Source organism: Ranitomeya imitator, chromosome 4 (assembly GCF_032444005.1).
Source record: "Ranitomeya imitator isolate aRanImi1 chromosome 4, aRanImi1.pri, whole genome shotgun sequence".
Classification (NCBI taxonomy): Eukaryota; Metazoa; Chordata; class Amphibia; order Anura; family Dendrobatidae; genus Ranitomeya; species Ranitomeya imitator.
The window spans coordinates 528,245,627-528,515,321 of NC_091285.1; the positions used below are offsets into that span (position 1 = coordinate 528,245,627).

Here is a 269,695-nt window from a genome sequence, read left to right on the forward strand (position 1 = left end):
TTAATATATATATATATATATATATATATATATATATATATATATATATATATATATATATATATATATATATATATATATATATATATATATATATCTCTATCTAATATATAATTGCCTAGAATACTACTTCCTGCAATTTGTGCCAACTTCCGTGGCTTTGTCCGGAGCTAATGTCCGGAGATAAGTGACGTCAACAGTGTCCAGTGTCTGATTGGTTGCCGCCTGCTGCGAGCGACCAATCAGAAACGTGCCGTACTGTGACACACTCCGCCCGCCATTTTGGTGTGATTTTTGAATTTTTACCTCACAGCAAGTTTCTACTGCGTGGAGGCGGGCCCAGTGACGTTGCTCTTCAAGCTCCTGCCGAATTTCGTCAAAAAAATGATAATACCATTTACCAAAACTATATATATTTAGTTGTGAAGTGGTTCAGTGACATTTTCACACCAATTTTGAACTTTTGTTTGGTGTTTTCTCCATATACTGCCTATTATTTTTGTTCTTTCTTACTATTATTTATTAATTGTATTATTCTTACATTTGAATAAATAAAGTATATATGGATTCTAGACTCCCGATTCTTTAGAATCGGGCTGCCATCTAGTGTATATATATATATATATATATATATATATATATATATATATATATATATATATATATATATATATATATATATATACACACACACACTTTTTTGTCATTTTATTGAATAAAGATATATCTTATATTTCTTGTCTGGATATCCCTTGGCTTTCCATGTTTTGGATTTTCGGTAATTTGCAGCTCAGCAGTGTACATGTATGTATGTATGAATGAATGAATGAGAGACAGAGTCTTGTTTGTACCTCATTCTCCAGTGGTAATCACAAAATTCAAGAAAATCAAGATCACATAAATCCATATATCGATCCATTCTTTTTATTAATCACTTACATATATTCTTTCATATCACATTATACACGCAGCATTATATTAATTATCAACTGTTTGGAATTAAAAGTCTTTAATCTATAGGCAATCCATTGGGCCATAAAAAAATAAAGAGGTAAGTTAGTATGGATTTATTATAGTGTACAAAATTATGACATTATCCTCATCATATTAAAGAATTTTTATAAAAAGAAACATTGCAAAAATCTGGGTCACTTGTCAAAAAGTTGCTGCATTATAATAAATGTATTTTTAATGAATGGATGTGCTGTGTGGATATTGTGCCATGGATCAGCCATGAATTTAACTCTGAGCTGCAAATTTGTAACATTTAGAATATGTGCACACATCTTTTAAATTCAGGTGAACCCGCACAGGGTTTGTACACACATGACATCTTTATCAAGCAGATCAGATTCAACCTGGAATCTGACTGAAAGAGTTACAAAACCCTCAAAATAATGAACGTATGCATTTTTATGTTGAAACATTTTGCTGTGCACACATTCAGGCATTTCAACATCTTATTCGCTTCAGGTTTCTAAAAATACCAAGCAGTAACAGAAGTGATGTCTATTGTTTGACTATTTAACATGTCGTTTTTTGGGGAGTTTTTGGAGCAGTGTACTCCAATACAAATCAATGGGCAATGATCAACGACAATGCAGTGCACCCGGTTAGTCAAAGTGCCTTTACTTAAAGGGAAATTTCAAAGTTTGGAAGTTATCCCCTACCCCTGGAATATGGGACAATATGCCTGATCACTGAGGGTCCGAATGTTGGGACCACCACCAATCCCGAGAACTGGGGCTCTGCAGAGCCTAGTGTGGATGGAGCGGTGGATGATAATGCACTAACACTTAGTGATGAGCGAGTATACTCGTTACTAGAGTTTCTCCGAGCAAGCTCGGGTGGTCTCCCGAGTATTTTGGCATGCTCGGAGATTTAGTTTTCGTTGCCGCAGCTGCATGATTTGCGACTGCTAGACAGGCTGAATACATGTGAGGAATGCCTGTTTGTTAGGGAATTCACACATGTATTCAGCCTGTCTAGCAGCTGCAAATCATGCAGCTGCGGCAATGAAAACTAAATCTCCATGCACACCAAAATACTCGGAGACCACCAAAGCATGCTCGGAGAAACTCTAATAACGAGTATACTAGCTCATACTACTAACACTCCATTCATTCATAATGGGAGAGTCAAAAATAACCTGGTCTTTTACATTCTTATAAGATTGGCAATAGGGGATAAGGGCCAAACTTGAGAATACCCCTTTAAATAGTAAAATTGTAAGAGAAATATGTGCCCATCAGTGGCTTTATGGTACTACTTAATATTTTAGAACATTCAAAACAAATAGAAAAAAAGTTCTTGTGGTTGCAAAGGCAGCAAGTGTTGTAAAATGGCATGGACTTTTCTTCTTTATGAATAATTTCTAAAACAAAAACAAAAAACAGTAAAATATAGCTCTGACTTTACTGCCCACATACTTACAGTCATAGCCAAAAGTATTGACACCCCTGCAATTCTGTCAGATAATACTCATTTTCTTCCTGAAAATGATTGCAAACACAAATTCTTTGTTATTATTATCTTCATTTAATTTGTCTTAAATGAAAAAAACACAAAAAGAATTGTCCTAAAGCCAAATTGGATTTAATTCCACACCAAACATAAAAAAGGGGGTGGACAAAAGTATTGGCACTGTTCGAAAAATCATGTGATGCTTCTCTAATTTGTGTAATTAACAGCACCTGTAACATACCTGTGGCACCTAACAGGTGTTGGCAATAACTAAATCACACTTGCAGCCAGTTGACATGGATTAAAGTTGAATCAACCTCTGTCCGGTGTCCTTGTGTGTACCACATTGAGCATGGAGAAAAGAAAGAAGACCAAAGAACTGTCTGAGGACTTGAGAAACCAAATTGTGAGGAAGCATGAGCAATCTCAAGGCTACAAGTCCATCTCCAAAGACCTGAATGTTCCTGTGTCTACCGTGCGCAGTGTCATCAAGACGTTTAAAGCCCATGGCACTCCCTAGATCCGGACGGAAAAGAAAAATTGACAAGAGATTTCAACACAAGATTGTGCAGATGTTGGATAAAGAGTCTCGACTAACATCTAAACAAGTTCAAGCTGCCCTGCAGTCCGAGGGTACAACAGTGTCAACCCGTACTATCCGTCGGTGTCTGAATGAAAAGGGACTGTATGGTAGGAGACCCAGGAAGACCCCACTTCTTAACCCGAGACATAAAAAAGCCAGGCTGCAGTTTGCCAAAACTTACCTGAAAACGCCTAAAACGTTTTGGAAGAATGTTCTCTGGTCAGATGAGACAAAAGTAGAGCTTTTTGGGCAAAGGCATCAACATAGAGTTTACAGGAGAAAAAAAAGAGGCATTCAAAGAAAAGAATATGGCCCCTACAGTCAAACATGGCGGAGGTTCCCTGATGTTTTGCGGTTGCTTTGCTGCCTATGGCACTGGACTGCTTGACCGTGTGCATGGCTATATGAAGTCTGAAGACTACCAACAAATTTTGCAGCATAATGTAGGGCCCAGTGTAAGAAAGCTGGGTCTCCCTCAGAGGTCATGGGTCTTCCAGCAGGACAATGACCCAAAACACACTTCAAATAGCACTAGAAAATTATTTGAGAGAAAGCACTGGAGACTTCTAAGGTGGCCAGCAATGAGTCCAGACCTGAATCCCATAGAACACCTGTGGAGAGATCTAAAAATGGCAGTTTGGAGAAGGCACCCTTCAAATATCAGGGACCTGGAGCAGTTTGCCAAAGAAGAATGGTCTAAAATTCCAGCAGAGCATTGTAAGAAACTCATTGATGGTTACCGGACGCGGTTGGTCGCAGTTATTTTGGCTAAAGGTTTTGCAACCAAGTATTAGGCTGAGGGTGTCAATACTTTTGTCTGGCCCATTTTTGGAATTTTGTGTGAAATGATCAATGTTTTGCTTTTTGCTTCATTCTCTTGTGTTTTTTTTATTTAAGACAATTTAAATGAAGATAATAATACCAAAGAATTTGTGTTTGCAATCATTTTCAGGAAGAAACTGAGTATTATCTGACAGAATTGCAGGGATGTCAATACTTTTGGCCATGACTGTATTTTATACCAGTGAACTAACCCCATGTCTCCAGTCTGCCAGGCAAGAAACGTCCTGTAGCAGCTATCAATCATTTTCTTCACCAAAAACTTGGAGTGGATCATACAGAACAAAAAAAAAATAGAGACACTTCTTTCATTTTTTTTCTAATAAAAACTCAAAAAATGAATGGTAACTCAAGCTCAGGGCTATATTTACACAGTATTGATCTTAAATCAGTAGTGGATCCTAAAGAAAGAAGAAGTAATTAGAAATTCTTCATACTTCCCTTCTGCTTTTTTAACAATCTCTTTTGGCTTTTGGGTGATCCTGTGTTAGACTTGTACACAGCAGCCAATCGGATGAGGTACAGTTGCAGGGCAAGGGATGGTGGAACCAATGATAAGACAGAGGGCGTGTCTCAGACTACCCTTAGCCTTCTGTAGGCACTGTAGATGAGCTGTGGTCATAGATCACAGCTGTGTCCTAATGGATAGGAGTAAAAATGCAGCTAAGCAGCAGATCTGAGGAAAATAAATAGCAGCTAAATATTACTATCCCAAATCAGCTTACTAAAGCTTTAATGTTGGGGAATTTTCTTGTCGCAGTCCAACGGCATTTTTAACAAACCTATGGCAAAATAAACATGATTTTACCACTTCATTAAGTAACGCTACCTACAGTATAGCTTCACATCCTCCCCGATTACAACCACTGGTGTGGGGAAATAGTGCAGTATAAATTATACATTTACATGGATGATCTATGGCACGTGGCCCTTCTCCTGTGGACGTGTGCCGTCTCATACAGAAGCTGAAACTCCCCTCTCTTTGAATAACTGGTCCAGATGTTTCTCCATCGCCACATTGGTGCCTTGTAGACCACTCACAACCTGGAATGCCCACTGGAAATATTCTTGTACTCGCTTTTCTGACCAGCCTAAAAAAATAAATACAATAAAAGGTTTAGGTTGGAGAGCAACAAAAATAATAATAATGCAGACAAAATTTAAAAAAAAAGCAAATAATATATAACTGTTGGTTTTCAGCACTGGGAGCCTTTGGAGACAACAAATGCTTAATACACATGTAATTGTGGGATAAAACTTACTTTTGCAATTGGGCTCGTTTGAAAATGTAGCACCGTTTGGCTTTTACAGGCTCTTGATTTCTCTGCACATTCAACTTTGATGTGGTCTGCAGTCATCAAAAGGCAGGGGCCCATGGTGCCTCTGCTATACAAGTGAATGGGTCTCATTGCGACACCTAAACAACCAGGACAAGCAAGTTGCAAAAAAAAAACCAACAGTCCGATTCTTTTCCAACTTGCTTGTTGCGCTTGTGTAAGTGTCACAATTGGACCCTTTCACTTGTATGGCACTGTGATGTAGTAGCGACACCAAGTGAACTTTGGTTGTGCGATGGCTGTTGCCGTCAAAGTTGTGGTGTAGTCCTAGCTTAACTCAGCTAAGAGGTGCCCCCCAAAAATTGAAAAAGGATCTAAAAATACTGCCATAACAGATATTTAGTTAACGCATTCTGAAGCCCACAATAGTACAACACAGAAAGGTTTATGAAACCCAATATCAAAAATGGTTTTTAGTCCCAAATACATGCATTTAATTAACCCATTCACTACCTTTGACGTACATATCAAAGGTCGTGTCCCTGCAAGTCCACATCTTTCTCCATCCTTGATAATTTAATCAGCCATAAAGTGTCTCTAACAGCTGCGGTTGGAGTGGTGTTCCGCCCACGGCTGTTAACCAGTTAAATCCTGCTGTCACTCACCGACAGCGAAATTTAAAACATGCCAGCCGGAAGCGCATCATTAATCCTGCCCATCAGCACCCCTGTCATGAGATCATGTGGCGCCGATGGGTTGGCATGACAGCTGGGGTCTGCTGATGACACCCATTCCTGTCATACATAGCACAAGCAATCAGCTTCAAGTCTCCTAAGGGGACTATTGAAGACAGGAAGTACATTTTGTTTGAGTGACACGACATTGCAATAAAAGACAATCAAAACATCATATCTACCCCCAAATGGTATCAATAAAAAATGTCAGCAAAGGTCACAAAAAATAAGCCATCACGTAGCCCCAGATCCCGAAAATGAAAACGTTACAGGTGTCGGAAGATGGGGACAAAATAAAAATTAGTTTTTGCTTTTACAAATTTCTGACTTTTTCCACCACTTAAAAAAAAATTATATAAATGTTCGGCATTTGCGTACGTGTACAGACCAAGAGAATTATATTTTCAGGTCAGTTTTACCATATAGTGAACATGATAAATAAAAAAAAAAAATATTTGTGGAATTGCATTTTTTTTTGTGGCAATTTAAAAGGACTTAGAATTTGTTTCCCCCTTTTCCAATACAGTATATGTTAAAATGAATGGTGTCAATCAAAAGTACAGCTCGATCCACAGAAAACAAACCCTCACATGGCTATATGCCCCAAAAAATAAAAAGTTATGGCTCTTGTAAGGGGAGGAAAACAAAAACAAAACAGAATATCGCCAGGCAGTGAAGGGGTTAAAATAAGGAGGACAATCCCTTTTAGATCCCACAAGGAATATCTGTATGCAGTTTGTATGCTCACTATATGGTAATCTCCTGGTTCTTCAGTGACAGAAATGTCAGCCAAGTAACCCAAAGGCAATAATCAATCACAATTTTAAACAAAATTGCTCAATGCTACAAAGGGTCAAATAATAAAAATAGCTAAAAGCTGATTTTGTGCTCCTTGTGGGGCGAGGCGGACCCAGTACCTTTCGGAGTGCTGCGCTTCAGGTCCCGCAGATTGTACAATTTGTCGGCTAATTTCACCAGCTTGGCCTTGTGGCTGCAGTGCGGAGCGTGCTCGATCTGCAGCTGTTTTCTTCTCATCCTTGGCAAAGTCTTGTCATCTGTCACCTCTTCCACTATCCGCCTCACCTCGAGGCCAAACGTCTCCTCAATTTCCAGGAACGTTGTGTTTGTATCTTCAACGGTGTCATGTAGAAGAGCTGCCTAAGAAACAAAGTAGGAAAATGAGGCGTTGGGTTGTGAAAAAGGGCAGGGTTCCCCCATACAAAATATCAAACCTTATGGATTTCTCCTTACACCTCTATTGAGATGCGATATTAAATATTATCGCCGAACTTGGCTATTAATATCCACTAAATATGCCTCAACATTATCTTTACCTTATACTATACACTAACTTATCTATTCCGTATACTATATACTAACTGAGACAAAACCGTGTATCAATGAAGGGTATTTCTTACACACACACACACACACGTCTGCAGTCTATAACATACATATATATTTATACCCAAGCTGGCGACACACACATATATATATATATATATATATATATATATATATATATATATATATATATTTGTCTAAGGGTCACTTCCGTCTGTCTGTCCTTATGTCACGGTTATTCGTTCGCTGATTGGTCTCGGCAGCTGCCTGTCATGGCTGCCGTGACCAATCAGCGACAGGCACAGTCCGATTAGTCCCTCCCTACTCCCCTGCACTCACTGCCCGGCGCCCGCTCTGTAATCCCCTCCACTCACACAGGGTTAATGGCAGCGGTAACGGCCCGTGGTGTAACGCACTCCATTACCGCTGCTATTAACCCTGTGTGTCCCCAACTATTTACTATTGATGCTGCCTATGCAGTATCAATAGTAAAAATAGGTCATGTTAAAAATAATAATAATAAAAAAAAAACCTGCTATACTCACCCTCCGCCGCCTTTCCCGCTCCTCGCCACACTCCCCGGACCACTCCATTGCAAGCGGCAGCTTCCGCTCCCGTCCCAGCGCTGGTGTGCGACAAGGACCTGCCGTGACATCACGGTCATGTGACCGCGACATCATCATAGGTCCTGCTCACATCAGGCCTGGGACCGCACCGCAAGCTGCCGCCTGCAATGGAGCGATCCCGGGAGCGTGGCGAGGAGCAAGAAAGGCGGCGGATGGTACGTATAGCAGGACTTCCAACGGGCCTTCGGAAGGTGAGTATATGTTATTTTATTTTTCTTAAGTCTCTATACTATGTGGCTCTGTACTGGCCAATATACTACGTGACTGGGCAATATACTACGTTGGCTGGGCAATATACTATGTGGCTGGACAATATACTCCGTCGTTGGGCAATATACTATGTGGCTCTGCTATATACTATGTGGCTGGGCAATATACCATGTGGCTGGGCAATATACTATGTGGCTGGGCAATATACTACGTAACTGGGCAATATACTATGTGGCTGGACAATATACTACGTGGCTGGGCAATATACTACGTGGCTCTGCTATATACTACGTGGCTGTGCAATATACTACGTGGCTGTGCAATATACTATGTAGCTGGGCAATATACTACGTAGACATGCATATTCTAGACCAGGGGTGTCAAACTGCATTCCTCGAGGGCCTCAGACCATGCGTGTTTTCAAGATTTCCTTTGCATTACACAAGGTGCTGGAATCATTCTGTGCAGGTGATTAAATTATCACCTGTGCAATACAAGGAAATCCTGAAAACATTACCTGTTTGCGGCCCTCGAGGAATGCAGTTTGACACCCCTGTTCTAGACTACCCGATGCGTTAGAATCGGGCCACCATCTAATATATATATATATTATAAATAAAAAACTATTAGCACAAATCGAAACAAAGTGGATCGTGCAGCTTGACACCATGTCACCTAATGGTATGAATGAAGCATTAAGCTTCGCGGCGTACTTATGAATAGTCTCTCCTCTGTGCTCCGTTATTGCTCTTGGTGTTTTTACATATATGTACCTCCTGCTTTTCATTGACATTAACTCCTGACCCTTATCTCTTCTCCCGTCCCTCCCCCCCCCCTCTCCCGTGCCCTACCCTTTTTCCTGAGTCAGCCGGTTTGGTGTTGTTTTTATGATTTATTTATTATTTTTTGTGTTTTTAATTTTATGTTGTCTTTTTTCTTATATTACCAGTAATTTTACTTGATTTGGTGCTCTCGGTTCCTTCTATGAATATGCTTTCTGGCCCTGTCATACATTATCTGACTGATGACACCACCATTTCTGTGATTGGATTCATGTTATATGTCATGGACAAGAAATGGGACTCTCCTTTCAAATCATCAAGACGGACATCTGCGGCTTTTCCGAAAATTTTGATTCTTTGTATTATGGTGTGATTTATCATTTAAATTATGTCTTGTCTGGATGTTTGTTATACATCTCTGTATTGGGTCCTTTCCCTTTTCCCCCTCCCTTGTTTCTCTTGGGTGGGTGGTATGACTCTGTTGCACTCACTTGGGGTGGCCGTGCGCGTCGCGCTGCGGTCCACTGCACCCTGGTGTGGACCGGCGTCCATAGGTCTCGTGCGCACGCTCTGGGAGCTTTTTTTTCGCTCCCCGCGCGTGCGCACTTGGCCGGACACCGTGTTCCACGGCCAGGACTTGTCGGACACAGTGCGCACGCGCCGACGGTGCCACCGTGATTGGCTGGGAGTGGTCATGTGAGCAGGGTCAGGGGCTATTATAAGGTCCTGGAAGGCACCATTAGTTCATCCCCCTGAGGAAGCGGCTGCGTGTTGCCGCGAAACGCGCGTCGGGGTCCACCGCCCGGCTGTCTCCTCACTTCGCCCTCACTGTTGGTAAGCCCGGTCCTTATTATTTATCTTTCATTTTAGCAGCGGTTGCTTTTTCCTACTGAGGGACGCTGCTTTTGGGCCATGGGCACCGGCTATTGAGCTTGGCTCACTGCGGCATGTTCATTTATGGGTGTCTGCTCGTATATTACTTTTTCCTCTGACCCCATTGGGACATGGACTTTGGGATATGTGCAATTGTTATTGAGCCGCGCCGTTTGTGATGTGCCTATTGCAGTGTGCCTGCTCTTACGTTACCCTTTCCTTCTCTTTTTGTTACGTTGGAAGAGGGGAGGTTGTGCCATTTTCCACTGTGGGGGTACCATCTGTGGGTGTATTGTGGGGAGCAGGGTTCCAGCATCTCCAGGCATTTCATCCTTGTATGTTACTGCATAATATTAGTGATGTTTAATTCCACGTTGTATTTATACCATTTATTAAATAAACATTTGTGACTTTTTTTCATCAATGCTCCGTATCGTTCTCCTTTTCAAATTATATATATATATATATATACATATACATATATACATATATATATATATATATATATATATATATATATATATATACATACACACACACAATATACGAATATTACAACTCTAATACAGTAATACCACTACAGTATACATTGATATCCCAACAGTATCAGTAATAACCCACAATAACCAGTAATATTACAACAATATCACCACAATATAAAAGCCCACAATTACCTGCCTGATTACCCAAATCACACATACAATATCAGCCCTCCCATCTATGTAGCTAACCCTAATGCCTAAGAGGTTACAGGGCCTAGTAAGAAAAGGGGATACAGAGTACTTATATACCATGTGGGTCCATGATATTCCAGCATGCAGGCACAGCAAAGAGAGAGAGAACCACCTGGTCTTGTGCCTTATATGTGACCAACTAAAAGAGGTGTGTCCAGCCCCAGGTGTGGGGGATGAGGTCACGGTCTATTGACCACTAAGATACATCCCCTCAGTCCTAAATGAAACTTGTTTTTCCAGCTCATGGCAGCTTTGTTTTACAGCATGCCGGAAGGGGGGCTTTGCTCCATGTGGCATACATGTATATATAAATGTGTATATACATAAAACATGCACTAAACACATCTCTATATAGAGATATACATTTTGGGGCCTTTCCCTTCTACAGGTTGTTTGGTTACTAAAGTCCATGGTGCTGCGTTACCTCACAGAATAGTCCACGTACCCAAGTGAAGCCAACAACATGGAGGGCTCCTATGTTTCTGATCGTTTTACTTCTGAGACCACAAATCTAATACTCAGCAAAAAATGCAAACAGTATAGAGAGCAGAGCATAGTTCGTACACCATAGTGGCTGCAGACTAGCTGCTATTCTTTTCAGTAGGAGCTGATCTGCAGCACCTGGTAGTGGCCACCACATACTTAACAAAAAGCTGCTATATTCCACTTTGTTCACCGTTTACATCTGGCTAAAAGTCTTATATTAATGACCCATACAGTGGACAGATCAGCATTAAAAAAAAGCATCGAAAAAACCCTTTAAGGCTACATTCCGACCTTGAGTATTTGTGACTATGAAAATTATAATTGAGCAAAAAAGCGCAGTGTTTCAGTTCTCATGCCCACTGTGTTTTTATTTTCCTCACACATCGCGCGTAGTATGGCTAACAGTAAACAACGAACTTTATTCCTCCCAGACGCCGCCGGCTTTCAGTCATAAAGGCGTGCCAAGAGCTACAGCCACCATGTCCCGCCAATTTGACAGCTCACTCTGCACGTACATGCTGTAGAACCGGCTGTCAATCAAAATTACAAGGTGTATTCACAACTGTCAATAGCTGTGTACTTAGCGGTGACAGTAGCCATGGCAGAACGCCTCTATGACTGAAAGCTGGCGGCTCCCAGGAGGAATAAAGTTAATTTTCTACAGCTCGCAGTGATTTGTTTATAGTGGATGTCTATTACTTTACTGGAATAAATAGGGCAACGAGAACATGACAAAACCAGTTGACAGAGGCTCAAGCGCAGGTGTGAACACAGCCCTATGTGCATACTGTAACTACGAAGAATAGGTTGTCACTGATGATATAAAAGGCAGACTCTTGACATATAAAATGAATAATGCGGCACACGTTTACCTGCAGCACGGCTACATCATCGATTCCAGCCTCATGAGACAGAATCCGGGCGACCCCTACAATATCAAAGGACACGCAGTCATACATCACTATTACACAAAATTAGAGGGGTGACATTTCTCGCTAACTAAGCGCAATGTTAGAGTGAAATGTGCCTTAAGTGACTCCATCTTGGATGAAACTAAATTACATTTTTTCATTTGTGCTAAAAGTTAGATATTTTATAATCTGTGTACTTTTTCCCATAAATTAACCATTTTCCTTCTTGGCATTCTAACAAGACTACTTTTCCTCGCATTTCACAAGCGCAATTTATACAGTTTGAATTTACCACCCGTCCTCGTTACTTCTGTGTTTTTCTTTCTCTCATTAGGTAAATTAGGTTATTTGCAGTTTTTCATTGCCTTTTGAGTGTTCTTTTTCCCATGTGTTTTTGACGTTGCATTTTCTTGTCGGGTATGTTATTTTTAAATAAAGCTGCTTTGTGTTTCAGACTTCCTGGTATTTGGCTTTCACAAATCCTTATTGATCCAGTCATTATATACTCTTTCAGACTAGGAAAACACACTAAACACAGACCTGCTTTTTTTTTTTTTTTTACCCACAGATTTTCTGTATCTAATGTAAGTCTACATAAAACTCAGCGTACCCACAAGAGAAATTGACATGTTGCGGATGTGAAACAAGCACCACTGGTCGGTTTATGCCAAGTAAAAAGAAAAAAACAACCAGTGGGCAGGAGGTTCTATAAATCCCATCCACTTTACTGGAACTGTAAGATGCTGCGTTTTTCACATCACAAAAATATGCAGCACCAAAAACTGATTGTGTGCACACAGCCTAAAAGTGTTTTTTTTTAATTTTTTTTATTTCACTTCCTGTCTCTAATGGCACATCACAGGAAGCTGGTGCTGCACTCGCTTCCCTGCCGCGTCTTATCTCCCCTCCTGGAACAGGATGTCATCATTGGGCAGCGCTGCCCCCAACCTGGATCCATGATGACTGCATCACAGGCACTTTGCTTGGAATTTTGTAATAAAGCGGATTACAAAAGTGATTAGCGTGTAAAAATAGATATTTAGAGAGGGCATTTGCATGTCACCTGTGTCTGCATGTGGTTTTTCTGCTCTCCGGCTGGTCGTAATTGACAGCTTCCAAGAAGAACAGCCCATTACTCAACACGCAAAGCCAACATACATGGCATACACCTACGCGCTGCCTTACATCCCACGGCTCTAGTCACATATAAGTGGTTTGTGATAATTAACTTTAAAGATATTAGTGGGAGCAGGAGTGCTGGTACACAGCAGGACCCCAGTGCTGCAGGCACTCTCCATTACAGCCTTGAGCTAATGGATGTGACTTACAAAACCTGTTGTCCATAAAACATATGGGTTTCCCATATGTTATCCACCTCTCGTGTCTCCCCTTTTCCTCATAGTCTGTAAGCTTGCGAGCAGGGCCCTTATTCCTCCTGGTATCTGTTTTGAACTGTATTTCTGTTATGCTGTAATGTCTATTGTCTGTACAAGTCCCCTCTATAATTTGTAAAGCGCTGCGGAATATGTTGGCGCTATATAAATAAAAATTATTATTATTAATCAAGACTAGCGATGTGCACGCTGGTGTCAATCAGGGGGTGTGCTGGAGTCAGGTGCTCCTGATTAAGAAGCAAACGCTTTTTAATGAATGAAGAGCATGTGACAAGTGGCGTGCCATGTAGGAAATTTTGTAAGTAGTGATGGGCGAGCACTAAAATGCTCGGGTGCTCGTTGCTCGGGTCGAGCAGATTGGAATACTCGAGTACTCGGCCAGAACAACGAGCCCAATGTAAGTCTATGGGAAACCCGAATATTTTTTGACGCGATCCCCCCAGGGGTCCTTTTAGGGTCTAAAAACTTCAGAAATCCATGGCAACACTGCTCAAATGACACAGGGACATCGTGGGGAAGACCCCTGGAAGCATTCCTGACTCCTAGGTCACAGCTGTGACCAATGTTGTCTGAGTGTGATGCCACTTTTACAGGCGCACTCTAAGGCCTCTTTCACATTTCCGACGGACGTTGTGCAAATAGTGCACAATGTGGGCAGCGGATACAGTTTTCAGACGCATCCGCTGCCCATTGTGAGTTCCGGGGAGGAGGGGGCGGAGATCCGGCCACGCATGCGCGGTCGGAAATGGCGGTTCCGACGGACGAAAAAACGTTACATTGAACGTTTTTTCGTCACAACGGGCCGCAAAATCACGACGCATCCGTTGCACGACGGATGCGACGTGTGGCCATAATTCGCAATGCGTCGCTACTGCAAGTCTATGGAGAAAAAACCCATCCTGCGGGCAACTTTGCAGGATGCGTTTTTTCTCCAAAACGACGCATTGCGACGTTGGCCAAATGACGGAAGTGTGAAAGAGGCCTAAGGCCTCTTTCACACTTCCGTCTTTGTAGCCCCGTCAAGATGTCGTTTTTTGAGAAAACAGGATCCTGCATTTTCTCGTAGACTTGTATTAGCAACGTATTGCGACGGATGGCCACATGTTTCATCCGTCGTGCACTGGATCCTGCGGAATTTGACGGCCTGTTTGCAAAAAAACGTTATTTGTCTGCAGTGGAAAAATGTTCCCCGACGCCTCCTGCCACATACGTACGTCGTTCCACAGAATGGGAACCTATGGACACTGGCTCATGCACACACTGTGAAACACAGGAATCCAGTGACGGATGCATCTCTCTCTCTCGAATCTTATATTATAAAATTCGGCCAGGAACTTAGTCGACGCATCCGTCATAATACTGGATGACTCACACATGTTTTCCTCTATTTTCACAACGTCTATTGACGCGTCATTTCACTGCACTCTGACGCTCAGCCAACGACGGAAGTGTGAAAGAGGACTAAAACATATACAAAAATGAAATCAAAATGTATTTTCCTGGGAAATATGTTAAGGAACATCCTTTCCAGGGTAATAATTTCTATGTATGGCAAAATAAAGACCCCCAAAAAAATGTACCTTCACCACTTGGGCTTAGTTCACACGCACAGTTTTTGAAGCGTTTTTCAACTTTAACATTGCTTTCAACCACTACAAATGCATTCACTGGGAAATGTCATTGTAACATTTAACACCCCTAGCTGGCCATGTGGTGTGTGACACATAAGCAGACCCATCTTGCTTCATTTATGTAGCAGGGACTCAAAGTCACAAAGCCTATTTTTAGAGGGGCATCAGGCGGCATTAATCTTCTTAAAGGGCCATAATTAAACAGTGGGTCTCCTATGCTGTTATTGTCTATGCAGTGAGTGGCTGGGCTGCCAAAAATTAGGAAGCACCCCAATACCCCTTTCAAGAGAGGTACAGGAGTGCTTCCTGAAAACAATGTTCCCATTATAAGAAAGTGGGTCTCCCATAGTGTTTGCCTATGCAGTGAATGCAAGGCCTGCAAAATGAGGAGGTGGAGGATGGCTTCATAATAAAATGGTCCCATTATAAAAGGAACGGGTCTCTTCTACTTGGAATGCCCACACACTAAGTGTATAGGCTGACAAACAATTCCCCCTGGGGAATACATGATTTTTTTTTAAATAACATATTTATGGCCATCATAAACACCCTTGCCAAAACAGAGTGGCTGTTCCATCAAAGAATATGTTCACCCTGGTGTTCTAGTGGTGGTGTCTGAAGAGACGTGGAAGATGACCTCCTTTGAATCTTTTCCCAATTTAAAGGAGCCTGCCCTGCCCCAAAGACACACACACCCCAATAAGCCTTTGAACCCAGGTACTTGATAGCCACAGGAAAACCTAGTTCACATTATTCATTTGGTCCTGCCATACTGTTTGCCTATGCATTGAATGCAAGGCATGCCCTGCACCAAATTCACACGCACCCCAAAATACTGTATAGAATGAGGGTGAGGCTATGTGCACACGATGCAGATTTGCTGCGGATTCGCAGCGGATTTTTCCGCGCAGAAACGCTGCAGATCCGCACTGTGATGTACAGTACAATGTAAATGAATAGGTAAAAAAGATGTGCGGAAAAATCAGTGCGGAATTGCTGCAAATTTCAAAGAAGTGCATATCACTTCTTTTGTGCGGATCTGCCGCGTTTCTGCACCCCTCCATAATAGAAATCTGCAGTGGCGAAAACTGCGGCAAATCCGCACAAAATCTGCATCAATTCCGCAGTAAACCGGCACAAAAACGGCGGCAAATCCGCGGCGGCGGATTCTGCCAGGAGATGCGGATTTTGTGCAGAAAATTCTGCACCACTTTTCCTACATGTGCTCATAGCCTTACAGCAAATACAGTGGAATGGAGGCCTGAAATGCCACAATTTGTAGCCCACAGACAGACCAGGCGTCTGACAGAGCTACCGCCAATGTTCAATATGTGACCTGTATTTTTTTGGGGGGACACCAAAACTGTGTCACTAAGTAAGCTATGACAACAAAAAAAATTCTATGGAGGCCCGAAATGGTACAATCCGTGTGGCGGACATAACACAATGTTAAATAACCGAACTGAAGCTAAATATTTGTTTGGCAGCAAAATGGTGTCAAAAAATCAGATAAGACACTCCAAAAAATACTGCAGTACCACAAAATAATGCCAGAATTTGCTGCGCACTCAGATGTGATATTCGGGACGGGCAAACCCATTAAATTGCTGGATTTTCACGCTGTACTATGAAAAGGATCTGGCTGTAGTCTGCAGTGTCAACAAGCAAATGGAGAAAAAGAAGGGGCCCTGGATTGCTTTGGAATAAAATAATCTGGATTAAGATGCCAAAAAAATTCTTCCTAGCCACTGACACCTGGAGCTAGGTATATAATAGGCAGCAGCAGACAATAATGGACCCTCTTGATGTATGCAGTGATATCTATACAGCCATATACAGTGCCTGCAGGCCTTGCACTGATCTGTATAGAGCCTACCTAGCACTGTAATCTGTATACTCCCGAATTAGTCCTTAGGACTGTTGGTGTATCTGGACTTGTGTAAAATATGGTGATTAGAAGAGCTGTGGCGTGCGCCTGTGCCACAAAACTGCTGTAAAAAGGTGAAAAGTCGCAACTATTTTTGCGCACTGCTTCATAGTGATTTTCACCAGAATTCTGGCATAATTGCTTTGATGAATCGGCGCCACAGAGCTAAACCTGTTAGGCCTCGCTCACACGACTGTCCAACCCGGCGAGGGCTAGGTGATGATTTATCAGAGCACTCGGCCTAATGTTACACTATGGGGCAGTGCAGATCAATCACAGCTTGCTGTAAGTGGCTCCGATATTCAGATCCCCATACAAGCCTAGGGGTGCGTATAAAACATTGGGCTGCACTCGGATGTCATCTGACTGCAGTCTAATTACAGTCTACACAGAGCATGGAGAAATTATGTTCTCTGTACCTGTGCTGCGATTCTCTCATGCGAGAACATCGGATCAGAGCTTGATCTGGGTGCTATTAGCAGAATCTGCGCTCGTGACTCCAGCCTTATAGCCGTGCCCTTGTGTTATCTGCAGGCGGAGCAGCAGATCTGTAGTCTGCAGACATGTAATATGCCAGTACACGGAGCCCCCAAGTAGAAGTCTGATCGGGATGAGGGCAGCAACCCACGGCTGGAGCGGAGCAGCCTAGCCCCTCTGTATGTGTGTGTATATATATATATACATACATACACACATATACATATATATATATATATATATATACATATACTGCTACATTCGTTACTCCGGCAGGCGAGGACCGGCACATGGCCGCTGCTCACCTATGGGGTGGTTTATGTACGGCGTCTCCTCGGCGTCCTTCCTCCTCTGTGCTTTATGCTTTTCGGCAGCAAAGTTCGCCGCTTCCAGAATACCGGTAACTTCCGCCATTCCGGTCACCCGCACCCCGCCGGTATCTGCTAGCGACACCCTGGCTTGGGGGCTTCTAGTTCCTAGGTGCACATGCGCGGACCGCCCGCTGCCTGCAATGCTCTAAACTTCACTTCCGGGGATCGCTAGGTTGCGTAGTGAGGGTGGGTGCGGGCAGTGGTGGGACTACAACGCCCAGCAGAACGCACCACAGCAGATAGTGAAAGCAGTGCCTGAGGCGGTGATAGGGAGCCTGAGTGAACGCGTCCATGTATAGCAGAGGCTACAGCTGGGACTCCACAGACATGGCCGCCGCTCGGGGCTTTGGCTGAGGATTTCCCCCGTAATAAAGCGCTGCACAGTGTGAATGTGAGCCAGGGCGGGCACAAAGCGGATCACTCTTCTGCACCTGGTTCCCTGTGGACGAGCTCTAGAAAAGCAGATTCATTTGTATTGGAGACGGTTCACATTGCGTTAGTGGGTATCCGCTAATGGAATCCGTTACATAGCGCCACTAACGCAATGGAACGGATCTGTTAGCGCACCCATTGACCGCAATGTATGTAACGCATCCTAACACATGCCATTTTTGGCATGTGTTAGCGATGTTCCATTATTTTGTGACAGACCTCGAACGCTGTCTGCAGCGTTTTTGGGTCCGTTCTCACTAGCGCAGATCGGGCATCTGCGCGATCGCTAAATGCAATCCCTTTTTGGACATTGCGTTAGTGCAGTCCGTTTAGCGCATACGCAAAACGGACTGCACTAACGCAATGTGAACCTTATATGGTGAGTAAAGTGCAGAAAACCTGAACTGCTAGTAAACCCCATCCTGTGTGCAGCCAGTGGAGGTATACAGTACACAGGGGGTGTACAGAAGGATATACAGGGGATCCATAGAGAGTACACAGGATATACAGGGGGTGTACAGAGGGCATACAGAGGCTACACAGGGGGTGTACAGAAGGATATACAGGGGATCTACAGAGTGTACAAATGATGTACAGACGGTATACAGGGGTCATACAGAGGCTATACAGGGGGTGTACAGAAGGATATACAGGGGATCTAGAGTGTACAAATGATGTACAGAGGGTATACAGGGGTCATACAGAGGCTATACAGGGGGTGTACAGAAGGATATACAGGGGATCTACAGAGTGTACAAATGATGTACAGAGGGTATACAGGGGTCATACAGAGGCTATACAGGGGGTGTACAGAAGGATATTCAGGGGATCCATAGAGAGTACACAGGATATACAGGGGGTGTACAGAGGGCATACAGAGAGTATACAGGGGTTGTACAGAAGGCGTACAGAGGGTATACAGAGTCTACAGGGGTCATACAGCTATTTACAGACCAGAAGATCTGCTTGTCTAAGGCTTCTTTTACACTTGCCGTGGTTTTTCCGGCCGTTTTTGTGGCCCCCAATAGATTTCTATGGGGCCGCAATAATTCCACGGAGCGCCGTGTGCCATATGGCCATATTTACGGCTGTGAAAAAAAGATTGAGCCTTCTCGATATTTTTCGCGGCTTACGGACACGGCCCCCATTGTAAATCAATTGGGCCGCAAAACCAACGGAAGCTTGTTTTTGCGGTGCACCGTGACTTCCAGTTTTGCGGAACGCTGTTTTTTTTTCCAATACTTTTTCCACAGTACTGAAAACCCGAAAAACGGCGATCCGCAAGTTTTTTGCGGTCCATTATTGCGGCAGACTGTGAAAATTGTGGCAATGCGGCCCGCAAAAAACACAGTAAGTGGAAAAGAAGCCTAATACAAGATTGTGAATGAGATCTGGGGAAGTATTGTGCACAAAATGCAAAAAGAAATAAAAAATGGCAAAACAGTGTGCAGAAAGTGACCTGCATCTGCGGTGTGTGTGCTGTACGTGTATGTGTGCTGCGGTATGTACGTGCCGGTCCTACTCAGGGATATCTTCATGTACAGGGAAGACTTACAATCACGGAATAGGACCGCCCACTGGACTCCTGTGTATACAAACGCCAAGGGTTTAATTTAATAAAATATATATCAGTCTGATCAGCTCCTCCTGCTGTATTCCAATCTGCCTTCAGATCAGATACCAGTTTTATCATGACAGGTTTCTTTAACCCCTTACTGACATCAGGCGTAATAGTACGCCGGTGTCAGGATCTCTCCTTTTGGGCTCCTTCTCACTTGCGAGAAATACGTGCGAGTCTCGCGTGTGAAAACCAAGCGCTGGCACCGGCACTTGGGAGCGGAGCGTGCAGCTCCATGTGTTGCTACGCAGCCGCACGCCCCACTCTGGAGTTCCGGCACCAGAGCTTGGTTTTAAGATGCGAGCCTCGCACGTATTTCTCACACATGAGAAGGAGCCCTTTGATGTGGGCTTCGGCAGTGAGCACACATCTTTCCCGGGACATGTCAGCTGTTCAGAACAGCTGACATGTGCCTCCAACAGCCGCAGGTGGAGTCACGATCCACCCACACCTATTAACTAGTTAAATTCCACTGTCAAACTCAGACAGCCCATTTAAATCGCGCTTCCGGCCACTGGGCCAGAAATACGTGCATCGGTGACCCCGTCACATGATCAGGGGTCATCGGTGCATCAGCATAACAACCAGAGGTCTCTTTAAGACCTTTATGCTTGTCAGTGCCAGACTGCAGTGAGCGCCACCCAGTGGTCGGGTCTCACAGCAACTCAGCAGTTCTACTACATAGAGGTGAGCTAACCATCGCCTCTATGTAGCAGAGGCGATCGAGTTGTGCCAGCTTCTAGTCTCCTAAGGAGGCTATTGAAGCATGCCAAAAAGTAAAAAAAAGTGTTTAAAAATATAAACGAAAATATAAAAGTTTAAATCACCCCCCTTTTGCCCCATCCAACAAGAAACAATAAAAAAATTTAACCCTACACATATTTGGAATTGCCATGTTCAGAATCGCCAGATCCATCAATGAAAAAAGCATTAACCTGATCGCTAAACAGCGTAGCGAGAAAAAAGTAAAAACGCCAAAATTACGTTTCTTTTTATCGCCGTGACATTGCATTAAAATGCAATAACGGGCAATCAAAAGAACGTATCTGCACCAAAATGGTATCACTAAAAACATCATCTCGGCACGCAAAAAATAAGCCCTCAACCGACCCCAGATCATGAAAAATGAAGACGCTACGGGTATTGGAAAATTGTGCAATTGTTTTATTTTTTTTTTAGCAAACTTTGGAATTTTGTTTCACCACTTACATAAAAAAGAACCTAGACATGTTCGGTGTCTTTGAACTGGTAATAACTTGGAGAATCATAATGGCAGGTCAGTTTTAGCATTTGGTGAACCTAGCTCAAAAAAAAAAACAAAAAAACACAAGTGTGGGATTGCACTTTTTTTTTTGCAATTTCATCGCACTTGGAATTTGTTTTCTAGTACACAATATGGTAAAACCAATTAGGTCGTTCAAAAGTACAACTCGGTCCGCAAAAAATAAGCCCTCACATGGCCATATTGACTGAAAAAAAAAAAAAAAGTTATGGCTCTGGGAAGGAGGGGAGCGAAAAACGAAAATACGAAACTGAAAAAAGCTCCGGGGGTGAAGGGGTTAAGGATCTGTTATCAGGGGGAACAAGGCTTGGACAAGTTTAATTTGAAAAAAAGCTTCATCCCTTCATTCACGGGGAAAAGGAGTGTCACCAGATGTGTCTGTCTTCCCTATACACCACACATGTCAAACTCTGGCCCTCAGGGTGATTATATTTGGCCCTCGACGATGGGGACTATGTGTTGCCCATTATACTGTATGGAGGACTATATGGTGCCCATTCTGTAGGGAGGACTATGTGGGGCCCATTATTCATTATGGAGAACTATGTGGGGCCCATTATACTGAATGGAGGAGTATGTGGGACCCATTATTCTGTATGGAGGAGTAGGTCGGGCCCGTTATACTGTATGGAAGACTATGTGGGGATCACAGTTGGGGCATCATACTGTGATGGGTCACCATACCTTGCTGAGGGGGGTACAGTAGGGTCATCACACATGTGCAGGGTACTGATTGGTGTCATACTGTGCTTGGGGGGCACTTGTTGGCGTCATACTTTTATCTGTATTATTTACTAATTCAAGTTTTTTTTTTATCCTTTGTTATTACATATTTAAATTAGACTATTGGTTCATACTTTTTGCTGCTCTTAACATAACATATTATTATTCCAGTATGCTGCATTTGTGATTATGTGCTAATTTTATTTTAGCATCTACTAAAATGTACGTTGTTCATAGGACACCCCTTTTAAGTTTGAAAAGTTTCATCATTATATTTGGTAAGGAAAAACTTCCTCAATTGTAGACTTTTTTTAAAAATAATTATCAAGGTTGGCCCACATTTTGGCCCTCTGTGTACTGGAGTTTGACATCCCTGCCCTACACGTGAACAAGCTCACAGAGCTATGGCTTATCTGTGACGAGTTTGGCCGTCATTCATGGAACAGCTATCTAAAGTGAGACGAAAAAACAAACAGCTATAACACAACCTCAGCACATCCATAGCCCGCCTGCTTTTGGGTAACCCAACCTCAGCCTTCCTGCGGCATTATCCCAGCTGGAGACTATAGTGAAGAGAGACCGTCCGTATGGCGGTAGATGATTTTTCATGTGTCTATTTCAGACACTAAAGCCAAAACTAGGAGTGGATTTACCTAGTGATGAGCGAGTATACTTGTTGCTTGGGTGATCTCCGAGTATTTTGTAGTGCTCAGAGATTTAGTTTGTGTCGACGCAGCCTGAGTACATGTGTGGGTTGCCTGTTTGTTAAGGCCCCGTCACACATAGCGACGCTGCAGCGATACCGACAACGATCCGGATCGCTGCAGCGTCGCTGTTTGATCGCTGGAGAGCTGTCACACAGACCGCTCTCCAGCGACCAACGATCCCGAGGTCCCCGGTAACCAGGGTAAACATCGGGTAACTAAGCGCAGGGCCGCGCTTAGTAACCCGATGTTTACCCTGGTTACCAGCGTTAAAGTAAAAAAAAAAAAAAACACTACATACTTACCTACCGCTGTCTGTCCTCGGTGCTCTGCTTCTCTGGTCTGGCTGTGAGCGCAGCGGCCGGAAAGCAGAGCGGTGACGTCACCGCTCTGCTTTCCGGCTGACCGGCGCTCACAGCCAGACCAGAGAAGCAGAGCGCCGAGGACAGACAGCGATAGGTAAGTATGTAGCGTTTGTTTTTTCACTTTTAGGATGGTAACCAGGGTAAACATCGGGTTACTAAGCGCGGCCCTGCGCTTAGTTACCCGATGTTTACCCTGGTTACCAGCGAAGACATCGCTGAATCGGCGTCACACACGCCGATTCAGCGATGTCAGCGGGACCTCAACGATCAAAAAATGGCCCAGGCCATTCCGACACGACCAGCGATCTCACAGCAGGGGCCTGATCGCTGGTACGTGTCACACATAGCGAGATCGCTAACTGAGATCGCTGTTGCGTCACAAAACTTGTGACTCAGCAGCGATCTCGCTATGTGAGACGGGGGCTTTAGGGAATCCTCACATGTATTCATGCTGTCTAGCAGCTGCAAATCATGCAGCTGCGTCAACAAAAACAACCTCTGAGCATGCCAAAATACGCAGAGACCACCCGAGCAACGAGTATACTCGCTCATCACTAGATTTAACTAAATATATAGAAAAAAACAAAAAGATAACCTTTCCTATATAATTCTCTTTTTTTTACAGTTGTTTCCTGACAAACAAAACAGCATAGAAAGCATCTGCATGCCTGGAATAGGTTCTGTCTCCATCTGCCTTATATTGGGGTCCACCAGCTTTCACCAAGGAGTCCGTCATTCTGATGGAACAAAATAATGCTTTATCAGTGAAAAAAAAAAAATATATATATATATATAGAAAATAAAAGAGAGAATCTTCCATGTATCTGCAAAGAAGAGAACCGTGCAGACTTTGGTTTTATTATTATAATTCTCGGCTACTAAAATTAAATTCTGTACAGAAAGTTCCCATCACTATCAAAAAACTCCTTTCCTTTTTGCACAACCCTCATGTTATTCGGAGCGCCACTGTTGGCCAATTCTTCCAGATCTTTGTCACTTAATACTTCTCTGTCCCATTTCTCATCCTCTGTCCTTTCCTCCTTGTTCAGGGTCTGGTCAGATTCTACCTTTGTACTTGTGGTCGGCCCACCCTGACTAGCCGCAGCAGAGAAGACGCCTTGCACCATGTCTTGAGACTTCGGCGTTACGGCAAGGGATTTTGTCAGATGTTCAGTCCTTAAAGCCAATTCTGAGTCTGATGGTGTTGGTGGAGGAAGAAGATGGGCGGACTGGCTGATAAGCAGTTGTCTTTTATTCCCCTGTAGTGGTAACAATGGCTGCGCTGGGTGTTTGGAAGAAGCCTCGAGCTGTAGCTGTTTTTTGGGGGAAACTGGCAGATTTTGGCCAAGAATTCTGAAAACGGAGGCATCTTGTTTCATTCTTCTTGCTTCATTTGGTATAAATTTTGACTTCAGTACTTTCTTTATGGCATCGGTACTCACATTAAAACCTATAGCCAGCCGTGTCAGTGGCCATTCTTCCGGTAACTCCTGTCTCAAATATCTGTGAAAAATAAAAGTGACAAAGTAATTTCCACAGTCATCTGGACAAAACTTCAAAATCAACGGTAAAATCAGTTTACACCATGTGCCTGGTGCTACATTTTCTACCATTGTCATGAGGCCATCATAAAAAAAGGAAATAAAAGGGACATTTTGTTTAATTCTGCAAAATCAGAAACGAGTAGGTGCCAATGACCTCATCGCACAGCGTCGTGTGTGGATCGGTGGTTGTGTTCCCAATGCAGGTCTATAAGACTCACAGTCAGGGCTCGCGCACACCAGCCTATACATCGGATGAGTGCTATAGTACTCGGACCAATGACATTCAAAGGGGCAATGATAGTGAACGATTTTATTCACTTACAGAATCCGTGTATCAAAATAAATAAAAATCCCTGCACTTTCTCTCCGAATTCTGAAGCCACTCACCTATTCACATCTATGGGTAGGTAGAAAGCATCGGACTGCACTTTGACGACATCCGAGTGCAGTCCCACTTCCACAATGGAAAAGTTCCTCTCCATCTTCTCGTAGTGTGCTAGGATTCTCTCAGCTGAGAGAATCAGATCACATCATGCTGACACTCAGATCAGTGTTATTTGATCTCAGATGAAAGAATCTACATCTGTCTGACTATATTCACTGAGAAAGCGATTTCTGCCAGATAGTGAGAACTGGAGTCACATGAAGCAAAAAAAGAAAAAGTAATCGTCGCTGGGACGCAGAGAAGACAGCAAATGGTAAGTAATTAACCCCTTTACCCCCAAGGGTGGTTTGCACGTTAATGACCGGGCCAATTTTTACAATTCTGACCACTGTCCCTTTATGAGGTTATAACTCTGGAACGCTTCAACGGATCCTGGTGATTCTGACATTGTTTTCTCGTGACATATTGTACTTCATGATAGTGGTAAAATTTATTTGATAGTACCTGCGTTTGTAAAAAAAAAACGGAAATTTGGCAAAAATTATGAAAATTTCGCAATTTTCAAACTTTGAATTTTTATGCCCTTAAATCACAGAGATATGTCACACAAAATACTTAATAAGTAACATTTCCCACATGTCTACTTTACATCAGCATAATTTTGGAACCAAATTTTTTTTTTGTTAGGGAGTTATAAGGGTTAAAAGTTGACCAGCAATTTCTCATTTTTACAACACCATTTCTTTTTTAGGGACCACATCTCATTTGAAGTCATTTTGAGGGGTCTATATGATAGAAAATACCCAAGTGTGAAACCATTCTAAAAACTGCACCCCTCAAGGTGCTCAAAACCACATTCAAGAAGTTTATTAACCCTTCAGGTGTTTAATAGGAATTTTTGGAATGTTTAAATAAAAATGAACATTTAACTTTTTTTCACAAAAAAATTTAATTCAGCTCCAATTTGTTTTATTTTACCAAGGGTAACAGGAGAAAATGGACCCCAAAAGTTGTTGTCCAATTTGTCCTGAGTACGCTGATACCCCATATGTGACAGTAAACCACTGTTTGGGCGCATGGGAGAGCTCGGAAGGGAAGGAGCGCCGTTTGACTTTTCAATGCAAAATTGACAGGAATTGAGATGGGACGCCATGTTGCGTTTGGAGAGCCACTGATGTGCCTAAACATTGAAACCCCCCACAAGTGACACCATTTTGGAAAGTAGACCCCCTAAGGAACTTATCTGGATGTGTGGTGAGCACTTTGACCCACCAAGTGCTTCACAGAAGTTTATAATGCAGAACCGTAAAAATAAAAAATCATATTTTTTCACAAAAATTATATTTTTGCCCCCAATTTTTTATTTTTCCAAGGGTTAGAGAAGAAATTGGACCTCAAAACTTGTTGTACAATTTGTCCTGAGTACGCTGATACCCCATATGTGGGGGTAAACCACTGTTTGGGCACATGGTAGAGCTCGGAAGGGAAGGAGCGCCGTTTGACTTTTCAATGCAAAATTGACAGGAATGGAGATGGGACGCCATGTTGCGTTTGGAGTAGAGTTGAGCGACCTTGACCTTTTTAGAGTCGAGCCGGGTTTTGCGAAACCCGACTATGTCCAAAGTCGGGTCGAGTGAAATCGGCCGATTATGACGTAAAGTCGGGATCGACCGAAACACGAAACCCAATGCAAGTCAATGGGGCAGCATAGTCGGCAGTGAGTGGGGGCCAGGAAAACACCTAGAGTGCCCATTTTAATGTCAAAACCATCCATTCTTCTTAATGAAGCTTGTCAAGCGTAATTTACCTTATAATAATTGGAAGGCATTTGAAATTGGGGGTCATTTGGCTAAAGTTGTGGGGGGTAGGGCTGGTTCAAGTAATTAGTGGGCCCAGGAAATCTGGACCACGTCACGGCAGTGGAGCAGGGAGAGGTAAGTATTTCAACTTTGCAAGTGCTGTGAACCTGAGCAAGCAGGGGGGGCCCACTCGTTGGCATTGGCACTGGCACAGGGCCCCTCAAAGTACAGCGGTGTGTTTGCACGGCGGGGGCGCCTCCCACCGGCAGCAACACTTTTGCGTACTATGAGAGGCCCTGTGCCAGTGACGTCGCCAACTAGTATTCCTCCCCCCACCTGATGAAGGAACCTGCACTTTCATCTGCACCTTCCTCTTTGTCCCCGTGTAAGGTGGTATGGTATGCGGGAAGAGCAACCTGACTTTCAGCAGGGTCACAATGTTGTTGTGTAGCGTGCACGGGGAATGTTGCGTTATGGGTCAATGTACCAGCAGACTCATCTATCACTGGCTGGGCAATGGGCACGATGAAGTGGAAACACAGATATAGGCCCAAAGAAGAAAGTGGGCTAAATGCAGTTCAAAATTGGTAACACAGGAATAACCAGGGGGCATTGCAGTGGAGGACAACTGGAATGAGAGGCTGACACAGAGAGTAGGGCCAAATCAGTAAGTAGTCGAAATGCAGTTCAAAATTGGCAACCGTAGTAAACAGGCGGCACAGCTTTGTTCAGTGGAGGAGAACAGCAAGGAGTGGCAGACACCGATAGTAGGCCCCAAACCAACTAGTAGGCCAAATGCAGTCTAACATTAACAACTACTTAACGAGAGGCTGAAAATGGTATTTCAGGACAGGAAACCAGGAGAACAGCAAGGAGTGGCAGACACCGATAGTAGGCCCCAAACCAACTAGTACGCCAAATGCAGTTGTTCCATTTAACCACAATTTAATGAGAGCCTGAACATAGAAGCTCAGGAAAGGCAACCTGGGGAACACCTTGGAGTGTAACACACCATCTCTCTCCACCCCATACCCATTTTGTAGGCCTAATGCTGTGTACTTTTCTACAACTACTAAACGAGAGTCGGAAGACCGAAGCAATGGCAAGGAAACCTGGGGAACACCTTGGAGTGTAACACACCATCTCTCTCCACCCCATACCCAATTTGTAGGCCTAATGCAGCCTACTTTCCGACACCTACTAAACGAGAGCATGAAGCTCGAAGCTCAGGAAAGGCAACCTGGTGAAAACCTTGGAGTGTAACACAACCTGTCTACACCCCATACCAAATTTGTAGGCCTAATGCAGCGTAGTTTCCACCAACTACTAAACGAGAGCCGGAAGATCGAAGCTCATGAAAGGCAACCCGGGGAACACCTTGGAGTGTAACACAACCTCTCTCTACACCACGAAAGGGCTGATTCTTAGGAAGGAAGGCTGTTGTAAATAAGCATTGCGCGTCCGAGGGTGATTATATTCTTATTCGGTATCTACTCACCCTCGGACGCGCCATGCTTCTTGATTTGTAATTAATGTTTATTTGCAATGTGCTTTTGACTTACTCAATTATTTTTTTAATTATTGATTTTATTAAATTAATAGTTTAACATCTTATTGGAAATAATTTAAAGGAGACGCGACAGGACAACACTCGGTGGATGCCATATCTGTGTTAACAACTCCAAAAAACTTTCAGTTAACTTCTTGCAGGAGAAAGAAATTGTAGCTGTTGGACCTTTGTAGTACAGTTCCAGATATTTGTTGTGTGTTTGTTTTGATTGTTAAAATGTCTGCATTTGAGATCTCAACACGATCTTATTTTTTATAATCAAATTAATTTTTTAAATATTTTATTAGGTTGGTTCAAGGGGTACACGGGCCGCAGTAGACAGGTCAGTGGAGGCCTAGTGGAAGGAGGGACCGCAGATGCGCCACTGTTTCACCCATACACAATTAGTAGGCCTAATGCAGCGTAGTTTCCAACAGCTACTAAACGAGAGCCGGAAGATCGAAGCTCAGGAAAGGCAACCTGGGGAACACCTTGGAGTGTAACACAACCTCTCTCTACACCACGGAAGGGCTGATTCTTAGGATGGAAGGCTGTTGTAAATAAGCATTGCGCGTCCGAGGGTGATTATATTCTTATTCGGTATCTACTCACCCTCGGACGTGCCATGCTTCTTGATTTGTAATTAATGTTTATTTGCAATGTGCTTTTGACTTACTCAATTATTTTTTTAATTATTGATTTTATTAAATTAATAGTTTAACATCTTATTGGAAATAATTTAAAGGAGACGCGACAGGACAACACTCGGTGGATGCCATATCTGTGTTAACAACTCCAAAAAACTTTCAGTTAACTTCTTGCAGGAGAAAGAAATTGTAGCTGTTGGACCTTTGTAGTACAGTTCCAGATATTTGTTGTGTGTTTGTTTTGATTGTTAAAATGTCTGCATTTGAGATCTCAACACGATCTTATTTTTTATAATCAAATTAATTTTTTAAATATTTAATGATGTTGGTTCAAGGGGTACACGGGCAGCAATAGACAGGTCAGTGGAGGCCTAGTGGAAGGAGTGACGGCAGACAGGCATCAAAGGCCTAACATTGGGCTGGCTGTAGGCAAGTTAAAATTGGTTCCAGGGGAACACGGCCATCAGTGGCCTGGTCAGTGTAGTTGTAGTTGAAAGAACGGGACGCAGACAGGCTTCGAAGGCCTAACATAACAAACTTGGGCTGGCTGTAGGCACTTTTAAATTTGTTCCAGGGGTACATGGGCAGCAGTGTATGGTCAGTGGAAGTCTAGTGGAAGGAGTGACCGCAGACAGGCTTCGAAGGCCTAACATAACAAACTTGGGCTGGCTGTAGGCACTTTTAAATTGGTTCCAGGGGTACACGGGCAGCAGTGGTCTGGTCAGTGGAAGTCTAGTGGAAGGAGTGACCGCAGACAGGCTTCCAAGGCCTAACATAACAAACTTGGGCTGGCTGTAGGCACTTTTAAATTGGTTCCAGGGGTACACGGGCAGCAGTGGTCTGGTCTGTGGAAGTCTAGTGGAAGGAGTGACCGCAGACAGGCTTCGAAGGCCTAACATAACAAACTTGGGCTGGCTGTAGGCACTTTTAAATTGGTTCCAGGGGTACACGGGCAGCAGTGGTCTGGTCAGTGGAAGTCTAGTGGAAGGAGTGACCGCAGACAGGCTTCCAAGGCCTAACATAACAAACTTGGGCTGGCTGTAGGCACTTTTAAATTGGTTCCAGGGGTACATGGGCAGCAGTGTATGGTCAGTGGAAGTCTAGTGGAAGGAGTGACGGCAGACAGTCTTCGAAGGCCTAACATAACAAAATTGGGCTGACTGTAGGCACTTTTAAATTGGTTCCAGGGTAACACGGCCAGCAGTGGCCTGGTCAGTGTAGTAGTTGTAGAAAGAAGGGACCGCAGACAGGCTTCGAAGGCCTAACATAACAAAAATGTCAAAACAATGGTATTGTCAGTGCCAGGCATTGAAGGATGTCAGCGCCTAGACTACACATTGGTGAAGCTGTGAGAGATAATTTTGCTAGTGGTAGAGCACTGTTTGAGCTGGGGGGGGGGAACTGTCTTGTGGCCGGCGGTACAGGCACAGGGCCCCTCATATTACAACGGTGTGTCTGACGTTGGGTGCGCACCACCACCGCCAGAGACACTTTATTGTACTATGAGGGACCCAGTGGCAGTGCCGTCGACCAAAAGCGGCCACACCCACCTCTTCAGACAAACAGCACTCTCAAGGGTCCAAGCGCAAAGTGGCGATAGCACGGCCCCGTGTGGGGAGTTTGGCCATTTCGTGAGGTGGAAACATGTCGTATGCTGGACAATCAGGTGAAGAAAATTACGAGATTGGAAAAGTCATTCAGAATAGTCCACAGGCAAGACCTTTTCATAGGAAAGCTAGGTGTCAGCCGGGCAGGGTGGGGCAAAAGATTTTGAAATCCAGTTGTGGTTCATTTTAATGAAGGTTAGATCATCTACATTTTGGGTAGCCAGACGAGTCCTTTTTTCTGTTAGTATTGAACCTGCAGCACTGAATACTCTTTCTGATAGGACACTAGCTGCCGGGCAAGCAAGCTCCTGCAATGCATATTCTGCCAATTCTGGCCAGGTGTCTAATTTGGATGCCCAGTAATCAAATGGGAATGACGGTTGAGGGAGAACGTCGATAAGGGATGAAAAATAGTTTGTAACCATACTGGACAAATGTTGTCTCCTGTCACTTTGAATTGATGCTGCAGTACCTGTCCTGTCTGCGGTCATAGAAAAATCACTCCACAACCTGGTCAGAAAACCCCTCTGGCCAACGCCACTTCTGATTTCTGCCCCTCTAACACCTCTGGTCTGCTGGCCCCTGGAGCTCGTGTGAGAACGATCACGGGCGCTGTGTGCAGGGAATGCCAGAAGCAAACGGTCAACAAGAGTTGATTGTTTTGTTGCTAATATTAGTTCCAAGTTCTCATGTGGCATAATATTTTGCAATTTGCCTTTATAGCGAGGATCAAGGAGGCAGGCCAACCAGTAATCGTCATCGTTCATCATTTTTGTAATGCGTGTGTCCCTTTTGAGGATACGCAAGGCATAATCCGCCATGTGGGCCAAAGTTCCCGTTGTCAAATCTGCGGTTGTGCTTGGTTGAGGGGCAGTTGCAGGCAAATCTACGTCACTTGTGTCCCTCAAAAAACCAGAACCCGGCCTTGCCACGCCACCAATTTCCCGTGCCCCCGGGAAAGCTTCCTCATTAAAAATATACTCATCCCCATCATCCTCCTCCTCCTCTTCGCCCGGTACCTCGTCATGTACACTGCCCTGACCAGACAATCGCTGACTGTCATCAAGGCTTTCCTCTTCCTCTGGTGCAGACGCCTGATCCTTTATGTGCGTCAAACTTTGCATCAGCAGACGCATTAGGGGGATGCTCATGCTTATTATGGCGTTGTCTGCACTAACCAGCCGTGTGCATTCCTCAAAACACTGAAGGACTTGACACATGTCTTGAATCTTCGACCACTGCACACCTGACAACTCCATGTCTGCCATCCTACTGCCTGCCCGTGTATGTGTATCCTCCCACAAAAACATAACAGCCCGCCTCTGTTCGCACAGTCTCTGAAGCATGTGCAGTGTTGAGTTCCACCTTGTTGCAACGTCTATGATTAGGCGATGCTGGGGAAGGTTCAAAGAACGCTGATAGGTCTGCATACGGCTGGAGTGTACAGGCGAACGGCGGATATGTGCGCAAAGTCCACGCACTTTGAGGAGCAGGTCGGATAACCCCGGATAACTTTTCAGGAAGCACTGCACCACCAGGTTTAAGGTGTGAGCCAGGCAAGGAATGTGTTTCAGTTGGGAAAGGGAGATGGCAGCCATGAAATTCCTTCCGTTATCACTCACTACCTTGCCTGCCTCAAGATCTACAGTGCCCAGCCACGACTGCGTTTCTTGCTGCAAGAACTCGGACAGAACTTCCGCGGTGTGTCTATTGTCGCCCAAACACTTCATAGCCAATACAGCCTGCTGACGTATGCCAGTAGCTGCCCCATAATGGGAGACCTGGTGTGCAACAGTGGCAGGTGCGGATGGAGTGTTTGTGCGACTGCGGTCTGTGGACGAGCTCTTGCTTCTGCAGGAGGACGAGGAGGAGGAGGAGGAGGAGGGGGTGCGAACGGCTACAGACAACTGTTTACTAGACCGTGGGCTAGGCAGAACTGTCCCAAACTTGCTGTCCCCTGTGGACCCTGAATCCACCACATTTACCCAGTGTGCCGTGATGGACACGTAACGTCCCTGGCCATGCCTACTGGTCCATGCATCTGTTGTCAGGTGCACCTTTGTGCTCACAGATTGCCTGAGTGCATGGACGATGCGCTCTTTAACATGCTGGTGGAGGGCTGGGATGGCTTTTCTGGAAAAAAAGTGTCGACTGGGTAGCTCGTAGCGTGGTACAGCGTAGTCCATCAGGGCTTTGAAAGCTTCGCTTTCAACTAACCGGTAGGGCATCATCTCTAACGAGATTAGTCTAGCTATGTGGGCGTTCAAACCCTGTGTACGCGGATGCGAGGCTAAGTATTTCCTTTTTCTAACCATAGTCTCATGTAGGGTGAGCTGGACTGGAGAGCTGGAGATCGTGGAACTAGCGGGGGTGCCGGTGGACATGGCAGACTGAGAGACGGTGGGAGATGGTATTGTTGCCGCCGGTGCCCTAGATGCAGTGTTTCCTACTACGAAACTGGTGATTCCCTGACCCTGACTGCTTTGGCCTGGCAAAGATACCTGCACAGATACAGCAGGTGGTGCGCTAAATGGTGGTCCTACACTGCCGGAAGGGATGTTGCGTTGATGACTAGCTTCATTGGCCGAGGGTGCAACAACCTTAAGGGACGTTTGGTAGTTAGTCCAAGCTTTCAAATGCATGGTGGTTAAATGTCTATGCATGCAACTAGTATTGAGACTTTTCAGATTCTGACCTCTGCTTAAGGAAGTAGAACATTTTTGACAGATGACTTTGCGCTGATCAATTGGATGTTGTTTAAAAAAATGCCAGACTGCACTCTTTCTAGCATCGGATACCTTTTCAGGCATTGCAGACTGAGCTTTAACCGGATGGCCACGCTGTCCTCCACCAGGTTTTGGCTTTGCCACGCGTTTTGGGCAAGATACGGGCCCGGCAGATGGAACCTGTGGCGATGTTGATGCCTGCTGCGGCCCCTCCTCCTCCTCTGCTTCAGAACTGCTGCCGCCTGCACCCTGTTCCCCCAATGGCTGCCAATCGGGGTCAAGAACTGGGTCATCTAATAACTCTTCTTGTACCTCCTGCGCAACTTCGTCTGTGTCACCGTGTCGTTCGGTGGTATAGCGTTCGTGATGGGGCAACATAGTCTCATCAGGGTCTGATTCTTGATCAGCACCCTGCGAGGGCAATGTTGTGGTCTGAGTCAAAGGACCAGCATAGTAGTCTGGCTGTGGCTGTGCGTCAGTGCACTCCATGTCAGATTCAATTTGTAATGGGCATGGACTGTTAACTGCTTCACTTTCTAAGCCAGGGACGGTATGTGTAAAGAGCTCCATGGAGTAACCCGTTGTGTCGCCTGCTGCATTCTTCTCTGTTGTTGTTTTTGCTGAAGAGGACAAGGAAGTGACTTGTCCCTGACCGTGAACATCCACTAACGACGCGCTGCTTTTACTTTTACCAGTTTCACGAGATGAGGCAAAAGAGCTAGAGGCTGAGTCAGCAAGATAAGCCAAAACTTGCTCTTGCTGCTCCGGCTTTAAAAGCGGTTTTCCTAATCCCAGAAAAGGGAGCGTTCGAGGCCTTGTGTAGCCGGACGACGAACCTGGCTCCACAGCTCCAGACTTAGGTGCAATATTTTTTTCCCCACGACCACCTGATGCTCCACCACTACCACTACCCTCATTACCAGCTGACAATGAACGCCCCCGGCCACGACCTCTTCCACTAGACTTCCTCATTGTTTTAAAAACGTAACCAAACTAACGTTATTTGTTGCAGTCACACAACTTACACGGTGAGCTATAACTTCAGTATGATTTAGCTACCCCTTTACAGGTTGGTGAGACCACAGCGAAAATCAGGCCCAATGTTACACACTCTTTTTTTGGTGGCTGCAAATTAGAGAGATGCCCCACACGCAGGACTGTCACTGAAGCACAAATGTTAATATTAATGTCACACTATTATTTTTTTTTTATTTTTATTTTTTTCAGGAACACTTTAGAAACCCCCCAAAAAAAAAAAAAATAGATTTTTTCAGGGAGAATTTAGAAAACAAATGTAACAAACTATATGCTTTCTATGGGCCACTGAGTGAGAGATGACGCACACAGGAATCAGGAGTGGCACACAAGCCCAGAGGCCAATATTTTTCTACCAATGATTGATGGAGTTATTTTCTCTGGTAGATTTTGGAACCCAAATCAAGGAAAAAAAATGTAGGCTTTCTATGGACCACAATTGGAGAGAGAGAGAGAGAGAGAGAGAGAGAGAGAGAGATGGCACACCCAGGAGTCAAGACTGGCACACAAGCAGAAAGGCCAATATTAATCTCCCATTTTTTTGGGGGTTTTGTTTTTTTTTTTTGTTTTTTTTTTTTTCAGGGAGACTTTAGAAAAAAAAATAATAAAAAAAATATGATTTTATCAGGAAGAATTTAGAAACCAAATAAAATAAAATGATTTTTCCAGGGAGAATTTATAAAACAAATAAAAACAAAAATAGGCGTTCTATGGCCCACTGACTGAGAGAGAGAGAGAGATGGAACGCTTAGTACTGGCACACAAGCCCAAAGGGCAATATTAATCTCCCTTTTTTTTTCCAGGGAGAATTTCTAAAACCCCCCCAAAAAAAAAAATAGGCTTTCTATGGCCCACTATTTGTGAGAGAGATGGGACGCTCAGGACTGGCACAGATGGCACGCTCAGGACTGGCACAGAAGCCCAGAGGCCAATATTAATCTCCCTTTTTTTCTGGGAGAATTTATAAAACCAAAAAAATATTTAAATAGGCTTTCTATGGCCCACTATTTGTGAGAGAGATGGCACGCTCAGGACTGGCACAGATGGCACGCTCACAACTGGCACACAAGCCCAGAGGCCAATATTAATCTCCCTTTTTTCAGGGAAAATTTATAAAACCAAAAAAAAAATTAAATAGGCTTTCTATGGCCCACTATTTGTGAGAGAGATGGCACGCTCAGGACTGGCACAGATGGCACGCTCACAACTGGCACACAAGCCCAGAGGCCAATATTAATCTCCCTTTTTTCAGGGAAAATTTATAAAACAAAAAAAAAATTAAATAGGCTTTCTATGGCCCACTATTTGTGAGAGAGATGGCACGCTCAGGGCTGGCACAGATGGCACGCTCAGGACTGGCACACAAGCCCAGAGGCCAATATTAATCTCCCTTTTTTTCAGGGAGAATTTATAAAACCAAAAAAAAAAATAAATAGGCTTTCTATGGCCCACTATTTGTGAGAGAGATGGCACGCTCAGGGCTGGCACAGATGGCACGCTCAGGACTGGCACACAAGCCCAGAGGCCAATATTAATCTCCCTTTTTTTCAGGGAGAATTTATAAAACCCAAAAAAAAATAAGATAGGCTTTCTATGGCCCACTATTTGTGAGAGAGATGGCACACTCAGGACTGGCACACAAGCCCAAAGGCCAATATTAATCTCCCACTGTATTTTTATCAGGGAGAATTTATACACCCCACAAAAAAAAATACAGAAAAATGAAAAGGCTTTCTATGGCCCACTATGTGAGAGAGATGGCACACACAGGGATGGCACTCTAGCAGAAATGCCAAATTGCCAATCTTAATCTCCCACCAAAAAAAAAAAAAAAAAAAAAAAAAACAGGGAATGTCCTACAATTACTATCTCCCTGCCTGCAGTAATCTCAGCCAGGTATGGCAGGCAGCTACTATCTCCCTGCCTGCAGTAATCTCAGCCAGGTATGGCAGGCAGCAATAAGGAGTGGACTGATGCACAAATGAAATAAAAAGTGTGGACAAACAAAAAAGATAGCTGTGCAGAAAGGAAGGAACAAGAGGATTTGTGCTTTGAAAAAAGCAGTTGGTTTGCACAGCGGCGTACACACAGCAATGCAGCTATCAGGGAGCCTTCTAGGGCAGCCCAATGAGCTACAGCGCTGAGGGGGAAAAAAAAAAAAAAAAACTTCCACTGTCCCTACACACCGAGGGTGGTGTTGGACAGTGCAAATCGCTGCAGCACAAGCGGTTTTGTGGTTAATGGACCCTGCCTAACGCTATCCCTGCTTCTGACAAAGCGGCAGCAACCTCTCCCTAAGCTCAGATCAGCAGCAGTAAGATGGCGGTCGGCGGGAACGCCTCTTTATAGCCCCTGTGACGTCGCAGACAGCAAGCCAATCACTGCAATGCCCTTCTCTAAGATGGTGGGGACCAGGACCTATGTCATCACGCTGCCCACACTCTGCGTTTACCTTCATTGGCTGAGAAATGGCGCTTTTCGCGTCATTGAAACGCGACTTTGGCGCGAAAGTCGCGTACCGCATGGCCGACCCCGCACAGGGGTCGGATCGGGTTTCATGAAACCCCGACTTAGCCAAAAGTCGGCGACTTTTGAAAATGTTCGACCCGTTTCGCTCAACCCTAGTTTGGAGAGCCATTGATGTGCCTAAACATTGAAACCCCCCACAAGTGACACCATTTTGGAAAGTAGACCCCCTAAGGAACTTATCTGGATGTGTGGTGAGCACTTTTACCCACCAAGGGCTTCACAGAAGTTTATAATGCAGAGCCATAAAAATAAAACAAAAGTTTTTTCCCACAAAAATTATTTTTCAGCCCCCAGTTTTGTATTTTTCCAAGGGTAGCAGGAGAAATTGGACCCTAAATGTTGTTGTCCAATTTGTCCTGAGTACGCTGATACCCGATATGTGGGGGGGAACCACCGTTTGGGCGCATGGGAGGGCTCGGAAAGGAAGGAGCATCATTTGGAATGCAGACTTAGATGGATTGGTCTGCAGGCGTCACATTGCGTTTGCAGAGCCCCTAATGTACCTAAACAGTAGAAACCCCCCACAAGTGACCCCATATTGGAAACTAGACCCCCCCAAGGAACTTATCTAGATGTGTTGTGAGAACTTTGAACCCCCAAGTGTTTCACTACAGTTTATAACGCAGAGCCGTGAAAATAAAAAATCTTTTTGTTTTCCCACAAAAATTATTTTTTAGCCCCCAGTTTTGTATTTTCCCAAGGGTAACAGGAGAAATTGGACCACAAAAGTTGTTGTCCTATTTGTCCTGAGTACGCTGATACCGCATATGTTGGGGTAAACCCCTGTTTGGGCGCACGGGAGAGCTCGGAAGGGAAGGAGCACTGTTTTACTTTTTCAACGATGAATTGGCTGGAATTGAGATCGGACGCCATGTCGTGTTTGGAGAGCCCCTGATGTGCCTAAATAGTGGAAACCCCCCAATTATAACTGAAACCCTAATCCAAACACACCCCTAACCCTAATTCCAACGGTAACCCTAACCACACCTCTAACCCTGACACACCCCTAAGCCTAATCCCAACCCTATTCCCAACTGTAAATGTAATCTAAACCCTAACCCTAACTTTAGCCCCAACCCTAACTGTAGCCCCAACCCTAACCCTAGCCCTGACCATAACCCTAGCCCTAACCCTAGCCCTATTCCCAACTGTAAATGTAATCTAAACCCTAACCCTAACTGTAGCCCCAACCCTAACCCTAACGGGAAAATGGAAATAAATACATTTTTTTTATTTTTCCATAACTAAGGGGGTGATGAAGGGGAGTTTGATTTACTTTTATAGCAGGTTTTTTAGCAGATTTTTATGATTGGCAGCCGTCACACACTGAAAGACGCTTTTTATTGCAAAAAATATTTTTTGCGTTACCACATTTTGAGAGCTATAATTTTTCCATATTTTGGTCCACAGAGTCATGTGAGGTCTTGTTTTTTGTGGGACGAGTTGACGTTTTTATTGGTAACATTTTCGGGCACGTGACATTTTTTGATCGCTTTTTATTCCGATTTTTGTGAGGAAGAATGACCAAAAACCAGCTATTCATGAATTTCTTTTGGGGGAGGCGTTTATACCGTTCCGCGTTTGGTAAAATTGATAAAGCAGTTTTATTCTTCGGGTCAGTACGATTACAGCGATACCTCATTTATATCATTTTTTTTATGTTTTGGCGCTTTTATACGATAAAAACTATTTTACAGAAAAAATAATTATTTTTGCATCGCTTTATTCTGAGGACTATAACTTTTTTATTTTTTTGCTGATGATGCTGTATGGCGGCTCGTTTTTTGTGGGACAAGATGACGTTTTCAGCGGTACCATGGTTATTTATATCTGTCTTTTTGATCGCGTGTTATTCCACTTTTTGTTCGGCGGTATGATAATAAAGCGTTGTTTTTTGCCTCGTTTTTTTTTTTTTTTTCTTACGGTGTTTACTGAAGGGGTTAACTAGTGGGGCAGTTTTATAGGTCGGGTCGTTACGGACGCGGCGATACTAAATATGTGCACTTCTATTGTTTTGTTTTTTTTATTTAGATGAAGAAATGTATTTATGGGAATATATATTTTTTTTTTCATTATTTAGGAATATTTTTTTTTTTTTTTTTTACACATTTGGAAAAATTTTTTTTAAATTTTTTACTTAGTCCCAGGGGGGGGGGGGGGACATCACAGATCAGTGATCTGACAGTTTGCACAGCACTCTGTCAGATCACCGATCTGATAGCAGTGCAGGCTGCTTCACAGTGCCTGCTCTGAGCAGGCTCTGTGAAGCCACCTCCCTCCCTGCAGGACCCGGATCCGCGGCCATCTTGGATCCGGGGCTCGAGCAGGCAGGGAGGGAGGTAAGACCCCCGCAGCAACGCGATCACATCGCGTTGCTGCGGGGGTCTCAGGGAAGCCCGCAGGGAGCCCCCTCCCTGCGCGGTGCTTCCCTGTACCGCCGGCACATCGCGATCATCTTTGATCGCGGTGTGCCGGGGGTTAATGTGCCGGGGGCGGTCCGTGACTGCTCCTGGCACATAGTGCCGGATGTCAGCTGAGATAAGCAGCTGACACCCGGCCGCGATCGGCGGCGCTCCCCCCGTGAGCGCTGCTGATCGCTATGACGTACTATCCCGTCCAGGGTCAGATAAGCCCAGGGCACCTCGACGGGATAGTACGTCTAAGGTCACAGAGGGGTTAATAATGCACGTTCTACCTCTTGCACGTGTATGAGGTGGTATGTATTGAGTGTATGCACAGGATTCTTTCCATCCAATTACATTACACTGATCGAAAGTCAGACATTGATCTGGCTTCAGTGGGTATTGATGATTGTAATTGATTTTAATGGTTGCTGTTGTTAATATTTTCATTGTGTTAAAATAGAGAATAAAGCGTTTTTCTTTTTTTATTTTAAAGCTGCAACATCAAAAACTCAACCAAATATTCATCGTGGGAACAAAGCCTTAGATTCCCAAAGCTCAGTAGAGCGCGTGTCCAGTCCCAACTCTGCAGTGAGGAGTATGAAGAGAGCGGCAGGCACCATAATGAAGCCAATGTCAGACCATGTTCTCAGAGGTCATATGCACATCATAGAAGGAACCCCCATGATTAAACATTGAGGACCACTCTATGCCATACTTAAACCATCCTTGTATTACCTGGATGACCACTGACTGCCGGCAGCTTTGCCAGAAAAATCAGCTGTTTGCTGGGGTTCCTGGGAGCAAGATCCTCACAGATTGGCAGAAGGGGGTTGTCTTTGATAATAAGGCCCCTTGAATCATCGTGCCATCACTCACACCATAAGGCCTCATTCAGACATGCATGATTCACGCATAGGACACATGCCCATTTTAGTCTGTGGGGCTATTCACATGTCCGTTTTTTTTTTTGCAAACTGAAAAACAGACATCAGATTTTGTTACAGGACATTGATCATACTTGGCAACGCAAGGCCATCGGTTGATGAAAAACAGAAAGTGTGCTGATCTTAGTTGCATCTGAGCGCTGTCTGCTTTTTCACTGACTGGAGAAGCTAGAAAACCTTATATCTTCTGTTTTGGTCAAATTCACGAAATGCGACTGTTACCATTTCTCGCAAATCACCACCCCCTCCCCCCCATGCTGTATGGTTTTTAGATGAGTTTTCAATTTGGTGAATTTTTGTGACTTTTTTTTGTTGTTAAAGATTTACAATTTTAATTGCTAAAAAAAAAAAATCAATCACAAAAACGGTTAATGGCAAAAAAAAGCGCATTTTTTTATTTTACCCCAGATTCATCTTGAGCTAAATTCTCGTGGGCCATTTTGATGACATTGGCGCAAAAAAAGGTCAGAGAATACAAGACGGAAAAAAAAAAAAAATTTGATAAATTGCAAATGATGAATCGAGCCTCCATCTTCACTACCTACCTAATCTGCTGGATTGCGTTCCAGGTCAGACGCCTCTCGGCGGGCTCCGGAGGCTCCAGCTCCTTCTTCATTCGTTTCAGCCGCATTGCTCGCTGACGTCTCTTCAGGGCACTGAGGGACACAACATCAATGAGAAAAAACCTGACACCAGATTTCTTCCACAGATTCCAGACAAGTCAATACTGTAGGTGAAGGGACCGTCTGCGGGCGTTACAGGAGACATGCTTGTTCCAGTACTGTGCTCCTAGAAAGCCCATTTTTCAAGACTGTCTGGTACTGATAAGAATGGCCTGTGGATGCCTGGGGCAGATCGGACAGTGTGCACTTTGGCATCATGGATTTCTTTTAAATATTCATTATGATCGCTTATTAGTTATTATCCTTTTGTTCTAAAGGGTTTGTCAAGTTTTTTGGTTTTTTTTATAGATAATAGTGCAGCCCGCTGCATTAGGGCCCATTCAGACACCAGTTTTTTTACATACAAGTTCTATCCACGTTTTCCACATGTTCATGTATTCTTGTGGACCGACTGGTTTGCATAAAATCACAGAGACATGTCAGATCTTGATCCGATCATCAAAATCACCAATGCATGTCTATGGGTCAGTGAAAATTAAAATGTGAAAAGTTCTCAGGTGCGGTCCTTTTTTATGCACTGTCTGATAGGAGAAGCTTGAGAAACCGCCACTTTTTTTTTTTCTTGCTAGGAAACTGACCAGACTTTGATAGTAAAAACTGACACACTAACCAAACTGATCAAATACGGGCCGCTCTCTGTGTACAAGAAATATCACTGATGTGTGAATGCGGCCTTACTCATAAGCCTCCGCCAAGCACAGAGCCTTAGGCCGGGTTCACACTTTGCATTTTGGTGCAGATTTTCAGAATAAAATATGCTGTGTTCCTGCATCAAAAATCCACACATTTTTCACACAAATTCATGCATTTTTAGATCTGTTTTTTTTGTTGCAGAAACGCATCGAAAATGCAAAGAAAAGCTATGCCGAGCCGGGACCTTATAGATTTCACAGACCCTACTGAAATTAATGGGGAAAATTTGCACCAAAAAGGTGTGTTCCTGCAACAGAAACTAGCGGGTTTTCATCAGTATTGCATCCATTTATTATGCTCCCATTGGGTTTAATGAGCGATCAGAGTAATGTGACGTCCATCAGGAAAAATGGCCATCTGCATTACCCAGCACGTACGTGTGTGCATAGGCTGAAACTACAGCCAAGTGTAAGTGCCATCTATGACAGTCGCTGGCGCAGGCACACCGCCGTACAGCATGAGATAGGAAGTCCGCCTGCGCCATCTAGTGGCGACTATAAGGACTGCCCCCAGCACGGACACCCCGCAGTGACCGCACATTATGCGCAGTGACAGACGCCGGTGCTGATAACGGAGTGCAGCACATGTCGCCGCTCACTACCTCTTGAGCTCCTGCTCCACGTTTTCCTCCGACTCTCCGTCACTTTCCGGCTCCTGCACGTCTACGGGGAACGGATTTCCCGGGTGACGGGTCCGCAAACAGCGGTAGCCCAATGGCGAGCAGTGAGAGGCACCCAGGATGCGGAGCCTCCACATTGCTGCCACCAAGGAGGCCGCCATCACGGAACATCGATGACTTCCGTCTGAGTTGCTCTGTGATCCATTGCCTGGCCCGGGCAGGCTCAGCCTGTGGAGCGCGGAGCGAGGCGGTGTCGGATCAGGGTGGGCTTTTCTGTGAGAATAGGGGGCGGCAGTGATCAGAAGCTTTAGGAATCATGTTCAGAATTACATTACAGCTTATAATTAAAGGGGTTAACCACAGGTTATCTATCTACAAAATAAGTGGTAACTTGCTGATCGGTGGGGTCTGGGACCCCCATTAATTGGCAGAATGAGGCACTTTTATCTCTGCTAATATGGAGCAGCAGGGCACGTGCCCGACCTGTGCGCCAGTTATTGGATATGGGGCCACTGATCCTGGCACCATAGAGAATGAAAATGGCGGTGGTCGGGCATCTGGCCCGGGGCCATATAGGATGAGACCCCTGGAGAACCAATTCTCTGTTCTGCCTGTCGGTGCATGTGTCAGCGGTCAGACCCCCAAGTCAGCATTTACCACCTATCCTGTGGTCAGCTGATGACTTATTTTGACTGGACAAACCCTATAAGAGGGCCCCTCTCAAGAGGGGACATCAGGGGTGACACTGTAGTAGAGGGCGTCTCCAATCTGGGGGCAGAAGGAATGCAGACCACCCACATGGCAGTTTTTACTCAGGCCTTGTACACATGTCAGTTTTTATTTCCCGGGTTATCCATTTGGGGAGGATATAAATGTAAACAGCAAGAGCACAAGAAGAGGATTCAGAGATCCTCCAAAAATTAGAAAAGACAGCAAAATGAGGCAGAGACGCTTACCTGCTTAGGCCTCTAAACAAATGCACTATCAGGATGCAGTGGACCCATGTGGTTAAGATGGAGACAACACAGGTGCAGAAATACCGATGAGGCAGCCAATAACAACCTACCAAACTAATGGAGGGGGTGGCTGCTTGGCATATTGCTGCACATAAAAGACTTGTATGTGTCGCTGTTCACACAATGGAGATGCACAGCATCCAGGCAAGCCTAGTAGTGACACCCTTCTATTAGATCAGGCGAGCCTGCCCAGCGCTATCCAAATGCACTCCATGTGAACAGACACCACAGTTTACAAGACAAAAATGGGCCCAACTGCACCCGGAAAAAAAGTGCAAAAAATAAAAAAAATTTTTGTGAGGTATTAGTTTATACTTTGGCCAAAATACGCAAGCTCGTAACGCGTCAAGGGTCCCCACGCTTACGAGTCCTAATTCTAAACAGCAAGAGCACAAGAGGATTCAGAGATCCTCCAAAAATTAGAAAAAACTGTAAACTGGTGTCTGTTCACATGGGGTGCATTTGTTTAGTGCTGGACAGGCCCGCCTGATCTAATAGAAGAGTGTCACTACTAGGCTGTTAACCTGGATGCTGTGCATCTCCATTGTGTGAACAGCGCCACATACAAGTCTTTTATGTGCAGTAATATGCCAAGCAGCCACCCCCTCCATTAGTTTGGTAGGTTGTGAGTGGCTGCCTCATCGGTATTTCTGCACCTGTGTTGTCTCCATCTTAACCACATGGGTCCACTGCATCCTGATAGTGCATTTGTTTAGAGGCCTAGGCAGGGGAGGATATAAATGGAAACTAAATGTTCAGGAGAGATCTGTTCACATGTCTGTATGGCATTTCTGTGTCTATTTGTTCCACCTAGAATAGACAGATGGACAGGGTCGGACTGGGGTGTCTGGGGCCCACCAGGGAAATGGACTCTAGGGGCCCACCCTACAGCTATATGCAAATATCTGTCAGTAGTTATCCCCACTATAGTGGAGCATCAGCTGTAAAACACAGGCGGCTCCTGCACATCTACTGTGCGCCCCCATAACTGAGATGAATAATTATGGTAGTTTACAATAATGGGGTTCTTTGGTTAAAATAAGTTTTTACTGATCCATGGGCTTCACAGGATAGGTGATCGCTTAGGTCCGACCATTAGAAACTGCACCGATCGGAGGAATGAGGAAGTTTTATCATACATAGGACACTTATCCCCATTTTAAAATATAGCAGCAGGTGGGATTTCCGACCGTGGCTCCATTCATTCTCTTTGGGGCTTCTAGAAAAAAACAAGTGCAGCCACTGAGGGAATGAATGGATCCGTGATCTAGTCGGACATGCCACTCCAGTCTAATGGGGACAAAAAGTTCCACATTTTGCTGAATGGGTCCAAGCAGTCAGACCCCCACCAATCAATGTTACCACTTATCCTGTGGATAGGTAATTACTTTTTTCCACAGGAAACCCCTGTAAGTGCATCTCTGCTGCTGTGGTCCAAGTATCTAATCTCTAATGGAAATACAGAATCTTCTCCTAATTAATATCAGTGATAACAAATGACTGCAATACACAACACAATCCCCCATACTAAGACAAATACCACCATATACCGGAAGAAATACAACCACACCATGACCAGACCACATATTACCACCACATAGTGACCGAATAATATGACATTACCAGCATATAGGAACCAAATAATACCACATACAAGGAGAAATACTGCTATTACACTGACCAGACCACAAATTACCACCACATAGTGACCGAATACTACAATACTGATGATGAATACAAACCACAATACTAACAACACTATTACCACTAGTGACATTATACACAGGACCTCTGTATATAGTGTCAGTGTACAGATAATACAGTGACCACTAGTGACATTATACACAGGAGCTCTGTATATAGTGTCTATGTACAGGTAATACAGTGATCACTAGTGAAATTATACACAGGAGATCTGTATATAGTGACAGTGCGCAGTTAATACAGGGATTACCAGTGATATTATACACAGGAGCTCTGTATATAGTGTCAGTGTGTAGGTAATACAGTGATCACTAGTGACATTATACACAGGATATCTGTATATAGTGTAAGTGCCAATTGCTGGCCAATCAAGCACAGTGATACTGTTTTTAAACAATACTTTACACTACCTACCAACCAATACCTGGTTTAAAAACAACAGTATCACTGTGCTTGATTGGCCAGCAAACTCTTCTGACCTTAAAGGGAACCTGTCACCTGGATTTGGCGGGACTGGTTTTGGGTAATATGGGCGAAGTTTTCGGGTGTTTGATTCACCCTTTCCTTACCCGCTGGCTGCATGCTGGCCGCAATATTGGATTGAAGTTCATTCTCTGTCCTCTGTAGTACACGCCTGCGCAAGGCAATCAAACAAGCAAGGAAAGGGTGAATCAAACACCCGAAAACTTCGCCCATATGACCCAAGACCGGTCCCGCCAAATTCAGGTGACAGGTTCCCTTTAATCCCATAGAGAATCTATGGGTAATTGTCAAGAGGAAGATGAGAGACACCAGACCCAACAATGCAGACGAGCTGAAGGCTGCTATCAAAGCAACCTGGGCTTCCATAACACCTCAGCAGTGCCACAGGCTGATCGCCTTCCATGCCACGCCGCACTGATGCACTAAACGATGCAAATGGAGCCCCTACCAAGTATTGAGTGCACTTAATGAATATACATTTCAGTAGGCCAAAGTTTTGGATTTAAAAATCATTTTTTCAAGCTGGTGTTATAAAGTACATAAAGTATTCTAATTCACTCAAATAATGACTTTTGCTTTTTATTGGCTGTAAGCCATAATCATCAACATTAACACAAATAAACACTTGAAATAGATCACTCTGTTTGTAATGACTCTATATAATATGAGTTTCACTTTTTGTATTGAAGAACTGAAATAAATTAACTTTTTGATGATATTTAATTTTGTGAGATGCACCTGTATATGCATCATGGCTCCCCATATATCCAGCATGGTCACTTGTCCTGCCCCTTCCCCATATATCCAACCTGGCCCCCTCATATATATCCATCCTGCCCCCCTCTATATATTCATCCTGCCCCCCCATATATCCATCCTGGCCCCCACCATATATCCATCCTAGCCGCCCCATATTTGCATCCTGCCCCCCATATATATGCATCCTGGCTCATCCATATATCCATCTTGGCACCCCATATATCCATCCTGGTCCCTTGTCCTGCCCCTCATATATCCACCCTGGCACCCCATATATCCATCCTGGGCCCTTGTCCTGCCCCCCATATATCCATCCTGGCACCCCATATATCCATCCTGGTCCCTTGTCCTGCCCCCCATATATCCATCCCGGCCCCCATATGTATCCATCCTGGTCCCTTGTCCTGCCCCCTCATATATCCATACTGATCCCCCATATGTATCCATCCGACTCCTTGTTCTGTCCCCCCATATCTCATCCTGGCCCCCCATATATATCCACTCGGCCCCTTGTACTGCCCTTCCATATGTATCCATCCGGCGCCTTGTCCTGCCACCCATATGGATCCATCCTGGCCCCCATATGTATCATCCTGACCCCCCATGTGTATCCATCCGGGCCTCTTGCCCTGCCCCTGGCCCCCCATGTGTATCCAGCAAGGCCTCTTGTCCTGCCCCTGGCCGGCCCCCGTATTTGTATCTATCCTGGCCCCCCCGTATGTGCATCCATCATGGCCCCCCATGTGTATCCATCCTGCCCCCTGTATGTATATCCATCCTGGCTCCCTTACCCCTGTATGTACATCCATCCTGGCCCCCTTCCCCTCATATGTGCATCCATCCTGGCTCCCTTCCCCCGTGTGTGTATCCATCCTGGCCCCCTTCCCCCGTGTGTGTATCCATCCTGGCCCCCTTCCCCGAGTATGTGTATCCATCCTGGCTCCTTTCCCCATGTATGTGTATCCATCCTGGCTCCCCCCCCCCCCGTATGTGTATCCACCCTGGCTCCCTTCCCCCATATGTGTATCCATCCTGGCCCCCTTCCCCCATATGTGTATCCATCCTTGCGTCCTTCCCTCATATGTATATCCATCCTGACCCCCTTCCCCCTATATGTGCATCCTTCACCCCGTATGTGCATCCGCCATGGCTCCCTTCCCCCGTATGTGTATCCATCCTGGCCCCATTCCCCCAGTATGTGTATCCATCCTGGCCCCCTTCCCCCCATATGTTTATCCATCCTGGCCCCCTTCCCCAATATGTGTACCCATCCTGGCCCCCTTCCCCCAATATGTGTATCCACCCTGGCTCCCTTCCCCCCGTATGTGTATCCATCTTCGCTCCCTTCCCCCATATGTATATCCATCCTGACCCCCTTCCCCCTATATCTGCATCCATCCTGGCTCCCTTCCCCCATATGTGTATCCACCCTGGCTCCCTTCCCCCGTATGTGTATCCATCCTCGCTCCCTTCCCCCCATATGTATATCCATCCTGATCCCCTTCCCCCTATATGTGTATCCACCCTGGCTCCCGTCCCCCTATATGTGCATCCATCCTGGCTCCCTTCCCCCGTATGTGTATCCATCCTGGCCCCCTTCACCCCGTATGTGTATCCACCCTGGCTCCCTTCCCCATATGTGTATCCACCCTAGCTCCCTTCCCCGTATGTGTATCCATCCTGACCCCCTTCCCCCTATATCTGCATCCATCCTGGCTCCCTTCCCCATATGTGTATCCACCCTGGCTCCCTTCCCCCGTATGTGTATCCATCCTCGCTCCCTTCCCCATATGTATATCCATCCTTACCCCTATATGTGTATCCACCCTGGCTCCCTTCCCCCTATATGTGTATCCACCCTGGCTCCCTTCCCGAGTATGTGTATCCATCCTGGCCCCCTTCCCCCAGTATGTGTATCCACCCTGGCTCCCTTCCCCCCATATGTGTATACATCCTGGTCCCCTTCACCCCGTATGTGTATCCAACCTGGCTCCCATCCCCTGTATGTGTATCCATCCTCGCTCCCTTCCCCCCATATGTATATCGATCCTGACCCCTATATGTGCATCCATCCTGGCTCCCTTCCCCCGTATGAGTATCCATCCTCGCTCCCTTCCCCCCATATGTATATCCATCCTGACCCCCTTCCCCCATATGTGTATCCACCCTGGCTCCCTTCTCCCGTATGTTTATCCATCCTGGCCCCCTTCACCCCATATGTGTATCCACCCTGGCTTCCTTCCCCCATATGTGTATCCACCCTGGCTCCCTTCCCCCGTATGTGTATCCACCCTGGCTCCCTTTCCCGTATGTGTATCCATCCTGGCCCCCTTTCCCCCATATGTGTATCCATCCTGGCCCCCTTCCCCCCATATGTGTATCCATCCTGGCCCCCTTCCCCCCATATGTGTATCTATCCTGGCCCCTTTCCCCCCAGTATGTGTATCCACCCTGGCCCCCTTCCCCCGTATGTGTATCCACTCTGGCTCCCTTCCCCGTATGTGTATCCATCCTGGCCCCCTTCCCCCAGTATGTGTATCCATCCGGGCCCCCTTCCCCCCATATGTGTATCCATACTGGCCCCCTTCCCCCCAGTGTGTGTATCCATCCTGGCCCCCTTCCCCCGTATGTGTATCCATCCTGGCTCCCTTCCCCCGTATGTGTATCCACCCTGGCTCCCTTCCCACGTATGTGTATCCATCCTGGCTCCCTTCCCCCATATGTGTATCCACCCTGGCTCCCTTCCCCCATATATGTATCCACCCTGGCTCCCTTCCCCCATATGTGTATTCATCCTGGCCCCCTTCCCCGGTATGTGTATCCATCCTGGCCCCCTTCCCCCCATATGTGTATCCATCCTGGCCCCCTTCCCCCCAGTATGTGTATCCATCCTGGCCCCCTTCCCCCGTATGTGCATCCATCCCGGCCCCCTTCCCCCGTATGCGTATCCACCCTGGCTCCCTTCCCCCGTATGCGTATCCATCCTGGCCCCCTTCCCCCAGTATGTGTATCCATCCTGACCCCCTTCCCCCATATGTGTATCCATTCTGGCCCCCTTTCCCCAGTATGTGTATCCATCCTGGCCCCCTTCCCCCCATATGTGTATCCATCCTGGCCCCCTTCCCCCCATATGTGTATCCACCCTGGCCCCCTTCCCCCGTATGTGTATCCATCCTGGCCCCCTTCCCCCGTATGTGTATCCACCCTGGCTCCCTTCCCCCGTGTGTGTATCCACCCTGGCCCCCTTCCCCCGTATGTGTATCCATCCTGGCCCCCTTCCCCCAGTATGTGTATCCATCCTGACCCCCTTCCCCCATATGTGTATCCATCCTGGCTCCCTTCCCACATATGTGTATCCACCCTGGCCCCCTTCCCCCGTATGTGTATCCATCCTGGCCCCCTTCCCCCGTATGTGTATCCACCCTGGCTCCCTTCCCCCATATGTGTATCCACCCTGGCCCCCTTCCCCCATATGTGTATCCATCCTGGCCCCCTTCCCCCAGTATGTGTATCCACCCTGGCCCCCTTCCCCCGTATGTGTATCCATCCTGGCCCCCTTCCCCCAGTATGTGTATCCATCCTGGCCCCCTTCCCCCGTATGTGTATCCATCCTGGCCCCCTTCCCCCGTATGTGTATCCACCCTGGCTCCCTTCCCCCGTATGTGTATCCACCCTGACTCCCTTCCCCCGTATGTGTATCCACCCTGACTCCCTTCCCTTGTATGTGTATCCATCCTGGTCCCTTCACCCCGTATGTGTATCCATCCTGGCCCCCTTCCCCCGTATGTGTATCCATCCTGACTCCCTTCCCTTGTATGTGTATCCATCCTGGCCCCCTTCCCCCAGTATGTGTATCCATCCTGGCCCCCTTCCCCCGTATGTGTATCCATCCTGGCCCCCTTCACCCCGTATGTGTATCCACCCTGGCTCCCTTCCCCCGTATGTGTATCCATCCTGACTCCCTTCCCTTGTATGTGTATCCATCCTGGCCCCCTTCCCCCAGTATGTGTATCCATCCTGGTCCCTTCACCCCGTATGTGTATCCACCCTGGCCCCCTTCCCCCGTATGTGTATCCATCCTGGCCCCCTTCCCCCGTATGTGTATCCATCCTGGCCCCCTTCCCCCGTATGTGTATCCATCCTGGCCCCCTTCCCCCGTATGTGTATCCATCCTGGCCCCCTTCCCCCGTATGTGTATCCATCCTGGCCCCCTTCCCCCCATATGTGTTTCCATCCTGGCCCCCTTCCCCCCATATGTGTATCCATCCTGGTCCCCTTCCCCCGTATGTGTATCCATCCTGGCCCCCTTCCCCCGTACGTGTATCCATCCTGGCCCCCTTCCCCCCATATGTGTATCCATCCTGGCCCCCTTCCCCCGTATGTGTATCCATCCTGGCCCCCTTCCCCCGTATGTGTATCCATCCTGGCCCCCTTCCCCCGTATGTGTATCCATCCTGGCCCCCTTCCCCCCAGTATGTGTATCCATCCTGGCCCCCTTCCCCCCATATGTGTATCCATCCTGGCCCCCTTCCCCAGTATGTGTATCCACGCTGGCCCCCTTCCCCCCTATGAGAGAGAGAGACACAGAGAGAAAAAAAACATTCTTCTTCCCTGCCTGCGCTCCCGGTGGCGTCCTCCTCTTCTGTATGTTGGCGCACTCATAGTAAAATGGCAGCCGACGTAGCAAAGGTCAGCGGTGAATGTGTGCGCCCATCGCATGCGGCGCATGACACTGACGTCATGTGCCGGTGACAACCGGCGCACACTTGCCAGTATCCATCGGGCCGCATGCCGCAGCAGTTCAGGTAATGAACGCTGCATGCACGCGACCCTGCACATACGCCACCTGTGCTTTTAAAGGGCCCGTGCCCCTAAAATCCACAGACTTTTTTTTTTCCCAGGTCCTCCTCTCCTTCCCACAGCCAAGGGCCCACCGGGGATTTCCCCGATACCCCGCCAGGCCAGCCCGACCCTGCAGATGGAGGGATATGGGGGCAGAGTGGCCCCGGGAGTCCATATGATCGGGGTATCTGCTTCCCGTTCACTGTTTAGCATTAGATTGAAGGAACTTTCTCCCTGCCGGAGTTTTCTTCCTTTCTAAAAATAAACAGGCTCTGGCACGGTGTTAGCCGCTGAGAAACTTTCTCATATGTCCAATATTATTATTTTGTTACTGTTACTAAGAGCAATATTTTTTTTTTTCTTTAAATAAGAAACAAACAGTAAAACGGAACCCACGGACGTCATGTGACTCAATGGGGCCCTTATGGACCCACGACCGCACAGAATCTAGTTCTATTTATCTGTTCCACCTATCTATTGTAAAAGGAACTAAGGAAAAAGCTGGACAGACATGTGAACAGGGCCTTACAGCACCCAATCATTTGAATGGGTTTTATTGTTGCTGTAATGTCATCTGTCCCATCTGCTAATCAGTCTTTGTATGAACAAAAAAGAACATTTTCTGATCAAAAACTAGATAGCACTGGACTCTCCTGTTTTTCTTACCTGTACTGCAGCCTTTTTATTTAAGAACCCAGTGAGCAGCCACAGATTGGTAATTTAACTAAATAACATTAATTAGAAGAAATGCCCAGAAATACCTCTACTGTCAGGGTTCGAACTTCCGGAGTGTGCGATGCTGGCATGCAGAGCGGGATCCCTCAACCCTTCATGGCACTCTTCATTGTTAAAGACCAAGATCTTGCGCCTTTAACAAAATCTGCGCTGCTACATTATGTACACAGCAGCTACAGATCGTCTGTTGCCTTACTGCCATATAAATGCCATACATTAGGTATCCATATAGTATATCATGATGCTTGCATGGCAGTAATATGGGATTTTTCTAGTATTAATGTATCCTAAATAACCAGGTAGTATCAAACACAACAGGGTCAACAATAACCCATGGCAACCAATGGGGATATAACATTAGAACTGAGAGCATCATTCCTCAATTTTTGTATGAGGGTGGTGTACTCGTTTTCAGCTCTCTTACAGTGAGCTATCAGAAAAGGATGCACAAAGCTTCTACGACGTGACCGCTCGTCACTGAAGCTGCGCTTGTAGCAGCTCATTGTGTCCTGGTTTTCAGCGTGAATGGTCGCATCATGGCACCGTTCATATTGAAAATCAGATGTCACAGAGATGGATTACAGCATGGGACAGTATCTTCACGTCGGACAGGAGAGGGATATGGTTGTTTATTATTTTTACTTTTTTTACAGGGGACAAGGGCTTCAATGGCTTAGGCTTAAAGGTGAATACAACTTTGATTTTTTAATTAAAATAAAAGAGTCAGTATCTTTATTTCAAATAAAGGATTTTATTCTTGCTGTGTGTTTATTTCAAAATTTACTATGGGGTTAGTAACGGTGGCGTCTTACAGATGCCTCTCTATTACTAACCCCTGGGCTTGATGTCAGCTGCCAATACAAAGCTAACATCAACCCCACAAATATTACCATACTTTCCGCCGCACCAGGGCAAGTGGAAAGAGCGAGGCTTAGCGCCAGATTAGGCGTATCTTATGAATGCGCCATCTCTGGGGCGGCTGAGGTCTGATGTTGGTAGCTGGGGGGGGCAAATCTCTGGCCCCTTCCCAGGCTATTAATATCAACCTACAGCTGTCTGTTTAGCATTTGCTGGTTTGAATTCATAGGGAGACCCTATCTCATTTTTTTTTCTGGTGTCACCCCTAAACTAACCAGTAAGGCTCTGCAAACAGCTGTGGGCTTTAATAGTAGCTTGGAAACCTTTTTGAATATTGTCCCTTTTCCCAGATTCTTAATATCAGCCCTCAGCCATGGGCTTTCCTTCTGCTGGTTATGAAAATTGCATGGCAGCCCACATTGTTTTTTTAATTTAATTCTTTATTTTACACAGTAGGGACACAGCAGGTACTGAATACAACTCTCATCATTGTTGCCTGGTCACGCTCATCTCGGGTAGACCAAGCGACAATGATGAGAGCTGCATTCAGCAGCGGGGGGCCTGGGGACAGCTCCAACTGTACCGCTGCTACCCAGGCGCCATTATGTGTAACGCTAATGACACATAGATGTCATTGGTGTGTCATCAGTGTGCACGTGTGCGGCATGCATTTTGCCCGTGCTGCTGATAAAAAAACCTGACATGTCTGCGGGTTTTTCACACGGACACACGATCCATGTGAAAAATCGGACATGTGTTCCTATCTGTGTTTTAGTTTTGCAATGGCCGAGGTAGAAACAATGAGACTATCTGTGTATATGAGCAGTCCTATACGCAAGCACATAGTCCAATGACATGTGAAACAAACATTTTGCTGGTCTCAATAATAATACATCCAGCTGTTTACATGTAAATCAGTTTTGATTTATTTAATACTCTTCATTTACAATCTTGAGATTCTTAAAATATTCACAGTGTCGGAACGTTGGCGTCATCTTCGCAGTCCTTCCTTGAATATTAGGCAAAGTGATAATTCACATCTTACAAGACAAGATTGGTGATCACAATGGTGTCAGTGCAATTGATCCCTAGACTACCTGTTGTGCAAAAACAATGTGCAGGAAACGCAAATGTTCAATTATGTTGGATCAAAGTGGAATTCTGCTGTGGAGACTGAAAAAATAAATGGAAGGATGAGGTCACGATTGTTGGTGATGGTTGTCATTTGGCACATTCTTAAGTCCATTTCCTAGAAGAAGAAAATGTATAAGTATACAGCCTGTTACGTGTTACGGAACCCCACAGCACCCAGAATAAGTTGAGTTATATGTATGTATAATAGGTTCCATGTGAGATGCATCAGCCCACAGGCTGCGCCCCTGAGCAGGGGGGACAAGATATCCCCCTTCTGTCCTCCCCCCACCTTTGTAATTCCCACAGTAAATATCGGCAGGCTCCGTCCCCCTGCGGCTATTGTAATGTATGTCTGGCCTGCCCTCTGTATCTGTGTGATATATTCTGTGTCCTGTGAATAAAGTGTTGTCAGACTGGAAATACGTGGAGAAGCAGTGAGATTTTATATGCGCCGATGTAACCAAGGAATTCCAGCCAGCGTCCTTCATTCAGACTCCAGCCAAAGCAGAGTGGACCTCCTGACACACGGGGTGGTACTGAAAGAGGTACCCCAGCTTGGTAGACCCAGTTACACAGCCGTTCTAGTTTATTGATACAGTCTACCAGTATTCAGAGAACGGAAATTGTCCCATCTGAGTAGTAGACACTTTGTGGTCAGAAAATACATCTTGTGCTTCTGCGAACCACTGACTACTGTCCACACTGGAAATTAAAAAAAAGGCCCTGCCTGTAAGTTAATCAATATGTGCAGCAAATTCGTTGAGCAATATTGATGTCTCCTATAGAGATAATAGTACAGATACAGCAAAGAGTATCTAACACTTAAAGGGGTGGACCGAAGACAAAGTAATTTTCATTCTAAATTCCTGTCTATTTAGTGCCTTTCTCTATACTAATTTCTAACATACTTGCATTACAAATTCCCTACCCTTCCATAACTGATATTCTATTTTTCCCCCACTTCCTTTCTGATGACAATTCGTTTGAGAGTCCCACTGCATGCTGGGATACTCAAACGATGTGTCATTAAGGGGGAGAGGCTGCTGTCACTGTCTCAGCCCCTGCCCTTTCCCTGAAACAAAGAGTCGCAGTAATGTGCCAGCAACAGAGCGGTGTTAGAATACCTGGGAGCAGAGACTAGTGCCACCTTTGCAAGTGACATCATGGTCTCTGTGTCCTCTGTTGCCGGCTTGTTACTGCTGATCTGAGCTGACAACAGAGAGCATGCGATTATTGTGCACATCACACAGCATGCAGGGACTAGCTCATCCCCTGAAACAAGCATATCCCACCATGCACTGGTGGCTCTAAAACGAAGAGCCATCAGGAAGGAAGAAGGGGGAAAAATAGAAAAGCTGTTAGGGAAAGGTAGGGAATTTGTAATGCCAGTATGTTAGAAAATAGCTTAGATTCTGGCACTACATAGATAGGGATGTATAATGAAAATGTCACGATCCATTTTTGGATTTGTGGCAGCTCTGATTCCACTCAGTTTAAAACTTTTTTAGTTTTGGACAATTGGGGGTTAATGTCAGTTTTTCCCCGCTGGCTATCTAATGTTACTGCAGTGCTGCTGGGTCAGCTGATGCAGGTGGTGACCTCTCCCACCATCCTGTTAAAGGTCACCTGATGCATCAGATGACTGATGGTGATACAGTTTTGTTCTGGAGACCAGCCTAGCAGGAGCAGCTCTCTGGTGTCAGCCACATCTGGTGATTGGAGTCCAGTTGCTGTTGTTATCTGCGGTGTGGAGCTTAGCAGCAGTGTTCATAAGCTAAGTGTGGTGTTTTTGTTACCTTGTCCCTTTTGGTGTTTGTCACTTCCCCCTGTGTGTATTATCTGCAGAGATGAGGCTAGTGCTCCTTGCCGGCCAGTTCACTAGCCAAGGCAGAAATAGGAGACTATTAGGGACGAGGTATCCTGATGGCAGTGGGGGAAAGGACCCGGATAGGGCGTTAGAGGAGTGCAGGGTAAGGATAGGTTTGAGCTCAGGTGGTGACCATCCCCCATTCCCTATGGGTAAGGCCTTCCTCTCACCTTTTCCATCCCGTTGTTTGTGAGCTGTGCCATCCGTTGACCGACCTCCCGTTGGTTCAGGTCACTCCGTGACAGAAAATTACTTTGCATTTAGACCACCCATGTAATCTTGAAAAGAATCTGTAATCAGATTCATGTTTCCCAAATCACATTAGCATGAATCAGAGCTTTGCTGCGCGATGGCAGCCTGGTACATCGTACTCAGAAACGCTCCTGCATTTCAGAGAACATATAGCTAAAAAATCTGTCTCGGGACCAGAGAAAAGGCTAATCCTTCACAACCTCTGTCTGCCTGATACTAGCGCTGCTGCAGGTGTTAGGGAGAGACTTGTCAATCACCTGTAGCTGGGAGGAGCCAGACAAGGGCAGGGGGCACCAGACTAGTCTCGTCTCTGGTTCCCGGCAAGATCTTCTAACTATATTTTCTCTGAAAGGCTGGAGAGTTTCAAAAATAAATATATGTGGCTGCAATCGTGCTGCCAGGTTTTGATTCATGCTGCCTGTAGTTTGAGCAGCATAAACCAGATGACAGGTTCCTTTTATTAAATATTAGTCTAAAAAATAATCCAGAAAAGAGTAAATTCTAAAAAAAAAAGGACCATATATTGACAGATCTGTAGATTGCTCAGTGACAGCGCACCTCAGTTACCCTGTGTTTTAAGGGAATAAGTATGCAATGAAACGCGTCAGTAGGCACTTTCTAAGGAAGCATTGGCTGACAGGAAGACATTGTCAGGACTGGAGCTATTTTGGAGTGATAAGGGTGCAGTAAGCATGTAAGCACTTACTAGGGACGATTTGAGCACTATTCCCAACAGGACTTTCCACGGATGATCAGGACAGACTTCAAGCTACATGAAAAGTTCAGTGAGATCAAAGCAATTTATTTTGAGCACTGGATTTATGCTGCACCTTCATAATATCAGTGGTAATAAGCTGATTTTTAATCCACCAGATGTACGACCTATAAATACTTTGGAGTTAATGGTTAACCTCCTATTTGTGTAGAGCTCCTACTGGTCTCAATATATTGGTATCCCACCAGTGACACCTCCCCGTGTTTCCTGGGCCAATGGGAGCCAGTGTATAAGAGTAGCATCTACAGTTGTGCTCAAACATTTCCATACCGCTGGAGATTTTTTGCTTTCTTGGCCTTTTTTCTGAGAATATGAATGATAACACCAAAACTTTTACTCCACTCATGGTTAGTGGTTGGGTGAAGCCATTTATTGTCAAACTACTGTGTTTTCTCTTTTTAAATCATAATGAACCCAAAACATCAAAATGACCCTGATCAAAAGTTCACATACCCCATTTCTTAATACCGTGTATTGCCTCCTCTAACATCAATGACAGCTTGAAGTCTTTTTGTGGTAGTTGTGGATGAGGTACTTTATTTTCTCAGATGATAAAGATGCCCACTTTTCTTGGCAAAAAGCCTCCAGTTACTGAAAATTCCTGGGGTGTCTAGCATGAACTGCTCCCCAGAGTGGTTCAATTATATTGAGGTCAGGAGACTGAGATGGCCACTCCAGAACCTTCACTTTGCTCTGCTGTAGCCAATGACAGGTCGACTTGGCCTTATGTTTTGGATCGTTGTCATGTTGGAACGTCCAAGTATGTCCCATGCGCATCTTCTGGGCTGATGAGTGCAAATTTGCCTCCAGTATTTGCTGATAACATGCTGCATTCATCTTTCCTTCAACTTTGACCAAGTTTCCTGTTCTTTTGCAACTCACACGTCCCCAAAACATCAGCGATCCACCTTTACAGTCTTTACAGTCAGAATGGTGTTCCTTTCATCATAGGCCTTGTTGACCTCTCTCCAAATATAACGTTTATGGTTGTGGCCAAAAAGTTCAATTTTCGTCTTATCAATCCAAATGATCTTTTTACAGAAGTTTTGAGGCTTGTCTCTGTGCTGTTTTGCATATTGTAGATGAGATACTTTGTGGCATTTCCACAGTAATGGCTTTCTTCCGGCAACTCGATCATGCAGCCCATTTTATTTCAAGTGCCTCCTTATTGTACATCTTGAAACAGCCACACCGCTAGTGTTCAGAGAGTCCAGTATTTCAGCTGATGTTATTTGTGGGTTTTTCTTTGCATCCTGAACAATTTTCCTGGCATTTGTCACAAGTCACAGGAGAGGATGTTACCTTTAGTAGCCATTCAAACCCATCTCTGTCAACTTCTGTGCATGTTAGTGCAGCGCCCCAGGGTCCTGGTCGTTGCAGTAATGTCATTCTCCTCTAGGGGAGGGTGGTGTTACGTTTGGAGGCAAAGAAGGACAACTGCATCCAGCTATCACAAACATGCAACACATTTCACACTCCAGGCCACCAGGGGGAGCTCTGCTCCTATTTATTAGGTCACTCCCCACACTTCAGTAAAACTGGTGACCTGTAGGGAAAGTTAGTTAGTTGCTGGCTGAGCTCAGCTCAGGTAATTGGTCCCTGACCGGAGTGGGATCCTGTCAGAGATTGAGGAAGAAGGACACGGAGCTGTGCATGCCCTGACAGCTGCAGCTCTGAGAAAGAGACATTGAAGGAGAACTGTATTGCAGAGAGGGTGAAAGAAGTCGTAGCAAAGGAGTGAATACCAGGAGGGGACCAGCCCTACACAGGCTGCCTCCTTCCTAGGCGCAGGATACTGGTAGCCGGGACACCGAGGGAGCAACGACCCTTTATGCCTTCCTCCAGAGACCGGCAGGACAGCTAATTTCACGTTACCTGCCCGCCCTATACCCAGGAGGCAAGGTGGCACCCCTTAGAGGCTGGGGCATGATAGAGTCCCTATAAAACGCCTCAAGCCACCGGTCATACCGGTTTGTCCTATCCTATGCAGGGGACAGAGAGAGAGACATAACATCTATAACATCTGTGAGGACCTTATGAGAAGCTTAGCAGTAAGGGACTACAACACTGCAGCGCTAGAGGAAGGCTACTGATTTCCACCTGGACAAAGGGGACTTTGGACTTGCCTCCAAACCGGCCGGACTCTGCCTGCCCTGTGATCTGGTGCTCTGGACTGTGGATGCTGAAGTCTTCAGTAAAGGTAAAGAGACTGCAACCTTGTGTCCTCGTTCTTCCTTGCGCCTCTCACCATCCACCATCTACACACTGGGAAGCCCTGGGGGCATACTTCACCTGGTGGAAGGTATACCAACTAGCTGCCATAACATCACTCCAGAGGACCCCTTAAAGCAGCGTCGGTCACCCTGACCGAATACCACAGGTGGCATCACGAACATTTCCCCTTTAAAGGCCTTTCCCTTTTACACGGACGTCCTAGGGCCACGGACCGGGTCAGCCACCGTGACATCCCCCTGTGAACCGAAGGACCCGGCACCGAGTACCCCACGGCCCCATGGGGGCGCTCCATTATCAGTGCAAAATCACCAGGAAATGTGAATTTTTGACCGGGGTCATTTGGATGTTTTGGGTTGTCACTATGATTTAAAAAGAGAAAACACAGTAGTTGGAGAATAAATGGCTTCAACCAACCACTAACCATGAGTGAAGAAAAAGGTTTGGTGTTATCATTCATATTCTCTGAAAAAAGGCCAAGAAAGCAAAAATTCTTCCGGGGTATGTAAACTTTTGAGCACAGTTGTACCTGGTTAACTGCCTCGGCTGTTAAAGCTAGATGTCGGCTATATAATATAGAGGCCATCAGTAACGAGCTCCCAGCACACATGTAGATCACTTCCTAGTACGTTAATTCACGCCCTAATGCGTTAAAGGGTTAACCTTCAGTACCGGCAGCGACTAGAAGAGCAGAGGTGCAATGTGCTTAGTTTATGCTGTCAGTTTGGGCTCCTTGATAGAGTAGCACTGCACACACCGCCCCATGTCTATGATGTCTCAGAAAGTTACACTTCATATCTGCGTCTCCTTGGGCTGGCATAGCGCACTGTGATAGCATTTATAGCAGTATGTGTAAAATATATTGTGTTTGTAGAGGAGAAGGGAGACGATTGATATATTACCAATTTATGCATTGTTTTGAATGATCTGGGCGCTGAGCAAGAGTCGCTGAGCATGATGAAATGGCTAAGAGTCCATCAGTAGAGGAGGATCCCACGACAGCAGGCAGAGTGCAACCTGAAGCTGCAGACGAGCCCTTCCCATTAGGAGGCAAGTTACTCAGGGAACCAGCGTAAGCTCCAGGAAAGCGACCTGGCTTTTTATTACAAGGACTTCCTGTAGGGAGAAAAAAGTAATTTCCTCAAAGCAAATATGGTCAGAAATTCATTATTTAGCTCAGAATATGCACAGGGTTTAGCCTACAAATTGACAGAGGATGTGGACGATTGCTCTATAGTCCCAGGGCCAGCTAGGTCATATAGTATATTTAAAGGGAATCTGTCAGCAGGTATTTACTATGTAATCTGAGGGCTGCACGAGGTAGGTGCTGAGACACAGATTTCACTGATGTGTCACTTATTAGGCTGTGTGCTGTTTCAATACAATCATTGCTTTATCAGCAGAAGATTATCACTGCCAGACTAGCTCCTCACGTGCCTGCTGGTCCAACCTCGTCCCAGCACTGATTAGCAGCTTACTGTCAATATACAATGTACAGAGAAAGCTTCTAATTGGGGTGCAGGGAGAGTTAGATTTCTGAGCAATGCTTCATCTACAGCAGCTATAACTCTGATTGTATCACAACCGTTGCACTCAGTAAACTAAGGGATACATTGATGGAATCAGGGTCTCTTTCTGTACATAACGCTGCTCTCAGATGAGGTAGCAAAAAAAACAGTTTTTGTATCTCTTCTAATGGGGTTGTCCTATTAGGACAATTGTAAATATACACTGTAAGAATAGCCAGCTGGTCCTCATTTAGATGAGTCCTGGTATACATAATTGTGGAGTGCAAATATGATTCTCCTACCAGAAAACCATGGCATGGAAAGCAAACAAACCTAATTTCCATTCCAGTGCCATTAAATTTAAAGGGACTCTGTCACCTGAACTTGGAGGGAACAATTTTCAGCCATAGGGGCGGGGTTTGCAGGCGTGTACTATGGAGGACAGAGAATGAACTTCAATCCAATATTGCAGCCAGCATGCAGCCGGCGGGTAAGGAATGGGTGAATCAAACACCCGAAAACCCCGCCTCCATGGCTGAAGATTGTTCCCTCCAAATTCAGGTGACAGAGTCCCTTTAAAGAAATGACTTATAGGGGTTTTCTCACAATGACATTTCCTGTTTCTCTGCTCCGTTAGGACCCAGTACCAGACCCAGTTTTTCATGCATTACAGGATATATCACCAGCATGTAATCCTGTGCTACCAGCGTAATACAATTTCTCGCATGGGGCATTTGGGTACTATATGGTGCACTTACTCTGCTCCATCTTGGCTTTGGCACTAGACAGTCTTATTTGGGTTCCGCTTTTCATTTGCTTATTAAGGGAGCTGTTGCCATTGACAGTAGTTATAGCTCTTATATTTTGGGCTCCATTCCAGGTTAAGGTTTTATGATGTATGTATCTTCTGGCTCCATTATGTGTAGGAGGAGGTGCTCCAAAAGCACCCAGGAGGCTGGAAAAGCCTGCCGAATAACCCCAGGGAAACGGGTTGGCTGCAGCACCTGTCTGTACCACTGTGTCCAAGGCTGTGTTTCCCAGGTAGGACACCGGAACATGGGTCATGCTTCCACCGGTGTCCTGGCACATCACTAGTGCTTGATGAAAACGAGTCTGAAACAACATTATGTAAGCAAAATGAAAAATCCTCTCCACCATTCAGCTACATTTGCCAGAGCAGTAATTTATTTCAGAATTGACATACTCAACTATGAATCTTTAATGATATTTTCCATTAGGCCGGAGACACTGACTCACGTAGACACATTAAAATCAATGTGTCTCTGCACATGTCAGCGTGTTTTCACGGACCGTGTGTCCGTTTGAAAAACACGGAGACATGTCAGTGTTTGTGGGAACACACGGATCACACGGACCCATTAAAGTCAATGGGTCCATGTAAAACACGTACCGCACACAGATGCTGTCCGTGTGCAGTCCGTGTGCCGTGCAGGAGACAGCGCTTACAGTAAGCGCTGTCCCCCCAGCTTGTGGTGCTGAAGCCCCATTCATTTCTTCTCTCCAGCAGCGTTCGCTGGAGCGAAGGAATGAAAACTCTTTTTTCTTTTTTTGCGGTGTAAATAAAGTTCCCGGTAATCTCCCCCCTCCCTCCCCCTGTGCGCCCGCCCGCTGGCATTAAAATACTTACCCAGCTCCCTCGGCGCTTCCTCTCAGCGTCCCTGCTTGCCCTGTATGAGCGGTCACGTGGTGCCGCACATTACAGTGATGAATATGCGGCTCTACCTCCCATAGGGGTGGAGCCGCATATTCATCACTGTAATAAGCGGCACCACGTGACCGCTCATACAGGAAGAGCTGCGACGCTGAGAGGAAGCGCCGAGGGAGCTGGGTAAGTATTTTAATGCCAGCGGGCGGGCGCACAGGGGGATGGAGGGGGAGATTGCCTGGAACTTTATTTACACCGCTAAAAAAATTAAAAAAAAACCTGATTTTCCATTCCTTCTCTCCAGCGAACGCTGCTGGGAAGAAGGAATGAATTCTGGATTCAGCACCCAAAGCAGGGGACAGCGCTTACTGTAGCGCTGTCTCCTGCACGGTGCGTGTGGTACCCAGTCGGCACACGGACAGCACACGGCTGCCGCACGTGTGCCACACTGATGTGCCACGTGAGCACACGGACACGGATAACTCCGGTACTGATTTCTCCGGTACCAGAATTATCTGGACGTGTGGGACAGGCCTTAGACAGAGGATATCGGGAATTGTTTGTTAAGTTTGCTTATAAACAGGGCCAGCGTTAGGGAAGAAATGGGCAATTGCCTAGGGCTCCTACTCCTTTAGGGACCCCAGCATTTACAGCAGAAACTGAATTGATAATAGTAGTTCTGCATTATCAGGGTAGTTTCCAATGTTAAGAGTGCAGCAGGACCTTAGGTGACAGGAGAACTCAATAGGAGGACACAGACTGGTGCGTCCTCTAGTGTGTGTGAATGTATGTGTGTATGTATGTGTTCTGTGTATTCCTGTGTGTATGTGCTGTGCATACATGTGTCTGTATGTATGTTCTCTGTTTATGCATGTATGTGTGTGCTCTCTGTATACATGTGTCTGTATGTATGTGCTCTGTTTATAGATATATGTGTTTCTATATGTGCTCTTTGTTTGTGCCCTGTGTATACATACCGTATATATTAGTATGTATGTGCTCTCTATACATCTTTGAATGCATGTATATGCTCTGTGCATGTGTTTTGTGTATATGTGTGTTTATGTATATACTCTGTAATTCCATCCGGGTTGCGTTTAGTTGGACCATCATTTATTTTTCAACAGGGCAATGACCCCAAACACACCTCCAGGCTGTGTAAGGGCTATTTGATCAAGAAGGAGAGTGATGGGGTGCTACACCAGATGACCTGGCCTCCACAGTCAGCAGACCTGAACTTAATCGAGATGGTTTGGGGTGAGCTGGACCACAGAGCGAAGGCAAAAGGGCCAACAAGTGCTAAACATCTCTGGGAACTCCTTCAAGATTGTTGGAAGACCATTTTCGGTGACTACCTCTTGAAGCTCATCAAGAGAATGCCAAGAGTGTGCAAAGCAGTCATCAAAGCAAAAGGTGGCTACTTTGAAGAACCTAGAATATAAGACATATTTTCAGTTGTTTCACACTTTTTTTTTAAGTATATAATTCCACATGTGTTAATTCATAGTTTTGATGCTTTCAGTGTGAATGTACTATTTTCATAGGCATGAAAATACAGAAAAAACTATAAATGAGTAGGTGTGTCCAAAACTTTTGGTCTGTACTGTACATGTGTATATATGCTCTGTGTATATATGTCTGTATGTATACATGAGTCATGAGTGTATATGTATGTCCTACGCATGTGTGTAAATGTACTCTATGTATATGTGTGTGTATGTGCCCTGTATGTGGTTAAGTAATCCAGTGTGTATGTGTGTGTATATATATATATATATATATATACATATACATATATATATATATATATGTATATATATATATATATATATATATATATAATGTGTGTGTGTGTGTGTGTGTGTGTGTTTGTGCTTGTTGCTAAAATATTTGATTCCAGACAAATTATTTTCCACTAACTGAACGTCCCCTCTAATGGTCTGGGTTCTCTCCTTAAACTCACCGCTCACCTCTCTGGCCCCTTCACATCTCACTGTCACCCATCCGGCTCTTGTTGCACCTTCAGATCGCTGTCACTCACGTTAGGCAGTGACTTCGATGTTTAAATAGGCCGGAGGGGGGAGTGTGTCTACACATGTGCCAGCAAAGGTCACGGCTCGGGCCGTGATGTCATGATGCGGTGCCCTTTCTTGATATGGCTTTGCAAGAGCACGTGCAGTACCCCCGCCGGTCTTTTCAAACTTGTAGGTTTGAGACCAGCATGGGAAACCTGGGGATTTCAACATGAGTGGCGCCAATCTGACGAAGTGGTTAGGATTGCATAGGTGGCATGGGGAGCAGAAGGGAAGGAAATGTGAATGATGAAGTGAATATAAGGATTTTTAAAAACATTTTGATGGCCTTTTACCATTCAGTTTATAGATTTTACTGAGTTCAAATACGGATTTTTCTGAATCTGCAAAAATGCAAATTACAAAAAAATCTGCATTTTGGAGAATGTGTTTTTCTGTAGAATTCAAATGCACTCAAATGTTTTCGCTCATCCCTAGTGTGTATGTTTGTGATCTGTGTGTGCTTGTGCTCTGTACATATATATTTGTGTGTATGTGCTCTGTGCATGCATATGTTTATGTGCTCAGTGTATAGATTTAAATGTTTGAGCTCTGTGTTTACAGGTGTGTATGTGCTCTGTGTATACATGTGTGTGTGTAACATGCATTGTGTGTATACAGTACAAATGTGTAATATCCAGTATTTGTGTAACATACTTTGTGTGTAGCATCCACATTTATAAGTGCCGGCAATGGAGACGAGAGTTTATAGTTGTAAACATATTGTAAATCACCCAAAGAATTAGCAAAAATATGCTCCTTCATCAGGTGATTGGATCGATTATTCCAGAACAAAAATCATTGTTTGCGGCAGCACATCTCCCGGTGTAAACTGTAGATGTGCTGCTAATAACATGATACTGTATGGGGACAGAATGATCTGTTAGTGGCCATCATTCAGGCTGTGTAAAGAGGCCGGAAAACAAGCACTGGACAACTTGAATATTGTCGATCGTGCTCGTTTAACGGCCTGAACTCAGCCCATGTAAATGAAACCCAAATATCGCTGTGTGATGGTGCTATACGTTAGTATTTGGGGCCCCTTTTATCCAAGGCCCCACTTTGTCTAAAACCAGCCCTGCCGATAAGGCTGAAACTTTTCCTTCTTCATATGGTTTTATTAGATAGAATGGCTGTCCGTGAGTTGTGTAGTGTGCGATACATATTGGCACCTACATAGTGGTGATGGCCTTAGGCACAGGTAAGTCTAGTAGGAGCATTCTTACATCACAGGCATTTATTTCGTACTTGATTTCTAGTTTCGGCATCCAGAAGACTGTAATCAGGCGTTCTGGGTTCCTGAATGCTGAACAGTCTATAGACATGATCCACGATGCCCAAGGCTCGAATAAGCTTTTCTCTTTGCTGAAGACCTTGTAGACGCTCCATTTCCTCTTTTTCATCAATTTCTATGGGCTTCATAGAGTCTACTTTTACTTCCTCTGCCTACATAAAGAGATGGTAGGGTAAAAACAAATGGATGTTGAAAAAGAAGTAATCAGAAACCTCCAAACAGCTCAGGTAATGGCTGCGAACATGATGGTTCACTTTCTGTATGCAATGTTTCCATCATTCATTAACCTCAGGTCTTCAGGAGCAATAACGACTGGACACTGTACCTTATTCCATTATACAGCCAGATGCTAAATAGTAAGAAAAAAGCCCTTACCTGGTGAAATCCCAGCATCACGGTCCCCAGCCATGCACCTGAGTGATTCCTGCAAAAATCAGTGGTGGTGATGCTGTGTTGGATAGAGACCGTTGACGCCAGTGACCGACCACTATGGCTGTGCGGGTAGATGGCACCTGATTGACAGGTTGGTCACACTTGTCAAACATAGTGTTTGACAAGTGTGACCAACTTTTTACTATTGATGCTGCCTATGCAGCATCAATAGTAAAAGATAGAATGTTAAAAATAATTAAAAAAAAATAAAAAATCGTGATATTCTCACCTTCCGGTGTCCCCCGCAACATTCCAGATGCTCGCGATGCTCTCGTTCCCAGTAATGCATTGCGAGAATGACCTGTGATGACCAAGCAGTCTCGCGAGACCGCTACGTCATCACAGGTCATTGCCGCAAGGCATTATTGGGAACGGGAGCATCGCGAGGAGCGGGAAGACTGCCGGGGACGCCGGAAGGTGAGAATATCACAATTTTTTATTGTAATTCTTTTTTTTTTTTAACAATTATATGGTTCCCAGGGCCTGGAGGAGAGTCTCCTCTCCTCCACCCTGGGTACCAACCGCACATGATCCGCTTACTTCCCGCATGGTGGGCATAGCCCCATGCGGAAAGTAAGCGGATCAATGCATTCCTATGTGTGCAGAATCCCCGCGATTCCGCACAAAGAATGAACATGCTGCATTTTTTTCCGCCGCAGAAAAAAATGCAACATGTGCACAAAAATTGCAGATTGCATTCTAATAATAGGATGCTTAATGTATGCATTTTTTTCGTGGTGTTATCAAGTTTTTATAGCGAAAAACCCTGAACGTGTGCACACAGCCTAAGGCAGGAATGTGTGCAGAATTTTCCTGAGGAAATCCGGACTACTTTCGCAGAAAATCCGCACGCGTATTTTTTGCGGGTTTTTTTTGCAGATTTTTCGCGCTTTTTTTCGGAGCTTCCCAATGCAATAATATAACGGGAAAGCCGCGAAAAATCAGCAAAATGAATGAACATGCTGCGTTTTTTTCCACGATGCGTCTTTATCGCGGAAAAAAAAACGCAACATGTGCACAAAAATTGCAGAATGCATTAAAAATGATAGGATGCTTAATGTAAGCGTTTTTAAGTGTTTTTGCGAGGAAAACCGCCAAAAAAATGCGGGGAAAAAAAGCGAAAAATCCACAACGTGTGCACATAGCCTAAGGGAGCAGCGTCTCTGCAGCAACAGGGAATTCATCAGGTAAGCAATTTGTTATTTTATGCCATTTACCAATTTTAGACTAAATTTTGTTGATCCTCTAAAAACAAGTTTGCTTACACTTTGCCACAGAATACCCATTCTAACGAGTGTAAGGGCCCCGTCACACTTAGCGACGCTAAAGTGATCCCGACAACGATACGACCTGTCAGGGATCGTTGCTGCGTCGCTATGTGGTCGCTGGTGAGATGTCAAACAGTGAGACCTTCCCAACGACGCAGCAGCGATGCGGCGACCTGTAGCGACCTGTACAACGATGTCGTTGGTCGTTGTGACCCTGTCACATGGCAGCTATTATGACGATTCAGACCTCGATGAGGGACGTCCTGTGTGACGTTGTAGTCACACAGGCGTGCATTTGCGTTGCCTTTTCCGCGCCCATTCAGTTCCGATTGGTGGCGGCCTTGCCAAATAAATTAAGGAAAAATGAAAACGCATTTGAGACCCCAAACGATACCTACCGTGCACAAAATATATGTGTCAGAAGAACTGTTGAAGAATAGATAAATCGAAGAGGAGTCGCAGGCCGGAGAACTCTACAACGATCTGCAAACCACCACGCGGTCAGGAACAAAGGATGGAAGCGCTACTATGTCGCCTTCTGTTGAAGGCATGACCACCAATCAGAACGCAGTAGCGACCACCAATCGGAGCGGAGGGGTGTGGAAAAGGCAACGCAAATGCACGCCTATGTGTCGGTGTCTGAGTCGTCAACGAGGTCGTTGGTAAGGTGTCAAACACAGCGATGTGTGCTACCCAGCGGGACCTCAACGATCAAAAAAAGGTCCAGGCCATTCCGACACGACCAGCGATCTCACAGCAGGGGCCTGGTCGCTGCTACGTGTCAAACATAGCGAGATCGCTACTGAGGTCGCTGTTGCGTCACAAAACTTGTGACTCAGCAGTGATCTCGCTAGCGACCTCGCTTAGTGTGAAGGTACCTTAAGACCAGTAATTGTTATGCAAATGTGTGTAATCTGCCCCTTAATTGGTTATTTGGATTAACTCACATTTATGCTAATACCTCTACTTCAAGTTGTGGTATGGTGATTGGTCATGTGATTAATGGGTGGTATGTATAGCAGAGGTGGGTGGCTCTACTGCTGAGGGATTTGTCCTACATTGGGAAGGCTTCCAGGTGACTTGGAGAGATGGGTGGGTCCAGTCACCTACATACCCACCCAAAGGGTTGTGTTTGAACACCTAAGATGGTTGTGTGTTTGAGGACCTGCAGTGATGTCACGATCACCTGACTAGCCATGTGATAGGTACCTGAGTGTGGTTACAACTATGTAATGGAGGTGTGTTTGGCATATGGGAGCGAGTGCTGGCTAGTCTGAGCCAGTGCAAGGAGACCTGTGTGATACCTCCAGAGTGGACGGTCTGATAACCGTGATTGATACTGACCGGGGTCAGTGAGAGATGTCTGTGGGATACCTCTGAGGACAAGAGGCATCCGGGAACCTGTGTGGCCGATTCCAACAGGTAACGGACAGGGATCCGTGTTATACTGACCGGGGTCAGCGAGAGAGAGCCTGTGCTTACTCTATGGGATACTTCTGAGGATAAGAGGCATCCGGGAACCTGTGTGATGGACGCCAACAAGTAACGGACTGTAATCCGTGTTCTGCTGACCGGGGTCATTGAGGGACTGTGGTTCCACTATAGAGCCGAATGTGTACGGACGATGTTCAGGCTGTTGCATGCTACCAAGATCTTGAGGTTGCGGTTTCTGCTGGTGTGTAAATAAACCAAATACTGTTTTTGTAAGAAAATCGTGCCTGCGTGCGTTTATCCCATTGCCAAGCGAGTGTTCCCCAAGACACGCAGTAAGCGCTATCTTACAATGTGAAAACACATTTTCATAGGCATGCTTATAGATTAACTAGATGGTGGCTCGATTCTAACGCATCGGGTATTCTAGAATATGCATGGCCATGTAGTATATTGCCCAGCCACGTAGTATATTGCCCAGCCACGTAGTATATTGCCCAGTCACGTAGTATATTGCCCAGTCACGTAGTATATTGGCCAGACACGTAGTATATTGCCCAGCGACGTAGTATATTGCCCAGTCACGTAGTATATTGCCCAGCCACGTAGTATATTGCACAGCCACATAGTATATTGCCCAGCCACGTAGTATATTGCCCAGTGACGTAGTATACAGCACAGAGCCACGTAGTATATTGCCCAGTGACGTAGTATACAGCACAGAGCCACGTAGTATATTGCCCAGCCACGTATGTCACAGGTTAAAAAATAAAAAATAAACATACTCACCTAACGATCCGAGGGCCCCTTGTAGTTTAACATACTCACCATTCTGGTCACTGCTCCTCAGCGTCCTGTCTCTCTGCCGCGGCTGCCGCCATCTTCCGTTCCCAGGATGCTTTGCGAAATTACCCAGATGACTTAGCGGTCTCGCGAGACCGCTAGGTCTTCTGGGTAATTTCGCAAAGCATCGCTGGGAAAGGAAGATGGCGGCAGGCGCGAGCGCCTCAGCGGACAACGGAGGGTGAGTATAGCAGGTTTTTTGTTTTTTTAACATTACTTTTTTTACTATTGATGCCGCATAGGCAGCATCAATAGTAAAAGCTTGGGGACACGCAGGGTTAATAGTGGCGGTAACGGAGTGCGTTACCCGCGGCATAACGTGGTCCGTTACCGCCGGCATTAACCCTGTGTGAGCGGTAACCGGAGGGGAGTATGGAGCGGGCGCCAGGCACACTGCGGGGAGTATGGAGCAGGCGCCGGGGACACTGCGGGGAGTATGGAGCGGGCGCCGGGGACACTGTGGGGAGTATGGAGCGGGCGCCGGGGACACTGCGGGGAGTATGGAGCGGGCGCCGGGGACACTGTGGGGAGTATGGAGCGGGCACCGGCCACTGACTGCGGGGAGTAAGGAGCGGCCATTTTCTTCCGGACTGTGCCCGTCGCTGATTGGTCGTGGCTGTTTTGCGGCAACCAATCAGCGACTTGGATTTCCATGATGGACAGAGACCACGACCAATGAATATCCGTGACAGACAGACAGACAGACAGAAGGACAGACGGAAGTACCCCTTAGACAATTATATAGTAGATGAATTGACTCAATTGCCCTTCCCCTCCTATTCCTTGCACCACTCAGTACCTAATATCTACTTAGACATAAATTCAGACTTCATGACTGGCACCTGCAGATTTATCATTGTATCTGCTTTATAATCAAAAGTATCTAGCAGCAAAATCAGCTTTGTGTACCAATTTTGTTGCTCAACTTTCCCCCTGTATATGTTAAGTGCTAAATGGATCTTTTCCCTTATCTAACAATTGGCAGATATTCCACTTAATTTCCCTCTCAATGTCATGGCAACATTTTGCAGATGTGTTAGGTAAAATATTCTTGCAGACTAGTGATCATGAATCTAGTTTTATACCCAATGCAAAAATAGTTTGAGCATTTAGGAGTTTGCAACTGTGTAGCTTTTAGAAGACCATAACTAAGTGTAACATGGCTCCCCAAACCATCACTGATTGTGGAAACTTCACACTAGACTTTGGAAATCAAGGTCCCAGAGTCTGGAGGAAGAGTGGAGAGACAGACAATCCAAGCTGCTTGAGGTCTAGTGTGAAGTTTCCACGATCAGTGATGGTTTCTGGAGCCATGTCATCTGCTGGCGTAGGTCCACTGTGTTTTATCAAGACCAAAGTCAGCGCAGCCGTCTACAGGACATTTTAGAGCACTTCATGCTTCCCTCTGCCGACAAGCATTTTGGAGATGGAAATGTAATTCTCCAGTAGGACTTGTCACCTGTCCACACTGCCAAAACTACCAATTCTTGGTTTAAAAACAACAGTATCACTGTGCTTGTTTGGCCAGCAAACTCGTCTGACCTTAACTCCATAGGCAAAATGTCTCTTCAGAGAGGAAGAGAACTAGAACTCTAGTGCCATCTATTGGAAGTAGCAATCCTAACAGTCAATGTCAACCCTTTACCGAGCCTTGTCACATGACTTAGGATAATAGCCAAACCAGAATCATGTCACTCTCCGCAAGGAGAAACGATACTTCTTGGATCCCTTAACTCCATAGAGAATTTATGGGGTATCATCAAGAAGAAGATGAAAGACACCAGACCCAACAATTCAGACGAGCTGAACGCTGCTATCAAAGCAACCTGGGCTTCCATAACATCTCAGCAGTGCCACAGACTGATCACCTACATGCCACGCCACATTGATGTAGTAATTGATGCAAAAGGAGTCCCAACTAAGAATTGAGTACATTTACTGAATTATGGGCCAGTCAAACAGTGGAACATCATATATGGGGCCCGCTATACACTGGGGCATCATATATGGGCCTATCATGCACTGGAGCATCATATATGGAGCATTATATGGGCCCATCATACACTAGAGCATTATATGGGGCTCATCATATGCTGGAGCATCATATCTGGGGCCCATTATACATGGAGCATCTTATGGAGCCCATTATATATGGGGCATCATATGGGACCCACTATATGCAGTTAGGGCCAGAAATATTTGGACAGTGACACAATTTTCGCGAGTTGGGCTCTGCATGCCACCACATTGGATTTGAAATGAAACCTCTACAACAGAATTCAAGTGCAGATTGTAACGTTTAATTTGAAGGGTTGAACAAAAATATCTGATAGAAAATGTAGGAATTGTACACATTTCTTTACAAACACTCCACATTTTAGGAGGTCAAAAGTAATTGGACAAATAAACGTAACCCAAACAAAATATTTTTATTTTCAATATTTTGTTGCAAATCCTTTGGAGGCAATCACTGCCTTAAGTCTGGAACCCATGGACATCACCAAACACTGGGTTTCCTCCTTCTTAATGCTTTGCCAGGCCTTTACAGCCGCAGCCTTCAGGTCTTGCTTGTTTGTGGGTCTTTCCGTCTTAAGTCTGGATTTGAGCAAGTGAAATGCATGCTCAATTGGGTTTAGATCTGGAGATTGATTTGGCCATTGCAGAATGTTCCACTTTTTGGCACTCATGAACTCCTGGGTAGCTTTGGCTGTATGCTTGGGGTCATTGTCCATCTGTACTATGAAGCGCCGTCCAATCAATTTTGCAGCATTTGGCTGAATCTGGGCTGAAAGTATATCCCAGTACACTTCAGAATTCATCCGGCTACTCTTGTCTGCTCTTATGTCATCAATAAACACAAGTGACCCAGTGCCATTGAAAGCCATGCATGCCCATGCCATCACGTTGCCTCCACCATGTTTTACAGAGGATGTGGTGTGCCTTGGATCATGTGCCGTTCCCTTTCTTCTCCAAACTTTTTTCTTCCCATCATTCTGGTACAGGTTGATCTTTGTCTCATCTGTCCATAGAATTCTTTTCCAGAACTGAGCTGGCTTCTTGAGGTGTTTTTCTGCAAATTTAACTCTGGCCTGTCTATTTTTGGTATTGATGAATGGTTTGCATCTAGATGTGAACCCTTTGTATTTACTGTCATGGAGTTTTCTCTTTACTGTTGACTTAGAGACAGATACACCTACTTCACTGAGAGTGTTCTGGACTTCAGTTGATGTTGTGAACGGGTTCTTCTTCACCAAATTAAGTTTGCGGCGATCATCCACCACTGTTGTCATCCGTGGACGCCCAGGCCTTTTTGAGTTCCCAAGCTCACCAGTCAATTCCTTTTTTCTCAGAATGTACCCAACTGTTGATTTTGCTACTCCAAGCATGTCTGCTATCTCTCTGATGGATTTTTTTTTTTTCAGCCTCAGGATGTTCTGCTTCACCTCAATTGAGAGTTCCTTTGACCGCATGTTGTCTGCTCACAGCAACAGCTTCCAAATGCAAAACCACACACCTGGAATCCACCCCTGACCTTTTAACTACTTCAATGATTACAGGTTAACGAGGGAGACGCCTTCAGAGTTAATTGCAGCCCTTAGAGTCCATTGTCCAATTACTTTTGGTCCCTTGAAAAAGAGGACGCTATGCATTACAGAGCTATGATTCCTAAACCCTTTCTCCGATTTGGATGTGGAAACTATCATATTGCAGCTGGGAGTGTGCACTTTCAGCCCATATTATATATATATAATTGTATTTCTGAACATGTTTTTGTAAACAGCTAAAATAACAAAACTTGTGTCACTGTCCAAATATTTCTGGCCCTAACTGTATGGAGCATCATATGGGGCCCATTATATATGGAGCATTATATGGGGCCTATTCTGTATGGAGCAATATATGGGGTTTATTATACTGTATGGAACATTATATGGGGCTCATTATACTGTGCGGAGCAATATATGTGGCTCATTATACTCTTTGAGGCCGATCCTATACTGTATGGAGCATTATGTGGGGCCCATTATATACAGAGCAATACATCGGGCCCATCACATACTGGATCATTATATGAAGCCTCTCATATACTGTATGGTATATTATATTGGACCCATTATGTATGGAGCAATATATGGGGCTCATTAAACTGTATGGATCATTATATGTTTCTCATATTGTTTGGAGGATTATATGGGGCTCATTATACTGTATGGAACAATGTATGGGGCTCATTATTCTTTATGGAGCATTATATGGGGCCCATTATATACTGCATGGAGCAATATATGGGGCTCATTATACTGTATTGAGCACTATGTGGTGCCCATAATACTGTATGGAGCAATATATAGGGTCTATTATTCTGTATGGAGCACTAGGTGGTGCCCATAATACTGTATGGAACAACATATAGGACTCAGTATTCTGTATGGAAGACCAAGTGGACCCTTAAAACTGTATAGAGGACTATACTGGCCAGTTTCTGACATTGATATCACTCATGTAATGTAAGAAGTACGGTAAGTGAAATCTTTGCCATTGTGCTATACCATAACTATGTGAGAAAGGAGCCCACTGAGACGGTTTTGGCCAGGGCCCATGAAAACCTTGAGCCGGCCCTGGGGATGAAGGTGCCATGCATACCATGATGGTGATGAGGGGGCTATATATACCTGAGTTGGGGATATATATATATATATATATATATATATATATATATATATATATATATATATATATATATATACAGTACAGACCAAAAGTTTGGACACACCTTCTCATTTAAAGATTTTTCTTTATTTTCATGACTATGGAAATTGTACATTCACACTGAAGGCATCAAAACTATGAATTAACACATGTGGAATTGTATACTTAACAAAAAAGTGTGAAACAACTGAAAATATGTCTTATATTCTAGGTCCTTCAAAGTAGCCACCTTTTGCTTTGATGACTGCTTTGCACACTCTTGCCATTCTCTTGATGAGCTTCAAGAGGTAGTCACCAGGAATGGTTTTCACTTCACAGATGTGCCCTGTCAGGTTTAATAAGTGGGATTTCTTGCCTTATAAATGGTGTTTGGACCATCAGTTGTGTTGAGCAGAAGTCTGGTGGATACACAGCTGATAGTTCTACTGAATAGACCGTTAGAATTTGTATTATGGCAAGAAAAAAGCAGCTAAGTAAAGAAAAACAAGTGGCCATCATTACTTTAAGAAATGAAGGTCAGTCAGTCCGAAAAACTGGGAAAACTTTGAAAGTGTCCCCAAGTGCAGTTGCAAAAAACATCAAGCGCTACAAAGAAACTGGCTCACATGAGGACCGCCCCAGGAAAGGAAGACCAAGAGTCACCTCTGCTTCAGAGGATAAGTTCATCCGACTCACCAGCCTCAGAAATCGCAGGTTAACAGCAGCTCAGATTAGAGACCAGGTCAATGCCACACAGAGTTCTAGCAGCAGACACATCTATACAACAACTGTTAAGAGGAGACTTTGTGCAGCAGGCCTTCATGGTAAAATAGCTGCTAGGAAACCACTACTAAGGACAGGCAACAAGCAGAAGAGACTTGTTTAGGCTAAAGAACACAAGGAATGGACATTAGACCAGTGGAAATCTGTGCTTTGGTCCAAACTTGAGATCTTTGGTTCCAACCAGCGTGTCTTTGTGCGACGCAGAAAAGGTGAACGGATGGACTCTACATGCCTGGTTCCCACCGTGAAGCATGGAGGAGGAGAAGGTGTGATGGTGTGGGGGTGCTTTGCTGGTGACACTGTTGGGGATTTATTAAAAATTGAAGGCATACTGAACCAGCATGACTACCACAGCATCTTGCAGCGGCATGCTATTCCATCCAGTTTGCATTTAGTTGGACCATCATTTATTTTTCAACAGGACAATGACCCCAAACACACTCCAGGCTGTGTAAGGGCTATTTGACCAAGAAGGAGAATGATAGGGTGCTACGCCAGATGACCTGGCCTCGACAGTCACCAGACCTGGACCCAATCGAGATGGTTTGGGGTGAGCTGGACCGCAGAGTGAAGGCAAAAGGGCCAACAAGTGCTAAGCATCTCTGGGAACTCCTTCAAGATTGTTGGAAGACCATTCCCGGTGACTACTTCTTGAAGCTCATCAAGAGAATGCCAAGAGTGTGCAAAGCAGTCATCAAAGCAAAAGGTGGCTACTTTGAAGAACCTAGAATATAAGACATATTTTCAGTTGTTTCACAGTTTTTTGTTAAGTATATAATTCCACATGTGTTAATTCATACTTTTGATGCCTTCAATGTGAATACACAATTTTCATAGTCATGAAAATACAGAAAAAAATATAAATGAGAAGGTGTGTCCAAACTTTTTGTCTGTACTGTGTATATATATACATATACTGTTTATATATATATATATATATATATACAGTATATATGTGTATATATATATATATATATATATATATATATATATATATATATATATATATATATATATATATATATATACATACATACAGGTCCTTCTTAAAAAATTAGCATATAGTGTTAAATTTCATTATTTACCATAATGTAATGATTACAATTAAACTTTCATATATTATAGATTCATTATCCACCAACTGAAATTTGTCAGGTCTTTTATTGTTTTAATACTGATGATTTTGGCATACAACTCCTGATAACCCAAAAAACCTGTCTCAATAAATTAGCATATCAAGAAAAGGTTCTCTAAACGACCTATTACCCTAATCTTCTGAATCAACTAATTAACTCTAAACACATGCAAAAGATACCTGAGGCTTTTATAAACTCCCTGCCTGGTTCATTACTCAAAACCCCCATCATGGGTAAGACTAGCGACCTGACAGATGTCAAGAAGGCCATCATTGACACCCTCAAGCAAGAGGGTAAGACCCAGAAAGAAATGTCTCAACAAATAGGCTGTTCCCAGAGTGCTGTATCAAGGCACCTCAATGGTAAGTCTGTTGGAAGGAAACAATGTGGCAGAAAACGCTGTACAACGAGAAGAGGAGACCGGACCCTGAGGAAGATTGTGGAGAAGGACCGATTCCAGACCTTGGGGAACCTGAGGAAGCAGTGGACTGAGTCTGGTGTGGAAACATCCAGAGCCACCGTGCACAGGCGTGTGCAGGAAATGGGCTACAGGTGCCGCATTCCCCAGGTAAAGCCACTTTTGAGCTACAGAGAAGCAGCACTGGACTGTTGCTAAGTGGTCCCAAGTACTTTTTTCTGATGAAAGCAAATTTTGCATGTCATTCGGAAATCAAGGTGCCAGAGTCTGGAGGAAGACTGGGGAGAAGGAAATGCCAAAATGCCTGAAGTCCAGTGTCAAGTACCCACAGTCAGTGATGGTGTGGGGTGCCATGTCAGCTGCTGGTGTTGGTCCACTGTGTTTCATAAAGGGCAGGGTCAATGCAGCTAGCTATCAGGAGATTTTGGAGCACTTCATGCTTCCATCGGCTGAAATGCTTTATGGAGATGAAGATTTCATTTTTCAGCACGACCTGGCACCTGCTCACAGTGCCAAAACCACTGGTAAATGGTTTACTGACCATGGTATTACTGTGCTCAATTGGCCTGCTAACTCTCCTGACCTGAACCCCATAGAGAATCTGTGGGATATTGTGAAGAGAAAGTTGAGAGACGCAAGACCCAACACTCTGGATGAGCTTAAGGCCGCTATTGAAGCATCCTGGGCCTCCATAACATCTCAGCAGTGTCACAGGCTGATTGCCTCCATGCCACGCCGCATTGAAGCAGTCATTTCTGCCAAAGGATTCCCGACCAAGTATTGAGTGCATAACTGAACATTATTATTTGTTGGTTTTTTGTTTGTTATTAAAAAACACTTTTATTTGATTGGATGGGTGAAATATGCTAATTTATTGAGACAGGTTTTTTGGGTTATCAGGAGTTGTATGCCAAAATCATCAGTATTAAAACAATAAAAGACCTGACAAATTTCAGTTGGTGGATAATGAATCTATAATATATGAAAGTTTAATTGTAATCATTACATTATGGTAAATAATGAAATTTAACACTATATGCTAATTTTTTGAGAAGGACCTGTATATACACAGTGTCTTGCGAAAGTATTCGGTCCCCTGGAACTTTTCAACCTTTTATCACATATCATGCTTCAAACATGAAGATACCAAATGTAAATTTTTGGTGAAGAATCAACAACAAGTGGAACACAATTGTGCAGTTGAACGACATTTATTGGTTATTTTAAATTTTTCTGGAAATTCAAAAACTGAACAGAGGGGCGTGCAATATTATTCGGCCCCTTTACTTTCAGTGCAGCAAACGCACACCAGAAGTTCATTGTGGATCTCTGAATGATCCAATGTTGTCCTAAATGCCTAATGATGATAAATATAATCCACCTGTGTGCAATCAAGTCTCTCTATAAATGCACCTGCTCTGTGATAGTCTCAGGGTTCTGTTTGAAGCACAGAGAGCATCATGAAGACCAAGGAACACAACAGTCAGGTCCGTGATACTGTTGTGGAGAAGTTTAAAGCAGGATTTGGATGCAAAATGATTTCCAAAACTTTAAACATCCCAAGGAGCACTGTGCAAGCGATCATAATGAAATGGAAGGAGCTGTTGTGGGTTCTGCTTTTGGGCTCCCTCTGGTGGTTGCTGATGGTACTGGGTGACTTGTGTTCTCTGCGGTCTCTGGTGTCCACCTGTTCCATCAGGATATGGGAGTTTCCTATTTAACCTGGCTTTCTTGTCATTTCCTCGCCGGCTATCAATGTAATCAGTGTGTCTTTTTACCTCTGCTTCCTGCTTCTGTAATCTTCAGGACAAGCTAAGTTTTGATTTTCCTGTTCCTCGTTTTGCTTAATTTTTGTCTTAGTCCAGCTTGCAGATATGTAATTCTTTGCTGCTGGTTGCTCTAGTGGGCTGAAATTACTCCTCATGTTCCATGAGTTGGCACATGAGTTCAAGTAATTTCAGGATGGTTTTTTGAAGGGTTTTTCGCTGACCGCGCAGTTCACTTTTGTATCCTCTGCTATCTAGCTTTAGCGGGCCTCATTTTTGCTGATTCTGTTTTCATAACTACGTATGTGCTTTCCTCTCATTTCACCGTTATTACATGTGGGGGGCTGCTATTTCTGTGGGGTATTTCTCTGGAGGCAAGTGAGGTCTGTGTTTCTTCTAACAGGGGAAGTTAGTCCTTCGGCTGGCGCGAGACGTCTAGGGATCATCGTAGGTACGTTCCCCGGCTACTGCTAGTTGTGTATTTAGGTTCAGGATCGCGGTCAGCTCAGGTTCCATCACCCTAGAGCTTGTTTTGTTTTTGCGCTTGTCCTTTTGTGATCCCCTGCCATTGGGATCATGACAGTATAGCCGGCCCAAAAAATTGGTAATCGTATTGGCTGAAGTAGGAGGAAAAGTAGTCTGAGGAAGTTTTTTTTTTTTTTCTCCTCCTCAGTGTTTGCTCCCTAGCCTTAATTGCTGCCTGGCTGCTTCTTTCCTCCTCTTAATCCTTGAATGGCTCTGACTTCAGCTGTTTATCATGGACGTCCAGAGTTTGGCTTCCAGCCTGAATAATCTTGCTGCTAAGGTTCAAAATATACAAGATTTTGTTGTACATACTCCTATGTCTGAACCTAGAATTCCTATCCCAGAGTTTTTTTCTGGAGATAGATCTAGTTTTCTGAATTTTAGGAACAATTGCAAGTTGTTTCAATCCTTGAAATCTCGCTCCTCTGGAGACCCTGCTCAGCAGGTCAAGATTGTTATATCTTTCCTGCGGGGTGACCCTCAGAATTGGGCATTTGCATTGGCACCAGGGGATCCTGCGTTGCTCAATGTGGATGCGTTTTTTCTGGCATTGGGTTTGCTCTATGAGGAACCTAACCTAGAGATTCAGGCTGAAAAAGCTTTATTGGCTCTCTCTCAGGGGCAAGATGAAGCAGAAATATATTGTCAGAAATTTCGGAAATGGTCGGTGCTTACTCAGTGGAATGAGTGCGCTCTGGCTGCAAAATTCAGAGATGGCCTTTCTGAGGCCATTAAAGATGTTATGGTGGGGTTCCCGGCGCCTACAGGTCTGAATGAGTCTATGACTATGGCTATTCAGATTGATCGGCGTTTACGGGAGCGCAAACCTGTGCACCATTTGGCGGTGTCTTCTGAACAGGCACCTGAGACAATGCAATGTGATAGAATTCAGTCCAGAAGTGAACGGCAAAATTATATGCGGAAAAATGGATTGTGTTTTTATTGTGGTGATTCAGCTCATGTTATATCAGCATGCTCTAAACGCACAAAAAAGGTTGATAAGTCTGTTGCCATTGGTACTTTACAGTCTAAGTTCATTCTGTCTGTGACTCTGATTTGTTCATTATCATCCATTTCCGTCGATGCCTATGTGGATTCAGGCGCTGCCCTGAGTCTTATGGATTGGTCATTTGCCAATCGCTGTGGGTTTAGTCTGGAGCCTCTGGAAGTTCCTATTCCTTTGAAAGGAATTGACTCTACACCTTTGGCTATGAATAAACCTCAGTACTGGACACAAGTGACCATGCGTATGACTCCTGTTCATCAGGAGGTGATTCGCTTCCTGGTACTGTATAATTTACATGATGTCTTAGTGCTTGGTCTGCCATGGTTACAAACTCATAACCCAGTCCTGGACTGGAGAACAATGTCTGTGTTAAGCTGGGGATGTCAGGGGGTTCATGATGATGCACCTCCGATTTCTATCGCTTCATCTACTCCTTCTGAGGTTCCGGTATTCTTGTCTGATTATCGGGAGGTTTTCGAGGAGCCTAAGCTCAGTTCGCTTCCTCCTCACAGGGATTGCGATTGTGCTATAGATTTGATTCCTGGCAGTAAATTCCCTAAAGGTCGTTTGTTCAATCTGTCAGTGCCAGAGCATACTGCTATGTGGAGTTATGTTAAGGAGTCCTTGGAAAAAGGACATATCCGTCCATCTTCTTCCCCTTTGGGAGCAGGTTTTTTTTTCGTGGCCAAAAAAGATGGTTCCTTGAGGCCTTGTATAGATTATCGTCTTTTGAATAAGATTACAGTCAAATATCAGTATCCTTCGCCATTGTTGACTGATTTGTTCGCTCGCATTAAGGGGGCTAAATGGTTCACTAAGATTGATCTTCGGGGTGCGTATAATCTTGTGCGGATAAGGCAGGGTGATGAGTGGAAAACCGCATTTAATACGCCTGAGGGCCATTTCGAGTATTTGGTGATGCCTTTTGGACTTTCTAATGCTCCTTCTGTCTTCCAGTCTTTTATGCACGATATTTTCCGTGAATATCTGGATAAATTTATGATCGTGTATTTGGATGATGTTTTGGTTTTTTCTGATGACTGGGAGTCTCATGTTCAGCAGGTCAGGAAGGTGTTTCAGGTCCTGCGGGCCAATTCTTTGTTTGTAAAAGGTTCTAAGTGTCTCTTTGGAGTCCAGAAGATTTCTTTTTTGGGGTATATTTTTTCCCCTTCTACTATTGAGATGGATCCCGTCAAGGTTCAGGCTATTTGTGACTGGACGCAGCCTACATCTCTTAAGAGTCTACAGAAGTTCTTGGGCTTTGCTAATTTTTATCGTCGCTTCATAACTAATTTTTCTAGTGTTGTTAAGCCTTTGACGGATTTGACTAAGAAGGGGGCTGATGTTGCTGATTGGTCTCCTGCGGCTGTGGAGGCCTTTCAGGAACTTAAGCGCCGGTTTTCTTCTGCTCCTGTGTTGCGTCAGCCAGATACGTCGCTTCCTTTTCAGGTTGAGGTTGATGCTTCCGAGATCGGAGCGGGGGCGGTTTTGTCACAGAGAAGCTCCGATGGCTCAGTGATGAAGCCATGTGCGTTCTTTTCTAGAAAATTTTCGGCTGCTGAACGGAATTATGATGTTGGTAATCGGGAGCTTTTGGCCATGAAGTGGGCATTTGAGGAGTGGCGTCATTGGCTTGAGGGTGCTAGACATCGTGTGGTGGTCTTGACTGATCACAAAAATCTGATGTACCTTGAGTCTGCCAAGCGTCTGAATCCTAGACAGGCTCGTTGGTCACTGTTTTTCTCCCGTTTCAATTTTGTGGTTTCATACCTGCCAGGTTCAAAGAATGTGAAGGCGGATGCTCTTTCTAAGAGTTTTGTGCCTGACTCCTCTGGAAATTCTGAGCCCACTGGTATCCTTAGGGATGGGGTGATTTTGTCGGCTGTCTCCCCAGACTTGCGACGTGTTTTGCAGGAGTTTCAGGCGGATAAACCTGATCGTTGTCCGCCTGAAAGACTGTTTGTTCCGGATAATTGGACCAGTAGAGTCATCTCCGAGGTCCATTCTTCTGCGTTGGCAGGTCATCCTGGAATATTTGGTACTAGAGACTTGGTGGCCAGGTTTTTTTGGTGGCCTTCCTTGTCGAGGGATGTGCGTTCTTTCGTGCAGTCTTGTGGAGTTTGCGCTCGGGCTAAGCCTTGCTGTTCTCGGGCCAGTGGATTGTTGTCACCTTTGCCTATCCCGAAGAGGCCTTGGACGCACATTTCCATGGACTTTATTTCGGATCTCCCTGTCTCTCAAAAAATGTCCGTCATCTGGGTTGTGTGTGACCGCTTTTCTAAGATGGTTCATCTGGTACCCTTGCCTAAGTTACCTTCCTCCTCTGAGTTGGTCCCTCTGTTTTTTCAGAACGTGGTTCGTTTGCATGGGATTCCGGAGAACATCGTTTCTGACAGGGGATCCCAGTTTGTGTCTAGATTTTGGCGGACGTTCTGTGCTAAGATGGGCATTGATTTGTCCTTTTCGTCTGCATTCCATCCCCAGACGAATGGCCAGACGGAACGAACTAATCAGACCTTAGAAACTTATTTAAGGTGTTTTGTTTCTGCTGATCAAGATGACTGGGTTACCTTTTTGCCGCTTGCCGAGTTTGCCCTTAATAATCGGGCTAGTTCTGCTACCTTGGTTTCTCCTTTCTTTTGTAATTCGGGGTTTCATCCTCGTTTTTCCTCTGGTCAGGTGGAGCCTTCTGATTGTCCTGGAGTGGACATGGTGGTGGATAGGTTGCATCAGATTTGGAGTCATGTGGTGGACAATTTGAAGTTGTCCCAGGAGAGGGCTCAGCAGTTTGCTAATCGCCGTCGCCGCGTGGGTCCTCGACTTCTTGTTGGGGACTTGGTGTGGTTGTCTTCTCGTTTTGTTCCTATGAAGGTCTCTTCTCCTAAGTTCAAGCCTCGGTTCATTGGTCCCTATAGGATCTTGGAAATTCTTAACCCTGTGTCGTTTCGTTTGGATCTCCCGGCATCGTTTGCTATTCATAATGTGTTCTATCGGTCGTTGTTGCGGAAGTATGAGGTACCTGTTGTTCCTTCGCTTGAGCCTCCTGCTCCGGTGCTGGTGGAGGGTGAATTGGAGTATGTTGTGGAGAAGATCTTGGATTCTCGTGTTTCCAGATGGAAACTCCAGTATTTGGTCAAGTGGAAGGGTTATGGTCAGGAGGATAATTCTTGGGTGGTTGCCTCTGATGTTCATGCTGCCGATTTGGTCCGTGCATTTCATAGGGCTCATCCTGGTCGCCCTGGTGGTTCTCGTGAGGGTTCGGTGACCCCTCCTCAAGGGGGGGGTACTGTTGTGGGTTCTGTTTTTGGGCTCCCTCTGGTGGTTGCTGATGGTACTGGGTGACTTGTGTTCTCTGCGGTCTCTGGTGTCCACCTGTTCCATCAGGATATGGGAGTTTCCTATTTAACCTGGCTTTCTTGTCATTTCCTCGCCGGCTATCAATGTAATCAGTGTGTCTTTTTACCTCTGCTTCCTGCTTCTGTAATCTTCAGGACAAGCTAAGTTTTGATTTTCCTGTTCCTCGTTTTGCTTAATTTTTGTCTTAGTCCAGCTTGCAGATATGTAATTCTTTGCTGCTGGTTGCTCTAGTGGGCTGAAATTACTCCTCATGTTCCATGAGTTGGCACATGAGTTCAAGTAATTTCAGGATGGTTTTTTGAAGGGTTTTTCGCTGACCGCGCAGTTCACTTTTGTATCCTCTGCTATCTAGCTTTAGCGGGCCTCATTTTTGCTGATTCTGTTTTCATAACTACGTATGTGCTTTCCTCTCATTTCACCGTTATTACATGTGGGGGGCTGCTATTTCTGTGGGGTATTTCTCTGGAGGCAAGTGAGGTCTGTGTTTCTTCTAACAGGGGAAGTTAGTCCTTCGGCTGGCGCGAGACGTCTAGGGATCATCGTAGGCACGTTCCCCGGCTACTGCTAGTTGTGTATTTAGGTTCAGGATCGCGGTCAGCTCAGGTTCCATCACCCTAGAGCTTGTTTTGTTTTTGCGCTTGTCCTTTTGTGATCCCCTGCCATTGGGATCATGACAAGGAGCATCATACCACTGCAAATCTACCAAGACCCGGCTGTCTCTCTAAACTTTCATCTCAAACAAGGAGAAGACTGATCAGAGATGCAGCCAAGAGGCCCATGATCACTCTGGATGAACTGCAGAGATGTACAGCTGAGGTGGGACAGTCTGTCCATAGGACAACAATCAGTCGTACACTGCACAAATCTGGCCTTTATGGAAGAGTGGCAAGAAGAAAGTCATTTCTCAAAGATATCCATAAAAAGTGTCGTTTAAAGTTGGCAACAAGCCACCTGTGAGACACACCAAACATGTGGAAAGCAAAATCGAACTTTTTGGCAACAATGCCAAACGATATGTTTGGCGTAAAGGCAACACAGCTCATCACCTTGAACACACCATCCCCACTGTCAAACATGGTGGTGGCAGCATCATGGTTTGGGCCTGCTTTTCTTCAGTAGGGAGAGGGAAGATGGTTAAAATTGATAGGAAGATGGATGGAGCCAAATACAGGACTATTCTTGAAAAAAACCTGTTGGAGTCTGCAAAAGCCCTGAGACTGGGACGGAGATTTGTCTTCCAACAAGACAATGATCCCAAACATTAAGCAAAATCTACAATGGAATGGTTCACAAATAAATGTATCCAGGTGTTAGAATGGCAAGTCAAAGTCCAGACCTCAGTTCAATCCAGAATCTGTGGAAAGAGCGGAAAACTGCTGTTCACAAACGATCTCCATCAAACTTCACTGAGCTTGAGCTGTTTGCCGAGGAAGAATGGGCAAGAATTTCAGTCTCTCGATAAAACTGATAGACATACCCCAAGCGACTTGCAGCTGTAATCTGTAATGATCTGCATAGTTTGTGGGATTAGGCAGTTCAGAGGTTAATCTGGACAGCCTCACTATGGGATTCTGGGAGGCTTCTTATGGCCTCATTGTTTGCTCATTCCTAGTCGCTTATACTCTGACCTTTGGACGAGTGTGTGTGACCCTGTGTCTGTGCCTGTGTCTGTGCTTTGTGCCTGTGCTTGTACTTTATGTATGTCTGGTTCTGATCTGGTTCTGTCCTCGTTTAGAGTTCTGCCTGTCCCTCTTGTACTGCGCTGCTATCTCCGTGTATGACTCCTTGCTTACGTTCTGACTATTCTCTGCTTGCCCCTTCTGTACCACGCCACCCTCTCCGTGTATGACCCCCGCCTGTCTGACCTGAGTTCCCCTCTCCTATACTTCAGGTTCCCTGTAGAATCCTGCACTAATCTCCAGCAGCAGGACACTAAGCTCCACCTCCGTGGTCACATGATCGTAGGTCCTTCTGTTCTCTGTCATACTCAGCACGCTGCTCAGGTCCCGTCTGCCTGAGCTTTCCCTGCGACATCTGACCCTGGGCTCTCCCGCAGTGTGGGTGAGTCACCCTGTTCAGCCATGGCAGTGCGCCGGCGCTGACAGGATCCTGATATAATCGCAGCAAAAGCTGGCGCAACAAAATATTAAGTTAAAGGGGCCAAATAATATTGCAGGCCCCACGTTTCAGTTTTTGAATTTCCACAAAAATTTAAAATAAGCAATAAATTTCGTTCAACTTCACAATTGTGTTCCACTTGTTGTTGATTCTTCACCCAAAATTTACATTTGGTATCTGTATGTTTGAAGCATGATATGTGGGAAAAGGTTGAAAAGTTCCAGGGGGCCGAATACTTTCGTATATATATATATATATATATATATATATATATATATATATATATACAGTTAGGTCCATATATATTTGGACAGAGACAACATTTTTCTAATTTTGGTTATAGACATTACCACAATGAATTTTAAACTAAACAGTTCAGATGCAGCTGAAGGTCAGACTTTCAGCTTTCATTTGAGGGTATGCACATTAAAATTGGATGAAAGGTTTAGGAGTTTCAGCTCTTCAACATTTGCCACCCTGTTTTTAAAGGGACCAAAAGTAATTGGACAATTGACTCCAAGGCTGTTTCATGGACAGGTGTGGGCAATCCCTTCGTTATGTCATTCTCAATTAAGCAGATAAAAGGGCTGGAGTTGATTGGAGGTGTGGTGCTTGCATTTGGAAGGTTTTGCTGTGAGGTAAACATGCGGTCAAAGGAGCTCTCCATGTAGGTGAAACAAGCCATCCTTAAGCTGCGAAAACAGAAAAAAAAAACATCCGAGCAATTGTTACAATATTAGGAGTGGCAAAATCTACAATTTGGTACATCCTGAGAAAGAAAGAAAGCTCTGGTGAACTCATCAATGCAAAAAGACCTGGGCGCCCACGGAAGACATCAGTGGTGGATGATCGCAGAATAATCTCCATGGTGAAGAGAAACCCCTTCACAACAGCCAACGAAGTGACCAACACTCTCCAGGAGGTCGGCATATCAATATCCAAATCTACCATAAAGAGAAGACTGCATGAAAGTAAATACAGAGGGTTCACTGCACGGTGCAAGCCACTCATAAGCATCAAGAATAAAAAGGCTAGACTGGATTTTGTTAAAAAACATCTAAAAAATCCAGCACAGTTCTGGAAGAGCATTCTTTGGACAGATGAAACCAAGATCAAACTCTACCAGAATGATGGAAAGAGAAAAGTATGGCGAAGGCGTGGTACAGCTCATGATCCAAAGCATACCACATCATCTGTAAAACACGGCGGAGGCAGTGTGTTTGCTTGGGCATGCATGGCTGCCAGTGGCACGGGGTCACTAGTGTTTATTGATGATGTGACACAGGACAGAAGCAGCCGAATGAATTCTGAGGTATTCAGAAACATACTGTGTGCTCACATCTAGCCAAATGCAGCCAAACTGATTGGTCGTCGTTTCATACTACAGATGTACAATGACCCAACACATAAAGCCAAAGCAACCCAGGAGTTTATTAAAGCAAAGAAGTGGAATATTCTTGAATGGCCAAGTCAGTCACCTGATCTCAACCCAATTGAGCATGCATTTCACTTGTTAAAGACTAAACTTCAGACAGAAAGGCCCACAAATAAACAGCAACTGAAAACCATCGCAGTGTAGGCCTGGCAGAGCATCAAAAAGGAGGAAACACAGCGTCTGGTGATGTCCATGAGTTCAAGACTTCAGGCAGCCATTGCCAACAAAGGATTTTCAACCAAGTACTAAAAATTAACATTTTATTTAAAATTATTGAATCTGTCCAATTACTTTTGGTCCCTTTAAAAACAGGGTGGCACATGTTAAGGAGCTGAAACTCCTAAACCCTTCATCCAATTTTAATGTGGATACCCTCAAATGAAAGCTGAAAGTCTGAACTTCAACTGCATCTGAATTGTTTTGTTTAAAATTCATTGTGGTAATGTCTATAACCAAAATTAGAAAAATATTGTCTCTGTCCAAATATATATGGACCTAACTGTATATATATATATATATATATATATATATATATATACGAAAGTATGTATAATTCAGGATGGGGGATATTAGTACAGAATTGACCACATTTTTTACTTCAATTTTTTTTCTATTTTCCTCCTTTAAAGCCTAGGTGCATCTAATAGTCCGGAAAACCCCCCTGGAAGAAGCTGCATGCGAAACTAAGGGTACCGTCACACTGAGACGACGCTGCAGCGATACGACAACGATGTCAATCGCTGCAGCGTCGCTGTGTGGTCGCTGGAGAGCTGTCACACAGACAGCTCTCCAGCGACCAACGATGCCGAAGTCCCCGGGTAACCAGGGTAAACATCGGGTTACTAAGCGCAGGGCCGCGCTTAGTAACCCGATGTTTACCCTGGTTACCAGCGTAAATGTAAAAAAAAAAAAACAGTACATACTTACATTCCGGTGTCCGTCAGGTCCCTTGCCGTCTGCTTCCCGCACTGACTGACTGCCGGCCGTAAAGTGAAAGCACAGCACAGCGCGCTGTGCTCTGCTTTCACTTTACGGCCGGCAGTCAGTCAGTGCGGGAAGCAGACGGCAAGGGACCTGACGGACACCGGAATGTAAGTATGTATTATTTTTTTTTTTTTACATTTACGCTGGTAACCAGGGTAAACATCGGGTTACTAAGCGCGGCCCTGCGCGTAGTAACCCGATGTTTACCCTGGTTACAAGCAAACGCATCGCTGGATCGGTGTCACACACACCGATCCAGCGATGACAGCGGGAGATCCAGCGACGAAAGAAAGTTCCAAACGATCTGCTACGACGTACGATTCTGAGCAGGGTCCCTGATCGCTGCTGCGTGTCAGACACAGCGATATCGTATGGATATCGCTGGAACGTCACGGATCGTACCGTCGTAGCGACAAAAGTGGCACTGTGAGACGGTACCCTAATGTGAACTGATCTCTTACCTTTACTTGTGAAGACCTTTTCCTAATGTTATATTAAGAGTTACTTTTGCCCTAATAATGTGTCTTTTTAGCGATAAATGTGCAATATATATGTTCTGGTAGCCCTTGTATTAGCACCATATACTATGCACTTTATTTGATCATTGTACTGTATAGGGCAAGTATCATAGGCATGGGAATGCACTGTATTTTTCCCTGTACTATTAGGTCCACACATGTAATTTACATATATATAAATTTGAGTGGTGATTTATGGAGACACTGATCTAATATCTTGGGGTATACAATCTGTTATGGTGGTTGTTCTTTTTGCATTTGTATCTTCATTTTTTTTTAAAGAAACCTTTTCCTTTTATATTTGGTTATTCTTTAAGAAAGTTGTTTGAAATTTTATTATAGGCATATGCTTCCTTTTTTCTGTTTGGATTTAATAATGGTCCGGTGTGTTTTATGGTCCGAAAAATACTGTATATATCAATAAGCAAGGGAGTACGTGGTGGCCATGATACTGTAGGACTGCATTCTATTCTACGAGGGGGCTGCATTATACTACAGCTCTGGCAAAAATTAAAAGACCACCACATCTAATCCCTGTCATGGGCAACCCAATCTCCAGACCTGAACCCCATTGAAAACATCTGGAATATAATCAAGAGGATGATGGATAGTCACAAGCCATCAAACAAAGAAGAACTGCTTACATTTTTGTGCCAGAAGCAATGTGAAAGACTGTTGGAAAACATGCCAAGACGCATGAAATCATGGTTATTCCACAAAATATTGATTTCTGAACTCTTCCTGAGCTAAAACATTAGTATTGTTGTTTCTAAATGATTATGAACTTGTTTTCTTTGCATTATTTGAGGTATGAAAACACTGTTTTTTTTTAATTTTGACCATTTTTCTTTGTCAGAAAAAAAATACTAAATTTATTGCTTGGAAATTCATAGACATGTTGTCAGAAGTTTATAGACTAAAAGAACAATTTACATTTTACTCAAAAATATATCTATAAAGAGAAAAATCAGACAAACTGAACATATTGCAGTGGTCTCTTAATTTTTGCCAGAGCTGTATATGAGGGCTGCATTATATTCTATGAGGGGCTACATTATATATTAGGAGGGGGCTACATTATATTCTATTAGGGGGCTACATTATATTCTATGAGGGGGGCTATGCCAACCCCTGCTAGATCATTACGACGTGTAGTACCTTACATTATACCCAGATATTAGCAAGTTGTACCGCACAATTGGTGGTGTTGTATTTATTTCTATGTAGCTACATAGTGGGCTCCAAGAATGATTTTCTCTGGTGGGCCCAAGGTGTTCCAGTCCGACGCTGCATGAGGGCAAGGAGGAGTGTGATCTTTACAATTCATGAGATGGAATAAACTCAGCAGATTTCATGAAAGAACATCTGATACCGAATGGCTGAGTTCCCTAAGTAGACAAATGTATGGTAAAATAAATTGAGGAATAAAGTAAAGTAGATGAAGATAGTACGGAGTTTGATTTTATTGCTCATTTCTATCATTTTATAAGAACATTGATCAAATTTATGTTAGAATTAAATCTCTAGTTTACCATTTTCTCTGCAGTTTTATGGCCACTGGACAGAGCCCGAGTGGATGGTCTTCTTGTCACCTTGTATTTCACCGGCTTTTCACCTGCTGACTCTCCTTGCAAGGCATCTTTTTGCTCTTTCTTCTTTTTTGGAAAAGGTATTTCCTTCTGTTCTTGTTTCAGTCGTAGTTCTTCTAGCTGCTGTCTGTCAGATAAAAGTTTAAAGGGAACCTGTCACCCCGTTTTTTCAGTAGGAGATAAAAATACCGTTAAATAGGGCCTGAGCTGTGCTTTACAATAGGGTATTTTTTGTCCCCTGATTCCCTAATAAATGCTGCCGAAATACCTTACAAAAGTGGCCTTTTTCGCCTGTCAATCAGGCTGGTCAGGTCGGATGGGCGTGGTCACAGCGCTGTTTCTCCCCCACATCTTGCTTATGTTCCCGTTGGTGGCGTAGTGCTTCTCGCATGCGCAAGTGCCGAATGCACTGCGCAGCTGTAGAAAAAGAGCGCGCTCGCCGCTATTCAGCGGTTTCTCGGTGGGCGCGGCCATCTTCCTGAGGCCGCGCGTGCGCAGATGGTCTCCTGCTTCCCAGGGCTTCAGGAAAATGGCCGCGGGATGCCGCGCGTGCGCAGATGGACATCGCGGCGGCCATTTTCCTGAAGCCGAGATTCGAACTCGGCTTCAGGAAAATGGCCGCCGCGATGTCCATCTGCGCACGCGCGGCATCCCGCGGCCATTTTCCTGAAGCCCCGGGAACACGGAGACTCCATCTGCGCACGCGCGGCCTTTTTCTACAGCTGCGCAGTGCATTCGGCACTTGCGAGAAGCACTACGCCACCAACGGGAACATAAGCAAGATGTGGGGGAGAAACAGCGCTGTGACCACGCCCATCCGACCTGACCAGCCTTATTGACAGGCGAAAAAGGCCACTTTTGTAAGGTATTTCGGCAGCATAGGTAGGGAATCAGGGGACAAAAAATACCCTATTGTAAAGCACAGCTCAGGCCCTATTTAACGGTATTTTTATCTCCTACTGAAAAAACGGGGTGACAGGTTCCCTTTAATGTTATATACACAGTTGCAATCAAAATTATTCAAGCCCCAACTTTACAAATTAGGTTTATTAGCAAAACTTACAAACTTTATGATACTTGCAATAAACTAATCAACTAACAACAATGTATTACCTCAACACAACTAGTGTAACACGTGGTTTCTGCTAATTCAACACAAAGGAGGCCGATTAGTTAAGATGTCCTCTGTAAGAACACTGAAGATTGTGCGGCATTGGACCTTCCAACTGTACAGTGATCCCAAGCATACTGTAAGGCTGTGTGCACACGATGCAGATTTGGTGCAGAAAAATCTGCTGCAGTTCTGCACTAAATCTGCATCTCCTGGCAGAATCCGCAGGTGCGTTTTTGATGCGTTTTTGACGCGTTTTTGATGCGTTTTTTGTGCACAAATCTGCACAAAAACGCATCAAAAACGCACCTGCAGATTTCTATTATGGAGGGGTGCAGAAATGCTGCAGAACTGCACAAAAGAAGTGACATGCACTTCTTTGAAATCTGCAGCGTTTCTGCGCAGATTTTTCTGCACCATGTGCACAGCTTTTTTTTTTCACATTGATTTACATTGTACTGTAATCACAGTGCAGTTCTGCAGCGTTTCTGCTGCAGTTCTGCAGTAAATCTGCATCGTGTGCACATACCCTTAAGCCCACCACGGCTTTGTGTCAGCATACTTCTTCGGCATGGCAGATTCTAGAGGCCGTCACAGTCATCTGACATGAACCACTTAGAAAATGGTATCTCCATCTTATTCTGCAGCGCTTTACAGACATTATCATCGCTGTCCCATTGGGGCTCACAATCAAAATTCCCTATCAGTATGTCTTTGGAGTGTGGGAGGAAACCGGAGAACCAGGAGGAAGCCCACGCAAACACGGGGAGAACAGATAGACTCCTTGCAGATATTATCCTTGGTGGGATTTGAACCCAGGACCCCAGAGCTGCAAAGTAACAGTGCTAACCACTGAGCCACCGTGCTGTCCAATTAGATTTGAAGAAAGTGTTTGCTGCACACAGACCAAGATATTAGTGAACCGGAGGCCATTAAGGAATGGGGTAATTGCCTGAGGAACATTGTCTTCTAACTATGCATCATGCTTGCATCCGATCATAATAGCTAAAGTGGCTCTACACGATACTAAAGATGCAGGTCATGGAGCTGTGAATAATCCTTAGACTGCAGTAGTTATTAAAAGTGGCATTTTGAGTAGAAATTGGAGAACCCACCTGTTATACTAGTTATATCAAAAGGAGAAATCAGGTATAATATGTTAAAAAGTCATTTATTGATAATTCGAAATCCACAAAAAGTATATTATAAGTAACACCATTAAATATATAAGAAAACCATATGCAGGAGGAAAATACAAAATATAAAGGACCAAACAATTGCAAGTGCCCCATTTGTGCAAATGATTACATACTATAAAGCATTCATTTGTATATTTGGCTAGTTTAGTCCAATGTTCACCTTTGTTGTAGAGATATATTATTCTTGTATGGCGTTTTCCATTGGTGATGCAGTGGCTGTGCACATGCGCGCCACCGCCCTGGATTCCTGGCGTGCGGCGGTGCGTCTTTTACCTTGCTCTGACGCGCGGGGACTTCATTCTCCCTGCGCGTGTGCAGCAATGTTGACGCTCTACTGCACTTGCCGGGACCCGGGGCGGATGGTGCGCATGCGCCGATTCCTCCGCTGCTATTGGCAGCTTTGTACTACATGCCCTATCACAGGAGCATAAAAGGTCCTGGTTGCTGCATGTTAATGTTCCCCTTGAGAAAGCGGTGCATTGGACTCGCGAAATGCGTGTCGGGGTATCTGGGGTATCCACACCCGGCTCAGGACCCTTCAATTCCTGCCTCTGGTAAGCAACCTTCTCCCTGTGGCCGTACTTTGACAGAGTCACTTGATATTCACCTCAGGGTGTATGGGCTTGCCTTTCAAAGGTGACTTTCTAATGCATTTGCACTTTATAGTATGTCATTATTTGCACAAATGGGGCAGTTGCAATTGTTTGGTCCTTGATCATTTGTATTTTCCTCCTGCATATGGTTTTTCTTATATATTTAATGGTGTTACTTATAATATACTTTTTGTGGATTTCGAATTATCAATTAATGACTTTTTTAGCATATTGTACCTGATTACTCCTATTTCTCCTTTTGATATATGTAATTTTGGAGTGGGTTTTCTCTTTCTCTTCTTTGAGTGGGCTATTTTCAGCCCTATTGTGATGTTTACAACATGTCACTGAGGTATCTGTTTCTATTGTTATACTAGTTGAATTGATTTGTATTGAGCTTTTCAAATTGTTCTTATTTGATTTATTTATTGCAAATTTCAAAACATTTGTAAATTTTACTAATAAGCCTAATTTGCAATGAGGATGAGGGTTGAATAATTCTGTCTGCAACTGTATATACATATCAAATATATATATATACCGTATATATATACTGTATATATTTTTCTTCCCCTAGGTTGCAATTGCTACCCCTCGAACACATTTACCATAGTTATGTATGCCAAAAATATGACTGAGTAATCCATAAGATTAAATTAGCTGCCAGTCCTAACCTAATGATGTGCCAATTTCAAGGTGCCTTGCTCGTACCAGGTGTCAAAGTCAACACCCTTAAGTAATTCATTACCTGGCACACTCCTCTCTGGCCCTAGAAGCAGCAGTCTCCTGGAACAAAGACCCACTGTGTTTGAAGAACTTCTCGTATTTATCTGCCGTGGCTTGTGGGTAAATCCGTTGATAACCTCCCAGGTGGCTGTCCTCATACTTTCCTACTTGTTCCAGCCAAGCAGCCTGGGTGCTTTCCAACTGCTCCCGTCTGTAAACAAGCAAACGTGGACACAACAACAACAATGTCAGTGACTATATGAAGGTGGTGAAATAAATGAACACATTTTAATGTTTTACTCCCTTGCTGTAATTGCCATTTATTGCATCCATGACCACATCACTTATTAGTAACAAAACTAAGCACGTTAAAGTACACTGAATGTCTGATTATATTTCTAAACTATTGTTTAGTTATTGCTATACAACATTATAAAAGGAATCTTGTGCAGTGGATGATACTTCAAGGACCCCCGGCACCCCCACAGATCAGCTGTTATCAAAAGAATAATAGCTGTTCTGCAGTACTCAGCAGTGCCTGCTACACAGTGTATTCAGCTTCATTTGAAGCATTTTTATACTTTGGCCATAGAAGCAAATAACAGCTGATCACGGGGGTGCCAGGTGGTGGACACCCACAGATTGGATAATGATGACATATTTAACGGCCATCATGCCTACGGATAAATTATCAATGTGTTGTGCCTAGACTATTCCTTTAATTGCTTCAAAACGTGAACTTATTACCTGTTTTCTTTGGGCACATTCCGCTGAAGTAAGCGTTCCTTAACTTTGCGTTTATCTTCTTCAAGAACTTTTCTTTTGTCGCAAGCCCGAAGATTGATCAAATTAAGGGTATCCTGAAGTAGGGCATCCTTCACTTCCCTATCCAAGCGTGAGTCTGTGGTAAAGCTTGGGGAATGATTCACCTACAGAAAACAAGAATACATCTTACACAAAGTAAAAACCAAGCGCTATTCTCCAAGTACCATTTATAATAATGTATTTATTGTACCCTACATTTGAAAGGTGTCAAACCACATTTGGTCTTTGCAACTTCGGGAGCACTTAGTTTGTGCCCATGGATCCTAGGATACACACCACAAAGTCACATCTATATAAAAACACCACAAAAACCATAGCAGGCTAGCGTCATAACTTTTCTCACATTTTTATATTGACATTTGAGATTTTACCTCCAGCAGCCAAGGTTTTAATTTTTTGTCCACTAAGATGTCAAATCCTAGAATCTCGAAACAAGCGCTGCCTGCGATATGATTTGGGAAGCAGGTTCTGTAATTGTGCTTCAGGATGGGGTGTGCAGATATCAGAGTCTTTATAACTACATCCTCAATATCTTCCCACAGCTTTACTGTGTTGTACGTGTTGCTCTCCAGCCAGGTCCTTAGAGTTGATAGTTTTCTATTATTCAAAATATAAAATGTACACAAATCATACAAAACATAACTGTACCCACTGCAGCACACAGCACTCACCTCTTACTTCCCGTCATGTCATCTCTGATAAAGTTGTCGCTGTGCTTGTTGATGGCATAATTGGTCAGGTGCATACAGACATCGTCCTGTCAGAATGAATTTTACTAACTTAAGTAACTCAGAGTTTTCCAGACATTTACAACTGAGGCATGCTGTAAGTACACAGGAATCTGTTTCTGTTACCTCCATCTCAAGCAATGAGATACAAGATTGTGTAGTGAAGGGTAAAACTACTAAAGATATTATCTGATTGATGTGTAATTCTCCGCTACCAAGAATTCTTTGTGTGTCACGACTCTGTTGTCGGGTGTCCCAGGACTAGTAGATCCTTCCCTGTCCCTAACGCTAAGGGTACCCAAACTCACCCGGATCCCTGGATTACTTCTGATGGTGAAGATGCCGGGGCCACGTACCTTGTCTTAGCTACTAAATCTGCCCTCAGTCTGTACCCTTCCCCTACCCATAGAAGAGGGAGTAGTAGTGTACCTATAATACACCAACCAGCCAGACTAACAAAGTAATACAAAAAGGGATAATGAAAAATACCAATCACACAAATATACTCACACAAACAACAGAGGAATGCACCAAGGAGTGGAGGATGGGGTTAAACCAAAGTAGGAGAAGAAGGAGAATTATCACACACCCAAAACCTAGCAACAGTCACAGATACTGTAAATCCACCAAACACCTTTTCAAATAACAGCCAACAACAACTTCGAGCCATGCAACAAAAGCTATCTCTGACAATGACTGCTTGCCAGGGTCCAGATATATAGGAGATGGGAATGGCTAGCAACGAACAGCTGAGCCTTAATGCAGGAAAGTTTCCAGGAGCTCTCAACAGAGCAAATTTACCCCTGCCCTGCTAAAAGATACCTGTACCATTTAATATGAAGGTGAAGTGCTTCTAATCAGTGCAGTAGGCGAAATCAGACACTGCGGTCTTCTGGCTCCTCTCTGTCATGGCAAACCCATGACAACGTGATCATATGACCTCAGTTAAAAATAGGTGGGAGAGTGTTATGCTCTGGTGGACTAGGATCAGCATGAGACGTACTCTGGAGAAGGTGGTACCTTTACTGACCGCAAACCCTGAACTAGCAGCGCAACTAGAAGTAGCCGTGGGGGGTACCTAACACTCCCTAGACCCCTCGACACAGCCTAAGAACTAACTACCCCTAAAGACAGAAACGGGAAAACTATCTTGCCTCAGAGAAAATCCCCAAAGGATAGACAGCCGCCCACAAATATTGACTGTGAAAGGAGAGGGAAATAACATACGCAGACATGAAATCAGGATTTAGCATAGGAGGCCATACTGGCTAAAAAGGAAGAATAGGACAGAATACTATGCGGTCAGTATAAAAACACTAGAAAATATCCACCACAGAAAATACAAAACACCACATCTGACTAACGACATGGAAGGTATATCTGCATCTCCAGAGACACAGCTTGGCTGCAAAAAATCCTTCACAGACAAAGCTGGACAAAACAAGAAAATGCACAGACAATAAGGTCCACAGCAGGTGGACAGCAAAAACAAGGCCAGAACTTATCTTTGAAGAAATGAACAGCAGACCAGGAGAGACCAAGTATGGATGTGAATCCTCCAAAAACAATGGACAACTGGCACTGACAAAGGATAAAGCAGGACTTAAATAGCCCAGCCCAAATTGCAAAAAATGGATACACCTGATAAATGCTGCGATCCAACTACCGCAGCACTACCACTCATAACCACCGGAGGGAGCCCAAGAGCAAAATTCACAACAGGAGAGATAAGTGGTACAAATATCCATGGAGGCATGGGAGAACATTTTGGAACCAACACAGGGAATATCAATTAACACAGCCCAGAGGAGGTCACAATTATTTTTGATTCATTGAATTTATAGAACCCCAAAAGCATTATACCCGATGGGTCTCAGGGCTGATGATCGTTGGGGAAGGAGGAGCAGATCTCCTTCGTATGTTTTGGTCTTGAACGCAATTGAGGGAGTTATGGGATAACATTGGTAAACTAATTCGTGAGGTCTTTAATATTCCAATTTCTATTAATTTTAAATCTTGTGTTCTGGGTCTTGTGGGGAATTGGAGAATCTTCCCCAGGGCAGTTAACCATAGCAAAAATCATGTAATGTAGACTATTGCTAAACACTGTCTAGCAACTAGCCTTCCCTTGACTGATGAGATAGTGTGGGGATTAAACAATACAACCCTAATGGAAAAAGGTGTATATTAAAAGAGGAGCTGTTAGCAAGTTTGGCAAACAATGGGGAGATTGTATTAAATGCCTGGCAGTAATTTCTGAGCTATTGGCATCGGATGTCATTTTTAGTTTATTGTTGCTAGGTGGAAAAATATATTTAAATATGTTATAAAACTTGGTGTAAGTGTTGAGCACTCAGAGCCAAACTGAATTACCTGTCATTTTGATATAGCAAGGGAATAAAGAGGTAGGTGGGTGGGGGCTGGTTTGGAGGTGGAGGTTAAGGGATATGTAAAATTCATACAAACAAGTTATTTGCAGAATTGGTTGAAGATGTTCCTAGTCTGGATATTAAGACACAGCCTTCATATTTAACGGTTATACTCTTCCAATGTCTGTTATCACTGATGTTTCAATAAAATTATATATATATATATATATATATATATATATATACACACAGTGCAGACCAAAAGGTTGGACACACCTTCTGATTTAAAGATTTTTTTGTATTTTCATGAAAATTGTACATTCACACTGAAGGCATCAAAACTATGAATTAACACATATAGAATTATATACTTAACAAAAAAGTGTGAAGCAACTGAAAATATGTCTTATAATCTAGGTTCTTCAAAGTAGCCACCTTTTGCTTTGATGACTGCTTTGCACACTCTTGGCATTCTCTTGATGAGCTTCAAGAGGTAGTCACCGGAAATGGTTTTCACTTCACAGGTGTGCCCTGTCAGGTTTAATAAGTGGGATTTCTTGCCTTATAAATGGTGTTAGGACCATCAGTTGTGTTGTGCAGAAGTCTGGTGGATACACAGCTGATAGTCCTACTGAATAGACTGTTAGAATTTGTAAGAAAAAAGGCAAGAAAAAAGTGGCCACTTTAAGTAGCTTTTCTCATGCTTGCATACACCTGGCTATGAAGTTCAAAGCTCAATGAGGTTAGAAAACCAAACAAAGTGCTATAGTAAGTCAGTAAAAAGTAGGTAGGAGTATTTAAAACAAGAAAATGATAGGGGTGCCCATACTTATGCACCTGTCAAATTTTGTTTGAATGCAGATTGCACATTTTCTGTTAGTACAATAAACCTCATTTCAAGGCAGAAACATTACTGTGTCCAACAGTTATTAGATATATGAAACTGAAATAGCTGTTGCAAAAAAAAACAATTTTTATAAAACATTAAGCTTAAGATTAATAGGGGTGCCCAAACTTTTTCATATAACTGTATATATATATATATGTTGTAAGGTGGCAGCTGGACAGGTCTTGGGCGGGAGATTGTGTCCCCGAGGTGATGTAGGACCCGGAGAAGCAGGTTCCAGCACATGTATTGCTGAGAAGTGTTTTATTGGGCCCAGATTATGGGTCCAGGTTTCACGAGCAGCTGAAAGAGCTGGATGGGATCAGCTGCTCACTTACCTCCAGTACGCTTTTTGAGATAGCGATTAAGGCAGATGGGGTTGTCTCACTTTGTGTGTGTGGAAGGTGAGGAGGCCTTGTATGTGCTGCTCAGACCCTGCTGGAGTGAGAGTGAAGGTTTGACATTTATCTGGGTGAGCCGTGCTTGTATGGACTGGTTAGTTTCCATTTTTGTTCTGTTATATCTTTTTGTTCCCAGAAGAGGCTATTTTATTTTCTTAACCAAATGGTTTATGGACATTTAATACACCACCCGTTTGTTCTAAACCGACAAACTGAATCCCTGTGTGTAAACCAGCGTATACCACAGAACTGATCCCTCACAGTGTATATATATATCAGTACTACTACCGTGTTTTCTTTGGGGGGTAATCTCTGTAAACATTAAATATGTTGTAGAAAATGCACATTTTTTCAGAGGGAAATATATGGTTTTAGTGGGTCTTAGGAGCTACTTACCAGATTGCTGTGACTAGGTTCTGTATAACTCATGGTTGCAAAACGTGCAAGGCCTTCCTTGTAGATGAAAATGCGCAGAGGTTCACAAGATGTTACAAGGACATATATACGTAGATCAAATTTGTACCCATCAATCAAGAATGGCTGTGGAAATATACCTGTATCAGTCAGTGTGAAGATAACATTTGTGGATCATGGCTATGGCAGGATACTGATGATGTTGCTTAGATTTTAGGCACCAATACACACTAGATTACAGTGGGACGAACCTGATGACTTCAGCTGACAGTGTAATTTGTATGGTGGTCACCACTGATCACCTGATGTTGAGGGAGATTAGAGTCAGGCAGTGTGAATTTATATGCCCGATCCTATTGTTCTCCAGGAGATAAGATGCTGCCAGAGGTGAGTGACAGCAGCTCTCTCAGATCTACTATAATGGGAAACACAAGAACACTCAGCCAAACTTAATGGTCAAGTGTATGGTGGAGACGGGAGAGATAGATGGCCAACAGCTATTGTATGACCAGATTTAGACTAATAGAATGAGTACACAGATTAATAAATGGTTTGCTGACAATAATGAAATCTTTTTACATACTGATATCCTGTTTTCTTGAAGCAAACAAGAAAATTCATGTTACCTTTGAGACATACTGCTGACAGATCATGTGGTCACCATGTTTAATGTCCTTCATGTTTTTGGATAGAAAAATACCCTTGCCTTGGCAGCCACTATCAGGCTTGCAGATGTAAGTCTTGTTCTTCTTTGTGCGACAATAAGCCTGTAAATCACCATAACTACAGTAAAAGAAGAGAAAAGGTCAAAATGAATATCAATAAACACTAACAAATTCATATCCACTATAGTGGATCATGTCAAGGGTTAACTTTCCTCTGCCTCATTCTGGGTTTAGGTTTGCTATTTAGCTCCCATGCATCCTGCTGGCGGTGTCAACTATAGTTCTGCCTTCGGCATGTAAACCTGACTATGGTAGCCCTTGATTTGTCCTGCTGTGATCCCTGACTTGCCCTGTGTCTGTTGACTCCCTCTGTCTGCCCTTTTCCCAGCGTTTTCCTGTTTGTCTGTTTGATTCTCTGGTTCCTGACTTGGTTCATATTCGGACTCGCTTCTGCCTTCTGACTTTGTCTTATCCGCTTCTGACCGCTGCTGAACCTCCTGGCTTGTTCCTGACCACGTTTACTGCTCATCCCTTTTGGTAGTTCTGCCTCTGATTGTATTTTGAGTCGGCTTGTCTGACCACTCTCTCACCACTTGGTGGTGCCTGTGTCATGATATGTACTTTTGCCCTGTCCTGTATTTGAATAATATGCCATTTGATGTATGTAACTGTTCTCTGGTTTCTATTAGCTGTAATTTATGTATTTTCTTGTGCTGGGAGTTCACTGTAACAATGTCTCCTTCCCCCAATACTTGCAGCTCTAAGCTATAATGTAATTAAGCTTTGTCAACATCACTAGTGGAGGAATAGCCATTCTTCCTCACAGCAGGTGGCTAGTCACATGTACATACTACATAGACTACTTGGAGCCCACCAGTCTAGAATCTTCTGGTGGACCCAACCATTGAATAGAAGGTGTGACCCCTACCCCCCTTCATGGGCGGATCACAGGAGCTCAGACAATCCATTCTTATTTTGAGATCAGATGTGAGTTGATCCTTGAAGGAGAAGGAGTGGGGATTCTTAGCTGAGGCAAGACCCCACGCCCATCTGGGAATGCAGAAGCGAACGGGGCGAGACTTGAGCTGAGGACATATCTCGTTGTTCGTGAGATTGTTTTGGGATCCCTTGGACTCGTGTGGACTATTGCTTTGTTACCTGGCACAAGGATTATCGGGAGGTGCCCCCGAACCTGTTCCGTTGGACTAATTGTGGACTCTGTAGATCTACCTGCATGTGTTGTTCCAGCTTTCTTGATAATAAATCTGTGGAATCATCCCTCGGCCTGTTGTCCCTTCTTGCTCTGCCGTACACCCCGTCACAAACTGGTTGGCAGCAGAGGGATCAGAGCAGAAGGAATGGAGGACAATGGCCCAACATCGGGAACCAACACCGCAGAGTACAAGAACTGGACTTTGGGGAGCCTACAATCAAAGGCCCGTGAAGTAAGAGTCCGTTTTAAGGGATTCTCCAAGGAGCAGCTTATTGAGGCTTTGGAAGGAGTTCGCCTGCAAGATGACGCTGAGGAAGGATCCTCACAGCAAATGGAGGAAAGACTGCAGCCGGAGGTAAATACCCAAAAAAGTCAGTGGGTTGTGTGGTACGAGGAGGAGTTGGCATTGCTGGGAGAAGAGGCCACCATAGACGATAAGAGGGAGGCCATTCACAGAGCTCAGGAGAGGGAGGCCATTCACAGAGCCGAGGAGAGAGAGGCCATTCACAGAGCCGAGGAGAGGGAGAGGGAGGCCAATCACAGAGCTCAGGAGATGGCATTGCTGGAGAGGCAGATCGCTTTGGAAGCAGCTAGAAGCTCCAGACAGACTCTAACCCCAGCACCCACCATGAGGGAACTCCCCAGAGTGTCCCGCAAAGACTTCAAGCCCTTTAATGAGGCTGCAGGTGACATTGAGGGCTTCTTCCAGGACTTTGAGCATCAGTGTCAATTAATGGAAGTCCCGGAAAGGGACCGAGTCCGACATCTGGTTGTCATGGTCAGGACATGGTTAATGTCCTGTCAGGGTTAATTTTTGCTAGCCTCTTTTCTATAGTGGGAGGGGTATTTATACTCGCTCCTAGCCTGGTTTCTCTGTCAGCTATAGATTCTGTTTCTGTCTGTATGCGTGACTCCTGGATTGTGTGCCTGGTTTGCATAGCGTTGTCTTGCTTTCTGTGCTTTACTCTGTTTGTGTTCCTGGCTACTGAACTCTGGCTTTGCTACTGACAATCCCCTGTCTCTCTGTTTTGGTACCTCGTAATCTCCTGGCTATGACTTCTGCTTGTTTGATAATTCTTTAGTGCTTGTCCCTTCTCTGTTTCCCTGGCGTCTGGCTCCGCCCCTTTTCCTCCTCCCACTCTGTCACATGGTCTAGGTCCTGTTCGTTACCTGTACACTCTGTTTCATGTCAAAGGTCCCGCGGGTTCAGGTTAGTACTTGGCATTTTGCTCAGCTGCTGTGTGCAGCTTCCCCTGCAGCATAGATATCCAGGCACCGTGACATTATAGCTGACCTTACAGTCTTTTTCCCTGGTGGGGGGTTCTTGGTATGCCATGGATCCTGTACAGGTTCTCACGGGGCAGATTAATGAGCTCTCCCAGTTGTTGCAGAAGCTGTCTGTGGAACAGCAAGCCCTGGTCCACTCGCACCAGCAGGTGCAGAGAGATGTGGCAGGTGCTTTACAGATGTCTGCTTCCTTGCAGTCCCGGGAGGGGGGCACCACTGATGTATCCCTGGTGGACCCCGAACCACCTGTAAAGTTACCCGATTCTTTTTCTGGGGATAAAAAATTATTCAGGGTCTTTAGGGAGGGATGCAGGTTGTTTTTTGAGTTGCGTCCCCGGGCCTCGGGAAATGAAAGACAGAGGGTGGGGGTAGTTATGTCTTTATTAAGGGGCGGATGTAAAAAATTGGTCCATGGCCGCAAAAAATTCCTTTCTGACACTGAAGAAATGTTTCACTTCAGCACCCGTGTTGATACAACCCGATCCATCGAAACCTTTTATCGTGGAGGTTGACGCCTCGGAGGTGGGGGTGGGGGCAGTGTTGTCTCAGGGTCCGTCCACCCTTACTAACCTTAAACCCTGTGCCTTTTTCTCTAAAAAATTATCTTCGGCCGAGAGAAATTATGATGTCGGCAACAGAGAATTGTTGGCAATTAAATTGGCCTTCGAAGAATGGAGGCATTTTCTGGAGGGGGCTGTTTTTCCCGTTACGGTCTTCACTGATCATAAAAATTTGGCCTATATCGAGTCCGCTAAGAGATTAACCCCCAGACAGGCTCGGTGGGCACTTTTTTTTTCTCGGTTTAATTTTACCATTACATTCCGACCAGGGTCTAAAAATGTGAAGGCGGATGCCTTATCCCGTAGTTTTGATTCTGTGTCCCCTCCAGAACCTCCTTCCTCCATTCTTCAACCTGGAGTGGTTGTGGCTGAAGTCTCATCTGAGTTACAGAGGGAGATTTTGAATGCACAAGCACAAGCTCCCAGGAATAAACCCCAAGGTAAACTGTTTGTACCCGATCACTTCCGTTTCACACTTCTGCAAGAATTTCATGATTCTGTGTTGAGTGCACACCCTGGGATTGCAGCTACCCGGGGGGCAGTAGCTAGGAACTTTTGGTGACCTTCTATGGGTTCGGATATCAAAAAGTTTGTGAATTCTTGTGGGAAGTGTGCTCGTTCTAAGAGCTCTCTGGTCCGGCCGGCCGGGGAATTGGTACCTTTGCCAATTCCGGATAAACCCTGGACACACCTCTCCATGGATTTTATCACTAATCTTCCGTCTTCCAAGGGCAACTCTGTAGTTTGGGTTGTGGTTGATAGGTTTTCAAAGCAAGCTCATTTTGTGCCGCTACCTGCGTTGCCTTCTGCTGAAACCTTGGCTCGCTTGTTTATTCAGCATATAGTTCGGTTGCATGGGATCCCTGTGAATGTGGTGTCTGACAGGGGTGTGCAGTTTGTGGCCAGGTTTTGGAGAGCTTTTTGTAAGAAGTTGGGGGTTACGTTGTCATTTTCCTCTGCTTATCACCCGGAATCCAACGGACAGACTGAACGCACCAACCAGTCGTTGGAACAGATTTTGAGATGCCTGGCCTCTTCCAGACAGGAGGACTGGTGTGAGGTTTTACCCATGGCTGAGTTTGCGTTCAATTGTCGTATTAATCAGTCTACTGGCAAATCTCCCTTTGAAGTCAATTGTGGATTTGTTCCACAGTTTGGAGAATTTTCCCGCATGGATTCTGGTTGCCCTGGTGCTGAGGGTCTGGTGCAACAGTTAAGAACCCTTTGGAGGGAGGTTCAGGCGAACATCTCCAAATCCCAAAAGAGGTACAAACATTTTGCAGACAGGAGGAGATTCCCTCCATGAAGTTGGGCTCCAGGTTTATAGGTCCATACAAGATTATTGAGGAGATCAACCCGGTGGCCTATAGGTTACAGTTGCCCACCTCTTTCAAAATTTCTAATGTCTTCCACAGGTCCCTATTAAAACCTGTGGGGACGGTTAGAGAAGATTCTTCATTGAATGTTCCGCCAGTATTGGTAGAGGGTCAGCTGGAGTACGAGGTAGGGCGCATCACTGATTCACGGTGGGTGCGTCGTAGACTTCAGTACCTTGTACATTGGAAGGGGTTTTCTATTGAGGATAGGTCATGGGTTCCGGCCAGTTCTGTGCATGCTGATCGACTGGTGCGGGCTTTTCATGTAAGATACCCTGAGAAGCCTGGGGGTCCAGTGGCCCCCCGTTAAGGGGGGGGTACTGTCATGGTCAGGACATGGTTAATGTCCTGTCAGGGTTAATTTTTGCTAGCCTCTTTTCTATAGTGGGAGGGGTATTTATACTCGCTCCTAGCCTGGTTTCTCTGTCAGCTATAGATTCTGTTTCTGTCTGTATGCGTGACTCCTGGATTGTGTGCCTGGTTTGCATAGCGTTGTCTTGCTTTCTGTGCTTTACTCTGTTTGTGTTCCTGGCTACTGAACTCTGGCTTTGCTACTGACGATCCCCTGTCTCTCTGTTTTGGTACCTCGTAATCTCCTGGCTACGACTTCTGCTTGTTTGATAATTCTTTAGTGCTTGTCCCTTCTCTGTTTCCCTGGCATCTGGCTCCGCCCCTTTTCCTCCTCCAACTCTGTCACATGGTCTAGGTCCTGTTCGTTACCTGTACACTCTGTTTCATGTCAAAGGTCCCGCGGGTTCAGGTTAGTACTTGGCATATTGCTCAGCTGCTGTGTACAGCTTCCCCTGCAGCATAGATATCCAGGCACCGTGACACTGGTGGGGCTCTTAGAGGGTGGAGCTGCCGCAGCCTATAGAGCTATGAACCCTCAGGGGAACTGTGAGTATGCGGAGATTAAACGGACTATTCTAGAACATTATGCTGTTACCCCAGACACTTACAGGACTCAGTTCCGTACTTTAGCCTGTGATGAGGAAGTGTCTTTCAAGATGTATGCCCACAGACTCAAACAAATATGTCATCGCTGGCTGGAGGCAGAGGAGGCCTTAACCTGGGAGACCTTCCTCCAGGTTATCCTAAAAGAGCAGTTTTACTTCAAGTGCCCTGCTGAGATCCGGGAATGGGTGCGTGAGAGGAGACCAGCCACTGTGGAGGAAGCTGCAGCTCTAGCTAATGAGGCTCTCACCATCAAGCCTCAGTGGAGGGTTCTGTTAGAGGATGGAGAGAGGCCTACCAGCTCCACAACACCGGTGACCCCCTGTTCTTCTGTCCCCATTGTTCCTCGTTCCTCTAAGCCACCACCTCATGTTGATACCCGTGTAAATGTGCCTCCAGTTGCTTCTACTGCGTTTTCTGGAATACGACGAGGAGAGGAAGTAGCAGAGCGCAGGTGTTATGGTTGTGGGCATCCGGGGCATCTGCAGGCCTCATGCCCAGCCAGCCCATGGAGGAGTCGTCCTCAAAACCCTACAGCATCTTTAGGTGGGGGCCGGCCTCCAGGTTCCCTTACCCCTCGCCCAAGAGGATGCCTTGGATGGAGTGAGACCCAGCACAGATGCTATCGATGTGGACAGCCGGGGCATCTGCAAGCCTCCTGCCCAGCTGTTCAAATGAGGATTAATCCTGTACCCAGTCGTATTATTAATTATGTACAGCCAAGTGCCATGGAGGACGACGTGTCACCACTACATGAGGACTGGCCTTGTGCCTCACCCACCCATGTTGCACCACTAGGAATTTATGGTGTGCGACCTGCAGCTATGACGACTTCTGCTCATCGAGGTAAGCACTTGCAGGAGGTCATGCTGGATGGACAGAGACTTATTGGAGTTTGTGACTCAGGGGCTTTCCTCACACTGGCTGATCCCCGAGTGGTTCGGCCTGAGGCAATCCATCGAGGACCTGGGATTGTCATTGAACTGGCTGGTGGACAATGGAGGACTATTCCCACAGCCACTGTGGATCTGAACTTTGGTTTTGGGGTCAGGCGATGTGTGGTTGGGGTGATGGGTGGTCTGCCTGCAGATGTTCTCCTGGGCAATGCTGTGGGAGAGCTACGATGCCAATTCGTGGCAGCATGAAGCCACATGTAAGTTACGCTCTGCCTGTGTGTACTTAACCAGCAACCTGTAGAAGTCCCTGGTACGTACAAAAATTGGGAGGGGAAGGGATTGTCATGATATGTACTTTTGCCCTGTCCTGTATTTGAATAATATGCCATTTGATGTATGTAACTGTTCTCTGGTTTCTATTAGCTGTAATTTATGTATTTTCTTGTGCTGGGAGTTCACATGTAACAATGTCTCCTTCCCCCAATACTTGCAGCTCTAAGCTATAATGTAATTAAGCTTTGTCAACATCACTAGTGGAGGAATAGTCATTCTTCCTCACAGCAGGTGGCTAGTCACATGTACATACTACATAGACTACTTGGAGCCCACCAGTCTAGAATCTTCTGGTGGACCCAACCATTGAATAGAAGGTGTGACCCCTACCCCCCTTCATGGGCGGATCCCAGGAGCTCAGACAATCCATTCTTATTTTGAGATCAGATGTGAGTTGATCCTTGAAGGAGAAGGAGTGGGGATTCTTAGCTGAGGCAAGACCCCATGCCCATCTGGGACTGCGGAAGCGAACGGGGTGAGACTTGAGCTGAGGACATATCTCGTTGTTCGTGAGATTGTTTTGGGATCCCTTGGACTCGTGTGGACTATTGCTTTGTTACCTGGCACAAGGATTATCGGGAGGTGCCCCCGAACCTGTTCTGTTGGACTAATTGTGGACTCTGTAGATCTACCTGCATGTGTTGTTCCAGCGTTCTTGATAATAAATCTGTGGAATCATCCCTCGGCCTGTTGTCCCTTCTTGCTCTGCCGTACACCCCGTCACAGCCTGTGCTGCTGCTCTGTGGTGCTTCTCTGTGTACGCAGTCTCACTTCCCTCTCTAGCTCCCTCTGGTGGAGGTTGCGTTATACTGCACTGCAGCAGCATGACATATAGCAAGTGTAATTCATAGAACAACTTATTACCTGTTTCAGATTAGTACCACCACTTAGGAATAATTAGAATTATTTTTTTTTTATAAATATATGATATTTTAATTTGTAACAATAATTTTATTATAAAAGTAGAGAACAACAAGGCACTCAACAAAAAATGACTTGTGGATGGTGCTCAAGTAGGGTATCCAACCCCTAATCTAAGCAAAAATAAACTTGGCACTCAAATTGATGAAAGATGAGGAAACTTCATTTATTTTGCATCCAGACAAAAACAGAAGAAATAACTGAACGTTTTCGGTCTCACATTGGACCTTCATCAGAGTGTCTTGCTGGTTCAGAAGGATAAGACAGTGTGCTTCAAATAAGCTGGAAGGATGATAAGAGGAAAATGCCTGGATGCTGCGTGGGGAATCAGAATTCAGTTCAGCATGTCCTTTATAGGTAATTACTATCTCTGTGACCAAGTGCTGGTTGCTGTATATGTAGATCAGATTATGTGCAGCGCATCCATGTGAGGCGACTGTGGTCGCTGCTTCAAAGTGCTGCATGTGTGGAGGTCCGGGAGCTGGACAGGAGGACGTCCTTGAACTGGATTCATTGGGGAATTGGGAGCCAGTGGAAGGATTTGCAGAGGGGAGAAGCATGGTAGCGAGGAGAGAGGTGCATTAGTCGGGCAGCAGAGTTGAGGACAGACTGACGTGGTGCAAGAGAGTTGACGGGGAGGCCACAGAGGAGGGTGTTGCAGTAATCGAGGCGGGAGATGATGAGGGATCGCACAAGAGTTTTAGTAGATTAGGGGCTGAGTATTGATTGGTGGGGAGGTGGTGCAGAATTGGAGTTTTTCCAAGAGAGGGCGGTGGGACTGTGGAAGGTTCGAGGGATGGAGGCAAGGCCGGGGTGGAGCCTGAGCGGAGTCTCAAGGGGGTGCAAAATTTTTGCCAGTATGGGGCCATGAAATTCATACTGGCAGCCCTGTGTATGGAGAAAGTAATGTCAGAAGGAAGAGAAAGCCTGATACATATAAGACGTGCACACCTAATGCTTCAATAAAAAAATACGCCTTTATTAACACTGATAAACAAGGGGATATAAAACCACTTAAAACCTCAGAAGGTACAATGTAACCACTCCCCTAGAAATAACAATAAACCTACCACAGTAATAACAACAGCTAACCATACAGCAATAATAGCCAATATCACATGATAATTGATAATGCCAACAGAGTACAATGCCTTGTGAAAGTATTCGGCCCCCTGGAACTTTTCAACCTTTTCCCACATATCATGCTTCAAACATAAAGATACCAAATGTAAATTTTTGGTGAAGAATCAGCAACAAGTGGAACACAATTGTGAAGTTCAACGAAATTTATTGGTTATTTTACATTTTTGTGGACATTCAAAAACTGAAAACTGGGGCGTGCAATATTATTAGGCTAAAGTAAGAAAAGAATCCAGCTCAGGAAAATGTAAAAAAATCGAAAATTCTTTATTCCAAATAATTTTTAAAACGAGAAGAAACACTGCATGTCAAAAATCAACAATATCCAAAAAATGGAAGGACAACCATGGTACAGCTGAACGCGTTTCGAACACAAAGTGTTCTTAGTCCACAGCAAGCAGAGTGTTATGACCTGGTGGTCAGGACAATAATGGACCTGGTGGTTAAGAGCACACGGAATGACCTGATAGTTACTGATAATAAAGGACGAGCTCTGGGACGTGGGAACTCTGCTGACCGCAATCCCTAATCCTATCAAACACACTAGAAATAGCCGTGGATTGCGCCTAACGCTCCCTATGCAACTCGGCACAGCCTAAGGAACTAGCTAGCCCTGAAGATAGAAAAATAAAGCCTACCTTGCCTCAGAGAAATTCCCCAAAGGAAAAGGCAGCCCCCCACATATAATGACTGTGAGTAAAGATGAAAATACAAACACAGAGATTAAATAGATTTAGCAAAGTGAGGCCCGACTTACTGAACAGACCGAGGATAGGAAAGGTTACTTTGCGGTCAGCACAAAAACCTACAAAAGGACCACGCAGAGGGCGCAAAAAAGACCCTCCACACCGACTCACGGTGTGGAGGCGCTCCCTCTGCGTCCCAGAGCTTCCAGCAAGCAAGACAACAATAAAAATAGCAAGCTGGACAGAAAAATAGCAAACCAAAGAAATACAAGCTGGAACTTAGCTTCTGCTGGGAAGACAGGTCACAAGAACGATCCAGGAGTGAACTAGACCAATACTGGAACATTGTCAGGTGGCATGGAGCAAAGATCTAAGTGGAGTTACATAGAGCAGCCCACTAACGAATTAACCTCGTCACCTGTAGAAGGAAACTCAGAAACACCCACCAGAGGAAGTTCATGGACAGAACCAGCCGAAGTACCATTCATGACCACAGGAGGGAGCCCGACAACAGAATTCACAACAGCAGAGAGCTTTGGCAGAAGCCCTTTCCGTGCTCGGATTGATTAAAACTCATGGAGATCATTCAAGAAGGGTGAGCTGAAATTTTGTGTGTGTTTTTCTAATATTATTCGGCCCCTTTACTTTCAGTGCAGCAAACTCACTCCAGAAGTTCATTGTGGATCTCTGAATGATCCAATGTTGTTCTAAATGCCTAATGATGATAAATATAATCCACCTGTAATCAAGTCTCCGTATAATTGCACCTGCTCTGTGATAGTCTCAGGGTTCTGTTTGAAGCACAGAGAGCATCATGAAGACCATGGACAGTACTCCCACGGGCGGGGGTACAGAGTACACACAGCGGCTTCAAGGACAGTACTCCCACAGGCGGGGGTGCAGAGTACACACAGCGGTTTCAAGGACAGTACTCCCACGGGTGGGGGTGCAGAGTACACACAGCGGCTTCAAGGACAGTACTCCCCACGAGGGAGTACAGAGTACACACAGAGGCTTCAAGGACAGTACTCCCACGGGCGGGGGTGCAGAGTACACACAGCGGCTTCAAGGACAGTATTCCCCACGAGGGGGGTACAGAGTACACACAGCGGCTTCAAGGACAGAACTCCCACGGGCGGGGGTGCAGAGTACACACAGCGGCTTCAAGGACAGTATTCCCCACGAGGGGGGTACAGAGTACACACAGCGGCTTCAAGGACAGAACTCCCACGGGCGTGGGTGCAGAGTACACACAGCGGCTTCAAGGACAGTACTCCCACGGGTGGGGGTGCAGAGTACACACAGCGGCTTCAAGGACAGTAATCCCACAGGCGAGGGGTACAGAGTACACACAGTGGCTTCAAGGACAGTACTCCCACAGGCAGGGGTTACAGTGTATACAAAGCGGTTTAAAGGACAGTACTCCCACAATCGGAGGGTGCAGAATACACACAGTGGCTTTTACCACAGAAATAGCACATATATGGGTTATAGAATACTCACATCATTGTGTTTGCAGAGTGCACAGTCAGAATTTGTCCCTCACTCCAGCTGCATCCTATCCCTACACTAATGAGAGCATAATGGCGGCAGCACTTGTGACCTGGCCTTTATACAGGCTGTGTAATGTGCTGTGTCAGCCAATCACAGCCATGCCAATATTTGTCATGGCTTTGATGACTCCGGACGTGCCCAAAGTCTAAAAGCATGTTGATTGGCTGTGATGCAGCCTTTTAACAAACTTTATTAGACTGGAGAAGCCGAACAGGAAACCGGACATACAGTATAAAGCATGTGCTTGATATTTGGTACAACCCCGAAGTTTCCGGTTGGGGTTTGCTCATCCCTATCCGCAACCCATTCTTTTAAATCACCTGGGCATTTGGACATATATTGTTTCAGTATGAATATATTCAAGACATTTTCAAAGGTAACCTTTGGAACTTAAAACATGACACTTCATAAGTCGATGAATATAATGAAATTTTAATTCACAGCCGACATATAGGCACAGAGAAACTTATATCCAACGTTTCGGCATTGAAGCGTTTTTCAAGGATTTCTATATGTAATGAAAAATACATCAATGTGCTAAGAAGGAAATAATCACAAAGGATATGCCGGTATGTGTCTTTTTACTCATATGAGTGACATTATAGATAATACAATCAACATAATTCAAAAAAATAAAAATAATAATAACATTCAATAAACATTGGTCAGTCTGTTTTAAGTTCTTTACTCAAAGCTGGCATGAATCTTCAATACATGTAATACGTTACAAAAAAAATGAAAGCATGCAATATAATCAATCGTGCCAGTGGGTGGTTATACAAGAAAGTATATGTTCTCTAGCGATGGCTCAGAGATAGATAGTATTATAAATATATTTCATAAGTCGCTTAGTGATCGGAGGTCATATATGCCCCAAAGGAGGGAAAAGGTCATACTGTAGGTACCCATGGGAAATATTCAATATATGTCATAGTGTGCTTGTGAGTACCAGAGAAAGGTGTTTCACTTGGGCGAGTAGTAGGCACAGAATGGCCATGTCCTCTCCTTGCAGCAGCTGCGCCACTGCCACCAGCAACACGGTCACGTCACCTATTTGATGCTCTCCTCATTCTTTGCACCCCAAAATAGTGCAGAGTATTACCCAGCCTATATACAGAGAGAGAGAGTGGCCAACAGATTATTACACTGCCTGCATGTAGCGTGCGCCCACAGAGCCTGTTTTGCAGAGGACCCCCAACAAGGCTGTCTTCAGAGTATCCCCCAAAAAATAAAAAAACAAAACACAACACAGTGTTGGCTTACTCCTCCTCCGCCTCTTCCACCTATCCCTACGTTCACCTCCACCTCCTCCTCCACTTAGAGGTCCGCCTCCTGGTTCAAGATTATAATTTTTTTTATCCTGTCATTTTAAGTCATTCTCCTATCCAGATTTGTTTGCAGGGCAAATGTCCTGCTCTTATCCCCGTTTTGATTTTTTCACAGCCCTCACAAGTCCGCTCATACCTACTTATAATTATTAAGTCAAAGTCTGGTACTCACTCAGCAGGAAGGCACCATGTTCGTGGAAAGATGTTATACTCTTTCGGAAAAAGCTTTAGCAGACGATTCATGTTTCTTGCCAACAAGTCCTTCCTGCAGATCTCACTCATTCCTGGGAAGTGGTTGATTTTCTATATAAAAATATATAGTCAGCGATAATGAAGAAAAATCTGAATATTTCTATATGGAAAGCTATTTGCTTGAGAACTTGCCTGGAATCGCTTCATGTCCATTACTCGCTCCAATGAGACCGAGCAGTCTGTCCAGTAAACCGTCCATTCCTCTTCGTCCCCGACTTCCTTCAGATTACTAACGCGCGCAGCACGACGCACTGAAACGCAAGCAAATGTTGTGGTTGCAGAACATCTCTCTAGGCCACCCATATCATTTTTATTATGGAAATCAACCTACAAAGTCAATGGGAGAAAATCATATCATAAGGAATCTAACATCTCCACATCATGACCCTGCCAAAACTGGAAGCCAGTGTGAACAGAGCCACAGCTTTTATATGAGAAAACACATACATAACCATGCACCTGGAAGACGTTCTAACACAGGGAACATTTTGATCACAGAAAATCATCCATGTAAATGTCAGCATCATGCATAGTATGCCCATTTTAGATCCGACACATCATCAGTGAAAAATATTTACAAGCCAAGTGGATCAGATGCAACATGCCTAATGGTTCTTCCTCTTGACATCTGCAATCAGTGAAGAGTTGGGACACCCCCAAACACATAAAGTGCGGTAATTGTCCGTGGTCGGCTGAGGTTAGACTAACATATATGTCCATCTATACCAGGGGTGGAGAATCTTTTTTCTGCCAAAGGCCATTTGGATAATTATACCATCCTTTGGGGGCCGTACAAACTGGTTTCAGGACATAATCTTTCATTGCATGCCCTTCAGTGTTCAGTAGTGAACTGTTATGACCTGGTGGTAAGGACAATAATGGACCTGGTGGTTAAGAGCACACGGAATGACCTGATAGTTACTAATAATATAGGACGAGCTCTGAGACGTGGGAATTCTGCTGACCGCAATCCCTAATCCTATCACACACACTAGAAATAGCCGTGGATTGCTCCTAACGCTCCCTATGCAACTCGACACAGCCTAAGAAACTATCTAGCCCTAGAGATAGAAAAATAAAGCCTACCTTGCCTCAGAGAAATTCCCCAAAGGAAAAGGCAGCCCCCCACATATAATGACTGTGAGTAAAGATGAAAATTACAAACACAGAGATGAAATAGATTTAGCAAAGTGAGGCCCGACTTACTGAACAGACAGAGGATAGGAAAGGTAACTTTGCGGTCAGCACAAAAAACTACAAAAAGACCACGCAGAGGGCGCAAAAAGACCCTCCGCACCGACTCACGGTGCGGAGGCGCTCCCTCTGCGTCCAGAGCTTCCAGCAAGCAAGACAAAAATCAAAATAGCAAGCTGGACAGAAAAATAGCAAACCAGAGAAAAACAAGCAGGAACTTAGCTTTTGCTGGGAAGACAGGTCACAAGAACGATCCAGGAGAGAACTAGACCAATACTGGAACATTGACAGGTGGCATGGAGCAAAGATCTAAGTGGAGTTAAATAGAGCAGCCAGCTAATGAATTAACCTCGTCACCTGTGGAAGGAAACTCAGAAGCCACAGCTCCACTCACAACCACCAGAGGAAGCCCATGGACAGAACAAGCCGAAGTACCATTCATGACCACAGGAGGGAGCTTGACAACAGAATTCACAACAGTACCCCCCCCTTGAGGAGGGGTCACCGAACCCTCACCAGAGCCCCCAGGCCGACCAGGACGAGCCAAATGAAAGGCACGAACCAGATCGGCAGCATGAACATCGGAGGCAAAGACCCAGGAATTATCTTCCTGACCATAATCCTTCCACTTGACCAGGTACTGGAGTTTCCGTCTCGAAATACGAGAATCCAAAATCTTCTCCACCACATACTCCAACTCCCCCTCAACCAACAGCGGGGCAGGAGGATCAACGGATGGAACCACAGGCGCCACGTATCTCCGCAACAATGACCTATGGAATATATTATGGATGGCAAAAGAAGCTGGAAGGGTCAAACGAAACGACACAGGATTGAGAACCTCAGAAATCTTATACGGACCAATGAAACGAGGCTTAAACTTAGGAGGGGAAACCTTCATAGGAACATAACGAGACGACAACCAAACCAAATCCCCAACACGAAGTCAGGGACCCACACAGCGCCGGCGGTTAGCGAAACGTTGAGCCTTCTCCTGGGACAATGTCAAATTGTCCACCACATGAGTCCAAATCTGCTGCAACCTATCCACCACAGTATCTACACCAGGACAGTCCGAAGACTCAACCTGCCCTGAAGAGAAACGAGGATGGAAACCAGAATTGCAGAAAAACGGCGAAACCAAAGTAGCCGAGCTGGCCCGATTATTAAGGGCGAACTCAGCCAAAGGCAAAAAGGACACCCAATCATCCTGATCAGCAGAAACAAAGCATCTCAGATATGTTTCCAAAGTCTGATTAGTTCGTTCGGTTTGGCCATTTGTCTGAGGATGGAAAGCCGAGGAAAAAGACAAATCAATGCCCATCCTAGCACAAAAGGCTCGCCAAAACCTCGAAACAAACTGGGAACCTCTGTCCGAAACGATGTTCTCCGGAATGCCATGTAAACGAACCACATGCTGAAAAAACAATGGCACCAAATCAGAGGAGGAAGGCAATTTAGACAAGGGTACCAAATGGACCATCTTAGAGAAGCGATCACAAACCACCCAAATGACCGACATCTTTTGAGAGACAGGGAGATCCGAAATAAAATCCATAGAGATATGCGTCCAGGGCCTCTTCGGGACCGGCAAGGGCAAAAGCAACCCACTGGCACGAGAACAGCAGGGCTTAGCCCGAGCACAAGTCCCACAGGACTGCACAAAAGAACGCACATCCCGCGACAAAGACGGCCACCAAAAGGATCTAGCCACCAAATCTCTGGTACCAAAGATTCCAGGATGACCAGCCAACACCGAACAATGAACCTCAGAGAGAACTCTACTAGTCCATTTATCAGGGACAAACAGTTTCTCCGCTGGGCAACGGTCAGGTCTATCAGCCTGAAATTTTTGCAGCACCCGCCGCAAATCAGGGGAGATGGCAGACAAAATTACCCCCTCTTTGAGAATACCCGCCGGCTCAGGAACACCCGGAGAGTCGGGCACAAAACTCCTTGACAGGGCATCAGCCTTCACATTCTTAGAGCCTGGAAGGTACGAAACCACAAAATCAAAACAGGAGAAAAATAGCGACCAACGAGCCTGTCTAGGATTCAACCGTTTGGCAGACTCGAGATAAGTCAAATTCTTGTGATCCGTCAAGACCACCACGCGATGCTTGGCTCCTTCAAGCCAATGACGCCACTCCTCGAATGCCCACTTCATGGCCAACAACTCTCAATTGCCAACATCATAATTACGCTCAGCAGGCGAAAACTTTCTAGAAAAGAAGGCACATGGTTTCATCACTGAGCCATCAGAACTTCTTTCCGACAAAACAGCCCCTGCTCCAATCTCAGAAGCATCAACCTCGACCTGAAACGGAAGCGAAACATCTGGCTGGCACAACACAGGGGCAGAAGAAAAACGACGCTTCAACTCCTGAAAAGCTTCCACAGCCGCAGAAGACCAATTGACCACATCAGCACCCTTCTTGGTCAAATCAGTCAATGGTTTAGCAACATTAGAAAAATTACTGATGAAGCGACGAGAAAAATTAGCAAAGCCCAGGAACTTTTGCAGACTCTTCACAGATGTCGGCTGAGTCCAATCATAAATGGCCTGGACTTTAACAGGGTCCATCTCGATAGTAGAAGGGGAAAAAATGAAACCCAAAAATGAAACTTTCTGAACTCCAAAGAGACACTTTGACCCCTTCACAAACAAAGAATTCACACGAAGGACCTGGAACACCATTCTGACCTGCTTCACGTGAGACTCCCAATCATCCGAGAAGACCAAAATATCATCCAAATATACAATCAGGAATTTATCCAGGTACTCTCGGAAGATGTCATGCATAAAGGACTGAAATACTGATGGAGCATTGGAAAGCCCGAATGGCATAACCAGGTACTCAAAATGGCCCTCGGGCGTATTAAATGCTGTTTTCCATTCATCGCCCTGTTTAATACGCACAAGATTATACGCACCACGAAGATCTATCTTGGTGAACCAACTAGCCCCCTTAATCCGAGCAAATAAATCCAACAGCAGTGGCAAAGGGTACTGAAATTTGACTGTGATCTTATTAAGAAGGCGGTAATCAACACAAGGTCTCAAAGAACCATCCTTCTTGGCCACAAAAAAGAACCCTGCTCCCGATGGTGACGACGACGGGCGAATATGACCCTTCTCCGAGGATTCCTTTACATAACTCCGCATAGCGGCGTGCTCTGGCACAGATAAATTGAACAGTCGGCCCTTAGGAAACTTACTACCAGGAATCAAATTGATAGCACAATCGCAATCCTTATGAGGAGGTAGGGCACTGGATTTGGGCTCATCAAATACATCCCGGTAATCCGACAAAAACTCCGGGACTTCAGAAGGGGTGGATGACGAAATAGACAAAAATGGAACATCACCATGTACCCCCTCACAACCCCAGCTGGACACAGACATAGATTTCCAATCCAATACTGGATTATGGACCTGTAGCCATGGCAACCCCAAAACGACCACATCAGGCAGATTATGCAACACCAAAAAGCGAATATCCTCCTGATGTGCAGGAGCCATGCACATGGTCAATTGGGTCCAGTACTGAGGCTTATTCTTGGCCAAAGGCGTAGCATCAATTCCTCTCAATGGAATAGGATACTGCAAGGGCTCCAAGAAAAAACCACAGCGCCTAGCAAACTCCAAGTCCATCAAATTCAGGGCAGCGCCTGAATCCACAAATGCCATAACAGAATAGGATGACAAAGAGCAAATCAGAGTAACGGACAAAAGAAATTTCGACTGTACCGTACCAATGGTAGCAGACCTAGCGAAACGCTTAGTGCGCTTAGGACAATCGGAGATAGCATGAGTGGAATCACCACAGTAAAAACACAGCCCATTCCGACGTCTGTGTTCTTGCCGTTCAGCTCTGGTCAAAGTCCTATCACATTGCATAGGCTCAGGTCTATGCTCAGATAATACCGCCAAATGGTTCACAGCTTTACGCTCACGCAAGCGTCGATCGATCTGAATGGCCAAAGACATAGACTCATTCAGACGAGCAGGCATGGGAAATCCCACCATGACATCCTTAAGGGCTTCAGAGAGACCCTTTCTGAAAATTGTTGCCAGGGCACATTCATTCCACTGAGTACAGACCACTTCCTAAACTTCTGACAATATATTTCTACCTCATCCTGACCCTGACACAGAGCCAGCAAGATTTTCTCTGCCCGATCCACTGAATTAGGTTCATCATAAAGCAATCCGAGTGCCAGAAAAAACGCATCAACATCACGCAATGCCGGATCTCCTGGCGCAAGGGAAAATGCCCAGTCTTGAGGGTCGCCACGTAACAAAGAAATAATGATTTTCACTTGTTGAACAGGGTCACCTGAGGAGCGAGGTTTCAAAGCAAGAAACAATTTACAATTATTTTTGAAATTCAGAAACTTAGATCTATCCCCAAAAAACAAATCAGGAATTGGAATCCTAGGCTCTAACATCGGATTCTGCACCACAAAATCTTGAATGTTTTGTACCCTTGCAGTGAGATTATCCATACAAGAGGACAGACCTTGAATGTCCATATCTACACCTGTATCCTGAACCACCCAGAGGTAAAGGGGAAAAGAGAGACAAAACACACTGCAAAGAAAAAAAAATGGTCTCAGAACTTCTCTTATCCCTCTATTGAGATGCATTAATACTTTGGGCCACCTGTACTGTTATGACCTGGTGGTAAGGACAATAATGGACCTGGTGGTTAAGAGCACACGGAATGACCTGATAGTTACTAATAATATAGGACGAGCTCTGAGACATAGTAACATAGTAACATAGTTAGTAAGGCCGAAAAAAGACATTTGTCCATCCAGTTCAGCCTATATTCCATCATAATAAATCCCCAGATCTACGTTCTTCTACAGAACCTAATTGTATGATACAATATTGTTCTGCTTGAACCCCTCGACTGAGTTCGCCATCACCACCTCCTCAGGCAAGCAATTCCAGATTTTCACTGCCCTAACAGTAAAGAATCCTCTTCTATGTTGGTGGAAAAACCTTCTCTCCTCCAGACGCAAAGAATGCCCCCTTGTGCCCGTCACCTTCCTTGGTATAAACAGATCCTCAGCGAGATATTTGTATAGTCCCCTTATATACTTATACATGGTTATTAGATCACCCCTCAGTCGTCTTTTTTCTAGACTAAATAATCCTAATTTCGCTAATCTATCTGGGTATTGTAGTTCTCCCATCCCCTTTATTAATTTTGTTGCCCTCCTTTGTACTCTCTCTAGTTCCATTATATCCTTCCTGAGCACCGGTGCCCAAAACTGGACACAGTACTCCATGTGCGGTCTAACTAGGGATTTGTACAGAGGCAGTATAATGCTCTCATCATGTGTATCCAGACCTCTTTTAATGCACCCCATGATCCTGTTTGCCTTGGCAGCTGCTGCCTGGCACTGGCTGCTCCAGGTAAGTTTATCATTAACTAGGATCCCCAAGTCCTTCTCCCTGTCAGATTTACCCAGTGGTTTCCCATTCAGTGTGTAATGGTGACATTGATTCCTTCTTCCCATGTGTATAACCTTACATTTATCATTGTTAAACCTCATCTGCCACCTTTCAGCCCAAGTTTCCAACTTATCCAGATCCATCTGTAGCAGAATACTATCTTCTCTTGTATTAACTGCTTTACATAGTTTTGTATCATCTGCAAATATCGATATTTTACTGTGTAAACCTTCTACCAGATCATTAATGAATATGTTGAAGAGAACAGGTCCCAATACTGACCCCTGCGGTACCCCACTGGTCACAGCGACCCAGTTAGAGACTATACCATTTATAACCACCCTCTGCTTTCTATCACTAAGCCAGTTACTAACCCATTTACACACAATTTCCCCCAGACCAAGCATTCTCATTTTGTGTACCAACCTCTTGTGCGGCACGGTATCAAACGCTTTGGAAAAATCGAGATATACCACGTCCAATGACTCACCGTGGTCCAGCCTATAGCTTACCTCTTCATAAAAACTGATTAGATTGGTTTGACAGGAGCGATTTCTCATAAACCCATGCTGATATGGAGTTAAACAGTTATTCTCATTGAGATAATCCAGAATAACATCCCTCAGAAACCCTTCAAATATTTTACCAACAATAGAGGTTAGACTTACTGGCCTATAATTTCCAGGTTCACTTTTAGAGCCCTTTTTGAATATTGGCACCACATTTGCTATGCGCCAATCCTGCGGAACAGACCCTGTCGCTATAGAGTCCCTAAAAATAAGAAATAATGGTTTATCTATTACATTACTTAGTTCTCTTAGTACTCGTGGGTGTATGCCATCCGGACCCGGAGATTTATCTATTTTAATCTTATTTAGCCGGTTTCGCACCTCTTCTTGGGTTAGATTGGTGACCCTTAATATAGGGTTTTCATTGTTTCTTGGGATTTCACCTAGCATTTCATTTTCCACCGTGGGAGACGTGGGAACTCTGCTGACCGCAATCCCTAATCCTATCACACACACTAGAAATAGCCGTGGATTGCTCCTAACGCTCCCTATGCAACTCGACACAGCCTAAGAAACTAGCTAGCCCTAGAGATAGAAAAATAAAGCCTACTTTGCCTCAGAGAAATTCCCCAAAGGAAAAGGCAGCCCCCCACATATAATGACTGTGAGTAAAGATGAAAATTACAAACACAGAGATGAAATAGATTTAGCAAAGTGAGGCCCGACTTACTGAACAGACAGAGGATAGGAAAGGTAACTTTGCGGTCAGCACAAAAAACTACAAAAAGACCACGCAGAGGGCGCAAAAAGACCCTCCGCACCGACTCACGGTGCGGAGGTGCTCCCTCTGCGTCCCAGAGCTTCCAGCAAGCAAGACAAAAATCAAAATAGCAAGCTGGACAGAAAAATAGCAAACCAGAGAAAAACAAGCAGGAACTTAGCTTTTGCTGGGAAGACAGGTCACAAGAACGATCCAGGAGAGAACTAGACCAATACTGGAACATTGACAGGTGGCATGGAGCAAAGATCTAAGTGGAGTTAAATAGAGCAGCCAGCTAACGAATTAACCTCGTCACCTGTGGAAGGAAACTCAGAAGCCGCAGCTCCACTCACAACCACCAGAGGAAGCCCATGGACAGAACCAGCCGAAGTACCATTCATGACCACAGGAGGGAGCTTGACAACAGAATTCACAACAGTGAACACTGCGTGTGTGTGCTAACAAAGCAAGAAGAAATTAATGAGCTTGTGGCAATCAAAATACAACTCCTTGCCAAGAAAGTGGTCCCTGAGAATCTGCTTGGGGGCCTGATAAAAGGTCATCGAGGGCCGTAAATGGCCCTGGGGCCTGAGGTTCCCCACCCCTGATCTATACAATTACAGAAAGTGCATTCATATGCAGAAGAAAACCTATAGCCTGTCCCATCCCTTACACGGTACCTGGTGTCTGAAATGTACACATGAAGGTTACTAATGAGCAGGGCATGTGTACAGTGTTCATTTTAGGACATGTTCACATATCAAAGTCAAACGTCAGAAATACTCTGTCTGATGCCTGACTTTGAAGCCTGACTCTGAAGCCTGACTCTGATGCCTGACTCTGATGCCTGACTCTGATACTCGAGTCAGATACCTGACTCTTATACCTGACTCTGATACCTGACTCTGATAATCGAGTCCAATACCTGACTCTTATACCTGACTCTGATATAACCACTGTAGATGTGAGGTGAACTCCCCTCATGACTAAAAAGCTTTGTGGGGAATCCTTAATCAGCAGTCTGTTGGAATAAAATGTTACAAAATCTTAACAAATATTATTTATATTCAGCAGCCTTTATGACACCAGTCTCAGTAAATTTGTTGGCCTGAGGGTGTCCATTCCTCTCCTGGTAAGCCCCACTCATCTTTTATCTGTAACAAGGCCAGTAGAAAAAGGTCCAGAAGTATGGATTACACAGAAATTCAGAAAAATTCACCGACTTACAGAATTATGTGGCTGGCACCCTGTAGACAGAAGCTATTATGATTCTGATTTAAAGGGGTTATCTGGGACAACTAGATTTTTTGTCATGGGGCTAAGAAGTGGCAGGCAGGTCGTTTCTAACTACCTGGCTGTTATAGAACTCTATGGGGGCACTAATTGTACTGCCACCTATAAGAAGCGAGCCATAAATGATTTAAAATTTATATTTATTGGAAAAATTAAAACAAATTTATAAAAGGCTATTAGGCCATATTTAATGTAAACATACCCCAGCAGGGAGCAAAAACAAACCACAATGTATAAAGTAATGTTAGAGCAAATGTTTACATTAAATATGGACTAGTAGCCTTTTATAATTTTGTTTTAATTTTTCCAATAAATATTAATTTTTAACTCATTTATGGTTCGCGTCTTTTAGGTGGTGGCAGTACAATCAGTGCCCCTATCGAGTTGTATATTGCATATTGAAGTGCCATTTTTTGTAATTTTGGGACACAGTGGATCTTACCTGGCTGTTATGCCTAGCACTGGCTCAGAGCGATCACATTAACAGTGTAGCTCTACCTCTCTGCTCTGTGGACGGTGTGTGACTGGTGACGTCATGCTGATTGACAGTCGCCTCCCCACACTTAGCCGGCTGTCAATCACCACGACATTGGCAGTCCCACCCCATCAATTAATCAGAGCGGAAGAGGAGCAGCTGCTCGTTCAACATAATGTCACTGGAAGCTGCAGAATTGCCGGGAGAAGCTGTCCGTAACAGCTGTGAGCTGGCTGAGATCGGCACAGGGCACAACAGGCAGATAGCTAGTAACTATCTGCATGTACACAAATTAAATAGTCCCGGAAAATCCCTTTAAATATAAGTTATATAATAGTCTTATCAGTTATATAATAACTAAACCTTTTTTAACGACGATTAAAATTAAAATGGACAAAGAACTATACAAAAGAACCAAATATGCTTCTTGAAATAGCAGTAACAGTAAAGTATATAATATTTGGTAATGTACTGTATATTGTCAACTGCTTATGAAAAGGACAAATCATAGAAACAAATTGTGATGATATAGGAACAGCAATATAGAGGAGATACGGTTAGTAAGATTCCCATATATTTCTCTCATAATTATGACGTTCCTCATGGAACCATATAACCCTCAGGGGACCATTCAATAAGATGTGACAACTAAGCTGGGGATTCCCTGTAAAGAAAGGGGGTGGGGCTGGTTACCATGTGGTCACAAGACCAAACTGAAGAGAACTAAAAATTGGGGAGGGAAGGGAAAATTGTCCGAGTTTAGGGGAAGATGGATGGTGCAAAACACGGGTATTCTTGAGCAAACCTGTTTCAGTCTTTCAGTGATTTGAGACTGGGATGGAGGTTCACCTTCCAACAAGACAATGACCCAAAGAATAAAACTAAAGCAACACTCAAGTGGTTTAAGGAAAAATGTGCAAATGTCTAAAGGTACCTTCACACTCAGCAACGCTGCAGCGATACCGACAACGATGTCGATCGCTGCAGCGTCGCTGTTTGGTCGCTGGAGAGCTGACACACAGACCGCTCTCCAGCGACCAACGATGCCGGTAACCAGGGTAAACATCGGGTTACTAAGCGCAGGGCCGCGCTTAGTAACCCAATGTTTACCCTGGCTACCATCGTAAAAGTAAAAAAAAAACCACTACATACTTACCTTCCACTGTCTGTCCTCGGCGCTCTGCTTTCCTGCACTGACTGTGAGCGCCGGGCAGCCGGAAAGCAGAGCAGTGACGTCACCGCTCTGCTTTCCGGCCGGCGCTCACAGCCAGTGCAGGAAAGCACAGCGCCGAGGACAGACAGCGGAAGGTAAGTATGTAGTGTTTTTTTTTTTTTACTTTTACGCTGGTAACCAGGGTAAACATTGGGTTACTAAGCGCGGCCCTGCGCTTAGTAACCCGATGTTTACCCTGGTTACCAGTGAAGACATTGCTGAATCGGCGTCACACACGCCGATTCAGCGATGTCTGCAGGGAGTCCAGCAACAAAATAAAGTTCTGGACTTTCTGCAGCGACCAACGACATCACAGCAGGGGCCTGATCGCTGCTGCGTGTCAAACTCAACGATATCGCTAGCCAGGACGCTGCAACGTCACGGATCGCTAGCGATATCGTTCAGTGTGACGGTACCTTAAGTCCAGACCTTAATCCAATTAGAATCTGTGGTCAGACTTGAATATTGCTGCTCACCAGAGGAAACCATTAACTTGAAGGAGCTGGAGCAGTTTTGCCTTGAGAAATGAGCAAAAATCCCAGTGACAAAATGTGGAAAGCTCATAGAGACTTATCCAAAGCGACTTGCAGCTGTAATTGCTGCATAAGGAGGCTCTAGAAAGTACTGACTCTAGGGGGTGATTAGTTATGCACAGTGGAGTTTTCAGTTATTTTGTCCTATTTGTTGTTTCCATCACAGTTTTAGGCATGTTTGTTACATGAACTGATGGAAACCCTCGAAAAAAGCAGTGAAATTCCAGGTTGTAAGGAAGCAAACCACAAAAAATACCAAATGGGGTGAATACTTTTGCAAGCCACTGTATATACTCTGAGGGCAGCATGAGGTAGGGGCTGATTTCAGCAATGTGTCACTTATTATGCTGTGCTTTGTCATTTCAATACGTTGAGCGTTTTATCAGCAGGAGTTTATCACTGACGGGACTAGTTGCCCTCGTGCATCCTGGTCCAACTTCACCCCCAGCACTTATTAACAGCCTAATGTACAAAGAAAGTTGTGATGTGGGTGAATTTAGCTTTCTGAGCTCTGCTACATGCTGCATCTAAAAACTGTGTGTAGTGCCGACGCCCGTACCTCTGCGGGGGTCCAGTTGGGATCCCCGCTCTCAGTCCGCTCCCCACTGCCCGTTCTCGGTCCCTGGCTCTCCTCCTGTTGCTGCTTCCTGGCACGCAGTCAGCAGGCCTCCAGGTATGACTCTGAGTGCGCGCTCCCGGTCTCTTAAAGAGACAGCACACATTTTTCAAATATGCTCTGAACCAATGATTGAATTGTGAGTACTATTTCTGGCACCTCAGCCATGCAGGAGGCGCCGGAGCAACAAGTGTTTCCTGTGGCTAGTTTCCAGTTCCTGTACTACTGTGCCTGCATGCTGTCTGTGTACCGCTAGTGACCTGCCAGTACCCAGCCAATACTGTTTATCTTCTCAGAGTACCTGCTGTACGTCACTCCGTCTCCCGGAACGTTACCAGTACTGCCTGTGCCAATCTGGTCCCGCTCAGCCGTCCGTCACTCAGTTACCCAGGATGACATAACTACTGCCTGCGCCAGTTCCGTTTCTCTGCCGTCTGTCAAGCCTAACTGGAGGTAGCACCTGCGTCCTTCAGGGGGGTCTTACTACGGGTGTTCAGGGCTCACATAGTCACGTCCCCTTCGGAGCCCCCTGGACCATGGTCCAGTGGTTCCACTAAAATAGCAATAAACAAATGTACACTGCAACATCTGTGCCTCCACTTCCATTAGTTACACTGTGATTGTATCACAACTGCTGCACCCAGTAAACTAAGTGATACATCGCTGGATTCAGTGTCTCTTCCTCTACATTGTGCTGCTCTTTGATGAGGTAGCAAAACCCTGGTAACAGATTCCCAATAATCAGTATTGTATACCTTTTCCAAGAATCAGATTTTGGTCTTTTGTATCCTTGCAGCTTGATTTTGTCTCTTTAAAAGTTTTACTGATAGAGTTTTGTTATTATATATCTGATAAGACTACAGGTCCTTCTCAAAAAATTAGCATATAGTGTTAAATTTCATTATTTACCATAATGTAATGATTACAATTAAACTTTCATATATTATAGATTCATTATGCACCAACTGAAATTTGTCAGGTCTTTTATTGTTTTAATACTGATGATTTTGGCATACAACTCCTGATAACCCAAAAAACCTGTCTCAATAAATTAGCATATCAAGAAAAGGTTCTCTAAACGACCTATTACCCTAATCTTCTGAATCAACTAATTAACTCTAAACACATGCAAAAGATACCTGAGGCTTTTATAAACTCCCTGCCTGGTTCATTACTCAAAACCCCCATCATGGGTAAAGGTACCGTCACACATAGCGACGCTGCAGCGATACCGACAACGATCCGGATCGCTGCAGCGTCGCTGTTTGGTCGCTGGAGAGCTGTCACACAGACAGCTCTCCAGCGACCAACGATCCCGAGGTCCCCGGTAACCAGGGTAAACATCGGGTAACTAAGCGCAGGGCCGCGCTTAGTAACTCGATGTTTACCCTGGTTACCATCCTAAAAAGTAAAAAAACAAACGCTACATACTTACCTACCGCTGTCTGTCCCCGGCGCTGTGCTTCTCTGGTCTGGCTGTGAGCGCCGGGCAGCCAGAAAGCAGAGCGGTGACGTCACCGCTCTGCTTTCCGGCTGACCGACGCTCACAGCCAGTACAGGAGGAGTGCAGAGCACAGCGCTGGAGGACAGACGGCTGTAGGTAAGTATGTAGTGTTTGTTTTTTTACTTTTAGGATGGTAACCAGGGTAAACATCGGGTTACTAAGCGCGGCCCTGCGCTTAGTTACCCGATGTTTACCCTGGTTACCAGCGAAGACATCGCTGAATCGGTGTCACACACGCCGATTCAGCGATGTCTACGGGGAGTCCAGCGACGAAATAAAGTTCTGGACTTTCTTCCCCGACCAGCGATCTCCCAGCAGGGGCCTGATCGCTGCTGCCTGTCACACTGGACGATATCGCTAGCCAGGACGCTGCAACGTCACGGATCGCTAGCGATATCGTCTAGTGTGACAGTACCTTTAGACTAGCGACCTGACAGATGTCAAGAAGGCCATCATTGACACCCTCAAGCAAGAGGGTAAGACCCAGAAAGAAATTTCTCAACAAATAGGCTGTTCCCAGAGTGCTGTATCAAGGCACCTCAATGGTAAGTCTGTTGGAAGGAAACAATGTGGCAGAAAACGCTGTACAACGAGAAGAGGAGACCGGACCCTGAGGAAGATTGTGGAGAAGGACCGATTCCAGACCTTGGGGAACCTGAGGAAGCAGTGGACTGAGTCTGGTGTGGAAACATCCAGAGCCACCGTGCACAGGCGTGTGCAGGAAATGGGCTACAGGTGCCGCATTCCCCAGGTAAAGCCACTTTTGAACCATAAACAGCGGCAGAGGCGCCTGACCTGGGCTACAGAGAAGCAGCACTGGACTGTTGCTAAGTGGTCCCAAGTACTTTTTTCTGATGAAAGCAAATTTTGCATGTCATTCGGAAATCAAGGTGCCAGAGTCTGGAGGAAGACTGGGGAGAAGGAAATGCCAAAATGCCTGAAGTCCAGTGTCAAGTACCCACAGTCAGTGATGGTGTGGGGTGCCATGTCAGCTGCTGGTGTTGGTCCACTGTGTTTCATCAAGGGCAGGGTCAATGCAGCTAGCTATCAGGAGATTTTGGAGCACTTCATGCTTCCATCGGCTGAAATGCTTTATGGAGATGAAGATTTCATTTTTCAGCACGACCTGGCACCTGCTCACAGTGCCAAATCCACTGGTAAATGGTTTACTGACCATGGTATTACTGTGCTCAATTGGCCTGCCAACTCTCCTGACCTGAACCCCATAGAGAATCTGTGGGATATTGTGAAGAGAAAGTTGAGAGACGCAAGACCCAACACTCTGGATGAGCTTAAGGCCGCTATTGAAGCATCCTGGGCCTCCATAACATCTCAGCAGTGTCACAGGCTGATTGCCTCCATGCCACGCCGCATTGAAGCAGTCATTTCTGCCAAAGGATTCCTGACCAAGTATTGAGTGCATAACTGAACATTATTATTTGTTGGTTTTTTTGTTTGTTATTAAAAAACACTTTTATTTGATTGGATGGGTGAAATATGCTAATTTATTGAGACAGGTTTTTTGGGTTATCAGGAGTTGTATGCCAAAATCATCAGTATTAAAACAATAAAAGACCTGACAAATTTCAGTTGGTGGATAATGAATCTATAATATATGAAAGTTTAATTGTAATCATTACATTATGGTAAATAATGAAATTTAACACTATATGCTAATTTTTTGAGAAGGACCTGTATTATGTAAATTACAGGGGACTCATTGAAGAAAAATATGCAATTCCCTCTGCTGAGTCTACTGGATTCTTAGTCTCTATTAGTATATCTGTCCCTGCACAATGGTTACATATGGACGGCATGGTTAGATGATAAATCCACAGTTTGTAAGCCGTCTGATCTGATCATTTTTTTCACCATAGAACCACTCATTATGGGTCTATCGATTCAAAAGAGCCAAATTATCATTATAATATTGTATGTGATTGCATTTAATCCACTTACCACTCTCATACTTGCAGTTTGTTAAATTGATACCAATTATCCTAGAATTAAAAAAAACAACAACAAAGCATTAATTAGTTGATTGGATGTGGTCTTGCCACCTACATCTCACTATCTTTTTACTTGTCTTTATAATGTTTTAATGCAGTTTTCTCCAGTTTTTGTTCAGGAGCGCAGCGCTCCTCAGACTCCCGGCTTCCTAATTGCCTGGGGGTGGTTGGTGCGCCCATGATGACTGACGATTCCGCAGGCAGCTGTGCCCCTACAACATTCGAGGAGTGCAGGGGCACTGAAGCTGGCTGGATCAAACCCCTTTAAATAACTGACAAATATCTAATGATAAATAAATCCTAAATCCAACAGGTTATCCAGCCTCAGTATTGAGCACTAATATGATGTAAAGCCACGTCAGCTCATAAGTGCATTAATATCTGCTATGTTGTTGCAGGTGACATGTCAATACCTGTTTCACGTAAAGATGTCACAAGTGCCTATATTTGTTGTTATCCGAGAGTATGGCTACATTCACACATCCACGTGACACATCCTAGTGCTGTCTGGATGAAATTAGGATGACAGTGTACTTTAGTTTCCATCCAAGTTTCATCCATTTTTAACTGATCCATTGTTAAAGGGAATCTGTCAGCAGGATTCTGCACAGTAAACTACAGACACTGTCAGGGCGTCGTCGTTATACTGATTACAATGATACCTTTATTGATGAAATCCATCTTGTGGTTGTTGTTTAATCTTTATTTTCAGATTTGCGTTAAATGAAATTCTTGTGCCCTAAGGCGGGTCTGGATGTGGTGCTCTGATTAGATATTCATAATGCAGACTGCTGACAGGTCGCTGATCCCTCACTGACCTGCCCCCTAGTTTACATAATGAATAACTAACATACCGAAGAAAGAGACAAAAAACGCTTCTGCAGGAAGGTGCCAGCCATGACACCTGCTCTGCCGTGCCTGCGCAGTTGCAGCTATCGGTGTTGATAACTGTGATCCGATAGCTGCTACTGTGCATGCACCGACGGCGCCATCTTACTGTAGAAAAAAAAAATCCTCCTCCAAGCTGGCACTTCCCGCGAAGCAACAGATATCGGTGGCTAGAGCTGTGATCCAAGAGCTGCTACTGCTCAGCGCCATCTTGGAGGAGGAATTTTTTTTTCTACAGTAAGATGGCGCCGTCGGTGCATGCACAGTAGCAGCTATTGGATCACAGCTATCAACACCGATAGCTGCAACTGCGCAGGCACGGCGGACACCATTTTCAAAAAATTTTTTCCCTAGCTGGATAAAATCAATAAAATGTATTATTGCCACACTAACCATGTGATTATGCTGCAGCGCAGGTGCCACGGCTGGCACCTGCCTGCAGAAGCATTTTTTGTCTCTTTCTTCAGTATATACAGGTATTCATTATACAAACTAGGGGGCAGGTCAGTGAGGGATCAGTGACCTGTCCGCAGTCTGCATTATGAATAGGGAATCAGATTACCACATACAGTACACCAACCCTGCCTTAGGGCACGAGAATCTCATTAACTGCAAACTGAAAATAAATATTACCGTAAATAACAACAACAGACGGATTTCATCAACCAAGGTATCATTGTAATCAGTATAATGGCGCCGACATGACACTGTGTGTAGGTTACATAGTAACATAGTAAGCAAGGCTGAAAAACTACATTTGTCCATCCAGTTCAGCCTATATTCCGTCAGTATAAATCCCCAGATCTATGTCCTTCTAAAAAGCCTAATAACTGTAAGATACAATATTGTTCTGCTCCAGGAAGACATCCAGGCCTCTCCTGAACCCCTTGACTGAGTTCGCCATCACCACCTCCTCAGGCAAGGGATTCCAGATTCTCACTGCCCTAACACTAATGAATTCTCTTCTATGTTGGTGGAAAAACCTCTCCTCCAGAAGCAGAGAATGCCTTGTGACCGTCTCCTTCCTTGGTATAAACAGATCCTCGGAGTATTGTCCCCTTATATACTTATACTGTACATGGTTATTGGATCACCGCTCAGTCGTCTTGTTTCTAGACTAAATAATCCTAATTTTGATAATCTCTCTGGGTATTGTAGTTGCCCCATCCCCTTTATTAATTTTGTTGCCCTCATTTGTACTCGCTCTAGTTCCATTAAATCCTTCCTGAGCTCCGGTGCCCAAAACTGTACACAGTACTCCATGTGCGGTCTAACCAGGGATTTGTACAGAGGCAGTATAATGCTCTCATCATGTGTATCCAGACCTCTTTTAAATGGCAGCTGCTGCCTGGCACTGGCTGCTCCAGGTAAGTTTATCATTAACTAGGATCCCCAAGTCCTTCTCCTTGTCAGATTTACCCAGTGGTTTCCCGTTCAGTGTGCAATGGTGACATTGATTCCTTCTGCCACCTCTCAGCCCAAGTTTCCAACTTATCCAGATCCATCTGTAGCAGAATACTATCTTCTCTTGTATTGACTGCTTTACATAGTTTTGTATCATCTGCAAATATCAATATTTTACTGTGTAAACCTTCTACCAGATTGTTAATAAATATGTTGAAGAGAATAGGTCCCAACACCGATCCCTGCGGTACCCCACAGGTCACAGCGACCCAGTTAGAGAATATACCATTTATAACCACCCTCTGCTTTCTATCACTAAGCCAGTTTCTTACCCATTTACACACAATTTCCCCCAGACTCAGCATTCTCATTTTGTGTACCAACCTCTTGTGTTGCACGGTATCAAATGCTTTGGAAAAATCAAGATATACCACGTCCAATGACTCACCTTGGTCCAGTCTATAGCTTACCTCTTCATAAAAACTGATTAGATTGGTTTGACAGGAGCGATTCCTCATAAACCCATGCTGATATGGAGTTGAACAGTTATTCTCATTGAGATAATCCAGAATAACATCCCTCAGAAACCCTTCAACTATTTTACCAACAATAGAGGTTAGACTTACTGGCCTATAATTTCCAGGTTCACTTTTAGAGCCCTTTTTGAATATTGGTACGACATTTGCTTTGTGCCAGTCCTGGGAACAGACCCCGTTGCTATAGAGTCCCTAAATATAAGAAATAATGGTTTGTCTATTACATCTCTTAGTACTCATGGGTGTATGTAATCCGGACACGGAGATTTATCTATTTTAATCTTATTTAGCCGGTTAAAATAGATAACTCTCCGGGTCCGGATGGCATACACCCACAAGTACTAATAGAACTAAGTAATAAAACAGACAAACCATTAATTCTTATATTTAGGGACTCTATAGCAACGGGGTCTGTTCTACACGACTGGCGGATAGCAAATGTGGTATCAATATTCAGAAAGGGCTGAACCTGTAAATTATAGGCCAGTAAGTCTAACCTCTATTGTTGGTAAAATATTTGAAGGGTTTCTGATGGATGTTATTCTGGATTATCTCTATGAGAATAACTATTTAACTACATATCAGCCTGGGTTTCCGTAGGTGGGTCATTAGTAGGTTACTGTGCACAATCCTGCTGACAAGGTCCCTTTAAAAGTCAATAGATAAAAAAAAGTTCACACAGTCTACTTGCTTCAATGAAAAAAAGGGATGAGAGAAAAGATGATGTAACTAAAAAGCAACCAAAATGACACCAGAGAAAAAGTCAGTTTGTTTCTCAGATGGCAACCCTCACATTGATGTGTGACTGTAGCCCTAGGCACATGTCCATAGTGAAGAGTCCAACATCTGCTAAACACCTGCGTTTTTTCTTCTTTTTCTTTTTAGACTGGTCTGTAGAGTCCGATGTGAAATCTGTTTTTGGCTTTTCAAGCTCTTGGTCCCAGTTTTTCTCATTTTCCCTTTCTTCTAATGAATTTGTTTGCTCGGGGTCCCCAGTCTTAATTTTGGTTTCCTTGTTTTCTGGGATTGATTGGCTCTGAATTTCTGCTTCTGACTCTTCTTCATCTTCTTCATCCTCCCCAGAATCCTCATCTGATTCACTATACACATGGGTCTCCACTTTCATTGTGTAAGCCAATACTTAGGCTGTAAAATAAACAGATGTTACCAGGGCTGCCACCAGGAATTTCAGGGCTCCATATTGGCAAAATGTTCGGGCCCCCTAGAGATTCCACCCCATCTCTGCCTCCACCCCTCAAACCTTCCACAGTCCCACTGCCCAATCTTGGAAAAACTAAACTTCTGCACCACGTCTTGACCAATCACACATTAACAGTTCCCATCGAACACCATATCGCACATATAGCCATCAGCTTTTGTTTTGTCAAAAAGATTTTTCAATCCCCACCACGACAAGGTAGACCCTTCTCTACACTAACCTAGTCAAAATTTCTTAATATATGCAGTACTCTTTTCAGGTATATATTTATTTTTCTTTAAGGGAATGTGTCACACACATTTTTTTTTTAAATGACCAATAAGACCACATACAAGGGACAAATACCAGCACACCATGACTGGACCACATATTACCACCACATAGTCACCAAATAATACCACATAGAAGAAACAAATACCACCACACCAAAACCAGACCACATATTACCACCACATAGTGACCAAACAATACCATATACAAGGGACAAATACAGCCACACAATGACCAGATCACATATTACAACCACATAGTGACCGGATACTACAATACTGATCATTAATAAATAACCACAATACTAATATTACCATAAGTACCATTATACACAGGAGCGCTTTACATAGTATACAGTGTATAGTGTAAGTGTACAGGTAAAACAGGGACTTGTCAGTGACTGTCAGGAACACCGCACTGCTCTTGCTCACTGAGCCAGTGCGCATGCCCTGAGTTGAACAAACTAGGCGGTAGCGGTGGAGATGCGTGCTTCAGCAAACAGGACCTGAAGCACGTGACTGCTGGGGGAGTGTCTGGGGGCGGAGACAAGCCCCAGCACTCTGGAGACTGGTGCTTGTGTGGCATCACAGGAGTTCGGGTACCACAGTAGTGCTGCCTTCCTCTCGGGGAGGGTGGTGCTATGTCCAGAGACAAGTGGGATTTCCTTTGGTAGGTTTACACACACACAACACCTTCCAATTCCAGGCCAGGAGGGGGAGTTCAAAACCCTGTTTTAGGGCAGCTTCCCTCAATAAAGATCCTGGTTTGGAGGCGGAGAGAGCTCAGTCTAGAACAGGAGTCTGTGTGCGAGGACAGACAGGAGTGGAGCATAGAGGAAAGTGAGAGATCCAGGAGGCCACGAGCAGGCCTTTGAAGAGTTACAGCGCAAGAATCCAGGTACCGGGAGCCCGAGGCTCATGTAGACTCTATGACACGGAGCAGAACTTGAGGGCGCTGCATTACCAAAACTCTGCCCACAATTGCCTGTGGCACAGCAGCACTTAGGAGCCCGGAGTCACAAAGAACGGACCCCAGAACCTACGGCCCGAGCTGCCTGCCATACAGGTACGCCCCCTGAGGAAGGACTTTACCGAAACGCGCGTTGGGGTGGGCTGGAGCTGGCATGATCCCCTGCACTATTGTGGTATGTACACCCCTATCATCCTTATCTGCACCTGCCTATGGGTATTGATGATTATTACTGTTTAGTACTCTATGACTGTCTTCGTGTACCCTGTGACAGGGTGTAATAATAGTTTACGTGTGCCTACCACAACATCCCATATTTTTGTGTGGTGTCTGTGTTATTATTATCTGGGGATCATTGTCCACCTCCTAGGTTCCATGAGGTTTTGTTAACGTCCTCTACCTTGCTGACTCTGTCCATTATTTTATTGCTTCTTCTAATAAAGATTTATATTTTTTATATGAAATTTCGGACTTGTACACTATTTGTTCAGTGGTTCTGCTTATTAGCATTAGTGTGTCCTACACATTTTCCATATAGAGGCTGGTTACATTATACAATCATGCTAGTATGAATATACATTTATGTACCAGCCGCTTGTGTGTGCCTTGTTTTGTATGTTCATACAGGTACCTATCCTAGGACAACAGAATGCAGTGGCGTATCCAGGGGGGGGGGGGGGGGGCAGCTGGGGCATTTGCCCCGGGCACAGCCGACAGGGGGCCGCCAGCAGGCCGTCTGATGATGCGGTGGTCCAAGGAGGCTCCTCGTCGGTAGAATTCTGCCGCCCCCACACTGAGATAGTCCCGTTCTCTGAGCCGGCTGTCAAATTGACAGCCGGATCAGAGAAAGTGCTGCGCGTTGAATCCCAGCGGCGTAACTCCCCCCAGCAGAGCCCCTCCACCGCAGTGAGCCACAGAGAGCTGTTGCTGCCGCTGCTCTGTGCGCACAGGACCTGTGATGAGGTCACAGGTGGGGAGGAGTCAGAAGTCACATGATCAAGGGCCTCCGTGTATTGCAGGACTCTGCTGGTTCTCATGGTGTTGGACGAGGGTAAGCTTTAAGGTGGGGTCAGGAGTTTGTGTGGATGTAGCAGAGCCGTGTGTGTACGAGGTGTACAGAGCGGAAGCCATGTGTGCAAGGTGTATGGAGCGGAGCCGTGTGTGTACGGAGCAGAGCCGTGTGTGTACGAGGTGTACAGAGCGGAACTGGGTGTGTGCAAGGTGTATGGAGCTGAGCCGTGTGTGTACGAGGTGTACAGAGCGGAGTCGTGTGTGTACGAGGTGTTCAGAGTGGAGCCGTGTGTGTACGAGGTGTAAAGAGCGGAACTGGGTATGTGCAAGGTGTATGGAGCGGAGCCGTGTGTGTACGAGGTGTACGGAGCGGAACTGGGTGTGTGCAAGGTGTATGGAGCGGAGCCGTGTGTGTATGAGGTGTACGGAGCGGAACTGGGTGTGTGCAAGGTGTATGGAGCTGAGCCGTGTGTGTATTAGGTGTACGGAGCGGAACTGGGTGTGTGCAAGGTGTATGGAGCGGAACCGTGTGTGTATGAGGTGTATGGAGCGGAGCCGTGTGTGCAAGGTGTATGGAGCTGAGCCGTGTGTGTATTAGGTGTACGGAGCGGAACTGGGTGTGTGCAAGGTGTATGGAGCGGAGCCGTGTGTGTATGAGGTGTATGGAGCGGAGCCGTGTGTGCAAGGTGTATGGAGCTGAGCCGTGTGTGTATTAGGTGTACGGAGCGGAACTGGGTGTGTGCAAGGTGTATGGAGCTGAGCCGTGTGTGTACGAGGTGTACAGAGCGGAGTCGTGTGTGTACGAGGTGTTCAGAGTGGAGCCGTGTGTGTACGAGGTGTAAAGAGCGGAACTGGGTGTGTGCAAGGTGTATGGAGCTGAGCCGTGTGTGTACGAGGTGTACAGAGCGGAGTCGTGTGTGTACGAGGTGTTCAGAGTGGAGCCGTGTGTGTACGAGGTGTAAAGAGCGGAACTGGGTATGTGCAAGGTGTATGGAGCGGAGCCGTGTGTGTACGAGGTGTACGGAGCGGAACTGGGTGTGTGCAAGGTGTATGGAGCGGAGCCGTGTGTGTATGAGGTGTACGGAGCGGAACTGGGTGTGTGCAAGGTGTATGGAGCTGAGCCGTGTGTGTATTAGGTGTACGGAGCGGAACTGGGTGTGTGCAAGGTGTATGGAGCGGAGCCGTGTGTGTATGAGGTGTATGGAGCGGAGCCGTGTGTGCAAGGTGTATGGAGCGGAGCCGTGTGTGTATGAGGTGTACGGAGCGGAACTGGCTGTGATTTTAATTACATCCTAACACAGTTGGTTCTGAGCTTCCTATATAAGCAGGCTTTACCACGTTATTAGCGATAGGTAAGTGTTCACACTAGGCAGTCAGCTCAGGTACCCATCCGTTCTGAGATTACCTTGACGATTGGTGGATGGGCTCACAACTTTTGGCCAAGTCTTGTGCTAAGAATCTCATGTGTTTTTTCATATATTTCACAAGCCATTATGCTATTCCCATTTCATGTATTGCACATTTCCTTGCTCTAGCACAGATTAATTTTGAGTGCAGCCATTAATCTATTTGCAAGGTGTATGGAGCAGAGCTGTGTGTGTATGAGGTGTACGGATCGGAGCGATGTGTGTATGAGGTGTACGGAGCAGAGCTGGGTGTGTACGAGGTGTAAGGAGTGTAGCCGTGTGTGCAAGGTGTATGGAGCGGAGTCATGTGTGTCTATGAGGTGTATGGAGCGGAGCTGGGTGTGTGCAGGGTGCATGGAGCGGAGCCGTGTGTGTATGAGGTGTACGGAGCGGAACTGGGTGTGTGCAAGGTGTATGGAGCGGAGCCGTGTGTGTATGAGGTGTATGGAGCGGAACTGGGTGTGTGCAAGGTGTATGGAGCGGAGCCGTGTGTACGGAGCGGAGCCGTGTGTGTATAAGGTGTAGGGAGCGGAACTGGGTGTGTGCAAGGTGTACAGAGTGAAGCCGTGTGCGTACGAGGTGTACAGAGCGGAGCCGTGTGCGTATGAGGTGTACGGAGCGGAGCTGGGTGTGTATGAGGTGTATGAAGCGAAGCCGCGTGTGTACGAGGTGTATTTATTATTATTATTATACATTTTTATAGCGCCATTTATTCCATGGCGCTTTACATGTGAATACGGGGCAAATATAGACAAATACATTAAACATGAGCAGATAACAAGGCACAGGAGTACATAAGGAGGGAGGACCCTGCCCGCGAGGGCTCACAGTCTGCAGGGGGTGGGTGAGGATACACTAGGAGAGGGAAGAGCTGGCTGTGCAGTAGGTTGAGGATCACTGCAGGCTGTAGGCTTGTCGGAAGAGATGAGTCTTCAGGTTCTTTTTGAAGGTTTCTATGGTAGGCGCGAGTCTGATGTGTTGGCGTAGAGAGTTCCAGAGTATGGGGGAAGCACGGGAGAAGTCTTGGATGCGGTTATGGGAAGAAGAGATGAGAGGGGATTAGAGAAGGAGGTCTTGAGAGGATCGGAGGTTGCGTGTAGGTAGGTACCGGGAGACCATGTCACAGATGTATGGAGGAGACAGGTTGTGGATGGCTTTGTATGTCAGTGTGAGGGTTTTGAACTGGAGTCTCTGGGCGATAGGAAGCCAGTGAAGGGCTTGACACAGGGGAGAGGCTGGGGAATAGCGGGGGGACAGGTGGATTAGTCGGGCAGCAGAGTGTAGGATGGATTGGAGTGGTGCCAGAGTGCTAAAGGGAAGTCCAGAGAAGGGAGGTGTATGAAGCAGAGCCGCGTGTGTACAAGCTGTACGGAGCGGAGCCGCATGTGTACAAGGTGTATGGAGCGGAGCCAAGTGTGTGAGGTGTACGGAGCGGAGCCATGTGTGCAAGGTGTACGGAGCTCAGCTGCGTGTGTAGGAGTAACTAGGTGTGGCCATTATACTGTACGCAATATGTGTGTGTGTGTTTGTGCGTGCATGCGTAGCACTGTGGGTGAATGTGCACAGACGTAAATGGTTTTGTGTGTGTGTACGGGGAGGAGAGGCGAGGGCAATGATGGGGCTGACAGGAGAGTGCAATAATTAGGATGGAGGAGGAGGAGGAGGAAATTATGGATGTGGTGGAATGGGCAATGATGGAGGTGGAATGGGCAATGATGGAGGTGGGGGGAGGAAATGATGGAGGTGGTGGAATGGGTAATGATGGGGGGAGGCAATGGGGGGAGGCAATGATGGAGGTGGAAATTGGAATGGGCAATGATGGTGGTGTTGGGAGAATGCAAGGTGGTGGAAAGGGCAATAATGAAGAGGGAAGAAATGATGGAGGTGGTAGAATGGACAAGGATGGTGGTGGTGGAAATCACACTGATGATATTGGAGGGGGAGAAAATGATGGAGGTAGTAGAATGGGCAAGTATGGTGATGGCGGCGGAAAGGACAATGATGATGGTGGTGGAAAGGGCAATGATGGGGATGGTGGGGGAAGAAAAAATGATGTGCAGCGCCCCAGAGTCCTGGTTCGTTGCAGTAATGTTATTCTTCCACCAGGGGGAGTGATGTTGCGTCTGAAGGCAATGAAGGAGATCTGCTGTCCAGGTATCACAGCCACACACACACACTTCACACGCCAGTCCACCAGGGGGAGCTAAGGGTTTTATCTATTAGGCCACTCCTCACATAGGGTAAAACTGGAGGGTTGGTTAGGAAGTTAGTCAGTTTTCGGAAGGAGGAGAGGAGAGTTCCTGGCTGGGGACCGACGAGGAAAGGTCTCCCGGTCGAGCTGGCTGGGGTGATCCCTGGTCAGATCCAGACTGAAGTCTGAGGAAGAGAAAGAAAAGAAGGACACGGAGCTGCGCCTGCAACCCATGCGGCAGCATCCTAAGAAAGGACACAAAAGGAATTGTGCTGTAGTGAGTGAGAAAAGAAGTCATAGCAACAGGAGTGAAATATCAGTGGGAGACCAGCTAGAAGCAGGCTGCCTCCATCTGAAGCGCAGATCCGGTGGCCAGAATACCGAGAGAGTAAAGAGCTCTATGCCGTTACTTCAGAGACTGGCAGGGCAGTTGATTCCAAGTTGGCTGTCCGACCTTTATACCTAAGAAGACATAGTGGCAATTTGTGGGGGTCAGGGCGTCTCTAGTGTCCCTATAAACAAGCCTCAGGCCATCAGTCATACGGGTTTTGTCCTATCCGTACCATCTGGGAGACAGAGAGTGAGGACCTTATGGTAGCTTATGCAAGTAGGGACCTACTACGTTACTGTGCGCAAGGGGAAGGCTATTGAATTCCTCCTGGACAAGGAGACTCTGGATTTGCCTTCAGACCGGCCGGACTCTGCCTACCCTGTGGTCCCTACCCTGGACTGTGGATGCCGAACCTTCAGTAAAAGGTAAAGAGACTGCAACCATTTGTCCTCGTTATTCACTGCGACTCACACCATCCATCATCTACACTTTGGGAAGCCCTGGGGACATACTTCACCCGTGGGAAGGTATACCATCTAGCTGCCATAACATCACCCCATTGGACCCCTAAGCAGCGTCGGTCACCCTGACCGAATACCACAGGTGGCGTCATGAACACTATCTCTATAAACCGTTCACATTTTATTGGACGCTCCTCAAAGTGACACGGACCGGGTCAGACCACCGTGATATCCCATTCCCCCCCAAACCGAGGGACCCGGTACCGAGTACCCCATTGCCCTCACCCTTGGGGCGATCCAACATTTTGGCATCACGAACTGGATCTACTTAAGCCTGAAATTTGGGTCATGTGCGCCTAAGAACTGTGCCAGAGCTGTATTGGACTGTGATTTATTGCAAGGACTGTGTATTGCCATTTACCGCCAAAAATTACCGCCAAAACTGCCGCCATTACCGTGCCACGAGGAGCGCTGGAGAAGAAGGGCGTGGAGTTGTGGGTGTGAACGAACTGAGAAGCGCAAAAAACAATGGCCGCCCAGTCTAAATATTTCTGTATCTTGAGGACATGTCCGTCAGCAGCCGATATGCGCCTCCTGATCCTCAATGGCGGGCAGAAACAACGAAACAGGAACCGCCCACGGAGGAGAGAGCGGAAAAAGGACGAGGAAGTGAGCCACGTGGAGGACGCCATGGCCAGCACCCCGGAGCCAGAGAGTGGGATCGGAGTAGAGGACTCCCCCAGCTACCCGGACGGGCACCGCAGCCAAACCTCCACAGAGGACGCTGACTCCCTGCAGCTTGGAATGGAGGAGCTGATAGATCAACTCCTGCAGCTGCAGGTGAAGACCAAGGCCCCATACAAGGTGGCGCCTGCAGAAGATTCACCGGCGCTGACATCGCTCCTCACATAGCTACGGGAGCCGCTGCCAACACCATCGCGGACAGCGCCGCCGGTGGAGCCAGTTGAAACTCAGGACACCGTGGTGGCAGGTAAGGACGCTGACCCTGCCCCGGTGACTGAGGACCTGCTAGTGGGCCCTGTCGCAGCGCCACCTCCCCGCGGTGCTCACCACCCCCAGCGCTACGGAACAATTGTGACCTTCCGTTTGCAGGGAGGTTGGGGCTTTATAAAGGAGCCCAGCCTCGACCTGGAAGTATTCATAAATGGGTGGGATGTAGAGGCACACCTCATTGAAGGACACCCAGGTCGGGATTTGTATCCCGGTGACCGTGTTAGATACACGCGGCATTGGGGAGACAAGGGGTGGTATGCCCTTCACGTCCGTAAATACAAGCCCAACATCCCTGTCTCACCGCCCTGCCTCTCTCCACCCGAACAGGTGATCCCTGCAACGGTCACCATGTGTTCAAAGTGCACCCAGACCTCAGTAGCACGAAGAACTGTGAGTACGCAAACCCCTGTCTGGAGTGAGAGAGCCCCTTACGTAGCACCTGGTAGCCGCCACCTGGGCTACCTCGATCACTGCTACCACCAGAACTCGAGTAAACCTCGGAAAACCGCAACCTGTAAATAGTTCTCTTAAAACCTTAACTGTTCTTTTGCTGCTCTAAAACCCATCCAGGGTTAACACTTAAAGAGATCCCTTTGTTTACCCGGGATCCCTATTGTTTCAAGTTTCATCATTGTTACACAAAAGAACATTGGAATCATGAACTGCGCATGATTAGAACTTGCTTGTAAATAGTTTGCACCTTCTTAAAGGTGCTCTCTACTGGTTTTACAAGAAAGAAGACTTTGCGAGGAAACTGTCCCTGAGGACTTCGTGAAAGTTTCTATTGTCTTAAAGTATAAGTGACTTGTTGATTATTTGCACTACCTCAGGAAAAAGACTTGAGTTTTCCCTCTTAAAGGGAATGTTCATTTGTTGCACCTTGCCAAAGAGTTATAATGTTGTCTTAAAAAGTTAGATAGTCATAATGTCTTTACATAGTGATAGTATGTAGTTAAGTAATGATGTACTTTGAATAAAATCGAGGACAAAACGGAAGTTGGAAGAAAGATACAGTCAGTAAAGTGGACCCGTAGGGGTTAGTGAGTCCTCTGGAGAGCCATAGATAGATGGTTAATAAACTTTGCACTTAAAGAAGAATAACGGTTTCATGAAGAGAATGTTAATATATTATTGTGGGATAGCACTTAGTAGATAATAAATAGAATACCTGTATGGGTAATTGTATTTCATAGTTAGATAATAACTGTTTTAGTAGCGCGCGCCATGTAAAATATGTTTTTGTTTGCAACGTTCAAGTGTTCTCACCTCCCATAAAGGGAAGCATTGTTAAATTAATTTGTTCATAGCATTTCAAAAATTTTGCATATCTTTTGCTGATGTATTGTATTCTTTTTCCCAGTCCGGGAATACTGGATTTAACGGGGGGGAAGGGGGGGATGTGTGCAGCGTCCCAAAGTCCTGGTTCGTTGCAGTAATGTTATTCTTCCACTAGGGGGAGTGATGTTACTTCTGAAGGCAATGAAGGAGATCTGTAGTGTTGAGCGATACCGTCCGATACTTGAAAGTATCGGTATCGGATAGTATCGGCCGATACCCGAAAAGTATCGGATATCGCCGATACCGATATCCGATACCAATACAAGTCAATGGGACACCAAGTATCGGAAGGTATCCTGATGGTTCCCAGGGTCTGAAGGAGAGGAAACTCTCCTTCAGGCCCTGGGATCCATATTAATGTGTAAAATAAAGAATTAAAATAAAAAATATTGATATATTCACCTCTCCGGCGGCCCCTGGACATCACCGCGGGTAACCGGCAGGCTTCTTTGTTTAAAATGAGCGCGTTTAGGACCTGAGGAATGACGTCGCGGCTTCTGATTGTAAAGGCACAGATGATTGGCCTCGGGGAGACCAAAACATCCAACACTGCGGAGACACCATCACGTGTTTCTCAACGCAGTGATTCCAGAACACTGCCCCCATCCCTTATGGGAAATATGCAGATGCAGGTAAAGAAGCTGCGGAGACACCATCACGTGTTTCTCGACGCAAGCAGTGAATAGCCAGGCCTTTCCCCGGGAAGGAACAACCACGGGAAGGGCAGCATCCTATGAAGGAAAGCCACCTATGCCAAGCATGGTATCCATCCACAGACAGCTGTTTCGGGGTGTTTGCCCCTCATCAGTGTGGAGTAGGAATCTGGCTATTAGGAGCAGTGCCTAGTAAAAAGGCTATAAAGGCACAGATGATTGGCCTCGGGGAGACCCCGAACCAGCTGTCTGTAGATGGATACCATGCTTGGCATAGGTGGCTTTCCTTCATAGGATGCTGCCCTTCCCGTGGTTGTTCCTTCCCGGGGAAAGGCCTGGCTATTCACTGCTTGCGTCGAGAAACACGTGATGGTGTCTCCGCAGCTTCTTTACCTGCATCTGCATATTTCCCATAAGGGATGGGGGCAGTGTTCTGGAATCACTGCGCTGAGAAACACGTGATGGTGTCTCCGCAGTGTTGGATGTTTTGGTCTCCCCGAGGCCAATCATCTGTGCCTTTATAGCCTTTTTACTAGGCACTGCTCCTAATAGCCAGATTCCTACTCCACACTGATGAGGGGCAAACACCCCGAAACAGCTGTCTGTGGATGGATACCATGCTTGGCATAGGTGGCTTTCCTTCATAGGATGCTGCCCTTCCCGTGGTTGTTCCTTCCCGGGGAAAGGCCTGGCTATTCACTGCTTGCGTCGAGAAACACGTGATGGTGTCTCCGCAGCTTCTTTACCTGCGGCTTCTGATTGGTCGCGTGCCGCCCATGTGACCGCCACACGACCAATCAGAAGCCGCGACGTCATTCCTCAGGTCCTAAATTCCTAGAATGAGTTTAGTGCCTGAGAATGACGTCGTGGCTTCTGATTGGTCGCGTGGCGGTCACATGGGCGGTCCTCAGGTCCTAAACGCGCACATTTTAAACAAAGACACAAAAGAGAATAGTAAAACCAAAAACACTCAGTTTGAAAAAATGTTGCAGTAATCCGCAAGTGCTAGTAAAAGATGTAAAAAACAGGGTATTTGGTTGATACGTTTTTTGCAAAAAATGTATACTAAGCTGCTCTACCAATCTTCACGGTATACCCTTATCAGAGCAGTCCTAACTAATGTATGCAATCCCTATCTGATGTATTTAAAAACCTGATCATCTGTATATAACCTGTGTGAACAGGGTTCAGAGAGGAAAAATCCATGTGTGCATACAGGGTAGAACAGCTTTTGTGCAGATAGCCCAAGAGGAGTGGTGGAACTCCCCAGTCTTGTAGACACAAGAGAACAATTATGGAAACAGGAACACATGGGCTACTTGCACAGTGAACAAGTCTGTATGATCATGTTCACACACCACCAAGAAACCTGAAGACACAAAAGAGAATAGTAAAACCAAAAACACTCAGTTTGAAAAAATGTTGCAGTAATCCGCAAGTGCTAGTAAAAGATGTAAAAAACAGGGTATTTGGTCTTCAGGTTTCTTGGTGGTGTGTGAACATGATCATACAGACTTGTTCACTGTGCAAGTAGCCCATGTGTTCCTGTTTCCACATTTTAAACAAAGAAGCCTGCCGGTTACCCGCGGTGATGTCCAGGGGCCGCCGGAGAGGTGAATATATCAATATTTTTTATTTTAATTCTTTATTTTACACCTCACTATGGATCCGATACCGATACCCGATACCACAAAAGTATCGGATCTCGGTAACGAAATTCCGATACCGCAAGTATCGGCCGATGTTGTGAATTCTGTGACAGAGCTCCCTCCTGTGGTCACAAGTGGTACTTCGGCTGATTCTCTCTGTGAGCTTCCGTTGGTGGAGGAGAGTGGTACTGCGGCTTCTGAGTTTCCTTCCTCAGGTGATGTGGTGAAGTCGTTAGGTGCTGCTCTATTTAACTCCACCTAGTGCTTTGATCCTGGCCTCCAGTCAATGTTCTAGTATTGGACCTGTTTCCTCCTGGATCGTTCCTGTGGCCTGCTGCTCTGCATAGCTAAGTTCCGCTTTTGCTATTTGCTTGCTGTTTTTTCTGTCCAGCTTGCTTATTTTGTTTTTTCTTGCTTGCTGGTAGCTCTGGGACGCAGAGGGTGTACCTCCGTGCCGTTAGTTCGGTACGGAGGGTCTTTTTGCCCCCTTTGCGTGGTTGTTTGTAGGGGTTTGTGTTGACCGCAAAGTTACCTTTCCGCTCTGTTCAGAAAGTCGGGCCTCACTTTGCTAAATCTATTTCATCTCTACGTTTGTCTTTTCATCTTACTCACAGTCATTATATGTGGGGGGCTGCCTTTTCCTTTGGGGTATTTCTCTGAGGCAAGGTAGGCTTATTTTCTATCTTCAGGCTAGCTAGTTTCTCAGGCTGTGCCGAGTTGCATAGGGAGCGTTAGGCGCAATCCACGGCTGCCTCTAGTGTGTGTTGGAGAGGATTAGGGATTGCGGTCAGCAGAGTTCCCACTTCTCAGAGCTCGTTCTATGTTTTTGGGTTATTGTCAGGTCACTGTATGTGCTCTGACTTCTATGTCCATTGTGGTACTGAATTACCAGTTCATGACAGGCCGATACCCGATACTTGCGGTATCGGAATACTCAACACTAGAGATCTGCTGTCCAGGTATCACAGCCACACGCACTTCACATGCCAGTCCATCAGGGGGACCTAAGGGTTTATCTATTTATCCATTAGGCCACTCCTCACATAGGGTAAAACTGGAGGGTTGGTTAGGAAGTTAGTCAGTTTTCGGAAGAGTTCCTGGCTGGGGACCGACGGGGAAAGGTCTCCCGGTTGAGCTGGCTGGGGTGATCCCTGGTCAGATCCAGACTGAAGTCTGAGGAAGAGAAAGGAAAGAAGGATACGGAGCTGTGCCTGCAACCCATGCGGCAGCATCCTAAGAAAGGACACAAAAGGAATTGTGCTGTAGTGAGTGAGAAAAGAAGTCATAGCAACAGGAGTGAAATATCAGTGGGAGACCAGCTAGAAGGAGGCTGCCTCCATCTGAAGCGCAGATCCAGTGGCCAGAATACCGAGGGAATAAAGAGCTCTATGCCGTTACTTCAGAGACTGGCAGGGCAGTTGATTCCAAGTTGGCTGTCCGACCTTTATACCTAAGACGACACAGTGGCAATTTGTGGGGGTCGGGGCGTCTCTATTGTCCCTATAAACAAGCCTCAGGCCATCAGTCATACGGGTTTTGTCCTATCCGTACCATCTGGGGGACAGAGAGAGAAGTAACAAACGTGAGGACCTTATGGTAGCTTATGCAAGTAGGGACCTACTACGTTACTGTGCGCAAGGGGAAGGCTATTGAATTCCTCCTGGACAAGGAGACTCTGGATTTGCCTTCAGACCGGCCGGACTCTGCCTACCCTGTGGTCCCTACCCTGGACTGTGGATGCCGAACCTTCAGTAAAAGGTAAAGAGACTGCAACCTTGTGTCCTCGTTATTCACTGCGACTCACACCATCCATCATCTACACTTTGGGAAGCCCTGGGGACATACTTCACCTGTGGGAAGGTATATCATCTAGCTGCCATAACATCACCCCAGTGGACCCCTAAGCAGCGTCGGTCACCCTGACCGAATACCACAGGTGGCGTCACGAACACTATCTCTATAAACCGTTCACAATTTATTGGACGCCCCTCAAAGGGACACGGACCGGGTCAGACCACCGTGATAGCCCATTCCCCCCGAACCGAGGGACCCGGCACTGAGTACCCCATTGCCCTCACCCTGGGGGCGATCCAACTTTTTGGCATCACGAACTGGATCTACTTAAGCCTGAAATTTGGGTCATGTGCGCCTAAGAACTGTGCCAGAGCTGTATTGGACTGTGATTTATTGCAAGGACTGTGTATGGCCATTTACCACCAAAAATTACCGCCAAAACTGCCGCCATTACCGCGCCACGAGGAGCGCTGCAGAAGAAGGGCGTGGAGTTGTGGGTGTGAACGAACTGAGAAGCACAAAAAACAATGGCCGCCCAGTCTAAATATTTCTGTATCTTGAGGACATGTCCGTCAGCAGCCGAGATGCGCCTCCTGATCCTCAATGGCGGGCAGAGACAACGAAACAGGAACCGCCCATGGAGGAGAGAGCAGAAAAAGGACGAGGAAGTGAGCCACATGGAGGATGCCATGGCCAGCACCCCGGAGCCAGAGAGTGGGTCGGAGTAGAGGACTCCCCCAGCTACCCGGACGGGCACCGCAGCCAAACCTCCACAGAGGACGCTGACTCCCTGCAGCTTGGAATGGAGGAGCTGATAGATCAACTCCTGCAGCTGCAGGTGAAGACCAAGGCCCCATACAAGGTGGCGCCTGCAGAAGATTCACCGGCGCTGACATCGCTCCTCACATAGCTACCGGAGCCGCTGCCAACACCATCGCGGACAGCGCCGCCGGTGGAGCCAGTTGAAACTCAGGACACCGTGGTGGCAGGTAAGGACGCTGACCCTGCCCCGGTGACTGAGGACCTGCTAGTGGGCCCTGTCGCAGCGCCACCTCCCCGCGGTGCTCACCACCCCCAGCGCTACGGAACAATTGTGACCTTCCGTTTGCAGGGAGGTTGGGGCTTCATAAAGGAGCCCAGCCTCGACCTGGAAGTATTCATAAATGGGTGGGATGTAGAGGCACACCTCATTGAAGGACACCCAGGTCGGGATTTGTATCCCGGTGACCGTGTCAGATACACGCGGCATTGGGGAGACAAGGGGTGGTATGCCCTTCACGTCCGTAAATACAAGCCCAACATCCCTGTCTCACCGTCCTGCCGCTCTCCACCCGAACAGGTGATCCCTGCACCAGAGTCCTGGTTCGTTGCAGTAATGTTATTCTTCCACCAGGGGGAGTGATGTTACATCTGAAGGCAATGAAGGAGATCTGCTGTCCAGGTATCACAGCCACACACACTTCACACGCCAGTCCATCAGGGGGAGCTAAGGGTTTTATCTATTTATCTATTAGGCCACTCCTCACATAGGGTAAAACTGGAGGGTTGGTTAGGAAGTTAGTCAGTTTTCGGAAGAGTTTCTGGCTGTGGACCAACGGGGAAAGGTCTCCTGGTCGAGTTGGCTGGGGTGATCCCTGGTCAGATCCAGACTGAAGTCTGAGGAAGAGAAAGGAAAGAAGGAAAGAAGGATACGGAGCTGTGCCTGCAACCCATGCGGCAGCATCCTAAGAAAGGACACAAAAGGAATTGTGCTGTAGTGAGTGAGAAAAGAAGTCATAGCAACAGGAGTGAAATATCAGTGGGAGACCAGCTAGAAGCAGGCTGCCTCCATCTGAAGCGCAGATCCAGTGGCCAGAATACCGAGAGAGTAAAGAGCTCTATGCCGTTACTTCAGAGACTGGCAGGGCAGTTGATTCCAAGTTGGCTGTCCGACCTTTATACCTAAGACGACACAGTGGCAATTTGTGGGGGTCGGGGCGTCTCTATTGTCCCTATAAATAAGCCTCAGGCCATCAGTCATACGGGTTTTGTCCTATCCGTACCATCTGGGGGACAGAGAGAGAAGTAACAAAAGTGAGGACCTTATGGTAGCTTATGCAAGTATGGACCTACTATGTTACTGTGCGCAAGGGGAAGGCTATTGAATTCCTCCTGGACAAGGAGACTCTGGATTTGCCTTCAGACCGGCCGGACTCTGCCCACCCTGTGGTCCCTACCCTGGACTGTGGATGCTGAACCTTCAGTAAAAGGTAAAGAGACTGCAACCTTGTGTCCTCGTTATTCACTGCGACTCACACCATCCATCATCTACACTCTGGGAAGCCCTAGGGACATACTTCACCTGTGGGAAGGTATACCATCTAGCTGCCATAACATAATAATAATAATAATCTTTATTTATATAGCGCCAACATATTCCGCAGTGCTTTACAGTTTAACAGTTTCAAACACAAAAGTCATAAGTAACAACGTTAACAATACAATAATTAAAACGAAATAAGATGACCCTGCTCATGAGAGCTTACAATCTACAATGAGGAGGGGGAGATACAAAGTACAGGTGTGTATTTACAATGATGTATTTACAATGATGGTCCAGCCATCTTCAGGGGTTGGGGAATAGATAGGGATAGTGAATGGGCTACACACATAAACATAAAATTACTTTTATTAGTGAACGTGATAGGCCGCTCTGAACAAATGTGTTTTTTGAGCGAGCGCCTAAAACTATGCAAATTGTGGATGGTCCTAATATCTTGGGGTAGAGCATTCCAGAGGATTGGCGCAGCACGGGAGAAGTCTTGGAGTCGGGAGTGGGAGGTACGGATTAGTGCAGAGGTTAGTCGAAAGTCATTTGCAGAGCGAAGTGGTCTGTTAGGCCGATAGACAGACATGAGGGAGGAGATGTAAGGGGGTGCCGCACTGTGGAGAGCTTTGTGGGTGAGAACAAGTACTTTGAATTGTATCCTGTAATGAATGGGTAGCCAAAGTCGAGTGAGGGGGAGGGAAATTAATAGAGCATTGCTGTAGTCCAGGCGGGAGAGGATCAGGGCGACAGTGAGGGTTTTAGTTGTCTCCATGGTGAGAAAAGGGCGGATTCTAGAGATGTTCTTTAGGTGTAAGCGGCACGAGCGGGCAAGAGATTGTATATGGAAGGTGAAGGAGAGATCGGAGTCAAACATAACACCCAGACAGCGCGCCTTCTGCCGGGGTGTTATTATGGTGCCATCCATGGAGAGGGAAATGTCAGATTTAGAGAGGTTAGTAGATGGTGGGAGCAGAAGAAGTTCAGTTTTGGAGAGGTTGAGTTTCAGATAGAGAGCAGACATGATGTTGGAGACTGCGGACAGACAGTCAGTGGTGTTCTGTAGTACAGCGGGAGTAAGGTCAGGGGATAACGTGTATAGTTGTGCGTCATCAGCATAAAGATGGTACTGAAAGCCAAATCTGCTGATGGTCTGTCCAATTGGGGCCGTGTAGAGGGAGAAGAGAAGGGGGCCAAGGACTGAGCCCTGAGGTACCCCGACAGTGAGAGGAAGAGGAGATGAAGTGGAGCCAGAGAACAGAACACTGAAGGAGCGGTCAGAAAGGTAGGAGGAGAACCAGGAGAGAACAGTGTCCTTAATGCCTAGTGACTGGAGCCTAGAGAGCAGGAGAGGGTGGTCAACAGTGTCAAAAGCTGCAGAAAGGTCGAGAAAAATGAGCAGAGAGTGGTCACCATTACGTTTTGCTGTCAGAAGGTCATTGGTCACTTTGATTAGTGCAGTTTCTGTCGAATGTAGGGGCGGAAACCGGACTGTGAAGGGTCTAGGAGGGAGTGAGTGGAGAGGTAACGGGTAAGGCGGGAGTATATCAGGCACTCCAAGAGTTTAGAGATGAAGGGGAGATTGGAGACCGGTCTGTAGTTGTTTGTGCAGGATGGGTCGAGGGTGGGTGTCTTTAGTAGTGGAGTAAAGATAGAGTGTTTGAAGGAGGAGGGGAAAATGCCAGAGGAGAGGGAGAGATTAAAGATTGTAGTTAGGTGACTTGTGACGCCTGGAGAGAGAGACTGGAGGAGATGTGAGGGAATGGGGTCGGTAGTGCATGTAGTCCGACGAGGAGAGGAGCTTGGAGACTTCTTCTTCTGTGATGGGATCGAATGTGGAGAGTGAGCCAGGGGAAATGAGGGGAGGGATGGGAGTCACTGAACTTAGTGGTTGGGAGTGGATATCCTGACGGATATTGTCTATTTTCTCTATAAAGTGGGAGGCCAGGTCATCAGCACAAATGTCTGTGATAGGGGCTTGTGCTTTTGGCCTGAGGAGGGAGTGAAAGGTGTCAAAAAGTTTCTTGGGGTTGTTGGATAGTGAGGAGATCAGAGTGGTGAAGTAGATCTGTTTGGCGAGGTGAAGGGCAGAGTTATAGGTCCTTAACATAAATTTGAAGTGTATGAAGTCTTTTGGTGTGCGTGTTTTCCTCCATAAGCGTTCAGCACTACTAGAGCATTGCTGGAGAAATCGGGTTTGCGATGTGAGCCAGGGCTGTTTCACTCTGTGTTTGGAGGTTCTGAGGGTGAGGGGAGCTACATGGTCAAGGATGCTTCTAGGAGTGTCATTGAAGTGATGTACAGCCAGATCAGGACAGGAAAAAGAAGAGATTGGGGACAATGATGAGTGTAGGGAGTCTGAAAGTGTATGAGGGTTAATGGCATGTAGATTTCTGACTGAATGGTAGGTAGGAGGGTGCTTGGGTGAGTGAAGATTTGTGAGTGTGAAGGAGAGAATGTTGTGGTCAGAGAGGGGAAGCGGTGAGTTATCAAGGTAGGAGATTGAGCAGAGCTGGGCGAAAACCAGGTCCAGGGTGTTACTGTCTTTGTGTGTTTCAGAGGTTGAGAGCTGTGAGAGGCCGAGAGAAGTGGTTAGTGATAGAAGCTGGGATGCAGATGTGGAAGTGGGGCTGTTAATGGGGATATTGAAGTCTCCCAGGATAAGGGTTGGTAGTTCTGAGGACATGAAGTGCAGCAGCCAGGCAGAGAAATGGTCCAGGAAGTGGGTGGGTGAGCCTTGGGGCCGGTATATGACCGCTACTCTGAGGGAGAGGGGACGAAAGAGCCTGATGGTGTGGACCTCAAAAGAAGGGAATGAGAGTGATGGAACTGGGGGATGACCTGGAAAGTGCATTGTGGGGACAGGAGTATGCCAATTCCACCACCAGGTCTGGTGGTCATCACCCCAGTGGACCCCCTAAGCAGCATCGGTCACCCTGACCGAATACCACAGGTGGCGTCACAAAAACTATCTCTATAAACTGTTCACCTTTTATTGGATGCCCCTCAAAGGGCCACGGTCCGGGTCAGGCCACCGTGACATCCCATTCCCCCCCGAACCGAGGGACCCTTTACCGAGTACCCCATTGCCCTGACGTGGGGGCGATCCAGATGAATATGGTGGAAAAGGCAAAGGAGGAAATTATGGAGGTGGTGGAATGGGAAATTATGGGGTGGTGGGGGAGAAAGCAATGATAGTGGTGGTGGAGAAGGCAAAGATGGAGGTGGTGAAGAGAGCAATGATGGGGTGGGGCAGAGGAAAATAATGGGCATGAGGAAACAGTACAGGCGAATGGGGGGCATATCTGAGGAAACAGTATGGGGTTTGGGTGCAGACAATATGAGGAGCGAACGGGGGAATGTATGCAGACACAGTATGAGTAGCGATGTGAAAAATGTATGTGGACAGAGTACGGGGAGTGAGGGTGATGGGATGTGTGCAGACACAGTATGGGGAGTCAGGTGAGCAGGCAGTATAGAAAGTGAGGGGGTAAATATATGAGGAAACAGTATGGTGAACAGGAGGGATGTGAGAGGAGACAGTATGAGGAGGGAGGGGAATAGTGTGAGGAGACAGTATGGGGGAGAAAAGTGAGTGGACACAGAATAGAAACGGAGGCGTAGCATGGGGGGACAGTGTAAGGGCACAGCCAGGAGGGGACAGTATACCAAGGAGGGGGAGTGTGATGAGAGAGTACAGTATAAATACTGGGCCCTATAGGGGGGACACAGTATGAGAGGACAGTGTGAAGAGGGGGGCCGGTATGGAAAGGAGAGGTCAATGTGAAGAGAATGACTCCAGAGACGACGTCATCTATAAGGTACCTGGATGTAAATGTTATTTGTGATACTGACTAATTCTCATGTTTTTATTTATGTTCGGAGCATTAAAGGGGATGTCCAGGTTTGTAATGAGTCTGCAGTCATTCTTTGTGACTGCAGACTTCTGACTTCTCACAGTGCACCCTGCACACTATCAGAATTCTCTCGTGCTGGGGATTTACATTATTGCGATCACATGCTGACTAGATATGTGTGACCTCAGTCAATGAAAATGAACTGAGAGAGTCCGGGCACGTCTAGTCGGAATGTGGTCAGAGGTATACAAATCACATGCTTGTGCTGACATGACTGTCCACCAGCAAGGGAGAATCCTAAAAGTGTGCAGTGCATTAGTTATGAGAAATCAGAAGCTGCGATGTCAGGATTCAGCTCTGCAGGTTCCAGTAGTCGTTACATGGACACTTCACTCACATGCGATTTTCATACTTATGGTCCTGTGACAACGAGCTTCTCTTCTGCTTCTCTCAGTTTTTCACTGAATATTGAGAGCATTAGGGAGAGCGGCTTGTGGGTACATGACTAAGTGTGCAAATTGCATACAGTATGTCCTGGGGGAGGGGTGGGCGCCAAAATGTATTCTTGCCCCGGGTGGCAGAAACCCTAGATACGCCTCTGGCAGAACGACTAAAGACCTTGTTGAGACACTTAGTGGCAGCAGGGATTTAGAGACAGAAAGCGCAGAGTGGTAGGCTCCCACCTGACCTACCCAGGGGAACTTGCTTGTCTCTGGACTGCCTGTACTTCTGTCTGCCCTGTGGTCTGGTGCTCTGGACTGTGGATGCTGATGTCTTCAGTAAAAGTAAAGCGACTGCAACCTTGTGTCCTCGTTCTTCTCTGCACCTCTCACCATACCACCATCTACACCACGGGAGCCCAGGGAATATACTTCACCTGTGGGAAGGTATGCCATCTAGCTGCTATAACATCACCCCAGCAGACCCCTTAAAGCAGCGTTGGTCACCCTGACCGAATACCACAGGTGGCGTCACAAACATAAACTCTATTCCCTTTAAAGACCTTTCCCCTTTTATATGGACATCCCAGGGCCACGGACCAGGTCAGCCACCGTGACATCCCCCCTGTGAACTGCAGGACTCGGTTCCGAGTACCCCCTTGCCTTGACGGGGTGATCCACTTGGGCTAGAGATGCCCAGAGAGTAGTCGGACAGACGTGGGTCTAAACCAGGAGATGGCATGGTACAGGAGGGGCAAGACAGAACAAGGTCAGTCACACAGCAAAGTCTGGAAACCAGAGATAGCAGCACGGTACAGGCAGGAGCAACAGAACGAAAGGTCAAAGACAGGCAAAGGTCATAATAGAGAGGCAAAACAAGTACAGAGTCAGGCAGAAATATCAGAAACGGGAACAGACCAGGTCATATGCAAGCATACACAGGCAGACAGTATCCACAGATACACATGGGTCAGGAACTAAGCCGAGGTCAAAAGTATCACTGACAATGGACAGAGCCCAATAGAGGCTATTTAAAGCCCTCCCAGAACCAGAGAGAGGCCAAAAGCATTAACCCCTGCAGCACAAAACCAGAATTCACATACAGACCATGACAGTGACATTATACACAGGAGCTCTGTATGTAGTGTCAGTGTACAGGTAATAAATAGATCAACAATTAAATTATACACAGGAGCTCTGTATATAGTGTACAGGTAATACAGTGATCAGTAGTGACATTATAGACAGGAGCTCTGTACATAGTATTGAGTGTATAGTGTAAGTATACAGGTAATACAGGGACTCATCAATGACATTATACACAGGAGCTCTGTAAATGGTGTCAGTGTACAGGTAATAATACATATATCAACAGGGACACTGTACACAGGAGCTCTATGTATAGTGTCTGTATACAGGTAATACAGTGGACACCAGTGACATTATACACAGCAGCTCTGTATATAGTGTCAGTGTACAGGTAATGCAGAGATCACCAGTAACATTATACACAGAAGCTCTGTAAATAGAATTCAGATATCACAGGGATAACCAGTGACAGGAGCTCTGTATACAGTGTATAGTGTAAGTGTACAGGTAACACACTGACTCTGCAGTGACGTCTCTAGTTGAAGCCTTTCATCTTCGCTTTTCTTCTTTATCCAGCACAGAATGCCATCACTTCTTCCAACCACGACTCGTCTCTGCAGAAAATAACTCACAGTTACCGTATATACTCGTGTATAAGCCGAGATTTTCAGCACATTTTTTGTGCTGAAAATGCCAAACTCGACTTATACACGAGTCATTGCTGGTAAGGGAGGGTGGGGTGGGGAAGCAGAAGACATCATACTCATCCTCCTGGTGTAATCGCTACATATCAGTCCCTGCATCTCGGGAGCCGGCATCTTTCTTCCCATCTTCCTTCCTGTGCTGAGCAGTCACGTGGTACTGCTCATTAAAGTAATGAATATGCAGGCGTCTCCACTCCCATTGGCATGGAGTGCATATTCATTACTTTAATGAGCGGTATCACTGACCACTCAGCACAGGAAGGAAGACAGGAAGAGAGATGCCGGCGCCCGAGATGCAGGGACTGATATGCAGCGCCAGGAGGGTGAGTAGGACTGGGAGAGAGTGAGCTATGCGATATTCACCTGTCCCCGTTCCACCGCCCGCTGTGTCTTCCGGGTCCTCTGGCTGTGAAGTTCAAGTCAGAGGGCGCGATGATGTAGTTAGTGCGCGCCCTCTGCCTGAACAGTCACTGCAGAGAGCCGGCGACGCTTAGGAGCAGCGGGAAGCGACAAGAGGTGAGTATGTCATTTTTTTTTTAATCACAGCAGCAGCATTATATGGGGCAAATTTTAATATGGAGCATCTTATGAGGCCATCATTAACCTTTGTGTAGCATTATATGGGGCATATTTTTCAATGGAGCATCTTATGGGGCCATCATTAATCTTTATGCAGCATTATATGGGGCACATTTTAATATGGAGCATCTTATGGGGCCATCATGTTCCTTTATGGAGCATTATATGGGTATATTTTAATATGGAGCATCTTATGAGGCCATCATTAACTTTTGTGTAGCATTATATGGGGCATATTTTTCAATGGCGCATCTTATGGGGCCATCAATAACCTTTATGCAGCATTATATGGGGCATATTTTAATATGGAGCATCTTATGGGGCCATCATTAACCTTTATGCAGCATTATATGGGGCACATTTTAATATGGAGCATCTTATGGGGCCATCATCATCCTTTATGGAGCATTATATGGGGCATATTTTAATATGGAGCATCTTATGGGGCCATCATTAACCTTAATGGGGCATTATATGCAGCATATTTTTGTACAGAGCATCTTATGGGGCCATCATTCACCTTTATGCAGCATTATATGGGGCATATTTTTGTGTGGAGCATCTTATGGGGCCAATCATTAACTTTATGGAGCATTATATGGGGTGTATTTTGTATGGAGCATCTTATGGGGCTCCTGATTCAATATGGATATTCAAAAACATTTAACCTAATGATGTCTCAATTAATACTACTTTTATTGGTATACATTTTTATTTTTGAAATTTATCAGTAGCTGTTGCATTTCCCACCCTAGGCTTATACTCGAGTCAATAAGTTTTTTTGTGGCAAAATTAGGTGCCTCGGCTTATACTCGGGTCGGCTTATACTTGAGTATATACGGTATCTAGAACACTGCTTCCAGAGCACATTCCCAAAATTTTCCCCAGCTTCTACTCTGCACCAGGCGAAGAAGAAAAGCAACATAGTGCCACCCTGAATAGTAACCAGACCTCCCCCTCACTGAAAACAGCCTCAAAATAAAATACATCAGAGCAGTAATATTTGTTAGGGCTAGCGGAACGCACCAAATAATTAAATAGATATAATAAGGTGCGTTCGCAGCCCGGGGTCCACCGTGCAGAGATGGAACCTGCTGCTAAGTAATGACGGACTATATGGCGGTACAATGAGGATACACACATGGGTTAACTTCACCCTGTATGAAGAAAACCCTGTATGAAGAAAGCGATCCCTGTTAAGTCACAGGGTCGCAGTACCACACAGAGAGCGCAAGCAAGGAACCATAGAACTCTATCCCAGGACACAGGATTAGAGTTAGTGTAGAGCTCTTGCGATCGACACCACAATTGGGGTATCAGAGTAACTAATATGCACAGAAGTGCATGCTGTGCCACACTAGCGGACGCCACTAACCACCCAGACTTGGGTAAGATAAGCACTCTAATAGCGCACGGCGCTGCACTGGCGGTCACAGCAGTTAGACGCTGTTTCGTGTGTTAAAGCTGAGAGTTCAGCCGGGCGCTAGATTGCAGCCATACACCTGACGCGAACAGTCATACACAAGGGATGGTTTTTTTAAGGAACGACTTGCACTCATCAACACACAGACAATAACAATTGTATACTAGCGCATGGCCGTGCAGCCATGCAAACCTTTTATAGCTGCAGCAAGTACAAGACCTTCCGAGAAGGACCAATGGGAGTCTGCCACAGAAGAAGAACACCTTTAGGACCTTCCTAGAGGACCAATGGGATTAGCTGCATTATGTAAGCATGTGACCCCCGACCTCCAATGGGAGGTCATCCCGTGGGCATGCTCAGAAAGGGAAAATCTGGACTTAGTCCCAGAAAGACCTGCTCGCTGTTGAACATTGCTGGCTACAAGAACAGAGCCTGGAAGGGCAGTAGTAACCAGTCGTCCAGTATTAGCCTGAGCTACACGCTGGGACCGACGTCTCCGCTGAGCAGACTCCACTGCGGCTGGAGACGAATGGGAGACCACAGCGGAGATGGTTCGAGATTCCCCCTGTGCAGAGGCGGGAACTCGACACCTAACAAATAATATCCCTTAATTAGCCTATACAGTAATAATGTCCCACATCCTGGCTCCCATGTGTCTCATTCTTGGCCCCCAAGTGTCTTCATCCTTGCTCCATATGTTCTCCTATCCTGGCCCAATATATCTCCATCCTGCCCCATATGATCTCCCATCCTGGCCCAATGTGTCTCCATCCTGCAACCATATATTCTTCCATGCTGCCCCATTTGTCTCCATCCTGCCCCTATATGTTCTTCCTAATGGCCCCATGTGTCTTCATCCTGCCCCTGTGTTATTAACACCACGCTGGAGTCCTGCTCTGACAGGCAGGGTCTTCGGTGTGTCACTTCACTCATTTGCGCTGCTGTCGGTTCCTCCCTTCCCCATGCTTTGCATGCTTCCAGCCATGTCCTTAGGACACGCGTGTGCGCTCTTGCCCTCTTAAAGGGCTAGCGCATGCACTTGCTATTTCCTCCCCAGCAAATGGCTGAGAGGCATTATGTATATATTGCTTCTTCCCCACTGGGGAACCTTCCTGTCTTGCAGTCTATATCGTGTAAGGTTGCACACCAGTCCTTTGTGCACTCTTGTGCAAATCCTGCCTGCTGCACTCTGGTGCAGATCCTGCCTGCTGCACTCTGGTGAAAATTCTGCCTGCTGCACTCTGGTGAAAATTCTGCCTGCTGCACTCTGATGCAGACCCTGCCTGCTGCACTCTGATAAGAACTCTGCCTACTGCACTCTGATACAAACTCTACCTGCTGCTCCATCCAGTCTGTCCTTCTTGGTCCAGCTGCCGCGCGACCGTTGGTCTGTCCTGGAGTGGCACCTGGCGTTCATCAGGAGCCAAGTCTAACCTCACCATCAGAGGCTCTAGTGAACAGTCCGGTGCTCGCTTAGTCACGCCCCTCCAGGATCTCCACTGTCCGTGGCACAGTGGTTCCACAAGCCAAGTCCGTGACAGTTTGTTCAAGCCATGAATCTCGCTGGACACCGAATCCTGCCTGTTCGGACCATGTTCGAGGAGCTCTGCCAACAGAAAGATGCGCAGGAGGAGCTGTCCTTCCACTTGTAGTCCCTGACTACCAAGTTGGAGGCCTTAAACATATCTCTAGAGTTCCCGCATGTTGAAGAAGCCATGTTTTTCTTGGAGACTTCTCAGACTGTCTGCTTAGTTCAAGATCCAGGTCCCCGACTCGCAGCTCCACCACGCTTTGACGGAAAATCCGAAGATCTGCCGTGGGTTAAGCAATCAGTGCCCACAACATTTTGAAATTCTGTCTCCCACTTCCCGTTGGACCAAGCAAACGTGGCATTACTTATGTCGCACCATGGAGGCGAGGCCCTGGCATGGTTGAACCCATTATTGGAGAGGGAGGATCCGATTATCTCCAATTTGCTTGCATTCGTGGAGGTTTTTCACAAAGTATTCCATGAACCCGGGCGAACCACTTCTTCAGCTTCTGCTCTTCTCCGTTTACGTCAGTCCAATTCATCTCTGGGACAATATGCGGTACGCTTCCGCAGTGTGGTGTCTGAACTCAGATGGAATAACAAAGTTTTGGTTGCGACATTCTGCGAAGGGCTTTCCGGAGACATTAAGGATGAGCTAGCCGGTCGAGACCTACCAACTACTCTAGACAACCTAGCATCATAGAATGATAGAATGATAGAATGATAAAGTGAGAAGGGACCTCCTGGGTCATCTGGTCCAACCCCCTGGTCAAAGCAGAATTCACTAAATCATCCCAGACAGATGTCTGTCCAGCCTCTGTTTGAAAACTTCCATGGAAGGAGAACTCACAACCTCTCGTGGCAGCCTGTTCCACTCATTGATCACTCTAACTGTCAAAAATGTTTTTTCTAATATCTAATCTGTGTCTCCTCCCATTCAGTTTCATCCCATTGCTTCTAGTCTTTCCTTGTGCAAATGAGAATAAAGATGAACCTTCTACATTGTGACAGCCCTTGAGATATCTCCTGATCTCCCTCGCCTAGACCTCAGTTTACGAGAGCATGCCTGTGAGGTGGCATGTGAAAGAGGACCGCGGCGCCTGGCTCTGTCTTTTCAAAGTCCGCTGGTTCCTTCGCCCTCTCCTATCGAGGCCTAACCTGAACCCATGCAGGTCGACTGCTTTGCCGTGCCAGTCAGCGATAGAGGGATCACCACACTAAAGGCCAGTGCCTGTATTGTGGAGACATGGGTCACTCCATTCGAGCCTGTCCAGTAAAGCCAGCATCAAGGGTCGGTAGGAGAAGCCTCCCTAGACGGAAAAGGCATCTCTCCACCCCTGACCCTTTATGTGGCCGTGACAACCGGTGAATCCCGGTTTATTGAATCAGCTAATTTGGATTCCGGGGCAGCAGGAAATTTTATCCTCCGGGCTGTAGTGGATCGGTTCCAACTCTCAGTTTGTCTGCTCCAAAACCCTCTGGCTATAACATCAGTTGATGGGAGAACTCTTTGGGAGTCGGTTCATCTGGCTACTGAGCAGCTTGAGGTCTGCATTGGAATGCTTCATACTGAGGGGATAGTCTTCTATGTTTTTTCCCCACATGTCTCACGCCTTTCTCTTAGGTCTACCATGGCTATAACAGCACGAATCTGTGTTGGACTGGAGAATTGGAGAGGTGCTCCGCCGGGGACATTCCTGTCATGAGAAGTGTCTGGCTCCAATACATCCGGTTAAGGCTCCATCTTCTCCAGCATCGCTGCCCGGTATGCCGTAGGCCTATTGGTCCATTGCAATTTATTTGATAAAAAGGAAGCAGACTTTGCCGCCCCACAGGCCGTATGTCTGCCTTATCAATTTGATTCCCGGAACTACACCCCCTAGAGGTTGAATTTACCCTCTGTTCCCAGCTGAGACTCAAGCTATGTTAGACTACATTCAAGAAAATTTGGCCAAAGGGTTCATTCAGAAGTCCTCCTCCCCTGCTGGGGCCAGGTTTTTCTTCATTAAAAATAAAGACGGATCAGTCCGACCCTGTATAGATTACCGGGGTCTCAACCAGATCACGTTGAAAAATAAATGCCCTATCCCACTGATCCCTGAGTTGTTTGACTGATTAAGAAGTGCCAGGATCTTCGCCAAATTAGATTTAAGAGCTGCCTACAATCTAATCTGCATTCACCAGGGAGACGAATGGAAGATGGCTTTCAACACAAGGGACGGACATTATGAATACCGAGTGATGCCCTTCGGTCTCAGTAATGCACCGATAGTTTTTCATGAGTTCGTCAATGGACCTGCTTTATTCCTGGACCTGCTTTATTCCTGCATTTTTGTGTATCTGGACGATATTTTGATATTTTCCACAGATCTGGCCTCCCACAGACGAGCAGTTCAGCAAGTTCTTCAGCGCCTTAGGGAGAATAAATTCTACGCTAAGCATGGGAAATGCGTTTTTGAACAGTCCGCCCTTCCCTTCTTGGCTTACATTATCTCAGACACTGGACTCGGGATGGATCCTGAGAAAGTCTCTTCTATTCTTAAATGGCTGCTGCCCGTTGGAATACAGAGATTCCTTGGCTTTGCTAACTATTCTCGACAATTCGCTCCTCATGTCTCCACTCTGACCGCCCCATCTCTGCTATGACCCAAAAAGGAGCCGATCCAAAGAACTGGTCCTCCGAGGTTGAGGAAGCCTTCCATTCTCTTAAAGGGTCCTTCTTCACTGCTCCCGTTCTGCATCGTCCGGATCTGACCAAACAGTTCTTCCTAGAGTTCGACGCATACTCGTTACGGGCTGGAGCTGCGCTCACTAAGAAATCTTCCTTGGGTCGCTGTGTGTCCTGTGGTTTCTTCTCTAAGGCCTTCTTCACTTCTCCATTCCAGAGCGTAACTACTCCATTGGTGACCGGGAGTTACTCGCCATTACGATGGCTTTGGAGGAATGGCGATACCTGCTGGAGGGCGCAGTCTATCCAGTGGTCATCTACATGGGCCATAAGAACCTGGTATAACTACCAGTCCACCCAGAGACTTAATTCACACCAAGCCAGGTGATCTTTGTTTTTTCCCTGCATTATTATTATTATTGCATTTCAGGTCCGGTGACAAGAATGTCAGAGCCAATGCCCTCTCTCACTCATTTCTGTCCGGGGACCAAGAGGAGGATACTCAATTTATCAACGAACTATCCAAGATGGTTACTGTCGCTCCAGTCAGCCTGTCACAAATTCCCCCTAGGAAAAATACGAAAAGGAGTGAGTTTTGTCATGGGGCCACTCATCCAAGGTGACTGGCCACGCGGGACAAAGGAAGACACAACAATTGATCTCTCGACACTATTGGTGGCCATCCATGAGGAGGGAGATCTATGCTTACATGGCTGCCTGTCCGATTTGTGCCCGCAATAAAGTCCCCAGACGACTTCCTACTGGTTCTCTTCCATCATTACCCGTGCCATCTGGTCCATGGCAGCACATAGCAATGGACTTCATTACGGATTTGCCAGTATCCGAGGGTTGCACCGTCATCTGGGTAGTCATGGATTGCTTCTCCAAAATGGCGCATTTTACCTTATTGTCTGCTCTTCCGTCCAATCCTGAACTGGCTGACAACTTCATCAAACATATTTTCCGCCTGCATGGATTTCCTCATCACATTGTGTCCAATCGAGGTTCACAGTTCACTTCCAGATTCTGGCGAGCTCTCTGTAAACATCTGGATATCGTCTTGGATTTCTCCTCAGCCTATCACTCTCAATGGGCAAGTGGATCGTGTCAACCAGATCCTGCGCAACTACCTGAGACACTTTGTCAATACCCACCACAATGATTGGGTGAAATTACTTCCCTGGGCTGAGTTCTCATACAACAATCACGTTGGTGAAGCCTCAGGAGAGTCTCCTTTCTACATTGTGTTTGGTCAGCAACCCGAGGGTCCCCCTCCCAGTGATGGTTCCTTCTGACATCCCTGCTGCAGATGTCCTCTCCAAGGATTTCGTAGAGTTGTGGGAGGATACCAAAGCCACTTTAGAAGGATCCTCTGTCTGTATGAAGAGACATGCAGACAAAAGGCTCCTGGATCCTCCGTGTTTCCGACCCGGCAACAAGGTATGGCTCTCGTCTAGGTACGTCTGGCTGAATGTTCCCTCTTACAAGTTGGGTCCTCGGGCCTTTCAAAGTGCTGAAGGGGATCAACAAGGTCTCCTATAAACTGAAGTTTATAGGAAGAACTCCTTCATAACGGATTCTGAATTCTTTCCATGTATCTCTGCTGAAGCCAGTCATCCTGAGTCACTTCTTCAAGGATCCTAGTACCACACTATGCCAACTGCCTCGGATGATGTTTTTGAAGTGGAGAACATCTTGGCCATAAAGAAGGTGAGAGGCAAGACCTTCTTCCTGGTTGACTGCAAAGGGTTTGGTCCCAAAGAGAGATCTTGGGAGCCTAGGGAGAACATTCACACTCCGATTCTCCTCCGGAATTTCCTCGATGGCCTGAAGAATAGGGAGCGTGAAGGAGGGGGCTTGAAGGGGAGTTACTGTTAGCAACACGCTGGAGTCCTGCTCTGACAGGCAGGGTCTTCAGCGTGTAACTTCACTCACCCGCGCTGCGGTCGGTTCTTCGCTTCCTTTCCTCACACTTTGCATGTTCCCAGCAGCGTTTCCAGCCATGTCCTTAGGGCACGCACACGCACTCCCCTCCTCTTAAAGGGCTAGGGTGTGCACTTGCTATTTCCTCCCCAGCGAATAGCTGAGAGGTATTATGTATATGTTGCTCCCTCCCCACTGGGGAGGTGCCTGAGCAACCTTCCTGTTTTGCAGTCTATGTTGTGTAAGATTGCACAACAGTACCTGCTGCGCTCTGGTGGAAATCTTGCCTGCTGCACTCAGGTGCAGATCCTGCCTGCTGCACTCTGGTGCAAATCCTGGCTGCTACACTCTGGTGCAGATCCTGCTTGCTGCACTCTGGTGCAGGCCCTGCCTGCTGCACTCTGGTGCAGACCATGTCTGCTGCACTCTGATACAAACTCTGCCTGCTGCACTCTGATACGAACTCTGCCTGCTGCACTCTGATACGATCTCTGCCTGCTGCACTCTGATATGAACTCTGTCTGCTGCACTCTGATAGAACTCTGCCTACTGCACTCTGATACAAACTCTGCCTGCTGCTCCATCCAGTCTGTCCTTCTGGATCCAGCTGCTACATGACCGTTGGTCTGTCCTGCAGTGGCACCTGGCGTTCATTGGGAGCCAAGTCTAACCTCACCATCAGAGGCTCTAGTGAACAGTCTGGAGCTCGCTTAGTCACTCCCCTCCAGGCTTGCTGCGGTCCATGGCACAGTGGTTCCACAAACCACGTCTGTGACCTATGTGTCTCCATCATGCCCTCATATGTCCTCTGACCCTGTCTCCATATTGCCATATTGTGCTTTTCAGTACAAAAAAAGTAAAAGAAAAAAAGAGTTTCTTCTTACCTGGCTGTGGTCCAGCGGAGTCCTCTTGCTCATCCATTTGAGACGCGGACGCGCCAGCACATGGCAGTGAGGTCTTACGCTGGCAACATGCATGGCAACATCACCTGCCGGCGTCTGATTGGCTGGCAGCTGTCAACTATTGCCAAGCAGGAAGCCACGGGCTGCACCAGCCTTTTCCTGCCCCTGGAGCCCGGTGAGCAGAAGAAAAAAAGGGACAGCTTCTCCTCTCCAGGCCCCATGCACTAGTAAGGGCAGTAATCCCCTGATAGCAGCCCTGGACGTTATAATGAAAAAGCAAAATGATTGCAAAACTCCCACAATCCTTCCCAGCACACAGTACCAAAACTATATGGGCAACTTTCTATGATAAATCATAGATGTGGATGAACCGCTGCTGCACATCAATAGCTGCCACCATTATAGTCAGGGGCGGTCATACCATTGGTGCAACCTGTGAAGACACACAGAGGCCCAATTGTGTCTGTGTCTGTCACTGGTTCTAGTAGCATGCTGGTGTACAACTTTATGCATCTTTATCGCATCATAAAGTTGTCGACAGCCATCTTAGGCTACTTTCACATTTCCGTCTTTTGCAGACCATCACAATGCGTCATTCTGTGGACTATAGACTTGTATTACCGACGCATCGCAACGTATGGACACACGTTCCATACGTCTTGCACTGGATGCGTCGGTATTTGGCGGGCCATCGTATCGAAAAAACGTTCAAGGGAACGTTTTTTCGTAAGTTGTGTCCTGCATTTTTTATTAAGCATGCCCGGCCTGAACTCCACCCCCTCCTCCCTGGGACTTTACAATGGGCAGCGGACGCGTTGAAACACTGCGTCCGCTGCTCACGTCACTCACAAATTCACAAACTTCCGTTGGTACATCAGATGAAACCAAAATCGAACTTTTTGGCAACAATGCCAAACGATATGTTTGGTGTAAAGGCAACACAGCTCATCACCCTGAACACACCATCCCCAATGTCAAACATGGTGGTGGCAGCATCATGGTTTGGACCTGCCTTTCTTCAGCAGGGACAGGGAAGATGGTTAAAATTGATGGGAAGATGGATGGAGCCAAATACAGGACCATTCTTGAAGAAAACCTGTTGGAGTCTGCAAAAGACCTGAGACTGGAAAGGAGATTTGTCTTCCAACAAGACAATGATCCCAAACATAAAGCAAAATCTACAATGGAATGGTTCACAAATAAACATATCCAGGTGTTAGAAGGGCCAAGTCAAAGTCCAGACCTCAATCCAATAGAGAATCTGTGGAAAGAGCTGAAAACTGCTGTTCACAAACGATCTCCATCAAACCTCCCTGAAATCGAGCTGTTTGCCAAGGAAGAATGGGCAAGAGTTTCAGTCTCTCGATGTACAAAACTGATAGAAACATACCCCAAGTGGCTTGCAGCTGTAATCATAGCAAAAGGTGGCGCAACAAAGTGTTAAGTTAAAGGGGCCGAATAATATTGCACGCCCCACTTTTCAGTTTTTGATTTTCCACAATAATTTAAAATAACAATAAATTTAGTTCAGCTTCACAATTGTGTTCCACTTGTTGTTGATTCTTCACCAAAAATTTACATTTGGTATCTTTATGTTTGAAGCATGATATGTGGGAAAAGGTTGAAAAGTTCCAGGGGGCCGAATACTTTCACAAGGCACTGTATCGTGTACTGTGTAATGCTGTGAGTAGAACATTAACATGGCGGTGCTGTCGCCCACGGTATCTGGTCTCGGAGGTGTGCTGACATGTTTATCGGCTCTAATCCAGAGGATATGTGCCCTGCTGTGATCCGGAGGATATCGTGTGCTGTGTTTATATGAGTTGAACATTAAAGAGATTTTTTGCTTTGAACTTTGTTGGTTCACTGCCTCATCACTGCATAAGTGTGCTACCACTGCACTACATGAGTCATAAACACACATGATCACTAGGAGTGAAGGGTAAGGCTACTTTCACACTTCCGTTTTCTGGGGTCCGTCGTGGCGCAGTAACATGACGTATCAACGTACGTCATGAAAATAGGTAAAAACGTGTCCGACGGATCCAGTGTAATGATGATCCGTCGTACAGAAATTCCGGGAATTAAGGCTATGTTCACACATTGCGGTTTTTACCGCGGAACCGCGGCGATTTTGCAGCTGCGAGTCCGCAGCAGTTTCCATAGCGTTTACAGTAACACGTAAACCCTATGGAAACCGCAAACCGCTGTGCACATGCTGCGGGAAAAACCGTGCGGGAACGCAGCGGTTTACAACCCGCAGCATGTCACTTCTTTGTGCAGAATCGCAGCGATTCTGCACCCATAGAAATGCATTGATCTGCTTACTTCCCGCATGGTGGGAAGTAAGCGGATAATGTGCGGGTTATACCCAGGGTGGAGGAGAGGAGACTCTCCTCCAGGCCCCGGGAACCATATTTGAGTAAAAAAAAAAGAATTAAAATAAAAAATAATGATATATTCACCTCTGAAGTCTCAGCGCTGCACGCGGCCGTCCGGTCTCAGGTTTGCTATGCGACCAGGACCTGCGGTGACGTCGTGGTCACATGACCGTGACGTCACGAAGGTCCTGGTCGCACAGCATCTTTGGAACCGGACCGCCGCCTGCAGCGCCGAGGAGATCGGGACGTCAGAGGGTGAGTATATCATTATTTTATTATTTTTAACATTACTATTGATGCTGCATATTGCTGCATATGCAGCATCAATAGTAGGGGTAAATCCCGCAGCGGAACCCGCAGGACAAACCGCGATAAATCTGCAGGGCTAACGGCAGCGGGTTTGCCCTGCAGATTTATCAAATCCGCTGCAGGAGAACCCGCAGGACAGGACGCAACGTGTGAACATAGCCTAAATGTCCGGGGACGAGAGAGAGAGAGATTTGTTTATTTTCCCCCAGACTTGAAAATCCTTCCGGGCATGATCAGAAGGAAAAAACTGGATCCGTCGCAGGATTCCTGTGTGTGACGGTCAGCGACGGATCCTGCGTCCATAGGCTTCCATTGTAGCCGACGACGGGCAGCGCAGGATGCGTTGCTGAACTATTTTCCGACGTGCACAAAAAAGGTTACAATGAACGTTTTCTCTGCACGACGGACCGCTATTTTACGACGGATCCAGTGCACAACGGATGAAACGGATGGCCATCCGTCACGAACCGTCGCTAATACAAGTCTATGGGAAAATGTAGGATCCTGCAAATTTTTTTGCAGGATCCTGCATTCTCAAAAATCGACGGTTTGTGACGGATCTGAAAAGACGGAAGTGTGAAAGTAGCCTAAGAATATCAGGGCACCTGAACAAAACATATGGACAGGCAAATGTCAGAGAGATGAAAAAAAAACAAACAAATTTTTGTATATATAGTTTTGCACATATCAGCCCCGGCACCTGTATATATCAGCCCCAGCCCCTGTATATACATCAGCTCCAGCACCTGTATATACATATACATATACATCAGCCCCAGCACCTGAATATAGATCAGCCCCAGCACCTGTATAAACATCAGCTCCAGCACCTATATATACATCAGCTCCAACCCCTGTATATATATCAGCCCCAGCACCTGTATATACATCAGCACCTGTATATACTGTACATCAGCCCCAGCACTTCCATAAACACCAATCCAGACACCTCGATATACTGTACATCAGCCCCAGCACTTGTATATGTCAGCTGCATCACCTGTATATATATCAGCCCCAGCACCTCTATATACATCAGCCCCCAGCACCTGCATATACATCAGCCCCAACCCCTGTATATACATCAGCCCCAGCACCTGTATATACATCAGCTCCAGCCCCTGTATAAACATCAGGCCCTGCACCTGTATATACACCAGCCCCAGCACCTGTATGAACATCAGCTCCAGCACCTGTATATACATATACATATACATCAGCCCTAGCACCTGAATATAGATCAGCCCCAGCACCTGTATAAACATCAGCTCCAGCACCTATATATACATCAGCTCCAACCCCTGTATATATATCAGCCCCAGCACCTGTATATACATCAGCACCTGTATATACTGTACATCAGCCCCAGCACTTGTATATATCAGCTGCATCACCTGTATATATATCAGCCCCAGCACCTCTATATACATCAGCCCCAACCCCTGTATATACATCAGCCCCAGCACCTGTATATACATCAGCCCCAGCACCTGTATATACATCAGCTCCAGCCCCTGTATAAACATCAGGCCCTGCACCTGTATATACACCAGCCCCAGCACCTGTATGAACATCAGCTCCAGCACCTGTATATACATCAGCCCCAGCACTTCCATAAACACCAATCCAGACATCTCCATATAGATCGGCCTCAGTACTTGTGCCCATATAGATCGGCCTGTATACTGTACATCAGCCCCAGCACCTGTATATATCAGCTGCAGCACCTGTATATATATCAGCCCCTGCACCTCTATATAGACCAGCCCCGGCACCTGTATATACATCAGCCCCAGCACCTGTATATACATCAGCCCCAGCACATGTATATACACCAGCTCCAGCACCTGCATATACATCAGCTCCAACCCCTGTATATATATCAGCCCCAGCACCTGTATATACATCAGCTCCAACCCCTGTATATATATCAGCCCCGGCACCTGTATATACATCAGCCCCAGCACCTGTATATACATCAGCCCCAGCACATGTATATACACCAGCTCCAGCACCTGCATATACATCAGCTCCAACCCCTGTATATACTGTATATCAGCCCCAGCACCTGTATATACATCAGCACCTGTATATACTGTACATCAGCCCCAGCACTTCCATAAACACCAATCCAGACACCTCCATATACTGTACATCAGCCCCAGCACTTGTATATACATCAGCTCCAGCCCCTGTATAAACATCAGCCCCAGCACCTGTATATAGACATCAGCCCCAGCACCTGTATATACATCAGCCCCAGCACTTCCATAAACACCAATCCAGGCACCTCCATATAGATCGGCCTCAGTACTTGTGCCCATATAGATCCGCCTGTATACTGTACATCAGCCCCAGCACCTGTATATATCAGCTGCGGCACCTGTATATATATCAGCCCCTGCACCTCTATATAGATCAGCCCCAGCACCTGTATATACATCAGCATCAGCACCTGTATATACACCAGCCCCAGCATCTGTATATACATCAGCCCCAGCACCTGTATATACATCAGCTCCAGCACCTGTATATACATCAGCCCCAGCACCTGTATATACATCAGCTCCAGCACCTGTATATACACCAGCCCCAGCACCTGTATATACATCAGCCCCAGCACCTGTGTATACATCAGCTCCAGCACCTGTATATACACCAGCCCCAGCACCTGTATATACATCAGCCCCAGCACCTGTGTATACATCAGCTCCAGCACCTGTATATACACCAGCCCCAGCACCTGTATATACATCAGCACCTGTATATACTGTACATCAGCCCCAGAACCTGTATATACATCAGCTCCAACCCCTGTATATATATCAGCCCCAGCACCTGTATATACATCAGCCCCAGCACCTGTATAAACATCAGCCCCAGCACCTGTATATACATCAGCCCCAGCACCTGTATATACATCAGCCCCAGCACCTGTATATACACCAGCCCCAGCACCTGTATAAACATCAGCCCCAGCACCTGTATATACATCAGCCCCAGCACCTGTATATACATCAGCCCCAGCACCTGTATAAACATCAGCCCCAGCACCTGTATATACATCAGCCCCAGCACCTGTATATACATCAGCCCCAGCACCTGTATATACACCAGCCCCAGCACCTGTATATATCAGCTGCATCACCTGTATAAACATCAGCCCCAGCACCTCTATATACATCAGCCCCAGCACCTGTATATAGATCAGCACCAGCACCTGTATAAACATCAGCCCCAGCACCTGTATAAACATCAGCCCCAGCACCTGTATATATCAACCCCAGCACTTCCATAAACACCAATCCAGACACCTCCATATAGATCGGCTTCAGTACTTGTGCCCATATAGATCGGCCTGTATACTGTACATCAGCCCCAGCACCTGTATATATCAGCTGTGGCACCTGTATATATATCAGCCCCTGCACCTCTATATACATCAGCCCCAGCACCTGTATATATCAACCCCAGCACTTCCATAAACACCAATCCAGACACCTCCATATAGATCGGCTTCAGTACTTGTGCCCATATAGATCGGCCTGTATACTGTACATCAGCCCCAGCACCTGTATATATCAGCTGCGGCACCTGTATATATATCAGCCCCTGCACCTCTATATAGATCAGCCCCAGCACCTGAATATACATCAGCCCCGGCACCTGTATATACATCAGCCCCAGCACCTGTATATACATCAGCCCCAGCACCTGTATATACATCAGCTCTAGCACCTGTATATACATCAGCCCCAGCACCTGTATATACATCAGCCCCAGCACCTGTATATACATCAGCCCCCAGCACTTCCATAAACACCAATCCAGGCACCTCCATATAGATCGGCCTCAGTACTTGTGCCCATATAGATCCGCCTGTATACTGTACATCAGCCCCAGCACCTGTATATATCAGCTGCGGCACCTGTATATATATCAGCCCCTGCACCTCTATATAGATCAGCCCCAGCACCTGTATATACATCAGCATCAGCACCTGTATATACACCAGCCCCAGCATCTGTATATACATCAGCCCCAGCACCTGTATATACATCAGCTCCAGCACCTGTATATACATCAGCATCAGCACCTGTATATACATCAGCCCCCAGCACCTGTATATACATCAGCCCCAGCACCTGTATATACATCAGCCCCAGCACCTGTATATACATCAGCTCCAGCACCTGTATATACACCAGCCCCAGCACCTGTATATACATCAGCCCCAGCACCTGTGTATACATCAGCTCCAGCACCTGTATATACACCAGCCCCAGCACCTGTATATACATCAGCACCTGTATATACTGTACATCAGCCCCAGAACCTGTATATACATCAGCTCCAACCCCTGTATATATATCAGCCCCAGCACCTGTATATACATCAGCCCCAGCACCTGTATAAACATCAGCCCCAGCACCTGTATATACATCAGCCCCAGCACCTGTATATACATCAGCCCCAGCACCTGTATATACACCAGCCCCAGCACCTGTATATATCAGCTGCATCACCTGTATAAACATCAGCCCCAGCACCTCTATATACATCAGCCCCAGCACCTGTATATAGATCAGCACCAGCACCTGTATAAACATCAGCCCCAGCACCTGTATAAACATCAGCCCCAGCACCTGTATATATCAACCCCAGCACTTCCATAAACACCAATCCAGACACCTCCATATAGATCGGCTTCAGTACTTGTGCCCATATAGATCGGCCTGTATACTGTACATCAGCCCCAGCACCTGTATATATCAGCTGTGGCACCTGTATATATATCAGCCCCTGCACCTCTATATACATCAGCCCCAGCACCTGTATATATCAACCCCAGCACTTCCATAAACACCAATCCAGACACCTCCATATAGATCGGCTTCAGTACTTGTGCCCATATAGATCGGCCTGTATACTGTACATCAGCCCCAGCACCTGTATATATCAGCTGCGGCACCTGTATATATATCAGCCCCTGCACCTCTATATAGATCAGCCCCAGCACCTGAATATACATCAGCCCCGGCACCTGTATATACATCAGCCCCAGCACCTGTATATACATCAGCCCCAGCACCTGTATATACATCAGCTCTAGCACCTGTATATACATCAGCCCCAGCACCTGTATATACATCAGCCCCAGCACCTGTATATACATCAGCCCCCAGCACTTCCATAAACACCAATCCAGGCACCTCCATATAGATCGGCCTCAGTACTTGTGTATACTGTACATCAGCCCCAGCACCTGTATATATCAGCTGCGGCACCTGTATATATCAGCTGCGGCACCTCTATATACATCAGCCCCAGCACCTGTATAAACATCAGCCCTGGCTCCTGTATATACATCAGCACCAGCACCTGTATATACGCCAGCCCCCAGCACCTGTATATACACCAGCCCCAGCACCTGTATATTTAACACCCCAGGTAACCGGTTGTTGCAGTGATGTTGCCTTCCTTTCAGGGAGGGTGATATCATGCTTGGAGGCAATGAGGATTCTCTCTACCAGGTAAGGCACTCAACACAATCTGAATCGAGGCCAGAAGGGGGAGCTCAGGACCCGGATTCAGGGGAGCTTCTAGAGCGCCCCCGCGGGCAGTGAGGTACTCGGTACCGGGTCCTTCGGTTCTCAAGGGGATGTCACAGTGGCTGATCCGGTCCGTGGCCCATGGGACGTCCGTGTTAAAGGGGGAAAGGTCTTTAAAGGGAATGTTTGTGATGCCACCTGTGGTATTCGGTCAGGGTGACGGACGCTGCTTTAAGGGGTCCACTGGGGTGATGTTATGGCAGCTAGATGGTATACCTTCCCACAAGTGAAGTATGTCCCCAGGGCTTCCCAGTGTGTAGATGGTGGATGGTGTGAGGCGCAGTGAAGAACGAGGACACAAGGTTGCAGTCTCTTTACCTTTTACTGAAGGCTTCAACATCCACAGTCCAGAGCACAGATCACGGGGCTGGCACAGTCCGGCCGGTTTGGAGGCAAATCCAGAGATCCAGAGTCTCCTTATCCAGGGGGAAATCAGTAGCCTTCCTCTAGCGCCTTGGTGCTGTAGTACCTTACTGCTAAGCCTCTCATAAGGTCTTCACAGATGTTGTAGATGTTATAGATGTTGTCTCTCTCTCTCTGTCCCCCAGATGGATAAGACAACCCATATGACCGGTGGCGTGAGGCTTTTACAGGGACTCTATCATACCCCGGCCTCTCGTGGGTGCCACCTTGCCTCCTGAGTATGGGGCGGATCAGTAACTTGCAATTAGCTGTCCTGCCGGTCTCTGGAGAAAGGGATAAAAGACTGTTGCTCCCTCGGTGTTCCAGCTACCGGGAACCCGCGCCTCAGAAGGAGGCAGCCTGTACAGGGCAGAACTCCTCCTGGTTTCCACTGCTTTGCTATGACTTCATCTCACTCTCTACAATACAGTTCTCTTCGTGTCCTTTCTTAGGAACTGCCACAAGTGGGGCAGGCGCAGCTCCGTGACCTTCCATCTAGGCCTCTGACAGGCTCCCACCCCTGTCAGGGACCAACTACCTGAGCAAAGCTCAGACAGCAACTGCCTAACTTCCGATCCAGGCCACCAGTATTACCTAAGTGTGAAGAGTGCCCTAATAAATAGGAGCAGAGCTCCCCCTAATGGCCTGGAGTGCAAAATGTGTTGTATGTTTGTGATACCTGGTTCGGTTGTCTTTCTTTACCTCCAAACGTAACATCACTCCCCCCTAGAGGGAAATTATATTACTGCAACGACCAGGACCCTGGGGCGCTGCACTTCCCTTATTTATAGGCTTCATGGTCTGGAGGAGGAGTTGGGGAGTCTAGAGGAGAGAGTAAGAGGAGAAGGATGTCTGGAACAGAGGGGCCGAGCAGTCAGGTGGGAGCTGCGAGCCCTGGAAAGAATGAGAATTTGAAGGAGTTGATTAGTGGAGAAGCTTAGAGGAAAGGAGCACAGAGGAGCAAGAGGCTCAGCAGGGGAACAGCGGAAGGACACCCCCAGAGCTAGAGTGCAGAAACCGGGTACTGGGAGCTCGAGGTCGTGTTGTTCTCCAGGACGTGCGACAGAACCGAAGGGCATAGGGCTGTATGTCAATTGCCCGCATCAAGTCTGAGGTGAAGCAGTAACCTGAGAGCCCAGGTCGTGATAGAGACCCTATAAACCGGCTCGCACTGCCTATCGTACAGACATCTGTCTTGGACAGGAGAGAGGGGACTTTGCAACCAAGTTTCAAGCTGCAGGGACCTCGCCAACTAAAGTAGCACAAGTAGGAAAGGCTTATGGACCTCAACTGGGAGAGGGATCACCTAATGCCTCCAAACCGGCCGGACCACGGTTACCCTGCACTTGGTACCCTGGACTGAGGACTGCTATCATCAGTAAACCAGGTAAAGACTGCAAACCTGTGTACTCGTTCTTTGCCATACCATCCACCACACCATTGGTACCCTACACCTGGGAAGCCCTGGGGACCCCGCTTCACCTGTGGGAAGCGTCACCATCTTGCTGCATACGATCACCCAAGAGGACCCCTTTAAGCAGCGTCGGTCCCCACCACAGTTGGCGTAGCAAACAATAAACTTTATTCATAAAACCCCTCAAAGACATTCCCCTTAAATTGGGCGCCCAGGGCCAAGGACAGGGTCGCAGCCACCGTGACATCCCCTTTAAGTCCCGGACCCGATACCGAGTACCCCACGGCCCAGGAGGGCGACTCATATACACCAGCACCTGTATATACATCAACCCCCAGCACCTGTATATACATCAGCCCCAGCACCTGTATATACACCAGCCCCAGCACCTGTATATACATCAGCCCCAGCACCTGTATATACACCAGCCCCAGCACCTGTATATACACCAGCCCCAGCACCTGTATATACACCAGCCCCAGCACCTGTATATACATCAGCCCCAGCACCTGTATATACACCAGCCCCAGCACCTGTATATACATCAGCCCCAGCACCTGTATATACATCAACCCCAGCACCTGTATATACATCAGCCCCAGCACCTGTATATACATCAACCCCCAGCACCTGTATATACATCAACCCCCAGCACCTGTATATACATCAACCCCCAGCACCTGTATATACATCAGCCCCAGCACCTGTATATACATCAGCCCCAGCACCTGTATATACATCAGCCCCAGCACCTGTATATACATCAGCCCCAGCATCTGTATATACATCAGCCCCAGCACCTGTATATACATCAGCCCCAGCACCTGTATATACATCAGCCCCAGCACCTGTATATACACCAGCCCCAGCACCTGTATATATATATATCAGCCCCAGCACCTGTATATACATCAGCTCCAGCACCTGTATATACATCAGCCCCAGCACCTGTATATACACCAACCCCAGCACCTGTATATACACCAACCCCAGCACCTGTATATATATCAGCTCCAGCACCTGTATATACACCAACCCCAGCACCTGTATATATATCAGCTCCAGCACCTGTATATACATCAGCCCCAGAACCTGTATATACATCAACCCCCAGCACCTGTATATACATCAACCCCCAGCACCTGTATATACATCAGCCCCAGCACCTGTATATACATCAGCCCCAGCACCTGTATATACACCAACCCCAGCACCTGTATATATATATCAGCCCCAGCACCTGTATATACATCAGCTCCAGCACCTGTCTATACATCAGCTCCGGCACCTGTATATACATCAGACCCTGTATATACATCAGCCCCAGAACCTGTATATACATCAGCACCTGTATAAACTCCAGCCCCGGCACCTGTATATACATCAGCCCCAGCACCTGTACTGTATATTCATCAGCCCCAGCACCTATATATACATCAGGCCCCTGCACCTGTCTATACATCAGCTCCGGCACCTGTATACACAGTACATCAGCCCCAGCACTTGTATATACATCAGCCCCAGCACTTGTATATACATCAGCCCCAGCACCTATATATACATCAGCCCCAGCACCTATATATACATCAGCCCCCAGCACCTGTATATATGCCAGCCCCTGTATATACATCAGCCCCAGCACCTATATACACATCAGCACCCATATAGACATCAGCCCCAGCACCTATATATACATCAGCCCCAGCACCTGTATATATGCCAGTCCCTGTATATACATCAGCCCCAGCACCTATATATACATCAGCTCCGGCACCTGTATATATATTAGCCCCGGCACCATCAGCCCCAGCACCCGTATATACATCAGCCCCGGCACCTGTATAAACAGTAAATCAGCCCCAGAACCTGTATATATCAGCCCCAGCACCTGTATATACATCAGCCCTGACACCATCAGCCCCTGCACCTGTAAATATCAGCCCCAGCACCTGTATACATCAGCCCCGGCACCTGTATATATCAGCCCCGGCACCTGTATATATCAGCCCAGGCACCTGTATATATCAGCCCCAGCACCTGTATATATCAGCCCCAGCACAGGTATATATATCAGCCCCAGCATCTGTATATATATCAACCCCAGCACCTGTATATATCAGCCCCAGCACATGTATATATATCAGCGACAGCATCTGTATATATCAGCCCCAGCACATGTATATATCAGCCCCAGCACATGTATATATCAGCCCCGGCACCTGTATATATCAGCCCCGGCACCTGTATATATCAGCCCCAGCACATGTATATATCAGCCCCAGCACATGTATATATATATCAGCCCCAGCACCTGTATATATCAGCCCCAGCAGCTGTATTTATATCAGACCCGGCACCTGTATATATCAGCCCCAGCACATGTATATATATCAGCGACAGCATCTGTATATATCAGCCCCAGCACATGTATATATCAGCCCCAGCACATGTATATATCAGCCCCGGCACCTGTATATATCAGCCCCGGCACCTGTATATATCAGCACCGGCACATGTATATATCAGCCCCAGCACCTCTATATATCAGCCCCAGCACCTGTATATATATCAGCCCCAGCACCTGTATATATATATCAGCCCCAGCACCTCTATATATCAGCCCCAGCACCTCTATATATCAGCCCCAGCACATGTATATATATCAGCCCCAGCACCTGTATATATATCAGCCCCAGCACATGCATACAGTGGGGCAAAAAAGTATTTAGTCAGTCAGCAATAGTGCAAGTTCCACCACTTAAAAAGATGAGAGGCGTCTGTAATTTACATCATAGGTAGACCTCAACTATGGGAGACAAACTGAGAAAAAAAAATCCAGAAAATCACATTGTCTGTTTTTTTATCATTTTTTTTGCATATTATGGTGGAAAATAAGTATTTGGTCAGAAACAAACAATCAAGATTTCTGGCTCTCACAGACCTGTAACTTCTTCCTTAAGAGTCTCCTCTTTCCTCCACTCATTACCTGTAGTAATGGCACCTGTTTAAACTTGTTATCAGTATAAAAAGACACCTGTGCACACCCTCAAACAGTCTGACTCCAAACTCCACTATGGTGAAGACCAAAGAGCTGTTAAAGGACACCAGAAACAAAATTGTAGCCCTGCACCAGGCTGGGAAGACTGAATCTGCAACAGCCAACCAGCTTGGAGTGAAGAAATCAACAGTGGGAGCAATAATTAGAAAATGGAAGACATACAAGACCACTGATAATCTCCCTCGATCTGGGGCTCCACGCAAAATCCCACCCCGTGGGGTCAGAATGATCACAAGAACGGTGAGCAAAAATCCCAGAACCACACGGGGGGACCTAGTGAATGAACTGCAGAGAGCTGGGACCAATGTTACAAGGCCTACCATAAGTAACACACTACGCCACCATGGACTCAGATCCTGCAGTGCCAGACGTGTCCCACTGCTTAAGCCAGTACATGTCCGGGCCCATCTGAAGTTTGCTAGAGAGCATTTGGATGATCCAGAGGAGTTTTGGGAGAATGTCCTATGGTCTGATGAAATCAAACTGGAACTGTTTGGTAGAAACACAACTTGTCGTGTTTGGAGGAAAAAGAATACTGAGTTGCATCCATCAAACACCATACCTACTGTAAAGCATGGTGGTGGAAACATCATGCTTTGGGGCTGTTTCTCTGCAAAGGGGCCAGGACGACTGATCCGGGTACATGAAAGAATGAATGGGGCCATGTATCGTGAGATTTTGAGTGCAAACCTCCTTCCATCAGCAAGGGCATTGAAGATGAAACGTGGCTGGGTCTTTCAACATGACAATGATCCAAAGCACACCGCCAGGGCAATGAAGGAGTGGCTTCGTAAGAAGCATTTCAAGGTCCTGGAGTGGCCTAGCCAGTCTCCAGATCTCAACCCTATAGAAAACCTTTGGAGGGAGTTGAAAGTCCGTGTTGCCAAGCGAAAAGCCAAAAACATCACTGCTCTAGAGGAGATCTGCATGGAGGAATGGGCCAACATACCAACAACAGTGTGTGGCAACCTTGTGAAGACTTACAGAAAACGTTTGACCTCTGTCATTGCCAACAAAGGATATATTACAAAGTATTGAGATGAAATTTTGTTTCTGACCAAATACTTATTTTCCACCATAATATGCAAATAAAATGTTAAAAAAACAGACAATGTGATTTTCAGGATTTTTTTTTCTCAGTTTGTCTCCCATAGTTGAGGTCTACCTATGATGTAAATTACAGACGCCTCTCATCTTTTTAAGTGGTGGAACTTGCACTATTGCTGACTGACTAAATACTTTTTTGCCCCACTGTATATATCAGCCCCAGCACCTGTATATATCAGCCCCAGCACATGTATATATATCAGCCCCAGCACATGCATATATATCAGCCCCAGCACCTGTATATATCAGCCCCAGCACATGTATATATATCAGCCCCAGCACATGCATATATATCAGCCCCGGCACCTGTATATATCAGCCCCAGCACCTGTATATATATCAGCCCCAGCACATGCATATATATCAGCCCCAGCACCTGTATATATCAGCCCCAGCACATGTATATATATCAGCCCCAGCACCTGTATATATATCAGCCCCAGCACATGCATATATCAGCCCCAGCACATGTATATATATCAGCCCCAGCACCTGTATATACAGGTCCTTCTCAAAAAATTAGCATATAGTGTTAAATTTCATTATTTACCATAATGTAACGATTACAATTAAACTTTCATATATTATAGATTCATTATCCACCAACTGAAATTTGTCAGGTCTTTTATTGTTTTAATACTGATGATTTTGGCATACAACTCCTGATAACCCAAAAAACCTGTCTCAATAAATTAGCATATTTCACCCATCCAATCAAATAAAAGTGTTTTTTAATAACAAACAAAAAAACCAACAAATAATAATGTTCAGTTATGCACTCAATACTTGGTCGGGAATCCTTTGGCAGAAATGACTGCTTCAATGCGGCGTGGCATGGAGGCAATCAGCCTGTGACACTGCTGAGATGTTATGGAGGCCCAGGATGCTTCAATAGCGGCCTTAAGCTCATCCAGAGTGTTGGGTCTTGCGTCTCTCAACTTTCTCTTCACAATATCCCACAGATTCTCTATGGGGTTCAGGTCAGGAGAGTTGGCAGGCCAATTGAGCACAGTAATACCATGGTCAGTAAACCATTTACCAGTGGTTTTGGCACTGTGAGCAGGTGCCAGGTCGTGCTGAAAAATGAAATCTTCATCTCCATAAAGCATTTCAGCCAATGGAAGAATGAAGTGCTCCAAAATCTCCTGATAGCTAGCTGCATTGACCCTGCCCTTGATGAAACACAGTGGACCAACACCAGCAGCTGACATGGCACCCCACACCATCACAGACTGTGGGTACTTGACACTGGACTTCAGGCATTTTGGCATTTCCTTCTCCCCAGTCTTCCTCCAGACTCTGGCACCTTGATTTCCGAATGACATGCAAAATTTGCTTTCATCAGAAAAAAGTACTTGGGACCACTTAGCAACAGTCCAGTGCTGCTTCTCTGTAGCCCAGGTCAGGCGCCTCTGCCGCTGTTTATGGTTCAAAAGTGGCTTTACCTGGGGAATGCGGCACCTGTGGCCCATTTCCTGCACACGCCTGTGCACGGTGGCTCTGGATGTTTCCACACCAGACTCAGTCCACTGCTTCCTCAGGTTCCCCAAGGTCTGGAATCGGTCCTTCTCCACAATCTTCCTCAGGGTCCGGTCTCCTCTTCTCGTTGTACAGCGTTTTCTGCCACATTGTTTCCTTCCAACAGACTTACCATTGAGGTGCCTTGATACAGCACTCTGGGAACAGCCTATTTGTTGAGAAATTTCTTTCTGGGTCTTACCCTCTTGCTTGAGGGTGTCAATGATGGCCTTCTTGACATCTGTCAGGTCGCTAGTCTTACCCATGATGGGGGTTTTGAGTAATGAACCAGGCAGGGAGTTTATAAAAGCCTCAGGTATCTTTTGCATGTGTTTAGAGTTAATTAGTTGATTCAGAAGATTAGGGTAATAGGTCGTTTAGAGAACCTTTTCTTGATATGCTAATTTATTGAGACAGGTTTTTTGGGTTATCAGGAGTTGTATGCCAAAATCATCAGTATTAAAACAATAAAAGACCTGACAAATTTCAGTTGGTGGATAATGAATCTATAATATATGAAAGTTTAATTGTAATCATTACATTATGGTAAATAATGAAATTTAACACTATATGCTAATTTTTTGAGAAGGACCTGTATATCAGCCCCAGCACATGCATATAAATCAGCCCCAGCACCTGTATATATCAGCCCCAGCACATGTATATATCAGCCCCGGCACCTGTATATATATCAGCCCCAGCACCTGTATATATCAGACCCAGCACATGTATATACATCAGCCCCAGAATCTGTATATATCAGCTCCAGCACCTATATAAATCAGCCCCGGTACCTGTATATATCAGCCCCGGTACCTGTATATATCAGCCCCGGCACCTGTATATATCAGCCCCGGAACACATGTATATATCAGCCCCAGCACATGTATATATATCAGTCCCTGCACCTGTATATATCAGCCCCGGCACCTGTATATATCAGCCCCAGCACCTGTATATATCAGCCCCGGTACCTGTATATATCAGTACCGGCACCTGTATATATCAGCCCCAGCACATGTATATATCAGCCCCAGCACATGTATATATATCAGCCCCGGCACCTGTATATATCAGCCCCGGTACCTGTATATATCAGCCCCGGCATCTGTATATATCAGCCCCGGCACATGTATATATCAGCCCCGGCACATGTATATATCAGCCCCAGCACATGTATATATATCAGCCCCAGCACATGTATATATATCAGCCCCAGCACCTGTATATATCAGCCCCAGCCGCTGTATATATATCAGCCCTGGCAACTGTATATATCAGCCCCAGCACCTGTATATATACCAACCCCGGCACCTGTATATATCAGCCCCGACACCTGTATATATCAGCCCCAGCACATGTATATATCAGCCCCAGCACATGTATATATATCAGCCCCAGCACATGTATATATATCAGCCCCAGCACCTGTATATATCAGCCTTGGCACCTGTATATATCAGCCCCGGCACCTGTATATATCAGCCCCGACACCTGCATATATCAGCCCCGGCACCTGTATATATCAGCCCTGGCACCTGTATATATCAGCCCCAGCACATGTATATATATCAGCGACAGCATCTGTATATATCAGCCCAGCACATGTATATATCAGCCCCAGCACATGTATATATCAGCCCCTGCACATGTATATATATCAGTCCCAGCACCTGTATATATCAGCCCCGGCACATGTATATATATCAGCCCCTGCACATGTATATATCAGCCCCAGCACCTGTATACATCCGCCCAGGCACCTGTATATATCAGCCCCAGCACCTGTATATATATCAGCGACAGCACCTGTATATATCAGCCTCAGCACATGTATATATATCAGCCCCAGCACCTGTATATATATCAGCCCCAGCACCTGTATATATCAGCCCCAGCCGCTGTATATATATCAGCCCTGGGAACTGTATATATCAGCCCCAGCACCTGTATATATACCAACCCCGGCACCTGTATATATCAGCCGCGACACCTGTATATATCAGCCCAAGCACATGTATATATATCAGCCCCAGCATCTGTATATATCAGCCCCGGAACCTGTATATATCAGCCTCGGCACCTGTATATATCAGCCCAGGCACCTGTATATATCAGCCCCAGCACCTGTATATATCAGCCCCAGCACAGGTATATATATCAGCCTCAGCACCTGTATATATATCAGCCCCAGCACCTGTATATATCAGCCCCAGCACATGTATATATATCAGCGACAGCATCTGTATATATCAGCCCCAGCACATGTATATATCAGCCCCAGCACATGTATATATCAGCCCCTGCACATGTATATATATCAGTCCCAGCACCTGTATGTTAGCCCCGGCACCTGTATATATCAGCCCCGTCACCTGTATATATCAGCCCCAGCACATGTATATATATCAGCCCCGGCACCTGTATATATCAGCCCCAGCACATGTATATATATCAGCCCCGGCACCTGTTTATATCAGCCCCAGCACCTGTATATATCAGCCCCAGCACATGTATATATATCAGCCCCAGCACCTGTATATATCAGCCCCAGCACATGTATATATCAGCCCCAGCAGCTGTATATAAATCAACCCCGGCACCTGTATATACAGTTAGGGCCAGAAATATTTGGACAGTGACACAATTTTCGCGAGTTGGGCTCTGCATGCCACCACATTGGATTTGAAATGAAACCTCTACAACAGAATTCAAGTGCAGATTGTAACGTTTAATTTGAAGGGTTGAACAAAAATATCTGATAGAAAATGTAGGAATTGTACACATTTCTTTACAAACACTCCACATTTTAGGAGGTCAAAAGTAATTGGACAAATAAACATAACCCAAACAAAATATTTTTATTTTCAATATTTTGTTGCAAATCCTTTGGAGGCAATCACTGCCTTAAGTCTGGAACCCATGGACATCACCAAACGCTGGGTTTCCTCCTTCTTAATGCTTTGCCAGGTCTTTACAGCCGCAGCCTTCAGGTCTTGCTTGTTTGTGGGTCTTTCCGTCTTAAGTCTGGATTTCAGCAAGTGAAATGCATGCTCAATTGGGTTTAGATCTGGAGATTGACTTGGCCATTGCAGAATGTTCCACTTTTTGGCACTCATGAACTCCTGGGTAGCTTTGGCTGTATGCTTGGGGTCATTGTCCATCTGTACTATGAAGCGCCGTCCAATCAACTTTGCAGCATTTGGCTGAATCTGGGCTGAAAGTATATCCCGGTACACTTCAGAATTCATACGGCTACTCTTGTCTGCTCTTATGTCATCAATAAACACAAGTGACCCAGTGCCATTGAAAGCCATGCATGCCCATGCCATCACGTTGCCTCCACCATGTTTTACAGAGGATGTGGTGTGCCTTGGATCATGTGCCGTTCCCTTTCTTCTCCAAACTTTTTTTCTTCCCATCATTCTGGTACAGGTTGATCTTTGTCTCATCTGTCCATAGAATACTTTTCCAGAACTGAGCTGGCTTCTTGAGGTGTTTTTCTGCAAATTTAACTCTGGCCTGTCTATTTTTGGTATTGATGAATGGTTTGCATCTAGATGTGAACCCTTTGTATTTACTGTCATGGAGTCTTCTCTTTACTGTTGACTTAGAGACAGATACACCTACTTCACTGAGAGTGTTCTGGACTTCAGTTGATGTTGTGAACGGGTTCTTCTTCACCAAATTAAGTATGCGGCGATCATCCACCACTGTTGTCATCCGTGGACGCCCAGGCCTTTTTGAGTTCCCAAGCTCACCAGTCAATTCTTTTTTTCTCAGAATGTACCCAACTGTTGATTTTGCTACTCCAAGCATGTCTGCTATCTCTCTGATGGATTTTTTCTTTTTTTTCAGCCTCAGGATGTTCTGCTTCACCTCAATTGAGAGTTCCTTTGACCGCATGTTGTCTGCTCACAGCAACAGCTTCAAAATGCAAAACCACACACCTGGAATCCACCCCTGACCTTTTAACTACTTCATTGATTACAGGTTAACGAGGGAGACGCCTTCAGAGTTAATTGCAGCCCTTAGAGTCCATTGTCCAATTACTTTTGGTCCCTTGAAAAAGAGGACGCTATGCATTACAGAGCTATGATTCCTAAACCCTTTCTCCGATTTGGATGTGGAAACTATCATATTGCAGCTGGGAGTGTGCACTTTCAGCCCATATTATATATATAATTGTATTTCTGAACATGTTTTTGTAAACAGCTAAAATAACAAAACTTGTGTCACTGTCCAAATATTTCTGGCCCTAACTGTATATCAGCCCCAGCACCTGTATATATCAGCCCCAGCACATGTATATATCAGCCCCAGCACATGTATATATATCAGCCCCGACACCTGTATATATCAGCCCCAGCACATGTATATATCAGCCCCAGCAGCTGTATGTATATATCAGCCCCAGCAGCTGTATATATATATTAGCCCCGGCACCTGTATATATCAGCCCCAGCACCTGTAAATATCAGCCCCAGCACCTGTATATATCAGCCCCAGCACCTGTATATATCAGCCCCAGCACATGTATATATATCAGCCCCTGCACATGTATATATCAGCCCCTGCACATGTATATATATCAGCCCCAGCACCTGTATGTATATCAGCCCCAGCACCTGTATGTATATCAGCCCCAGCAGCTGTGTATATATATTAGCCCCGGTACCTGTATATATCGGCCCCAGCACCTGTATATATCAGCCCCAGCACCTGTATATATCAGCCCCAGCACCTGCATATACATCAGCCCCAGCACCTGTATATATCAGCCCCAGCACCTGTATATATCAGCCCCAGCACCTGTATATATATCAGCCCCAGCACCTGTATGTATATCAGCCCCAGCACCTGTATATATATCAGCCCCAGCACCTGTATATATATCAGCCCCAGCACCTGTATATATATCAGCCCCAGCACCTGTATATATCAGCCCCAGCACCTGTATATATATCAGCCCCAGCATATATCAGCCCCAGCACCTGTATATATATCAGCCCCAGCACCTGTATATATCAGCCCCAGCACCTGTATATATATCAGCCCCAGCACCTGTATATACATCAGCCCCAGCACCTGTATATATCAGCCCCAGCACATGTATATATATCAGCCCCAGCACCTGTATGTATATCAGCCCCAGCACCTGTATATATATCAGCCCCAGCACCTGCATATACATCAGCCCCAGCACCTGTATATATCAGCCCCAGCACCTGTATATATCAGCCCCAGCACCTGTATATATATCAGCCCCAGCACCTGTATGTATATCAGCCCCAGCACCTGTATATATATCAGCCCCAGCATATATCAGCCCCAGCACCTGTATATATATCAGCCCCAGCACCTGTATATATCAGCCCCAGCACCTGTATATATATCAGCCCCAGCACCTGTATATATCAGCCCCGGCACTTGTATATATCAACCCCAGCAGCTGTATATATATCAGCCCCGGTACCTGTATATATCAGCCCCGGTACCTGAATATATATCAGCCCCAGCACCTGTATATATATCAGCCCCAGCACCTGTATATACATCAGCCCCAGCATCTGTATATATCAGCCCCAGCACCTGTATATATCAGCCACTGCACATGTATATATCAGCCCCTGCACATGTATATATATATCAGCCCCAGCACCTGTATGTATATCAGCCCCAGCACCTGTATGTATATCAGCCCCAGCAGCTGTGTATATATATTAGCCCCGGTACCTGTATATATCGGCCCCAGCACCTGTATATATCAGCCCCAGCACCTGTATATATCAGCCCCAGCACTTGCATATACATCAGCCCCAGCACCTGTATATATCAGCCCCAGCACCTGTATATATCAGCCCCAGTACCTGTATATATATCAGCCCCAGCATATATCAGCCCCAGCACCTGTATATATATCAGCCCCAGCACCTGTATATATATCAGCCCCAGCACCTGTATATACATCAGCCCCAGCACCTGTATATATATCAGCCCCAGCACCTGTATATATATCAGCCCCAGCATATATCAGCCCCAGCACCTGTATGTATATCAGCCCCAGCACCTGTATATACATCAGCCCCAGCACCTGTATATATATCAGCCCCAGCATATATCAGCCCCAGCACCTGTATGTATATCAGCCCCAGCACCTGTATATACATCAGCCCCAGCACCTGTATATATATCAGCCCCAGCATATATCAGCCCCAGCACCTATATATATATCAGCCCCAGCACCTGTATATATATCAGCCCCAGCACCTGTATATATATCAGCCCCAGCACCTGTATATATCAGCCCCAGCACCTGTATATACATCAGCCCCAGCACAGGTATATATATCAGCCCCAGCACCTGTATATATATCAGCCCCAGCATATATCAGCCCCAGCACCTATATATATATCAGCCCCAGCACCTGTATATATATCAGCCCCAGCACCTGTATATATATCAGCCCCAGCACCTGTATATATATCAGCCCCAGCACCTGTATATATATCAGCCCCAGCACCTGTATATATATCAGCCCCAGCACCTGTATATATATCGGCCCCGGTACCTGAATATATATCAGCCCCAGCACCTGTATATATCAGCCCCGGCACTTGTATATATCAACCCCAGCAGCTGTATATATATCAGCCCCGGTACCTGTATATATCAGCCCCGGTACCTGAATATATATCAGCCCCAGCACCTGTATATATATCAGCCCCAGCACCTGTATATACATCAGCCCCAGCACCTGTATATATCAGCCCCAGCACCTGTATATATCAGCCCCAGCACCTGTATATATATCAGTCCCGGTACCTGTATATATCAGCCCCGGTACCTGAATATATATCAGCCCCAGCACCTGTATATACATCAGCCCCAGCACCTGTATATACATCAGCCCCAGCACCTGTATATATCAGCCCCAGCACCTGTATATATCAGCCCCAGCACCTGTATATATATCAGTCCCGGTACCTGTATATATCAGCCCCGGTACCTGAATATATATCAGCCCCAGCACCTGTATATACATCAGCCCCAGCACCTGTATATACATCAGCCCCAGCACCTGTATATATCAGCCCCAGCACCTGTATATATCAGCCCCAGCACCTGTATATATCAGCCCCGGCACCTGTATATATCAGCCCCAGCTTGGAGCATAAGACCCTCACACGGGGCTGATCACTGTAACTGAGCCCGCACAGCACTAATAAAACTTTCATCCCAATATACACGAGCGGTAACTATGGGTCGTTGCTATGGACGCTTTGCTTCTGTTCTCTCCACTGCCGGTCCTACCGTACAAATGGCCGCAGTCCCCGGAGTGGTTACCGCTTCATTCTCATACATAACGCAGCCGGTCACTCACCCGACGCCCGGGCCTCCCAGGGACAACAACTTACCGGTAACCATGGAAACCGGGCACAGCCACCACTGTAGGGGGCGGGGTGGACAGACGGGATGTTGGGTCACTGCACAGGGCAGTAATGGCAAATCCCACAGCGGCCGTAACATGGGGGAACATCCTACGCAAGGGACCACCCTCCCGGGAAAAGGTGGGGGGCACAGATGTGTGTGGGTAATATACACACCGAGTAATGTATACTGTTATGTAGTGACTGAGCTATTAATACATATGTGTACTGCTATATAGTAATGTATACTGCTATATATATACTGATTTATACTGCTATATAGTAATGTATACTGCTATATATATATATATATATACTGATTTATACTGCCATATAGTAATGTATACTGCTATATATACTGATTTATACTGCTATATAGTAATGTATACTGCTATATATATATATATATATATATATAATTTATACTGCCATATAGTAATGTATACTGCTATATATATATATATATATATATATATACTGATTTATACTGCTATATATATATACTGATTTATACTGCTATATAGTAATGTATACTTCTATATATATATATATATATATATATATATATATACTGATTTATACTGCTATATAGTAATGTATACTGCTATATATATACTGATTTATACTGCTATATAGTAATGTATACTGATATATATATATATATATATATATATATATATATACTGATTTATACTGCTATATAGTAATGTATACTTCTATATATATATACTGATTTATACTGCTATATAGTAATGTATACTTCTATATATATATATATACTGATTTATACTGCTATATAGTAATGTATACTGCTATATATATACTGATTTATACTGCTATATAGTAATGTATACTGCTATATATATATATACTGATTTATACTGCTATATAGTAATGTATACTTCTATATATATATATACTGATTTATACTGCTATATAGTAATGTATACTGCTATATATATACTGATTTATACTGCTATATAGTAATGTATACTGCTATATATATACTGATTTATACTGCTATATAGTAATGTATACTGCTATATATATACTGATTTATACTGCTATATAGTAATGTATACTTCTATATATATATACTGATGTATACTGCTATATAGTAATGTATACTTCTATATATATATACTGATTTATACTGCTATATAGTAATGTATACTGCTATATAAATATATATATATATACTGATTTATACTGCTATATAGTAATGTATACTGCTATATATATATACTGATTTATACTGCTATATAGTAATGTATACTGCTATATATATACTGATTTATACTGCTATATAGTAATGTATACTGCTATATATATATATATACTGATTTATACTGCTATATAGTAATGTATACTGCTATATATATATATATACCGATTTATACTGCTATATAGTAATGTATACTGCTATATATATACTGATTTATACTGCTATATAGTAATGTATACTTCTATATATATATACTGATTTATACTGCTATATAGTAATGTATACTGCTATATATATACTGATTTATACTGCTATATAGTAATGTATACTTCTATATATATATATACTGATTTATACTGCTATATAGTAATGTATGCTTATATATACTGATACATTTACTGCTATATATACTGATTTATACTGCTATATACTGTAACATTTACTGCTATATACTGATACATGTACTGCTATATACCGATATATACTGCTATATACTGATACATGTACTGCTATATACTGATACATGTACAGCTATATACTGATACATGTACTGCTATATACCGATATATACTGCTATATACTGATACATGTACTGCTATATACCGATATATACTGCTATATACTGATACATGTACTGCTATATACCGATATATACTGCTATATACTGATACATGTACTGCTATATACCGATATATACTGCTATATACTGATACATGTACTGCTATATACTGATACATGTACAGCTATATACTGATACATGTACTGCTATATACTGATACATGTACAGCTATATACTAATACATGTACTGCTATATACTGATACATGTACAGCTATATACCGATATATACTGCTATATACTGATACATGTACTGCTATATACTGACACATGTACTGCTATATACCGATATATACTGCTATATACTGATACATGTACTGCTATATACTGATACATGTACTGCTATATACTGATACATGTACTGCTATATACTGATACATGTACAGCTATATACTAATACATGTACAGCTATATACTGATACATGTACAGCTATATACTGATATATACTGCTATATACTGATACATGTACTGCTATATACTGACACATGTACTGCTATATATCGATATATACTGCTATATACTGATACATGTACTGCTATATACTGATACATGTACTGCTATATACCGATATATACTGCTATATACTGATACATGTACAGCTATATACCGATATATACTGCTATATACTGATACATGTACTGCTATATACTGATACATGTACTGCTATATACCGATATATACTGCTATATACTGATACATGTACAGCTATATACTGATACATGTACTGCTATATACTGATACATGTACTGCTATATACTGATACATGTACAGCTATATACTGATACATGTACTGCTATATACTGATACATGTACTGCTATATACTGATACATGTACTGCTATATACTGATACATGTACAGCTATATACTGATACATGTACTGCTATATACTGATACATGTACTGCTATATACCGATATATACTGCTATATACTGATACATGTACTGCTATATACTGATACATGTACTGCTATATACTGATACATGTACTGCTATATACTGATACATGTACTGCTATATACTGATACATGTACAGCTATATACTGATACATGTACTGCTATATACTGATACATGTACTGCTATATACCGATATATACTGCTATATACTGATACATGTACTGCTATATACTGATACATGTACTGCTATATACCGATATATACTGCTATATACTGATACATGTACAGTAGTGTTGAGCATTCCGATACCGCAAGTATCGGGTATCGGCCGATATTTGCGGTATCGGAATTCCGATACCGAATTCCGATACTTCCCGCGTATCGGATACCGGAATCGGAAGTTCCCAGAATTCAAACTGAACGCAGCAGCCAATGAGGAATGATTGGAAGTGTGGGCACATCCTGTTTAGCATGGTGGGCATGTAAGTACTGGCAAGGCTTGGATTGGCTGCTGAAATGATGTCACTCTGCACTATAAAAAACGCTGCCGCCATTTTGCGCTCACTCTGCTGTGATTTCAGTTAGGGACAGGACGCTGTGTTCTAACTGAGGGCCAGTCGAGCTAGCTAATTGCTTTATTTTCCTTTCCAAAGGCTAATTTAGCAAAACACTGTGTGTTCTTCACTGTTCACCTTGCTCTTGCCTTGCAGCGCTGTTTTAACAGCGTTCTGCAAGGTCTCTGTGTGTGTGTGTGTGCAGCTCACTCTGTAGTCTGTGTGCAGCCATATACCCGGTTGTATTCAGCTCAGGGGGGGTTCACACTGCCTCACACAGTTGTCCTTTTTTGCTCTTAGTGCAGCCTGCTGCACATTTTTTCTCAAATTTCCTATTAGTGTTTTTGCACCAGTCTCCAGCTCTATTGTGGAAAAACACTACATAGGATAACCTAGAGGGGGTTTTTTGGGCCTTGCAGCGCCGTTTACGGCTGTCTGCACGGTCTCCGTGTGAGCCCAGCTCACCCTGTAGTCTGTGTGCAGCCATAGCCGGTTGGATTCAGCTCAGGGTTCGTTACTGGCTCATACCTTGAGAAAAATTTTACTTTTTTTCAAATAGTGCAGCCTGTTTAAAATTTGAAAAAAAAAATTCCTATTAGTGTCTTTCCACTCGTATCCAGCTAAATAGTGGAAAAACACTATATAGGATAACCTAGAGGAGGGTTTTTTGGCCTTGCAGCGCCGTTTACGGCTGTCTGCACGGTCTCCGTGTGAGCCCAGCTCGCCCTGTAGTCTGTGTGCAGCCATAGCCGGTTGGATTCAGCTCAGGGTTCGTTACTGGCTCATACCTAGAGAAAAATTTTACTTTTTTTCAAATAGTGCAGCCTGTTTAAAATTTGAAAAACAAAAATTCCTATTAGTGTCTTTCCACTCGTATCCAGCTAAATAGTGGAAAAACACTATATAGGATAACCTAGAGGAGGGTTTTTTGGCCTTGCAGCGCCGTTTACGGCTGTCTGCACGGTCTCTGTGTGAGCGCAGCTCGCCCTGTAGTCTGTGTGCAGCCATAGCCGGTTGGATTCAGCTCAGGGTGCGTTACTGCCTCATACCTTGAAAAACAATTTCCTTTTTTTCAAATAGTGCAGCCAGTTTAAAATTTGAAAAAAAAAATTCCTATTAGTGTCTTTCCACTCGTATCCAGCTAAATAGTGGAAAAACACTATATAGGATAACCTAGAGGAGGTTTTTTTGGCCTTGCAGCGCCGTTTACGGCTGTCTGCACGGTCTCCGTGTGAGCCCAGCTCGCCCTGTAGTCTGTGTGCAGCCATAGCCGGTTGGATTCAGCTCAGGGTTTGTTACTGGCTCATACCTTGAGAAAAATTTTACTTTTTTTCAAATAGTGCAGCCTGTTTAAAATTTGAAAAAAAAAATTCCTATTAGTGTCTTTCCACTCGTATCCAGCTAAATAGTGGAAAAACACTATATAGGATAACCTAGAGGAGGGTTTTTTGGCCTTGCAGCGCCGTTTACGGCTGTCTGCACGGTCTCTGTGTGAGCGCAGCTCGCCCTGTAGTCTGTGTGCAGCCATAGCCGGTTGGATTCAGCTCAGGGTGCGTTACTGCCTCATACCTTGAAAAACAATTTCCTTTTTTTCAAATAGTGCAGCCAGTTTAAAATTTGAAAAAAAAAATTCCTATTAGTGTCTTTCCACTCGTATCCAGCTAAATAGTGGAAAAACACTATATAGGATAACCGAGAGGAGGGTTTTTTGGCCTTGCAGCGCCGTTTACGGCTGTCTGCACGGTCTCCGTGTGATTTAAACTAGCTCTGTAGCCCGATCTGCACCAAAAAAAAAGTTAAGTTCACCAAACACAACTTAACACTTGTGTAGGCCACATTTGAAAAATAATAAAGTTTAGTCCACAATTTACAACATTAGTGTTTCTTACACCTGTTAGGAGGAGCATTTCAGGAATAAGCACACTAAGGCCTTAGTACTTTTCTGCTTATCTTTATCTGTCAACCAAGATGAAGAGGGCAGGGAGTAAGGCACGTGGGCGTGGGCGCGGAGCAGGGAGAGGAGCAGGGAGAGGACGTGGTGATTCTGTGCCTGCTGCGGGCGCCGGTGACTCGTCGTCACTCAGTTTCAGCAGGGAACAGTCCTTCATGCGCAGCTTTGTCGGAGAGCGCCGTGCACCGCTGCTACGTGAAGACCAAATTGAAGCCGTTGTCGGGTGGATGGCAGCTAACGCCTCGGCATCGACTTCGGTTAGTGCCACATCCTCTCAGGCACAGAGCACTGGAGAGCAGCCATCTGTCTCTTCACCACCTGCCAAATTGGCCAGGCAGTCAGAGAGCCCAGGACAGGAGCCGTCTCTACTTCTGTTCTCTGAATCTCTTGGCTTGGAAACAGGGGGCCAGCCAAGCAGCATTGGAGAAATGGAAGAAGAGGCAGTGTGCAGTGATGCCCAAAAGCTTTATCTCTCTGACTCTGAAGAGGCAGGTGGGCCAGTGCCTCCGGTGACCACAGCGCAGTACGCATCTGATGATGAAACTCAGGTGCCGCTTTCTGATGCGTACTGTGCTGCCGAGACTACCCAGGAGGAGCAGTTGGTGGCAGAGGGTAGTGGAGATGATGAGGTCCTTGACCCATCGTGGCGTGAGGAACAGGAAGGTGGTGGGAGCAGCTCTGAGGAAGAGCTTCCCCTTACGGGCCAAAGAGGGAGAGGGAGGGGGAAGACTGCGGAGCCTGTAGCCTCCACTTTGGCACCCGTTAGGAGCCTGTCTCTTTCCAAAGCCAAAAAGGGCACTCCCAAGACTTGCAGTGCCTGGTCCTTTTTTGACACAGTTGCAGATGACATTTGTTTTGTCAAATGCAAGCTGTGTCATCAGAAAGTAAAAAGAGGTAAAAGTGTCAGCAACCGCAATACCACAAATATGTGGAAACATGTGCGGAACAGGCACGCGGTGGAGTTACAGAAACACAGTGAAGACGTAGGCCAACCAACAGCGGCAGCTACCACCTCTTCATCTCGTGTTGCCTCTTCCTCCACTGTTGTCCAGAGACCTAGTGTAATTCCACCCACAGCACCACCTTCCCAGTCATCCTCACACTCCCAGTCTACTCTACAGCCATCGGTAGTCCAGGCATGGGAGAAAAGGCGGGCATTCTCGGCCAACCACCCCCGAGCACAGGCTCTGAATGCAGGCATTGCCAAACTGTTGTCCCTGGAAATGCTCTCGTTCAGGCTGGTGGAGACTGACAGCTTCCGTGACTTGATGGCATTGGCAGTCCCACAGTACAAGGTGCCCAGCCGCTTTTACTTCAGCAGGCAGGCTGTCCCTGCCCTGCACAGGTATGTTGAGGCAAACATAAAACATGCGCTACTAAACGCCGTCAGTAGCAAGGTCCACCTCACCACCGATGTGTGGACCAGTCAGCATGGACAGGGGCGATATGTTTCCCTCACTGCCCATTGGGTTAATGTTGTTGAGCCAGGTACAGATCGTGCGAGTGGCGCAGGACGTGTCCTGCCCACTCCAAGGATTGCAGGAATCCAGTCTGTACGCATCGACTCCTCCTCTGACACCAGTTCCTCTGATTCCTCTCTGCAGGATCCGTCACAGTCCACCTCCACATGGACCCGTGAACGTTTACCTATGACCGACATGAGCACAGCCGTGGCCAAACGTCAGCAGGCCGTCTTGAAACTAGTTTCATTGGGGCATCGAAGCCACACAGCGCAGGAGCTCTGGAATGCCATCAAGCAGGAGAGCGATGTGTGGTTACTGCCAGCGAATCTCCAGCCAGGCATGGTAGTGTGTGACAATGGCCGAAATCTGGTGGCAGCTTTGGCCCTTGGCAACCTCACTCACATCCCATGTCTGGCACATGTGCTCAATTTGGTTGTGCAGAGTTTTCTGAGGGACTATCCGGATCTTGATGCCCTGCTGCACAAGGTCCGCCTAGAGTGTGCTCACTTGCGGCGTTCCAGCTTGGCCAGATCCCGCATTGCTGCTCTGCAGCGCCGATTCCGCCTTCCGGAACACCGCATCATATGTGACCTACCTACCCGGTGGAATTCCACGTTACATATGTTGGAGCGGTTGTGTGAGCAGCAGCAAGCAGTTATGGAGTACCAGCTGCATCAGGCGCAAAGAAGTCGCAGTCAGCGCCGATCAGACTTCACAACCACAGACTGGGCCACTATGAAGGACGTCTGCCAGGTTTTGCGTCCTTTTGATTATTCCATGCGGATGGCAAGTGCAGATGATGCACTAGTCAGCATGACTGTCCCCCTTATCTGCCTGCTTCAGCAAACTTTGCAAGGGTTAAGGGATGATGTGGTGGAAGAGGTGGAGGATGAGGAGTCACCTTTTCCATCAGCTTCTGGAGAGTCAGCGCCACGTGGTTCCTCACAAAGGGGTACGCAGGGGCCAATTTGTGAGGAGGATGAGGAGGAGTCAATGGAGGAGGAAGAGCTCCGTCCAGAGGAGGGAGCGACACAATTGTCCAGTGGTCAGTGTGTACAGCGAGGGTGGGGTGATGACGAGCGGGCAGAGATAATGTCTCAAGCAGGGGACAGCGTTTCTGGGCCAGTTGGCACTCTGCAGCACATGGTGGATTTCATGCTGCAGTGCCTGAGAAACGACCGCCGCATCGACCACATTCTCAACATGCCTGATTATTGGGTGTTCACCCTCCTCGATCCTCGCTACCGGGACAACGTCCAAAACCTCATCCCTGCGTTGACCCGGGAGCGTAAATTGCGGGAGTACCACGACACACTGGTGAATTCCATCATCTTCTCCTGTCCAACTGAGAGGAGTGCTGCTAGTGCTTTACAAAGTATCAAGCAAGAAAACTGGAGTAATTGTCCATAAAAAATCAATTTTATTGAAAAACCAAAAATAATCCACAATATTAATAACACAATAAATATTAGTACATGAACAAGGTATAACAGACAGATAAATGGCTATGGTAGCACAGATAGAAAACAGCGCGGGGTAAGACTGGTGCCAATTATCATTCCCATAAAGTGCATAGTGCCGTAAATTTACTAAAGGGGGAAAGGAGGCTGGGTGTATCTGATCTAAATGTTTACATCAATTACGTCCATGTGGACCGGTAACGGAGCCCTGTACACAGACTCCCACCACTATGCAGTATACTGAAAGGTCATATATAAACACTGGATCCTTACCCCACAGAGATGGCACACAGAGAGACACCGCGCTGTGGCCCCAACGCGCGTTTCACGTTTGCTTCGTCAGGAGGCTGGTCAGCCCCCTGACGAAGCAAACGCGAAACGCGCGTTGGGGCCACAGCGCGGTGTCTCTCTGTGTGCCATCTCTGTGGGGTAAGGATCCAGTGTTTATATATGACCTTTCAGTATACTGCATAGTGGTGGGAGTCTGTGTACAGGGCTCCGTTACCGGTCCACATGGACGTAATTGATGTAAACATTTAGATCAGATACACCCAGCCTCCTTTCCCCCTTTAGTAAATTTACGGCACTATGCACTTTATGGGAATGATAATTGGCACCAGTCTTACCCCGCGCTGTTTTCTATCTGTGCTACCATAGCCATTTATCTGTCTGTTATACCTTGTTCATGTACTAATATTTATTGTGTTATTAATATTGTGGATTATTTTTGGTTTTTCAATAAAATTGATTTTTTATGGACAATTACTCCAGTTTTCTTGCTTGATACAATGTAGTTTTGGGAGTGTCCTACATATTATCGGTAGTGGCTTTTTTCTGTATTGGGCTCCCCTATTTAGGGTTGTGAGCATGGTGCAGAAGCTTCATACGATCTTTTTTAGTTTGGGCTTATTATATATTAGTGCTTTACAAAGCAGCTCAGTGCGTCGAGGCAGTGGGGGAGGCTCTGCCCAAAGAGGGAGCAGAAGCAGTGCCTCTGCCCAAGGCAAGCCCAGTATGGCACAACTCTGGCACACTTTTGTGTGCCCACCCCAAATGTCTACACCATCACCGGCGGCTCCAGTCAGCAGGAGGCAACGGTTCCGTCAGATGGTGACAGACTACATGGCTTGCCCTCTTACTGTACTCCCAGACGGCTCTTCCCCGTTCAAGTTTTGGGTCTCTAAGCTGGATACATGGCCAGAGCTAAGCCAGTATACATTGGAGGTGCTGGCTTGCCCTGCGGCTAGTGTCTTATCGGAACGTGTCTTTAGTGCCGCAGGTGGTGTACTAACAGACCGTCGCATGCGACTATCCTCCGATAACGTTGACCGGCTTACTTTCCTGAAAATGAACCAGGCCTGGATCTCGCAGGAATTTGCCACTCCTCTGCCTGATTAAGTAATTGGGTGTCATCCAGGTCTCCTGCTGTGTTCATCTTTCTACCACCTGAACTGCTATTCCTGGGCTCCAACACCGCCAGTTGCGGCTCAGAAGTGCAGGCTGCACAGTAAAAACATACGACTCAGTGTTATTGGGTTTCAGTAACGTCAGCTGATCCCCAGCTGTGTAGCCGGCAATGTGTCCTGCGACCGCCACGCTGGCACAACAACCTAAATGTAAGGGAACCTGTCCCCCCCCCCCCCCCCCCGTCGTTTGTTACTGAAAGAGCCATCTTGTGCAGCAGTAATGCTGCACAAGGAAAAGGGAGCTCTTTTTTTTTAGCTCTTTGCACACGCAGAACTTAACACTTATAAAATGTGTTCACTGATACCGTTATACCGTCCCGGAGCTGGGACTTTCCTTCGTAATGTGACGCAGCACAGCCGTCATTCCTACCCCCTTGGTGCCATGCGCTGCCTCCTCAGCGTTGTTTTAAGCTGTCACGGAGCCTGCGCTGTTCTGTTATCCCTTGGGCATGCCCTATTTGCGCTGCCTGTCTTCTGACATAATTTGGTGTCAGGCTGGCTGCGCCTGTGCGGCCGCGCTGCCCGAGATCCCGCCTCGCAGTGTCTTCTGATTGAGTCACACTGCGGGCCTGGGATCCATGGGCATGCGCAGTGCATATCCTCCCCTCGGGCTCTCGCTCATTTCCCTCCGCCTTCTTTAGACTGTGCGCCGTCAGCTGATCCCTAGCATGCCACGGCCGTGACACCGCACAGTCTGAAGAAGAGGGAAGGAGGGGAGTGAGAGTCGAGGTTATGCACTGTGCATGCCCATGGTTCCATGGCCCGCAGTGGGATTACGTTAGACGAGACTGCGAGGTGGGATCTGGAGCAGCGTGGACGCACAGGCACTGACAGCCTGACACCAAATTATGTCAGAAGACAGGCAGCGCTAATTGGGCATGGCCAAGGGCTAACAGAACAGCGCAGGCTCCGTGACAGCTTAAAACAACGCTGAGGAGGCAGCGCACGGCATCAAGGGGATAGGAATGACAGCTGTGCTGTGTCCCATTACGAAGGAAATTCGCACCTCCGGAACGGTTTAACGGTATAAAGGGACACATTTTTAGTGTTTACTTCGGTGTTTGCAAGGAGCATAATTAAAAGAGCAACCTTTTCCTTTTGCATCCTTAGTGCTGCACAAGATGGCTCTTTCAGCTACAAACGTCTTGGGGGGGGGTTAAAGGTTCCCTTTCAACTTGCTCCAATCAGGCTTCGGCCTACACTCTGTTCCTCTGCTCCTCCTGCTGTCCCTGGGCTCTAACACCGCCAGTTGGTGCCTGGAAGTGCTGTGTGCACAGTCAACAGTCGCTCCTCTGTTATTGGGGTTCAGTAACGTCAGCTGATCCCCAGCTGTGTGTGCGGCAATACCTCCAATCTGCTCCTCCTGCTGTCCCTGGGCTCTAACACCGCCAGTTGGTGCCTGGAAGTGCTGTGTGCACAGTCAACAGTCGCTCCTCTGTTATTGGGGTTCAGTAACGTCAGCTGATCCCCAGCTGTGTGTGCGGCAATACCTCCAATCTGCTCCTCCTGCTGTCCCTGGGCTCTAACACCGCCAGTTGGTGCCTGGAAGTGCTGTGTGCACAGTCAACAGTCGCTCCTCTGTTATTGGGGTTCAGTAACGTCAGCTGATCCCCAGCTGTGTGTGCGGCAATACCTCCAATCTGCTCCTCCTGCTGTCCCTGGGCTCTAGCACCGCCAGTTGGTGCCTGGAAGTGCTGTGTGCACAGTCAACAGTCGCTCCTCTGTTATTGGGGTTCAGTAACGTCAGCTGATCCCCAGCTGTGTGTGCGGCAATACCTCCAATCTGCTCCTCCTGCTGTCCCTGGGCTCTAACACCGCCAGTTGGTGCCTGGAAGTGCTGTGTGCACAGTCAACAGTCGCTCCTCTGTTATTGGGGTTCAGTAACGTCATCTGATCCCCAGCTGTGTATCCGGCAACGTGTCATGCGACCGCCACGCTGGCACAACTAAAATGTAAGGGGACCTGTCCCCCCCCCCAGGCGTTTGTTACTTAAAGAGCCACCATGTGCAGCACTAATACTGCACAAGGGAAAGGTCGCTCTTGAAATTATGCTCCTTGCAAACGCTGAACTACACACTCATGTAATGTGTCCCCTCACACCGTCCAACCGTCCCGGAGGTGGGACTTTCCTTTGTAATGTGACGCAGCACAGCCGTCATTGCTACCCCCTTGGCACCGTGCGCTGCCTCCTTAGCGTTGTTTGATTCCGTCATGGACCCTGCGCTGTTATGTTATCCCTTGGCCATGCACAGTTTGCGCTGCCCGTCCTCTGACATCATTTGTTGTCGTCCTGGCTGCGCCTGTGCGTCCACGCTGCCCGAAATCACACCTCGCAGTGTCGTCTAATGTGATCCCACAGTGGGCCTGGTATCCATGGTCATGCACAGTGCATATACTAGCCTCTCACTCCCCTTCTTCACGCTTCTTCAGACTAGGCGGCGTCAGCTGATCCCTAATAGCATGCCACGGCCGTGACGCCGCACAGTCTGAAGAAGCAGGAAGGAGGTGAGTGAGAGGCGATGATATGCACTGCGCATGCCCATGGATCCCTGGCCCGCAGTGGGACTACATTAGATGACACTGCAAGGTTGGATCTCGGGCAGCTTGGACGCACAGGCACTGCCAGCCTGACACCTACATGATGTCAGAAGACGGGCACCGCTAACTGTGCATGGCCAAGGGATAACATTACAGCGCGGGCTCCGTGACAGAACCAAACAACGTTGAGGAGGTGGCGCCCGGCACCAAGGGGGTTGGAATGACGGCTGTGCTGTGTCACATTACAAAGGAAAGTCCCACTTCCGGGATGGTTTGACGGTGTGAGGGGACACATTATATGAGTGTGTACTTCAGCGTTTGCAAGGAGCATAATTTTCGGAGCCACCATTTTCCATGTGCAGTATTACTGCTGTACAAGATGGCTCTTTCAGCAACAAATGCCTGGGGGGGGGGGGGGGTTAAAGGTTCCCTTTCAACTTGCTCCACTGCAGGCTTCGGCCTACACTCTGCTCCTCTTTGATTCCCTGGGTTTCAACACTGTCAGTTGCCACCTGGAAGTGTTGTCTACACAGAAAAAACACTAGGTGATGTGTCAGTGGGGTTCAGCACCGCCAGCTGTTCCCCTGCTGTGTAGTCGGCAACGTGTCCAGCACAAGCCACCCTGGCACAACAGAACAAAAGCTGCCACCAGTGCAGGCTTCGGCCTACACTCTGCTCCTCTCCTCCTCCTGCTGACCCTGGGCTCAAACACCGCTAGTTTTTGCCCGGAAGTGCTAGCTGCACAGAGAAAAACACCAGCCAATGTGTTAGTGGGGTTCAGCAACGCCAGCTGTTCCCCTGCTGTGTAGCCGGCAACGTGACCTGCAAACGCCACGCAGGCACATGAACTGAAATTAAAGGGAACCTGGCCCCACCCCCCCAGGTGTTTCTGTGTATAACAGCCACCTAGTACAGCAGTACTGCTGCATTTGTACAAGGTGGCTGACTTTTTCTCCTTGCCCACGTGGAACTCAACACGTACAAAATGTGTCTCATTGAGACCATTCCACTGTCCCTGAGGTGTGACTTTCCTTTCTAATGATACGCAGCACCCCCCTTGGTAGCGTTTCCCGTCTTTTGTCATCATGGTTAGCTGGCTGCGCCTGTGCATCCGCCCTGCTAGAAACAACGCCCCTCGTTGTCATATTTATTTTGTCAGCGAGGGTGTGGTTTATGGGCACGAGCAGTGCATATGTTCGCCTGTCTTAATTCATCTCCTTCCGCCTTCTTCAGACTGTGCGGCCTCCTGGCCGTGGTAGGCGATAAGGGATCAGCTGAGGCCGCCCAGTCTGGAGCAGGTGTAAGGACATGTGTGAGCGGCAAACCTATTTACTGCACAAGGCCACGAATCCCAGCCACGCAGTGTGATTTTTTGAAAACACACTGTGGGTCTGGGATTCATGTCCATCGCTAACCGCAACGGCCGACATGAAATGAGGTCAGAAGACAGGAAGCGCTCACAGCGCATGGCCAAGGGATCACAATAGCGCAGACTCCTGTACAGCAAATAACAACGCTCAGGAATCTGCGCCCAGTACCTAGGTGCAAATTTTAACACCTGTGCTGCGTCTCCTTAAAAAGACAAGTCACGCCTCCACAACTGTTTGACAGTATAATGGGCTAAATAGTGTACGTGTTTTATTCAGCGTGTGCAAGGAGCAAACCAAATAGAGCAACCTTTTACTTGTGCAGCATTAATGCTGCACAAGGTGTAGCTCTTGTACCTTGCAACACCTGAGGGGGGTTAAAGGTAACCTTTGAAATTGGTTCAACTAGGCTTCGGCCTACACTCTGCTCCTCTCCTGCTGACCCTGGGCTCAAACACCGCTAGTTTTTGCCCGGAACTGCTAGCTGCACAGAGAAAAACACCAGTCAATGTGTTAGTGGGGTTCAGCACCGCCAGCTGTTCCCCTGCTGTGTAGTCGGCATCGTGTCCAGCACAAGCCACGCTGGCACAACTGACCAAAAGCTGCCACCAGTGCAGGCTTCGGCCTACACTCTGCTCCTCTTTGATTCCCTGGGTTTCAACACTGTCAGTTGCCACCTGGAAGTGTTGTCTACACAGAAAAAACACTAGGTGATGTGTCAGTGGGGTTCAGCACCGCCAGCTGTTCCCCTGCTGTGTAGTCGGCAACGTGTCCAGCACAAGCCACGCTGGCACAACAGAACAAAAGCTGCCACCAGTGCAGGCTTCGGCCTACACTCTGCTCCTCTCCTCCTCCTGCTGACCCTGGGCTCAAACACGGCTAGTTTTTGCCCGGAAGTGCTAGCTGCACAGAGAAAAACACCAGCCAATGTGTTAGTGGGGTTCAGCAACGCCAGCTGTTCCCCTGCTGTGTAGCCGGCAACGTGACCTGCAAACGCCACGCAGGCACATGAACTGAAATTAAAGGGAACCTGGCCCCACCCCCCCAGGTGTTTCTATGTATAACAGCCACCTAGTACAGCAGTACTGCTGCATTTGTACAAGGTGGCTGACTTTTTCTCCTTGCCCACGTGGAACTCAACACGTACAAAATGTGTCTCATTGAGACCATTCCACTGTCCCTGAGGTGTGACTTTCCTTTCTAATGATACGCAGCACCCCCCTTGGTAGCGTTTCCCGTCTTTTGTCATCATGGTTAGCTGGCTGCGCCTGTGCATCCGCCCTGCTAGAAACAACGCCCCTCGTTGTCATATTTATTTTGTCAGCGAGGGTGTGGTTTATGGGCACGAGCAGTGCATATGTTCGCCTGTCTTAACTCATCTCCTTCCGCCTTCTTCAGACTGTGCGGCCTCCTGGCCGTGGTAGGCGATAAGGGATCAGCTGAGGCCGCCCAGTCTGGAGCAGGTGTAAGGACATGTGTGAGCGGCAAACCTATTTACTGCACAAGGCCACGAATCCCAGCCACGCAGTGTGATTTTTTGAAAACACACTGTGGGTCTGGGATTCATGTCCATCGCTAACCGCAACGGCCGACATGAAATGAGGTCAGAAGACAGGAAGCGCTCACAGCGCATGGCCAAGGGATCACAATAGCGCAGACTCCTGTTCAGCAAATAACAAAGCTCAGGAATCTGCGCCCAGTACCTAGGTGCAAATTTTGACACCTGTGCTGCGTCTCCTTAAAAAGACAAGTCACGCCTCCACAACTGTTTGACAGTATAATGGGCTAAATAGTGTACGTGTTTTATTCAGCGTGTGCAAGGAGCCAACCAAATAGAGCAACCTTTTACTTGTGCAGCATTAATGCTGCACAAGGTGTGGCTCTTGTACCTTGCAACACCTGAGGGGGGTTAAAGGTAACCTTTGAAATTGGTTCAACTAGGCTTCGGCCTACACTCTGCTCCTCTCCTGCTGACCCTGGGCTCAAACACCGCTAGTTTTTGCCCGGAACTGCTAGCTGCACAGAGAAAAACACCAGTCAATGTGTTAGTGGGGTTCAGCACCGCCAGCTGTTCCCCTGCTGTGTAGTCGGCATCGTGTCCAGCACAAGCCACGCTGGCACAACTGACCAAAAGCTGCCACCAGTGCAGGCTTCGGCCTACACTCTGCTCCTCTTTGATTCCCTGGGTTTCAACACTGTCAGTTGCCACCTGGAAGTGTTGTCTACACAGAAAAAACACTAGGTGATGTGTCAGTGGGGTTCAGCACCGCCAGCTGTTCCCCTGCTGTGTAGTCGGCAACGTGTCCAGCACAAGCCACGCTGGCACAACAGAACAAAAGCTGCCACCAGTGCAGGCTTCGGCCTACACTCTGCTCCTCTCCTCCTCCTGCTGACCCTGGGCTCAAACACCGCTAGTTTTTGCCCGGAAGTGCTAGCTGCACAGAGAAAAACACCAGCCAATGTGTTAGTGGGGTTCAGCAACGCCAGCTGTTCCCCTGCTGTGTAGCCGGCAACGTGACCTGCAAACGCCACGCAGGCACATGAACTGAAATTAAAGGGAACCTGGCCCCACCCCCCCAGGTGTTTCTATGTATAACAGCCGCCTAGTACAGCAGTACTGCTGCATTTGTACAAGGTGGCTGACTTTTTCTCCTTGCCCACGTGGAACTCAACACGTACAAAATGTGTCTCATTGAGACCATTCCACTGTCCCTGAGGTGTGACTTTCCTTTCTAATGATACGCAGCACCCCCCTTGGTAGCGTTTCCCGTCTTTTGTCATCATGGTTAGCTGGCTTCGCCTGTGCATCCGCCCTGCTAGAAACAACGCCCCTCGTTGTCATATTTATTTTGTCAGCGAGGGTGTGGTTTATGGGCACGAGCAGTGCATATGTTCGCCTGTCTTAACTCATCTCCTTCCGCCTTCTTCAGACTGTGCGGCCTCCTGGCCGTGGTAGGCGATAAGGGATCAGCTGAGGCCGCCCAGTCTGGAGCAGGTGTAAGGACATGTGTGAGCGGCAAACCTATTTACTGCACAAGGCCACGAATCCCAGCCACGCAGTGTGATTTTTTGAAAACACACTGTGGGTCTGGGATTCATGTCCATCGCTAACCGCAACGGCCGACATGAAATGAGGTCAGAAGACAGGAAGCGCTCACAGCGCATGGCCAAGGGATCAAAATAGCGCAGACTCCTGTACAGCAAATAACAACGCTCAGGAATCTGCGCCCAGTACCTAGGTGCAAATTTTGACACCTGTGCTGCGTCTCCTTAAAAAGACAAGTCACGCCTCCACAACTGTTTGACAGTATAATGGGCTAAATAGTGTACGTGTTTTATTCAGCGTGTGCAAGGAGCAAACCAAATAGAGCAACCTTTTACTTGTGCAGCATTAATGCTGCACAAGGTGTGGCTCTTGTACCTTGCAACACCTGAGGGGGGTTAAAGGTAACCTTTGAAATTGGTTCAACTAGGCTTCGGCCTACACTCTGCTCCTCTCCTGCTGACCCTGGGCTCAAACACCGCTAGTTTTTGCCCGGAACTGCTAGCTGCACAGAGAAAAACACCAGTCAATGTGTTAGTGGGGTTCAGCACCGCCAGCTTTTCCCCCGCTGTGTAGCCGGCATCGTGTCCAGCACAAGCCACGCTGGCACAACTGACCAAAAGCTGCCACCAGTGCAGGCTTCGGCCTACACTCTGCTCCTCTCCTCCTCCTGCTGACCCTGGGCTCAAACACCGCCAGTTTCTGCCCGGAAGTGCTAGCTGCACAGAGAAAAACACCAGCCAATGTGTTAGTGGGGTTCAGCACCGCCAGCTGTTCCCCCGCTGTGTAGCCGGCATCGTGTCCAGCACAAGCCACGCTGGCACAACTGACCAAAAGCTGCCACCAGTGCAGGCTTCGGCCTACACATTGCTCCTCTCCTCCTCCTGCTGACCCTGGGCTCTAACACCGCCAGTTTTTGCCCGGACATGCGAGCTGCACAGAGAAAAACACCAGTCAATGTGTCAGTGGGGTTCAGCAACGCCAGCTGTTCCCCTGCTGTGTAGCTTGCAACGTGACCTGCAAACGCCACGCAGGCACATGAACTGAAATTGAAGGGAGCCTGCCCCCCACCCCCAGGTGTTTCTATGTAAAACAGCCACCTTGTACAGCAGTACTGCTGCATTTGTACAAGGTGGCTGACTTTTTCTCCTTGCCCACGTGGAACTCAACACGTACAAAATGTGTCTCATTGAGACCATTCCACTGTCCCTGAGGTGTGACTTTCCTTTCTAATGATACGCAGCACCACCCTTGTTAGCGCTGCCCGTCTTTTGACATCATTGGTTAGCTGGCTGCGCCTGTGCGTCTGCCCTGCTCGAAACAACGCCCCTCGGTGTCTTATTTTTTTGAACAGCGAGGGTGTGATTGATGGGCATGTGCAGTGCATATGTTTGCCTGTGTTCACTCATCTCCTTCCGCCTTCTTCAGACTGGGTGTCCTCATGGCCGCGGCAGGCGATAAGGGATCAGATGAGGCCGCCCAGTCTGAAGCAGGTGTAAGGACATGTGTGAGCGTCAAACATATTTACTGAACAAGGCCACGAATCCCAGCCACGCAGTGTGATTTTGTGAAAACACACTGTGGGTCTGGGATTCATGTCCATCGCTAACCGTAACGGCCGACATTAAATGAGGTCAGAAGACAGGAAGCGCTCACAGCGCATGGCCAAGGGATCACAATAGCGCAGACTCCTGTACAGCAAATAACAACGCTCAGGAATCTGCGCACAGCAGCTAGGTGTAAATTTTGACACCTGTGCTGCATCTCCTTAAAAAGACAAGTCACGCCTCCACTACTGTTTGACAGTATAATGGGCTAAATAGTGTACGTGTTTTATTCAGCGTGTGCAAGGAGCAAAATTAAATAGAGCAACCTTTGACTTGTGCATCATTAATGCTGTTCAAGGTGTGGCTCTTGTACCTTGCAACACCTGAGGGGGGGGTTAAAGGTAACCTTTGAAATTGGTTCAACTAGGCTTCGGCCTACACTCTGCTCCTCTCCTCCTCCTGCTGACCCCGGGCTCAAACACCGCCAGTTTCTGCCCGGACATGCTAGCTGCACAGAGAAAAACACCAGCCAATGTGTTAGTGGGGTTCAGCACCGCCAGCTGTTCCCCTGCTGTGTAGTCGGCATCGTGTCCAGCACAAGCCACGCTGGCACAACTGACCAAAAGCTGCCACCAGTGGAGGCTTCGGCCTACACTTTGCTCCTCTCCTCCTCCTGCTGACCCTGGGCTCAAACAACGCCAGTTTCTGCCCGGACATGCTAGCTGCACAGAGAAAAACACCAGCCAATGTGTTAGTGGGGTTCAGCACCGCCAGCTGTTCCCCTGCTGTGTAGCTGGCAACGTGTCCTGCAAACGCCACGCAGGCACATGAACTGAAATTGAAGGGAGCCTGCCCCCCACCCCCCCAGGTGTTTCTATGTATAACAGCCACCTTGTACAGCAGTACTGCTGCATTTGTACAAGGTGGCTGACTTTTTCTCCTTGCACACGTGGAACTCAACAAGTACAAAATGTGTCTCATTACAGACCATTACAATGTCCCTGAGGTGTGACTTTCCTTTTTAATGACACGCAGCACCCCCATTGTTAGCGCTGCCCGTCTCCTGACATCATTGGTTGGCTGGCTGTGCCTGTGCGTCCCCCCTGCCTGACACAACGCCCCCCGTTGTCTCATATATTTTGACTGCGAGGGTGTGATTGATGGGCACGAGCAGTGCATATGTTCCCCTGTCTTCACTCCCCTCCTTCCGCCTTCTTCTGACTGTGCGGCCTCATGGCCGCGGCATGCGATAAGGGATCAGCTGAGGCCGCCCAGTCTGAAGCAGGTGTAAGGACATGTGTGAGCGGCGAACATATTTACTGCACAAGGCCACGAATCCCAGCACCGCAGTGTGACTTTAGGAAAAGCCACTGTGGGTCTGGGATTTATGGCCATCGTTAACCGCACCGGCCAACATGAAATGAGGTCATGAGACGGCCTGCACTAACAGGGTATTGCCAAGGGATAACACAAGAGCGCAGTTTCCTGTACTGCAAATAACAACGGTAAGGAATCTGCGCCCAGCACCTAGGTGTAAATTTGTACACCTGTGCTGCGTCTCCTTAAAAAGACTAGTAGTCACGCCTCCACTACTGTTTGACAGTATAATGGGCTAAATAGTGTACGTGTTTAATTCAGCGTGTGCAAGGAGCAAAATTAAATAGAGCAACCTTTGACTTGTGCATCATTAATGCTGTTCAAGGTGTGGCTCTTGTACCTTGCAACACCTGAGGGGGGGGTTAAAGGTAACCTTTGAAATTGGTTCAACTAGGCTTCGGCCTACACTCTGCTCCTCTCCTCCTCCTGCTGACCCTGGGCTCAAACACCGCTAGTTTTTGCCCGGAACTGCTAGCTGCACAGAGAAAAACACCAGTCAATGTGTTAGTGGGGTTCAGCAACGCCAGCTGCTCCCCTGCTGTGTAGTCGGCAACGTGTCCAGCACAAGCCACGCTGGCACAACAGAACAAAAGCTGCCACCAGTGCAGGCTTCGGCCTACACTTTGCTCCTCTCCTCCTCCTGCTGACCCTGGGCTCAAACAACGCCTGTTTCTGCCCGGACATGCTAGCTGCACAGAGAAAAACACCAGCCAATGTGTTAGTGGGGTTCAGCACCGCCAGCTGTTCCCCTGCTGTGTAGTCGGCATCGTGTCGAGCACAAGCCACGCTGGCACAACTGACCAAAAGCTGCCACCAGTGCAGGCTTCGGCCTACACTTTGCTCCTCTCCTCCTCCTGCTGACCCTGGGCTCAAACAACGCCAGTTTCTGCCCGGACATGCTAGCTGCACAGAGAAAAACACCAGCCAATGTGTTAGTGGGGTTCAGCACCGCCTGCTGTTCCCCTGCTGTGTAGCTGGCAACGTGTCCTGCAAACGCCACGCAGGCACATGAACTGAAATTGAAGGGAGCCTGCCCCCCACCCCCAGGTGTTTCTATGTATAACAGCCACCTTGTACAGCAGTACTGCTGCATTTGTACAAGGTGGCTGACTTTTTGTCCTTGCCCACGTGGAACTCAAAATGTACAAAATGTGTCTCATTGAGACCATTCCACTGTCCCTGAGGTGTGACTTTCCTTTCTAATGATACGCAGCACCCCCCTTGGTAGCGCTTCCCGTCTTCTGACATCATTGGTTGGCTTGTTGCGCCTGTGCGTCCGCCCTGCCTGAAACAATGCTCCTCGTTGTCTTATTTTGACTGCGAGGGTGTGATTGATGGGCACGAGCAGTGCATATCTTCACCTGTCTTAACTCATCTCCTTCCGCCTTCTTCAGACTGTGCAGCCTCATGGCCGCGGCATGCGAGAAGGGATCAGCAGAGGCCGCCCAGTCTGAAGCAGGTGTAAGGACGTGTGTGAGCGGCCAAAATATTTACTGCTCAAGGCCACGAATCACAGCACCGCAGTGTGACTTTATGAAAAGGCACTGTGGGTCTGGGATTTATGGCCATCGTTAACCGCACCGGCCAACATGAAATGAGGTCATAAGACGGGCAGCTCTAACAGGGCATTGCCAAGGGATAACACAAGAGCGCAGACTCCTGTACAGCAAATAACAACGCTCAGGAAGCTGCGCCAAGCACCAAGGCGTTATTTGGGACACCTGTGCTGCGTCTCCTTAAAAAGCCAAGTCACGCATCCACTACAGTTTGACTGTAGAATGGGCTAAATTGTGTACGTCTTTCATTCAGAGTGTGCAAGTAGACAAATTAATAGAGCAACCTTTCACTTGTGCAGCATTAATACTGCACAAGGTGTGTCTCTTGTACTTTGTAACACCTGAGGGGGGGTTAAAGGTTTCCTTTGAAATTGGTTCAAATAGGCTTCGGCCTACACTCTGCTCCTCTCCTCCTCCTCCTGCTTCAACACGGCCTCTAACATCGCTAGTTTTTGACCGCAAGTGCTAGCTGCACAGAGAAAAACACACGCCATTGTGTTAGTGGGGTTCAGCAACGCCAGCTGTTCCCCCACTGTGTAGCCGGCAAAGTGTCCTGCAAACGCAACGCAGACACAAAGCTGCCTCCAGTGCAGGCTTCGGCCTACACTCTGCTCCCCCTGCTTACCCTTAGCTCCAACACCGCTAGTTGGGGCTCTAGGAAGACAATCTTTAATAGGCAACGCATCTGGGTTCCAGCAACGCCAGCTGGTTCTCGGCAGTGTTTTTGACACAGGTACTCCCTCGTGCCAAGCCTGGTTTCAGCACCATCAGCTGTTTCCGGGTTGTGTCAAACTCACTGAGACGCCTATGCTTGCCCCGTCGTGGTGCGGTCGGGTTAGCCAACTCCAGGGTGCCTCCAGTTTAGGAGCTTCCTATGTGGGCTGCGTGAACTGGTAGTCAAGGCTGGTTCTGTAGTGCCAGTAGGCCCAGCTCCCCCTGTAGGACTGTTGGGGTTCGGTAACTGCGGCTGCCTCGTGGCCTAGCTGTTCTCTCCTCTCCTGTGGGCCTTGGGGTCCACCACCTGGTTCCAGCACCGTCAGCTGGTTCCGGGCCGAGCCTTTGGCTTAGGTGCCTCCTCCTGGGTATCCGAGTTCCGCCAACGTCAGGCGGTCCTTGGTAGTGCTTTTAAGCGCGGGCACCTACAGCTTAGTAACCGGGTTCCAGCACCGCCAGCTGGTCCTCGGTCGTGCCATTGGCTCTTGCACACTGGGGCAACGCATCTGGGTTCCAGCAACGCCAGCTGGTTCTCGGCAGTGTTTTTGACACAGGTACTCCCTCGTGCCAAGCCTGGTTTCAGCACCGTCAGCTGTTTCCGGGTTGTGTCAAGCTCACTGAGACGCCTATGCTTGCCCCGTCGTGGTGCGGTCGGGTTAGCCAACTCCAGGGTGCCTCCAGTTTAGGAGCTTCCTATGTGGGCTGCGTGAACTGGTAGTCAAGGCTGGTTCTGTAGTGCCAGTAGGCCCAGCTCCCCCTGTAGGACTGTTGGGGTTCGGTAACTGCGGCTGCCTCGCGGCCTAGCTGTTCTCTCCTCTCCTGTGGGCCTTGGGCTCCACCACCTGGTTCCAGCACCGTCAGCTGGTTCCAGGCCGAGCCTTTGGCTTAGGTGCCTCCTCCTGGGTATCCGAGTTCCGCCAACGTCAGGCGGTCCTTGGTAGTGCTTTTAAGCGCGGGCACCTACAGCTTAGTAACCGGGTTCCAGCACCGCCAGCTGGTCCTCTTTCGTGACATTGGCTCTTGCACACTGGGGCAACGCATCTGGGTTCCAGCAACGCCAGCTGGTTCTCGGCAGTGTTTTTGACACAGGTACTCCCTCGTGCCAAGCCTGGTTTCAGCACCGTCAGCTGTTTCCGGGTTGTGTCAAGCTCACTGAGACGCCTATGCTTGCCCCGTTGTGGTGCGGTCGGGTTAGCCAACTCCAGGGTGCCTCCAGTTTAGGAGCTTCCTATGTGGGCTGCGTGAACTGGTAGTCAAGGCTGGTTCTGTAGTGCCAGTAGGCCCAGCTCCCCCTGTAGGACTGTTGGGGTTCGGTAACTGCGGCTGCCTCGCGGCCTAGCTGTTCTCTCCTCTCCTGTGGGCCTTGGGGTCCACCACCTGGTTCCAGCACCGTCAGCTGGTTCCAGGCCGAGCCTTTGGCTTAGGTGCCTCCTCCTGGGTATCCGAGTTCCGCCAACGTCAGGCGGTCCTTGGTAGTGCTTTTAAGCGCGGGCACCTACAGCTTAGTAACCGGGTTCCAGCACCGCCAGCTGGTCCTCTTTCGTGCCATTGGCTCTTGCACACTGGGGCAACGCATCTGGGTTCCAGCAACGCCAGCTGGTTCTCGGCAGTGTTTTTGACACAGGTACTCCCTCGTGCCAAGCCTGGTTTCAGCACCGTCAGCTGTTTCCGGGTTGTGTCAAGCTCACTGAGACGCCTATGCTTGCCCCGTTGTGGTGCGGTCGGGTTAGCCAACTCCAGGGTGCCTCCAGTTTAGGAGCTTCCTATGTGGGCTGCGTGAACTGGTAGTCAAGGCTGGTTCTGTAGTGCCAGTAGACCCAGCTCCCCCTGTAGGACTGTTGGGGTTCGGTAACTGCGGCTGCCTCGCGGCCTAGCTGTTCTCTCCTCTCCTGTGGGCCTTGGGGTCCACCACCTGGTTCCAGCACCGTCAGCTGGTTCCAGGCCGAGCCTTTGGCTTAGGTGCCTCCTCCTGGGTATCCGAGTTCCGCCAACGTCAGGCGGTCCTTGGTAGTGCTTTTAAGCGCGGGCACCTACAGCTTAGTAACCGGGTTCCAGCACCGCCAGCTGGTCCTCTTTCGTGCCATTGGCTCTTGCACACTGGGGCAACGCATCTGGGTTCCAGCAACGCCAGCTGGTTCTCGGCAGTGTTTTTGACACAGGTACTCCCTCGTGCCAAGCCTGGTTTCAGCACCGTCAGCTGTTTCCGGGTTGTGTCAAGCTCACTGAGACGCCTATGCTTGCCCCGTCGTGGTGCGGTCGGGTTAGCCAACTCCAGGGTGCCTCCAGTTTAGGAGCTTCCTATGTGGGCTGCGTGAACTGGTAGTCAAGGCTGGTTCTGTAGTGCCAGTAGGCCCAGCTCCCCCTGTAGGACTGTTGGGGTTCGGTAACTGCGGCTGCCTCGCGGCCTAGCTGTTCTCTCCTCTCCTGTGGGCCTTGGGGTCCACCACCTGGTTCCAGCACCGTCAGCTGGTTCCGGGCCGAGCCTTTGGCTTAGGTGCCTCCTCCTGGGTATCCGAGTTCCGCCAACGTCAGGCGGTCCTTGGTAGTGCTTTTAAGCGCGGGCACCTACAGCTTAGTAACCGGGTTCCAGCACCGCCAGCTGGTCCTCTTTCGTGCCATTGGCTCTTGCACACTGGGGCAACGCATCTGGGTTCCAGCAACGCCAGCTGGTTCTCGGCAGTGTTTTTGACACAGGTACTCCCTCGTGCCAAGCCTGGTTTCAGCACCGTCAGCTGTTTCCGGGTTGTGTCAAGCTCACTGAGACGCCTATGCTTGCCCCGTCGTGGTGCGGTCGGGTTAGCCAACTCCAGGGTGCCTCCAGTTTAGGAGCTTCCTATGTGGGCTGCGTGAACTGGTAGTCAAGGCTGGTTCTGTAGTGCCAGTAGGCCCAGCTCCCCCTGTAGGACTGTTGGGGTTCGGTAACTGCGGCTGCCTCGCGGCCTAACTGTTCTCTCCTCTCCTGTGGGCCTTGGGGTCCACCACCTGGTTCCAGCACCGTCAGCTGGTTCCGGGCCGAGCCTTTGGCTTAGGTGCCTCCTCCTGGGTATCCGAGTTCCGCCAACGTCAGGCGGTCCTTGGTAGTGCTTTTAAGCGCGGGCACCTACAGCTTAGTAACCGGGTTCCAGCACCGCCAGCTGGTCCTCGGTCGTGCCATTGGCTCTTGCACACTGGGGCAACGCATCTGGGTTCCAGCAACGCCAGCTGGTTCTCAGCAGTGTTTTTGACACAGGTACTCCCTCGTGCCAAGCCTGGTTTCAGCACCGTCAGCTGTTTCCGGGTTGTGTCAAGCTCACTGAGACGCCTATGCTTGCCCCGTCGTGGTGCGGTCGGGTTAGCCAACTCCAGGGTGCCTCCAGTTTAGGAGCTTCCTATGTGGGCTGCGTGAACTGGTAGTCAAGGCTGGTTCTGTAGTGCCAGTAGGCCCAGCTCCCCCTGTAGGACTGTTGGGGTTCGGTAACTGCGGCTGCCTCGCGGCCTAGCTGTTCTCTCCTCTCCTGTGGGCCTTGGGGTCCACCACCTGGTTCCAGCACCGTCAGCTGGTTCCAGGCCGAGCCTTTGGCTTAGGTGCCTCCTCCTGGGTATCCGAGTTCCGCCAACGTCAGGCGGTCCTTGGTAGTGCTTTTAAGCGCGGGCACCTACAGCTTAGTAACCGGGTTCCAGCACCGCCAGCTGGTCCTCTTTCGTGCCATTGGCTCTTGCACACTGGGGCAACGCATCTGGGTTCCAGCAACGCCAGCTGGTTCTCGGCAGTGTTTTTGACACAGGTACTCCCTCGTGCCAAGCCTGGTTTCAGCACCGTCAGCTGTTTCCGGGTTGTGTCAAGCTCACTGAGACGCCTATGCTTGCCCCGTCGTGGTGCGGTCGGGTTAGCCAACTCCAGGGTGCCTCCAGTTTAGGAGCTTCCTATGTGGGCTGCGTGAACTGGTAGTCAAGGCTGGTTCTGTAGTGCCAGTAGGCCCAGCTCCCCCTGTAGGACTGTTGGGGTTCGGTAACTGCGGCTGCCTCGCGGCCTAGCTGTTCTCTCCTCTCCTGTGGGCCTTGGGGTCCACCACCTGGTTCCAGCACCGTCAGCTGGTTCCGGGCCGAGCCTTTGGCTTAGGTGCCTCCTCCTAGGTATCCGAGTTCCGCCAACGTCAGGCGGTCCTTGGTAGTGCTTTTAAGCGCGGGCACCTACAGCTTAGTAACCGGGTTCCAGCACCGCCAGCTGGTCCTCGGTCGTGCCATTGGCTCTTGCACACTGGGGCAACGCATCTGGGTTCCAGCAACGCCAGCTGGTTCTCGGCAGTGTTTTTGACACAGGTACTCCCTCGTGCCAAGCCTGGTTTCAGCACCGTCAGCTGTTTCCGGGTTGTGTCAAGCTCACTGAGACGCCTATGCTTGCCCCGTCGTGGTGCGGTCGGGTTAGCCAACTCCAGGGTGCCTCCAGTTTAGGAGCTTCCTATGTGGGCTGCGTGAACTGGTAGTCAAGGCTGGTTCTGTAGTGCCAGTAGGCCCAGCTCCCCCTGTAGGACTGTTGGGGTTCGGTAACTGCGGCTGCCTCGCGGCCTAGCTGTTCTCTCCTCTCCTGTGGGCCTTGGGCTCCACCACCTGGTTCCAGCACCGTCAGCTGGTTCCAGGCCGAGCCTTTGGCTTAGGTGCCTCCTCCTGGGTATCCGAGTTCCGCCAACGTCAGGCGGTCCTTGGTAGTGCTTTTAAGCGCGGGCACCTACAGCTTAGTAACCGGGTTCCAGCACCGCCAGCTGGTCCTCTTTCGTGACATTGGCTCTTGCACACTGGGGCAACGCATCTGGGTTCCAGCAACGCCAGCTGGTTCTCGGCAGTGTTTTTGACACAGGTACTCCCTCGTGCCAAGCCTGGTTTCAGCACCGTCAGCTGTTTCCGGGTTGTGTCAAGCTCACTGAGACGCCTATGCTTGCCCCGTTGTGGTGCGGTCGGGTTAGCCAACTCCAGGGTGCCTCCAGTTTAGGAGCTTCCTATGTGGGCTGCGTGAACTGGTAGTCAAGGCTGGTTCTGTAGTGCCAGTAGGCCCAGCTCCCCCTGTAGGACTGTTGGGGTTCGGTAACTGCGGCTGCCTCGCGGCCTAGCTGTTCTCTCCTCTCCTGTGGGCCTTGGGGTCCACCACCTGGTTCCAGCACCGTCAGCTGGTTCCAGGCCGAGCCTTTGGCTTAGGTGCCTCCTCCTGGGTATCCGAGTTCCGCCAACGTCAGGCGGTCCTTGGTAGTGCTTTTAAGCGCGGGCACCTACAGCTTAGTAACCGGGTTCCAGCACCGCCAGCTGGTCCTCTTTCGTGCCATTGGCTCTTGCACACTGGGGCAACGCATCTGGGTTCCAGCAACGCCAGCTGGTTCTCGGCAGTGTTTTTGACACAGGTACTCCCTCGTGCCAAGCCTGGTTTCAGCACCGTCAGCTGTTTCCGGGTTGTGTCAAGCTCACTGAGACGCCTATGCTTGCCCCGTTGTGGTGCGGTCGGGTTAGCCAACTCCAGGGTGCCTCCAGTTTAGGAGCTTCCTATGTGGGCTGCGTGAACTGGTAGTCAAGGCTGGTTCTGTAGTGCCAGTAGGCCCAGCTCCCCCTGTAGGACTGTTGGGGTTCGGTAACTGCGGCTGCCTCGCGGCCTAGCTGTTCTCTCCTCTCCTGTGGGCCTTGGGGTCCACCACCTGGTTCCAGCACCGTCAGCTGGTTCCAGGCCGAGCCTTTGGCTTAGGTGCCTCCTCCTGGGTATCCGAGTTCCGCCAACGTCAGGCGGTCCTTGGTAGTGCTTTTAAGCGCGGGCACCTACAGCTTAGTAACCGGGTTCCAGCACCGCCAGCTGGTCCTCTTTCGTGCCATTGGCTCTTGCACACTGGGGCAACGCATCTGGGTTCCAGCAACGCCAGCTGGTTCTCGGCAGTGTTTTTGACACAGGTACTCCCTCGTGCCAAGCCTGGTTTCAGCACCGTCAGCTGTTTCCGGGTTGTGTCAAGCTCACTGAGACGCCTATGCTTGCCCCGTCGTGGTGCGGTCGGGTTAGCCAACTCCAGGGTGCCTCCAGTTTAGGAGCTTCCTATGTGGGCTGCGTGAACTGGTAGTCAAGGCTGGTTCTGTAGTGCCAGTAGGCCCAGCTCCCCCTGTAGGACTGTTGGGGTTCGGTAACTGCGGCTGCCTCGCGGCCTAGCTGTTCTCTCCTCTCCTGTGGGCCTTGGGGTCCACCACCTGGTTCCAGCACCGTCAGCTGGTTCTGGGCCGAGCCTTTGGCTTAGGTGCCTCCTCCTGGGTATCCGAGTTCCGCCAACGTCAGGCGGTCCTTGGTAGTGCTTTTAAGCGCGGGCACCTACAGCTTAGTAACCGGGTTCCAGCACCGCCAGCTGGTCCTCTTTCGTGCCATTGGCTCTTGCACACTGGGGCAACGCATCTGGGTTCCAGCAACGCCAGCTGGTTCTCGGCAGTGTTTTTGACACAGGTACTCCCTCGTGCCAAGCCTGGTTTCAGCACCGTCAGCTGTTTCCGGGTTGTGTCAAGCTCACTGAGACGCCTATGCTTGCCCCGTCGTGGTGCGGTCGGGTTAGCCAACTCCAGGGTGCCTCCAGTTTAGGAGCTTCCTATGTGGGCTGCGTGAACTGGTAGTCAAGGCTGGTTCTGTAGTGCCAGTAGGCCCAGCTCCCCCTGTAGGACTGTTGGGGTTCGGTAACTGCGGCTGCCTCGCGGCCTAGCTGTTCTCTCCTCTCCTGTGGGCCTTGGGGTCCACCACCTGGTTCCAGCACCGTCAGCTGGTTCTGGGCCGAGCCTTTGGCTTAGGTGCCTCCTCCTGGGTATCCGAGTTCCGCCAACGTCAGGCGGTCCTTGGTAGTGCTTTTAAGCGCGGGCACCTACAGCTTAGTAACCGGGTTCCAGCACCGCCAGCTGGTCCTCGGTCGTGCCATTGGCTCTTGCACACTGGGGCAACGCATCTGGGTTCCAGCAACGCCAGCTGGTTCTCGGCAGTGTTTTTGACACAGGTACTCCCTCGTGCCAAGCCTGGTTTCAGCACCATCAGCTGTTTCCGGGTTGTGTCAAACTCACTGAGACGCCTATGCTTGCCCCGTCGTGGTGCGGTCGGGTTAGCCAACTCCAGGGTGCCTCCAGTTTAGGAGCTTCCTATGTGGGCTGCGTGAACTGGTAGTCAAGGCTGGTTCTGTAGTGCCAGTAGGCCCAGCTCCCCCTGTAGGACTGTTGGGGTTCGGTAACTGCGGCTGCCTCGTGGCCTAGCTGTTCTCTCCTCTCCTGTGGGCCTTGGGGTCTACCACCTGGTTCCAGCACCGTCAGCTGGTTCCAGGCCGAGCCTTTGGCTTAGGTGCCTCCTCCTGGGTATCCGAGTTCCGCCAACGTCAGGCGGTCCTTGGTAGTGCTTTTAAGCGCGGGCACCTACAGCTTAGTAACCGGGTTCCAGCACCGCCAGCTGGTCCTCTTTCGTGCCATTGGCTCTTGCACACTGGGGCAACGCATCTGGGTTCCAGCAACGCCAGCTGGTTCACTGCAGTGTTTTTGACACAGGTACTCCCTCGTGCCAAGCCTGGTTTCAGCACCGTCAGCTGTTTCCGGGTTGTGTCAAGCTCACTGAGACGCCTATGCTTGCCCCGTCGTGGTGCGGTCGGGTTAGCCAACTCCAGGGTGCCTCCAGTTTAGGAGCTTCCTATGTGGGCTGCGTGAACTGGTAGTCAAGGCTGGTTCTGTAGTGCCAGTAGGCCCAGCTCCCCCTGTAGGACTGTTGGGGTTCGGTAACTGCGGCTGCCTCGCGGCCTAGCTGTTCTCTCCTCTCCTGTGGGCCTTGGGGTCCACCACCTGGTTCCAGCACCGTCAGCTGGTTCCGGGCCGAGCCTTTGGCTTAGGTGCCTCCTCCTGGGTATCCGAGTTCCGCCAACGTCAGGCGGTCCTTGGTAGTGCTTTTAAGCGCGGGCACCTACAGCTTAGTAACCGGGTTCCAGCACCGCCAGCTGGTCCTCGGTCGTGCCATTGGCTCTTGCACACTGGGGCAACGCATCTGGGTTCCAGCAACGCCAGCTGGTTCTCGGCAGTGTTTTTGACACAGGTACTCCCTCGTGCCAAGCCTGGTTTCAGCACCGTCAGCTGTTTCCGGGTTGTGTCAAGCTCACTGAGACGCCTATGCTTGCCCCGTCGTGGTGCGGTCGGGTTAGCCAACTCCAGGGTGCCTCCAGTTTAGGAGCTTCCTATGTGGGCTGCGTGAACTGGTAGTCAAGGCTGGTTCTGTAGTGCCAGTAGGCCCAGCTCCCCCTGTAGGACTGTTGGGGTTCGGTAACTGCGGCTGCCTCGCGGCCTAGCTGTTCTCTCCTCTCCTGTGGGCCTTGGGCTCCACCACCTGGTTCCAGCACCGTCAGCTGGTTCCAGGCCGAGCCTTTGGCTTAGGTGCCTCCTCCTGGGTATCCGAGTTCCGCCAACGTCAGGCGGTCCTTGGTAGTGCTTTTAAGCGCGGGCACCTACAGCTTAGTAACCGGGTTCCAGCACCGCCAGCTGGTCCTCTTTCGTGACATTGGCTCTTGCACACTGGGGCAACGCATCTGGGTTCCAGCAACGCCAGCTGGTTCTCGGCAGTGTTTTTGACACAGGTACTCCCTCGTGCCAAGCCTGGTTTCAGCACCGTCAGCTGTTTCCGGGTTGTGTCAAGCTCACTGAGACGCCTATGCTTGCCCCGTTGTGGTGCGGTCGGGTTAGCCAACTCCAGGGTGCCTCCAGTTTAGGAGCTTCCTATGTGGGCTGCGTGAACTGGTAGTCAAGGCTGGTTCTGTAGTGCCAGTAGGCCCAGCTCCCCCTGTAGGACTGTTGGGGTTCGGTAACTGCGGCTGCCTCGCGGCCTAGCTGTTCTCTCCTCTCCTGTGGGCCTTGGGGTCCACCACCTGGTTCCAGCACCGTCAGCTGGTTCCAGGCCGAGCCTTTGGCTTAGGTGCCTCCTCCTGGGTATCCGAGTTCCGCCAACGTCAGGCGGTCCTTGGTAGTGCTTTTAAGCGCGGGCACCTACAGCTTAGTAACCGGGTTCCAGCACCGCCAGCTGGTCCTCTTTCGTGCCATTGGCTCTTGCACACTGGGGCAACGCATCTGGGTTCCAGCAACGCCAGCTGGTTCTCGGCAGTGTTTTTGACACAGGTACTCCCTCGTGCCAAGCCTGGTTTCAGCACCGTCAGCTGTTTCCGGGTTGTGTCAAGCTCACTGAGACGCCTATGCTTGCCCCGTTGTGGTGCGGTCGGGTTAGCCAACTCCAGGGTGCCTCCAGTTTAGGAGCTTCCTATGTGGGCTGCGTGAACTGGTAGTCAAGGCTGGTTCTGTAGTGCCAGTAGGCCCAGCTCCCCCTGTAGGACTGTTGGGGTTCGGTAACTGCGGCTGCCTCGCGGCCTAGCTGTTCTCTCCTCTCCTGTGGGCCTTGGGGTCCACCACCTGGTTCCAGCACCGTCAGCTGGTTCCAGGCCGAGCCTTTGGCTTAGGTGCCTCCTCCTGGGTATCCGAGTTCCGCCAACGTCAGGCGGTCCTTGGTAGTGCTTTTAAGCGCGGGCACCTACAGCTTAGTAACCGGGTTCCAGCACCGCCAGCTGGTCCTCTTTCGTGCCATTGGCTCTTGCACACTGGGGCAACGCATCTGGGTTCCAGCAACGCCAGCTGGTTCTCGGCAGTGTTTTTGACACAGGTACTCCCTCGTGCCAAGCCTGGTTTCAGCACCGTCAGCTGTTTCCGGGTTGTGTCAAGCTCACTGAGACGCCTATGCTTGCCCCGTCGTGGTGCGGTCGGGTTAGCCAACTCCAGGGTGCCTCCAGTTTAGGAGCTTCCTATGTGGGCTGCGTGAACTGGTAGTCAAGGCTGGTTCTGTAGTGCCAGTAGGCCCAGCTCCCCCTGTAGGACTGTTGGGGTTCGGTAACTGCGGCTGCCTCGCGGCCTAGCTGTTCTCTCCTCTCCTGTGGGCCTTGGGGTCCACCACCTGGTTCCAGCACCGTCAGCTGGTTCCGGGCCGAGCCTTTGGCTTAGGTGCCTCCTCCTGGGTATCCGAGTTCCGCCAACGTCAGGCGGTCCTTGGTAGTGCTTTTAAGCGCGGGCACCTACAGCTTAGTAACCGGGTTCCAGCACCGCCAGCTGGTCCTCTTTCGTGCCATTGGCTCTTGCACACTGGGGCAACGCATCTGGGTTCCAGCAACGCCAGCTGGTTCTCGGCAGTGTTTTTGACACAGGTACTCCCTCGTGCCAAGCCTGGTTTCAGCACCGTCAGCTGTTTCCGGGTTGTGTCAAGCTCACTGAGACGCCTATGCTTGCCCCGTCGTGGTGCGGTCGGGTTAGCCAACTCCAGGGTGCCTCCAGTTTAGGAGCTTCCTATGTGGGCTGCGTGAACTGGTAGTCAAGGCTGGTTCTGTAGTGCCAGTAGGCCCAGCTCCCCCTGTAGGACTGTTGGGGTTCGGTAACTGCGGCTGCCTCGCGGCCTAACTGTTCTCTCCTCTCCTGTGGGCCTTGGGGTCCACCACCTGGTTCCAGCACCGTCAGCTGGTTCCGGGCCGAGCCTTTGGCTTAGGTGCCTCCTCCTGGGTATCCGAGTTCCGCCAACGTCAGGCGGTCCTTGGTAGTGCTTTTAAGCGCGGGCACCTACAGCTTAGTAACCGGGTTCCAGCACCGCCAGCTGGTCCTCGGTCGTGCCATTGGCTCTTGCACACTGGGGCAACGCATCTGGGTTCCAGCAACGCCAGCTGGTTCTCAGCAGTGTTTTTGACACAGGTACTCCCTCGTGCCAAGCCTGGTTTCAGCACCGTCAGCTGTTTCCGGGTTGTGTCAAGCTCACTGAGACGCCTATGCTTGCCCCGTCGTGGTGCGGTCGGGTTAGCCAACTCCAGGGTGCCTCCAGTTTAGGAGCTTCCTATGTGGGCTGCGTGAACTGGTAGTCAAGGCTGGTTCTGTAGTGCCAGTAGGCCCAGCTCCCCCTGTAGGACTGTTGGGGTTCGGTAACTGCGGCTGCCTCGCGGCCTAGCTGTTCTCTCCTCTCCTGTGGGCCTTGGGGTCCACCACCTGGTTCCAGCACCGTCAGCTGGTTCCAGGCCGAGCCTTTGGCTTAGGTGCCTCCTCCTGGGTATCCGAGTTCCGCCAACGTCAGGCGGTCCTTGGTAGTGCTTTTAAGCGCGGGCACCTACAGCTTAGTAACCGGGTTCCAGCACCGCCAGCTGGTCCTCTTTCGTGCCATTGGCTCTTGCACACTGGGGCAACGCATCTGGGTTCCAGCAACGCCAGCTGGTTCTCGGCAGTGTTTTTGACACAGGTACTCCCTCGTGCCAAGCCTGGTTTCAGCACCGTCAGCTGTTTCCGGGTTGTGTCAAGCTCACTGAGACGCCTATGCTTGCCCCGTCGTGGTGCGGTCGGGTTAGCCAACTCCAGGGTGCCTCCAGTTTAGGAGCTTCCTATGTGGGCTGCGTGAACTGGTAGTCAAGGCTGGTTCTGTAGTGCCAGTAGGCCCAGCTCCCCCTGTAGGACTGTTGGGGTTCGGTAACTGCGGCTGCCTCGCGGCCTAGCTGTTCTCTCCTCTCCTGTGGGCCTTGGGGTCCACCACCTGGTTCCAGCACCGTCAGCTGGTTCCGGGCCGAGCCTTTGGCTTAGGTGCCTCCTCCTAGGTATCCGAGTTCCGCCAACGTCAGGCGGTCCTTGGTAGTGCTTTTAAGCGCGGGCACCTACAGCTTAGTAACCGGGTTCCAGCACCGCCAGCTGGTCCTCGGTCGTGCCATTGGCTCTTGCACACTGGGGCAACGCATCTGGGTTCCAGCAACGCCAGCTGGTTCTCGGCAGTGTTTTTGACACAGGTACTCCCTCGTGCCAAGCCTGGTTTCAGCACCGTCAGCTGTTTCCGGGTTGTGTCAAGCTCACTGAGACGCCTATGCTTGCCCCGTCGTGGTGCGGTCGGGTTAGCCAACTCCAGGGTGCCTCCAGTTTAGGAGCTTCCTATGTGGGCTGCGTGAACTGGTAGTCAAGGCTGGTTCTGTAGTGCCAGTAGGCCCAGCTCCCCCTGTAGGACTGTTGGGGTTCGGTAACTGCGGCTGCCTCGCGGCCTAGCTGTTCTCTCCTTTCCTGTGGGCCTTGGGCTCCACCACCTGGTTCCAGCACCGTCAGCTGGTTCCAGGCCGAGCCTTTGGCTTAGGTGCCTCCTCCTGGGTATCCGAGTTCCGCCAACGTCAGGCGGTCCTTGGTAGTGCTTTTAAGCGCGGGCACCTACAGCTTAGTAACCGGGTTCCAGCACCGCCAGCTGGTCCTCTTTCGTGACATTGGCTCTTGCACACTGGGGCAACGCATCTGGGTTCCAGCAACGCCAGCTGGTTCTCGGCAGTGTTTTTGACACAGGTACTCCCTCGTGCCAAGCCTGGTTTCAGCACCGTCAGCTGTTTCCGGGTTGTGTCAAGCTCACTGAGACGCCTATGCTTGCCCCGTTGTGGTGCGGTCGGGTTAGCCAACTCCAGGGTGCCTCCAGTTTAGGAGCTTCCTATGTGGGCTGCGTGAACTGGTAGTCAAGGCTGGTTCTGTAGTGCCAGTAGGCCCAGCTCCCCCTGTAGGACTGTTGGGGTTCGGTAACTGCGGCTGCCTCGCGGCCTAGCTGTTCTCTCCTCTCCTGTGGGCCTTGGGGTCCACCACCTGGTTCCAGCACCGTCAGCTGGTTCCAGGCCGAGCCTTTGGCTTAGGTGCCTCCTCCTGGGTATCCGAGTTCCGCCAACGTCAGGCGGTCCTTGGTAGTGCTTTTAAGCGCGGGCACCTACAGCTTAGTAACCGGGTTCCAGCACCGCCAGCTGGTCCTCTTTCGTGCCATTGGCTCTTGCACACTGGGGCAACGCATCTGGGTTCCAGCAACGCCAGCTGGTTCTCGGCAGTGTTTTTGACACAGGTACTCCCTCGTGCCAAGCCTGGTTTCAGCACCGTCAGCTGTTTCCGGGTTGTGTCAAGCTCACTGAGACGCCTATGCTTGCCCCGTTGTGGTGCGGTCGGGTTAGCCAACTCCAGGGTGCCTCCAGTTTAAGAGCTTCCTATGTGGGCTGCGTGAACTGGTAGTCAAGGCTGGTTCTGTAGTGCCAGTAGGCCCAGCTCCCCCTGTAGGACTGTTGGGGTTCGGTAACTGCGGCTGCCTCGCGGCCTAGCTGTTCTCTCCTCTCCTGTGGGCCTTGGGGTCCACCACCTGGTTCCAGCACCGTCAGCTGGTTCCAGGCCGAGCCTTTGGCTTAGGTGCCTCCTCCTGGGTATCCGAGTTCCGCCAACGTCAGGCGGTCCTTGGTAGTGCTTTTAAGCGCGGGCACCTACAGCTTAGTAACCGGGTTCCAGCACCGCCAGCTGGTCCTCTTTCGTGCCATTGGCTCTTGCACACTGGGGCAACGCATCTGGGTTCCAGCAACGCCAGCTGGTTCTCGGCAGTGTTTTTGACACAGGTACTCCCTCGTGCCAAGCCTGGTTTCAGCACCGTCAGCTGTTTCCGGGTTGTGTCAAGCTCACTGAGACGCCTATGCTTGCCCCGTCGTGGTGCGGTCGGGTTAGCCAACTCCAGGGTGCCTCCAGTTTAGGAGCTTCCTATGTGGGCTGCGTGAACTGGTAGTCAAGGCTGGTTCTGTAGTGCCAGTAGGCCCAGCTCCCCCTGTAGGACTGTTGGGGTTCGGTAACTGCGGCTGCCTCGCGGCCTAGCTGTTCTCTCCTCTCCTGTGGGCCTTGGGGTCCACCACCTGGTTCCAGCACCGTCAGCTGGTTCCGGGCCGAGCCTTTGGCTTAGGTGCCTCCTCCTGGGTATCCGAGTTCCGCCAACGTCAGGCGGTCCTTGGTAGTGCTTTTAAGCGCGGGCACCTACAGCTTAGTAACCGGGTTCCAGCACCGCCAGCTGGTCCTCTTTCGTGCCATTGGCTCTTGCACACTGGGGCAACGCATCTGGGTTCCAGCAACGCCAGCTGGTTCACTGCAGTGTTTTTGACACAGGTACTCCCTCGTGCCAAGCCTGGTTTCAGCACCGTCAGCTGTTTCCGGGTTGTGTCAAGCTCACTGAGACGCCTATGCTTGCCCCGTCGTGGTGCGGTCGGGTTAGCCAACTCCAGGGTGCCTCCAGTTTAGGAGCTTCCTATGTGGGCTGCGTGAACTGGTAGTCAAGGCTGGTTCTGTAGTGCCAGTAGGCCCAGCTCCCCCTGTAGGACTGTTGGGGTTCGGTAACTGCGGCTGCCTCGCGGCCTAGCTGTTCTCTCCTCTCCTGTGGGCCTTGGGGTCCACCACCTGGTTCCAGCACCGTCAGCTGGTTCCGGGCCGAGCCTTTGGCTTAGGTGCCTCCTCCTGGGTATCCGAGTTCCGCCAACGTCAGGCGGTCCTTGGTAGTGCTTTTAAGCGCGGGCACCTACAGCTTAGTAACCGGGTTCCAGCACCGCCAGCTGGTCCTCGGTCGTGCCATTGGCTCTTGCACACTGGGGCAACGCATCTGGGTTCCAGCAACGCCAGCTGGTTCTCGGCAGTGTTTTTGACACAGGTACTCCCTCGTGCCAAGCCTGGTTTCAGCACCGTCAGCTGTTTCCGGGTTGTGTCAAGCTCACTGAGACGCCTATGCTTGCCCCGTCGTGGTGCGGTCGGGTTAGCCAACTCCAGGGTGCCTCCAGTTTAGGAGCTTCCTATGTGGGCTGCGTGAACTGGTAGTCAAGGCTGGTTCTGTAGTGCCAGTAGGCCCAGCTCCCCCTGTAGGACTGTTGGGGTTCGGTAACTGCGGCTGCCTCGCGGCCTAGCTGTTCTCTCCTCTCCTGTGGGCCTTGGGCTCCACCACCTGGTTCCAGCACCGTCAGCTGGTTCCAGGCCGAGCCTTTGGCTTAGGTGCCTCCTCCTGGGTATCCGAGTTCCGCCAACGTCAGGCGGTCCTTGGTAGTGCTTTTAAGCGCGGGCACCTACAGCTTAGTAACCGGGTTCCAGCACCGCCAGCTGGTCCTCTTTCGTGACATTGGCTCTTGCACACTGGGGCAACGCATCTGGGTTCCAGCAACGCCAGCTGGTTCTCGGCAGTGTTTTTGACACAGGTACTCCCTCGTGCCAAGCCTGGTTTCAGCACCGTCAGCTGTTTCCGGGTTGTGTCAAGCTCACTGAGACGCCTATGCTTGCCCCGTTGTGGTGCGGTCGGGTTAGCCAACTCCAGGGTGCCTCCAGTTTAGGAGCTTCCTATGTGGGCTGCGTGAACTGGTAGTCAAGGCTGGTTTTGTAGTGCCAGTAGGCCCAGCTCCCCCTGTAGGACTGTTGGGGTTCGGTAACTGCGGCTGCCTCGCGGCCTAGCTGTTCTCTCCTCTCCTGTGGGCCTTGGGGTCCACCACCTGGTTCCAGCACCGTCAGCTGGTTCCAGGCCGAGCCTTTGGCTTAGGTGCCTCCTCCTGGGTATCCGAGTTCCGCCAACGTCAGGCGGTCCTTGGTAGTGCTTTTAAGCGCGGGCACCTACAGCTTAGTAACCGGGTTCCAGCACCGCCAGCTGGTCCTCTTTCGTGCCATTGGCTCTTGCACACTGGGGCAACGCATCTGGGTTCCAGCAACGCCAGCTGGTTCTCGGCAGTGTTTTTGACACAGGTACTCCCTCGTGCCAAGCCTGGTTTCAGCACCGTCAGCTGTTTCCGGGTTGTGTCAAGCTCACTGAGACGCCTATGCTTGCCCCGTTGTGGTGCGGTCGGGTTAGCCAACTCCAGGGTGCCTCCAGTTTAGGAGCTTCCTATGTGGGCTGCGTGAACTGGTAGTCAAGGCTGGTTCTGTAGTGCCAGTAGGCCCAGCTCCCCCTGTAGGACTGTTGGGGTTCGGTAACTGCGGCTGCCTCGCGGCCTAGCTGTTCTCTCCTCTCCTGTGGGCCTTGGGGTCCACCACCTGGTTCCAGCACCGTCAGCTGGTTCCGGGCCGAGCCTTTGGCTTAGGTGCCTCCTCCTGGGTATCCGAGTTCCGCCAACGTCAGGCGGTCCTTGGTAGTGCTTTTAAGCGCGGGCACCTACAGCTTAGTAACCGGGTTCCAGCACCGCCAGCTGGTCCTCTTTCGTGCCATTGGCTCTTGCACACTGGGGCAACGCATCTGGGTTCCAGCAACGCCAGCTGGTTCTCGGCAGTGTTTTTGACACAGGTACTCCCTCGTGCCAAGCCTGGTTTCAGCACCGTCAGCTGTTTCCGGGTTGTGTCAAGCTCACTGAGACGCCTATGCTTGCCCCGTCGTGGTGCGGTCGGGTTAGCCAACTCCAGGGTGCCTCCAGTTTAGGAGCTTCCTATGTGGGCTGCGTGAACTGGTAGTCAAGGCTGGTTCTGTAGTGCCAGTAGGCCCAGCTCCCCCTGTAGGACTGTTGGGGTTCGGTAACTGCGGCTGCCTCGCGGCCTAACTGTTCTCTCCTCTCCTGTGGGCCTTGGGGTCCACCACCTGGTTCCAGCACCGTCAGCTGGTTCCGGGCCGAGCCTTTGGCTTAGGTGCCTCCTCCTGGGTATCCGAGTTCCGCCAACGTCAGGCGGTCCTTGGTAGTGCTTTTAAGCGCGGGCACCTACAGCTTAGTAACCGGGTTCCAGCACCGCCAGCTGGTCCTCGGTCGTGCCATTGGCTCTTGCACACTGGGGCAACGCATCTGGGTTCCAGCAACGCCAGCTGGTTCTCAGCAGTGTTTTTGACACAGGTACTCCCTCGTGCCAAGCCTGGTTTCAGCACCGTCAGCTGTTTCCGGGTTGTGTCAAGCTCACTGAGACGCCTATGCTTGCCCCGTCGTGGTGCGGTCGGGTTAGCCAACTCCAGGGTGCCTCCAGTTTAGGAGCTTCCTATGTGGGCTGCGTGAACTGGTAGTCAAGGCTGGTTCTGTAGTGCCAGTAGGCCCAGCTCCCCCTGTAGGACTGTTGGGGTTCGGTAACTGCGGCTGCCTCGCGGCCTAGCTGTTCTCTCCTCTCCTGTGGGCCTTGGGGTCCACCACCTGGTTCCAGCACCGTCAGCTGGTTCCAGGCCGAGCCTTTGGCTTAGGTGCCTCCTCCTGGGTATCCGAGTTCCGCCAACGTCAGGCGGTCCTTGGTAGTGCTTTTAAGCGCGGGCACCTACAGCTTAGTAACCGGGTTCCAGCACCGCCAGCTGGTCCTCTTTCGTGCCATTGGCTCTTGCACACTGGGGCAACGCATCTGGGTTCCAGCAACGCCAGCTGGTTCTCGGCAGTGTTTTTGACACAGGTACTCCCTCGTGCCAAGCCTGGTTTCAGCACCGTCAGCTGTTTCCGGGTTGTGTCAAGCTCACTGAGACGCCTATGCTTGCCCCGTCGTGGTGCGGTCGGGTTAGCCAACTCCAGGGTGCCTCCAGTTTAGGAGCTTCCTATGTGGGCTGCGTGAACTGGTAGTCAAGGCTGGTTCTGTAGTGCCAGTAGGCCCAGCTCCCCCTGTAGGACTGTTGGGGTTCGGTAACTGCGGCTGCCTCGCGGCCTAGCTGTTCTCTCCTCTCCTGTGGGCCTTGGGGTCCACCACCTGGTTCCAGCACCGTCAGCTGGTTCCGGGCCGAGCCTTTGGCTTAGGTGCCTCCTCCTAGGTATCCGAGTTCCGCCAACGTCAGGCGGTCCTTGGTAGTGCTTTTAAGCGCGGGCACCTACAGCTTAGTAACCGGGTTCCAGCACCGCCAGCTGGTCCTCGGTCGTGCCATTGGCTCTTGCACACTGGGGCAACGCATCTGGGTTCCAGCAACGCCAGCTGGTTCTCGGCAGTGTTTTTGACACAGGTACTCCCTCGTGCCAAGCCTGGTTTCAGCACCGTCAGCTGTTTCCGGGTTGTGTCAAGCTCACTGAGACGCCTATGCTTGCCCCGTCGTGGTGCGGTCGGGTTAGCCAACTCCAGGGTGCCTCCAGTTTAGGAGCTTCCTATGTGGGCTGCGTGAACTGGTAGTCAAGGCTGGTTCTGTAGTGCCAGTAGGCCCAGCTCCCCCTGTAGGACTGTTGGGGTTCGGTAACTGCGGCTGCCTCGCGGCCTAGCTGTTCTCTCCTCTCCTGTGGGCCTTGGGCTCCACCACCTGGTTCCAGCACCGTCAGCTGGTTCCAGGCCGAGCCTTTGGCTTAGGTGCCTCCTCCTGGGTATCCGAGTTCCGCCAACGTCAGGCGGTCCTTGGTAGTGCTTTTAAGCGCGGGCACCTACAGCTTAGTAACCGGGTTCCAGCACCGCCAGCTGGTCCTCTTTCGTGACATTGGCTCTTGCACACTGGGGCAACGCATCTGGGTTCCAGCAACGCCAGCTGGTTCTCGGCAGTGTTTTTGACACAGGTACTCCCTCGTGCCAAGCCTGGTTTCAGCACCGTCAGCTGTTTCCGGGTTGTGTCAAGCTCACTGAGACGCCTATGCTTGCCCCGTTGTGGTGCGGTCGGGTTAGCCAACTCCAGGGTGCCTCCAGTTTAGGAGCTTCCTATGTGGGCTGCGTGAACTGGTAGTCAAGGCTGGTTCTGTAGTGCCAGTAGGCCCAGCTCCCCCTGTAGGACTGTTGGGGTTCGGTAACTGCGGCTGCCTCGCGGCCTAGCTGTTCTCTCCTCTCCTGTGGGCCTTGGGGTCCACCACCTGGTTCCAGCACCGTCAGCTGGTTCCAGGCCGAGCCTTTGGCTTAGGTGCCTCCTCCTGGGTATCCGAGTTCCGCCAACGTCAGGCGGTCCTTGGTAGTGCTTTTAAGCGCGGGCACCTACAGCTTAGTAACCGGGTTCCAGCACCGCCAGCTGGTCCTCTTTCGTGCCATTGGCTCTTGCACACTGGGGCAACGCATCTGGGTTCCAGCAACGCCAGCTGGTTCTCGGCAGTGTTTTTGACACAGGTACTCCCTCGTGCCAAGCCTGGTTTCAGCACCGTCAGCTGTTTCCGGGTTGTGTCAAGCTCACTGAGACGCCTATGCTTGCCCCGTTGTGGTGCGGTCGGGTTAGCCAACTCCAGGGTGCCTCCAGTTTAGGAGCTTCCTATGTGGGCTGCGTGAACTGGTAGTCAAGGCTGGTTCTGTAGTGCCAGTAGGCCCAGCTCCCCCTGTAGGACTGTTGGGGTTCGGTAACTGCGGCTGCCTCGCGGCCTAGCTGTTCTCTCCTCTCCTGTGGGCCTTGGGGTCCACCACCTGGTTCCAGCACCGTCAGCTGGTTCCAGGCCGAGCCTTTGGCTTAGGTGCCTCCTCCTGGGTATCCGAGTTCCGCCAACGTCAGGCGGTCCTTGGTAGTGCTTTTAAGCGCGGGCACCTACAGCTTAGTAACCGGGTTCCAGCACCGCCAGCTGGTCCTCTTTCGTGCCATTGGCTCTTGCACACTGGGGCAACGCATCTGGGTTCCAGCAACGCCAGCTGGTTCTCGGCAGTGTTTTTGACACAGGTACTCCCTCGTGCCAAGCCTGGTTTCAGCACCGTCAGCTGTTTCCGGGTTGTGTCAAGCTCACTGAGACGCCTATGCTTGCCCCGTCGTGGTGCGGTCGGGTTAGCCAACTCCAGGGTGCCTCCAGTTTAGGAGCTTCCTATGTGGGCTGCGTGAACTGGTAGTCAAGGCTGGTTCTGTAGTGCCAGTAGGCCCAGCTCCCCCTGTAGGACTGTTGGGGTTCGGTAACTGCGGCTGCCTCGCGGCCTAGCTGTTCTCTCCTCTCCTGTGGGCCTTGGGGTCCACCACCTGGTTCCAGCACCTTCAGCTGGTTCCGGGCCGAGCCTTTGGCTTAGGTGCCTCCTCCTGGGTATCCGAGTTCCGCCAACGTCAGGCGGTCCTTGGTAGTGCTTTTAAGCGCGGGCACCTACAGCTTAGTAACCGGGTTCCAGCACCGCCAGCTGGTCCTCTTTCGTGCCATTGGCTCTTGCACACTGGGGCAACGCATCTGGGTTCCAGCAACGCCAGCTGGTTCTCGGCAGTGTTTTTGACACAGGTACTCCCTCGTGCCAAGCCTGGTTTCAGCACCGTCAGCTGTTTCCGGGTTGTGTCAAGCTCACTGAGACGCCTATGCTTGCCCCGTCGTGGTGCGGTCGGGTTAGCCAACTCCAGGGTGCCTCCAGTTTAGGAGCTTCCTATGTGGGCTGCGTGAACTGGTAGTCAAGGCTGGTTCTGTAGTGCCAGTAGGCCCAGCTCCCCCTGTAGGACTGTTGGGGTTCGGTAACTGCGGCTGCCTCGCGGCCTAACTGTTCTCTCCTCTCCTGTGGGCCTTGGGGTCCACCACCTGGTTCCAGCACCGTCAGCTGGTTCCGGGCCGAGCCTTTGGCTTAGGTGCCTCCTCCTGGGTATCCGAGTTCCGCCAACGTCAGGCGGTCCTTGGTAGTGCTTTTAAGCGCGGGCACCTACAGCTTAGTAACCGGGTTCCAGCACCGCCAGCTGGTCCTCGGTCGTGCCATTGGCTCTTGCACACTGGGGCAACGCATCTGGGTTCCAGCAACGCCAGCTGGTTCTCAGCAGTGTTTTTGACACAGGTACTCCCTCGTGCCAAGCCTGGTTTCAGCACCGTCAGCTGTTTCCGGGTTGTGTCAAGCTCACTGAGACGCCTATGCTTGCCCCGTCGTGGTGCGGTCGGGTTAGCCAACTCCAGGGTGCCTCCAGTTTAGGAGCTTCCTATGTGGGCTGCGTGAACTGGTAGTCAAGGCTGGTTCTGTAGTGCCAGTAGGCCCAGCTCCCCCTGTAGGACTGTTGGGGTTCGGTAACTGCGGCTGCCTCGCGGCCTAGCTGTTCTCTCCTCTCCTGTGGGCCTTGGGGTCCACCACCTGGTTCCAGCACCGTCAGCTGGTTCCAGGCCGAGCCTTTGGCTTAGGTGCCTCCTCCTGGGTATCCGAGTTCCGCCAACGTCAGGCGGTCCTTGGTAGTGCTTTTAAGCGCGGGCACCTACAGCTTAGTAACCGGGTTCCAGCACCGCCAGCTGGTCCTCTTTCGTGCCATTGGCTCTTGCACACTGGGGCAACGCATCTGGGTTCCAGCAACGCCAGCTGGTTCTCGGCAGTGTTTTTGACACAGGTACTCCCTCGTGCCAAGCCTGGTTTCAGCACCGTCAGCTGTTTCCGGGTTGTGTCAAGCTCACTGAGACGCCTATGCTTGCCCCGTCGTGGTGCGGTCGGGTTAGCCAACTCCAGGGTGCCTCCAGTTTAGGAGCTTCCTATGTGGGCTGCGTGAACTGGTAGTCAAGGCTGGTTCTGTAGTGCCAGTAGGCCCAGCTCCCCCTGTAGGACTGTTGGGGTTCGGTAACTGCGGCTGCCTCGCGGCCTAGCTGTTCTCTCCTCTCCTGTGGGCCTTGGGGTCCACCACCTGGTTCCAGCACCGTCAGCTGGTTCCGGGCCGAGCCTTTGGCTTAGGTGCCTCCTCCTAGGTATCCGAGTTCCGCCAACGTCAGGCGGTCCTTGGTAGTGCTTTTAAGCGCGGGCACCTACAGCTTAGTAACCGGGTTCCAGCACCGCCAGCTGGTCCTCGGTCGTGCCATTGGCTCTTGCACACTGGGGCAACGCATCTGGGTTCCAGCAACGCCAGCTGGTTCTCGGCAGTGTTTTTGACACAGGTACTCCCTCGTGCCAAGCCTGGTTTCAGCACCGTCAGCTGTTTCCGGGTTGTGTCAAGCTCACTGAGACGCCTATGCTTGCCCCGTCGTGGTGCGGTCGGGTTAGCCAACTCCAGGGTGCCTCCAGTTTAGGAGCTTCCTATGTGGGCTGCGTGAACTGGTAGTCAAGGCTGGTTCTGTAGTGCCAGTAGGCCCATCTCCCCCTGTAGGACTGTTGGGGTTCGGTAACTGCGGCTGCCTCGCGGCCTAGCTGTTCTCTCCTCTCCTGTGGGCCTTGGGCTCCACCACCTGGTTCCAGCACCGTCAGCTGGTTCCAGGCCGAGCCTTTGGCTTAGGTGCCTCCTCCTGGGTATCCGAGTTCCGCCAACGTCAGGCGGTCCTTGGTAGTGCTTTTAAGCGCGGGCACCTACAGCTTAGTAACCGGGTTCCAGCACCGCCAGCTGGTCCTCTTTCGTGACATTGGCTCTTGCACACTGGGGCAACGCATCTGGGTTCCAGCAACGCCAGCTGGTTCTCGGCAGTGTTTTTGACACAGGTACTCCCTCGTGCCAAGCCTGGTTTCAGCACCGTCAGCTGTTTCCGGGTTGTGTCAAGCTCACTGAGACGCCTATGCTTGCCCCGTTGTGGTGCGGTCGGGTTAGCCAACTCCAGGGTGCCTCCAGTTTAGGAGCTTCCTATGTGGGCTGCGTGAACTGGTAGTCAAGGCTGGTTCTGTAGTGCCAGTAGGCCCAGCTCCCCCTGTAGGACTGTTGGGGTTCGGTAACTGCGGCTGCCTCGCGGCCTAGCTGTTCTCTCCTCTCCTGTGGGCCTTGGGGTCCACCACCTGGTTCCAGCACCGTCAGCTGGTTCCAGGCCGAGCCTTTGGCTTAGGTGCCTCCTCCTGGGTATCCGAGTTCCGCCAACGTCAGGCGGTCCTTGGTAGTGCTTTTAAGCGCGGGCACCTACAGCTTAGTAACCGGGTTCGAGCACCGCCAGCTGGTCCTCTTTCGTGCCATTGGCTCTTGCACACTGGGGCAACGCATCTGGGTTCCAGCAACGCCAGCTGGTTCTCGGCAGTGTTTTTGACACAGGTACTCCCTCGTGCCAAGCCTGGTTTCAGCACCGTCAGCTGTTTCCGGGTTGTGTCAAGCTCACTGAGACGCCTATGCTTGCCCCGTCGTGGTGCGGTCGGGTTAGCCAACTCCAGGGTGCCTCCAGTTTAGGAGCTTCCTATGTGGGCTGCGTGAACTGGTAGTCAAGGCTGGTTCTGTAGTGCCAGTAGGCCCAGCTCCCCCTGTAGGACTGTTGGGGTTCGGTAACTGCGGCTGCCTCGCGGCCTAGCTGTTCTCTCCTCTCCTGTGGGCCTTGGGGTCCACCACCTGGTTCCAGCACCGTCAGCTGGTTCCGGGCCGAGCCTTTGGCTTAGGTGCCTCCTCCTGGGTATCCGAGTTCCGCCAACGTCAGGCGGTCCTTGGTAGTGCTTTTAAGTGCGGGCACCTACAGCTTAGTAACCGGGTTCCAGCACCGCCAGCTGGTCCTCGGTCGTGCCATTGGCTCTTGCACACTGGGGCAACGCATCTGGGTTCCAGCAACGCCAGCTGGTTCTCGGCAGTGTTTTTGACACAGGTACTCCCTCGTGCCAAGCCTGGTTTCAGCACCGTCAGCTGTTTGCGGGTTGTGTCAAGCTCACTGAGACGCCTATGCTTGCCCCGTCGTGGTGCGGTCGGGTTAGCCAACTCCAGGGTGCCTCCAGTTTAGGAGCTTCCTATGTGGGCTGCGTGAACTGGTAGTCAAGGCTGGTTCTGTAGTGCCAGTAGGCCCAGCTCCCCCTGTAGGACTGTTGGGGTTCGGTAACTGCGGCTGCCTCGCGGCCTAGCTGTTCTCTCCTCTCCTGTGGGCCTTGGGGTCCACCACCTGGTTCCAGCACCGTCAGCTGGTTCCAGGCCGAGCCTTTGGCTTAGGTGCCTCCTCCTGGGTATCCGAGTTCCGCCAACGTCAGGCGGTCCTTGGTAGTGCTTTTAAGCGCGGGCACCTACAGCTTAGTAACCGGGTTCCAGCACCGCCAGCTGGTCCTCTTTCGTGCCATTGGCTCTTGCACACTGGGGCAACGCATCTGGGTTCCAGCAACGCCAGCTGGTTCTCGGCAGTGTTTTTGACACAGGTACTCCCTCGTGCCAAGCCTGGTTTCAGCACCGTCAGCTGTTTCCGGGTTGTGTCAAGCTCACTGAGACGCCTATGCTTGCCCCGTCGTGGTGCGGTCGGGTTAGCCAACTCCAGGGTGCCTCCAGTTTAGGAGCTTCCTATGTGGGCTGCGTGAACTGGTAGTCAAGGCTGGTTCTGTAGTGCCAGTAGGCCCAGCTCCCCCTGTAGGACTGTTGGGGTTCGGTAACTGCGGCTGCCTCGCGGCCTAGCTGTTCTCTCCTCTCCTGTGGGCCTTGGGGTCCACCACCTGGTTCCAGCACCGTCAGCTGGTTCCGGGCCGAGCCTTTGGCTTAGGTGCCTCCTCCTGGGTATCCGAGTTCCGCCAACGTCAGGCGGTCCTTGGTAGTGCTTTTAAGCGCGGGCACCTACAGCTTAGTAACCGGGTTCCAGCACCGCCAGCTGGTCCTCGGTCGTGCCATTGGCTCTTGCACACTGGGGCAACGCATCTGGGTTCCAGCAACGCCAGCTGGTTCTCGGCAGTGTTTTTGACACAGGTACTTCCTCGTGCCAAGCCTGGTTTCAGCACCGTCAGCTGTTTCTGGGTTGTGTCAAGCTCACTGAGACGCCTATGCTTGCCCCGTCGTGGTGCGGTCGGGTTAGCCAACTCCAGGGTGCCTCCAGTTTAGGAGCTTCCTATGTGGGCTGCGTGAACTGGTAGTCAAGGCTGGTTCTGTAGTGCCAGTAGGCCCAGCTCCCCCTGTTGGACTGTTGGGGTTCGGCAACTGCGGCTGCCTCGCGGCCTAGCTGTTCTCTCCTCTCCTGTGGGCCTTGGGGTCCACCACCTGGTTCCAGCACCGTCAGCTGGTTCCAGGCCGAGCCTTTGGCTTAGGTGCCTCCTCCTGGGTATCCGAGTTCCGCCAACGTCAGGCGGTCCTTGGTAGTGCTTTTAAGCGCGGGCACCTACAGCTTAGTAACCGGGTTCCAGCACCGCCAGCTGGTCCTCTTTCGTGCCATTGGCTCTTGCACACTGGGGCAACGCATCTGGGTTCCAGCAACGCCAGCTGGTTCTCGGCAGTGTTTTTGACACAGGTACTCCCTCGTGCCAAGCCTGGTTTCAGCACCATCAGCTGTTTCCGGGTTGTGTCAAGCTCACTGAGACGCCTATGCTTGCCCCGTCGTGTTGCAGTCAGGTTAGCCAGCTCCAGGGTGCCTCCAGTTTAGGAGCTTCCTATGTGGGCTGCGTGAACTGGTAGTCAAGGCTGGTTCTGTAGTGCCAGTAGGCCCAGCTCCCCCTGTAGGACTGTTGGGGTTCGGTAACTGCGGCTGCCTCGCGGCCTAGCTGTTCTCTCCTCTCCTGTGGGCCTTGGGGTCCACCACCTGGTTCCAGCACCGTCAGCTGGTTCCAGGCCGAGCCTTTGGCTTAGGTGCCTCCTCCTGGGTATCCGAGTTCCGCCAACGTCAGGCGGTCCTTGGTAGTGCTTTTAAGCGCGGGCACCTACAGCTTAGTAACCGGGTTCCAGCACCGCCAGCTGGTCCTCTTTCGTGCCATTGGCTCTTGCACACTGGGGCAACGCATCTGGGTTCCAGCAACGCCAGCTGGTTCTCGGCAGTGTTTTTGACACAGGTACTCCCTCGTGCCAAGCCTGGTTTCAGCACCGTCAGCTGTTTCCGGGTTGTGTCAAGCTCACTGAGACGCCTATGCTTGCCCCGTCGTGGTGCGGTCGGGTTAGCCAACTCCAGGGTGCCTCCAGTTTAGGAGCTTCCTATGTGGGCTGCGTGAACTGGTAGTCAAGGCTGGTTCTGTAGTGCCAGTAGGCCCAGCTCCCCCTGTAGGACTGTTGGGGTTCGGTAACTGCGGCTGCCTCGCGGCCTAGCTGTTCTCTCCTCTCCTGTGGGCCTTGGGGTCCACCACCTGGTTCCAGCATCGTCAGCTGGTTCCAGGCCTAGCCTTTCGCTTAGGTGCCTCCTCCTGGGTATCCGAGTTCCGCCAACGTCAGGCGGTCCTTGGTAGTGCTTTTAAGCGCGGGCACCTACAGCTTAGTAACCGGGTTCCAACACCGCCAGCTGGTCCTCTTTCGTGCCATTGGCTCTTGCACACTGGGGCAACGCATCTGGGTTCCAGCAACGCCAGCTGGTTCTCGGCAGTGTTTTTGACACAGGTACTCCCTCGTGCCAAGCCTGGTTTCAGCACCGTCAGCTGTTTCCGGGTTGTGTCAAGCTCACTGAGACGCCTATGCTTGCCCCGTCGTGTTGCGGTCGGGTTAGCCAACTCCAGGGTGCCTCCAGTTTAGGAGCTTCCTATGTGGGCTGCGTGAACTGGTTGTCAAGGCTGGTTCTGTAGTGCCAGTAGGCCCAGCTCCCCCTGTAGGACTGTTGGGGTTCGGTAACTGCGGCTGCCTCGCGGCCTAGCTGTTCTCTCCTCTCCTGTGGGCCTTGGGGTCCACCACCTGGTTCCAGCACCGTCAGCTGGTTCCGGGCCGAGCCTTTGGCTTAGGTGCCTCCTCCTGGGTATCCGAGTTCCGCCAACGTCAGGCGGTCCTTGGTAGTGCTTTTAAGCGCGGGCACCTACAGCTTAGTAACCGGGTTCCAGCACCGCCAGCTGGTCCTCGGTCGTGCCATTGGCTCTTGCACACTGGGGCAACGCATCTGGGTTCCAGCAACGCCAGCTGGTTCTCGGCAGTGTTTTTGACACAGGTACTCCCTCGTGCCAAGCCTGGTTTCAGCACCGTCAGCTGTTTCCGGGTTGTGTCAAGCTCACTGAGACGCCTATGCTTGCCCCGTCGTGGTGCGGTCGGGTTAGCCAACTCCAGGGTGCCTCCAGTTTAGGAGCTTCCTATGTGGGCTGCGTGAACTGGTAGTCAAGGCTGGTTCTGTAGTGCCAGTAGGCCCAGCTCCCGCTGTAGGACTGTTGGGGTTCGGTAACTGCGGCTGCCTCGCGGCCTAGCTGTTCTCTCCTCTCCTGTGGGCCTTGGGGTCCACCACCTGGTTCCAGCACCGTCAGCTGGTTCCAGGCCGAGCCTTTGGCTTAGGTGCCTCCTCCTGGGTATCCGAGTTCCGCCAACGTCAGGCGGTCCTTGGTAGTGCTTTTAAGCGCGGGCACCTACAGCTTAGTAACCGGGTTCCAGCACCGCCAGCTGGTCCTCGGTCGTGCCATTGGCTCTTGCACACTGGGGCAACGCATCTGGGTTCCAGCAACGCCAGCTGGTTCTCGGCAGTGTTTTTGACACAGGTACTCCCTCGTGCCAAGCCTGGTTTCAGCACCGTCAGCTGTTTCCGGGTTGTGTCAAGCTCACTGAGACGCCTATGCTTGCCCCGTCGTGGTGCGGTCGGGTTAGCCAACTCCAGGGTGCCTCCAGTTTAGGAGCTTCCTATGTGGGCTGCGTGAACTGGTAGTCAAGGCTGGTTCTGTAGTGCCAGTAGGCCCAGCTCCCGCTGTAGGACTGTTGGGGTTCGGTAACTGCGGCTGCCTCGCGGCCTAGCTGTTCTCTCCTCTCCTGTGGGCCTTGGGGTCCACCACCTGGTTCCAGCACCGTCAGCTGGTTCCAGGCCGAGCCTTTGGCTTAGGTGCCTCCTCCTGGGTATCCGAGTTCCGCCAACGTCAGGCGGTCCTTGGTAGTGCTTTTAAGCGCGGGCACCTACAGCTTAGTAACCGGGTTCCAGCACCGCCAGCTGGTCCTCTTTCGTGACATTGGCTCTTGCACACTGGGGCAACGCATCTGGGTTCCAGCAACGCCAGCTGGTTCTCGGCAGTGTTTTTGACACAGGTACTCCCTCGTGCCAAGCCTGGTTTCAGCACCGTCAGCTGTTTCCGGGTTGTGTCAAGTTCACTGAGATGCCTATGCTTGCCCCGTCGTGGTGCGGTCGGGTTAGCCAACTCCAGGGTGCCTCCAGTTTAGGAGCTTCCTATGTGGGCTGCGTGAACTGGTAGTCAAGGCTGGTTCTGTAGTGCCAGTAGGCCCAGCTCCCCCTGTAGGACTATTGGGGTTCGGTAACTGTGGCTGCCTCGCGGCCTAACTGTTCTCTCCTCTCCTGTGGGCCTTGGGGTCCACCACCTGGTTCCAGCACCGTCAGCTGGTTCCAGGCCGAGCCTTTGGCTTAGGTGCCTCCTCCTGGGTATCCGAGTTCCGCCAACGTCAGGCGGTCCTTGGTAGTGCTTTTAAGCGCGGGCACCTACAGCTTAGTAACCGGGTTCCAGCACCGCCAGCTGGTCCTCGGTCGTGCCATTGGCTCTTGCACACTGGGGCAACGCATCTGGGTTCCAGCAACGCCAGCTGGTTCTCGGCAGTGTTTTTGACACAGGTACTCCCTCGTGCCAAGCCTGGTTTCAGCACCGTCAGCTGTTTCCGGGTTGTGTCAAGCTCACCGAGACGCCTATGCTTGCCCCGTCGTGGTGCGGTCGGGTTAGCCAACTCCAGGGTGCCTCCAGTTTAGGAGCTTCCTATGTGGGCTGCGTGAACTGGTAGTCAAGGCTGGTTCTGTAGTGCCAGTAGGCCCAGCTCCCCCTGTAGGACTGTTGGGGTTCGGTAACTGCGGCTGCCTCGCGGCCTAGCTGTTCTCTCCTCTCCTGTGGGCCTTGGGGTCCACCACCTGGTTCCAGCACCGTCAGCTGGTTCCGGGCCGAGCCTTTGGCTTAGGTGCCTCCTCCTGGGTATCCGAGTTCCGCCAACGTCAGGCGGTCCTTGGTAGTGCTTTTAAGCGCGGGCACCTACAGCTTAGTAACCGGGTTCCAGCACCGCCAGCTGGTCCTCGGTCGTGCCATTGGCTCTTGCACACTGGGGCAACGCATCTGGGTTCCAGCACCGCCAGCTGGTTCTCGGCAGTGTTTTTGTCACAGGTACTCCCTCGTGCCAAACCTGGTTTCAGCACCGTCAGCTGTTTCCGGGGTGTGTCAAACTCGCTGAGACGCCTATGTTTGCCCCGTCGTGTTGCAGTCGGGTTAGCCAACTCCAGGGTGCCTCCAGTTTAGGAGCTTCCTATGTGGGCTGCGTGAACTGGTAGTCAAGGCTGGTTCTGTAGTGCCAGTAGGCCCAGCTCCCCCTGTAGGACTGTTGGGGTTCGGTAACTGCGGCTGCCTCGCGGCCTAGCTGTTCTCTCCTCTCCTGTGGGCCTTCGGGTCCACCACCTGGTTCCAGCACCGTCAGCTGGTTCTCGGCAGTGTCTTTTGCTCTTGTACCTTCTGCTCCCCATCCTGGTTCCAGTACCGTCAGCTGGTTCCGGGCAGAGCCTTTGGCTTAGGTGCCTCCTTCTGGGTATCCAAGTTCCACCAACGTCAGGTGGTCCTTGGTAGTGCTTTCAGGCACGGGTACCTCCTGCTTAGTAACCGGGTTCCAGTAACGTCAGCTGGTCCTCGGTAGTTCCATTGGCTCTTGGACCTTCGGCTACCCATCCGGGTTCCAGTACCGTCAGCTGGTTCTCGGCAGTGTCTTTTGCTCTTGTACCTTCTGCTCCCCATCGTGGTTCCAGTAACGTCAGCTGGTTCCGGGCAGAGCCTTTGGCTTAGGTGCCTCCTTCTGGGTATCCGAGTTCCGCCAACGCCAGGCGGTCCTTGGTAGTGCTTTTTAGCACGGGTACCTCCTGCTTAGTAACCGGGTTCCAGTAACGTCAGCTGGTCCTCGGTAGTTCCATAGGCTCTTGAACCTTCGGGTAGCCATCCGAGTTCCAGTTCCATCAGCTGGTTCTTGGCATTTTCTCAGCCTTCTTGTACCTTCTGCTACATTTCCAAGTTTAAGACCCTAAAGTCGACGACCCGGAAGACCACCCCGATGACGACGACCCGGAAGACCACCCCGATGACGACGACGACCCGGAAGACCACCCCGATGACGACGGCGGAGACGACGACGGCGGAGACGACGACGGCGGAGATGACGACACTGGAGACAACGACCCTGGAGACGACGACATGGAAGACCGAGAAGCAGAAGAACAAGAGGCTGCAGAACAAAGAGCAGAAGAACATTAAGCATAAGACTTAATATCAGAGCAAAAGATATTATCTAAATTATATGCAGAAGAAGACTAAGCAGTGTATGGGGGTGAGTCCGTTCCTCCTCGTGGTGCCCCTGGATAAAGCCTGATGCTGCAGGCCAAACTGAACGCGGACAAATGTAACTTTTGTGACTGGCAGAACGGAAGGTGTAATCTTCCAACTTTTATAGATAACAACTACGGGAATGCCTGTCACAAATGAGAATATGATGAAGAAGTAGAATAGGAAGAATAATAACAGTGGAATAAAAAGAATATGTAGAATAGGAAGAATAATAATAGTTGAATAAAATGAATATGAAGAATGTAATAAAAAAAAAAATAGGTAGAAGATGAAGAAGAAGATGAATAAGGTGAAGAAGAAGTTGATGTCAAAGATGCTGATGATGATGAAGATGAAAGTGTGGGAAAAGTAAAAAAAAAAAAGAAAAAAAAGAAGGGGAAGGGCGTGGAATAGTGAAACATCAATATCTGACAAAATAAAAAAAAATTTACATACTCAATATCTTTTTCACTCCGAACGTCTTTAAAAAAAAAAAAAACATTCTATTTGATTGGGCTAAACCTCATTGCCTTTAATGTCTCCGCCACCTCCCACAATACATCCTACATTATTCTTAGTTGTTTTCCTTGATGTAGAATGAACCTACAAGGAAAGAAAGGGTTTATTTTAATTCCGATATTTTGGTCCCATTGACTTGCATTGGGATCGGGTATCGGTATCGGCGATATCCGATATTTTTTGAATATCGGCCGATCCCAACCGATACTTTCCGATATCGGAAGGTATCGCTCAACACTAATGTACAGCTATATACTGATACATGTACTGCTATATACCGATATATACTGCTATATAATGATACATGTACTGCTATATACTGATACATGTACTGCTATATACCGATATATACTGCTATATACTGATACATGTACTGCTATATACCGATATATACTGCTATATAATGATACATGTACTGCTATATACTGATACATGTACTGCTATATACCGATATATACTGCTATATACTGATACATGTACTGCTATATACTGATACATGTACTGCTATATACCGATATATACTGCTATACACTGATACATGTACTGCTATATACTGATACATGTACTGCTATATACTGATACATGTACTGCTATATACCGATATATACTGCTATATACTGATACATGTACTGCTATATACCGATATATACTGCTATATACTGATACATGTACTGCTATATACTGATACATGTACTGCTATATACTGATACATGTACTGCTATATACTGATACATGTACTGCTATATACCGATATATACTGCTATATACTGATACATGTACAGCTATATACTGATACATGTACAAATATGAAGTAGAACGGCACTAGGGTAGAGTGCATCCAAAACACAGGACTTATGGACCATAAGTCCTGTGTTTTGGATGCACTCTACCCTAGTGCCGTTCTACTTCATATTTGTATAGTAATTTATCTACCACTACTTTTTGAACTGAGCACAGGGAGATTGAGACGCCGTAGAGATTGAAAGTTAATCTCAAGTACAAAGGACTTTTTCCTGAGAATATGGATGATAATATGGACGCTAGTGATCACACAGGTGTGGAGAAACAAGGCATTTTAGCAGGTCGAGAGGGTGCGGTGGAGTTTTTTGCAGACTGCAATATGAAAGATGAGCTTCAGGTAATCAGCACGAAAAGCTTGGAAACCAAGATTTATACGCTTGCCGAAAAGGAAATGCGTTTGTTTTGGACTATCAAGTCACTTAAATCATATATTGACTGTAATCGAGTGCCAAGAGGTTTGCGGGTTTTTAAAGAGATTTCTGAATTTCAAAATGACATACTATTTCAAGAAGAGTGGGAAAAAATTCACCTACAGTGCTCCCGTAGTTTGCTGCTCCTGGTTATTTCCCAAAATGAAAAGGAGTATACACAGCTTTGTAAAGAACTAGAAAAAGCTAAGAATGAACTTTCATCGCGAGTTACGGATTTGCATAATAAAAGCTTTATCAATAAAATGGAAAGAAAATTAACTTTACTACAAATTGAAATTAAACAACAAAAGAAAGAAAAATTTTTAAGGGATAAGAACGATTATGACACGGGAATAGTGTTTAAATGGAACAAAAATAAAAAACAATCGTCATTCTATAATAAAAATCGCAATTTCAAAGCTGGTAAGACATATAAGAAAAAGAGACAAGATGGATGGATTACTGACTCTGATTCAAGTGCGGCCGAGGACATAGGTGAAACTAATACCATCACTCCGCGCAAACCTGATGGAATATCCCCTTTAGACGAAAGATCAGAAGAGGGAGAGGAAAGCGCAACCGCAAAGAAAAAACGCAAGCAATTCTCTTGGAGGAAATAAATGGGACAATTACGGAAAATGAAAGTCCTTTAGTCGAAAGCCCTAAAGATGATCTGCAGATAGTGAACTTATCTAAAAGAATATTAAAAACTGAGCACATTTCTTTATTATCAAAAGGTCTAAATTACTGTCTCCCAGAATCATTCGATTTAACCACATTTAAAATTGATTTATTCAAGGGTGTAAGAAAACTCCATCTTTATAAATACTATCAGAAGAATAAAAAATCGGCAATAGACAGATGTGATCCCCAAACAGATATGTACCTCACGCTACCATCAGAGAATATGATAGGACCTTTGGCTTTCATGGTATGTCCACCAGAGGTCGATATGGATAAAAATGATATAGGTTTATTACTCGGGTTGAATGATTCATTTGAAGCTCAATCCACTGATCCTGTGGGTGCCCCAATAAGAAAACCATTTATGGGTGGCATAAAATCTCGTTTTATCCCCCCCGTCTCTCCTGGTAACGTCATTGATTTGTTCCAAGATTTAGTCATTAAGGACGTGGAAGCAATCTTGTATAAAACTCCTAGTAAAAACTTGAGCAACAAAGAGTTGTCGGCACTAAAAGAATTGCAAAATTGGAACGATGTCGTTATCAGGAGAGCCGATAAGGGGGGTAATATTGTTATTTTGGACAGAGATTATTATATAGCAGAAGCCTTGTCGCAATTAAATGACCGGTCAACTTATGAAATACTTCCAAATAATCCCACACAAAAATACGTAGTAAAATTGAGATCGTTGCTAAAGAAATATGTTGAAAAAGGAGTATTGCCTAAAAAAAGAGCTGAAAGCCTTTTACCTGAACATCCACAATTCCCATACTGGTATAGTATACCTAAAATTCACAAAGACTTGAGAGAACCACCAGGTCGCCCTATAATTTCTGGTATAAACTCAGTTACTGAAAGTTTGTCACAATATATCGATTGGTTATTAAAACCATTATTATATTCCATTCCATCATATATAAAAGATTCAGGCGATCTGGTGGTAGCTCTCAAGGAAATAGATTGGCAACCTACTTTTGCCCTAACATCCATAGATGTAGTGAATTTATATACCCGTATTCCCAAAGAAAAAGGCATACTAGCAATTCATAATATTTTAATAAAAAGAGATGTAGAGCCTGATATTATATCATTTATTTTGGAAAGTTTGGATTTTATTTTATCTAATAATTCATTTAAATTTATGAATAGGTGGTACACTCAAGTTACCGGAACTGCAATGGGTACGCCCACTTCATGTACATACGCTAATCTGTTCTTAGCTATGTTCGAGGAAGTTTATGTTAATAACATCGATAACCCATTTATTAAGCACATTCGTTTCTATACCAGATTTGTGGATGACATCATGATAATATGGGACGGCAGTGAAACAGAATTTAATAATTTCGTTGAACATTTAAATATTGCTAATGATTTCAATATGAAATTTACTTCATGTTTTGGATATGATAACCTCGAATATTTAGATGTAAAAATAGAAATTGTGGAAGGGGATATATTGACCAAGGTGTTTAGAAAACAAACAGCAACTAATAATATCCTTCATTTTGAGAGTGCTCACCCACTCCATACAAAAAAGGGATTACCTTATAGTCAAATGGTGAGATTACGAAAAATTAACAATTATAATAAGATATTTAATGAGCAAATTAACGAGCTAAAATCTCGTCTCAGAATGAGAGGTTATCCTGAACAAATATTAGAGGAAGCAGAAACCCGAATCAGTAAATTCACTCAACAAAATTTCTTAAAAAGAAAAAGAAATAATAAATTCCAGTCAGATAATGAAGAAAATAATAGCTTTTCTTTTTGCTTCAGACACAGTAATTTGGACAAAGTGATTCATGCTTCAGTCCGTAAAAACTGGCACATTCTGCAGACAGATAAAGACCTGGCTTTGATAAATAAACATACCCCAAAATTTGCTTATAGACGTGCCCACAATCTATCTGATTTATTGGTACATAATAGAATTACCGCACCCAGCAATACTTGGCTCACTTATATTAATCCAGCCGGTAATCATAGATGCGGCAATTGTAGATTTTGTAGTCTACATGTTACAAAAAATCCACTCCAGATAGGCTCTATTACTCATGTTGTCACAGATTTTATCTCTTGTAAAAGCAAGTTCGTGATTTATGTTTTGTTCTGTCCGTGCCGATATTTTTATATAGGCAAAACAATCAGACCTTTGATTGTGCGTTTTAAAGAGCATTATAACTCCATTACGTCGGGAAAAGGATGCTTAAGATTAATTCAGCACATTAGAGAAAAACATAACGCTAACCCAGATTTACTTTGTTTTGCTGGCATTGAAATTGTTCCTTACCCACAAAAGGGAGGAGATCAAAATAGGATTCTATTACAAAAAGAAGCCAAATGGATTCTTGATGCAAATGCACAAGGACCCATCGGGCTAAATGACCGACTTGATATGTCTGTATTCTTGTAAATTCTTTAAAGGCAATAATTTTGGTTAGTGTTATAATTAATATTCCGGATGATTCCCGCAAATAACACCATGATTATAAGATTAATATATTCTTCAGATATATGTCAGTCTGCAATGTAGATTACTTATATGTATCACTGTCACAGTTTGTTCACACTGTTTATTTAGATCACGTTCTTAATCATACGTCAGATATCCTTTAAAAGGAAATGACGTGTCGTAGTCTACTATCCGGACCCGTCGAAGCACCTGTGTGTGCGAAACGGCCGTCATCCGAGCTCCTATACCGCACCCTCGTACATACCTGATGTCCTGACGGATGTAATTTGTATTTTTTCTCCAATAAAGACCACAATCTTCACAGCCAATTTGGGGTGAGTGCCGCATATTTTCTTCTTCTCTACTACGTATATACTGATACATGTACTGCTATATACCGATATATACTGCTATATACTGATACATGTACTGCTATATACTGATACATGTACTGCTATATACCGATATATACTGCTATATACTGATACATGTACAGCTATATACTGATACATGTACTGCTATATACTGATACATGTACAGCTATATACTGATACATGTACTGCTATATACTGATACATGTACTGCTACATACCGATATATACTGCTATATACTGATACATGTACTGCTATATACTGATACATGTACTGCTATATACTGATACATGTACTGCTATATACCGATATATACTGCTATATACTGATACATGTACAGCTATATACTGATACATGTACTGCTATATACCGATATATACTGCTATATACTGATACATGTACTGCTATATACTGATACATGTACAGCTATATACTGATACATGTACTGCTATATACTAATACATGTACTGCTATATACCAATATATACTGCTATATACTGATACATGTACTGCTATATACTGATACATGTACTGCTATATACCGATATATACTGCTATACACTGATACATGTACTGCTATATACTGATACATGTACTGCTATATACTGATACATGTACTGCTATATACCGATATATACTGCTATATACTGATACATGTACTGCTATATACTGATACATGTACTGCTATATACTGATACATGTACTGCTATATACTGATACATGTACTGCTATATACCAATATATACTGCTATATACTGATACATGTACTGCTATATACTGATACATGTACTGCTATATACTGATACATGTACTGCTATATACCGATATATACTGCTATATACTTATACATGTACTGCTATATACTGATACATGTACTGCTATATACCGATATATACTGCTATACACTGATACATGTACTGCTATATACTGATACATGTACTGCTATATACCGATATATACTGCTATACACTGATACATGTACTGCTATATACTGATACATGTACTGCTATATACCGATATATACTGCTATATACTGATACATGTACTGCTATATACTGATACATGTACTGCTATATACTGATACATGTACTGCTATATACCGATATATACTGCTATATACTGATACATGTACTGCTATATACTGATACATGTACTGCTATATACCGATATATACTGCTATACACTGATACATGTACTGCTATATACTGATACATGTACTGCTATATACTGATACATGTACTGCTATATACCGATATATACTGCTATATACTGATACATGTACTGCTATATACCGATATATACTGCTATATACTGATACATGTACTGCTATATACTGATACATGTACTGCTATATACTGATACATGTACTGCTATATACTGATACATGTACTGCTATATACCGATATATACTGCTATATACTGATACATGTACAGCTATATACCGATATATACTGCTATGTACTGACGCATGTACTGCTATATACTGATACATGTACTGCTATATACCGATATATACTGCTATATACTGATACATGTACAGCTATATACTGATACATGTACTGCTATATACTGATACATGTACAGCTATATACTGATACATGTACTGCTATATACTGATACATGTACTGCTATATACCGATATATACTGCTATATACTGATACATGTACTGCTATATACTGATACATGTACTGCTACATACTGATACATGTACTGCTATATACCGATATATACTGCTATATACTGATACATGTACTGCTATATACTCATACATGTACTGCTATATACCAATATATACTGCTATATACTGATACATGTACTGCTATATACTGATACATGTACTGCTATATACCAATATATACTGCTATATACTGATACATGTACTGCTATATACCGATATATACTGCTATATACTGATACATGTACTGCTATATACCGATATATACTGCTATATACTGATACATGTACTGCTATATACTGATACATGTACTGCTATATACCAATATATACTGCTATATGCTCATACATGTACTGCTATATACTGATACATGTACTGCTGTATACCGATATATACTGCTATATACTGATACATGTACTGCTATATACTGATACATGTACTGCTATATACCAATATATACTGCTATATACTCATACATGTACTGCTATATACTGATACATGTACTGCTATATCAACCAAGATGCTAAATACATAATAACAAGAGTCTGGAAAAAAGGAGAACACGTATATATAATGATCCCCCAGACTCAGTATAATCGCTCCAAATATCAGATATGAAAAAAAGGGAGAAATGGGAGCATATAGTCAATTTGTAAAAAAGACCAACTTTATTTATACAAAACCTTTAAAAGAGAGGTATAAGACATAAATATACGTAATAATATAACCACAACATAGCATGAATGGGGGAAGGAGACAACCCACATCCCACCCCCCAAAAGCAGTAGAGTAATCAGATGGACGTAATTAAACACCAGGAGGGCACCCAAACGGGTGACCACACAAAAACACCAGATAGGTAAAAGCAAAAAACACACTGGCCAAAAGCAGAAATGCTTAACAAATAGGTGTCAATAAATGTAAAGGGCTAGATGAAACGTATATGCTACCGCTCATGGACCCCGCCACACCAACCCATATCATATGTAAGAAGTAATGAGGTAGTACTGTGTGACGGGAAACCACCGCTATCTATGGCACCCATAAAAAGTACACAGCCAGAGTGTAGGACGGCCAAAAAGACGGCCTATTGCAGACACAAATGAGAAAAAAAAAAAACGCCTGGTGCTCACCTAGTGTCCGTAGGGGGGAGAAGGATGAGGGGATCTCGCCGGTGTAAAACGCCCCGACGCGCGTTTCGCGGCGTAAACACGCCGCTTCCTCAAGGGGAGTATGTAGTAAGGCAGAGCAGGACCTGCCTATAACCTCCCCAACCTTGGTCACCTGTTACAAATTAGCCAATCCAGGCGACGCTAGCGGCGCATGCGCGCTGCGGCGGGCAAGCCAGGCAGGAGGCCCTGGCGCCCAGCCCAGCGCGGAGGTCAGGTGAGAGAACACCAATGACCACACGCTGGACGGAAAGGACGCCGGCCCACATACCGAGGCCGCCCACCTGCAGGGCGATGCGCACCGCCGCAGGAGAGGCGTGTCTATCAAAAATAAACCCAGAAAGTACAAGGAAACAAAAATAAGGTGACCTGAGCCAAGACACCCCACTGCACTATAAGTACACATACGGCACGATGTGTGCACCATTATAATACATGCATCACATAATAAACACAGGATATACAATAATGATCCGATCCGCCAAAAAGGCCAGGGCAATGTCACTTGTGCTCCGTGGTCTCCATAGGCAATGTGTATGGTTATCGGAGGTCTTGTAATCCATGTAGATGCAATTCTGGTTGTCACTTGACGATATTTGTGAAGGAGTGAACATAGCTCAGAGCTGGGGAAGCCACAGACAGGGCTCACATAATATAAGATACTGAATAAGAGAAAAGGAGATAAAAAGAATTAAAAACAAGTTAAAAACAAAAGAAAAAAACACCGGTGGAACTTGAAACCTATATGATGGAAATCATCACACCAAGAGGAAATCTCATAAAGGCTAGAGATAGGGAGCAAAACTAAGGGACTCATTAAGACCCCTAGGAGTCACAGTATCGAGAATAGCAATCCACTTCGTCTCGATCTGTGCTAATCTTTTCTTATTGTCCCCACCTGATGCCCAAATGGAGTACATCAATCCCCCGCACCAGAAGCAGTTTCTCATTACAATTATGGTGCAACTTGAAGTGGCGGGGGATAGTCTTAAGATCCGCCAGTGCGGACAGCGTCCTGGCCGCGCCAATGTCTCGCACATGCTCCCGTATACGGACTCTAAGTTCACGCGTGGTAAGACCAACGTATATCCTGGGACATGGACATGTCGCATAATATATGACATTGCTAGAGCCACAGGATATACGTTGTTTAATTTGAAATGTTTTAGAGCCATCGCTTGAAGTAAAGTCGGAGCAGCGCAAGACATTGGCGCAGGCAAGACAGTGCCCGCACGGAACGCATCCAGGACGAGGACCACTAGAACCAAAGAAATTCCTATCCGGGATTGGGGTATAATGGCTCCGCACCAATAAATTGCTAAGGTTGGTCCCTCTCCTAGGAGTCATAAGAGGAAAGGAGCCCAGGGCAGCACGCAGGGAAGGCTCTACCTGAAGAACAGGCCAATGTTTTTTCAAAATGGCCCTCATACTCTCCCATCCATGATTGTAGGTGGAGATGAACCTAATACGCTCATCACCACCCACAGGCCGACGTCGAGAGTTTGGATGCAACAGATCACTACGTGATGTGTTACGGGCCCGGTCATATGCAACTTTGATGGATCTATGACTATATCCCCGGGCCACAAATCTTTTCTTTAGATCAGCGGCCTGAGACTCAAAGCGTGCGTCCGTGGAACAAATCCGCCGCATCCTGAGGAACTGTCCGACCGGGACAGCCCTAATAGTGGCTGGGTAGTGAGCAGAAGAAGCATGTAATAGAGAATTGACAGCGGTCGGCTTCCTGTACACATCCGTCTGGATGCGCCGGTCACCATCGACCTCCAGACGGACATCCAAGAAGTCGACCGCGGTTTCACTGCAATTATAAGTCAACCGTATATTAAACGGGTTGTTATTGTGGGGGGGGGTCTGCCCACCAGCTCGAGGAATTTATGACTAGTCTCAATAACAACCCGTTTAATATACGGTTGACTTATAATTGCAGTGAAACCGCGGTTACATGCTTCTTCTGCTCACTACCCAGCCACTATTAGGGCTGTCCCGGTCGGACAGTTCCTCAGGATGCGGCGGATTTGTTCCACGGACGCACGCTTTGAGTCTCAGGCCGCTGATCTAAAGAAAAGATTTGTGGCCCGGGGATATAGTCGTAGATCCATCAAAGTTGCATATGACCGGGCCCGTAACACATCACGTAGTGATCTGTTGCATCCAAACTCTCGACGTCGGCCTGTGGGTGGTGATGAGCGTATTAGGTTCATCTCCACCTACAATCATGAATGGGAGAGTATGAGGGCCATTTTGAAAAAACATTGGCCTGTTCTTCAGGTAGAGCCTTCCCTGCGTGCTGCCCTGGGCTCCTTTCGTCTTATGACTCCTAGGAGAGGGACCAACCTTAGCAATTTATTGGTGCGGAGCCATTATACCCCAATCCCGGATAGGAATTTCTTTGGTTCTAGTGGTCCTCGTCCTGGATGCGTTCCGTGCGGGCACTGTCTTGCCTGCGCCAATGTCTTGCGCTGCTCCGACTTTACTTCAAGCGATGGCTCTAAAACATTTCAAATTAAACAACGTATATCCTGTGGCTCTAGCAATGTCATATATTATGCGACATGTCCATGTCCCAGGATATACGTTGGTCTTACCACGCGTGAACTTAGAGTCCGTATACGGGAGCATGTGCGAGACATTGGCGCGGCCAGGACGGTGTCCGCACTGGCGGATCTTAAGACTATCCCCCGCCACTTCAAGTTGCACCATAATTGTAATGAGAAACTGCTTCTGGTGCGGGGGATTGATGTACTCCATTTGGGCGTCAGAGGTGGGGACAATAAGAAAAGATTAGCACAGATCGAGACGAAGTGGATTGCTATTCTCGATACTGTGACTCCTAGGGGTCTTAATGAGTCCCTTAGTTTTGCTCCCTATCTCTAGCCTTTATGAGATTTCCTCTTGGTGTGATGATTTCCATCATATAGGTTTCAAGTTCCACCGGTGTTTTTTTCTTTTGTTTTTAACTTGTTTTTAATTCTTTTTATCTCCTTTTCTCTTATTCAGTATCTTATATTATGTGAGCCCTGTCTGTGGCTTCCCCAGCTCTGAGCTATGTTCACTCCTTCACAAATATCGTCAAGTGACAACCAGAATTGCATCTACATGGATTACAAGACCTCCGATAACCATACACATTGCCTATGGAGACCACGGAGCACAAGTGACATTGCCCTGGCCTTTTTGGCGGATCGGATCATTATTGTATATCCTGTGTTTATTATGTGATGCATGTATTATAATGGTGCACACATCGTGCCGTATGTGTACTTATAGTGCAGTGGGGTGTCTTGGCTCAGGTCACCTTATTTTTGTGTCCTTGTACTTTCTGGGTTTATTTTTGATAGACACGCCTCTCCTGCGGCGGTGCGCATCGCCCTGCAGGTGGGCGGCCTCGGTATGTGGGCCGGCGTCCTTTCCGTCCAGCGTGTGGTCATTGGTGTTCTCTCACCTGACCTCCGCGCTGGGCTGGGCGCCAGGTCCTCCTGCCTGGCTTGCCCGCCGCAGCGCGCATGCGCCGCTAGCGTCGCCTGGATTGGCTAATTTGTAACAGGTGACCAAGGTTGGGGAGGTTATAGGCAGGTCCTGCTCTGCCTTACTACATACTCCCCTTGAGGAAGCGGCGTGTTTACGCCACGAAACGCGCGTCGGGGCGTTTTACACCGGCGAGATCCCCTCATCCTTCTCCCCCCTACGGACACTAGGTGAGCACCAGGCGTTTTTTTTTCTCATTTGTGTCTGCAATAGGCCGTCTTTTTGGCCGTCCTACACTCTGGCTGTGTACTTTTTATGGGTGCCATAGATAGCGGTGGTTTCCCGTCACACAGTACTACCTCATTACTTCTTACATATGATATGGGTTGGTGTGGCGGGGTCCATGAGCGGTAGCATATACGTTTCATCTAGCCCTTTACATTTATTGACACCTATTTGTTAAGCATTTCTGCTTTTGGCCAGTGTGTTTTTTGCTTTTACCTATCTGGTGTTTTTGTGTGGTCACCCGTTTGGGTGCCCTCCTGGTGTTTAATTACGTCCATCTGATTACTCTACTGCTTTTGGGGGGTGGGATGTGGGTTGTCTCCTTCCCCCATTCATGCTATGTTGTGGTTATATTATTACGTATATTTATGTCTTATACCTCTCTTTTAAAGGTTTTGTATAAATAAAGTTGGTCTTTTTTACAAATTGACTATATGCTCCCATTTCTCCCTTTTTTTCATGTACTGCTATATACCGATATATACTGCTATATACTGATACATGTACTGCTATATACTGATACATGTACTGCTATATACTCATACATGTACTGCTATATACTGATACATGTACTGCTATATACCAATATATACTGCTATATACTGATACATGTACTGCTATATACCGATATATACTGCTATATACTGATACATGTACTGCTATATACTGATACATGTACTGCTATATACTGATACATGTACTGGTATATACTGATACATGTACTGCTATATACCGATATATACTGCTATATACTGATACATGTACTGCTATATACTGATACATGTACTGCTATATACCGATATATACTGCTATATACTGATACATGTACTGCTATATACTGATACATGATAACCTCAAAACAATGTCATGCCTAGGTGCAGGCAGCTCATGAAAAGTATATACATCCAAAGAAGCAAAAAAGCTATAGCCTTAAAAATGTAAATGTTTTATTTCAATCAATAATTAAAATCAAAACATGAATTTAAGCAAAAGGATAAGAAATTGCAGAGACACTGTGCAAACTGTATGCGGACCAGCCCACGAAAATAGTGCTGATAGGTCTATGTGAAAAAAAGGGGGGGAGGAATATATAGGTATACAGAGAAAGGGTAAATAAACGGTGGGAAAAACACCCCTCCTAAAGTAAATCTATGTATACCTATATGAATAAATAAGGGGTGATATCAAGGGCCTACAACTAATTATGGCCAAGAATGGTATCAGTACTCAAAGAAATTAGTACTGATATACTGATACATGTACTGCTATATACCGATATATACTGCTATATACTGATACATGTACTGCTATATACAGATATATACTGCTATATACTGATACATGTACTGCTATATACCGATATATACTGCTATATACTGATACATGTACTGCTATAAACTGATACATGTACTGCTATATACCGATATATACTGCTATATACTGATACATGTACTGCTATATACCGATATATACTGCTATATACTGCTATATACTGATACATGTACTGCTATATACTTATACATGTACTGCTATATACTGATACATGTACTGCTATATACCGATATATACTGCTATATACTGATACATGTACTGCTATATACTGATACATGTACTGCTATATACCAATATATACTGCTATATACTCATACATGTACGGCTATATACTGATACATGTACTGCTATATACTGATACATGTACTGCTATATACCGATATATACTGGTATATACTGATACATGTACTGCTATATACTGATACATGTACTGCTATATACTCATACATGTACTGCTATATACTGATACATGTACTGCTATATACCAATATATACTGCTATATACTGATACATGTACTGCTATATCTATATATATAATTGCCTAAGGGTTTTTCCGTCTGTCTGTCTGTCTGTCTGTCTGTCCTGGAAATCCCGGCTCTCTGATTGGTCGAGGCCGCCAGGCCTCGACCAATCAGCAACGGGCACAGCGACGATGATGTCATAAAGGACGTAGACATCCCGCGTCTCTGATTGGTCGAGGCCGCCAGGCGGCCTCGACCAATCAGCAACGGGCACAGCGACGATGATGTCATAATGGTTGCCATGGCGACGATGATGTCATAAAGGTTGCCTCGACCAATCAGCGACGGGCACAGTCTGCCGCGAATTCTGGAATCATCATTGTCCATATACTACGGCTACAATGATGATTCCAGAATTCGCGGCAGACTGTGCCCGTCGCTGATTGGTCGAGGCAACCTTTATGACATCATCGTCGCCATGGCAACCATTATGACATCTACGTCGATACTGTGCCCGTCGCTGAATCAGAAACGTGAGATGTCTACGTCCTTTATGACATCATCGTCGCTGTGCCCGTTGCTGATTGGTCGAGGCCTGGCGGCCTAGACCAATCAGACGCGGGATTTCTACGTCCTTTATGACATCATCGTCGCTGTGCCCGTCGCTGATTGGTCAAGGCCTGGCGGCCTCGACCAATCAGAGACGCGGGATTTCTACGTTGATGCTGTGCCGGTCTCTGATTGGTCGAGGCCTGGCGGCCTCGACCAATCAGAGAGCCGGGATATCCAGGACAGACAGACAGACAGACGGAAAAACCCTTAGACAATTATATATATAGAAGATGCACTCCCCATAGTATAATGCACCTCCAACCATTATGACATCTACGTCGATACTGTGCCCGTCGCTGAATCAGAAACGTGAGATGTCTACGTCCTTTATGACATCATCGTCACTGTGCCCGTTGCTGATTGGTCGAGGCCTGGTGGCCTCGACCAATCAGAGACGCGGGATTTCTACGTCGATGCTGTGCCGGTCTCTGATTGGTCGAGGCCTGGCGGCCTCGACCAATCAGAGAGCCGGGATTTCCAGGACAGACAGACAGACAGACAGACGGAAAAACCCTTAGACAATTATATATATATAGATGGGATATACTATTATATATTAGTTCGTTCATCCTGCTCTAAACTTACCCTGTCTTCTGGCTGTATAGGGATATCTACGTCCTGTATGACATCATCGCCGCTGTGCTCATCGCTGATTGGTCGAGGCCTGGCGGCCTCGACCAATCAGAGACGCGGGATTTCTACGTCGATGCTGTGCCGGTCTCTGATTGGTCGAGGCCTAACGCATCGGGTATTCTAGAATATGCATGTCCCCGTAGTATATGGACAATGATGATTCCAGAATTCGCGGCAGACTGTGCCCGTCGCTGATTGGTCGAGGCAACCTTTATGACATCATCATCGCCATGGCAACCATTATGACATCTACGTCGATACTGTGCCCGTCGCTGAATCAGAGACGTGGGATATCTACGTCCTTTATGACATCATCGTCAAGTGTCAGGAGGACTGATCAATATAGAAGAGTCAGGAGGACTGATCAATATAGAAGTGTCAGGAGGACTGATCAATATAGAAGTGTCAGGAGGACTGATCAATATAGAAGTGTCAGGAGGACTGATCAATATAGAAGTGTCAGGAGGACTGATCAATATAGAAGTGTCAGGAGGACTGATCAATATAGAAGTGTCAGGAGGACTGATCAATATAGAAGTGTCAGGAGGACTGATCAATATAGAAGTGTCAGGAGGACTGATCAATATTGAAGTGTCAGGAGGACTGATCAATATAGAAGTGTCAGGAGGACTGATCAATATAGAAGTGTCAGGAGGACTGATCAATATAGAAGTGTCAGGAGGACTGATCAATATAGAAGTGTCAGGAGGACTGATCAATATAGAAGTGTCAGGAGGACTGATCAATATAGAATGTCAGGAGGACTGATCAATATAGAAGTGTCAGGAGCACTGATCAATATAGAAGTGTCAGGAGGACTGATCAATATAGAAGTGTCAGGAGGACTGATCAATACTGAAGTGTCAGGAGGACTGATCAATATAGAAGTGTCAGGAGGACTGATCAATATAGAGGTGTCAGGAGGACTGATCAATATAGAAGTGTCAGGAGGACTGATCAATATAGAATGTCAGGAGGACTGATCAATATAGAGGTGTCAGGAGGACTGATCAATATAGAAGTGTCAGGAGGACTGATCAATATAGAGGTGTCAGGAGGACTGATCAATATAGAGGTGTCAGGAGGACTGATCAATATAGAAGTATCAGGAGGACTGATCAATATAGAAGTGTCAGGAGGACTGATCAATATAGAAGTGTCAGGAGGACTGATCAATATAGAAGTGTCAGGAGGACTGATCAATATAGAAGTGTCAGGAGGACTGATCAATATAGAATTGTCAGGAGGATTTATCAATATAGAGGTATCAGGAGGACTGATCAATACAGAAGTGTCAGGAGGATTTATCAATAAAGTGGTGTAAGGAGGACTGATCAATATAGAAGTGTCAGGAGGATTTATCAATATAGAGCTGTCAGGAGGACTGATCAATATAGAGGTGTCAGGAGGACTGATCAATATAGAAGTGTCAGGAGGACTGATCAATATAGAGGTGTCAGGAGGACTGATCAATATAGAGGTGTCAGGAGGACTGATCAATATAGAAGTATCAGGAGGACTGATCAATATAGAAGTGTCAGGAGGACTGATCAATATAGAAGTGTCAGGAGGACTGATCAATATAGAAGTGTCAGGAGGACTGATCAATATAGAAGTGTCAGGAGGACTGATCAATATAGAATTGTCAGGAGGATTTATCAATATAGAGGTATCAGGAGGACTGATCAATACAGAAGTGTCAGGAGGATTTATCAATAAAGTGGTGTAAGGAGGACTGATCAATATAGAAGTGTCAGGAGGATTTATCAATATAGAATGTCAGGAGGACTGATCAATATAGAGGTGTCAGGAGGACTGATCAATATAGAATGTCAGGAGGACTGATCAATATAGAAGTGTCATTAGGACTGATCAATATAGAGGTGTCAGGAGGACTGATCAATATAGAAGTGTCAGGAGGACTGATCAATATAGAAGTGTCAGGAGGACTGATCAATACAGAAGTGTCAGGAGGACTGATCAATATAGAAGTGTCAGGAGGACTGATCAATATAGAATGTCAGGAGGACTGATCAATATAGAAGTGTCAGGAGGACTGATCAATATAGAAGAGTCAGGAGGACTGATCAATATAGAGGTGTCAGGAGGACTGATCAATATAGAAGTGTCAGGAGGACTGATCAATATAGAAGTGTCAGGAGGACTGATCAATATAGAGGTATCAGGAGGACTGATCAATATAGAAGAGTCAGGAGGACTGATCAATATAGAAGTGTCAGGAGGGACCTCTATATTGATCAGTCCTCCTGACACTTCTATATTGATCAGTCCTCCTGACACTTCTATATTGATCAGTCCTCCTGACATTCTATATTGATCAGTCCTCCTGACACTTCTATATTGATCAGTCCTCCTGACACTTCTATATTGATCAGTCCTCCTGACACTTCTATATTGATCAGTCCTCCTGACACCTCTATATTGATCAGTCCTCCTGACACTTCTATATTGATCAGTCCTCCTGACACCTCTATATTGATCAGTCCTAATGACACTCAGGAGGACTGATCAATATAGAAGTGTCAGGAGGACTGATCAATATAGAATGTCAGGAGGACTGATCAATATAGAAGTGTCAGGAGGACTGATCAATATAGAAGTGTCAGGAGGACTGATCAATATAGAATGTCAGGAGAACTGATCAATATAGAAGTGTCATTAGGACTGATCAATATAGAGGTGTCAGGAGGACTGATCAATATAGAAGTGTCAGGAGGACTGATCAATTCAGAAGTGTCAGGAGGACTGATCAATATAGAGGTATCAGGAGGACTGATCAATACAGAAGTGTCAGGAGGACTGATCAATATAGAAGTGTCAGGAGGACTGATCAATATAGAGGTGTCAGGAGGACTGATCAATATAGAAGTTTCAGGAGGACTGATCAATATAGAATGTCAGGAGGACTGATCAATATAGAAGTGTCAGGAGGACTGATCAATATAGAAGTGTCAGGAGGACTGATCAATACAGAAGTGTCAGGAGGACTGATCAATATAGAAGTGTCAGGAGGACTGATCAATATAGAAGTGTCAGGAGGACTGATCAATATAGAGGTGTCAGGAGGACTGATCAATATAGAAGTGTCAGGAGGACTGATCAATATAGAAGTGTCAGGAGGACTGATCAATATAGAAGTGTCAGGAGGATTTATCAATATAGAGGTATCAGGAGGACTGATCAATACAGAAGTGTCAGTAGGATTTATCAATAAAGTGGTGTCAGGAGGACTGATCAATATAGAAGTGTCAGGAGGATTTATCAATATAGAGCTGTCAGGAGGACTGATCAATATAGAAGTGTCAGGAGGATTTATCAATATAGAATGTCAGGAGGACTGATCAATATAGAAGTGTCAGGAGGACTGATCAATATAGAATGTCAGGAGGACTGATCAATATAGAAGTGTCATTAGGACTGATCAATATAATGGATATAATGGAACTAGAGAGAGTACAAAGGAGGGCAACAAAATTAATAAAGGGGATGGGAGAACTACAATACCCAGATAGATTAGCGAAATTAGGATTATTTAGTCTAGAAAAAAGACGAATGAGGGGCGATCTAATAACCATGTATAAGTATATAAGGGGACAATACAAATATCTCGCTGAGGATCTGTTTATACCAAGGAAGGTGACGGGCACAAGGGGGCATTCTTTGCGTCTGGAGGAGAGAAGGTTTTTCCACCAACATAGAAGAGGATTCTTTACTGTTAGGGCAGTGAGAATCTGGAATTGCTTGCCTGAGGAGGTGGTGATGGCGAACTCAGTCGAGGGGTTCAAGAGAGGCCTGGATGTCTTCCTGGAGCAGAACAATATTGTATCATACAATTATTAGGTTCTGTAGAAGGACGTAGATCTGGGTATTTATTTATTATGATGGAATATAGGCTGAACTGGATGGACAAATGTCTTTTTTCGGCCTTACTAACTATGTTACTATGTTAATATAGAAGTGTCAGGAGGACTGATCAATATAGAAGTGTCAGGAGGACTGATCAATATAGAAGTGTCAGGAGGACTGATCAATATAGAAGTGTCAGGAGGACTGATCAATATAGAAGTGTCAGGAGGACTGATCAGGATTGGCCTCGACCAATCAGCAACGGGCACAGCGACGATGATGTCATAATGGTTGCCATGGCGACGATGTCAGTCAGTCAGGAGGATTTATCAATATAGAGGTATCAGGAGGACTGATCAATACAGAAGTGTCAGGAGGATTTATCAATAAAGTGGTGTCAGGAGGACTGATCAATATAGAAGTGTCAGGAGGATTTATCAATATAGAGCTGTCAGGAGGACTGATCAATATAGAAGTGTCAGGAGGATTTATCAATATAGAATGTCAGGAGGACTGATCAATATAGAAGTGTCAGGAGGACTGATCAATATAGAGGTATCAGGAGGACTGATCAATATAGAAGTGTCAGGAGGACTGATCAATATAGAAGTGTCAGGAGGACTGATCAATATAGAAGTGTCAGGAGGACTGATCAATATAGAAGTGTCAGGAGGACTGATCAATATAGAAGTGTCAGGAGGACTGATCAATATAGAAGTGTCAGGAGGACTGATCAATATAGAAGTGTCATTAGGACTGATCAATATAGAAGTGTCAAGAGGACTGATCAATATAGAAGTGTCAGGAGGACTGATCAATATAGAGGTGTCAGGAGGACTGATCAATATAGAAGTGTCAGGAGGACTGATCAATATAGAGGTGTCAGGAGGACTGATCAATATAGAAGTGTCAGGAGGACTGATCAATATAGAAGTGTCAGGAGGACTGATCAATATAGAATGTCAGGAGGACTGATCAATATAGAAGTGTCAGGAGGACTGATCAATATAGAAGTGTCAGGAGGACTGATCAATATAGAATGTCAGGAGGACTGATCAATATAGAAGTGTCATTAGGACTGATCAATATAGAGGTGTCAGGAGGACTGATCAATATAGAAGTGTCAGGAGGACTGATCAATATAGAAGAGTCAGGAGGACTGATCAATATAGAGGTTTCAGGAGGACTGATCAATATAGAAGAGTCAGGAGGACTGATCAATATAGAAGTGTCAGGAGGGACCTCTATATTGATCAGTCCTCCTGACACTTCTATATTGATCAGTCCTCCTGACACTTCTATATTGATCAGTCCTCCTGACATTCTATATTGATCAGTCCTCCTGACACTTCTATATTGATCAGTCCTCCTGACACTTCTATATTGATCAGTCCTCCTGACACTTCTATATTGATCAGTCCTCCTGACACCTCTATATTGATCAGTCCTCCTGACACTTCTATATTGATCAGTCCTCCTGACACCTCTATATTGATCAGTCCTAATGACACTCAGGAGGACTGATCAATATAGAAGTGTCAGGAGGACTGATCAATATAGAATGTCAGGAGGACTGATCAATATAGAAGTGTCAGGAGGACTGATCAATATAGAAGTGTCAGGAGGACTGATCAATATAGAATGTCAGGAGGACTGATCAATATAGAAGTGTCATTAGGACTGATCAATATAGAGGTGTCAGGAGGACTGATCAATATAGAAGTGTCAGGAGGACTGATCAATTCAGAAGTGTCAGGAGGACTGATCAATATAGAGGTATCAGGAGGACTGATCAATACAGAAGTGTCAGGAGGACTGATCAATATAGAAGTGTCAGGAGGACTGATCAATATAGAGGTGTCAGGAGGACTGATCAATATAGAAGTGTCAGGAGGACTGATCAATATAGACTGTCAGGAGGACTGATCAATATAGAAGTGTCAGGAGGACTGATCAATATAGAAGTGTCAGGAGGACTGATCAATACAGAAGTGTCAGGAGGACTGATCAATATAGAAGTGTCAGGAGGACTGATCAATATAGAAGTGTCAGGAGGACTGATCAATATAGAGGTGTCAGGAGGACTGATCAATATAGAAGTGTCAGGAGGACTGATCAATATAGAAGTGTCAGGAGGACTGATCAATATAGAAGTGTCAGGAGGACTGATCAATATAGAATTGTCAGGAGGATTTATCAATATAGAGGTATCAGGAGGACTGATCAATACAGAAGTGTCAGGAGGATTTATCAATAAAGTGGTGTCAGGAGGACTGATCAATATAGAAGTGTCAGGAGGATTTATCAATATAGAGCTGTCAGGAGGACTGATCAATATAGAAGTGTCAGGAGGATTTATCAATATAGAATGTCAGGAGGACTGATCAATATAGAAGTGTCAGGAGGACTGATCAATATAGAAGTGTCAGGAGGACTGATCAATATAATGGATATAATGGAACTAGAGAGAGTACAAAGGAGGGCAACAAAATTAATAAAGGGGATGGGAGAACTACAATACCCAGATAGATTAGCGAAATTAGGATTATTTAGTCTAGAAAAAAGACGAATGAGGGGCGATCTAATAACCATGTATAAGTATATAAGGGGACAATACAAATATCTCGCTGAGGATCTGTTTATACCAAGGAAGGTGACGGGCACAAGGGGGCATTCTTTGCGTCTGGAGGAGAGAAGGTTTTTCCACCAACATAGAAGAGGATTCTTTACTGTTAGGGCAGTGAGAATCTGGAATTGCTTGCCTGAGGAGGTGGTGATGGCGAACTCAGTCGAGGGGTTCAAGAGAGGCCTGGATGTCTTCCTGGAGCAGAACAATATTGTATCATACAATTATTAGGTTCTGTAGAAGGACGTAGATCTGGGTATTTATTTATTATGATGGAATATAGGCTGAACTGGATGGACAAATGTCTTTTTTCGGCCTTACTATGTTACTATGTTACTATGTTAATATAGAAGTGTCAGGAGGACTGATCAATATAGAAGTGTCAGGAGGACTGATCAATATAGAAGTGTCAGGAGGACTGATCAATATAGAAGTGTCAGGAGGACTGATCAATATAGAAGTGTCAGGAGGACTGATCAGGATTGGCCTCGACCAATCAGCAACGGGCACAGCGACGATGATGTCATAATGGTTGCCATGGCGACGATGTCAGTCAGTCAGTCAGTCAGGAGGATTTATCAATATAGAGGTATCAGGAGGACTGATCAATACAGAAGTGTCAGGAGGATTTATCAATAAAGTGGTGTCAGGAGGACTGATCAATATAGAAGTGTCAGGAGGATTTATCAATATAGAGCTGTCAGGAGGACTGATCAATATAGAAGTGTCAGGAGGATTTATCAATATAGAATGTCAGGAGGACTGATCAATATAGAAGTGTCAGGAGGACTGATCAATATAGAGGTATCAGGAGGACTGATCAATATAGAAGTGTCAGGAGGACTGATCAATATAGAAGTGTCAGGAGGACTGATCAATATAGAGGTGTCAGGAGGACTGATCAATATAGAAGTGTCAGGAGGACTGATCAGGATTGGCCTCGACCAATCAGCAACAGGCACAGCGACGATGATGTCATAATGGTTGCCATGGCGACGATGTCAGTCAGTCAGTCAGGAGGATTTATCAATATAGAGGTATCAGGAGGACTGATCAATACAGAAGTGTCAGGAGGATTTATCAATAAAGTGGTGTCAGGAGGACTGATCAATATAGAAGTGTCAGGAGGATTTATCAATATAGAGCTGTCAGGAGGACTGATCAATATAGAAGTGTCAGGAGGATTTATCAATATAGAATGTCAGGAGGACTGATCAATATAGAAGTGTCAGGAGGACTGATCAATATAGAGGTATCAGGAGGACTGATCAATATAGAAGTGTCAGGAGGACTGATCAATATAGAAGTGTCAGGAGGACTGATCAATATAGAAGTGTCAGGAGGACTGATCAATATTGAAGTGTCAGGAGGACTGATCAATATAGAAGTGTCAGGAGGACTGATCAATATAGAAGTGTCAGGAGGACTGATCAATATAGAAGTGTCAGGAGGACTGATCAATATAGAAGTGTCAGGAGGACTGATCAATATAGAGGTGTCAGGAGGACTGATCAATATAGAAGGGTCAGGAGGACTGATCAATATAGAAGTGTCAGGAGGACTGATCAATATAGAATGTCAGGAGGACTGATCAATATAGAAGTGTCATTAGGACTGATCAATATAGAGGTGTCAGGAGGACTGATCAATATAGAAGTGTCAGGAGGACTGATCAATTCAGAAGTGTCAGGAGGACTGATCAATATAGAGGTATCAGGAGGACTGATCAATACAGAAGTGTCAGGAGGACTGATCAATATAGAAGTGTCAGGAGGACTGATCAATATAGAGGTGTCAGGAGGACTGATCAATATAGAAGTGTCAGGAGGACTGATCAATATAGAATGTCAGGAGGACTGATCAATATAGAGGTGTCAGGAGGACTGATCAATATAGAAGTGTCAGGAGGACTGATCAATATAGAGGTGTCAGGAGGACTGATCAATATAGAGGTGTCAGGAGGACTGATCAATATAGAAGTGTCAGGAGGACTGATCAATATAGAAGTGTCAGGAGGACTGATCAATATAGAAGTGTCAGGAGGACTGATCAATATAGAAGTGTCAGGAGGACTGATCAATATAGAAGTGTCAGGAGGACTGATCAATATAGAAGTGTCAGGAGGACTGATCAATATAGAAGTGTCAGGAGGACTGATCAATATAGAAGTGTCAGGAGGACTGATCAATATAGAAGTGTCAGGAGGACTGATCAATATAGAAGTGTCAGGAGGACTGATCAATATAGAAGTGTCAGGAGGACTGATCAATATAGAAGTGTCAGGAGGACTGATCAATATAGAAGTGTCAGGAGGACTGATCAATATAGAAGTGTCATTAGGACTGATCAATATAGAAGTGTCAAGAGGACTGATCAATATAGAAGTGTCAGGAGGACTGATCAATATAGAGGTGTCAGGAGGACTGATCAATATAGAAGTGTCAGGAGGACTGATCAATATAGAGGTGTCAGGAGGACTGATCAATATAGAAGTGTCAGGAGGACTGATCAATATAGAAGTGTCAGGAGGACTGATCAATATAGAATGTCAGGAGGACTGATCAATATAGAAGTGTCAGGAGGACTGATCAATATAGAAGTGTCAGGAGGACTGATCAATATAGAAGTGTCAGGAGGACTGATCAATATAGAATGTCAGGAGGACTGATCAATATAGAAGTGTCATTAGGACTGATCAATATAGAGGTGTCAGGAGGACTGATCAATATAGAAGTGTCAGGAGGACTGATCAATATAGAAGTGTCAGGAGGACTGATCAATATAGAATGTCAGGAGGACTGATCAATATAGAAGTGTCATTAGGACTGATCAATATAGAGGTGTCAGGAGGACTGATCAATATAGAAGTGTCAGGAGGACTGATCAATTCAGAAGTGTCAGGAGGACTGATCAATATAGAGGTATCAGGAGGACTGATCAATACAGAAGTGTCAGGAGGACTGATCAATATAGAAGTGTCAGGAGGACTGATCAATATAGAGGTGTCAGGAGGACTGATCAATATAGAAGTGTCAGGAGGACTGATCAATATAGAATGTCAGGAGGACTGATCAATATAGAGGTGTCAGGAGGACTGATCAATATAGAAGTGTCAGGAGGACTGATCAATATAGAGGTGTCAGGAGGACTGATCAATATAGAGGTGTCAGGAGGACTGATCAATATAGAAGTATCAGGAGGACTGATCAATATAGAAGTGTCAGGAGGACTGATCAATATAGAAGTGTCAGGAGGACTGATCAATATAGAAGTGTCAGGAGGACTGATCAATATAGAAGTGTCAGGAGGACTGATCAATATAGAATTGTCAGGAGGATTTATCAATATAGAGGTATCAGGAGGACTGATCAATACAGAAGTGTCAGGAGGATTTATCAATAAAGTGGTGTCAGGAGGACTGATCAATATAGAAGTGTCAGGAGGATTTATCAATATAGAGCTGTCAGGAGGACTGATCAATATAGAAGTGTCAGGAGGATTTATCAATATAGAATGTCAGGAGGACTGATCAATATAGAAGTGTCAGGAGGACTGATCAATATAGAATGTCAGGAGGACTGATCAATATAGAAGTGTCATTAGGACTGATCAATATAGAAGTGTCAGGAGGACTGATCAATATAGAAGTGTCAGGAGGACTGATCAATATAGAGGTGTCAGGAGGACTGATCAATATAGAAGTGTCAGGAGGACTGATCAGGATTGGCCTCGACCAATCAGCAACGGGCACAGCGACGATGATGTCATAATGGTTGCCATGGCGACGATGTCATAAAGGTTGTCTCAACCAATCAGCGACGGGCACAGTCTGCCGCAAATTCTGGAATCATCATTGTCCATATACTACGGGGACATGCATATTCTAGAATACCCAGTGCACGCCACGATGCACGTACCGCGCGCCTGGCGGCCTCGACCAATCAGCAACGGGCACAGCGACGATGATGTCATAATGGTTGCCATGGCGACGATGATGTCATAAAGGTTGCCTCGACCAATCAGCGACGGGCACAGTCTGCCGCGAATTCTGGAATCATCATTGTCCATATACTACGTCTACAATGATGATTCCAGAATTCGCGGCAGACTGTGCCCGTCGCTGATTGGTCGAGGCAACCTTTATGACATCATCGTCGCCATGGCAACCATTATGACATCTACGTCGATACTGTGCCCGTCGCTGAATCAGAAACGTGAGATGTCTACGTCCTTTATGCACACGTACGTGCACGTGCAGGCGCAGCTCCGTGTACCCTTGTCTACCACAGACCGCAGTCTGGAACTGGATGGAACCCACTCCAACCAGCTTCTGCCAAACTCCGTCGGGTTCTGACCAACTCTCTGTCCTGACCACCAGTTTTACCTATATGTGAGGAGTGCCCTAATAGATAGAAGCTTAGCTCCCCCTGACGGACTGGAGTGTGAAGTGTGTTTTGTGGTTGTGATACCTGGACAGAAGATCTCCTTCATTGCCTTCAGACGTAACATCAATCCCCCTGGTGGAAGAATAACATTACTGCAACGACCATCACTCTGGGGCGCTGCAACAGCACTATGAGCCGAATACCTGTAATGTTTGAAGTACCTGATCGATCAATTAACCAGTGCAGATTTTTATCGACCATAATAATAAAAAGTAATAACTTTTCAACATACAAGAAAAAAGAGAAATAACATTTATTTTTAAAAACTTGGAATACACATTTAAGTTTAGGCAATAACATAAGATAAAAGTGAGGTACTTGTGTTATATTCTTGCATATATTCAATTAGGAGGTTTTCTTTAAAGGGAACCTGTCAGAAGGATCAACCCTCCTACACGCATGCACGTGCACGTGCGTAGTATATGGAAAATGATGATTCCAGAATTCGTGGCAGACTGTGCCGGTCGCTGATTGGTCGAGGCAACCTTTATGACATCATCGTCGCCATGGCAACCATTATGACATCTACGTCGATACTGTTCCCGTTGCTGATTGGTCAGACGTGGGATGTCTACGTCCTTTATGACATCATCGTCGCTGTGCTCGACCAATCAGAGACGCGGGTTTCTACGTCGATACTGTGCCCATCTGATCAATATAGAAGTGTCATTAGGACTGATCAATATAGAAGTGTCAGGAGGACTGATCAATATAGAAGTGTCAGGAGTACTGATCAATTCAGAAGTGTCAGGAGGACTGATCAATATAGAAGTGTCAGGAGGACTGATCAATATAGAATGTCAGGAGGACTGATCAATATAGAAGTGTCAGGAGGACTGATCAATATAGAATGTCAGGAGGACTGATCAATATAGAGGTATCAGGAGGACTGATCAATACAGAAGTGTCAGGAGGACTGATCAATATAGAAGTGTCAGGAGGACTGATCAATACAGAAGTGTCAGGAGGACTGATCAATATAGAAGTGTCAGGAGGACTGATCAATATAGAGGTGTCAGGAGGACTGATCAATATAGAAGTGTCAGGAGGACTGATCAATATAGAAGTGTCATGAGGACTGATCAATATAGAATGTCAGGAGGACTGATCAATATAGAAGTGTCAGGAGGACTGATCAATATAGAGGTGTCAGGAGGACTGATCAATATAGAAGTGTCAGGAGGACTGATCAATATATTGGTGTCAGGAGGACTGATCAATATAGAGGTGTCAGGAGGACTGATCAATATAGAAGTGTCAGGAGGACTGATCAATATAGAAGTGTCAGGAGGACTGATCAATATAGAAATGTCAGGAGGACTGATCAATATAGAAGTGTCAGGAGGACTGATCAATATATTGGTGTCAGGAGGACTGATCAATATAGAGGTGTCAGGAGGACTGATCAATATAGAAGTGTCAGGAGGACTGATCAATATAGAAGTGTCAGGAGGACTGATCAATATAGAAGTGTCAGGAGGACTGATCAATATAGAAGTGTCAGGAGGACTGATCAATATAGAAGTGTCAGGAGGACTGATCAATATAGAAGTGTCAGGAGGACTGATCAATATAGAAGTGTCAGGAGGACTGATCAATATAGAAGTGTCAGGAGGACTGATCAATATAGAAGTGTCAGGAGGACTGATCAATATAGAGGTGTCAGGAGGACTGATCAATATAGAAGTGTCAGGAGGACTGATCAATATAGAGGTGTCAGGAGGACTGATCAATATAGAAGTGTCAGGAGGACTGATCAATATAGAAGTGTCAGGAGGACTGATCAATATAGAATGTCAGGAGGACTGATCAATATAGAATGTCAGGAGGACTGATCAATATAGAGGTGTCAGGAGGACTGATCAATATAGTAGTGTCAGGAGGACTGATCAATATAGAAGTGTCAGGAGGACTGATCAATATAGAATGTCAGGAGGACTGATCAATATAGAAGTGTCAGGAGGACTGATCAATATAGAATGTCAGGAGGACTGATCAATATAGAGGTATCAGGAGGACTGATCAATACAGAAGTGTCAGGAGGACTGATCAATATAGAAGTGTCAGGAGGACTGATCAATATAGAGGTGTCAGGAGGACTGATCAATATAGAAGTGTCAGGAGGACTGATCAATATAGAATGTCAGGAGGACTGATCAATATAGAAGTGTCAGGAGGACTGATCAATATAGAAGTGTCAGGAGGACTGATCAATACAGAAGTGTCAGGAGGACTGATCAATATAGAAGTGTCAGGAGGACTGATCAATATAGAAGTGTCAGGAGGACTGATCAATATAGAGGTGTCAGGAGGACTGATCAATATAGAAGTGTCAGGAGGACTGATCAATATAGAAGTGTCAGGAGGACTGATCAATATAGAAGTGTCAGGAGGACTGATCAATATAGAATTGTCAGGAGGATTTATCAATATAGAGGTATCAGGAGGACTGATCAATACAGAAGTGTCAGGAGGATTTATCAATAAAGTGGTGTCAGGAGGACTGATCAATATAGAAGTGTCAGGAGGATTTATCAATATAGAGCTGTCAGGAGGACTGATCAATATAGAAGTGTCAGGAGGACTGATCAATATAGGTGTCAGGAGGACTGATCAATATAGAATGTCAGGAGGACTGATCAATATAGAAGTGTCATTAGGACTGATCAATATAGAAGTGTCAGGAGGACTGATCAATATAGAAGTGTCAGGAGGACTGATCAATATAGAAGTGTCAGGAGGACTGATCAATATAGAAGTGTCAGGAGGACTGATCAGGATTGGCCTCGACCAATCAGCAACGGGCACAGCGACGATGATGTCATAATGGTTGCCATGGCGACGATGTCAGTCAGTCAGGAGGATTTATCAATATAGAGGTATCAGGAGGACTGATCAATACAGAAGTGTCAGGAGGATTTATCAATAAAGTGGTGTCAGGAGGACTGATCAATATAGAAGTGTCAGGAGGATTTATCAATATAGAGCTGTCAGGAGGACTGATCAATATAGAAGTGTCAGGAGGATTTATCAATATAGAATGTCAGGAGGACTGATCAATATAGAAGTGTCAGGAGGACTGATCAATATAGAGGTATCAGGAGGACTGATCAATATAGAAGTGTCAGGAGGACTGATCAATATAGAGGTGTCAGGAGGACTGATCAATATAGAAGTGTCAGGAGGACTGATCAGGATTGGCCTCGACCAATCAGCAACGGGCACAGCGACGATGATGTCATAATGGTTGCCATGGCGACGATGTCAGTCAGTCAGTCAGTCAGGAGGATTTATCAATATAGAGGTATCAGGAGGACTGATCAATACAGAAGTGTCAGGAGGATTTATCAATATAGAGCTGTCAGGAGGACTGATCAATATAGAAGTGTCAGGAGGATTTATCAATATAGAATGTCAGGAGGACTGATCAATATAGAAGTGTCAGGAGGACTGATCAATATAGAGGTATCAGGAGGACTGATCAATATAGAAGTGTCAGGAGGACTGATCAATATAGAAGTGTCAGGAGGACTGATCAATATAGAAGTGTCAGGAGGACTGATCAATATTGAAGTGTCAGGAGGACTGATCAATATAGAAGTGTCAGGAGGACTGATCAATATAGAAGTGTCAGGAGGACTGATCAATATAGAAGTGTCAGGAGGACTGATCAATATAGAAGTGTCAGGAGGACTGATCAATATAGAAGTGTCAGGAGGACTGATCAATATAGAAGTGTCAGGAGGACTGATCAATATAGAAGTGTCAGGAGGACTGATCAATATAGAAGTGTCAGGAGGATTTATCAATATAGAAGTGTCATTAGGACTGATCAATATAGAAGTGTCAGGAGGACTGATCAATATAGAAGTGTCAGGAGGACTGATCAATATAGAGGTGTCAGGAGGACTGATCAATATAGAAGTGTCAGGAGGACTGATCAATATAGAGGTGTCAGGAGGACTGATCAATATAGAAGTGTCAGGAGGACTGATCAATATAGAAGTGTCAGGAGGACTGATCAATATAGAATGTCAGGAGGACTGATCAATATAGAAGTGTCAGTAGGACTGATCAATATAGAAGAGTCAGGAGGACTGATCAATATAGAAGTGTCAGGAGGACTGATCAATATAGAAGTGTCAGGAGGACTGATCAATATAGAGGTGTCAGGAGGATTTATCAATATAGAAGTGTCATTAGGACTGATCAATATAGAAGTGTCAGGAGGACTGATCAATATAGAAGTGTCAGGAGGACTGATCAATATAGAGGTGTCAGGAGGACTGATCAATATAGAAGTGTCAGGAGGACTGATCAATATAGAGGTGTCAGGAGGACTGATCAATATAGAAGTGTCAGGAGGACTGATCAATATAGAAGTGTCAGGAGGACTGATCAATATAGAATGTCAGGAGGACTGATCAATATAGAAGTGTCAGTAGGACTGATCAATATAGAAGTGTCAGGAGGACTGATCAATATAGAATGTCAGGAGGACTGATCAATATAGAAGTGTCATTAGGACTGATCAATATAGAGGTGTCAGGAGGACTGATCAATATAGAAGTGTCAGGAGGACTGATCAATTCAGAAGTGTCAGGAGGACTGATCAATATAGAGGTATCAGGAGGACTGATCAATACAGAAGTGTCAGGAGGACTGATCAATATAGAAGTGTCAGGAGGACTGATCAATATAGAGGTGTCAGGAGGACTGATCAATATAGAAGTGTCAGGAGGACTGATCAATATAGAAGTGTCAGGAGGACTGATCAATATAGAGGTATCAGGAGGACTGATCAATATAGAAGTGTCAGGAGGACTGATCAATATAGAATGTCAGGAGGACTGATCAATATAGAGGTGTCAGGAGGACTGATCAATATAGAAGTGTCAGGAGGACTGATCAATATAGAGGTGTCAGGAGGACTGATCAATATAGAGGTGTCAGGAGGACTGATCAATATAGAAGTATCAGGAGGACTGATCAATATAGAAGTGTCAGGAGGACTGATCAATATAGAAGTGTCAGGAGGACTGATCAATATAGAAGTGTCAGGAGGACTGATCAATATAGAATTGTCAGGAGGATTTATCAATATAGAGGTATCAGGAGGACTGATCAATACAGAAGTGTCAGGAGGATTTATCAATAAAGTGGTGTCAGGAGGACTGATCAATATAGAATTGTCAGGAGGATTTATCAATATAGAGGTATCAGGAGGACTGATCAATACAGAAGTGTCAGGAGGATTTATCAATAAAGTGGTGTCAGGAGGACTGATCAATATAGAAGTGTCAGGAGGATTTATCAATATAGAGCTGTCAGGAGGACTGATCAATATAGAAGTGTCAGGAGGATTTATCAATATAGAATGTCAGGAGGACTGATCAATATAGAAGTGTCAGGAGGACTGATCAATATAGAAGTGTCAAGAGGACTGATCAATATAGAAGTGTCAGGAGGACTGATCAATACAGAAGTGTCAAGAGGACTGATCAATATAGAAGTGTCAGGAGGACTGATCAATATAGAGGTGTCAGGAGGACTGATCAATATAGAAGTGTCAGGAGGACTGATCAATATAGAGGTGTCAGGAGGACTGATCAATATAGAAGTGTCAGGAGGACTGATCAGGATTGGCCTCGACCAATCAGCAACGGGCACAGCGACGATGATGTCATAATGGTTGCCATGGCGACGATGTCATAAAGGTTGCCTCAACCAATCAGCGACGGGCACAGTCTGCCGCAAATTCTGGAATCATCATTGTCCATATACTACGGGGACATGCATATTCTAGAATACCCGATGCGTTAGAATCGGGCCACAATCTAGTACCGATATATACTGCTATATACTGATACATGTACTGCTATCTACTGATATTAACTGGGAAACAGAAACCTGTGAAACCCATAAAGGCAACAGGTTTCTGCTAATAACCAAGAAAAATTATCTTTCACAATTGGTGCAGAATCCAACCAGAGGAGCAGCACTTTTAGACCTAATACTATCTAATAGACCTGACAGAATAACAAATCTGCAGGTGGTTGGGCATTTAGGAAATAGCGACCACAATATTGTGCAGTTTCACCTGTCTTTCACTAGCGGGACTTGTCAGGGAGTCACAAAAACACTGAACTTTAGGAAGGCAAAGTTTGAACAGCTTAGAGATGCCCTTAATCTGGTAGACTGGGACAATATCCTCAGAAATGAGAATACAGATAATAAATGGGAAATGTTTAAGAACATCCTAAATAGGCAGTGTAATATACCTTGTGGGAATAAAAGGACTAGAAATAGGAAAAACCCAATGTGGCTAAACAAAGAAGTAAGACAGGCAATTAACAGTAAAAAGAAAGCATTTGCACTACTAAAGCAGGATGGCACCATTGAAGCTCTAAAAAACTATAGGGAGAAAAATACTTTATCTAAAAAACTAATTAAAGCTGCCAAAAAGGAAACAGAGAAGCACATTGCTAAGGAGAGTAAAACTAATCCCAAACTGTTCTTCAACTATATCAATAGTAAAAGAATAAAAACTGAAAATGTAGGCCCCTTAAAAAATAGTGAGGAAAGAATGGTTGTAGATGACGAGGAAAAAGCTAACATATTAAACACCTTCTTCTCCACGGTATTCACGGTGGAAAATGAAATGCTAGGTGAAATCCCAAGAAACAATGAAAACCATATATTAAGGGTCACCAATCTAACCCAAGAAGAGGTGCGAAACCGGCTAAATAAGATTAAAATAGATAAATCTCCGGGTCCGGATGGCATACACCCACGAGTACTAAGAGAACTAAGTAATGTAATAGATAAACCATTATTTCTTATTTTTAGGGACTCTATAGCGACAGGGTCTGTTCCGCAGGATTGGCGCATAGCAAATGTGGTGCCAATATTCAAAAAGGGCTCTAAAAGTGAACCTGGAAATTATAGGCCAGTAAGTCTAACCTCTATTGTTGGTAAAATATTTGAAGGGTTTCTGAGGGATGTTATTCTGGATTATCTCAATGAGAATAACTGTTTAACTCCATATCAGCATGGGTTTATGAGAAATCGCTCCTGTCAAACCAATCTAATCAGTTTTTATGAAGAGGTAAGCTATAGGCTGGACCACGGTGAGTCATTGGACGTGGTATATCTCGATTTTTCCAAAGCGTTTGATACCGTGCTGCACAAGAGGTTGGTACACAAAATGAGAATGCTTGGTCTGGGGGAAAATGTGTGTAAATGGGTTAGTAACTGGCTTAGTGATAGAAAGCAGAGGGTGGTTATAAATAG

At 47.0% G+C, this 269,695-nt stretch overlaps 3 protein-coding genes across 5 annotated transcripts; all 3 read right to left on the bottom strand.

Annotated features, from left to right (window-relative positions):
• Positions 1-908: 908 nt before the first annotated feature.
• On the bottom strand, positions 909-17,984 carry HDDC3 (HD domain containing 3). Its single transcript, XM_069766168.1, has 4 exons — positions 17,598-17,984; positions 11,825-11,880; positions 6,815-7,055; positions 909-4,977 (listed from the first exon to the last, which is right to left on the bottom strand). The coding sequence occupies exons 1-4, from the start codon at positions 17,704-17,706 to the stop codon at positions 4,841-4,843; spliced, it is 543 nt and encodes a 180-aa protein (XP_069622269.1). The 5' UTR covers positions 17,707-17,984; the 3' UTR covers positions 909-4,840.
• A 5,617-nt stretch (positions 17,985-23,601) lies between these two features.
• Positions 23,602-42,167, bottom strand: NGRN (neugrin, neurite outgrowth associated). The gene is made up of 3 exons (XM_069766169.1): positions 41,935-42,167; positions 40,503-40,613; positions 23,602-24,290 (listed from the first exon to the last, which is right to left on the bottom strand). The coding sequence occupies exons 1-3, from the start codon at positions 42,111-42,113 to the stop codon at positions 23,672-23,674; spliced, it is 909 nt and encodes a 302-aa protein (XP_069622270.1). The 5' UTR covers positions 42,114-42,167; the 3' UTR covers positions 23,602-23,671.
• An 11,084-nt stretch (positions 42,168-53,251) lies between these two features.
• TTLL13 (tubulin tyrosine ligase like 13) lies at positions 53,252-185,194 on the bottom strand. 3 transcript variants are annotated; one of them, XM_069766170.1, is made up of 16 exons: positions 185,109-185,194; positions 131,123-131,411; positions 127,388-127,428; positions 111,997-112,115; positions 111,785-111,915; positions 99,326-99,482; positions 98,682-98,825; positions 94,573-94,658; positions 94,273-94,498; positions 93,824-94,005; positions 93,099-93,287; positions 89,391-89,574; positions 65,104-65,301; positions 60,876-61,230; positions 59,512-59,725; positions 53,252-53,598 (listed from the first exon to the last, which is right to left on the bottom strand). In XM_069766170.1, exons 2-16 carry the CDS (start codon positions 131,389-131,391, stop codon positions 53,586-53,588), a joined length of 2,508 nt encoding a protein of 835 aa, XP_069622271.1. In that variant the 5' UTR covers positions 131,392-131,411; positions 185,109-185,194; the 3' UTR covers positions 53,252-53,585. The 3 variants fall into 3 exon arrangements, with proteins under 3 accessions (XP_069622271.1, XP_069622272.1, XP_069622273.1); XM_069766171.1 differs by lacking the exons at positions 127,388-127,428; positions 131,123-131,411; positions 185,109-185,194 and adding an exon at positions 123,868-123,964; XM_069766172.1 differs by lacking the exons at positions 131,123-131,411; positions 185,109-185,194 and having other exon boundaries at positions 53,465-53,598; positions 94,273-94,480; positions 127,388-127,421.
• Positions 185,195-269,695: the final 84,501 nt, after the last annotated feature.

What these genes read in the sequence shown, in the direction of transcription:
- HDDC3 (XM_069766168.1), bottom strand. Translation starts at nt 17,706, where the DNA reads ATGGCGGAAGTTACCGGTATTCTGGAAGCGGCGAACTTTGCTGCCGAA. An exon ending in GTACATAAACCACCCCATAG is followed by an intron (nt 11,881 to 17,597) that starts GTGAGCAGCGGC and finishes TTGATATTGTAG; the next exon opens with GGGTCGCCCGGATTCTGTCT. An exon ending in GAAGCGCAGCACTCCGAAAG is followed by an intron (nt 4,978 to 6,814) that starts GTACTGGGTCCG and finishes TTATTTTTTTAG; the next exon opens with GCTGGTCAGAAAAGCGAGTA.
- NGRN (XM_069766169.1), bottom strand. Translation starts at nt 42,113, where the DNA reads ATGGCGGCCTCCTTGGTGGCAGCAATGTGGAGGCTCCGCATCCTGGGT. An exon ending in GTGGAGCAGGAGCTCAAGAG is followed by an intron (nt 40,614 to 41,934) that starts GTAGTGAGCGGC and finishes TGTGTCCCTCAG; the next exon opens with TGCCCTGAAGAGACGTCAGC. An exon ending in AACGCAATCCAGCAGATTAG is followed by an intron (nt 24,291 to 40,502) that starts GTAGGTAGTGAA and finishes TATTTTTCACAG; the next exon opens with ATATTTGAGACAGGAGTTAC.
- TTLL13 (XM_069766170.1), bottom strand. Translation starts at nt 131,391, where the DNA reads ATGAAAGTGGAGACCCATGTGTATAGTGAATCAGATGAGGATTCTGGG. An exon ending in AAAAAGAAGAAAAAACGCAG is followed by an intron (nt 127,429 to 131,122) that starts GTGTTTAGCAGA and finishes TTTTAATTCTAG; the next exon opens with GATAATTGGTATCAATTTAA. An exon ending in GTCAGCAGTATGTCTCAAAG is followed by an intron (nt 98,826 to 99,325) that starts GTAACATGAATT and finishes ATATTTCCACAG; the next exon opens with CCATTCTTGATTGATGGGTA.